Source organism: Cibotium barometz, chromosome 9 (assembly GCF_041138505.1).
Source record: "Cibotium barometz isolate CiBa-2024 chromosome 9, ASM4113850v1, whole genome shotgun sequence".
Taxonomy (NCBI): domain Eukaryota; kingdom Viridiplantae; phylum Streptophyta; class Polypodiopsida; order Cyatheales; family Cibotiaceae; genus Cibotium; species Cibotium barometz.
The window spans coordinates 48537404-48825761 of record NC_141054.1 but is presented as its reverse complement, the minus strand read 5'-3'; the positions used below and the strand labels follow the sequence as shown (position 1 = coordinate 48825761).

At 45.0% G+C, this 288358-nt stretch overlaps 3 protein-coding genes across 8 annotated transcripts; all 3 read left to right on the top strand.

Moving 5' to 3' along the window:
* Positions 1-5475: 5475 nt before the first annotated feature.
* LOC147635655 (uncharacterized) lies at positions 5476-7617 on the top strand. Its single transcript, XM_086802222.1, has one exon. The coding sequence runs from the start codon at positions 5720-5722 to the stop codon at positions 7505-7507; it is 1788 nt and encodes a 595-aa protein (XP_086658348.1). The 5' UTR covers positions 5476-5719; the 3' UTR covers positions 7508-7617.
* Positions 7618-84121: 76504 nt separating this feature from the next.
* On the top strand, positions 84122-281566 carry LOC147635653 (mediator of RNA polymerase II transcription subunit). Of its 6 annotated transcripts, none has more exons than XR_015266693.1 (24): positions 84122-84247; positions 84539-84675; positions 84814-84960; positions 85167-85210; positions 88740-88839; positions 110454-111380; positions 192445-192703; positions 193548-193795; positions 198156-198384; positions 199352-199635; positions 237489-237572; positions 237654-237748; positions 243756-243918; positions 244231-244479; positions 244588-244761; positions 244869-244982; positions 245079-245204; positions 257145-257299; positions 257500-257740; positions 257843-258632; positions 273151-273332; positions 273614-273717; positions 280598-280861; positions 280967-281566. XR_015266693.1 is itself a non-coding variant. In XM_086803035.1 (23 exons), exons 3-23 carry the CDS (start codon positions 84883-84885, stop codon positions 280803-280805), a joined length of 4854 nt encoding a protein of 1617 aa, XP_086659161.1. In that variant the 5' UTR covers positions 84122-84247; positions 84539-84675; positions 84814-84882; the 3' UTR covers positions 280806-281566. The 6 variants fall into 6 exon arrangements, 4 of the variants coding, with proteins under 4 accessions (XP_086659161.1, XP_086659164.1, XP_086659162.1 ...); XR_015266692.1 differs by having other exon boundaries at positions 280955-281566; XM_086803035.1 differs by having other exon boundaries at positions 280598-281566.
* On the top strand, positions 252105-254762 carry LOC147635654 (uncharacterized). The gene is made up of 4 exons (XM_086803039.1): positions 252105-253464; positions 253562-253904; positions 253996-254157; positions 254299-254762. Exons 1-4 carry the CDS (start codon positions 252236-252238, stop codon positions 254713-254715), a joined length of 2151 nt encoding a protein of 716 aa, XP_086659165.1. The 5' UTR covers positions 252105-252235; the 3' UTR covers positions 254716-254762.
* Positions 281567-288358: the final 6792 nt, after the last annotated feature.

The window sequence follows — 288358 nt, the reverse complement described above, 5'->3', positions numbered from 1 at the left end:
GCCATATGATACAAAGTGGGACCAGAGAGAAAAGAAAGAAACTTTTATTAACTTCTTCAAAAGACCACTAGGGTTGATGATGAGACAAACACATGATCCTCTCTCTCTCACACACACATACACACACTCTCTCAAATGTTTACATGACTCTCCTTTACACAACTTGTAGCATGTTTATCATGAACTTCTTAGGGAAGACCACTCTCTCTTGGTCACTCCATGAGATGCTTTAGAACTTACATTCTCTAGACTTGCATCGCATACATATCGAGGCAAACTCATCATCAGCACAGCAGAGTACTACGTGCCTCCCATGCAGCTCTGGGAGGCCCTCCTCAAGAACGCATCACTGCAATCTCTCTATATCAAGCCAACCAAGCTTTGTGCCCCTACCATCATTTGGCATCAGCGGCCAGCATTGCTTCATCAAAACACTTGGGTTTATAATCACATCAATGCTTTTCGAATATGGTCTATAGAAGATTTGCATTGGTCGCGCTTAGAACACCATTTCTTTAACCGAAATACTTCATTTGGCAGGTAGAATCAAAAAAAATGCAAGTTAGTGAGAGACGTGTTGGTCTGAAGTATCTTGCCACACTACTATGAAGGCCCATCATGGTCAAGTACCTTAGTTCTTGATAGCTTACACTCAATGGCATTTTTATGACCTTGACCTCATAGGGACACTATTGGAAAGGAACTCTATGATCTGCTTGAAATCGCGTAAAGGTGTGCTGAAGTCGAAAGGGATTAACCAAATACCACCCATAGCGGTCTGACTCTTCCTTTGTGGCCTCCCTTATTCAAGAATGTGAGGAGTCAAGGAAGACAATGCACCGCGTTCTTGTGTTTTGGCTAAACTATATCCCAGCATGCTACATAGGAGTCGAGGAAGACGATGCGCCATGTTTATGTTTTGGCTAAGGTATCTCCTAGCATGCCACATAGGTGATAGGTGATGTTTTGTTCGTCAATAATATGTAATAGATACATAGATATATAGATAGTATATTGAGAGAGGGCACACAAATACCAAATATTTTAAATTGTACTATATAATGATATAGTACAATATCTAAAAGTCTAAAATAGGGCTATACCTAAAGGGTTTATAACCAAAAATTTTAAAAATAGTAAAAAGTCAAGGGAACAAGTCAAAAACTTGTCAAATTACTTTTTTGAGTCAAGCATTATGTTTTTACCAGAGAGGAATTATGTGTAATTCTTGATAGCCATGTACGCCATTTTTGAAACTTAACTAAATTTATTCCTTACATTCTATATTAACATTTTATATCCCAATTACGTGAACTTTATACATAATTAGTCGACTATGAAGAGATAATTATTTCCATTTGAACTACTTTATCACCACAATAAAACAATCTCTAATCCCTCTAATAACTCTAAGAGAAATGGATCCAATTGGCCCATCAATGGGTGTTGCCTTTTTGTTGTGTTCTTTCTTTACAATAATTTTAACCTTTGTGAATCATGTGAGCACTGCGATTTTTTTTTTAAGTGAATAGGGAAGCGATTTTTTTTAAGTGAATAGGGAAGCGATTTTTTTTAAGTGAATAGGGAAGCGATTTTTTTTTTGCGTGAATAGTTATCCATGTACACATATGCTCGGTCAAATACATTCACTGGCGAACATAGAGACTTTGTTCTTTAAATCTCCAACCCCATACAATGCATATTGCTCTCGCCTCTCTTGTAATTTCTTCTGCCATTTCATTGTGACAAAAAAAACTTAAAATGAGGTTTAAACATATCTTTTATGTAATAACCTAACATGGCTTTGAATGTGTGCAAGCGAACTTGTTTCAAACCCTTGCACATGACAATGCCCCCAACTGGTTTTGATACATCCCATGCAAGATATTTTTTGATAAGGTTTTCTATAGAGATCAAGGAAAGTGCCATTATTTTAATGACCATTTGGAAGTGGATATGATTCAATGTTCCACCCTTATCAAGAGCAAACAAACCACTAAAACATTTAGAACGAAAAAAGTCTTCCAGTGGTTCCCAGAATGCAATTAAGATTAAGATTCATCTACAGAAAGAAGCGTTCTCATCAAATCAGGGTTCTCATCAAAACAAGCATTAATTAGCAACTAAACAAATCGAACCAGCAACAACTAATCAGAGACCACCACGTCAACAACTAATTAGAGACCACCAAAACAGATGTGGACGCTCTGAGCAACATGTAGGAAGAAAGGAGTGACCCGCATCTCACCTCAAAAACAGAGGAGGTGCACAGGAGACGCCCCCATGCAACGCAGGAGTGAGGCCCCCCTAGAATGAAATGACCAGCATGAAGAAAGGAGCAGAGGATGCTCATGCAACGCAGGAGAGAGCACCCCCGCATGAAGAAAGGAGCAGCACCCCCTTAATTGCCACCCATCCCCATGCATGCACACTGCCCAAAAATTTCACACATGCTAAATCATACCTAACAACGTTATAAACCTTACATTAATCAAGCATTAAATAAGATTAGTAGGGTTTAAAACATCAAATTGAACAAGCAAGTAAACAACAACTAAACAAATCGAACTAGCAAGTAAACAATAGTTAAACAACAACTAAACAAACATTAACAACTAATCAGGGTTCTCATCAAATGGAACCAGCAAACAACATATCATCAGACGATTCCACGTGGATGCTTTGAACAACACTCAAGAAGAAAGGAGCGACCTGCATCTCACCTCAGCAGCAGCAGCATAGGATGCCCATGATCGAGTTGCCCCATGCAACGTAGGAGCGAGGCGAACGAAAGGACCAGCAGAGGATGCCCATGACCAAGCCCGCCCCATGTAGCACAGGAGTGAAGTGAACGAAAGGAGCAAAGGACACCCACGACCGAGCCCGCCCCATGCAACATAGGAGTGAAGCGAACGAAAGGACCAGTAGAGGACACCCACGACCGAGCCCCCCTTAATTGCCACCCAGCCCCATGCATGCACACCATGCATGCACACTGTCACAAAAATTTCATACATGCTAAATCCTACCTACTAACACCTTTAGCTTTAGCCTTGGAGGCCCTTTATATTAAAAAGGCATATTCCTTAGAAATTGATCAAAAAAATGTTCTAGGGGGGCCTATTTGAAATAGCACTTCAAATGCATTTGTAAGTGGCCTTATTGTCATTATACCAATCAACATTCATATCTTTGGGTTGATCCCATCAATGCCCATGTCATTGATGGGAGAAATTAGCAGTGCCCAAAAATGAAGGAGGCATTGGTATCAGACATCTGCCCACCCATTGTGTAGCTAGAAGGAGCTTGATGTTGCCTAGGATGCTTTCTCAATCCTCCACTTGGTCCTTGATGATCAGGGAGGTGGTGGAACTAACTGAGGCCTTGGCAAGAGGGGAATGGGGGAACTTAACTTGGATAGATAAAGTGTTTTCAGCTGCTCCTTTGAAAATTACATGCTCTGATGCCTGTAAAATGCATTGCAACAGTTGGAAAGAGAATCTGTGCCTCTTGGTCTCTGGGATGGTGGAGGGAGAGCTTCTGGGAACTCTATGCCGTCACTTGGGTTATGGTGGACTTATAAGTTTGACCCTCCTCTTGCATCATTGGATATTGAGGTGGCTAAGTGCCTTAATAATAAAGGTACTAGACACCTAGCTGATTGTTGGGATAGGAATACTGATGGATGGAAAGAGTTGAATGCATTATCCCTGGAGTTTCACTTAACCAGAAAAGAGAGAGACTTGATAATGCACGTGTTAGAGTTGCTACAGAGAGTGAGCAATGCTCCACAGCCCCGCAGATATTTCAATCTGGATCAAGGATTGGGAATGGTCTAATGGTAAACTGAAGGATGGAAAAACTAAAGACATTTATGCTCTCATGAGGAAGGGAGATGCTAATTTTATGTACTGTAATAAAATATGGAATGTAAAGTGGAGTGTGGCAAGTTGGAAAAAGAGATGGCATGTGCTATGGAATTCTCAGATGCCTAGAAAATTTCAGGTTTTTTTTGTGGAAGGTCTGTATGTGGGCACTTCCTATGGGGTATAAGATGTGCTATGGAATTCTCTGTATGCCTAGAAAATTTCAGGTTTTTTTGTGGAAGGTCTGTATGTGGGCACTTCCTATGGGGTATAAGATGTAGAAAAGAAACATGGCTAGTGGTGTATGCAAGGTCTTCTCTGGAGAGTGGTAAGAATCTATTTTGGGACTGCCCTTCCCTAAGAAGCACGTGGGGCAAAATGACGAGGTGGATACAAAAGGGTTTAAATATATAAAATTTTTGGGAGGATTGGCTCCTTGGGAAATGGACATTTAATGATGAATGTAGTGGACTAGTTTTTAACATTATTAGAGCTTGCATCTTATGGGAAGTTTGGACCCAGCAGAAATGACATTGTTTTTTTGAAGTCTACTTACACAGGACTGCAGGATTCTAAGTTGATGCATAAATGTATTTGCATGTGTTGGTCCTTTTGTAATGTAAATAAAATCTGGTCTGTGGAGTTGGATGTGCTGATTCAGAACCTACAGAGGAATATCTCATAATGATGCCCCCTTTATATTGGCTGAGCTTCTTGCATACTTGGGGTTACTCCCTAATGTGGATTTGCTAGCTGCAGGTTAGATGCTGGATTGAGAAGAAAAGGCCCTCCAAATTTGGGCCCAAAACACAGAGATGGTATCGTAAAGGAAAAGCAAGTGGATCACACATTTGTGGCTTTTATCAAGAACCCGGTTGGACAAGACCTACTGTTAAGGTGTGGTCAAAACATGGAGGTCTGTTGTTGGAGAAACAGTCTCCCTAGGGCTGCACTACTTAGGCTATCATGGAGGCTTGTTTATTGTTGGGACATCAGATTTTTTGGGACCAATCTAGTTTTTTATGTGAGGATGATAGATGTGATTTCCTTTGTAAAATTATGAACGAGATAAAAAAGGAGTAGAGTAGTGTGGATGTGGGGTTTTAGAGGTTGTGAGAAAGTTGGGTATGGATATGTTGTTGGTTTGACTTTCAATAGTTAATAAATATACTTTATTATTCCCCCCCCAAAAAAAAAAGAATCCTTGTGAGTAAAATTTTCTTTTGATGACAAATGAAAAGTTCAACTTAGGTGTTCTTTTTCCTTGTGAAAATTTTCTTTTGACGAATGAAAAGTTCAAAGGTGTTCTTTTGTAGGTATCACCTTATCAATTGACTGAGAGGTACTTTTTGCATGTGCCACACCTAAAGTTTCTACTCTGGAAGTTTTAAAAAAGGTGCTTTTGTGTGTGTCATACCTAACATTTCTTGGGTGCACCTTTTACTTTTGATGAATTTTTGGTGCATTATTAGGAGTTGTGCATTTGCAAGCGTGCACCCATTACAGAAAGAGCTTTCCAAGTCGTTATGTTGACTTCCTTGGTACTGAAATGCTTAAAGGCTCTACATGAAGGTTGGAAATTCAAAGGTACATATTAAGATGGGTTAGTTATTATTCTTGAAAATCTAGGAGGAGCATTATTTACCCAACTTATAATAAGCAAGGCATTGTTCGGTCAGAAGGCTGTGAGCCTGTGTGTGTTAAAGAGTCTGGTAGTGCCTCTGGGTACAGACTAGCCTCTTCCCATGGATTAGAGAGGAAGACAAGCAGATTGGAGACACACAGAGAGAGAGGGGGGCTAGAGCTAGTGAAGCTTTGAGACAACGTTACTGTGCATTTGTGTATCTGCAGAGATGAGCGAATCCCTTGGTGTCTGCTACAAAACCACAAGCTTTTATCTCTTTGGGGTGGCTCTGCGGTCCTTCTTTCTGGTCCTTGCGACACACTTGCTTGCAGGCGAGGTGGACACCACCCTCTCTGGAGCCCCATTTGCACTCAGACTCTCGTGGTTGTGCAGGTACTACAACCCTTTGAACCTCTCTTGGCGCTACTACTCCATGTTTGCCTACAGGTGCATTGCCAAGCGCTGGGATACCAAGCAATTGGCCTTGATCAACCACGAAGAGCACCCCTTCATGCCCCCTTTACCCTACGTCTTTGCTGAGAATATTCATCCCATGCAGCTGCGCAGATTGGAGATGGCCGGCCCTTTTAGCTCTCAAGGTATCCTCACCCTCAGCGCTGCTTATCAGGGAATCCTCGCCGTCAAATATGCCATATCAACGGAAGGGATTCCTTACCTGCCCAACACCACCGTCCCCTTGGCCATCCTGGGTCTCTTCAGAGTCATGGTTTCCAAGTGGGTTGCAAGCAAGATTCAAGTAGACGCATACCCATACCCATCATCCCAATCCAGCCCAAATATACCATCTTCATCCTCACAATCTAGCCACTCTAACACACACCCATCATCGACACCTTCCCCATTTAGCCAATCAAACACAGACCCATCATCATCTTCTGCACAATCCTGCCAATTACCATCATCTTTACAATTCAGCCAACCACACACATACCCATCGTCGTCGTCATCGCCCTCATACGCCTACACATTGTGTCCCTCATCATCGTCATCTTCATGCCCATACACATCTTGTCCATCCTCATCATCATGCGCGCACACATTATCAACTTTACAAATATACATATGCCCATCGACATCATCGACATCTTCATGCCCACCTGCACTGCAGTCATCGTCATCAACATACACATTGCAGTCATCGTCATCAACATGTTCATGCCCCTACACACGATCATCTTCATGCCCACCCACATTGCAATCATCGTCATCAACATACACATTGCAGTCATCGTCATCAACATGTTCATGCCCCTACACACGATCATCTTCATGCCCACCCGCTTTGCAATCCTCATCATCAACATACACATGGCGGTCATCGTTATCAACGTCTTCATGCCCATACACATCATCACTTTCACAATCATATGTATGCCCATCATCGTCATCATCATCATCTTCACAATCGAGCCAACCATACACATACACATCATCATCATCATCATCTTCTTCATGCACAACTCTATCTTTCTCACACCCACGCCCATCATTCAAGTCATCTACATGCCCATACCTACCACCACCACCACAACTGTTGTCATTGTTGTCGTCTTCGTCATCGTCATCATCATCATCAGTATGTTCACAAATGTACCAGGCACATCCGCACCCATCATCGTCATCTTCGTCTTCAGCCTTCAGTGAAACAACTGATTACAAATCCAACAAGTTTGTTGTGGGCGGTTGGATCGGTGTGCTAGCGGGCCTCCTTACCCTTTCCTTCTTACCCTACAAAGTGTATGCTGCATACAAGTTCCCGCGCAAGCTGCTGAAGCTTTCCATGCAGGTTTTCTACCAGTACATAGCTGTCTCAGAGTCCCTCTTCCATGCTTTTTTGCTTTTTCAGGGGCCGCGGGCATTGGCAAACAGAGTCATGTTTTTTGATCATTGGACCTTCAAGGCACAGACCATCGGCTTCTTCTGTCTGCTCACATTCATGTTGGCGGTTGCCATCATTGATTTTGTAGAGCATGGGTGTTACCGAGCTTGTGCATAGTGACTAGTCCTCTGTCCATCGTTGACGGGCGGCAACAACCGCCCCTCGGATGGCCGGTGCCCGGCGCTGCAACACGTGTACACACTTTAACTGGTCAAAGAAAACCTTGGTCAACGCATGAATTTTGAAATATTGGATTTAGTGATTAAAATAATGACGGTTATTTTTGGAAGGAAAACTTGATTTCGTGATTGAAGAAAATGAGCCTTTTTTTTTCATTTTTCACAAAGTTTAAGGTAAGCTCATTAGTGACAACTCTTGTCTTTTATAGATCTCTTCCCATCATGGAGTTAAGTTCTTAGACTTTAGGGGTTATAAAAAAGGCCTTTTTCAACCATAGACTTTAGCTAGACTTTAGTTGTCCATCCATTGTGTCAAGCCTACCTAGGTAATGCTAGTGAATGTTCTTGGTACATCAAAATCATACTAATTCACTTTCCTTCAATGAAGACAAAACACTATAAACCTATAAACCACCTCCAAGTGTGATTATAATGATGATGATTTCTATTGAGGGAAAATAGGTATTAAACTCAAAGTGTATGCTTTTAATTGATGCATGTCTCATTTTCTGCTACAATATTTTTTCTATTCAGAATATCATGGAAGGTTTCAAATTAAAGAGAAGAAAACTGTTGAATTTCAAGAGTCCTCATTGCATTACAACAACACATGCCATAGTGTGCATGGAACCAAAATTAAGCAATTCCACTCTCTACCTACACAAACCTGTTAACTACTCCACTACCATTGCGGAACCACACAACTATATTTTTGTTTTTAGATCGAGCTAGGGTGAGAGACAAGCGGACTCGTTCTGAGACTCCAATAGAGAAACACTTTTGTCTATACTACTTAGAGGACCCCATTATACACAGCTCACACCATAGCCCGACTCTCTTCTCATCCACAGCTTACCTCTGCATCTCCCTCCACAAAGGCATATCTCCTATACTCCTCATGGCTCAAAATGCAGTTGTCACCCATCAAAAGTGAAAAAAACACATCGATTATTGATGTCGCTTTGGCTCAGCTCTTGAACTACATAGTGTCCACCCTTTAGCTGTACGGGGACGCTCGGACATTAGTGTGCCATCCTAGTGAATTGGTATCATGGTTACCTAGTGTTATTGGTATAGCCTGACATGTGTATGTTGTCAAGGTGTAACAAGTAGTGCCATGCTTGACAATTGTATTGTGGTCAAGTGAAACAAGTGGACTATGCTCGGTAACATACACTCGTCAAGCATGGTCTCAAGCTATACCAATAACACTAGGCCGGAGGGATGTTACATAACATCCACCCTTTACCTATATGGGGACGCCTGGATGCTAGTGTGCCATCCTAGTGAATAGGTATCGTGGGTGAATCCACATTAAATATTGGTTACCTAGTGTTATTGGTATAGCTTGAGACCATGCTTGACGGGTGTATTTTGTCGAGGTGTAACAAGTAGTGCCATGCTTGACAACTGTATTGTGGTCAAGTGAAACAAGTGGACTATGCTAGGCAACTGTACACGGTTGAAGCGTAACAAGTGGTTTATGCAATTGATGTGCCATGCTAATTGAAAATGTAACAAGTGGCAATACACGCCATACTAGATGATGTGTAGAATGATACTCTCATTGTAGTGAAACAAGTGGTAAGTGTATGTTGTGTTTCTGCCTATCAACGTTTCATATTGGGATTAATTGTAGAGAAGAGCAATCAATTGAAACAACTAATGTGCTTACGTTTGTGAGATAGGTGATAAGCAGTGTGCGTGTAGCACATGGAGGATCTTGTCTATATCATCTCGGAATATTATTATTATTTCATATATTTTTTTGGCCACGTGCTAAAAGATTGTACATATTATTTTTGCACGCTTGTGTGTGGCGTTGCTATATTGTTAGCATATATTTTAGAAGAGTTTTGATTATTTACACTTAGTGTGTGAACAAGCTCTAGTGTTTGAGCATTTTTTGTAAACGTGGAAAAGCAAGCCCAATTTTATACGCATAACTATTGTTAGCTCCTTGGGACTATTTATTGAGTGCGATTCTCGAAATACTCATGTCGTGGAAGTGGAGCTACGCGCATGAGGGGGGGGAGATTGGACCCAATCTTGTGTTCTTTGATTTTATGCTCGAGTTATGCTATGGTATCTATGGTTTATTTTTGTTATTTATCAATATGTGGATTAATTAATTCTCCATATACCTTGGTCTTGTAATAGCTCCATCACATAGTCGGCAACAATTAGCTTATAGCGCATCTTCACTTGTGTTTTGTTAATGCTATCTGGCAAGATAACCTCCTTCAATTAACAAGGGAGAAGGGCAAGATGATTGGCGACCAGGATCACTCTAGGGAACAGCATGAGGCGGAACGGAGCGCAACCAGGATGCCACTGCCTACGTTGGCAACCTCGATACCTTGGTTGACGCCTAACCCTCTTACTACAACGACTTCTGATTTTGTTATGTGCCTTCTTCTGCATCAATCTAATCTTGTCTTCAAGACTATCAATTTTAGTTGAGACGTCTAGCCATACTGATTGATGCTATTTAAACTTTGATTAAATGCCTATAAATACTCTGATTCTCATTTACAATATATTGCTATTTATTATGACCCCCAAGCTAGACTAGTCATAACCTTGAAAAGCACAATCAAAGAATACTAATTTATCACAAGCTCTCTAGTATGTACGTCTTGGGGACACGAGGTACAGCGAGAACATGGCACAAGTTTCCCCTTAAAAGTATATCATAGAGCAATGTCCAGGACATACAAACTAGAAAACTTGTGATAAATTAGTAGGACGTACAAACTAGAAAACTTGTGATAAATTAGTACTATGTTTGATTATGTTTTTCAAGGGTATGACTAGTCTTCTTTGGGAACCACCCCCACGCGATATAGGACACGTGTATACACACTTTTGATGGTCAAAGAAGACTTGAGGTCAATGCATTTAATATTGGATTTAGTGATTAAAATATTTTTGGAAGGAAAACTTGATTTTGCGATTCAAGAAAATGAGGCCTTTTTTTTCCTTGCTTTCATTTTTCACAAAGTTTAAGGCAATCTCATTGGTGAAAACTCTTATCTTTTATAGATCTCTTCCCATGCAAATAATTTCATGGCTTATCGAACATCCATCAAGTGAAGATCTTACTTATTCGGGTAGACCCATGCAATGCATGGGTGCAAAACAAAAAGATTTATAAAATTCTAATCAAACTCTTAAATGCTTTACTCAAAATTTGACTTCTAAAAATGATAGAAAACACCAATATTAAAGTTTTTCCTGTGTATAATAAATTACACCTATTTCAATTTATATTAGAGTGTAATAATCGTATCATGTTTAGTCATTGTGTTTAGTCTAATATCATCTTGGTTGGGTGATGTGGTCAGTTTGGTCCATCTAGACCAGTTATAAAGGTGACACAACAAATCTTGGGTATTTCTATATATAGACAAGTTTCATAGTCTCATTTGTCATATTAAGATCATCAATTAAGATATATCTTCACTATGTTTTACACCCTTGCTAGTGCATGGCATGGTCCATCTTAGACCTACAGATTGCCCCTTAAAGCTCCTTGCTAGAGGAGTGGGTTGGACGACACCATTAATTTCTAATTCAATTTATAATAATAATTGAGTATTACTCTCCATCTCTCTCGCTCTAAGTTCTTTATCTTGTGGAAGATACTATTATTTATGTGATCACACAAGTTTTATATTCTCACATAGTAATTGAGTAGTCTCTCTTACTCTAAGTTCTTTGTCTTGTGGAAGATACTATTGTTTGTGTGATCACACAAGTTTTATATTCTTACATAGTATCAGAGCACATGCTATAGATAAGACTTGTGTTTGCAATTAGCAAATTTTTAGTATAGCTGCAAGGGCTTTGGCTAGGGCCACCATCGTTCACAACAACAAAGGAAAGTTGTATGGGACCAACTATAGAATTTGGAAGTTCAATCCAAGGACAATTCCAACCTCTTGGAAGTTGTGAGAGACTGTTATTTGGGCTTGATAGGAGGCTAGAGGAAACTTCAAATCCACTCTAGATGTTGTGGATCCAACTAAAAAAATATTTCAATGTCTAACTCTTGTTTTTGTGGTAGAGGAGAAGGGATGCAGGTAATTTTTGTGTGATCATCACTAGAATTATTGATCCTATTATGACTCTAATTCAGCAGGAAAAAAAGCTACAAAAGACTAGCTAATTATGAGGAATTAGTACGTGACTACAAATTGAACAAGGACACAGAACCTTGAGAATCATTATTTGTGCACAAATCGAATAATGTGCAAAATATTGTGGGTTTCCTCAGCACAGGCATCATTAACATGCATCTCCCATCACCAACAAATTCATCATTATCAACATGGGCATCAGATCAAATTTTTTATCGACACAAATGTTTCTTCTTCCACTTGGGACATCAACAAAATCAGCATTAAGAAATTTTCAAGCATGTGCAACCCTTGTTGTAAGCGGCCAAATGAGCACACAATCAAAAATCCTCACTACTCATCTCTTAAACAAAAATTTGTTGTGAAAAAAAAACCTACTTCCTACAAAAAGTGCTTATAACTGGGTGGTTGCAAGATGAGGGTACTCACTTTCGTTCACTCTCTCTAAAATTGGGACATCCATGCATCTCGGGCGGAGTACCTCGATCGTGATAGTGCCGCGAATCAAAAGACGACACGTGCCTCCCGAGCCTAAATCGACATATCTCGATCGAGATGCCAACTAATGCCACGCTAGTAGGTCCCGGTTTCCAGGCGTCATCCATGTCACCAATACATGTCACCGCCACCACAATATCTCGATCGAGATATCTATGCCACTCGGATCCACATCAGGGCCACGCTGTATCCCCGTAGGCATATTTGACTAGCACATCTCCATCGTCCACGTATCTCGAACGAGAAATGTACATCCAATCGTGACCATTCATTGTTCGAGGTAATCGGATACAATCTCCACCGTCCCCATATCTCGATCGAGATACTGAGTTCAAATCTCAGCCGTCCAAATATCTCGATCGAGATACAGAGATTCAATCTGCATCGTCCGAATATCTCGATCGAGATACGTAGATGCAATATCCACTGTCCAATTATCTCGATCGAGATACTGAAACGCAATCTATACCGTCCATTCACGTACGCTGGAAGATGCGATCTCGGCCGTTTAAATATCTCGATCGAGGTATATAATGAATCTTGACCGTCGAGATACCTTGTCGTGGTAATGCCTTTAAATCGTGGTCGTCCATTTACCTCGAACGAGATAGTAATATCAAATCTCAGCCGTCGATCCTTCCCCAACCCTAGAATTAGGTGTGTATCTTGGCCGTATGTTGCACTAACCCTAATATCCAGAGCGTTAATCTTGCAAACCCTAAATTGCATGATGTTACCGAACCTCGATCGAGGTTATAAAACCGAAAAACTTTTTTTTTGCCTCATTTTCACAAGTCGTTTTCACTCTCTTGCTCTCTTGATTTGGATTAGTATTAGTGAGCCCATTAGCTTTGTTTTTAGCTTCATTAGTGCTACTTAGCACTAAGCATTAGACCCTTCACATTGGACCCTTCACATTTGGCTTAGGTTTTAGCATGGAGGGCCACGAGGAGGGCCGCTCATCTATTGCGGACCTCATCGCGGAGATAGACCGCAAGTTAGCGGCTATCCGTAGGAGTGCTAGAGACACTGCGTCTACATTACATATCGTGGCAGACTTGGAGGCGATGCTTGCGTCCCTTCGTAGCCTTCACGATATTGTTTATGTAGATGAGTGGATAGCCCACCATCGCGCTGCTCCTGTGTCACATGGCCTGACATATCGTCAGGTCTGTGATCTTGCTCCTATTAGGGATGGGGCTTTCCTAGATCTTTTCCTCGATAGTCGTGGGATGAGGCCCGGGGCGGGCAAGCCCCTCACTATTTCGCGGTGTTCGCATCCTTGTAATGGCGGCACATATCTATAGTCGATATGTTGCCGCATATGGGAGGATGCCGAACAACCGCCAGATTCCCATATACTTCGCAAAGCAGATATATGCGGAGTTTGTCTTAGGGGAGGAGGTCGATTACACCAGCCATCGTCCGGGTGGTGGTGCTGGCCGAGGCCGTCTCCAGGACCAGGGTAGGCGGCCTCCACCAGCCCTTCGTGTAGCACCTACCACAGATCCTTCATTTGTGCCATTGTCGACAGTAGAGGCTCTTGGCACGCAGGTCTGCATTGACGTACGGAGTACCACGGAGAGCATCCAGCACGTGGTGCGCCTATTCTCACGATCTATACCGACGACAGATGTGGAGGTATTTACATATATATTACGTCTTAAGTTTTTTGGTCATTTATCTTCATGTTTATATGTACTTTTCTATATTTTTACATGAGCAGCATGGTTGATTGTGTCACGCAGGTTCCCACACCTACCACTCATCAGAGGCTCACTCAGGAGTTGGTAGAGGCGAGAGCGGAGATTGACCGCCTCCGAGCTGCATTACAGATGGCAGAGGCAGCTACTGCAGAGGCACAGCATCTGAGAGAGTCCGACATCCAGCAGGTAGGTTTCTCTTGCAAGTAAAAGAGTTATAATTAAGGTCCTAAGTTACAAATTTCTTTAAGTAATACCTAATGAGAGACTAATCAAATATTTTAATGCTTTACTTTTTTGCGTAGGCTCGGACCGAGGTAGAGAGCTCCAGAGCTGAGGCACAGCATCATCAGATTATGGAGCAGATTGCCCAGCACAGGGCAGAGCAGCTGATGCTGCATGTTCGAGAGTATCGTAGATCATCGGACGTGACAGTGCCTTACCTACCGTTATATCCACGGCCTGTCATCACAGAGGTTTTTCGACGACCTCTCCCGCAGGATGCACCACCCTTCCTACGTGATGCGTGCTGCTGTTTATGTATCGAGGACATTGATAGTACAGGAGGATATGCCCTAGGATGTGGACATATTTTCCACTTGTCTTGCATCACCCAGGAGCTCGTCCGGTTCTCAGCATGCCCATCCTGCCGTGCACGCGTCGACCTAGCGACGTACAGGGTATTGGGCATCGATGATCTTCACCCAGGCCTTGTACGAGTAGATGCCAGGACTGGCAGGCCTGTCGATTTTACATCAGCTATGGACTTGGGACTCGACGCCTTCGGCGATAGAGCCCAGGAGCCTGAGGTGCCACCTGAGATAGAGTGGAGCTCACATGAGTTCGACGCTTACCAGAGAGTCCTACATGAGAGCCAGGTGACAGCATATGAGCGCGTGGGTGGTGCTGGCCCTAGTGGCACAGCGGGTGATGGTGCTAGCAGCAGTGCTGCTTCTCATGAGCAGCGTGTCCTTACAGCAGAGGAGCTTACACGAGCAGAGTGGCAGACACGCACCATTGCAGATTATAGATTTTGGGTTTACAGACAGAGGCGTCTTGCATTAGCACGACGTAGAGAGAGAGAGAGGGCCATATCAGCTTTTGGGACTCGTGAGCTCCCGAGTACACCGGCACCAGCTCACGATCCTGCCTTTGAGGCAGACCTCCCCGCAGACATTCGACGACCCCCGCAGCCGGCACAGCCTCCTCGATGTGCACAGCAGCCTCGACGCGCACGTCGACCGGCAGTTAGAGATGACGATTTTGATTGGGTTGCTGTTGATAGTGACTAAACTCAGACTAGCTGGGTTAGCTCACTTACATTGTACTTAGATTTTTGGGCAGTGACTAACCTCAGACTAGCTGGGGTAGCTCATTTTCATTCTGATGTACTTATTTGATGTTTATATCATTATGAGTTTTCTCATTATTGAGTATCATTACATTTTAGTTGATGTTCTTGATTTTATTATATTTTTTAACACTTTGGCTATCATATTGTTTGTTGAAAATCTCCATGCCATCGTACCCAAACATGCTCTGATGGGGACATAACTTTGCAAGCATGGGGAGGGGACCCACCCCCACATGCTTGCAAAGTTTGGTCACAATCAGAGCATGTTTGGATTGGCAATTGGTGCCCAGTGCGGGTTTTTCAAGTCTCTTGGTGCTTAAGAGGCCATGGAAAATCCGGGCCTTCCCCATACCATCGTACCCAAACATGCTCCGATGGGGACCAAACTTTGCAAGCATGTGGGGGTGGGTCCCCCCCACGTGCTTGCAAAGTTTGGTCCCCATCAGAGCATGTTTGGATTGGCAATTGGTGCCCAGTGCGGGTTTTTCAAGTCTCTTGGTGCTTAAGAGGCCATGGAAAATCCGGGCCTTCCCCATACCATCGTACCCAAACATGCTCCGATGGGGACCAAACTTTGCAAGCATGTGGGGGTGGGTCCCCCCCACATGCTTGCAAAGTTTGGTCACAATCAGAGCATGTTTGGATTGGCAATTAGCGCCCAGTGCGGGTTTTTCAAGTCTCTTGGTGCTTAAGAGGCCATGGAAAATCCGGGCCTTCCCCATACCATCGTACCCAAACATGCTCTGATGGGGACCAAACTTTGCAAGCATGGGGAGGGGACCCACCCCCACATGCTTGCAAAGTTTGGTCACAATTAGAGCATGTTTGGATTGGCAATTAGCGCCCAGTGCGGGTTTTTCAAGTCTCTTGGTTCTTAAGAGGCCATGGAAAATCCGGGACTTCCTCATACCATCGTACCCAAACATGCTCCGATGGGGACCAAACTTTGCAAGCATGTGGGGGTGGGTCCCCCCGACATGCTTGCAAAATTTGGTCACAATCAGAGCATGTTTGGATTGGCAATTGGTGCCCAGTGCGGGTTTTTCAAGTCTCTTGGTGCTTAAGAGGCCATGGAAAATCCGGGCCTTCCCCATACCATCGTACCCAAACATGCTCCCGATGGGGACCAAACTTTGCAAGCATGTGGGGGTGGGTCCCCCCCACATGCTTGCAAAGTTTGGTCACAATCAGAGCATGTTTGGATTGGTAATTGGCGCCTAGTGCGGGTTTTTCAAGTCTCTTGGTGCTTAAGAGGCCATGGAAAATCCGGGCCTTCCCCATACCATCGTACCCAAACATGCTCCGATGGGGACCAAACTTTGCAAGCATGTGGGGGTGGCCCCCCCACATGCTTGCAAAGTTTGGTCCCCATCAGAGCATGTTTGGATTGGCAATTAGCGCCCAGTGCGGGTTTTTCAAGTCTCTTGGTGCTTAAGAGGCCATGGAAAATCCGGGCCTTCCCCATACCATCGTACCCAAACATGCTCGGATGGGGACCAAACTTTGCAAGCATGTGGGGGTGGGTCCCCCCCACATGCTTGCAAAGTTTGGTCACAATCAGAGCATGTTTGGATTGGCAATTGGCGCCCAGTGCAGGTTTTTCAAGTCTCTTGGTGCTTAAGAGGCCATGGAAAATCCGGGCCTTCCCCATACCATCGTACCCAAACATGCTCCGATGGGGACCAAACTTTGCAAGCATGTGGGGGTGGGTCCCCCCCACATGCTTGCAAAGTTTGGTCCCCATCGAAGCATGTTTGGATTGGCAATTAGCGCCCAGTGCAGGTTTTTCAAGTCTCTTGGTGCTTAAGAGGCCATGGAAAATCCGGGCCTTCCCCATACCATCATACCCAAACATGCTCCGATGGGGACCAAACTTTGCAAGCATGTGGGGGTGGGTCCCCCCCACATGCCTCCAAAGTTTGGTCACAATCAGAGCATGTTTGGATTGGCAATTGGCGCCCAGTGCGGGTTTTTCAAGTCTCTTGGTTCTTAAGAGGCCATGGAAAATCCGGGCCTTCCCCATACCATCGTACCCAAACATGCTCCGATGGGGACCAAACTTTGCAAGCATGTGGGGGTGGGTCCCCCCCACATGCTTGCAAAGTTTGGTCACAATCAGAGCATGTTTGGGTACGATGGTATGGGGAAGGCCCAGATTTTCCATGGCCTCTTAAGCACTAAGAGACTTGAAAAACCCGCACTGGGCGCCAATTGCCAATCCAAACATGCTCTGATTGTGACCAAACTTTGCAAGCATGTGGGGGGGCCCACCCCCACATGCTTGCAAAGTTTGGTCCCCATCGGAGCATGTTTGGGTACGATGGTATGAGGAAGGCCCGGATTTTCCATGGCCTCTTAAGAACCAAGAGACTTGAAAAACCCGCACTGGGCGCTAATTGCCAATCCAAACATGCTCTGATTGTGACCAAACTTTGCAAGAATGTGGGGGGGACCCACCCCCACATGCTTGCAAAGTTTGGTCCCCATCGGAGCATGTTTGGGTATGATGGTATGGGGAAGGCCCGGATTTTCCATGGCCTCTTAAGCACCAAGAGACTTGAAAAACCCGCACTGGGCGCTAATTGCCAATCCAAACATGCTCCAATGGGGACCAGACTTTGCAAGCATGTGGGGGGGACCCACCCCCACATGGTTGCAAAGTTTGGTCCCCATCGGAGCATGTTTGGGTACGATGGTATGGGGAAGGCCCGGATTTTCCATGGCCTCTTAAGCACCAAGAGACTTGAAAAACCCGCACTGGGCGCCAATTGCCAATCCAAACATGCTCTGATTGTGACCAAACTTTGCAAGCACGTGGGGGGGACCCACCCCCACATGCTTGCAAAGTTTGGTCCCCATCGGAGCATGTTTGGGTACGATGGTATGAGGAAGGCCCGGATTTTCCATGGCCTCTTAAGAACCAAGAGACTTGAAAAACCCGCACTGGGCGCTAATTGCCAATCCAAACATGCTCTAATTGTGACCAAACTTTGCAAGCATGTGGGGGTGGGTCCCCTCCCCATGCCTGCAAAGTTTGGTCCCCATCGGAGCATGTTTGGGTACGATGGTATGGGGAAGGCCCGGATTTTCCATGGGCTCTTAAGCACCAAGAGACTTGAAAAACCCGCACTGGGCGCTAATTGCCAATCCAAACATGCTCCGATGGGGACCAAACTTTGCAAGCATGTGGGGGGGACCCACCCCCACATGCTTGCAAAGTTTGTCCCCATCGGAGCATGTTTGGGTACGATGGTATGGGGAGATTTTCAACAAACAATATGATAGCCAAAGTGTTAAAAAATATAATAAAATCAAGAACATCAACTAAAATGTAATGATACTCAATAATGAGAAAACTCATAATGATATAAACATCAAATAAGTACATCAGAATGAAAATGAGCTACCCCAGCTAGTTTGAGGTTAGTCACTGCCCAAAAATCTAAGTACAATGTAAGTGAGCTAACCCAGCTAGTCTGAGTTTAGTCACTATCAAGATAGAGATCTAGTCAGCAGCACCCTCTCTAGCTCTCAACTGCTCTAGAATGCTCTCATGGTCATCCACTCGAAGCCGAAAACGAGGGTGAGAACTGTGTTTTCGACTCTGTACTCGAACAAGAGTGAGCCTGGTAGCAACCACTAGATGAGAGAACTGAAATGCCTCTAACTCCCACTTCCACTGCTGGAACTCAAGACTCCCCCGATGAAGTCGAATCTGTTGGTAGAACCGGCCTGCCACAATCATGCTATGGGCGTCATAAGAAAACCCATGATTATCCACTGTATCCTGGTCAAGCATGCACTTTGGCCTAGTGCAACTCATCAGATAGTAGTCTACTCCCTCACTATTTCCCTCACTGGCAATAACAGCAAATACATCACCCTCCTATAGCAAATCTGTCAGGTCATCATAACTGACCATGAACGCAGGACCTGTGTGCTCATCAGACACCACTGTGGATGTGAAGGATGCTCGGGGGAGAGGAATGTCTGTATCCATGCATCTGCCCATCCTCTCGAGGCACAATGTGACCAATCGCCATCCATACATGCTCCACAGAAGCATGCAAACCGTCGTGTGTAAATCGTGGGGGCCGCCATGCACGTGCTCCTGATGGAATGTAAGCCCAAGGTGCCAGGTACTGTGTCACAATCATGGGAGGCTCTACGGTCAATCGTGCCACCATCCACATGCCAAAAAAATCTCCTGACAATCCGAGCATCACGTTTGGGGTACGATGATGCTGCACTCCCACACAAATGTTGGGAGCACCACTCGACTACGTGGCCCGCATCTCTGAACCGCTGAGCATCCTGTCGCAGCTGATGACGCCTCAAGGCACGTTTCACACACGCGCCTGCACCATCATGCTCACCCTTCCCGTGACCAGTCTCAAAGAATGACCAAATCACTGGGATACTAGACTGCACATGCCACCTATAAATCCATAAAAGATAGTCTTAGTTATTGTTTTCTTTAAGATGTTCTAGTGAATTTAGTTTAATTGTAAATGTAAGAAAGCCATAAGTACAACCTGTAGAGCCAATAGAATTGACGTGATGACTTGAACTGTGTGCCACAACCATCCGACCAAACCCATCGCTGGACATGTCTGATCCCACAATCTCCTAAAAAATCATCATGGAGACGAAAACAGTGTTGCACAAAATGTGCATCATGTGAACGATCATCACTGATATAGAAATGATACTCTCGAATAATGACACGGGTCTCGGGGGTACTCGCTATCCCATCTACATGAGCCTCTGCATGTCGATAGCTAATGTGGACCAAAATAGCAACCTGGTGAGGTAAGCGATACATACGTTTAGGACACAAAAAATCAATTAAGTAATGTAGCTCAAACATAAAACAAATATTACAAAATATAACCATTACCTGCTCTGAGAAGTAATACTCAGATTGTATCTCCTGAAAAAGTGTGAAAGTGTAGTTCTCTGCAAAATCAATCACAGAGACGACCACACCAATAGGAAACTCTGCTAGGCATGCTCGGAACTGACGATCCTGCCACTTGGCACAATGACTGTGCCGTATGTAGGGGTAGATCTGCTCCCTAAATGTGGCTGTGAAGTGACAACGTGGTGTATGTTTGTCCACGAGCTGCAACTTCCTGGACTGTCCACCACTCTGGAGCTGTGTGTCACATACTCATAACGTTGCCATGCCACTATCTCTTGGTCACTTGCATCAAGATCTACCATCTGTAGATGTGCAAGTGAACCACATGATGTGCAATTGCTCTCCACACAAGGCATCCTATGGAACTGGGCATCCTCCGTGCGTGCACACAAAAGAGAGTGGATGAAATCACGTGGACTACGAGGCAACTCTCTATGCCCACTAAGAGAACGGAACACATCATAAAAAAGTTTGAACTCAACATGGTAGCGACAACAACATGTGTCACGCTGACGTGAGTACCTCACAAACCAAGGCTTACACCCCTCAAATGACCTTTGCCCAATTTTAAGCTTTGGATACGAAGCCACAAACTGAGAATACAACTCAGTTTGGGACATTTTAAGAAAGCAAGCACCGTGCTCAATGAACACTCCTCTTGTCACTCTCTTACGCAAAGCTTTCTTGAAAACTGGCGATGCACGACAATTCTCCTCCCAAAAACTTTCTATCAAGGTTCTAGTGGTTTCATCTAGTAGGCGATCATGCCTAGCTACACGACCACTACTCGCCCACATAGCACCAACCTCATTGGCATCTAAACTTTGTCGCCTAATAGACCCAACTCTAAGTGCGTGTGGTGCTATGGAAAGGATGCGAGATGTGGCACTAACCTTACCCTTCATTCGGGAGCTACTTATGGCTGCCACAATAGCCCGTCGAGCAGCCAAAGCGTCCGCCGAGTTCCTCTTCTTGTTAACTATATAGGAATGACGAACACTTTGTAGCACCGCCATGCCAGCTCTCCTCTCTCTTCGACCTCCAATGTCGGAAAGCGCCCTGCAGTTGGCCATGTTGGGCAGATCAATCAAAGCATCAAGCACACATGCCTGTGATGAAGACGTGAGGTCTTTGAAATAGGATTGGAAGATTGCATGGGCACGACGATGTGCCCCTGACTTTGATAGTTCTTTCCTATCCACACGAAGGGCGCCCAAAGGAGGGGGGGTGGGTTCTTGTAGAAGAGAGGACTCAAGAAGGGCGGGTTCATGTGGATTATCTAAACTAAGGGGTAGTGGGGGGGAAGAGGGCAAAGGGAGAGGAAGTGGAAGAGGAGGAGCAAGGCTTGGATCATCGCCAACGGAAGGTGTTGCTCGTTGACGTGCTCTCCACTCTCTCTCTCTCACGAGCTACCCTTCTCCTCTCCTCCTCTTGAACTTGGTGGATGGGGGGGAGTCTAGTCCTATCACGTTTCTGACTCCTACGACTTTGAGAACCCATTCTCAAGGAAGCTAAGAGAGAAAATATTATAAAGGCTCAATGATGGGATAGTACTACAGATAAGTGTGGGATAGTACTAGAGATGTGTGATTATATAGGAAAAATAGGTTATCCACTTCAAATCTCACTGGATTTCCTATCTAAGATTGATTGGATAACTAAGATAAACATAAAGATAATTAAAGATAAACTATTATCCACTTAAAAATTAATATTATTTATAATATTTATTAACAAGTCTAAATATTTATCATTACCAGATATATAAATATATCTTTAAAGAAATCTTTTATTTTATAATTATATAACTGCTTTTTTTAAATAAAGTATTTTTTCAAATTTTATTCAAAGGTTTATTCTACATAAAAAAATTTCAAGAAATATAAAAATAAAAATTTATTTTTTTAAAAAATTAATAATATGATCTTTAATAATATTTTTTTTGATCTAATCCCAAAATATAATCCTTTAAAATTAGTGATTTTAAATTCTTTTATTTAATAAGTTACATATATTTTATTATTTAAATTTCTATATTCTATTTCTCTAAATTACTAAATTAACTTTTCCAAAAATATGTTTTTGAAAAAAGAGGGGAGGTGGGAAGGAGATGCCACGTGTCACAAGCGTGCATGACACGTGGCATTCTCTTGACATGTGGCACTATTATGGTTGATGTGGCAATTCCATGATGTGGCATGCCATGTCACCATGTGCGAGGTGGCATGCAAAGGTGGCAAGATGATGTGGCATTAATGATGACTAGGATGATGAGGTGGGGAGTCAACTAGGTTGACCATGTTGACATGGAGGGTGGAGGTGGCAAGCTGAGGTGGCAAGCTGCTTATGTGGATCCTCTCGATGCTCACGTGGACATAAAGTGGCATGCATATATAAGGTTTGGGCCTACCCAAGCCTCACACATGGAATGAAACCTAAGCTGTGAAGTTTACCAAGCCTAGATTTCCAAACCTAACTAGGATTGGTTTTAGACTTGAAAAGGGGAGAGTGGACACAATATGGGAATTTTCACTTGGGAGGATTGAAAATGGACCTTCCCATACTCAAATCAAGCCAAATTTTTTTTAATAAATTCATGGCAACAAGAGTATTGATCCCTTGAGTTTTTAGATTGAAAGATTCAATATTTAATTTTCTAGAATTAAATTACTATTGATTTAATGGCCCTCTAACAGTCATAATAAATTTTCCAAAGTAAATCTACAAAAATCAAACCGTTAGATTTGTAATTTTATCTTATACCCACATTATACTAATCTTTCCCAATCTAATCATCACTAGATCCATACAATTTGAGCATTTTAAATGGTAGATGTGGTGGGAGGATAAAATAGTATGTTTTTTAACAATTCTAATATCTTTTAAATAATATAGAAAATAGTAGAACACATCAAAAATTACTCGATAAATCAAGTTAAGCTCTATGTTATTTGTATTTGTGATATGCAAAGTGGGAACATCGTATGAGTAATAATGTAAAAGTTATAGGCAATTTACTCACATTCACTATACCTGTCTAAACCTAGGACAGGGCCTGGATACAAACTTGGTTCCCAAAGAAAAGGGGATTTGCAATTATTGGATATTCGATCAGATTATAGTTTTAGGTGCCCAACTTTGCATATGATGTTTCATTAGAAGACCTTGAAGTGAAACTCCTTGGCTAACTATGAGAGATTGGCTATTCTTCTTGAAAAAATGCCTGTTTTTCAGCTAAAGCCAAGGGCGCCCACGACATGAAACTAGATAACCTCATCTTGCAACCACCCAACTAGCCTCTGGGACCAATGATGTACCCAAGCTAGAAATTCATCCCTCACCTAAGAGCCAAAGTAGCATTAAGGGGGGGAAGTGCCAAAGTAGCACATGGGCCAAAGTTGCTCATAGCACATAGGGGAATGTAGAAAGGAAAAATTCAAACAACATTATATAACCAACATCCAACCACCTTGAGTAGCCCAAAGATTTGGCACCAAGGGGGGGTGTTGAGAAATATGGTGCCATGGAGCACAAGGAAAATATGGAGTGAGTGTGAGAAGCCACATCACCTAGTGAGAATTATCCCACATGCAAGAGAAAGGCCAAGTTGTATTCTCCTCATATAAAAGGAGAAAATTTTAAGCAATGGAATACAAGCACAACACCTCAAGTCTTTTTATGAGTACAAGTTTCCATCTTGTAACCTATCTGAACTTGAGTCTAAACCTTAATTTGCACACACTCATTGATGAGTTTTCTTCATGTCTATCCACCTTAGATTAGGATTGTCATTAGTGTAGATTAGTGTAAGATTATTTAATAATTAGTTAATGATTAGGTCAATGTCTTGTGTAGTTAGGAGAGCTCGATCCATAGTTTCAACAATAACCTCTCTTCTTCAATTCGCAAAACAAGAAGGAGAAGAAGATGATGAAATGCTTCTACTGCTACAAAGTTGGTCATATTCAAGAAAAGTGTACAGAAGAGAAAAGTAAACAAGAAAAATGGCAAGTTGAAGCCCACCAAGAAGAAATCAAGCAAAAATATTGAAGTGGATTTAGAGCTCCTAATAGAAATTGAAGAAAATGTTTGCAAAGATAGATCATTATTTGACCTCCAATGGTTTGTGGATCATCAATAGTGGATTATGTAAAATTTGGAAGGGGCCCTCTAAGAAATGCCACGTCAGCTTTTGCTTAAAAAACATAGTGATGGTTATATTTTAGCAAATCAAATCAAAATTTGTCGGAGACTGTAGATTGGGAATCTACTCTTTGAGATATTTCCAATGATATATAGCATGATGAGAAATTTTACATATTCAAGAAGTACCCAAATTGGTGACATGTGTTCAGATTCGTGTGTGAGCAAAGGAATTAACACTCTTGGAAGAGGTTGTAGGTCTTTCTAGTTTGGCCTGAGACTTTTCCTCTGTAAGTTCTTTTACATCTCTGAGAATTCTCCCCTCCCCTACCACTAGTGTGTTTCATAGTCAAGACGTTTTTAGACATGATTGAGTAAGTATTCCTACATGAACAAGTCTGCATCCTCCATGTAGAATTTTGTCAAGATAGGGTTAGTATGGGTTTTCCTACCCTCTACCATACACAATATATAGGTCATTCCAAATGCATCAACAAAGAGGGCAGTGTGCTCCTGTCTAGACACTATTTTAGTTATAAAAAAATCTTTCAATAGTCTAGTTGCGCTCTTCTTGCCATGCAGAGAAGGTAGCGTTGACGTGTGCACCACATATCCATACTTGACTATTCATGGGTTGTGAAAGCGGACGTCGGCTTTTCATTAATTAAAAGACTTGGGTTCAAATCATAGCAAAACAAGCTAGGTTCTGCAACAAATTTAAGTTTATTTTTTATCCCTATTTTTATGCCAAAGATTTAGTGAGCCAAGTCGCTCATTTAATCTAGGTACGAAAGATCATTCACATTGGATGTTTTTGGTGTTCATGATACCAAAGAAGTAAGCACTAAGTCACTATCTACAAATAGAGATCTTAATTGGACCTCCAAAGCTAAATTAGAGCTAAATAAAATCCCCAATTTTGTAAGGGGAAGAATCAAGAGGTGGTCAGTTAAGAGGTAGATAGTTCCATCAAAGGCCATGTTACTAAGGGACCCCGTTTATATGCTTAGAGTTCTTAGGATTCCTTTTCAAATTAGAGTTCTTAGGATTCCTTTTCAAATTAGAGCTAAATAAAATCCCCAATTTTGTAAGGGGAAGAATCAAGAGGTGGTCAGTTAAGAGGTAGATAGTTCCATCGAAGGCCATGTTACTAAGGGACCCCGTTTATACACTTAGAGTTCTTCGGATTCCTTTTCAAATTAGAGTTCCTTTCACAGTGACAAATTTGATTGTACAAAGGAATTTTGATCAATTTGACAAATTTGATTGATTTTTGATTGGATTTTTGTCAAAAATGAGATAAGGGAAAATAGGTGATTAGAAAAATCCTCTCTATCCAAACCTGAATGTCATGTAATGAGGTCGTTACAGTGCCAAGTCGTGAGGTCATTGAATAACTAAGTTGTCAAGTCATTGGAACTGTGAGGTCACTAGGTCGCTTTGGTCAAGTTGACTAGGTCATCAAAGTCATCCAATTGCCGAGTTGTTGGGTTGTTAGGTTGCTAACTGGTCAAGTTGTTAGGTTGGTAAATCGTTAGGCTGCTTAATCAATTTATCAATGGCTCACTAGGTCGTTAGGTCGTTTTCAGAGCAGATGATCGAATCGCTTTAATTGGCCCTTGCCTCCATTTTTGAGCTCACCTAACTGTGCCTGCAAATGATTAATGCAAATATTATTGCACAAAATTCCAAGGGAATATTTGGAAGTTGTCACTTCACCAAATGCTTATGCACATGAATGCACCTAATGTTGGTGGCTGATCAGCCTATCTGGCCACCGCCAAAGTTCCTCCCTTTAGTAAGAAACTTATCATGAGTTAGGTTTTTATGTGTTGTAACTTTTTCTTGGAAACAAGTAGTACCCAATGGATGTAAGAAGCAAAAGGAGAACTCCCTGGACATGAGACGATGCCAGAGTAGTGTATGCTTGAGAGTCTGAGCTAATGTTGAAAGAATGTCTTTTGGGTTGATCATCTCTCTTGCTGCTACTTTGTATTACATAATTCTATCTACTCTGTGTTACTCACATGTTTTTCTTTGTGTTAACTACCATCAGGAAGCATGAAGAAACTGGGAACTAACGCATGCATATTCATAGTTAACTCCCCTAGGCACATGGGAAGACTAGTATCTCAACGCTCGGCATTGGCTTATCGCATTGGGCACAATAGAATTAGTTGTTGCTCTTTAGGAGCCGACTAGGTGGTCTAGAACCACCAAAGTGTCAGGTCTTGACCGAGCAATGACACTTTTGGTGGTCCTGCTAGGGAATTGGCACGTCGAAGGGGAGTGGGAAGATAATGGGTTAGTCTTGTGTAGGAAGCTTGAAGTGTGCCTATGTGCATGACATGCATGTTCTCTTGTAACACTCCTAGAGTAGAGGAGCTAGTTGGGTAGATCACGAGAGGAAGTGTGCACATCACGGGGCTAGGTATTTTCATGAGTGAGTCATAGAGTGCAAAGGACGGTGCATGGAGAATGAGGGAAGTTCGAGAAGAGCAATGTGGTACTACCCGGAGGCTTCAAGAAATGAAGGGCAGTTGCATCGCATAGAAAGATTTTCAAAAAGGGATCTACACCAACAAGAGCAATAACGATAGAATCAAGAAATGAAGGGCAGTTGCATCGCGTAGAAAGATTTTCAAAAAGGGATCTACACCAACAAGAGCAATAACGATAGAATCAAGAACCTCTAAGAGAGATCAAGAGAGAGAGGAAGAACACGAGGAGCTCCAAAACAAGAGGTAAGGAGATTAAGAAGAAGAGGAACAAGTAGCCTTGGGAAGGATGTCTCTGAAATACCCAAAGTTCAAGGGAAAAAGTGAGGAGGATCCAAATGCTTATATCTTCGCCTTTGAGACCACCTTCTTGGATACTAGAGTCCCATTACCGCAAAAGATAGAGTACTTTGCTAGGAGATCAAGAAGAAGAGGAACAAGTAGCCTTGGGAAGGATGTCTTTGAAATACCCAAAGTTCAAGGGAAAAAGTGAGGAGGATCTAAATGCTCATATATTTGCCTTTGAGAACACCTTCTTGGCCACCAAAGTCCCATTGCCACAAAAGATAGAGTACTTTGCAAAAACTCTAGGTGGTAAGGCCACCAGCTGGTACACACAGTATGGTTTGGAGAACTTCCAGACGTTTGAGGAACCGAAGAAAGCTTTCTTGAAAAGATTCCATAGAGATAAGACCACCACTAAGGTACTAGAAAAGCAGCAAAGTCTAACTCAGAAGAAGAGGCCAACGGAAGATTATGCAACAGAATTCAGAGCATTATTAATGCGTATGGACCAGCCCAACAAACCTGTAGCATCCACATTGAGTTAGTGGTTTGTGAGAGGATTGAGGAAGAAGCTCTAGATGGTAGTAGCCTCTTATGATTTGGAAACTCTCACATTTGAGCAAGTGGTAGTAGGAGCAACCAGAGCTGAAGGAATCTTGAGACAGACAAGCAAAGACCCCAAGAAGAAAAAGAAAGGAGATGACAAAAGGAAAAAAAAAGGAAGAAGAAACTTTTGAGTCGGATTCCCGTGTGAAGACACCTTGAAATCAGACTCCTATCAAGATTCGGATGCTAAAGAGAGGAAGCCCCGAAAGAAGAAAGGTAGGAAGTAGGCAGTGGATGTTAAGGAAGAACTGAAGGCTATCCTAGCCAAGCTTGCCAGTAGACACACATGATCTGGATTGAGACCGCACATCTGGTGCAGTAAGTGTAATAACTAGGGTTACACAAAAGAAGAATGTCAATTGAAAACCACCCAGCAACCATGTGCTATTTACAATAAGAGCAACCACACCATTGATACATGCTTTTACAACACTCGGAATAGGAACCCGAGAGTAGTAGAAAGATAACAACATCTATTGGATGCTATAGCACGAAATGAGATATATTCATTTCTGGATGGATTTAGTGGTTACAACCAAGTGTGCATGGCTCCACAAGAAAAAGAGAAAACGCTTTTGCCTCTAATGTGATGACCTTCAGACTGAAGAATGCTCCAGCCACATTCAAGAGCATGGTGCAAGAAATATTTTATGAATATTTGACCACCTTCATGAGGGATTTTGTAGATGACTTCAGTGTGTTTGGGAAAAAAGAAGATCACATAAAACACCTAGTGATGTGTCTGGAAATGTGTAGGAAGGCTAGAGTGAGTCTTAACCTAGGTAAGCGTGCCTTTTCAATTACAAGTGGATCCTTATTGTTGGGACACATAGTTTTCGCACAGGGACTAGTAGTGCACCTGGCGAAAGTCGAGATCATTAGTAAAGCTCCAACCACCTAAAAAAAACAAGGAGTTAGCCAGATTCCTTGGATTAATGAAGTGGCACAGCAGGTTCATGAGATTCTTGGCAGCAATACCTCTGTACAGTCTAACTGTAAACTGTAAATGATGTAGAATATGTCTAGTTAGGAGCATGTCAGGAAGCATTCCAAAATCTAAAACGGATGTTGTCTTTGGCACCGATTCTCCATCACCCAAACTTTGAGCTCATGTTCCACGTCTTCATGGATGCCTCCAGTTTTGGCCATAGGAAGTGCTTTAATGTAGGAATCACATGAAGGATGGTTCCAACTAGTGTATTATGCAAGCAGAAAACTGTCAAAACTTGAGAGAAATTATTCCACCACAGAAAAGGAATCGATGGGAATAACTTACTCAATCAAGAAATTCAAGCACTATTTGTTGGAAAATGTTTTTGAATTTCATATGGAGCATAAGGCACTCTTGTATCTAGTAAACAAGCCAACAAACTTAGCAGGGAAGCTGGCTAGATGGATGCTATTGTTTGCAGAATCTTGAAATCAAGATAGTGAATGAGAACAGGACAGATTGGGACACAAAACTACATTCTGCATTGTGGGCCGCTTTAGGAAAGCTTACAAGAATGCGACAGGACTTATACCATTTAGCATGATGTATGGGCTGGAAGCAATGGTGCCTATAGAAATCCTCACACAAAGACTCAGAATAGCCATGGTAGAAAGATTATCTTCGAAAGAATCGGAAGTTTGTAGAATTGGGCAACTCCTTAAATTAGATGAAAAAAGATTGTATATTCCATGGACAACTGAGATTGTGCGGAAAAGAAGGAAGCTCCAAGTGGATAGAAATATCAAATTCAAAATCTTTAAGGAAGCAGATGTAGTCCTATTATTCTCCTCAATAATGGGACCTCACCCAAGAAAGCTAAAAATGAGATGGACAAGTCCATACTAGAAAGCTTGGATGGAGAAAGATTAAAGAAGTTGGTGAATGGATATAGGCATAAGACTTATCATGGAAGGATGCCATAACAAAAAAGGACACAAGTAGGACAAGCATGTCAAGAACTGGAAAGCATCCAGGGAACAGAGTCCGAATCCAGTGAAGATCAGGAATTGGGATCAAGGCAGGATTCGGGAAAGAGAACAAAGGGAGAAGCACAAGATTTAAAATTAAAAACTATCGATGTAAATGTAATTTCAGCATGTATAGAAAGTGAAGAGCCAGCTGTGGAGGTGGCAAGAAATCGAAGGTGGTGCCCCATAAAAAGAGTGCATGGATGGAAAGAGAAAGGTGTCACATCAATTTTTCCCCACCAAAACCCATTTATCAATAACCTCGTGGCCTGTGCACTAGGCACTGATAAACAATATTTGAAAAGAATTTTGGAAACCATGAAAACATTAGGCAATTATGGTCGTACCAAGGGGAGGCATGCACCACAACAATGGCCGGGAGGCACTGCAGTTTTCACGCAAACACCCACCTTGCTTGGTTTGCATTTCTCTATTGTGTAACAACTGTGTTCCCTGCTCACTCTTCACTAAGCTTCGTTGCGCTGCCTGCCCCCTCTTTACTAAACTTCGCTGTGATCCGTGCCTTCTCTCACCCCCTCCTCTAGCTATTTGTTGCCTACTGGCAGGATGGTTGAGTTTGAGTACTTATCATTCACCCTGTACAAATAAGAAGCAAACAAGCACACAAAATGGCTGGAGAAGATGGGCTTGAAAGAGTTTTCAAAGCTACCCTCGGAGGAGCTACAACACAATTTCAAGGGAGGAGAACAGCTAGAGAAGCTTTAGTGCTCCAATGTCATCACACTACACTCAAGAGAGAAGAAGGAGTTAACTCCCATGTACATGGCAAAGGTGTTGTGCTTGCCGGATAGAAGGGGAAGTTGAAATCAAGCCAGCAGACGATGATGATCTCATAGCAAAGTTTGGCCCACTGGGAGGAAAGGCAAAGGAGTACAATAACTGGAAACACTAATGAGGATAGGTAGAAGCAGATGAGGTTTGTGGTGGAAATGATAAATCTCACTCACAAACCCTACTGTATGTCCAAGAAAACATTTGGGATGGTGAAAGCTATAGAAGTAGGCACATGGGTGGCATGGGCAGAGGTGCTCTACCACAACCTCAAAGAGAAGATTGGAAAGCTCATTGTGTCAAACACAAAAACCAAAATCGGGCCATACCTCGACACCCTCTTCAAAGGCAAAGTTCAACCAAGAGCAGAGAGGGAAAAGGAGGAAGGAATGTAAAGGACAATGCCCCTGGAAAACCTAAGATATCAAAACCTTCCGAAAAGACCCAAGAACCAGCTAGGTCAGGGAAAAAGGAGATTGTTTGAGTTTGAGGAGAAGAAGGTCAACACAAATAAGGGGAAGATCCTTAAGGGAGGCTCCAGTGGAGGAGTGGAGGTGCCAAGAAACCAACAAATGGAGGAATATCTGACTACACTGGGCCAATCCATGTTGCTGTCCCAGAGAGGCTAGAGCCACACAACAGCAGGAAGCATCCTCCACCACCACAATAAAACTAGAGGTGCAACTCCCACATCCGGAATCCTTGATGCCCAAATCAGCTCCGATTGTATTGTGCCCATCCAGTTTTTTGGAGACAATAGAAATGGATTGGGTACATGGAGCTTTAAACTACCTGCAAAGACGCATGAGACTAATGGGTTGAAGGAAATGACCAAACTACAAACGATCATCAGGGAGAAGGATGTAGCATGTGCTCAAGTCACAAAGGCACTACAGGACTCGAAGGACCAGCAAGAGGCACTATTGGAAGAGCTACGTAGGAGGAGAGCAAAAGTTGGCCAAGTAGACGACTTGCAAAGGTAACTAACGGAGCTCCAACAAGCTGACAAAGGGCTAGGGCAAGAGGTGGAAGAATTAGAAAGAAACATGACCAGGTGGGACCTAAAAGCCCAAAAGATACAAGAGGAGCTAAACAGGGCCATAGAGAGGCAAAGGACCATGGAAGCACAGGGCCCTAATCAAGGAGGAGAACCTAAGATTGATAGAAGATATCCAAGAAAGAGCGGACATGGATAAAGTGGACCTAGTAAAGGTGGAGGCATGTTCATAGTGCTGGATGGTGAAGAATATCTAACGGTATACAAGTTGGAGGCTGAGAGTATGGAGTAATGGGAAAAACATGCTGTGGAGGACCTGAAGGAGGTGTGGGGGCATACTTGGAGAAGTTGAAATCAATAATGGAAGCACCCACACTTGCCTGTAAACAGATAATCCCTCATCAAACAGGAGTCCGGATGGATGGTCAAGACATCTGGATCCAGCTACATCGTTGTGGGACCATAATCTCGATAGGCTTCGGACACCCCATCCTCCAGTGGAGCTAAAAAGGAAGCAAGAGGCAATAGATGTGGTGATAGTAGCTTTGAAGAATTGCAAAAAAAAAAATGAGAAGCTACGTCATGAATTGGAAATATGGAAAAAGAAGTTTACTATCCTCAAAGAAGAAGGAAAGAAACCAGCACAATAGAAGTAGAAGGAAAAGGTAAAGAGATAGTGCTCTAGATCAACTCATCATTGGATTAAATCCTTGAAAATAAGCTAAAATAACATGCATGGGTGTGGCCACAAAGAAATTCGAAGAGAAAATGAATGATGAAGCATCACTACAGGAGAAGCTGAAGGTGAAGGAAGTAGAGGTAGCCACGTCCACAAGGGTGACAAGGGGAAAGGTAGGAAAAATGAGCATTAATGAGCTTAACATGGCATTGACAACTGCCAGTCTGAAATAAAAAAGAGAGTAGAACATTCAGATGACATGAGAAAAGCCCATGCCGAGGAACTACGGTCCAAGGACAAAATGATTTAGAATTTTCAAGGCTGGGAAACCGCGGGAAAAAAGGGCCAAAGAAGAATTGGGGCAAAGAAGAGTGGAAACTTAAGATGCAAGAAGAGTTAGGGCAAAAAAGCCTAAGTGCTTGGATGATGGAAACAGCACTGGAATGTATGCAGCAATTTTGGTGTACTCTGCATAGCAAGCAAGACTGAGGCCTTCCAATTGAGACAACATAGCTAAGTTCATGACTAAGTTGGAAGCACCTATATAGGTTGGACCAGGCCGCAAGGACACAAGCCCTATTAGTATATGTTCAATGCCTGCCTCTCAGCATGTATCTTACATTGATGTATGGTGCACATTTGTATGAACCCCATTATAAAGAGAAGCCATTTTTGCACATTTATTTAGTGGGAACCCTAGCTTAGATATGTTGGAAGGGGTTTTAGTTGACCGTTGATGATGGTTAGGAGATGATGAGGGGGGTACAAGCATTAGCCCGAACAAAGTATAGGGAATATTCCTTATAATATTTTCTCAGATACTAATTTCATCATTAATGGGCAGTGGTTGGTTGGGATGTGTTATGAATACGGGTGGTGTGCCGCGCCAATGCAACGTAGCTGCCCACGTCTTGGACGCATCCACCGCACTACCTGCAACACTATAAAATGAACATAGTTGGCACAAGCTAAGGTATCCAATGCTTGTGAGCATATATTCCCTATACTCTCAGTACGCCCTCCATCCAGACTATCTATATCACCATCTAAGCTCTACACTAGAGCGCACGAGTGGATAGCACCATCATATTGTACCTATCTCTTGTTTGGTATAATTAGAATTTTAAAATTCTCTCCATTCTCTCTATTGCATTGTCTAGTGTACTTTCTCTTGCTGGTATCTTTTTCCGTTGTGTAAGGTTCCTCCCTTCCAAGATAAGAGAAACACTTAAGATAGTCCGCTAAGTCTTATCTTGGGAAAAATTTCCTATTCATTGACACCTTGACCCTGCAGAGATTCAAGGATACGATTTATAGGTATGACCTAGCTCTATCCCGTAGGGGGAGCGTGATTTTCTAAACATCAAATCACCCATAGGGTAATCGATCATAAATTGGGCAACTACTAGACTTGATTTCTAGGGACAACGCTTTTTTCCTCATCTTATGCAAGGCACAGCCCGCTGGCCTAGTCTTCTAGAATAGAGTTGCCCAGGAACCTAACTATCTAGCGTAGGCTTTCACTTAATCTGTTGGAAAGCTACCGACTAATCGGGTCCACCCGTCCGTAGGATGGTGCCGTCAGGGCATTCCATCCTCCCACTTTCCACCCTACTCACGCATCAATTTATTTTCTAATTAATCCTACCACACTGTTTGACATAAATAAACATATTCCTTAATTAAGGCCCTTTTTCACAAGGTTCGTTAAAACAGCCTTCTTACACAATACAATCATACCAAAGACAAGATGTAATTATATAAAAAGTTTATACATGAACCAATTCCATACAAGCCAAATTGGCTCTCTTATTCTTATTCTGCCGATGATCTAGAATTCGGCCTTCCAGCCTCTACATGCTGGGCAAAACCCTACGGGACCATACACCTCATTGGCGAAGCCGGCTTGTCACCCTCTCAGGCTCCATCGCTCGATCCTCCCGCCCCTCAGAGGGATGTCTGCACACTAGGGTGGGCTTATTTACCGCACTAGCCTGGGCCCTCAGAACTAGGCAGCCTCATAATCTCTCGCCTCAATCGGCGATCCTTATTCTCCCAAAGGTATGAGGGATACCTTGGGCCATTCCCGGGCTTTGCTAACGACGCCGCCCGGCTACACAAGCACGGAACGGAGTTAGCGTTGAAGCCAAAAAAAATCTTGAATTCTAAAGATAACATCTTCAATGCAATTTACTAAATATTCATAATTCATGAAGATAACAATTTCAACACAATTTATCGAATACAACATCACATAATTCATAACTTCATATAATTTTTATGTCGTCATTTTAAGAGGAAAAGACACTATTCGTTAACACTAATTTAAGAAAAATCTCTTCTTTTTAAAAATTAACCAAGCTAACCTGGCCACCGTTTCCTTGAGGGCCTTGAAAAGGGAGGACTGGAGCCGCGTTGGGCGCATCTTCCCCCATCTCGTTGTTACGTGCTCCTCTTGAGGCAATATTTTGTCGTCTCCGAGATGAGGCCATCTTAGGCGTCGCCTTGTAGAGCTCGCTGCTGCGATCGAAACGCTTCAGTCGGATCTGAATTTCGAGCTCGTTTGCTCACCGTATGAGCAAAAGAATATGGCGCACGAACCCTTGCTTGAGTCAAAAAACCCTTACTAAAGTCTACGCAAATGGGGGGGGGATTGTGAGATGTCCTTAAGGGCAAAGGCAAAAAACGTGGAGAGGGCTGGGAGGGGTTGCTGCAAGCCTCTCTGTAAGTCTATTCACACGGGGGGGAAAAGAGTTAAGGACACTGGCTTCTAGCAAGAGGGGGGGATGGAGGAAAATTGGCTTATCTGAAAAGAGCCAAATGAGGGGGTGTGAGAGGGGTGGGCTGCAAGGGCGGCTGTACTTGCAGCAAGTACACTACACAGGGACGGACGGCGGTACAGATGGCGGCACAGCAGGGTATACGCCACACAGAATTGCGTGCCGTCTGAGGAGCACCCCGGGGGGGTTTATATAGCTGAGGGGTGAGGGTACGGGCGCTGCGCAAAGCAAGGACGAAAGGACGGTGTACCTTCAAAGGCTATGGATCAGTGGCCTGCATGGGTCTAGGGGAAAGGTACGGTGTCGGTTGTCCGGGGAGAAGGAGTGGTACGCATGTACCTTATCTGGTCTGAGGCAGCATGGGTGTCCACGTAAGGGTACGCGTGGACCATACAGTGGGCGATCGTCCTTTGGTTCTTGGGCGGTCATTGTACGGGCACCCTAATAAGTGTGTACGGACCAAATTTTGGGGCGGGACACCCAAATTTGGGGCACCCGCCTCGATTTGCGTGCCGGACCGCCCCGGGGGGCGAAAATTTTTTTTGTCCGGGAGGTTCTCCTGGTTGCAGGGGTTCAGACCGTTCGTCAATCGGACGTGCGGTCGTGCATTTATTAAGGTTTAAAGGTCGCCGTTTTTTAACTAAAATGATTGAAATTAGCGTATAGGCTTGATCCGGTGTCCGTTTTGGATGCTGTAAAATCCTATATTGGGGTAAAATGGTGCGCAGATTCCAAATTTGGGCTCAGAATTTGAAGATTCCAAGTAGAAATAACTTAAACAATAAAATCATTGATATTTATACCATTAAAACTCATAATTACATGGACATTTCTTTATTAGTGAAGATGGGTACGTTACATCCTTCCCCCCTTAAAGAAATCGAGATGTCCTCATCTCATCATGAATTGGGGATAATCCTTTAAGAGTGTAGCTTCATCTTCCCAAGTTGCATCCTCTTCAGGGTAATCTTTCCACTGAACTAGATGTTCTACAAGAGTTCTATTTCGGAGTTGCCTTTCCCTAGAATCTATGATGCTACTGGGCTGTAATTCAAGGACTCCTTGAGTAGGGATTACAACTTGTTCATCATCAAGAATATGATTGAGACTGGGGACATATGGTTTTAACAAACTTACATGAAATACATTATGGACTTTGATATGGGCTGGGAGTTGGAGTTTATAAGCACTTTTACCTAGACACTTGATAACTGTATAGGGACCACAATATCTAGGGCTGACTTCTTATATTTCCCAAGTGATAGAGAACTTCGTTTGGGTCGCACTCGTAGAAGAACTCTGTCTCCTTCCTTGAAGATCCTTTCAGACCTCTTGTTGTCAGCATAATGCTTTTGTCGATCTTGGGCAGCTTTAATATCCTTTTGGATCGCCTTGGTTTGTTCCTCCATTTCTTCGAGCATTTTCCTGGATGCCTCAACTCTTATGGTTGGATCAGAGAAATTTAGAGGAGACAGGCATTCTGCCGTTTCCAAGGTCTGTTCTTCACTTATAACACAGGCAGTTCTAGCAACTGTTCCTCCGCGGCCTCTGCCACGGCCACTGCCTCTTACACCTTGGTGGGTAGGGGTTCCACGGCCTTGATTTCCTCTGTTGCCTTGGGGAAATGATGTTGCCATCTTGGGACAGTTGGCTCTAAAGTGTCCCGGCTCATTGCACTCAAAACACAGAGGGCCTTCTCTGGAAGAAGCGGCATACGAGCGGGGGGCAAAAGAGTTGCCTTGTCGCCCTCTGTTGTAGTAGGGGAAATTCTGTTGAGGTTTCTTGTAGGGTTGATCTCTAAGGTTTGCCTCAGGGTAAGATCTCTTTTGATTCTTCGGTTTGTTAGCCTTCATTTCTTTCACAAGGGGCTTTGCTCGTATGAGAGCATCCTGTAATGTGCTTGGCCTCATTGCTTCAAGGCGGGGATCTAGGGGTTCATTTAGCCCTTGGCAGAAACGAGCCACTTGTTGGGAAGTGGTCATAGCTGGGGCATACTTCCGAAGGGTAATAAATTTGGAATAGTAGTCCTCAAGAGTTAGGCTGCACTGTCTAAGACTAAAAAACTCATTCATCTTTATGGATTCATGGGATGGAGGAAGATATCTTTCCTTCACTGCCTGCTTGATGTCTTCCCACGTTTGAGAATGCTCAGTGACTTCCTTGTCACGGCACCACTGTTTCCACCAGAGTTTAGCATCTCCAATGAGGCGAAACCGTGCGAGCATAGACTGATTTGCTACTCCAGTACCGGCAGCAGAGAAATAATCGTCCATCGCCTCAATCCAGACTTCAACATCCTTCTCAACCTTTGAACCTTCTCCTTTAAAGGAGGGAGGTTGCATTTGCTTGAGCAGGAGCTTCTTCTCTTGGGTATCGGTGTAAAGCGCATTGGGAAGTGGAGGGTGGTCATCCTGGCCATCATCGTAAAAACAATTTTAAGATTACAAGATTCATATTTGCACAACGCTTAATTTTTGGAGAGTAAAACATTGAAATTATTTTATTTCCAAATATTTACAAGGACAAGTTTTATTACAAAGATCTGAGACTAATATAATTAGTCTTATTTGACATCAAGGGGAATTCCTAGGCTTGACTATGACATAAGGGTAGAGCGGTCCACATGGGTGAAATATGGGGGTTCCGCTGTAGTTTCTAAGACTCTAAAAACTGATGGTAAGGGTGGTAAACTCTGGATTGGGGTAGATCCCAACACCGCTACTCTATCAGCAGGTAAGACCTGCATCACTTTGTCATACACCCAACGATCCTGAGGTATGCGAACCCCATCTATAGTCACCGAGGTGTCGGCCCTGGGGGTACCGACGAACCAAAATAAGCGGATCATCTTCAGCTTCTCAATCCAACGAATCCGCTTAAGGTCGGTGGTGAGGTTCCCAATCTGATCTGCTCAGATGAAGAAGTATCTCGGCCCACGACTCCAGAAATCTCTACCCCATCCTCTTTGAATACGAGAGAAATGAGGGAGGGATATCTTCTCTAATATTTGCACCATGGTGTCGCGGAACTCGAAATTCGAGGAGTGACTAGCAGTCTCGAAGATGCATTGGAAAACTAGAAACTTGGAGTAGGCATCTTCCTCTTCCTACAATCATTCAAACATCAATTCAACTTATTTGTTTTAGTAGGATGTCTTTACTAATTAGCATTATGTTAGGTAAAACATTTATTACAAAACAGTCCTTAAACTGCAATTCCTAGGAGCCAAACTTGCTCTGATACCAATTGTAAGGTTCCTCCCTTCCAAGATGAGAGAAACACTTAAGATAGTCCGCTAAGTCTTATCTTGGGAAAAATTTCCTATTCATCGACACCTTGACCCTGCAGAGATTCAAGGATACGATTTATAGGTATGACCTAGCTCTATCCCGCAGGGGGAGCGTGATTTTCTAAACATCAGATCACCCATAGGGTAATCGATCATAAATTGGGCAACTACTAGACTTGATTTCTAGGGACAACGCTTTTTTCCTCATCTTATGCAAGGCACAGCCGCTGGCCTAGTCTTCTAGAATAGAGTTGCCCAGGAACCTAACTATCTAGCGTAGGCTTTCACTTAATCTGTTGGAAAGCTACCGACTAATCGGGTCCACCCGTCCATAGGATGGTGCCGTCAGGGCATTCCATCCTCCCACTTTCCACCCTACTCACGCATCAATTTATTTTCTAATTAATCCTACCACACTGTTTGACATAAATAAACATATTCCTTAATTAAGGCCCTTTTTCACAAGGTTCGTTAAAACAGCCTTCTTACACAATACAATCATACCAAAGACAAGATGTAATTATATAAAAAGTTTATACATGAACCAATTCCATACAAGCCAAACTGGCTCTCTTATTCTTATTCTGCCGATGATCTAGAATTCGGCCTTCCAGCCTCTACATGCTAGGCAAAACCCTACGGGACCATACACCTCATCGTCGGCCGCCGCTGGCGAGGACTCAAGCCGGCCTGTCGCCCTCTCAGGCTCCATCGCTCGATCCTCCCGCCCCTCAGAGGGATGTCTGCACACTAGGGTGGGCTTGTTTATCGCACTAGCCTGGGCACTCAGAACTAGGCAGCCTCATAATCTCTCGCCTCAATCGGCGATCCTTATTCTCCCAAAGGTATGAGGGATACCTTGGGCCATTCTCGGGCTTTGCTAACGACGACGCCACCTGGCTACACAAGCACGGAACGGAGTTAGCGTTGAAGCCAAAAAAAAAATCTTGAATTCTAAAGATAACATCTTCAATGCAATTTACTAAATATTCATAATTCATGAAGATAACAATTTCAACACAATTTATCGAATACAACATCACATAATTCATAACTTCATATAATTTTTATGTCGTCATTTTAAGAGGAAAAGACACTATTCATTAACACTAATTTAAGAAAAATCTCTTCTTTTTAAAAATTAACCAAGCTAACCTGGCCACCGTTTCCTTGAGGGCCTTGAAAAGGGAGGACTGGAGCCGCGTTGGGCGCATCTTCCCCCATCTCGTTGTTACGTGCTCCTCTTGAGGCAATATTTTGTCGTCTCCGAGATGAGGCCATCTTAGGCGTCGCCTTGTAGAGCTCGCTGCTGCGATCGAAACGCTTCAGTCGGATCTGAATTCCGAGCTCGTTTGCTCACCGTATGAGCAAAAGAATATGACGCACGAACCCTTGCTTGAGTCAAAAAACCCTTACTAAAGTCTACGCAAATGGGGGGGGGGGAATTGTGAGATGTCCTTAAGGGCAAAGGCAAAAAACGTGGAGAGGGCTGGGAGGGGTTGCTGCAAGCCTCTCTGTAAGTCTATTCACACGGGGGGGGGGGGGGGGGGGGAAGAGTTAAGGACACTGGCTTCTAGCAAGAGGGGGGGATGGAGGAAAATTGGCTTATCTGAAAAGAGCCAAATGAGGGGGTGTGAGAGGGGTGGGCTGCAAGGGCGGCTGTACTTGCAGCAAGTACACTACACAGGGACGGACGGCGGTACGGATGGCGGCACAGCAGGGTATACGCCACACAGAATTGCGTGCCGTCTGAGGAGCACCCCGGGGGGGTTTATATAGCTGAGGGGTGAGGGTACGGGCGCTGCGCAAAGCAAGGACGAAAGGACGGTGTACCTTCAAAGGCTATGGATCAGTGGCCTGCATGGGTCTAGGGGAAAGGTACGGTGTCGGTTGTCCGGGGAGAAGGAGTGGTACGCATGTACCTTATCTGGTCTGAGGCAGCATGGGTGTCCACGTAAGGGTACGCGTGGACCATACAGTGGGCGATCGTCCTTTGGTTCTTGGGCGGTCATTGTACGGGCACCCTAATAAGTGTGTACGGACCAAATTTTGGGGCGGGACACCCAAATTTGGGGCGCCCGCCTCGATTTGCGTGCCGGACAACCCCGGGGGGCGAAAAATTTTTTTGTCCGGGAGGTTCTCCTGGTTGCAGGGGTTCAGACCGTTCGTCAATCGGACGTGCGGTCGTGCATTTATTAAGGTTTAAAGGTCGCCGTTTTTTAACTAAAATGATTGAAATTAGCGTATAGGCTTGATCCGGTGTCCGTTTTGGATGCTGTAAAATCCTATATTAGGGTAAAATCGCGCGCAGATTCCAAATTTGGGCTCAGAATTTGAAGATTCCAAGTAGAAATGACTCAAATAATAAAATCATTGATATTTATACCATAAAAACTCATAATTACATGGACATTTCTTTATTAGTGAAGATGGGTACGTTACACGTTGTGCCATATTCTTACATAGTATCAGAGCTATAGGTGATCTTGGCAGCAAAAGTACACAAAGTCTAGTCTTTCTTTGCATAGAAGTAGCTTGGAGTGACGTCTACTTCAAGATCAGCTGCTATCTGCTACTATTCTAGTGTTGCGCATCCGTCCACTTGCCTTCACTGAAAGGCCAAGTTAGATGGGACAAACTACACTCTTTGGAAGTTCAAAAGCAATGCCATCGTTGATTCATATGAGCTACTGTTGGAGACTGTTCTAGGAATGGACTAAGAACTGGTGAAAACCATTGACCCTAGCAATAACACAAGAATGATTCCAGCAGATGCTGCTCTTCTTTGGGAATGGAAGCGGCGCAATGTAGATGCACTTTGCACCATTGTTACCAGTGTAAGTGATTTTGTTCTTAATCTAATTCAACACACAACCAAGGCATCCATGGCTTGGACCATACTGAGAAATCAGTATGAGACCCAGAATTCGACCAGGATTCAAAACCTAGAGAATCAACTTACTATTGAAAAGTTTGCTGAAGGAGAGGCTTCAGAATTGTTTATCTCTCAGATCAAAAACTTGCAAGACCAAATGACTACTATGGGAATTATGAAGACCAACGAAGAGTTGGCTACTGTGGGAATCATGAAGACTAGCGAAGAGTTGGCTACTGTGGGAATCATGAAGACCAGTGAAGAGTTGGCTGCTATGCTATTTGAGGAGGAGATGCGGTCCAAGAGCCGTGATGGTGGTGACACAGCATTTACAGCCAATGCAAAAGGCAAAGGTGGGGCTAGTTTTGAAGACAAGAAGAAGAAGCCTAAGAAGAAGAAGTTTTCTAGTACGTGCTACTATTGTGACAAGAAGGGTCATGCCATTAAAAGACTGCAGAAAGAAGTAGGCTGATGAGAAGAATGGCACCATGAAGACTTCATGGAAGGGAAAGGAGTCAGCTAACAATGCCGAAGCTGAGTTGGAACTCTCGGTCACTATAAAGAGGTATGTTCATCCACTCAGGCTCCAGTTGTTAACTATTCATGGATTCTGGATAGCTGGGCATCTTAACATATGACCAGCAAAAAGGACTGGCATAGTTCTTGCCAGCCTTTATAGGAATCCATCAATGTTATTGTCAATAATAATGCTAAATGTCCAGCCAAAGGGTCTAGAACCATCTCATTTGTGGTAGCTACAATAGGTGAAGAAAAGAAGATGTCTGATGTGCTCTACGTGCCTCAAATAAAGAGAAACCTTCTTTCAGTTGTTGCTGAAATAACATATCGTGGCCTTGAAGTACGCTTCAAGAAAACACTAACAAAGATTTTAGATGCTGAGGGAAAGACAGTTGGAAAATCTATGAGGAATAACAATTTGTACGAGCTGAGTGCTCTTATAGCTCTATTGCAGACAAGGGCATAAGCAAACTTTTGCATGAGAAATTTGGTCACATCGGATTTGCTGTGTTGAAGGAGATGTAGAAAATGGGGATGGTGGAAAATTTACCTGCATTTATAGAATTGCAGGAACCATGTGAAGCTTGTATGATGAGAAAGCAACAATGGAAAGTTAGAAATGCAAGCAAGAATGGGCTATGGTGGATCAAACACAAGAATCAACATAATTAGTAATTAGAGGATGATTAAGATGAGATTAGTGAATAATTAATCTAATATGATAATGTAGGCATGGATACTGAAAAACCAGCAATTTCTCATTAGGCCAATGCCTCAATTTATAGGTTTTACATCCACAAGATGCCAAGCATCTAATCCCACTGATTTCTCCTTGATTTTGTGCCACCTCCCCTACTGGGGGCACCTTTTCCTAGAATCTTTCCATACCTCTATATTCACTCATGCTACCCCCTTGATTCTCTCATATCAATAGATTCTTCTCACCTTTTCACTGCTCAACCCACTCAATTATTGACTCCCTTTTATGATCTCTAGCTATGGGCTTGTTCCCGCATACACCCATTCACTTGCATATTTCAACACCTCCCCTCAAGTGAATAATTCTAGCACACCCGGACCCTATACCAAGTTTCCCTCTTACTTGGTAGCCCACGACCACTGCCTCAAGTCTCTAACTCATAGTCCTTGACACTCTCTCTCTATGTGTCCTAGGCTACTACAAGTGCTCGTGACCTTGACTAAAATGTTCACACATACATCTACCACATGGCCTACATCATCAGTGGCTCAGAGTTGGTTTTACTCTATTGGGGTAAGTTACATTGGGTTGTGGGGTTTCTCTCTCTTTCTTTCTCAGAAAAGATATCTTGACTCCTCTACCTTAGGAGTCTCCATGAAGTTTGCCCCGATGCCGATCCTTCTTCATTTGGCTTGCTGTAGCAGTCTCTAGCCATATGCCCTAGCTTCCCACAGTTGTGACAAGTGAAGGTCCTTCCTCCTCCCCTGCCTCTTCCTCTTCCTCATCCTCGTCCTCGTCCTCGTGCGAGGCCTCCTTGGGTGTAGAATGCTTTCTCCTCTCCAATTCTTGGTTCCAATCCTTTCTTCTCTTTGACCTTGTTCTCTTTCTCTAGTAGAGCTCCTTTTATCTCATGCAGCTTCAAATCTGGTACGTTCTTTAAGGTTGCCACAATGTTCTCATACTCTCCCTTGTCCACACTCTTTAGAAGCACTGCTATTGCCTCGTCATCTTCTACTTTTTTTTCCCAATGGCTGCCACTTGTTGCTTAATGCTTTTGTATTTGTTCAAGTGTGTGGTTAAAAAGTTCCCTTTCTTTCATGTCAAGTTTGTAGAATTGGCATTAGCAGATTTATCTTTGAATTTTTTGCTTGAGTGCCAAATAATTTGTTAAGTTCATCCCATGAATCTTTAGCTTGTTGTATCCTTGCAATGTGGTGAATGATTTCATCATTTAAGCTGAGTGCAATGATCCCTAATGCTTTCTCATTTCTGTTCTTCCACTCATTCTCCCCACTCTCCACTAGTCATTCATCTCTTCCCTCAATTAGCCCCCACAGATTCTTCCTCTCATGAGAGCAAATACATGGTCTTTGTTTGCCATGTATGAAATTGTTTCCCATTAAATTTAGTTATTTCTTGTGCAGTGCTCATGATGATGTGAAGGGGGTCTTACCTCTTGATCCAATTTAAGACTCGAGGGCAGTGTATTTTACAGCTCCATTTTGGTGTTAAATGATGATTACAATAGATTTACAAGCATGAATACATTTTGGTGTTAAATGATGATTACAATAGATTTACAGCTCCATTTTGGTGTTAAATGATGATTACAATAGATTTACAAGCATGAATACACCAAAAATTGCATAAAGCCAAGGGTAATTGGTTTGTACTGGATGGTTGGAATATCAACCAACTTCAAATTGTAATCTAAAGCGATAGAGATCTGTATCAAATACCCATGGTAAGTTTGAACCATCAATTGCACCAAAATGTAATGATTAGTGCTAATTAATCACTAATTAGTAAAATAATCTCCTGTTTTGTGTGCAAAAAATAGAGTGTACAGGGAGGTCAGATGTGGTGCCTTAGAGCTCAAATCCTTTCAAGGGCATCAATAGCAGGTAGTCTAGTACACGATCAAGCCAAGAAACAAAAGATTTGACCAACTATATTGAATGCTTAATCTTCTCTGTTTTACCAAAGTCACTTGTTGCAGATTTTTGATGCAAAGCTTGATGTAGCTTCTCCTTGAAGAATTTCAAGATTTTGAGGCCACCATCATGTTCAAAGCATCCAAAAACCTCTTGGGCTAGCTCCATTGCTCCCAATTCTAAGACATGAAAGCAAATTTACAGTTTTACTTAGAAAAATAAGCGCTGGCGATTTCGCGAATTTCTGCTTCACCCGGCGGCGGCCGTTTGATGTGCTGGCTTAATGGACTGAAGCATGGGGAAGATAGCTATGTGCGACTGAAAGCTTTTTGCCTAGTGTTGAGGCTGGAGGGAGATCAAGACCCTCCACTAGTTGGGGATGCAGAGTATAGTTGAAAAGGGGTTTAAAATTGGATTAACTTTTAATCATGATTAGCAAGATAATTATGCTTAAAAATTAGATGAATCCTAGGCTACGGCTCTGATAACAAGTTAGAAATGCAAGCAAGAGTGGACTATGGTGGATCAAACACAAGAATCAACATAATTAGTAAAAGGATGATTAAGATGAGATTAATGAGAATAATTAATCTAATAGGATAATGTAGGCATGGATGCTCAAAAACTAGCAATTTCTCATTAGGCCAATGCCTCAATTTATAGGTTTTACATCCACAAGAAAATTAGGGTATGTGTCGATCTTAAAAAGGTCAATGTAGCTACTCAAAAAGACCATTATCCATCATTGCCCTATACGGAACATGTTTAGGAGAGAGTGGCTCGTGAAGAAGCTTACACCTTCTTGGACGGATTTTCAGGCTACAATCAGGTGTCTATAGCACCAAAAGACCAGCATAAGACAGCTTTCAATACAATCTGGGGGACGTTTGCATACAAATTCATGCCTTTCGGTAAGACTAATGCCCCAACAACATTCCAACGATTGATGTGCACAGCCTTCAAAGACTACTTGCAGAAGTGGTTCGAGGTATTCATTGATGATCTATGTGCACACTCTCGATGGGCAGACCATCTGGCTTGCTTAAGGAAGGTGTTTGAGCGATGTCGATTATATCGTATATCCCTAAACCCTTTAAAGTGCCAATTTTGGGTCAAACACGGTGTAATATTGGGACACATTGTCTCTAAGAACGGTATATCCACGTATGACAGCAAGGTCAAGTTGATCTTGGAACTGCCACCGCCCACTAATTACAAAGGTGTGCAAAGATTTATGGGCCACATTGGGTATTACTGCCGCTTCATAATCTTCTGTGCTGAAATCGCCAAGCCATTGTACAAGCTACTCATTGTCTTTGAATGAAGCATATGATCGATCGAAGCAGGCATTGGCTAGTGCGCCAATTCTAAGACCACCCAATTGGGACCTCATATTTCATGTGCATATCGATGCATCGAACTTTGCTATTGGACGCATACTAGCACAGCCCGGTGAGTTTAAATTGGACTATCCAGTCTACTTCGCTAGTCATCAATTGAATGATGCAGAAGTGAATTACACTACCGCCATAGAGCGAGAAGGGTTGGCCATGGTTTATGCAGTCAAGAAGTATCAACATTACCTATTGGTCAACAAATTTGTGTTCTTCATGGACCATCAGGCCTTATTATATTTGGTGAACAAGCCTTGCACCATGGGAAGAATCACACGTTGGTTGCTATTACTATTGGAATTTGAGTTTACAGTTATGGTAAGAAAGGGAACACAACATGTGTTGGCCGATCATATGTGAAGAATTCCAAATGAGGAACTAGCAACTGGTGTTAATGAGGAACTAGCAACTAGTGTTAATGAGGAACTAGCAACAACTGGTGTTAATGGATGACCTCCCTGATGCTTGTTTGTTCAAACTGGACATGGTGCTGCCCGAATGAAGTGAGGAGATATCTGATTATCTAGCTTATGGTTTTCCGTAAAGAAACACCCTTGAACAAAGATAAAATGTGACGGCTTATCAAGCTTGCTGCACCTTATCAATTAATTGCGAGAGAATTATATAAGATAGGTAAGGACAATGTCCTAAGAAGATACGTGAGAGAAGATGAGTTCGTCACACGATATTAGATGAATCTCATTCAGGGATAGCCAAAAGGACATTTTTCTGGAGAGATTACGGCTCACGAGGTACTTCAAGCAGGACTATGGTGGCCTATGTTGTTTGGGGAGGCCATATAGTTTGTTAAAAGGTGCGAGGAATGTTAGCGATCTGCTATCTCGCACAAAGGGATAGGATGCCGCTTACCCCTATTATTGTAAGTCCAGCGGTGCATCCATCACAAGCTTGATATGTAATTGAGGCCATGGACTATTTCACCAAATGGGCAGAAGCCAGAGCCTTGAAGCGAGCTGATGCATGAACAATAGCAAAATTCTTGTATGAGCAAATTATCTCGAGATTTGGCTGCCTATTAGAATTAGTTAGTGATTACGGTTCACATTTCATTGATGAGGTGATTGATCATTTACTTGCTAGATTCTTAGTAGTCCACCAGAAGTCATCACCTTATTATCCATAGGCTAATGGTCAAGCAGAGAGTACAAATAAGATTTTGTGTACTATCTTGACGAAAACTTTGGACTGGGAGCATAAGCTAACAGCAGCCTTATGGGTATAGCGAACATCATATAAGGTAACGAGATGGGATACACTCCCTTCCATCTAGCTTATGGTGTTGAGGCAGTAATGTCTATGGAATACCTAGTTCCAAGCTTAAGGATTGCGTGCAACAACGTCTGACACAGAGAATGCATTAGCTGAAAGGCTAATCGATTTAGAGAAGCTTGATGAGACTAGACTAATTGCATCACATGGACTCGTGGTCGAACGAAGAAAACATTGGTTCGACAAAAACTTAAAACAAAAAAACTGGAAACGGGGAGCCTTGTCCTCATGTATGGTGTAGGGAGCACCAGAAAAAAGAAACTCAAGTACAAAGGCCTAGGACCCTTCCTCCACACCAGTGTTTGTGCACTTTTAGCATTGGTTTTAGTAGGGAGTTGGTTCTGAATGCCTTTACTACCCTATCCTTTGTATTTGAAGGTGTTGGGTGGGGTTTGGACACCCATACTGTCGTATTGCCTTGGTAGTAACCTTGTGCCATTAGCAAGTCCTTTCAGACCCATTGCCTAAGAATGCTTTGTGGAGTGTTGTTTTGTCTGAGATCAAACCTCAGGGGTTGATTAGAATTGAGACAATTAAGGGCATACATTTGGAGGGTTACGTTAATGGGAGAAAAATTAAAAAATATTTTGGACCACTGATCTAAGAGATGCTCTTGCAAGAACATCTCTTAAAACAATGGAAGGAGCTCGCAAAAGAAAAAATCCAGCAAGCTCAAGAAGAGGCTAAGGCAAGGGAGGCCAAAGCCAAACAGATAATCCAGAACAGAATGTTGCACGTAAACATGGCTTCACTAACTCTCCTAGACAAAGAGGAACTAAACATTGAGCCAGCATGACTCAGGGTGAGAATTTCTACGGCTAAATGTCATGCAATGACCATTGCATGATAGATACATGATCAAGTCATAACCTGATCTCATATGAAACATAGGTAGCCTTAGATAAACCACACACCTTGAAATCACCAATGCACAAGTACGTAGTGTGGACTTGATAACTAGGAAAGTTGAGGGATTTTTAAGTGTTAATATTTTCATCAGAAATAATTCCTTGGTTGGGAAGGTGTTTCTTTGTCATGCATGCAGGTTCCTAGAAGAGGAAACGATCCTAGGACGGTCTTGGATTTGCACCAGAAACTATAATATACAATGGAAGAAGAGGACATCACTGTTGAATGAGGGCAACAATGTCATATCCATACGCTTATGGAGCATGATAAACACAGGGAAGCAAGTCATGATATTGAGGAGATAGAAACACCAAGCATGGTGACATCAACTCATGAAGCAAAAAAGGTAGCAATTCCGCAATCCCTATGCAAAAATCAGCCCAAGTTATAGGGTACACAACATTGGGTGCCTAAGAGTCAACTTAGAAACCAGCTCCACGAGGAGGAGGAGAGGGTCATTAAGGAAACAACAAGAAGGGTTCAAAAGGGAGACAAGGGACAGAAATGGTCTTCACAGGAAAGGTGGCGGTACTCCAAACAAAACAACACTCCACAAAGCATTCTTAGGCAATGGGTCCGAAAGGACTTGCTAATGGCACAAGGTTACTACCAAGGTAATACGACAATATGGGTGTCCAAACCCCACCCAATGGCCACCATTGCAAACACCTCCAAATACAAAGGACAGGGTAGTAAAGGCATTCAGAACCAACTCCCTACTAAAATCAATGCTAAAAGTGCACAAACACTGGTGTGGAGGAAGAAACCAACCCAACAAGATGGGTTAAATATGGCCAAACCAACACCTATAACCACCACGATCAAGGAGCTGGACAAGAACCATGAAAGGAAAAAAAAATAAGGTTCAACAAATGGACACTGATACAAGCCCCAATCCACAGGACTTAGTAGAAACACTGTTCAGTTGGGTGGAGGGAAGAATCAAGCACTCCCACACGGAGTTAAAATGCCTGCAAACAACACCTACCCAGAAGTGCCAAAGTACCACCTTAGTTCCCATTATGGTAATAAAAAGATAAACGTATCCATTAGTCACAAAATGGATACAAGATAAAAATGGGTATCATTCACTCCTTTAAATGCATGTTTGAATGTCTGAACATGAAGAGAAATATAGGGTATCAATCTTGCACACACATGATCCAAAAAAGTTCACGCTGTGAACCGATCTTAAAAGGTTCACGCCGTGAATTGATCCAAAATAGTTCACGTCATGAACTGGTGCAAAACAGTTCATGCCATGAATTGGTCCAAAGTACTTCACGCCGTGAAACGGTTACTTTTTTTGGACCAATCGTAGGATGACACATGGTATTCTTCATTAAGGCAGCCACCCAGTCTGACAACTGTGCCATAAATTTCAAATTCTTTCCTTTTTTTGTCATTTTGCATCGCCTGTCTCATCATCGTGTGTACAAACGCAATCGCTCCTTTCTTGCATTGCCTCCCTCTTCACTTCTTTAAGTTCAGTTTGGCACCTACGTATTAAGGTGGGAGCTTGTTGGGCCTTTCTTTGTTTTTTCTTTTCTTTCATCTTTTTAAACATTGATCGCGTAATCAATTAAATGCTTGAACAAAGTTCTTGCATTTTGAACAGAGGTCTTAGATTGTCAATCAAAGTCATCATCACATTAATTACCTTGTGATCATCCTTACACAAAACTCTGCTATGCAGTCTGATCCAATCATGCATTAATCAAATTTATAAAAAAACAAAACATAAATACTTCACACAAAAATGGCCAAAAACTTACAGTCTCACGGAAATGGCCAAAAACCTAAAACCTCACGGAAAACTCTCACGGATTTCCATCTCACGGATTTCTATCTCATGGAAATCCACCTCACAAAACTAAACCTCACAAAGCTAAACCTCACGAAACTAACTCCCCCGAAACTAAATCTCACGGGTTTCCATCTTGTGGATTTCCGTCTCACAGAAATCCACCTCACAAAACTAACTCTCACGAAACTAAATCTCATGGAAATCTATCTCCCGGATTTCCATCTCATGGAAATCCACCTCACGAAACTAACTCTTATAGAAATCCAACTCATGGATTTCCATCTCACGGAAATCCAACTCACGAAACTAAATCTCGTGGATTTCCATCTCACGGATTTAACTCTCATGAAAATCCAACTCACGGGCTTATCTCGGTTCACGGGATTACCCCTCATGACCTGTACTTTCACAGCTTTAACACCTGCACTTTCACGATACTTAATTTGACCTTGTCAATATCACAACTAACATACCTCGTATATTGAGAATGCAATTGGCACTTCTCACACAACAACCAGGCACTGACTTCTACAGAAATGCAAGAAGGGCAAGCTGTCCTCATGGTGGAGACTAAGGCAATACTGAAAGAGATCAAGAGAGGAAGAAAAAAGAAGACCAAAAGAAAGATGAGAGGTGTTATACCAGATGTGGTGGCTGAAGAAACACAAAGAATTGAAGAAGCTGAGCTCGCACAAGAAATCAAGTCATACCAGGAAGTACTAGAGTAGCAAGAAGCCATGGTCAGCGAGGCCACACAAGAAGAAGCACAGCAAATGATGACTCCTCAAAGCCCAATGCAGCTAATCTTCAAAAACCTGTCTCCACTAAAGAATTCTACTATGTCAGACACACCTGCGGGGATGCAGCTAGAGACTGAAGCAGAGGCATGATGATGTACTATCATTGCCTAAGGTGTCTTCCTCCCTACATGCATGTCACATTTGAGGACATGGTCGACACCGGGTTCTAGGGATCACACTCAGCATTCAGAAGAACCTTTAAAAAGCTTAAATTATACCGTAACTTCTATCGTCTCACGAGTTTGGTGACCAGGTATTTCGACCTCGGTAATAGGTTTTGAGGATAGAACCTACATCAGGTGGCATGTTAATCCCATTTTGGATTAACAAGTATGCTCCTCCAATTGAGGACATTAATAAGTGTCATGCAAAGGCACTATAAAAGTTGTACATTATGAGATATTGGCCACCCAAGGCCTTAGTTAAGTAAGTTTTGGGTGCCAAGTTTGAATAAGGGCCAATTGTATACAAGGTATTTTCTCATAATGAATAGACACAATCCCCCTTTGTGCTATTGAGAGCTCTTAGAGAGCATTCTAGCACTTGTGTCTCTTCTATGCTTGTATGTTGCATGCTTGTGTTGAAGAGTGAGAGAGAGTGATTAGCTTATGTTATGGTGCGAGTGACTCTATGGTGACAATGTGGAGGTGGAGCTTGGAGGATTGGAGCTTCTCAAGTGAGCTTGGATGCCTTAAGTTCAAAGCATTGGTAAGTGCCCTACGACACTTGTTTCTATTGCTCTTCCCTTAGGTGAATGCATTGAGTTCCCGACATCGGCACCAAAAATGTTATGGGCTACCACACCTCCAAGAGGGAACTCAATGCATTCACCTAAGGGAAGAGAAATAGAACACAATTGTCATAGGGCACTTATACCAATGCTTCAAACTTGAGTCCCTTGAGGCCTCCAAGCTCACTGAGTCGTTCACACCATAACATAAGGCAATCACTCTCTTTCACTCTTCAACACAAGCATGCAACATACAAGCATAGAAGAGGCACAAGTGCTAGAATGCTCTCTCTCAATCTCTCTCAAGACACAAAGAAGATCTCTCAATAGCACAAAGAAGAGCTCTCAAGTGCTAGAATGCTCTCTCTCAATCTCTCTTAATCTCTCTCAAGACACAAAGAAGACTCTCAATAGCACAAAGGGGGATTGTGTCTATTCATTATATGAGAAAATGCCTTATATACAATTGGCCCTTAATCACACTTGGGTGCTCAAAACTTACTTAACTGAGACCTTGCGTGGCCAATATCTCATAATGTATAACTTATAGTGTCTTTGCATGACACTTATTAATGTCCTCAATTGGAGGAGCATACTTGTTAATCCAAAATGGGATTAACATACTGCATGACCAACTTCTTCAACTTTTGGGTTGCCTCGATCTTGCGAGTGCTATCATTAGAATTGCTTTCTTCATTTTTCCTTTCCCTTCATTGCATCCTTCTTTGGCACTTTTTTCCCTAAGTCATCATCATCATCCTCTTCATCTTCATCATCCCCTTCATCTTTCATAAGACCTTTACCCTTGCCTTGGACACGTGATTTTTCACGTAGACTTCTAGGCTTCACAAAAGAATTCACGATTCGGAAAGATATACGAAACAATATTTAAAATAAACTGAAATATCTAATTGTATAGTTCATACCATGGTTGATTGAATCACTTTACAAGCCCGAGTATACATCTCCTTCTTGCTCTTGGGAAATTTGCCACTTGGAAAGTCAAGGAACAATGGGAATCTCTTCTATATCCCTATATCCCAAAGGTCTCAAAGTTGTTATTGTGTATACATAGTGCTCTCATGTTTTGGATTGCGCCAATATTTTAAGATTGTAGGCATATCTGCAATCTACAAGGATGGCTACACCCTATGCTCCAATCTTATGTCATATGACTTTTCTTCGAAGAAGCCAATCCCTGAATAAACTTGCATTTGTTGTGTTGCCATTGAAATTGTAATTCAAATAAAATAGAGTGCTTTGTATATATCAAGAAGAGAGGAAAAATAATTATTACTTACTTTTAGGGATTTGTGAATCCTTTAGCCTTTGCAAATTGCCATCAATCAAAATATCTGTGCTTTGTGGTCATTTGGCAACGAGCTAGCTACCAAGTTGTATATCATATTCTTTGTCAAAAAATCTGGTTTCTCATCCCAATTAACTTGCACTAGTCGTCTGCAACACAACACCAAAATTAAACCGCAATATCAAAATAACAAAATGTTGTTGCCTGTGAAATAGATAGAGGAAAGAGTGTAGGATTTCTTACTCCAAAGAAACCTTTCCCTTGTGTAGGGTTTGCAATCACTGTAAGTCTCCTTTTAGCATGCCTCCACTTTCTTTCATCCTTATAAAATGTTGTTCTCCATTTCTCTTCAAACTCATGTGCAAGGAAACTATCTACTAGGGGGTCAATATCTCAGGTGGCTACTGTGAGAGGTACTCATCCTATTATTCACGAATTACAACATTAGAGGATAATATGCAAATGTTAATCATATATTGCAAGTGTAGGTTTACCTTGAATACTATTTGGGAAAGTTCTGAATGCTCACAGTTATACCAGGATGGGTGGCCCTTTTTTTAATGTGTTGAGACATGCTTGCCCATCCATGCCTTGTTCATCTCTTTAGTGTGCTTCATAATTGTTTCTTTGTTTGCTAGCCCAAGCACCCTAATGAGACACAGTTTGTCCACAAGGGAAGAAGAAACATAGCCCACTTCATTCATCCTATGGCAAAAAAAAATAAGGTTATGTGATGAAAGATTGAAACATAGTAAGTCGAATATTCGTAATTTAAACAGCCTTAAGACATATATTCTCTTACCTATTTAAGCAAGCTATCACTGTGAGAACCTCCCCACCGCTATCCTCATTAAATTCAATAAGGATAGCATCAACACAAGGATTTCCTAATGCGACATTCTTGAATGCTATACAGTTAGATAGTGCAAATCTAATTAGTTCCAAAACTATTTTATAAAACAAAACACCACATTCAAAAAATTAGGCAATTTAGGTAGAATTACATTTATTAATCTCCTCCATCCATGCCACAACTCAATGATTGCCATCCCACATATACAACATCTTGTTGCTCATGAATTCCCACTCCATGCCTTTGATCATATTCTCAAACTCCTCATTTTTCAATCGTTAGATGTCATCCCATGCAATAACATCATCTTGAGTCACTTCTCTAACAAGATTATGGGATGAGGAGATAGAGCAAATGAACCTGCATTTATCGGCAACATAGCCATTTGTATGAAATTCCCTTGCTAGCTTCTTGTACCTAAACTATACTCTTCATATAGAGGGGTTAGGCACAAGTCTGCACAAGGGAATAGGTGGCAAAGGAGTGGATTTTGCCACCTGCAATAATGCACATGCACACACACACACATGTTATGCTTGGTAATCCAAAAGATACCTTATGTAAGATTTGATAAAAAGTGGTTAACAATTACCTTCACTCTGTTAAGACTGTCTTGCAGGAGTTCTAATCATAAGTGAGTTGCATGAATCACCATGAAACCCTCTTCATTCTCGTCTTCTTTTTTGATTCCCTCACCCACCTCTTCTACTTCCTTAGTTTCTTTTTAATGGATTTTGAAGAAGCACCTTTCTTCAAAGACTTAGTGTTAACCCATTCCTAGGGTTAACAAGAGCTACCACCATTATCTTACATCAAGGAGTCATGATAGATACACCAAAGGGCCATACATTCAAGATATGAAGCAATGGTGTCCAAAGCTACAAGTTGGACGGGCACCCGTAATGGTGTGACGAAGTATTTAAGGCGATTCCCACGTCAAGAGCATGTGGTAGCATGTAGGGTGAAGTCCCAAGTGATGTATTTCATGGATATATTATGAGATTAGTCATTGTAATAGCATTAGGCCTCTTATGAGCCTAAAGTTCCTAGTCGTCCATAGTTTAAGTGAGTGTGAACACTTATGGCCATGTATATAAGTGAATTTCTCTCATAATACGACATACTCTCCCATTTTGTAATTGAGTCTTACTCTTGCTAATCCTCTTGCTGATCTCTCTCCCTAATGCATGCTAGTGAGTGAAGTGAGGTGAGAAGAGGGACAAGTATCCGTAGTGTAACGCGGCAGTATGACAACGCTCGCAGGAGGCACGGTGGAATTGCTTCTCAAGGAGGAGCTTGGAGACCTCAAGGGTTATGAGTTCGGCCATTGGAAAGATCCTCACCGTGGGTTCACCAAGTAATATTTTGTTGGATGTGTTTCAAGGGGGGTTAGGGTGAGCCATAACCCTTAGCAACTCGATTTGGATTCCTTCAAGGAGTCATCCAATCATCATCATCTTCCTCTTGCACTTTCTTCCTCTTCTTTATACTTGTCACTTCTTGGCTTGCTTGTCTAGCAGGTGTGCTCTTTACGCATTTTGCACACTTTAGATGTGGGATTTTCTTTGATGTGTTTGCAACAATCTAAATACATTGACAAGATAGATTGCTCTAAAAAAACCACTAAAAAGAGCATAATTAGAAAGGTGGAGAGAGATAAAATAAGACTTATGAAATCTTTGGATGGCAACACAATGATGTATCCTTTGGTTTGATTTAACTTGTCGATATCACCATCTTCAAGGGGAAAAGGAAGAGGAACTTCTCCTACTTCGACATCTTCTATCGATACGCCAACATGACCAAGCGGTAAACCAATTCCATGGACAGTATCCACGATGGGGTCTACATGCATTTAAAACAGTCCCAGTAGCTACCTTGGTATCTCGTTGAACATCAAGGACACTTGTGTCCCTCTTTGGAATTGGGGAGACACCATGAGGAGGAACAAGTAGCACGAGAGGAAGCAGATTGAACAAGGAAGAAAGAGTCCTAAAAGATATAAGAAAGCAAAAGATAAAAATAGAGCAAAAAAGTAATAGATATAAATAGAGGGATAGATATAAATAGAGAGAGAAAAGATTAAATTTAAAAAAAAGTAGAGTTTTAAAATAAGGGTTTTGAAAGAAGAGAAAGAAGGAACAAAGAAGAAGAGAGGAGAGGGAAGAAACAATGAAGAAAAGAGAAAGGAGAGGAGAGGAAAAGGAAGAGAGAGAGAGAGAGAGAGAGAGAGAAAGAGAGTCTGTGAGAGAGAGGGAGGGAGAGGGATATCCTTTTAGGGTTTAGGGAGGGAGAGATTCTCTAAGAGAGAGGGAGAGGGGAACGTCTTTCTATGGGTTTAGATAGGGGAAGAGGGAAGCGTTTTTCTTTTAGGGGGGGCGTTTTGCTTTTTTTGGGGGGGGGGAAGCAAGCGTTTTGGGGGGGGGGGAAGCAAGCGTTTTGCTGCCGTGTTCGCATGTAGGGAGGGGGGAGGGGAGTCGCGTTCACATGTAGGGAGGGGGGAGAGTGGTTGCCGTATTCGCAGGGAGGAGGGAGTGGCTACCACGTTTTTTTGTGTGTATGGAGGAGGAGGAGTGGCTGCCATGTTTAGGGGGGGGCAAGGTCAAGCATTTAATGGGGGGGGTGGGGAAGGCGCATGCGGCCCCACTAAGGGCGAGGTTGCCCTGAGTGGGGGGTGGGACATCCCCCACCAACTAAAGGCGATGGTCGCCATTTGGTTCATGGGGGGGATCGCCAACTAAGGGCGACCGTCGCCCTTAGCTGGTTGGGGGGGAGGGGGGTCTCCAACTAAGGGCCACAACCCCCACCAACTAAGGGCGATGGTCGCCCTTAGCTGGTGGGGGGGTTTGCCAACTAAGGCCCCCCTGCCCCAGCAACTAAGGGCAACAACTAAGGGCGATCATCGCCATTAGTTGGTGGGGGGCGGTGTGCCACCCCTTACGGTGTGCGCTAGACTCAATGTAGAGGAACCATGTTATATGTTTGATAAAGATATAACAACAGTATACCTTGTTATTCCAATAATAGGAGAGTCAAGCAACACTACAACAAGCACCCCAAAAGAAGTCATTATTGATCTTACAATAGAAGATTCTCCCATACGTACACCACTTCAGAAGAGTGTGGTCAAATACTTATTGTCTGAGGAATATCATGCTGGTGTTCTTCGTAGAATGTTATTAGCAAGCACACATATTGAGAAAGTAGAGAGATTCCTCAAATCTACAATGGTAATATGGCTTTTGAGTTGTCGAATGTACATGATTCTTCAGCCTCTCCATTGCAAAGGAATGGAGCAAGCACATGATGGCCATTGTTGGGTGAAACCTGCGCAGTCATGTGAAACCTGCGCAGTCATGTGAAGTTTCCTGGAGTAGTATGAAAGAGTTCTTGTGGAGGCTTATTTGAGTGCACTTATGCCTTGTGTGGAAGCAAAACTATGAATGGCACACCGAATACAACATCATGGATTCGTAAGCTTATTGTCTTGGCTTAATTTCAATAAACTTTGATTTATAAGAGTATTTATTAGAACTTTGTAATTTTTCACATAATAGGTAAGCTCACACAGAAACTTCCCTCTCTGGGCTTAGCAACGGATGGATATGGATCACTAGCTTGTTTCTACTACAAGAACAGGGCCTGTATGTAGAAGAATGTGTGGTACTACGATGTACTATTGTATGCCTGTTGACCCACATATATCGAGATTGATGATACATCAAGGGGAACATTTGCGATGCAAAGGGGCACATCAAGGCAGGCATTGCAAAAGATAAGAGAACTTGTGCAACATGCAGTTTCAGAGGTGGCTATAAGTGGTCCAAGGAAGGTACAAATGGATATCACTATAAACAACTTGTATTGGATGCAGTTGTCAGGAAGCATACAAAGAATGAATTGAATATTAGCAACATGAAGTTGTCACTATTATTGGAACACGTGCATCCCCTAATTCAATTTCAAAGGTAATGTTAATTCCATATTGATTTTAATTGTTTGGTAATTCTTGTGAGCTTAAAGTTTACATAGTTTGTTAAGTTATCCAATTATCTTATAGATTCAGGAGGATGGTGCATATTTCTAGGATCAACAGTTCAATGAAAGGATCAGAGTCAAGTATCCTAGAATTGAAGATACAATGCACTTTTGAGTTCTTCCATGGTAGTCGTTTTCTTGGGCAAGCTTGTTAGAGCGGTGTTACGTGTTTAAAATGTCAACCACAGGGCCTGTCTTGGGTTTAGATCTGGTGAACCGTATGTGCCAAATAGGAGACGGGAATTTGAGGAAGTTTTGGGTTTGTTTTGATCATGTCAGGCGTGTGCAAGGATGGACAACAATGGCTACACATGTATATGATCTAAGGTACAATTTGGTCTTGTAAAGTTCTTAAAAATTTGATCTTGTACTTTTCTAATTGTTATATGATGGCATGCAGCTTGCAAGAGCTCACAACAACGATTACAACTTGCGAAATGAAAGAGGAAACATCAGTGGCACAAGTGCTTTTTTGGGAAATGATTAACAATGTTGAAGTCCAAAAATGATTTCCCAAGCCATGTTTTTTTTGGCTTCATGGGGATGAGGCTGGAGCTAAGTGAAGGGCAGTTAGATTACTTTATAATAATGGACTAGAGAATATATTGGAAGTCATGAGCATTCATGTCTTTTTCATTGGGAACAAAGCTTGAACATCAATATAGTACAATATATAGTTAGGAATTTTCAGGAAGAGCACAAGTGACAATGTCATCAATGGCATTGTGTATTGAGTGAGGAAGAGGCACTTTTCAAATACACACATTAGATCATGGTGGACGAATGGTAAAGTCATTGATGCAAACTTACCAGCCATGGATTGTTGGCTTAATTGGTGGCATACTAGATATCCCCATTGGAGGAAACATCTATGGGTAAGTATTACTTTCTTGGTTTTTGAAAAGAATAGCTTGTATTTGGAATCTGATTTGTCAACTTAGCTATCTGGTTATAGAATGTGGTTGAAGCTCGCAATTAACTTAATCTCATGTTGTAGGATGTCAACGACACCAGTGTGTCACACATGCCGACCACCAATCTAGCAAAAATGAAACATGCAAGATGGTTAGTGGAAGAGGGTCTCAAGGGAACCATCTCTTTATATGTTGCAGCTGTTTCAGAACTCGCTAATTCCCTTTTGCAATCCACAAAGAAGCATGCATTCATGCAATGTAAATATCATGGAGCAAGCCCTATAATAACAAAGTTGATGGAGAAGGCTAGAATGTCAAAAGCTCTAAGTTCATTAAGCACTAGCAAATTGGTGGGGAAAGCAGTGAGTGGCACACTAATGCACCTGCAACCAAACTTTTTTGGTGATAACATTACCACCACTAGTCGGTGTCGAAAACCCACAGTTATAAATCTTGAGAAAGATAACTCATCACATCGTCCAGAGTATGTCACAGAAAACTAGCCATGCAAGAAACAAGGTAGGAGATTAAACTTTCCACCCACTATTCCTTTAGCTACTACAAAAGGTGGTCAACACAATACTCGGGGGGGTCACTATATGTAAAATATCCCTATCGCGTGCGTTCAAGGCCTATATTTTAAATCCCTTATTTGTGAATTTTTTATTCTATATAATATTCCCTTTTCTTTATGAATCTGTAAATTTTTTTGAAAAAATTTTAAATCATACCCTTATGTAAATATATTTCTGTAAGTTTCATAAATTAAAATTATGCTTCTGTTGAACGCACGTGATATTCACATTTTTTTGTGAGTGACCCCCCCGAGACACAATACAAAGGGAGAGACAACTGAAGCAGAGGTGCATGAAATTATGGAGAATTACATACACGATTCAATTATGTGGGCTATACATTGAACATCTCTACACAGTAAGGTAACTTGCCAAGGATGGTTAGGTGGCCAAGATGGCAAGTGCAAAAAGAGCATCAAGAATTGCGGGCAAGGTGTTCCAGCTCCTTCTTTATATGGTATGGGAGGCAAAGGCATTAGTTCATGTGGTTTTGTAAAAACAACAACGTGGATCATACTTGGAGACTATGTAACACCATCTGTCAATCACCTGCTAGACCCCCAGTTGTTTAAGCACCTTTATTTTGTATATTTGTGTATCTTTGGGTTAGATGAAAACCATAATATGTTTATATATCAACCCACTCTAAAAAAGGAGGACCTAATGAGAATATTCAGTAGGAGAACAATGTGAAAGGGACCTAGTACTATTGATGACATTGTACAGTAGTTCATGTTGCAATAATAAAATGTCCTTTGTCTTAATTCTCAAGCAAGGACTATTTACTTTTTATTTTTTTAATGTTTTAGTAGGATAATCAATATGGTTATATGTCAATGGCTTGAATACGTTCATTCCATTCATCTATTTTTCTAAATAAAGGGCATAGCCATTCATCTACTTTTCTAAATTTAGGGAAAAGTCATTTAGTGGATAGCCATGCAAAGTACCTTTTTGCTTTTTGGTTTGTGTATCTATAGTTTTGACCCCTACCTCTTACTCTAATCCTCACTTCCAAATCTTGTTGCCTCCCTCTCCCTCTCATTGTATTTCTCTCCCTCAGTATAATTCTATTTCTTACAACCCTCACCATCCTCACCTAACCTTCATTGATCTCTAATGGCTTCTTTCAATAGCCCCAGCTATACTCTAAAGGAAACCCTAGATAGGGTTTGTAAAGATTTATGCAAGAAAACGAGCGGAGATGTGACAGAACATCTCATAATCACGACAGCGCCTCGCAATCTCTGAACGAAGATGCTAGCGAATGAGCCTATTGATTTTGGAGATTTGTATGTGTGGAACATGAAGATTGGAAGCGCTATCAGAAGGATACATACTTCATCCAAGGCATTTGCTCTTGAGTTCATGGGATGGAAACCTTATGTTGTAGATGCCTAGCTATCATGCATGACTACTATATATGATCTACTCTATATTTTTGTTTAGAGGCATTAATTGTGAAGTAGGATCTAGTCCACCTATTTTACTTTTGTATTCGCATCTGGATGTTGAGAATGGGCACGATTGCTTTCCATCATATCCAAGAGCCTATAGTCTACATTAATATTGGATGATGACGGTTTATTGCATCTATTTGATTATGGAGGCTACCTTGTTTTGATTTATGAAGAACATAATTATTCCTTTGATCCTAAATGGTCCTTTGAAGGCGTTTGCAATCAATATTTATACTCCATTTGATGTTTAAGGATCGTTGGCACTTACAACATGCATGGGAGATCTTCAAATGCAAATTGATTGGGGGTGACATCAACAATGGATGTATATGGTTAATCTTTGTACACATATAGCACCATGCATGGGTTCATGTGAGAACGGATCTAAGAGTGTAAGATGTGCTCTCTATTCATTGGTTGCAGAATGCATGAAAAAGGTAGCCCATCAGATTTTATACTTGCATGAGGCGGTTATCAAACGAGTTGAGAAGATTCCAAATACACAATTGATCGCATCGTGTGCTTGACCTTGGTTTCACCAAGCCCTTGTCCTTGGATAACTGATCAAACATGCAAGCCTTTTCCTCATCTTTACCTTGGTAAACTTCTATCCTTTCAAATTTGTAAAAAGCGACATAAGGCATCATGAGTGGCAGCTCTCCAGGTACTTTTTGCTGCAAAATCTTCCTTCTTCTTGCCCATATGTTCACTATCATGTTCAAAAAGCAAGCCTTCCCCCTTAACACTGTCTTCTAGGGTGGATGGAAAAGAGCTTGAACTTGCCTCTGGAAACGAGGAAGAGAAATGATCAACTTTGGAGGAAGCTAGAGCTGAGAACTGGACTAAATAGGAGTATGCAAGATCTCGTTGGGAATGTGCCTTTTTTTCTTGATTCAAAGCTATCTATGCAAACCAAAAACATACTCACCTTCGAACCAAGCTGACATGCTATACTGTAGCTTGTGTAAAGTTGAGGTAACGATGCTATAATGTCCTTGAATGCTCATCAGTTCAAGTATTTGCCCATTGAAAACATTTGGAATCTGAAGCCACGTGTCCAAGACCCTGCCCAAGATTGGTTTCTATTCACCTAAGCAAGGCAACATTGATAGGTTCTACCCAATCTACCCCCGCAATGTCCTACTCAACAACTAGCTGAAAGTGGCATTTCTATTGGACAGCACACTCTCAGCTTGGAGGGGTCTCGTCCAATGCCTGCAAGTGGGAGATGGTGAAAACATCTTGCTCTCCACATCGGCCTACACCACCTTCTACTTCAGCCACCTCCTCTCGTCCATCATTAAGACTCACCACTCCAAGGTGCACGACCCCCTATCTAAAGATAGGAAGCCCACCAGCATGCCTACCATTTTTGAATTGTCGACGCGAAAGTCAAGGCCCAACAAATGGAACATGGCCCTTAAACCCCTCCCCGCCGTCGTCTTGAAGCACGGGATGTGAGTTGGTATGCTTTGACAGTCCAATACTTACCATGCTAGCTATGTAGCTACACTTGCTTTCTGCTACTTGCTTCCAAGCTGGTGAATAAAACCTCTCACCTATAGGAAGCTCAAGAACGGCACTATATCTACCATTGCTTGACGTTTTTATAAGGTAGTTCTCAGCCGAGTTAGCATCTCAACACACTCACAGCAAATAGAGAGAGAGAGAGAGAGAGAGAGACAGAGAGAGATGACCTCGGGATATGCAGCACCTTGCGCCTAAAAGATATGCAAGACCTTCACCTCGACTTGCACACCATAAAAACCACATTAACTAACCCGAGAGAGAGAGAGAGAGAGAGAGAGAGAGAGAGGGAGGGAGGGAGGGAGGGAGAGAGGGCTCACCTGTAAAGGGGGGACTATAGCAATGCCTTTCCCTAGACACACAATACTCTCTCTTTCTCTCCCCTTTTGAAAGTAGGCACACACACAGCCTGCATGTAGCCGCCTGACCTTCATAACAGACACACTGACGTAAGAGAGAGAGAGAGAGAGAGAGAGAGAGAGAGAGAGAGTTTTCTAGAAGGTGTTTACAGTTAAGCTTAACTTGCCATGGTGGTGATCTAAAGCAGCTAACTCTTTTGCAAGTATGTATATGTTGGGAACGAACCATTTCTCAAGAGCTACAATGGCAGCTTCCTCAATGCAACATATCTTTCGCTTCTAAATGTCCAAAAAGCCCTAAATGCAGCAAGCTTGGGTAATCGGATCAAAGCCATTATGCCCATGAATACGGATGTAATCCAGGCTAGGGAAGTCCCTTCTGACCCTATTTTCAGGCCTGATATATCAGATCTTATGACTCAAATTGTGGTGTTGCTAAGTCAAAATGTTGCCCCCCCTTCACCATCAATATCTACCCCTTCATAAGCTACTTCCCAGTTGATTATGCATTCTTTGATGGAGCAAAGAGTCTTGTCATAGATGGACCTTACACCTATCAGAATGTGTTTGATGCTAGCTCTACGATTTGTTGGTTTGTCGCTCTCTAGCTGCTTCTACAGACCCGTATGGGAGCATGAACATAATTGTGGGAGTAATGTGGGCACTCCTCATTGCCACCCCAATTCAGCTATCCAATTCTACTTGTTTAGTCTGATTAACGACGCGAGGACCTTAAGTCCATTGCATTGGGCAATTTTGAGCGGCATTGGGCACTCCTCGTCGCCACCCCAATTCAGCTATCCAATTCTACTTGTTTAGTCTGATTAACGAGGACCTTAAGTCCATTGCATTGGGCAATTTTGAGCGGCATTGGGATAGCTTTGAATATGATGGTAAGGCCAAGTATGCTCTTTTGGTAAATAGGTGCAAATGGGCAAAATCTTGTTTAAGTATCGAGAGCGTAGTACATGACTCGACAGTGGTGCATATACATGGTGAGAGAGTCCAAAGCACGCTGGCTGGCTTTCATCTTGTCTTCCATTTTTTAAACGCAAGAGGTCAGTAGCATAGAGCAACTCCAAGGCACAGAAAGGCTTAGGGGAACTGCTGCTCTGCCAGTGCCCGCCTCGACGCTTCCATTCCCCTTAAACACCCATGTACATGACCACCAAGGCGTACAACAGCAAGATATGATCCTAGTGCCCGTAGAGTAAGCACACTGCATGCGTGGAGTGGAAGCAAGAAAACCATAAGAGTAAGCGTGGTCTCCTCGCAGCAGTGGAGGCCCTTATCTCGCCACCATCACCCTTGCAACCTATCGACCGTCCGAGCCCGTAGCCACTGTACGCCCTCCTCAGCCTCCCAGGACCAGCAACAACAGCCTCCCTCGTCAAGCTCCGCCGCCCGCCATCCAAGTAGTAGCTTGCAACACAGAGCATGGCGCATGAAATGAAGCATAGAAGCTTTCACGCGGCGCGCATCAGCACCAAACACCTATATGCATAGAAAAAAACAGTGCGTATCATCATTTGTAGCACACCCACCTTCAATCCCTCGAGATCAGCTCTACAATGTCTATTTGAATTTTAAAAAGAAAGAGAAATGTAGTGAATTTGAAACGAGAGAGAGGACGTCTCATTAAAAATGTTGGTAGTGAATTTGAAAAGAGAGAGAGGACTCTTAGAGGCTAGTCTAGAAAAGTGGCATGAAGAAGGAGACGGCTAAAAAGTTTGCCACTTGTCACAAAGAAAAGCAAGCCTTGTTATCTTATATACTAGTTGGGAACCCTTGCTTCGCATGTCTTTTGAGGCTTCCAAAATCAAATTCCCAAACCTCCTCCTCCCCTTCCCAAACTTCCAAATTCTTGCCACGTGGCAGCTTTGTGAAACTCTTAAGATAATATAGAGATAGATATAGATATATAGAAGATAATATATAGAGATAAGTAAATCATGAGAGAGAACATAACTTGAACTTGAGCGTCGAATAAAACATTGTAAGCATAGTCATGAAATGAAAATTCTAACTTTGATAGCGATGAAGAAATTATATGTGTAGCCCCCGCAAAGTGCAAGCTACTTTAAAACATCAAAAATTACACAAAGAGACAAAGATAAGCACAAAAGGAATTACATTTAAAACTCTTGATGGCAAAAAGGATACACCCATTGTAATTGCATGGCTAAGTCAAATATATGAATAATTTTTGGGGCCTTTTTTTATTAAGTGTGCTAGTAATAATAATCTAACTGAGGGAGCTCCTATCTGGTGAAATATTATAAAGCAAAAGAATAAAAAGCCAAAAACATGGGAAAATTTCTAAAAATTACTAAAAGAGATTTTTATGTCATCAATAATGGTACCCAAGTGGCTCAATACTTTGTAATGATAGTTATCTTTATTTTCAAAAGTATTTGTGTGTTACTAGACCTTTTTGCCATCTTGTTTTAGAGGAATGTCATCAACTACCATTTGTGGGACATAGGGAGGACAAATCTCTACCTTAGAATTGATTTCTAAAAAGTTCTTTTGGCCTTTTCTTAAGATGTTGCTAAATATGTTTCTAGATGTGAGACTTGTTGAAAATAAAAAGTTCAAAGGCAAAATCATTGGGATTGCTCATGCCTTTATCTTTACCTAATGCACCTTGGGAGTAAAATTGAATGGATTTTATGACTAGTTTTCCATCTGCATCTACACATAATGATATAATATGGACCATTGTAGATAAATTCAGTATATAAACAAGGTATTTTGTGCCTTGTAATAAAGCGGCCCAAATATTCATTAAATAAATATTTGTGCAACATGGATTATTTATGAATATGATGCACAAAGATTACTCTAAGTTTGTGCATCAATATGAACTAGACCTTCCTATAAAGATTTCACATAAAATGATCCACATTTTAGACAAGTTAGGGGTATTCATCACCCCTACATCCCACCTTAAAGAGGAAATTTGCCTTAGTGTTATTGGTGTATTTGGACAACCAAGCATCATTCATGAGGTGGATGATCTCATGGCAATATTGCCTCAGGGAGGGGTGGGAGTGATTGCCATGTAGATGAGCATCATGATTTGCACATGCTATTCACGATGTCGTTTATTTTAATTAAATGAATGATGTTTTCTTTGATGATGATCATTAATGGAGGACCTATTTGAGATGAGATCGATCTATGATGCCTTATTGAAGGATACATACTTCATTCGAGGTATTTTCTCTTGAGGTCATGGGGATGGCAACTTTATATTATGGTCATGCCTAGCAATGAGGCATGAATATATGATTGGGACTATATGATCTACTATATATTTTTTCTTAGAGGTACTAATTTTAATGTAGCATCTAGTCCACCTATATACTTTTGTATTTGCATCTAGTCCACCTATATACTTTTGTATTTGCATCTAGATGTTGAGAATGGGCATGATTGCTTTCCATCATATCCAAGAGCCTATAGTCTACATTAGCATTGTGGATGATGATGGTTTGTTGCATCTATTTGATTATGGAGGCTACCTTGTTTTGATTTATGAAGGACATGCTCAAATCTATTCACAAAGGAGGGGACCCTAATTAGCTTGCTATCGTACAATTATGGTCAGCTCAGCTTTAGCAAGGATGTTTGCTACTATTATTAAGGATGTTCGCTCAGTTTTAGCAAGGATGTTTGCTACTATTATTAAGCATAAATCGAGTTCATGGGCCGAATTTCATACAAAAACTTGGGAACTCGGACAAGCTAGATTTTGGCCTAAGCATGGTACTATAGACCATCTTGTTACACTAGGGGTCCTTATGGAGCAAAGTAGACTAAGGGGCCACATGATGTATTATTGCTTATAAGGTCAAGCAGAGATTAAAAAACCCTGGATATGTGAGGTCTAAAAAAAAGCATATTATGCACATGTTTCCAAAAGTACAAAAGATGTTCTAGTGTCGGCACCGTGGGGTGAAATAATGAGTCTAGCCACACTACCCTCCCTTTCTAGGGTGGAGACTTTTGTATGACCTTAGCGGTCTCATAGGATACTATTTGGATGATAAAACATCATCATCATCATCTCTCTCTCTCTCTCTCTCTCTCTCTCTCTCTCTCTCTCTCTCTCTCTCTCTCTCTCTCTCTCTCTCTCTCTCTCCACACACACACACACACACACACACACACACACACACACAAAACACACATTTGCACATAAACACACACGTAAGTAGTAGGTAAAACCAACCAAAAAAGATGTATATTTTTCTAGTTGTGAAATTTTAATGGTAAATTACAAATGTTAATAACTTTTTTCAATGCACATACAAAACTCAGTGTTTCAGTACAAAAAGTAATGCTGTGTGTCCCATGTGTATTAGTAAGGGAAGATAGAAAACATATGCCAGATGTTTAAATTTTGACCCCATGCAAACAAGCTGACCTTGGTTTTACTCTTGCACTCTTCAACTAGTAACATCTTCAAAGTATTTTTAGCTGAATATCAACTTTTAGAGGAGAATTTTACACTTTAGACCACTTAATGAGAGTCCTTTCTCACTAAAGATCAAGAACCATTGAGTGTGTCCTTGATCTGATCCATGTAGATCAATATACAAAAAGAGAGAGGTTTATCAATATACAAAAAGAGACCCAGAGAGCCACATTCCCTATGCTAGATCTTTGAGGAGCATTATGTATGCAGATGCAGAGCATATACACCCATCAGAGAGAGATATCCCATTTTATTCAGAGAGCCACATTCCCTACGCTAGATCTTTGAGGCAGCAGGCCAGCGCATACTGGGGAGATTCATTCAAGACATACAGCGTCACAGAGAGACATCATTACAGGCTCAGAAAGCTCTAGAGGGGGGACGATAGACACAGATTACTACATTTTTCAGAGATCCATCCCACTCCCAGCCCCTACATAGCAGGGAATTACTCTCCAGAGAGCAGAGACACTCAGAGCCCATAGGAGACAGAGGATACCTGGCTTTCGGACACCACGCCTATACCAGAGAGAGATGGATCAGAGCTCAGTTTCACAGAAATGTTGCGGAGCGACTAGCTCGCTTTTTCAGAGCAGACCCAGGCATGTTCTTCAGGGAGGTGTGGACAGCCCCTTCATTGATGTATACCATTTTATACCCCCAGTATGGTACAGGATGGAGCTAGCTAGAAGGTTGCATATCATGATTGTATTCTCCATGCATATAGCTTTGCATTCTCCTAGTAGTAGAGCTCTATCCCCTCCCCCCCACTCATTGTACTTATTGCACACCCAGATTCAGCTTTTTTTTTTTAGTTCAGTACTTTTTCATTTTGTTGGGATGACAGAGGATACCCCACACAGGTACACTGATTTGTCTCATAGGCTGAGTTCGGTCTTAAAAATCTCCTCTCTCTCTCTCTCTCTCTCTCTCTCTCTCTCTCTCTCTCTCTCTCTCTCTCTCTCTCTCTCTCTCTCTCTCTGTGACCAAGATGGTTCCTCACATGAACTAGAAGATCTCATCATCAGTAAAGTGGACGAGAATGCCAAAGAAGAATTGTAAGAACAAAAGAAGCTCACTAATAGATCCCTTTACCAATAGGAATAGAAGTTTAACACCCTTTGCAAGGATATTCAGAGCAAGGATCAAAAGATCAAAGAGCTTAATGAGAAAATGAAGACCATGGAATTGGACTTTCAAGAATGTAAAGTGTAGCCTACACATAGAAAAGTGTAAAGTGTAGCCTACACATAGAATTCAAGAACAAGGATGATTTTTTAGAGTTTATGCAAGAAACACATAGAGTAAAGATGATTGTATTATACATAGAGATAGCCAAACTCCGAAAAGAGATCAAAACTTGCAAGTATTTAGCATGCAAAGAAGGGGAATTAACCTAAATTATGGAAGTGAAACAAGAGATTGTGAAGGACATGGAGGCTCAAATTAAAGCAAACGAGGACATTGTTAGAGGATGGAATTAAAGCAAACGAGGACATTGTTAGAGGATGGGCTGATATAGTCAAGCAAGAAAGAGAGAAAGAATGGATAGAAGAAGGCAAGGTAGGAGACTAAATGTACGAGCTACAAGCATGGTTGAAGGTGCATCTCTAGAAGGAAATAGCAAAATCTTGTATCAAAAACTCAGAATAAAAGAAGAAGATCCCATTCCACATATTAAAGTTAGGGATGTAGGGCAAGGATCTTATAAAATCACACCCACTGCTCTTCCAATTTCTTGATGAGACTAGTAGGTTGCTTTACCTAAAAAAGCAACCTGCACTTAAGCATCTAGAAGGAGAGAAGATATACTTCGACGACAACCTTACCCCTCTAAACAAGTATCCCATTGAAAGGCATGTATGCCAGATGTGAATGCAGAACAAGAGGCAGGGAAGGAGGCCTTCTATAGAGGTGGTAGAGCCATCATCCATTGACAAACCATTTGCATAGGGACGTAGGGCTTATGTGACCTTACATCTAAGGATGGCAGTTTGGAGCTGCAAAATGGGACACTTTGGTTAGATCTGGGAGGTTTTAGTGAGACTTCCACAGGCTAAGAAATTATCTTCTATACGGAGATACATCATGCTCTAGAGAGAGGGCTACCAAATGTTTTAGGATTCAAATAACATTCATCATATAGAGGAGATACTTGCACATCAGAGGATCTTGAGGAGTGGCCATGCTATATAGACCACATCAAGTAGAGTCCAAAGATCTTGAGGAATGGCCATGCTATACAGACCACATCTACGACAAATACTCACCATAGTCAAGAAGGATGAGGCTATGTGGGATAGACTTGAAGCTCATTATGACCAAGTTATCCACATTGTAGTATGTTATTTCCTCCTTCCACTTAGTATGTGGACCGCATGGCTAGTCACCATATTTCCCCTTATATAGCAACCTCATGGAATTCTCTAGCCAAGGTGAATTCCTCCTCCTCCTTGGAGACTTCAATGCTAGGACCAAGAGTTAGGAGGTTGTCCTCTTGGATCCTTATGATGCCATCACACTTAGAGATATGAATACTGATGGTACAAGTATATAGACATTTTCTTGTGGATCAAAGAGGTGTCACTACCTTTGGGAACACTATGTGGATATGGGTACATCACATGGTCTCATCGTATATAATGGCATGGCAAGATGGTCAATATCTAAGGCCTTGACTTGCTTCCCACATGGTGGTGGATCTAGCACGGTGGATTACTTGATTCCCCCCCTCCTTGATTAGTCACATCCCTAATTTTATCATCCCTTCCCCTCCCCTTAAATTTGATCATGCATATCTAGATTTTATGCTCACATGCACCCCACCATCCATCCCTTCACCCTTTCCTATCTTTTACTTCACACAAGTCACCTTTGATCATGAGCTTGATGACGTTTATTTTGACCATATCTATCCTCAGCTTTGCAGCATATAGACCCCTAATCCCCCCTAAACATCCTTACTACCCAGCTCACTAATTCTCTCCACATCTTAGCCACCTCCTTTTTTCCCTCCTTCCAAAGGTCTATCACCAAGGATCCTTGTGGGATTATGCCTTAGCACAATTGGTATGATGAGATAAATAGTGACCACTTACGAGATAAGGTACAACATGGTAAAACCACTTCATGTTTAGTGAAAAGGATTTTTTGATGCTTGACTTGTCACAAAAAGTGGGTTCATTACATTTGCATATGGAGGACACATTCTACCACATGTTCTTAGGCAAAGACTCTAAGGAAGCTTGGAAGAAGCTCCTAGGTCGTTGTGATCCCACACTCATAATATCCTGCCACACATGGTTCTCCCACACCCATTCACTATATTCCATCCCTAATCAGCCCACCACCCCCCTATCCACTAGATCCTTGCCCCACCACATTTACATTCTTCTTTAGTGGGATGGTGCTCCATGCCATTGAGCAACTGTGGTATGGGTGAGCCCTAGACCATGAGGGAATTCTCACAGAGCATATCTCTCATGCAAGAGAGACATTGGCCCCTTTTTTGGCATATATATTTAACCAGGCCTTATGTGAGGGCTTTCCACCCACATCACCCCCATCCTAAAATCTGGAGACCCTATGGAGGCCAATAATTATTGCACCATCATGATTGGCCATACACTAGCCAAAATATATGGATCTGTCTTGCAGATGCAACTCAACTTATTAGTAGAAACTAATGGATGGTGGGCCCAAGGATAGGCTGGTTTTAGGAGATCCTACTCTACACATGACCACATTTTCGCCCTCAGAGCCATCATTGAGAAAGGCAAGGCCCACAAGGAGAAAATATAATATTGCTTTATGGATTTCCACAAAGCATTTGATATAGTACGTTGAACCTACCTACTTCAAAGATTAGACAATATGGGGGTACCATCTGAGATGACATGGGGTATTATAGCTCTATATGAGTCCATCATTATCAATACAAGCTCTAGATGGAGTGAAGCAAGGTTTTTTCTCTCTCCTCAAATTGTTTATCTCTATATCAAGATCTCAAACTTCATTGATAGATATGGTGGATCTAGAGCAAGATTGGTTGGTGAATTGATTCCCTTGTTACTCTACACAGATGATATCATATTGATTTCAGACTTAGTTGAGAAGATACAAAGACGCCTTGATGCCTTGCAAGAGTTTTGTGCATAGGTTGACCTCATAGTCAATCATGGTAGAACTAAGGTCATGATCTCCCACACCCTTGCTTTGAGACTAGAGCTTCACATACAAAGGGGATATAGTTGAGATTGTGAAATCATATATCTAACTTGGTGTGGTTTTCACAAGACCTAGATACACTATGATAGCAACACTAAAGGGTTGCCGCACTAGCCCTACTCAAGTGCCACTACTTCCAGGTGCACTTTATGGATCCAAGGATAAAGTCTTGGCTCTTTGATACTTTGGTCACTCCTGCCTTGATTTATGGTGCACCCTTTTGGTGACCAAACTTATCTAAGGAGATGTGGCATGAGACCCTAGGTCATAATGTGTTCTCTTACATGATCCATAGCAAATCATCAACACCACATGCCATCATTTGTACTTCTCAAATCAGACATGCCCTAGAGATGTTCTTCATTCAGTTGCATAGGGCATAGATGTTGGAATTAGGGTTAGGGTTACAACAATGCACACACACACAAGATAGAGAAGCTTGAGAGCACACAAACTCACTAGATTAGAATGAACAAATGTGTGCCAGATACAAAAGATTAGTACACACCCCAAAATGAGTGGATAAGAGGGTGTACATATACATGGGGAAAAAACCTCCTAGTGAGAGTGAAAAAGTGCCCCGACTGTCCTAAGTGTGTTCACACACATGAATACCATATAATGCTACAAATCTCCCCTAGAGTGATGATGTGAACATGTACAGGGTATGGCTGATCAATCCTGAAAAGGCAGTAAGCCCAAAGCTTTAAGAAAAGCTTTGAACTTTTCATGAGGAAGAGCCTTTCCTGAATAAATCTGCCATGTTGTCATGTGTAGGCACATAGACCAAGCTGATCTCTCTTGCAAAGAGTCTTTCCCTGACATAGTGGTAATGCACCTCAATGTGCTTAGTGCAAGCATGAAACACTGGGTGCCTCGCAAACTGCTAATGCGCTCTGGTTGCCAGTGAAAATGGTAGTGCTGAGACGACTGTCCAACACCCAAATCAGCCCCCACCATAAGACGTCTAAGCCACACACACTCAACTATACCTATAAAAGCTACCGTGTACTCAACTTCATAGTTGGAAGTGGCCTCTATAGACTACTTCTTTGCTGACCCATGATATACATGAATCACCAAGGCGAAAGCAAAACCCACTATAGTGGACACTCGTGTGTCATAACATCCAGCCCAATCTGCTCACTAAAAGCATGTAGCTGTGACTCACTCCCTTTTAGATAAAATAATCCAAAATACTAAGTACCCTATAAATAGCAGAAAACCCGCTTAACAGCCTACCAATGCTTCGTACTTGGGCTATGCATAAATCTCCTCAACTATGAGACCGCATACTATATATCTGGCCTTGTGTTGCATATATAAAGAAGGGATCCAGTAGCCTGCTGATATAAACTAGCATTAAAAGAGTCTCATGTATCTTGAAGACTAAGTCGAGTACTTGTCTCCATAGGTGTAGCCACAAGTTTACAGTCTTTAAGATTAAACCTCTTAAATAGCTTCTATATATATTTAAACTGCAACATAACAATGCCATCATTGTGCTGCATAAACTGAATCCCCAAATAGTAATGCAACGGCCCCAAATCTGACATCTCAAACAATGACTGCAAATTAGCCTTAAAGGTTGAAATCTGATCTATATCGGGTCCCGTGATGAGCAACATGTCATCAACGTATAGAACGATGTCATCAACGTATAGAACAATGTCATCAACATGTCATCAACGTATAGAACGATGATAAAAAATATGTCCTTACTCCTCTTCACATAGAGGGTACTCTCTGTTGGACTGTTGCAAAAATCATTTGTAACCAAGTATGTATGAATCTTCTCATACCATGCTCTAGGAGCTTGCTTAAGGCCATAAAGAGCCTTTTTCAACCTGCATACTTTAGACTCTTCTCCTTTCACAACAAAACCATGAGATTGTAATACATACACCTCCTCATGTAAATCACCATTCAAGAATGCAGTCTTAATGTCCAACTGATGTACATTCCACCCATGATGTGCTGCCAAAGCAATGAGACACCTAATGGTAGTCATATGAGATGTAGGTGCAAAGGTCTCATCCTCATAATCAATGCCCTTTAGTGTTGGGCATACCCCTTTGCAACAAGTCTCGCCTTGTAGCGATCAATGCTACCATCTACTTTGCATTTTAACTTGTAAACCCACTTAGTACCAATGGCCTTCTTGCCCATGAGGTAGATCTGTCAAATACCAGGTGTCATTCTTGAGTATAGAGTTATACTAATCTTGCATAGCATGCATCCCAATGATCATTATCATGTGCTTCCTCAAAAGAAACAGGTTCCTCCTCATTACATAAAGTAGAAATGAGAACATGATCCACATGAGAATAATCTGCATGATGAGAACCTACACGAGTTCTGCTAGGTAAAGGAGATGCCAACTTGCTATCCCTCAATGTTTGTACAAGCCATTTTGGCAGACACCTAGATTCTTCCATGGCTGTTCTCTCCTCATCAACTACATCCTCAATAATTGCCTCATCAAAAGGCTAATTTTGCACCTGCAAAGGCTGAATTTCAGCACTTGGTTGAGCATTCAATTACTTTACATATGGTTGCCCTCCATTAAACAAAGGTAGGAGCGAATCAAACATGTCCTGTGAGCATACATTCTGTTGTTTTTTGCATGAAAGCATGGGCTGAACTAAGTTTTTGACAAAAACAACATCTCTACTTACCAAAATCCGCTTTGAGGCCGGATGGTAGAGTCTATATGCTTTGCTTTCTGAACTGTACCCCACAAATATGCATTTAACTGCCTTATCATCAAGCTTACTGTGTTATTGCTCAGGCACAAGAGCATAAGCAAGACAACCAAAAACATGAAAATAAACCACAGAAGGCTTCCTACCATGCCAAGCTTCATAAAGAGTTTTAGACTCCAAGGCCTTGGCAGGGCATATTTGTTTAACACATAGTTTGCGCACATAGTTGCCTCTAACCAAAAACCAAGGCAAATCTTGGGCTTTCACCATACATCATGCCATCTCCCTCTCAGCCACACTATTTTGCTGAGGTGTGTATGGCAGTATACATTGATGCCTTATGCCTTTTCTAGCCATATATGCATGAAATTCCTTGGATATATACTCCCCCCCTCGATCTGAATGAAGGGTGCCAACTTTACATTCACATGCATTTTCAGCCATGGATACAAAGTGCCTAAAGCACATAAAAACCTATGACTTCTGCTTTAATGGATACACCCAGATATATCTGGAGTAATCATCAATAAAAGTGACAAAGTAGAGATATCCCCCAATAGATGGTGTCCTCATAGGACCACATACATCACTATGTATAAGCTGTAATTTCTTAATAGCTCTCATAGATCCATCCTTTGGAAATGATGCCCGATGCATTTTACCAAGAATACACCCCTCACATACATGTCTAGTAGGGGTCTCAAGAGTTGGCAACTCAGACACCATATCATGCCTTTGAAGGCATAACAAACTGCCATAATTTAGATGGCGAAATCGTGCATGCCATAATTCTGCATCACTCATAGCACGAGTCGTAAAAAAGAATGAGAAAGCATTATGCTGCAACTTCTCAAATACATCCATCTTGTATAGGCCATGAAACAAGGTACCTGAGGCAATGATAGAATAACCATCATTTCTATTCTGAACTGTACATCTGTCATCCATAAATTTCACTATCAAGCTTCACAACAGCAGCAAGTTCTTCTTAATGCCTGGCACATATAAAACTTTAGAAAGAGTAAATGCACCCCCATTTGCAGCAGCAATGAGCACAACTCTACTAACTCCTTTGACAGGATATGAGGAACCATTTACACATGTGACAGTTCCTGCACTTGGGATAGATTCTAGAGAGATGAGAACAAATTTTTTTGTGAAGTAATGTGCTTACTAGCACCACTGTCAAAGTACTAAGCATCCGATTCTACCACTTACATGCATACATCATGAACAGAAGGGTCATAACTACAATGTACATTCCATGCCCAATTATCTTGAGCAATTATCTTGAGCAAAACTTGTAATTTCCTTCTTCTCTGCACTTGTTGGTGTAGATGCATCAGCCACATCCATGCCTGATTCTTTCTTTTTCTCCTTCTCTAACCTTTTCTTGCACTCATGTATGTAGTGCTCTGGTTTCATGTGCAATAGTGACACTTGCCCTTCTTTTTAGGCTTATCACCTTCTTTCTTTGCATCCTTACCTGAGGATTATGATTTGGGTTTATAGCCACCATGCAAAGAAGCTTTACCTTTGCCTTTTTGATTGGCAATAAAAGCTTGGTCATATTAGATTTGTTTTGCCTAGACTGCTCTTCTTTTGCAAAAGTACAGAAACCAGCTCATCAAATGTAAGGGCATTTGGATTTCCCTTCATCATGAGTCTTAGGGTAGAGGCAAAACTCTGATAAGAATACGACAATGCATTGAGAACTGTGGATACCAATGTACTATCAAGATATATCTCATCCACACTAGCAAGCTGCTCCTTAAAATCTTTGATTCTGGTCAAGAAGCTATCCATTGAGTCTCCCTCATTCATGACCATGTTGTGCTCCCAAATTTCCACTCTTTGTATAATTTCCACCATGTTGTGCTCTACCCCCTCTCAAATCATTTTGTTTATAGTAACAATCACATGCCATATGACCAAACTTTCCACAGTAATGGCATTCCACATTTTTCATAGATGCTTGTTGGCCTTGCCAACGTCCTCTTCCACGAGGATTACCTCTTCCACAAGGATTACCTCTACCTCTTTGAGGTGTATATCCACTACCACCTCTAGCACCATATAAAGGCTAGAGGTGTATATCCACTACCACCTCTAGCACCATATAAAGGCTAAAAATTTTGTTGTGGTGACCTATCCTGCCATCCACGACCATTACCACGACCTCGTGATACAAAACTCCCCCTGCCTCTAAATCCCCTTTGTGAATAGAAATCTTGATTCCTGCCCCATGATCATCATGGCTAGTAGATGCATCATGAAAAGATTCACTGAGTTTGATTTCCTCAACAAGAAAGAGTGAAACCAACTCATCAAAATTTGGTAAACCTGTACTCCGAACCAAAGATAGATGTATCAAAAGACTTGTACTCCTTGCCAAAACCATGCAAGGCAATGTCTACCAAATCATCATCAGGCATGGGGGCATTGATAGTTGCCAATGCATCTGCATACGTCTTAATATCTTGTACATAATCATGGATACTCCTTCCTTTCTGCTTCACATTGTGAATCTGTTGTCTCAACTGAGCCTTACGAGATATATATAGACAGATACATATAGACGAGTAATGCAAAACTTTGTATTCTCTCTATGACCATTGTTTATGAGCTACAACTTGTTGTTGTGTAGGTTGTCGGGGTAGATCCGGCTTTGGCTCTACACCTGTAATAACAAGATTCCAAAATCCTTTTCCTTTCAGAAAGCTTTTGATCATGTACTTCCATGCCTGGAAATTCTTTCTATCCAACATCTCACCCACAATCTATACTAGGTTGTCAGACATATTTGCTCAATGCAAATGCACCTTTTGCACACGTCCAATCTTGTAAATGAGCCTTCCTCAGCTCAACCACACTCTAATAAGTGTCCAATTTACTCCAAATTACTCAACCAACTTCACTGTTGATATAGAAAATCACATGAGTGCATTCACACTGAGTGCATTCAAAATGAACTAGCATACGGAGTCCAAAATACCCTGTTTTGGCGCACTTTCCAAGGCTTCCAAATGCTTCAAATTTCAATATAGTGGTTCAGTCGGTGGGTTCGGCATCAAGTTGATGCATGAGTTCACCCTACACGCTCTTGGCCTTCAGCTTATTCGGCCTACCAACTTCTATGTATAGATGGCCGATCAACGTGAGGTCACTCCCTCGGGCCTGGTAGAGGGAGTACCAATGAAGATGTATGGTGCTCAATTTGTTCTTGACTTTGTGGGCATAGCATTCTAGAGGTTTCAAGAGCATACTCCCTATTAATTGGCTACACGTGGCTGCACCATGTGGGCATGTCGAATAGATTGTGGATCCCTATTAATTGGCTGCACGTGGCTGCACCATGTGGGCATGTCGAATAGATTGTGGATGCCTAAGGCTAATGGGCCATGTGAGCTGAAGCTGGAAGGAGGAACGAATCAAGGAGTGCGTGGTGGCACAATCACTCCCATAGTGCTCACACCAACTAGTTGTTGTGATGAAGAGGAAGGTATCACGCTTTACACTAAAGATGTTGAATTGCTCAACTGACTCCAAGTAGCTAGCAACCTAGCTTGCCACATGGTGGAAATCACTCCACTACCCCCTAGGTGTCACTCCATCAACCAAACATACCACATAATCACCCCCTGGTTCCTCTTGAGAGGAGCTCCCTTCCACTGGCAACATGACCAGCATGGTGACCAGCATGATCGACCAATGCCCAACACATGACCCTACCATGCTCCACCATGCTACCCATGAAGGTGAGCTTCCTGACCCTCTACCCTCTCAAGATTCTTTGAAGGAATTCAACCTTGGCACAGCAAAGGAGCTATGCTCGATCTTTCTAGCCTCCTAGTTATGGGACCACCCCCGCCTTGCTTGTAGAGGCCTTTGCCTCCTTCCACTCCTACAAAGTTGTCTTTGCACAACATTCCCCTACAAGATGGTCTACGAGAAAGTGTATCTGCCACTACATTATGCTGTCTTAGAGTATACAAAATCTAAAAATTTAACATAGATAGGAATTTCTCCCATCATAGATAGGAATTTCTCCCATCCTATATGCATGTCTTTCCTGCAAGTGTTTTTGAGTCTTGAAATATTTCAAGCTTTGATGGTCAATCTTCTCAATGAATTCATTGCCCAACAAATAGTGCTTCCAGATTTTTAATGCATGAACCACAACCAACAATTATTTCTCATAAATGTCATACCTCTTCTCTGTGCCATTCAGGCATCTACTTTTCAATGCAACAACAACATGTCCTTTTTTATTGAGTATTGCACCAAGTCAATCTCCGAAAGCATCTACCACTACCATAAATGGTCTTAGTAAATCTGGAACAATGAGGATAGGTCCAAAGATGAGTGTTATTTTTAGCTTTTTAAAGGTTACTTTCTTAGTTCCCATTCATTTGAAGGTACTGCTCTTCTTTGTAAGATCATGCAATGGAGAAGCTATGTGTGCAAAATGCCAAATCAATGAAAGTAAAAGCACGCACATCATGAAGATCTAGTCAACCTTTGATTACTTGAATTTTCTTTGGATCCATCTAAATTTTGTTTTTTGAAATAATATGCTCAAGATCATTTACTTTATGCATAAAGAACTCGTTTTTTTTAACCATTGATCAGAAGATTGTGCTCTTGAAGGAGTTGCAAGACAGTCTCTAAATGTTTGCAATGCTATGTCTCGTTCTTACTAAACACATGGATGTAATCAAACAAAGTGCCAACATACTATCAATGATGATCCTAAAAGATGTGCTCCATCATTTGATTGAAAGTAGTTGGTGCATTGGTAAACCTAAAAGGAACCACCAAGTACTCATAATGGCCAAAAGAAGTTCGAAAAGAAATTTTATGAACATCTTGTGGCACAACCCTGATTTGTTAATAGATGCTTTTCAAATAAATTATACTAAAGACTTTTGATCCTCCCAGCCAACCCAAGATATCATTAATTCTAGGAATCAAGAATTGATTTATCACTGTGATTTTGCTAAGTGCATAATAATCTATGCACATTCTGAAGGACGGAGAGTCAATGGAGGATGTCTCGCGTAGCAAGGTCGGGTCGAGGTCTTAACCAACCTTGGTTCGATTTAAATGGTGAGCTTCTGGTACGGTGGATGAGGGACCAAGGAAGCGGCCTATGAGTGAAGCGCTAGGGGACTTGCGAAGGAGCCTAGAGGATGCTGACCATACGGTGCTCGGGCTCTGGGTCGGGCAAAGATACCCACGCGTGCGTCGAGGAAGAAAATGGAAGAAGGAGTTAGAGTTGTTTTCTAAACTCGGGCATGGATCTGGTTGATTGGCCTTGCTCGTCCTCAACGGATGAGTCCCAGCATTGGAGAGCTACCTGGGTAAATTAAACCTTAGCTTAGTAAATCTTCCACCTACTCTCTCATTTTCTCTTGTTGAGGATGGCTCACATGGTAAGGTGCAATGTTTGGAGGACAAGATCTAGGAAGGATATCTATGGTGTGGTCTTCTGGCCTTTTTGGTGGAAGCTCTGAAAACATTCCTTGTACTTTTCCAAAATTTTGATATGCTCATGTGGAGATGCATCAAAAGTAATCTTTTTTCATTTACATAAACCAAGCAACATTGAACGCAATTTCTAATGGCTCAAGAAATTTGCATGTGACTTACCATTGGTATAGTGTCTTCATTTACTCTAGCTTGAATCTGATGCTTTTTGCCTTTGTGGTTGAATTTTACCATCTTTTTCTAAGAGTAGAGTGTGGAATCCATTCTATGATTCTAGAGCATGCCGAGAATGACATCTAAGTTGTGCAAAGGGTAGCTTGATCGTTGTATCCTTGTATCTAAAATTTAATCTTGGCAATATAGGGTGCCACAATCTTCATGGAATCTCCATCATCAAAATGAACAGCTTGGCAAAGCTCCATTGGTATCTCCATATCTTCATGCTTTAGCCCAAGCTCTTTTGCCAATTCCCATGAGGTAAAAATTTTGTTTGCCACCGGGGTGACCAAAAAGAGAGTTATCTTTCCTTGAATTTGACCCCATACTTTCAATAATTGCCACATTTCTAGTGTGTGACCCATGTTTCCTACCACATCTCGTATAGTGTTGATAATGGCATGTGGTGTAGCACTATCTTTACTTGATGTTTGTTTTTTGTTTGAACAACGCTTCACAACATGACTTGGTTGTCGACACTTGAAAATTTACCTTCTTTTATCAATTTTTGCACCTTTTCTTTAGAGAGATTCTTGATGTGTGGATACATGGTAGAGCACATTTGAGGAGGGCATTTGCTGCCAAATATGGCCCCATCGTCTTCTTGGACGATGGTGGTGGATTTTCTTGATCTATTTTTCTCCCTTAGTAGCCCCTTCCTTGTGGTCAACATTCTTCTTTTGAACATTCTTTTCAAATGAATTATTGCTTCCATTCTCCATCTCCCATGTCTTAGCATGATCTATTAGCTCTTTAAGAATAGAACATCTATAATGATTAATAGCAGTAAAAAGCTTAAAATTCAAGCCTCTTTGAACTTTTCTTTTCAAATGAATTATTGCTTCCATTCTCCATCTCCCATGTCTTAGCATGATCTATTAGCTCTTTAAGAATAGAACATCTATAATGATTAATAGCAGCAAAAAGCTTAAAATTCAAGCCTCTTTGAACTTTTCTTTTCTTTTTTTGAGTTGCTCACTTTCTTAAAGTGTTAAACTTTGAGAATCAGCTCCCATAATCTCTTGAGTTGTGTTATCAAGACATTCTCCTTTTCTTTGCTTGAATCGATCCACTCCATCTTCACTCTCTTGAAATGGATTGGAAGAAACTGTGCCTTGATCACCCAAACAAAATACTTCCAAGACTTTGGCACAACACGCTCATACTCCATTCCCATTCACCAAGTGTGGGCAAGATTAGTGAGACGAAAAGCAACAAACTTAATCTTTTCTTTCTCCTTATACCTATCACGACCATACAAAATCTTAAATTGACAAATGAACTTGAGAAGGAGATCAAAATTACAAGATTATTATACGTACATAACTTGATCATTTTCTTAAGCTGAGACAAAGACTTTGCCTTCTTTTAATATCTTTAATGAGTGCCTCTTTGGTGAGAGCCAAAAGATAAAGATGAAGAGGATGGTGATGAAGAAGGAGATGCATTTCATTGATGTTTAATGGCATGTTTGTGTGATTCAACCATGAGTAGGGCATGATGAAGAGGGTGTTCAAAAAGAGGAAGAAGGGGAAGATCTTCTATGGCACCTTTTCTTTCCTTGCCTTGATGATGATCGGCCTCTATTGGCTTGCTCCTTCTTCACATCTTTTATCTTGTTCAAGTGCTTGTGGATGAGTTGATTATCCTCTCAAAGGCTTTTTAATTTTTTCATTACATAGTTTTTCTCTTCTTTTCATGATTTTCATGATTAGCCAAAGCCTCCATCTTTGCTATTATGCTTATGAATCAAACTACAATGCAAACACCACACAAATTCTACTTGTAAGTAGTATTAGTGTGCAAGGGTTAGGATCAAGTTAAAGTGCGCTTGACAAATAGATTTAATCGTGTTAAATTATTTATCATATTGATATGTGCAAACTAAATTCTTTGCCATAAAATAGGTAATATCACTAATTGAGCATAAACATTAATTACGGCTAAAAACTTATCATAGCATATATGCTTGAAAGAAATTAACCAAAGTAGAGATAGAAAAATGGGAAAAAGATACACACATTGAGGGTTGAAGATGGAGCAACCCCTCCCCCTCCCCTTAAGGGAATCTTATTATAACTCAATCCAAATATTTATGAATGATTTTAGTTACAGGCAATTAGTTACAGGCAAGCTTGAGAGTGAGAAAAGAGTTCCCACTCTTACAAGTTATGCAAGCAATATACAATGAGTCATACAAATAAAAATGCAAGTGCAAATCTAAAATGAAGTATGCACCATTACAATAATTATGTAGCTTGATTCACCTTGTACAAAGAGGAGGAGGGTTCTCAAGGCTAAATCTAAAAATGACAAGTTTTGATGCCATGTGTAAGAAGAGGAAACAAGTGAGGGACACTTGTTGAAAGAGTGGACAAGTGGAAAGACATGTGTTGTAAGCTCTTTTGATAAGTGTTGAGACACTTGTATCTTTTGACAAGAGGAAGAACACTTGCAAGATATTTTGTTAGGTGTTGAGACACTTGTTCCCCTCCTTCTGGATCTTCCATTCTAGAGGTATGTACTACACAAACAGAAACAACCAAATTTAGAAACACTTGTTAGCCTCTTAAGCTTACTATATTAAGCCAAGTGCTCCTAAAATTTAGGTACAACGAAAATCTCAATGGATAGGGATTGGATGGTACAAATAACCCATTCCTTATATGGAGGGAAATTTCTAGGATTAGAATTTTTAATACTAATTAAAGCTCCAAATATTTATCTCCTAGATTTTAGGGACTCCCAATACGATAGTGCTCAAGTTGATCACCACCATAGGTGCCCATTTCGGGACACAAAGATGGAAGTGTGAACTATCATAATCCAGTATGTGGGCCCACCCATAACTTGTGACCACTCACTAGTAGCCTAGCTCAAGTGCACATTCTATCCAATTTTTTTCTAGTTATCTAGTTTAAAGGAGAATGCAAAAAAATTATTAAATTCAATCATGAAAGTAATTAAAAGGATACATGAGAGTTCATGTTTCTAAGGGTTGTAACATTTGTGCTCCTGAAGAAGTTTGTAATGGTGACCTAGCACAATGTGAACGGTACATGGAATCAAGAATCTTGGAGGAGAACCTCTCTATTGTAGCATTATATGGTAGTGATGTGTGTGAACACACTTAGGACCGTCGGGGCACTTTTTCCCTCACTAGGAGGTTTTTCCCCCGTGCGTATGTACACCCTCTTATCTACTCATTTTGGGGTGTGTACTTATCTTTTGTATCTGGCACACATTTGTTCATTCTAATCTAGTGAGTTTGTATGCTCTCAAGCTTCTCTATCTTGTGTGTGTGTGCATTGTTGCAACCCTAAACCTAATTCCAATAATTGGTATCAAAGCTAGCTTCCTTGACACTTGATCTAGTATTCTGCCTCCCTCTTCACGACCCTGTTTTTTTGACTTCGATTGAGATACCCTCTTAGGAGAAGAAGGTATATACTGTAGTGTGCTGTATACAAAGTTTTCAAGGTCCGTCGATTCGGGCGCGTTTTGGGCGGCACCGCAAGGTTTTTGCAGGACGTTCTGGAGAGGCATCATTTCTGATTGGTTCTGCTCAATTTTGGGTGTTTGGGCTGTGCAGCGGCAAAGATTTGGTGTGCAGCAGCATCTAGAGTGTCTTCAACAACATCGACCATCATACTTTTGCCAGTAACGCTCTATTCTCTACTCTGTGTTATTTTTCATACACTTTGCAGGTGATTCAGTCAGCTTTCATCAGCCATCCAGGGTTGCATTCAGTGAATACTAAGTACTTGTGTGTTGAAAGATTTTGCATTTGGTAGAAAGTCATGGCTGGCAATAGTGATGTATTCAACATGTTGTCTATTGTGAGGACAAACTTGATGGGACTAACTACCCATCGTGGTCCTATATGATGAGGCATGTACTGGTTGCTAAAGGCCTTTGGAATGTGGTCAGTGGTAGTGAAACTCGTTCTATTTCACAACTACCAGTGTAACCAGGTGCTGTAGGTACATCTAAAGTAAAATCTGATACAGATGTGGCTCCTCCACATGCACCACCAGTACCTCCCACTGTTGCTTAAACGAGATGGGATGGAAGAGATGCACATGCACATGCATTGCTTGCACTTTCTGTGAAGCGAAGCATTATTCCTCATATTTGGTCATGTAAGACTTCAAAACATGCATTGCACTTGTTGCATTATACCAAGTGCGCAATGAAGCACGTGTTGCATATCTGTGCAAACAGTTAGAGTCTGATGCATGGATGGTATGACAAGCATGAAGAGATCATCGTTAGTAGATATGAGCCAATTTAGGCTCAACCTTCACAGAAAGAAGCAAAAGGGAAGAAGATATCTCCATGGAAAGGAGGTCTTTGCACCGTGACTAGTGACACTAGTGGTACTCGATGACATATGACTCTTTTATGGTTAAACATTATGGTCATATGACAAAGAGAGAGTTGGAAGAACCAAAAAGGTTTCAGAATGCACTTCAAGCCATGAGTGGAAAGAGGCTTTCGACGAAAAGATTGATGCTCTTCAAGAGAATCAAATAGGTTTATAAGATCAATTACAACTCAGATGGAAGTGTAAATAGGTTCAAGGCAGACTTGTTGCCAAATGGTCCTCTTAAGAAAAGAGGCGCACGATGCCGCACACTATATATATATATATACATATATGTGTGTGTGTGTGTGTACATATGTAAATATACATATGTACACACACACATATATAATGTTAGTAAATTTTTTTGGGAGGCCCAACTATTCTTTATTCTTTTCAGCTCCCATTAAAATTAAAATGAGAATATAAATAAATGTTATTGGTCCCAAAAATAAATAAATTAAAATGAGGGTTTTCAAGTTTTGCAGATCACGCATAATTATGAGCTACGAACAGAACATTTTCATTTGAAGTCTGAGGCAAAATCTGGTACTTTTCATTTACCATCCCAGTTCAGCGCGACACATGCATGAGCTCTCATCTGGATTTTTGTTGGTTTTAAGCTCTAATTACGAGAACCTAACTTCGATTCATGGATTTTATGTTCTAAGCTCTAATCATGTTTTCTACGTGCGTTTAAGCTCTAATCATGTTTCCCAAAGAAAGCTCTAATCATGGACTATACGTGGGGTTTACGCTCTAATCATTGATTTTCCAGAGAAATTTAAGCTCTTGTAATCTGTGGTATGTGAGTTTAAGCTCTACTCGTTGATATTACAGAAAACTCTAAGCTCTAATGATATCCTAAGAAAATCACAAACCCATTCATGGATTGGTTTTGAGAAAATCCCGAGCTTCATTCATTATACTCCGAGCTGCAATCATGGGTTTTACAGAAGATCTTATTCTCTATTCAGGTTTTTACAGAAAACCCTAATATCTAGTCATGGGTTTAACAGAGAACCCTAATCTGTAATCATGTACAATGATTAATAATTTCTTTACTGAAAGTCCCAGAAAGTAAGCCAATATGCTTAATTTTTGTTCATTTGCAGATTACGTTTGTCCATAATTTGTTCCATTCTTTTATGAGATCGATTCTCAAAGAGGCTACACATTGAACCATGGAGGTCACTGCTAGAGGGGCTCCATTGCAAGCTTTGAAAATAGCTGTTCAAGATCTCTTCAACCTGTATCTAGGGGTATGCAAAAATATATATATATATATATATATATATATTTGAAGGTTCTTGTTTTAGTGACAAAAAAATGAGAGAATACGAAGAGTTTTTGCAATTGTTTTTTTTTTCTCTCTTTTATATAAGAAAGATATTCTATTTCATGGAAAAACTCCATAGATAATTACTCTTTATGGCTATAAAGTTTGTGTTTTTCTTTTTCATCACAGGATCCGAAGAGCAATAAGAACGAGGACACTACGAAAGATTTTGGGTAAGTGCTTAAAAAAACAATACACATGTATATTTAGGCCTTTAGTATTCCCTATTTACTCAAAATGCATATGTTTTTCCTATATATATATGTATATGTATATGTATATATATGTATATGTACATATACATATACACATATATATACATATACATATATGTATATGTACATGTACATATACATATATGTACATGTGTACATATATGTACATGTACATGTACATGTACATATATGTATATATGTATGTATATATATATGTATGTATATATATATATATATATATATATATATATATATATATATATATATATATATATATATATATATATATTTATTGGCCACGTCGCAAGAACCTTCATGAATTACGATCTTTTCTAGGGTTGTGTAGCTTTTTTCGCAATAGTTTTTATTTTCTTGGGATCAACATGTATGCCTTTAGCAGAAACTATATGTCCCAAATACTCAATCTCACTCTGGAAGAAACTACTCTTTTTCGGGATTAATGTAAAGTTCATTTTTTTTGAGCAAATTAAATACAATTTCCAAGTGTTTTTCGTGCTCTTCTTCAGATTTACTAAAAACTAAAATATCATCGAAAAAGACAACCATAAAGTTTTGATGTTCAAGAAAGATTCTATTCATCATACAACTAAAAGTCGTAGGAGCATTAGTAAGACCGAATGGCATCACTAAAAATTCAAAGTGACCAGTCTGAGTTTTAAAATCAGTTTTATAGATATCTTGCTCAACCATTCTTACTTGATGATATCCAGATTTTAAGTCAATTTTGCTAAAGACACTGGCTTCCCTTAATTTATCAAGTAGATCATCAACTCTAGGAATTGGAAATCTATTCTTGATAGTGTTCTTGTCGAGAGCCCTATAGTGTGTGTGTGTGTATATATATATATATATATATATATATATATATATATATATATATATATATATATATATATATATTCAAATTATTTTGCAATATACACACATGTGCATGTGTGTAATTGTTAGATATTAATGGTAATTAATGTGGGAATAAACACAATTGTTAACTAGCACTGTGATGTGTGTTTAAGTTATTTAAATAAAGCGGTTCTAGTGTATGTGAACAACTGCTAATGTGTGGATTCTCTTGTACATGGGAACAACTCCTTAGAAGGATTATGTAATCAATGATGTATGTAGGTGACACTTGGTATCTTGATATGACATGTGGCATGTGTGGTGGAAGCATATGCGCGCCCTTGTAAAGGTTGCCTTTCCTATAAACAAGATCAAATCTAATAATCAAAGATGCTTTCCCACGACTTGTACTTTGTCTCTTAATCCCCAAACGTGCTGATAACCTTGTGGTCTATATCATTGTCTCTTTCTCTCGCCGCGTACGTCATATACTCCCTCTGTACTTCTATAATTATCAATTATGTACATGTGTGATGTTCACCATCTTGTGTGCCTTTAAAGTCGTAGTGGACAATGACGGTCTTCTTGCCTCGGGTCTGAGCGCCACCTTCCCTTCGCAGTTCGCTACCTCACCTCCATCCCTTGTGCCACTGCCGCCCGGTCAGTGGGCGGAGCTTGTGAATCGTGATAGCTCAGCGGGCTGGTGGTGGTGCTCAGTCAGCTGGGCGGACTAGGGAGGAGAGAAGCCCGGCTGAGCCGCGCCTTTCCTTAGCCAACCCGGTTGTTCCTGCCTAGTTTTACATAGTCTTTGCATCATTGGAAAGCTTAGTAGACCTTTTGATCATCGGTTGGCCACATGCTCATGTATATACCTTCACCTATACATGGCCCACATGCATATCAAATTTGGTACAGTTCTAAATTGGGGATGAATGTCAAATGCTTGTTTACTGATTTTGGACACCTAATGTGATGCATGAGGCAAATATGGAATTTTCTTGATTTGAACAGCTCGCCAAACAGATCAATGGAGCCGTAGTGGCTCGTTTGTTGGCCTCTCTGACCTCTCTTGTCAAGTTGGGCCGTCTAGCTCGGGCATTTCCAGCTTCCGCACTTTGGACCATTTCTGGCGGCTACCTTCATCGCTTTGCAGTGGTTGCTTCTCTAGGCTACACCATCTACGTGCACTTTGGGCTGCAGAGTTCCCTATCTCTGCACATTCTCGGGCTTGGGCATCTGCATACAGTGTTGCCAACGGCCTTTGTGTGCTAGCATAAAGAGACATTTGAGACATTCAAAGTCAGCTATCAGCATCTAGTTAACTAAAGGTAAATGATCCGGGACTTACATCATTTTTCGCAAAAATCAGAGCTTCTATTCTGCGGGACTCCTGTTCAAAAGGGGGAAATTTGAAGTGGAAGCATCCATAGGCACTCTAGTATCTGTGCACACTCTAGGCACACCCGTTCCTGTGTACATTTCTCGGAGCCTTGTTCTGCTCACTCATGTATACACCTTGCTTTCTAGTATACTTTGGCGATCGCATCTTGCATCCAGTCTAATCTCTGTGCCTTGTGTGCACACTCCCGTATCTCTTGCCTTCTCTTGCTTTCCCAAGAGCTCACGTCCGAGAGAGCTTCATACATTGCATCCTATCCAGCTTTGGGAAATCCCGTACTGTGAGGATGTTGCAGAGAGCACTTGCCACATTGATCTTTCTGGATTTGGTGGGTTTATGACCATTAAAGATCTACTTGATGGGTCTCGCTCTGGAGCTTCATGATGAAGCGTCTACTCATAGCTAGGGGGCTATGGGAGATTGTCACGGGGCAAGAGCCTTGTCTTGCAACACCATCTTCCACCACCCCCTCGGCAATAGCAAGAAGGGGACTCAAACAGTAGCCCAAGTGGTGCCGGTATTCAAGCACCACAGCTTGGACCCATTGAAGATCAAAGACTATGGGACACCCGTGATGCTTAAGCGATGTCCATGATCAGGGGATCCCATAGTGGATCACCTTACCAGGGTTGCAGATCTTAAAGAAAAGCCGCCAAACATAAATGAGGTAATTGATGAAAAGAAGTAGGTCTCCACAATTCTTCATTCCTTACCTGAGTCCTAACAAAGTTTTCACACTTATTTGTATATCTCTATGAATCCAATTTCCTTTTGAGGAGTTGGTTGGATTGCTTCTTCATGAGGAGTAGTCTAGGAAGAATAGATCTACAGGAGACACAAATAGAGCAAATCAGGTTTATATATACGTGTGACACACACACACACACACACACACACACACACACACACACACACACGTGTGTAAATGTGTGTGCGTGTGTGTACACGTGTTGTGTAAATGTGAATATAAATATATATACATAAGTATAAATACCATTATAACTATACCCACTCATACATATGCACACATCATAAATATATTAAGCATGTATACATGCACCCATGCATGTGAATGTGTATGCATTAATATCAACAATTTGGAAGCAACAGCTAAATTTTGTTACATTGGCCTTTGTTTGTTTCCGAAATAAAAATCTGGAGTCATAGCTTATGGTGCGAAAACATACAAAATTCTGATTTGAATTTGAATTTCTTTGATGTGAACAGAACCTCAGTTGTCCAGAAACGAGTGGCTGCCAACAAGTCAAGACCTCCAAAAGATGATCAGTTCGCAATTGATTTCATGCAGTTGCAAAATCAGTTTCCTGTAAGATATACACAAAGTCTTTAGTGACATTTGAATTGCTGACTTGTGATGTGAATTTATAATGTTAGGCAAGAAAGTGCATGGCAAATCTTGTAGCTTCTCCTTCTATTCACATTCGAAAAAGAAAGTACTATTAACGTCTACGGAAGGCCAAAATGGTCTATGAGACCAAATACATAAATGAACCATTTATGCCAAATTTCTGGTCCAAGAAAAGAAACATTATACCAAGCTAAAGAAGAAATCTTAGAGTTCATCTACTATGCCACTAGGGGACGCAACCTTTACAGCAATGCCAAATTTGAGGTCGTCGGATGTTGGTGAGACTGTGAACGGCAGGTGCCATGGCCCATTGGACAAGTAGCTAGCTTTGGGTTGCGAAAACTTTGTATGAGAGCTTTTCCATTGCGGAAAACACCCATTTGCCTTCTTGTCGGGCTGTTCGAGCTTTGCAACTTCGATGCCATTTTGCCTTAGGTATGCTGGGGTAAGCTCATCTGCAATCCAGACTTTTGTGCCCGTCAGGTTTTTCCCCTGCTTCAGGATGTCCACTTTGTTAGATCTAGTATTGTCGGTGATGATTATGTGGTTGCCAACTGTTTCAATTTCTGTGACCGTCGGCCCCTTCCAATGGATTGTTGGGACTGACGAAACCAATCCACCCCACATATCGAGCCCGCGTTGCTTCCATCCTTCTGGTAACCCACCCACTTGGATATTGAGGGCCAATGACTACCTTCGTTTGTTTTCCTTGATCTTGGTGTTGATCACCTCCTTGATATTGCCAACGGACCCTTGCAATCCTTCCTTCACCTCTTCTTTCTTCTCTTCTTTTACCTTAGCAATAATCTTCTCTGCATGATTAATCTCAAGCATATGGTTTGACTTGTTCTCTAAAACCTTGATGCAGTCTTCAAATGTTCAAACTTGCCCCTTTAATGTTTTGATGTGTTCCATGAGGTACTCCATCCACTCATTGGATCGTGTGAAGGGAGGTTTCTTTGGTGTTGCTAGGACACCCGCAATGAAGTTTTTTTGGCATCTATTACTTTCCCATAAAAATCCTTGCTAAGGAAAAATATTTTGTAACCTTTATTGTTTGCCCTATTTCTGTGGTGGTGGTTGATTCGGCGCTGGAGCTAGAGACGAGCCTGTGTTTCTGCTGCAAATTGTAGCTGGGCCCAATCAAGCTATTGTGTGAATGCTTAATGGACTTGCCTTGCTTCTTGGCGGTGACTATAGTTGTTGCTGTGTGTAACGTCTCTACTTGAAGCTCTAATTGAAGTCTCTACAAACTTCACGCAAGGGATTTTGTCAGATTTTGGAACTTTTTTGGTGGATTTGGAAGCATCCTGGGCACTCCCAGTGCAAATCTGGTGCTGAAAAGCGCACATTCAAGAGCAGCATAGGTGCTCATCTTCTGGAGCTGGAGCTCATTGAATGAAGTGCACATTCTGATTTTGGTGCATTTTTGGCCAGCTACAAAATTCAGTTCTCATCTCAGTGCTATCAATAACACATTTCAGGTGTTTTCGTATTTTCTTATTTGCTTAAAAGGTGCTAGGAGTTAGGAGTCCATAGTATAGGGGGGCTCCCTTGTACAGCACTTCGTATTTTGCAATAGGAAATTCAGTGTGTGGGGCAGATGGCACAAAGGGGTGAAGAGGTGCTGGGTTTTCTTTCTAGTGAGGATAGGTTATTTTCTTTGTGGAACTTTATGGACCAAAAGCATGTTGGTAGCCAGGGGATTATGGGAGGTTGTCATAGGTGATGAACCTCGTTCTCCTTCCGTAGAACCATCAACAAATCCCAGAATGGTTGGTCTGGGGTCGCAGCAGCTGGTCCAAAAGTTCATGCACCTACTGTGGAACGGCATAGGTGGGCCTCTAGAGATGCCCAAACAATGTCTCTTATAGCCCTTTCAATTAAAAGATCTATCATTCCTCACATCCGGTCCTGTGAGACTTCCAAGCTTGCATGGGAAGTCCTAGAATCAATGTTTCAATCCTGCAATGAAGCCAGAGTTGGTGTACTTGAAGTGGGAGCTGGATAATCTGCACATGGATGAAGGAGAGTCTATGGCAGATCATTTGACAAAGGTGAAGGATCTCAAAGAACAACCACTCAACATAGATGAGGTGTTCCAGATAGGCAGCTTGTCACCACTATTGAACTCTTTACCTCCCTTTTATCTCAGTTTTCATGACACTTTACCACATAGTCCTGAACATACGTGTCACGACCTTGTGTTTTTCTCTAGACAATATGCAGGTGTGCATGGGGGCATGGTGGACAATGTTAATGGCATCAGTTTGGGGCAATAACTTCATGGACAGATTGGTACAACTCTTGGGGTCGAAAAGGGAATTAATGTTGATAATCCCATGTGTGGACAACCCCAAGTGTGAAGGGGACAAAGAGAATTAAAGTTTAAAGGTTTTATAACCTTTGGTGCAAAGAGAATTAAAGTTTAAAAGGTTTTATAACCTTTGGTGGCCCCTAGGCTAATTATGGAGGCTACACCACTTGCAATAACTTCATGGACAGATTGGTACAACTCTTGGGGTCGAAAAGGGAATTAATGTTGATAATCCCATGTGTGGACAACCCCAAGTGTGAAGGGGACAAAGAGAATTAAAGTTTAAAGGTTTTATAACCTTTGGTGCAAAGAGAATTAAAGTTTAAAAGGTTTTATAACCTTTGGTGCAAAGAGAATTAAAGTTTAAAAGGTTTTATAACCTTTGGTGGCCCCTAGGCTAATTATGGAGGCTACACCACTTTTGGAGACACGCTACTCTTTCTCTCTCACTGTCACTTTTGTACTCCCCTACCGAGCCTTGAACAAGTTGACAATCAAGAATAATTTCCCAATGCCAAGGACAGAGTACATCCTTGAAAGGCTCAATGGTGGATGATATCCCAAAGATTGCCTTTCGAACAAAAGGAGGGCATTATAAGTTCGTGGTCATGCCTTTTGGTTTCACCAATGCACCGGCGACATTCAGCAAGATGATGTCACGAGTCTTCGCCGTACTCATCGGTATGTCTTCATTTTTTTGGATGACATTCTTATTTTTTCTGCCACTGCAAAGCAGCACGTGAAAGATGTGCAGAAGGTCTTGCAGCTTTTGCGAGACAACGAACTCTACATATTTGGGGTTCAAGAAGTCCAGTTCCTGCGCTATGTGATCGGTTCTAATGGCATTCGCCTTGATCCTGAAAAGATAAAGACAATCCTTGATTGGGACGTTCCAAAGACAGCCCAAGAGATACATTCCTTCGTGGGCTTGTGCCAAGCATATAGCTCGCATATGGATCGGTTTTCTAACCTTGCAGCACCATTGAAAGATTTGCTCAAGGGCGTGCTGACTAGAAGACAGAAAGTTTCAGTTATAGGTAAGGCTTTAGAGGCTTTCTTTGCTTTGCAAAAGGGAGCTTTTGAAGTTCCAGTTCTTAAACTCGCATCAAGGGATGACCACTTTGAGGTAATCACTGATGCCAGTAATCTCGCCATAGAAGCAATTTTGCAACAAGAAGGCAGACCAGTGGTGTATTACAGCAGAAAGTTGAATGATGCAGAAAAAAATTATTCTGTATATGACAAAGAGATGCTAGGGGTTATTACTGTTAAAATATTGCATCTCTCCTTATGCTGTCGTGGAGTCCTGTCGGCCTGTTTTCTACAACCGACTGCTTCATGCACAAGTATATAAGGGTTGCTCTCTTTTATTCATTCAATCATCTTTCATTGCCCTATTTGCTGGCTTTTGTACTCTGTAACCTCAAGTTGATAAAGCTCTAGTTCTTGCTTGCAATCTTTCTCTCTCTCATGTTTATTTGCTTCCGCTTGTGCACATTCTTTCATGGTATCATACGCGTAGGCTCCGGATGTTGCACAAAAATCTGCTCTTTGTCTCTCTCCTTCTTCAACTATGCCTTGCGTTTTTTGCTTCCCTAGATTCTCCAGGCTGTAGATGTCAGAATATGCAACGGAAATGATAACCAAACTTGGGTAGACAAGAGCAAGTAGAATGCAGAAAATAGACAGCACAAGAAACACAGAGAGATAGGTGTGTAAACTCTTCTCCATACACAAGATCCCGCAAATGACTGAATGATACAATGGTGGGGGGCATGGGGCCTATTTATATGCCCCATGCATGCAGTCGGCCTGCTGTAAAAGCTCTCCACGACTGCATACAGCAGTCGGCCAGCAGTAAATGGCCTCCATGACTGTAGGAGCAAGTCGGCCAGCCACCAGCACCTCCACGACTGCTGAATATGCAGTCGGCCAGCCACACGACTGCTGAATGGACAGTCGGCCAGCCACTAGGTGCTCCTGCCAACCATCTGGCATCCATCCACACCATGGAAAAAATGGGAAAAATAGGGAAAAAATACGGGGAGTGAGGAAAAATGATAAAACACCTTATACAAGGCAGGCACACCCACAACAGAGGCCCTGGTGTATAAATATAGACAGGAGATGACTTCTAACACCCCCTCTCAGCTCCTGGGTGTGAAATCAACCCAAGGGAGCTGGAGTGCCGCGTGAGCGTAGCCTGAGGTAGAGACTTCGTGAAGAGGTCCGCCGCATTGTCCTCCGTATAACAATAAAGTAGCAAGATGTGACCAGCCAAGATCTTCTCACGTACAAAGTGATACTGTATCTCTATGTGCTTGGTCCGGGCATGGAAGACCGGGTTCTGAGCAATAGCTATACAACTCTGGTTATCGCACTGGATGACTGTGGGCTCCTTCTGTGGAAACCCAATCTCGCCTAGCAGCCTCCGCAGCCACACAACCTCACAAGCAGCACCACAAGCAGCCCGTTACTCTGCCTCTGTCGAAGAAAGGGCAATAGTTGGCTGCCTCTTGCTGCTCCAAGAAATTGCTCCTGAGCCGAGGGTAAAACTGTATCCTGAAGTAGATCTCCTTGTGTCTGGATCTCCTCCCCAATCTGAGTCACTCCAACCTTGGAGCCTGACTCCATCCCCTCCTGTGTAAAAGAGTCCTAGATCCTTCGTACTCTGCAGATACCGCAAGATCCGCAATCCTGCGTCCCAATGAGACTTCAATGGCGTCTGCATGAAAGAGCTCAACAGTCCCACGGAGAAGCTCAAGTCCAATCTGGTGTTCAGCAACTAGATCAATGAACCAACCAACTTCTGGTACTGCGAGGCATCAACTGGCTCACAAGGATCAGTAACGGTTAACTTTGTGTTCGGATCCATCGGCGAAGTAATAGGCTTGCAGTTCTCCATTCCAAAGGCCTCAAGCAACTCATGAACATACCGTTGCTGAGAGACGGAAAACCCCCTCTGGGTCTGCGAGATCTCCAATCCCAAAAAGAAGTGGAGTAAGCCTAAGTCGGTCATTTCAAACTCCTTTGACAAGGCAACCTTCGTCACTCTAATGTGCTCCACATGACCGCCGGTGAGAATGAGATCATCCACATAAAGGATGATAAGCGTGACCATGCCGCGTTCCCGAAAGAGATACAGGTTTGGATTTGCAACCGATCTCTGAAATCCAGTCCGAATAAAGAAGGAATCAATCTTCTGATTCCAAGCCTTGGGAGCCTGCTTAAGACCATACAAGGCCTTATGTAACCTGTAAACCATCCCTTCAGATCCTGGAACAATAAAGCCTGGAGACTGCTCAACATACACTTCCTCCTGCAGGTCACCATTAAGGAACGCAGATTTTACATCCATTTGATACACGGGCCACCTCTGAGAAGAAGCAAGGGCAAGAACGGTCCGAATCGTGGACATCCGTGCTGTCGGTGCAAAGGTATCCTTGTAGTCGATGCCTGGCTGCCGCTGAGCATAACCTTTAGCCACAAGTCTGGCTTTGTGTTTGTCCACCGACCCATCAGACGCATATTTGGTCTTAAAGACCCATTTGACACCAGTGTGACTGACCGCTTCGACGGCCTCGGTACCAACTCCCAAGTGTCGTTCTTCTCGATGGCATCAAGTTCCACCTGCATGGCTTTCCTCCAAGTATCCTGAGAAAGGGCTTCCTTTACGGAAGTGGGCTCTTTGTCCCGCATAATACGAGACATCAAAGCATAGTTCACCTGAAGAAGCTCCTCTATGTTGCTTTTATCTCGGACTCTATGTGATCTTCGAGGGCTGTCCTCTGTGGTCCACTCGGAGGGTAACTCCATGACACCGACTCCCAAAGGGTGTCTAACAACCACCTAGGTACTCGAACAGATCGTGGAGCCTCCCGTGGTCGCGGGGGCTCTACTCCAGCTGCGGGCTCAACCTCCTGTTGTGATTGAGGTTGATAACCTAGAATGATGGTCTGGGAATCATCATTAGACTCCTCTGGATCTCCAAGAAGTGGCGGCTCCTCGACCGTGGATACTGGAACATGCTTGTCAAAGACCACATCCCGGCTGACAACAATCTCGTTCCTTTCTGGATCATACAACGTGTATCCCTTGGAAAGAGAATTATACCTCACAAATACAAGCTTGCGGGACTCGGAGTTAAGCTTCCCCCTTTGCTTCTTCGGAATATGTACATATGCGTCACTCCCAAAGACACGGAAGTGCGAGACATCAGGTTTCCTGCCAAAGTATGCCTCAAATGGAGTCATATGGGGTACTGAAGTCGTCGGAGATCGGTTGAGGGTATGGACAGCCGTTGCCACAGCCTCTCCCCAAAGTGGACGAGGAAGATCATGATGCTCCAGCATGGTCCTCGCCATCTCCACCACAGTCCTGTTCTTGCGTTCGACAACTCCATTCTCCGAAGGCGATCCTGTATTGGCCAGTTCCCTTTTGATGCCATGATCTGCACAAAATCTGAGAAATACAGTCGAGGAGAATTCACCTCCTTTATCAGCCCTGAGAGTCTTGACCTGAAATCCAGACTCTTTCTCCACCATCACGTGCCAATCCTTGAACCGAGCAAAAGCTTGGTCCTTCTGAGAAAGAAAGTAGACCCACGTGAATCTGGTACAATCATCAACAAGTAGCATAAAGTAGAGAGATCCTCCCAAAGATGGTGTTTGCTGAGGTCCACACAAGTCAGTGTGAATCAACTCCAATGGTTTCGAAGCCCGCCTGGAAGCCTGCTTCGGAAAGGATTCCCTGTGCTGCTTACCACGTATGCAAGAACTGCAACGCCCTTGCCTACTACCAACATCTGGCAAGCCAACCACCATCTGGTCTCGGAAAGCTCGCCTCAATGCATCCACATTGAAGTGGCCAAAACAAAAGTGCCACAAATCTCCGACCTGAGAACCTGTCAACGAGGAGAGTGCAGAGAGCTTGTAGATACCATTCTCCACACCGCCTTCCCAAACAACCTGGCCAGTCTCACGGTCCCATAGAGCAACTGAATGCTCCTCAAATTCCACCCGAAAGCTAGTCTTGCATACTTCATGCGCTGACAGAAGATGAAAACCCAGAGCAGGGACATAAAGAACACGGGAAGCATGCTTGCCCCCCTTGCCGTCGGGAATAATCTCCATTCGGCCCTCACTATGTATCGGAATAGTGGAGTTGTCGCCAATAAAGATGCAACCTGACTATCGTTTCAGATCCAAAAAGAAGTCACGGGATGGAGTCGTGTGCCTGGAAGCATGCTTGGAAGCACCACTGTCAAGAATCCATTCCCGGGTATCCTTCGCGGTGAAGCCAACTGCCTCCTCACTCGAAGATGATGAAACATCAGAGTCCACCATCTCTAAGTGCACAAATGCCGGAGTCTTTGCAACTGAGGCTGAGGAATCAGCACTCTTCCGTGTCCGCTTAGGACACTTCCTCCAATAGTGGCCTTTCTCGCCACAATCATTGCAGAATCTTTCGGCCTTCAGCTTCTCTCGTTCTGAGTCAGGCTTTTTCTCAGAAGACTTCTCCGGTGAAGCCTTCCCTTTGCCCTTGTTGTTATTCCGGCCTTTCGACCGTTGGCCAGTTAAGGCCTCCGAACCGCTGCTGTGAGGAGGGTTCGTGAAACGTTCCTCCTGGTCCAAGACCATTGGCACAAGCTCCTCCCAGGTAATGGTGCTGAGCCTGCCACTCGTAATCAACGAGGAATAGAAAGCAGAATACTGAGCAGGCAAGTGGGACAGCAAAGTGATGACCATGTCTTCAGATGATATCTCTTTCCCAGCTTGTAGGACTTCCTGCTGAAGGGCCTGCAGCTTGTTAATGTGTTCGCGCATCGTCAAGGACTTTGCAGGGTTCATAACCCGCATCTGCACTTCCAAGGAGATCCGTTTCATGGGTGATACCCTGTTATAAAGAGAAGCCAAGTGCTCCCATATGCCTCTCGCCAGCGTCATGTGCTTTACATGATTGATCACTTGTGGTGTGTAGTTGAGGAAAATAAATGACCGGACCCTGGCGTTGACACGATCCCACATGTGTGCCTGCGCCTCTCGGTCCTTCCTCATCGACAGTAACTCCCCTTCCTCTGCTTCTGGCTGTGGAACCCCGATGATGATGAAATCAGCAAGGTCATATGACTCCAGCACAGACTCCATCATGACCTTCCAGATGCCGTAATTGGACCCGTCCAACTGACGGTCCACTGGGAACGTGGGGAGAGTCGGAATCTTCACGTGCTTCTCAGCCATCTCTAGTAAATCTGCCATCGCAGGGAGTAAACTGAAAGGGTGGGTGGGTGGGAAAAAAAAAATCTGTAAAACCTGCAAGTGGCTGTCCAGCACCTTAGCCCGCCTTTCTCTTGCACCTTCTCTTCCCAAACAGTCCAAAACAGTCCACCAATCAGCAACCTAACGATCCCCCTCTTGCTTAGAAAACTCCCAAGATCTATCACGAGCCTAGGGCTCTGATACCATGTTAGAATATGCAACGGAAATGATAACCAAACTTGGGTAGACAAGAGCAAGTAGAATGCAGAAAATAGACAGCACAAGAAACACAGAGAGATAGGTGTGTAAACTCTTCTCCATACACAAGATCCCGCAAATGACTGAATGATACAATGGTGGGGGGCATGGGGCCTATTTATATGCCCCATGCATGCAGTCGGCCTGCTGTAAAAGCTCTCCACGACTGCATACAGCAGTCGGCCAGCAGTAAATGGCCTCCACGACTGTAGGAGCAAGTCAGCCAACCACCAGCACCTCCATGATTGCTGAATATGCAGTCGGCCAGCCACACGACTGCTGAATGGACAGTCGGCCAGCCACTAGGTGCTCCTGCCAACCATCTGGCATCCATCCACACCATGGAAAAAATGGGAAAAATAGGGGAAAAATACGGGGAGTGAGGAAAAATGATAAAACACCTTATACAGGGCGGGCACACCCACAACAGAGGCCTTGGTGTATAAATATAGACAGGAGATGACTTCTAACAGTAGATACTTCAACAATGGCTGCGTTTTTTGATCTACAAGCCCTCCTACTGCTGTCGGCCAGCCCCGAAGCTGCGTTTTCTTCTACAGAGGCAAGTGGAGGAGTTCTCACTGCAAATTCAGTAAGGGCATCAATTTTGTGGCAGGTTCTTGAAGGATATTTTTTTGCTTGACAAGCGGCACATCAGCTCTTCTCCCTTGAAGATCCCCTCCCCCTTCCGGTAGGAGGTTCCCGGTGGTGTGTTTTTGGGTTTCTTTTGCTGCTGTCCAGCCTGCATCTTCAAAGGGGGCTACTAGTCCCTAGTTGGATCCTGTGGAAAGGTGCTTGAGAGAGCACGTGGATTGCTTCAAGACTCAAAAGCTCACTCTGCACTTATACGAGCCATCTCACCAGAGGTCTCCCCCGCCGTGCAAACATTGGATTGTGCTGTTTCTGTTTGGAGAAAGCTGACAGATCTATATGCACGGGACTCTACAATGTGGTCTGTCAACCTATTGGGTCAGCTCTTTTCTCTGGAGTTTACAGCAGGGACTTCCATGCAGTTGTTTGTGATGAAGGTTAAGGTAATTCATGACCAATTAGTCGCAATGGGTACTGTCCTGACTTCTTCTTAGTTAGTTGCTCTCCTCCTCATCTGGCTTCTTGCAGATTATGACATGGTTTCCCGAGCTTTGCGGGTTCAAATCACAACACGTTTCCTCGAGTTTGATGATTTGTGTACTCTCCTCTTGGAAGAGGAATCCATTCTAGTTTCACAGGGGAAGTTGAAAGTTTCATCGTCTATTGGATTGATCAGGCACTCGCGACGGTGCAAAAGAAAGTTCGGAGTTGGTGTTACAAGTGTGGGAAGAAAGGCCACCTGTCAAAGGATTGTCAGTCAAAAGACAAAGGCAAAGCCAAGGACAAGGTCAAGTCTTCAAAGAAGGGCAAAGACAAGTCACATGACACTGACACAGACTCGTCTAGTGACAACCCCAGCTCTCCCAAGGCCTTACAGGCTAGAGAGAACATGACTGGTGTCCTACTTTGATCCTAAGGGCATCCCCCCGCTTGCTGTCTTCCAGAAACGGCTTGTGGGCGGGAGAGGGGGCTTTCAAAAGCTCTCTTATAGTAAATGTGGAGCATGGGACCCGTGTGTCGGAGTTCCAAGTATAAAGATAGGCAAGTTCACTTGATGGTCCGGATGAGTTCCAGGATCAACCAAGTTTCCTTCATGGTTCAGATGAGTTCCAGAACTATTGGTTAGCAGAGACTATGGACAGGATGTGTTCCATGTAGCTTATTGGATGTGATGTGTTCACAGTTCTACTTTGAGTTTGGAGCCAAGCAGATTTTCTTTTGCTCTATAGTGGCATTATGTTTTCTGAAGACAATAAGCTGACATGTGCTTTTTCTGAGGTGTACTCAGTACTGGCCATGCTGAGGTGTCCATGGTTGCACCTTCGTCATCAGTTTTCTTCTGACCTTTTTGCACACTTCAAGATGCAGAGCGCTCTTGGACTCATCTAACTGCATGCCAACAAGTTTCCGCATCAAATGCACCTGATTAACTGGGGTCGTATTCTCATACGTTGCCTTCAATTTCTCCCACAACTCAAACGCATTGACAAGACCCTTGAGGTCTACCAAGATCTCGTCAGAGACGGCCATTTTAATGTAGGTAATGGCTTTCTTGTTCAATGTAAGCCATGCTGCATCTGACATATCTTCTGGCTTCTCTGCTTCAAGTGCCCTGTCACAATCTTTAAGGAAGAGGATTCCTTGAATCCTATCCTTCCAAAGATCAAAACCTGTTCCCTCAAACCGCTTGATCTCAAAGAGATTCTTGACGTCAGAGGAAGTCGATGCCATAGTTGCACAAACGAGAGGGCTTAAGTGCTGAATTTTTTTTTGGGCAAACTGCACCAAAACCGAACTGTAGCCTCACCGCAATGTGCACAGCAACTCCAAAGGGTCACAGGAGCAAATCGAGCCAAAATATGCAAGTTTAGGCAAGAATAATCAATTCTGAATTTTCTGCGCAGAAAATTCAGCAAGCTGATTTTTGCCCAAAAACAACAAAAATTGTTGTTTTCTACCTCACAAAGCGTACATAATGCAAAAGCACAGCCTTTGGGAGCATATGTAGGCAAAAGCCCCAATTTTTAGCATAAATGTGCAGCAAATTGACTCGAAATAGGCATTTCGCATCCAAAACTTGCTTAATGCTCGCAAATTACATCAATTAATACATTCCCCAATCGAAATACATCACATGTACATTTGCATAAACCTGCGCAAATCTGTAATTTGCTGTAAAAACCCTGTTTTTGACCTGTTTTTCAGCAAATTTGGCCGATGTAGGGTAGTAGGGACCATGTACAAGTGTTCCCACAACTTAATACATCAAGATAAAACCTGCACTTCGCTGTAATAACCTGTTTTTGACCTGTTTTTGACCTAAAAACAGCCTGTTTTGGGCTGTTTTGTCAATGCCGGCACCCGTAGGGACCCGGGAAACAAGGGGCTTCGCGATGGAAAGCAATTTTGTCGCGATAGAAACCCTTTTTACTTGCTGTCCAGCCACCTGCTCAGAAATTTGGGAAACCCTAGAGGCTCTGATACCAGTTGAAAGGGAGCAAGGAAGGTGGCAGGTGATGCACAGGTGCAAGAGCTACAGGCTTGAGGCTTGAAGTGAAGGCAATAGGCAAGGAGAAGCAGAAACGATGAGCCACAGAGAGGGAGAGAGAGAGTGAACTCGTTGAAAATGGGGAATGCCCACGTTTTCTCTTCTTGGGCCTTCCTTTATTAATAAGTGACCTTTTTAAAGTATTTGGCCATGTTCAATGTGAACATGGCCAAGGCTTTTAAACTTTAATAAAAGCCTTGTACAAAGTATATACAAATATACATGGGTCATTTAGGGCTTTAACCCCAACAGAAGATGACGTGCATCGTCCAACTCTCTGGCAATCTAAGTTGGATGGCAACGTCGCTTATCTTCTTTATGACAGGAAAAGAACCAAAACTTTTGAATGACAACTTTACATCGAAAACCGACTGATTGTAAATCTCGGTTTGGCCATCGGTTTGGGAATGGAATGCGCTGGACAATTGCAATTTGGTACCAAAGTTGTCGAACAGAGCTCGCTAGAAGTGCCCTGATCTGAAGTAATGGTCCGTGGCAAACCATTCGAGCCGACGCCCATTGTGGGTAGAGCAATTCCTCTCCGGAAACCCGCCAGGTTTGCAAAGTTTTTAGTGGGTGAGCCTAACAGCAAGTCCCATAGTACCTGGGCTCCTTAGGGAGTTCTTGGTCGCTGTCATGCCCAATTTTTGGGTCTTCCGAGGACATGCCTTAAGGAAGTAGCGAAACCGTCCTCATGACCGAGACGATGAAGCTAATGACAAAAGCGTTTCTCTGCTCAAGTCTCAGAGATGAGCATGCTCGTCTCTGACCCCGCCTCGAAAAACAAAAACAAAAAAGCAAACCACAAACTGGATACCAATGTACTGTGGCCGTCTGTTTGCATGGTATAAGCATACAAAATTTACTCAACCTATCAACTATCATCATACACTGAGTATTCCGAGATCCACTAGATACGGGAACTTGGAAGGTGTCCAACAAAATCCATCAAAATGTCATGAAACGGACCCTCAGGAACAGGCAATGGCTGAAACAACCCTGCCTGGTTGGTATGAGGTACTTTCACTTTTTCACACATGGAACACTTAGAAACATAGGTGTACACATCCCTACGCATCTTCGCCAATAAAACGATCTTTCTAACTTCTCCAAGGTACTACTATTGATCCCACATGACCACCAACAAGTGAATCATGGACATCAAGGAGAAGCGACGGTCTTTTCTCCCTGAGAACACATAGTCGACCCTTGTAAAAGAGCCAACCGTCCTAAATGGTGTAATGACCCGGTTCTGAATAAAGGGTCATACTGTAAGGAGTTCCAAATTTTGGACAATCTATATATTGTGTCTTCATACTATCTAAATCTTTTCCGTGTATCTCCAACATAGTGGACTCCTATACTCTCTGAATACTACCTTTGCGACTCAGAGCGTCCGCTACGAGGTTGTTCTTACTCAATCATTCCTCTAAATTGTTGGAACAACTGAATCCACCATTGTTGTCTATCGCTCCACTCGGCACTTAGCATGGCTTGCAACCACTTCAAGGCCTGGTGGCCCGTCTTCACAGTAAATTCCCTTCCATAAAGAAAAGGTTTCCATTGTTTCAAGGCTGTAATTGAAAGAATGTGCACAAACGGAAGCAAATAAACATGAGAGAGAGAAAGATTGCAAGCAAGAACTAGAGCTTTATTAGCTTGAGATTACAGAGTACAAGAGCCAGCTAATAGGGCAATGAAAGATACTTTATCAGTTACAGGACTCAGGTTTGCCCCCTTTTGAAGATAAGCTCAAGGCTATCTTCTTGCTGATGACTCTACTTGATTCTTGGGAGACTTTGGTGGTCTCATTGTCAAACAGGTACTTTATCTCAGTTACAGGACTCAGGTTTGCCCCCTTTTGAAGATAAGCTCAAGGCTATCTTCTTGCTGATGACTCTACCTGATTCTTGGGAGACTTTGGTGGTCTCATTGTCAAACAATCCCAATTTGACCTTTGATGGTGTTAGGGGTTCTATATTGAACGAAGAAATCAGGAGGAAAGCAAGTGGAGAGGGTGGCAGTTCAGCCAACATGGTTAGAGGCAGGACAGAAAAGAAGACTGATTATGCACAAAGGAGTAAGAGTAAGAGTAGAGAAAGGGGAAATGCCAGCAAAGGCAAGAGTGATGTGACATGCTATCAATGTGGCAGGAAAGGTCACAAGAAACCTGACTGCAGGTACTATAAGGCAGAGTTGGAAAGGAAGAAGAGTGGTGGAGACAAAAAGAAAGAGAAGAAGGAGATCAAGACAGATGCACAGGACAGCCCAAAGAACAAGGAGAAGGCCAATGTGGCCTCTAGTGTTGTTATTGAGGAGCTGTCAGATGTAGAAGACATCTTATGTGCCACTTTGTCAGCCGATGATGCTCATGAGCTTGATGACTCTCTCAATGTTCATACACAGGATATGCAGATCACCAAGAGTGATCTAATTGATGCTTTATTGACTGTTAATGATGCATTATCCCAGACTTGGATAGTCGATTCCGGTGCTTCTTTTCATGTGACTCCTATCAAGGAGTGTTTTTCTACTTTTGTTGCAGGCAGCCATGGCCATGTATACCTGGGAAACAATCATGCATGTTCCATTGAGGGTATTGGCACTGTGCATCTTTCCACAGATGGCACAAATGAGCTTGTCTTACATGATGTTAGATATGTGCCAGGAATCAAGAAGAGTCTGCTTTCTGTTGGACAGATGGATATGCATGGTTACAGCATTTTGTTTGAGAGAGGATCATGGAAAATGACTAAAGGCTCAAGGCTGATTGTGAAAGGTACAAAGAAAGGGACACTTTACTGCTTGCATGGAAAGGCCTTGTCGGGCAAATTTATTGCTTTGGCTGAAATTAACTCACATATGGAGTTGTGGCATAAGAGGCTTGGCCATATGAGCCACAAAGGCCTTACTAAGCTTTGTAAGAAGGAGCTCCTGCAGCAGGAAGGCTTCACCGAGCAGCAGATCAAGGCGGTTCTTGCGACGGACCCGTGGAGTGACTGTGAGCACAGTAAGAAGTGGGAGCTTGCTATGCAGGAAGAGATCAAAGCTTTGCATTCGAATGATACTTGGGACTTGGTGGAATTGCCCAAGGGAAGGAAAGCCATTCCTAACAAATGGGTGTATAAAATCAAGACAGTTGATGCAAAACCCAAGTATAAAGCAAGGCTGGTTGCAAAGGGATATGCCCAAACGAAGGGCATAGACTTTCAGGAAGTGTTCTCTCCTGTAGTGAAGATGACCACTTTGCGTGTATTGTTTGCCATAGCAGCTGCCCTTGATTTGGAATTAGACCAAATGGATGTGCATACAGCTTTCTTGCATGGCGATGTGGATGAGGAACTTTACATGAAGCAGCCCGAGGGCTTTGTTATTCCTGGAAAGGAACATTTGGTATGTAGGCTTAAAAGAAGCTTGTATGGGCTGAAACAAGCCTCTAGACAATGGTACAAAAAGTTTGATGCTTTCATGCTCAAACATGGGTACAAAAGGAGCCATGCAGATCACTGTTTGTACACAAAATTTGATGAGGATGGCAGCCCTATCATTCTTGTGCTCTATGTAGATGATATGTTGATTGCTGGGAAGAAAAGAAGCACTGTTGATGCTCTTAAACAGCAGCTGAAATCTGCATTTTCCATGAAAGACCTTGGGGCAGCTGAACATGTTCTTGGAGTAAGGATTAGAAGGCAAAGGGACCAGCGCATATTGTATTTGTCTCAAGAAAAATACATTGAAAAGGTGCTGGACAGGTTTAACATGGCTAATGCAAAGCCTCTTGGTGTGCCATTACAGCCATATGTTAAGTTCTCCAAGGATGATTGCCCCAAATCTGATCAGGCAACCAATGATATGCAAGGTGTTCCTTATGCATCGTCTTGTGGTTCACTTATGTATGCTATGGTTGCTACTAGGCCTGACATAGCCCATGCAGTGGGAGTTGTGAGCCGATTTATGGCTAATCCAGGCAAATTGCATTGGGATGCAGTAAAGTCCATTATGAGGTATTTAAAAGGGACTAAAAACAAATGCCTTTGTTATGGTAAGGGTCCTTTGGAATTGAAGGGATTTTGTGACTCTGACATGGCTGGTGATGTGGATACACGCAAATCCACAAGTGGTTATGTATATACTCTTGCAGGAGGTGCTGTCTCATGGTGCTCTAGACTACAAAAGATAGTTGCACTGTCTACTACAGAGGCTGAATATATTTCAGCCACTGAGGCTTCCAAAGAAGCCATATGGTTGGCACGTTTATGCAGTGAGTTTGGTTTGCCTGACAAGGCACCTATGCTTGGTTGTGATAGCCAGAGTGCCATATGTCTGGCAAAGAATGCCATGTTCCATGCGCGCACAAAGCATATTGACGTGCGGTATCACTTCATTAGGGAAGTGCTTGAGGATGGCCTTATCACAGTTGTAAAGGTTCATACGTCACAAAATCCTGCAGATGCTCTCACTAAGTGCTTACCCAAAGCACAACATCAGCTATGCATACAGATGGTGGGAGTGACTTAGCTTAAAGGCGCCATTTATGCCTTTAAGTGGGAGGTTGTTGGGGTTAAAGCCCTAAATGACCCATGTATATTTGTATATACTTTGTACAAGGCTTTTATTAAAGTTTAAAAGCCTTGGCCATGTTCACATTGAACATGGCCAAATACTTTAAAAAGGTCACTTATTAATAAAGGAAGGCCCAAGAAGAGAAAACGTGGGCATTCCCCATTTTCAACGAGTTCACTCTCTCTCTCCCTCTCTGTGGCTCATCGTTTCTGCTTCTCCTTGCCTATTGCCTTCACTTCAAGCCTCAAGCCTGTAGCTCTTGCACCTGTGCATCACCTGCCACCTTCCTTGCTCCCTTTCATCTTCCACGTCTCTTGGTTAAAGCCTTATATTGGACCTTCATTGCAGAATGTTCTAGGAGAGGAGCAGCCATAAATGGTTGATGAAGCAGAGGTGATAGAGCCGGAGCAGATCCTCCTACATCGTTGGAAGCATGGTTCTGGACGACGTCTTCACCAATTTTATGCCAAGTTCAAATATCAAGGGACCCATGAAGCCACTTGGCTAGATGAAGAATTCTTCCTCGACTATCCACAGTTAATGGTGGACTACCTCGAAGCTATGAACCTACCGCCGAGCTAAGCAGGAGGGAATGTCACGTGCACCCATGCATTGTGGTACACGGTGATAAACTTGCTCATCAACTGGGCAAGAATCATGTACAAAAGTAGTACCTTTTAGGATTTCTTTGTCGTATGCCGTGACCCCTTTGTGAGCCCGGTTCGGGATATGTCAGGCACAAGCTACGTAGGTCAGTCTCCCAACCTTAGTGTCAGGGCAGTCCTCTTAACCCACTGTGGAGAATTTAGCAAGTGTTCATCATATAGGGCTTGTAGATGTCAGTAGATGCATGTAGGGCATATAAGTACATTGCATATAGAAAGGGGCGAGCCCCAAGGCAGCCACAAGAGGTGGCTAGCCTTGCAAAAGGGTAGCAAAAACCTTGCCATGCCTACAAGACCATGTCGGCCAGGTCCTTTGACTTGGGTCTCCAGTCGGCCAGATCTGGCAGCCACCCGACCAGCTATAGGCAGCTATCTTATGCTAGTTGTGATCAATTGCTGCAACCGACTGACATTTAATGTCAGTTGTGGACACTTTCTGCCAGCCGAAAGGCTTTAAGGGGTAGCCGACTGGGCACCCTAAAGCATATAAAAAGGCAAGGCATATTCAGTGCATAAATCATCAGATATAAACCAGAGATTATCATTAGAAGTCAAGCATGTGTGCCTAGGCTTGTGCTTGTGCATACTCACAGCCATACTTGTGCTCTTAGCCCAAGGCAACGAAGCTTAGTCTCTTCAAGAGTTCTCAGCACACCTTCCCTCCGTCTTGGGCCGGTGTATTTCTCTTGAAGATAGTTGCCTAAAGCTTATGCATAGTTCTGCCCAGTGTTTGGTCACTTTGTCCTTGCGTTTGGCGGTCAGTTAGTCAATTTGTCCGCTTAGTCTTGTGGACACAGTTCAGCTTGTATACAGTTCTCCAGAAGAAGAAATAAAACAAATACTCCTGCTTGCAGAGGCGGGGGGGTGGGGGGGGTGCTTTCAGTGGGTAATTTGGGACCCCATCTGGTGTCGTCTCTACTACATCCATTTTCAGATTCATGTATGCTGTTTTAAAGGATTGCTAAATACTCACTAAACTCAGGTTTAAAGAAAGGCTTTGTTGTTTCACATGGTCTTAGCTCGGCACGTGCTACACCATGCCTAGCCAAATCCCTATGCTTCCAAGGCCTTCACAGGATTCCGCCTTGCTTTTCAGCCGGTGAACACACCCACTAGGTGTATCCATGCTTAGCTGACTACTCCCGGAGAATCTCTAGCCACACCTGCTACCCTTAGATCACAAGAAACACTCCCACAAGCTCATGCACCAGTGCTGTCCTGCCTGTAGCTCGATCAGTCCAAGTCAGCATGTTTCCTGTTCCAGAAATCCAAGTGTGAGTTATAGATGGCATGCTAGAGACCCTGGAGCAGTATGGCAAGGTCAAAACAGCCACCTAGAACCTGTTTCCAGCCCAAAACACCTGGAAACCAGAATTTACAGATCTGTAAGGAAGTTGACCAGCCCTGTATCTAGCCCAGATGAAGTCGACCTAGTCCTAGCAGGCTACTGTAGCAGTCGACCAGCCCTGGTGTTGCTGTGGAACAAGTCAACCAGCTAAGATGCACCTACATGATCAAGCGACCAGCTCTGTAGTGTCCCGCAAGCCAACTTCCAGATTAGAATTAGGGTTTCCCAATTTATTAAATTCGTTTGTGGGCTTATCCTACCAAATCAGGTCGTCCAGGTGGCCAGAATTCAGATAGGCGCCCTCTGACTCCAATTTGTTTTTGCAAAAAGGAGACTTCTATTAAGTATGAACAAACCTTACAAAATCACAGCAGGAAGCCGGAACAAAACAAAACCTCATCCCAAAATGTAGGTTGATGTCAATCAATGTGGGGCGCAAAGGTGCCAAGAGAGTCTTGTGGGGGTCATTGAGAAAAATTTCCCTTGATCCCACTCCCTCGTGAAAACAATGTGCTTTGCATTCGCAGATATGGAAGGTCCCTGTTTATGAGCCCAAGTGGCCATAAGAGTGTGAATAATATCTCCCCATATAGTACAAATGCACTAGGTGTCGTATATTTGAGTGCCCTCAATAGCCTCTGTGCATCTGGCCTTCCAAATCTGCCAAGCTGTGATATTGGCAATGAGCTCCCAAGTAGTATCAATCCTTTGCAGAGGTGGTCTATTCTGGGTATGAGGAATATCTTGTAGCATGTAGCATTGGGCCACACCTCTGCATATCATTATGGCAGTGTTTGATCCGTGCCCTCAAAAAATATTTCTTGACCATATTGAGTTGAGCCAAGCAATAAAGCCCCAAGTAACATAAATGGTCTCTCCCCTCAATCTGCACATAAGTCGAGCTATAGAGCCCCAAATCCTCTGAGCAGCTCTACACCCCCAAATACAATGTTGCATTGTCTCAGAAGCTACTTGGCATCTAGGGCAGGTGGGGTCTACTCCAAAAATAGCCCTCCACTGATTAGAGGGAAGGCCACCATGTAAGAATAACCAACAGAAGTGAGAGATCTGGCTCGCCCTATATGAATGCCAAAGTCTGTGCCAAAATCTCTTTTGAATCAATGAGGTGAGGTTATAGCTTTTCGAGTGCAGAATGAGAGGAGTCCTCTGAATCTACCCAAGTAGAAGGAGCCTAGCATTACGGACAATGTAGCTGAAAAAAGGCTTGCTCTTCATAAAATTGATTGCATCAATCCACTCCCACTCACCAGGACCCCAATGAAGATATCTGATAGGACATCCACCATACATGCATAAGCACCAAGACCCGTGGGTCACAATATCAGGCGGAGTGTCAACATGCCACTGCTTTCTTGAGGAGCTAACTACTCTCACTGGATGAAGGGCAGTGCCAAGAATAATGTCCAACATGTCACATTGCAACAATCTCCATCCTGGATGGATATAATAGAAATCACGATGTTCCTCCTCATCCTGATCTACCAAGGCTCACACTTGTAATGGCACTCCTGTCCTGGAGAAAACTCCCAGCTACCTAGGATGATGTTGATTGAAGACTCCCTCTGAGGTGCTGGGTAGATACAAGTCTCCGATCCATAGGGCCTTCGTCTCCAATTGTCCCACATGTGTTTTAAAAATCTGGTCCCAATGTTGTGAACATGTTATAAGTTGTCCAGCATCTTTTAATGAAGTGTGGACGTGTCAACCATAAACATCAGTAATAAATTACCATGAGCTGTAAATTAAGTTTTGTGGGCACTTACCATTTGCAATTCCATATGACACTGCTTTAGGCCCAAACAGGTAGTACACACATGTCTGCATGGTGCCTAGACGTCCGTGGCCCCATGGACAATCACAAGGAGAAACACCAGGCATTGTTGAGGTAGAAAAACAATGCCACAAAGAAAAAGAAAGGTCAAAGCAATACAGAAGGTATGCGTAATGCACTTTTTGAACTTGGGAAATTGCTCATTTGCTCTCCATCTGCTCCTTTCTACACCATGGATATTGCATGTCATATCTCAATACACCATGTGTACATGGCCATAATCCATACATGCACCATGGATATTGCCTATCCTTTTGAGTTTACGTGTACAAGACCCGATATATCCACCATGGATATCGTCTAGACCGCGTGTACCCGACCCTATTCCATATGGGCACCACCCATAAGTCCAAAATATACTGCCACGCCCTTGGACTCCACATGAGCACCACCCATATGATCCATACGCATTCCCAAGCCATCCTGATATGTCCTTGGTCGTCATATGGGCACCATCCATATGATTCATACACATACCTAGGAGGTCAGACATGCACCACATGTCCTGAGAAGCCAAGGGTTTGTGATAGAGACATTGGGCTGAGAGAGTAAACAAACATAAGGGAAAAAAAGAACCTGCTTGTTAAATTCATATGGCCTGTGTGGTTGAACGACACGTCGAATGAAGACTGGGGCCAGTCCGTTTGGTGCAGAATTCTTAGACGAGGGTTCTACCTTCATGAAGGACTGCCCACTAAAAATATGTGCATGTGTGAGACCACTAACATTGACAAATATATGTGCTATCTCCTACACCCACTATTGGGCACTGATGATGTTAGTGGGGATGTCGTAGTATCTAGTCCATACTATGCATAATGGAGTTGATAGTTATATAGTCTTGTGGGTTGACTACCATGAGTATATAACATGCACATTCCTAAAAGGTGAATTTGGGCATATCCTGGATTCATCTTGGTATATATATATATGTATTGACAAATATATGTGCTATCTCCTACTTCAGTTAAATACCATCTTTCGTAGCCTCAGTTTTTACTCTATCTTAGTGTTAAATTGGGTTCTTAGTCATGTAATTTTGCCCCATGGTACTTGTAAGATTTGGGAATAGAAAGTCATAAATGTGAGTCTTTGATTACAAAAATGTGTACACCATTTATATGCTTGATATTAAATAATCCTCTTTGAGACAGTTCATTCATTTTTTTGCAGGACCAAGAACAATTAAGGATAGTGGCTGAATCCACTCTGGCCACATTGCTTGCAAATTGCAGTGGCCACATGATCCAGGTGGAATTCCTCTTGTCGGCATTGCAAACTTTATCGAGATGCAACTTAGTAAACTGGGATTCATTTCTATCTTTTCTATTAAGAGCTGCATCTGCAACAGAGTCATCTACCCAGGCCAGACATTTGGTGCAATCTGGGCTAGGTTCTTTGGCTGTGAATGGTGTGTCAGTTGCGGCTTCACAAACGTCCACTGTGGGGCTGCTGCAAGTTTCTACACCAGCGCCGCCTGCTTCTCCAGCTTCTGCAATCATAGGATCTCCTCCTTATTCAGTCACCGACCCGTCCATTAATCAATCACCCGCGAAGGCATCTGATCTATCTTTGAATGGTTTGTCTGGCAAAGGTACAGCTGTCTCACGAGGCTATAAGGTTGCAGCATGGCTTCGACAAGTCGTTTGCAGAGTGATTTTGATAGCAAGCGAGGCAGCCGATTTGCGACCGGTCATGTGTTTGGAAGTTTTAAGTCAAATGGTGCAGTGGGTACACACATGGGATGCAATGGACTCGAGCATGGGTGAAGAAGGGAAGCTTCCAAAATCTAAACAGGGGCAACATGATTCAACAGAGTGGCTCTACAGCTGCTTGGAGGTTATCAAGGTTTTGGTGGATGAAACTAAGGGCCGTTTACCGTTTTATGCCTTGCTGCATGATCGTGCACAATTGCAAATGGAGCACTGGCCAGATGATGAGGTGCTTTTTGCTTTCTTCCTGGAAGTTCATCGCAGGCGGGATAAAATCTTATTCTACATGCAGATGTTGGATCAGCATTTACACTGCCCCACATTTGCCACACAACGCATGGTTGCTCTAACATATCAAGGTGTCATTGGTGAGCCTTTGCATGGCGAGGTGAGTTCAATTTGCAGCTCACTTTTCGCAAGTCAAAAAGCTGGGGAATTGTTTGCATGTGAATTTTGTCTTTTTTTTTGGTGTGTTTGACACTTATGTTGCATGCACACGTGTGCGTTGTGTGTGTCCATATATGTACACACATACATACATATATAGATATGTATGTACACACACACACACACAAACACACGCGCGCGTGCATGTGCACACATTTTTTATATATAGTGAAACCACTTCTTCATTAATAAAAGTAATGTACATTCATAGTTTTCCCAGAGGGGGACATCTATGAGTCAGATCAGAAACAGGCGAGTCCATGGCTTTGTTTGTGCCACAAAATCAGGTAGAAGCATCACCTTCCTCGCGAGGACATGATAATGGATATTGAAAATATTAAGTCCACCATGCATCTTAGGCGAGCAAACCAATTCCTACTTCATCAGACGAAGGGCTCTCCTGTCCGCTTTTATTTTCCACAGGCATTCGAGGGCTTTAGACATGAAAAGGTCAATCTATCTTCTGTGAGACCAAGGCAGCAAAGGGAGATAGAATTGCACATACGCCATGATTATAGACTCACTATTCACATATGTACATGCAATGGCCATGTAGACAGCTTCCCGTATTCAATTCTGTGATGTAGCTTCTGCATCACCCACTCAATCTCTTCTTTGAGGGAGATCTCCCATCCAATGGAATATCCAAGATGTCTGACTATCTGATTAGGTGGCAATGCCAATCATCATTTTTCAGTGGTAACAACTTTGATTTTGCGAAGTTGACATTCAGCCCAACATTCAATCCATAAAGTGACACAACTTGCACGAGAACCCTCACATCAAGCTTTGTGTTCCAAGGAAAAAGGAAAGAATCATCGGCATAGGCTTGAGCCACAAACTGGTTTCCATCCCCCATGGAAATTCCATGTAGCAGGCCATCCTGTGCTAACTTATTCCATGTAGCAGGCCATCCTGTGCTAACTTATCCATGTATAGGATCATGGGATGTGTAGCAATGGCATATAGCAGGGCATTGAGAGGATAGCCCTGTTTGACAGAGTTGCCTAACTTCCAGGGAGCTGAAAGTTCTTCTTCCAAAATGCATTTCGCTGTATCTTCTTGATATATCCAAAAAATAACATGTTTCATTTTGCACCCAAATCTCATTCTATCCATTACTTGTGCTATGAAATCCCACTGAATAATATCAAAGGCTTTAGCTATGTCCACTTGCATAATGAGGACATCCTGGTGCATGTATTTGGCATATTCAATGCTTGTATAAGCATGGGCTATATTGTCCATAATTTTCCTTCTTGGGACAAAACCATACTGATTGGGATGAAGGCCAACATGAGTATATCTTTGATTCTATTCACAAGCATCTTAGTCACAAGCTTGTACACCATAGGCATCAGAGAGATGGGACGCCAATTTGCTAAACCTTCACAAAGCGATGTTTGGGCAACAATTTAAGTAAGCCTTCTTTCTAGGAATATGGAAACTGTCCAACAGACCAACAATAATTGACCATTAAGAAGATGGGCTGTTTTAGAACATCCCAAAATGCGTGAAAGAATTTCACTGTAAGCCCATCCCATCCTCGGGAATTCCATTTACCTAGATTTTTGAGAGCATCATCCAGTTCTTCCTCGGTAAAAGATGCATCCATACTAGCTACCTCATGCGGTGTGACTATAGGATGAACATACTGCAAGAGTTCATGATGTGCATGGAATACTTCCTCAAAAGGGGGGTGAGGGGCAGCAAACATGTCTGCAAAATAGTGATGACCAACATCAGCAAGTTGTGCTTTGTTACATGTCCAAGCTCCATCATATAGTTTCACTCTTGCAATAGAGTGCTTTTGTTTGGACGTATGCAATTTTTTTAAAAAGGATTTGGAAGAACAACCTTTGTCAAGAAGCGGCTTTTGTCGAGCTCGAGTTTGTGACTTATTCAACTTGCGAGTATCCAAACAATGTTTGGTCTATGCCATATTATGGTGCTCTGAAAAGATGCAGGGGAGAAGAGAGCTTGAGCTCTTGCAAGCACACACACTCACAAAACCCTAAAAGAGAGCACACAAGGTGAGAGGCTGAAAATCTTCTTCTTCTTCACACAACATTCAACACACCATATACAAAGATAAGAGTACACACTATATGAAAAGGTACTCAACCAAATACATACTAGGGTTCTCTATAGTGTGAACTCAACTAAAATGAGCTGGCGCTATAACTATGCCAGTCTCTAGAATGGTTATCACACAGCTTGTTATCCCACTGGCCGCATATCACCCATGATCTCACCAACCATGCCAGTGGTGTAAGTGTGGGGCCTATCCTCCAGGCGGGTCATCAGTGTCCACCGCCTCACTAGACGAGCTCGATATCTCAACACTCCCCCTCAAGCTCAACTCCATCTCATGTACACGAAGTGAAGCCCTGAATTTGCGGAGCTTCTCTGTGCCTGATGCTTTGGTGAAGATGTCAGTGACCTGATCCTGTGTGCTGACATAAACAAGGTCAACATCTCTTGCTAAAACCTTCTCTCTGACAAAATGGTAGTGGACCTCTATATGCTTCGTGCGAGCATGAAAAACTGGGTTCCTGGCCAACCGTATACTGCTAATGAATAATGTTGTCACAGAAAATGACAACTTGTCTATCCACTGGTAGACCCAAATCTGCAAGTAGCTTTCTCAACCAAGCTACCTCACATGCTGCCATAGTAGCACCTCTGTACTAGATAGAGCAACCGTAGGCTGCTTCTTGCTGCTCCAAGTCACAGTAGCACTCCCCAAAGAAAACATGAAGCCACTAGTAGATCTTCTATCTGAGATACTACCAGCCCAATCAGCATTTGTGTACCCATGTACACATATCTCTGTTCCAGTTTCATAAAATAGTACACATTTGTGTACCCATGTACACATATCTCTGTCCCAGTTTCATAAAATAGTACACAATGCAAAGTAGACCTCACATACCTCAGTATACGTCTCAATGCATCCAAATGCAGCTTGCGAGGAACCTGCATAAACTGACTCATCAACCCAACAGCATAGCTCAAATCTGGCTTGGTGATCGTCATGTAGATCAAGCTTCCTACTATGCGCCTATACATAGTAGGATCCTCCAAAATCTCTCCTGAATCTGCACTCAACTTGCCATTATGATCCAATGGCACTGAGATAGGCTTACAGCCTGTCATACCATACTTGGACAACATGTCCAAGCCATACTGTCTCTGTAGTAATCCAATACCATGTGGTGACCTAATTACCTGAATGCCCAAGAAATATCTGAGCTCCCCCAGATCCTTCATCTCAAACTTCTGTCTAAGCAAGATCTTTACATCAAAGATCTCTGCATCATGGTTCTCCGTAATGATCAGGTCATCTACATAGATGACAACAAGCACAACCCCTCTATCACTGTGTCTCACATACAGCGAGAAATCTGCATTGGCTACATGAAAGCCAATAGTGACAAGATATTTAGAAATCTTGTCAGACCATGCTCTTGGTGCTTGTTTTAAGCCATACAAGGCTTTCTTCAACCTGCAAACATGCTCGGGTTGACTCACATCCTCATAATCAAGTGGCTGCAACATATACACCTCTTCTTGCAAATCCCCATGCAAAAATGCATTCTTTACATCCATCTGATGTAAAGACCATTGCTTTGACGCAGCCACTGCTATCATAACTCTCACTGTTGCCATCTTGGCAACTGGGCTGAAAGTTTCCTCATAATCAATGCTATATGTCTGCGCATATTCTTTGGCTACCAATCTAGCCTTGTACTTGCTTATGCTTCCATCACTGTTATGTTTTACTTTGTACACCCACTTGCATCCAATGGCTTTCTTGCCTTCAGGCAATTGCACTAAATCCCAAGTCTCATTTCCATATAGTGCATCCATTTCCTTATCCATAGCTTTCTCCCAACACACATTTCCAACAGCCTCATCAATGCATGTGGGCTCTACAACCTGCACAACTTTTGCCATGTATGCATAGTGATGTGCCACATAACCATCATAGGTAAACCTCTGCACAGGATTCTTCACTCTCCCAGATCTTCGCAGCTTTGCATTCATGGCTTCCATACCCTTCGTTACATCACGTGTTCTCATAGCTGGTATTCCAAGATCCTTATCAAGGCTCATCTCTGAGCCACTAGACTCTCCATCAACATGAGAATGCCGTGCAGAAATATCAGGCATACTAAGGGGCTCAACCACTTTCTCTTTGCCTTTATGTGATGTACTAATCACATTTGCAGGATTGGTATTATGATGCAGCCTGCCACGCTATGGTCTATCAACTGAACCACTAGATGAGGACTCTCCTGGTCCACTCAAAGACTGTGATTGCTGACTTATATTCTGTGCAACCACATTTCCACTCACATTAGCCTCAACAGCTTCTTTTTCAGCAGCATACCAGCTGCTCATCTCATCAAAAACAACATCCTTGCTTACCCTCAACTCACGTGCAGCAGGGTTATAACACCTGTATTCCTTTTGCTCAAGGGAATACCCAATAAACACACATTTTTCAGCTTTTGGATCCAGCTTAGTTCTCAGCTCATCTGGCACATGCACATATGCATGCATCCAAAGACTTTCAGATGAGACAAACCAGGTTTTTTGCCAGTAAACCTCTCCTCTGGAGTTACATCATGTATGGCTGCAGTTGAAGTCTTGTTCATGATGTAAACTGCTATAGAAATAGCCTCAGCCCAATAGCTATGCAGCATATTCTTCTCCCCCATCAATGCTCGCGCAATCTCAGTAATGTGCCTGTTTTTCCGCTCATTCAGCAACTCCATTTTGTCGCGGAGTGTATTTGCATGTAAGCTGTCTCTGAATACCATTCTTCTGCAAAAATTCAGAGAACTCATTGGAGAAGTACTCTCCTCCTCCATCTGACCTTAGGCACTTAGACATGTTTCTCTGTTTGCTTTTCAACCAAAACTCTGAAATTTTGAAAATGAGTGAATACCTCACCCTTCTTCTTCATGAAGTATACCCACACTTTCCTTGTGTGGTCATCAATAAATGTCACATAATACCTGCAGCCTCCCATAGACATGGTCTTCGTAGGACCCCATACATCTGAATGCACAACATCTAGTGCATTTCTGCTCGCAATTCTGTCACGTGGAAATACATGCTTTGTTTGCTTTCCAAATTGGCATGCTTCACATATTTTCTGCATATCTTCAACTTTAAACTTTAGCAGCCTTGTCACAATTCCTTTAGTCTGCATAGACTTCATTCTCTGCACATTCACATGTCCAATTCTTTTATGCCAAATGTCTGTGTCTGCAACAATTCCTGAATTATTTGTAAACGTCGCAGCACTCACTTCTTCAGGCATGTTTACATTTAATGTAAACATTCTGCCCACTCTGTTGCCTTTTGCAACCAACCTGTACTTGTCTTTAAAGTCTTCAACATAACAACCATCAAGGTTGAAGTGAACCTGCAAACCCTGCTCAATCATCTGGCCAACTGAAACCAAATTCTTTGTTATGTTCGGAATATGAAGTACATCTGCAAGGTACTTCACTTTGCCATTCTGCATAGACAATGGCACATCTCCAACATGGGCAATTGGATGAGCAGTGTCATCCCCTGTTTCCAGAGAACCTGGTCTTTTAAGGTTTTTCATCTCCTTGAACTACTCCCCATGACTTGTCATGTGGTTTGAAGCACTTGAATCAATGTACCATACATCATCTTTATGTGCTGCTTCAACATTTTCAGACATGGCATTAACGACATGCTGCATAACAAACAACCTTTCATTATCCTCATTGTTTCTGCTCAAGGATGCATAGTTGTTTTGTTGCAATTTCCCATTTTGCATGTCAGCTTGCTTCTTATAACAATCTGCCTGCACATGTCCAGGCTTACCGCGGTAAAAGCATCCACCTGTATCATTATACTGCCTTTGCCAATTTCCATGACCTCTTTGACTCCCCCTGCCTCTGAATTGACCTCTTCCACCTGCGTGTTGTTGTTGTTGTGAATTCTGGGACTATTGTTGTTGCTGCTGTTGGCCATAATTATGATTACCTGTTCGGTCACCTCCTTGGCCGCGTCCACGGCCTCCTCTACCTTGGCCTCTTCCTGAACTTATGTAGAAGGCCTGTTGCTCTGAACTGTTTTTGTTTTGTGAAGACTGTTGGTCTTCACCCAAGCTCTTCTCTTCTATAATCAACAAAGACACCAAATCTGTGAAATTGGGAATGTTTCCCCGAGTCTGAATAGACGTCTTGAACGCCTTGTATTGTGGTCCGAGACCACGTAGACAGACTTCCACCTTATCATTATCATCTACTGAAACGCCAATAGATGCAAGTGATTCCATAATACCCTTGATCTTCAATGCATAGTCATTCACACACATACTCTTTTTCTTCACAGCATGAAGTTCATTCTTCAATTGTATCTTTTGTGCCTTGGTATTCGTTTCATAGAGTTTTACCAAGGTGTCCCACGCCTCCTTGGGGGACTTGGCATCTTGTATGTGCTCAATCATGGTGTCCTATATACTGATAGAGAGCCAATACATAACTTTTCTGGCTCCTTGGTTCCAATCCTTGAAGTCTTTCACATCTGCAGCAGTCGGATTGATCTCCGGTATCTCCGGTGCCTCTTCATGTTCACCTTCTATGTAGTCCCAGTAACCCTTTCCCATTAGGAAATTTGTCAACCTGAACCTCCAAGTATGGAAGTTGTTCTTATCAAGCTTCTCAGCAACAATCTAGTTTATGCTATCATTTGATATCTTGCCAGACACACAAATTTACCAGAAACAGCACTTTGGTTTGTCCTGCACAAACTGCTGTATTTTCTGCAGCGGTACTGTAATATGCGGAAGCTTCGGAGAAGGATCGGTACTTCAAAACTCAGAAAACAGCACTCTTTTCGCGACGGAATTAACGCACAAAACTGAAAGACGATGTGCAGAAAATAGAGAGAGAAGGGGGAGATGGAGAAGGACACAGTATTGGGTCCCAATTACCCTCTGTAGGGCCCCCACCACGGATGGTGTATTTGCTTTATTAGAATGATGTAAATCTGAAACAAATACAAAGTACTTGACCTTTTCTTGGCTGGAAAACCTGCCCTTGACCTTCAGTCCTTCACCCCTTAGCTTTAGCAAACCCTTGGCTGTCCTGGCCCTTGAATGCTTGGAGCTCTTGGTGAATTGTGAGATGAATTCAATGAATTCTTGGCTGTCCTTTTATATCCCCTTCAGCATCCAGTCGGCTGCCTTTAGGAAGTCCCACGACTGAATTAAATCTAATAAAGTGTTTGCACACTCTAATAAATGCTGAATTCACACTAGGCCATATTGTCCAGCTTGCGCATGCCTCTAGGACAGCAGCCTGGCTGCTGGGCACTCAGCGCATGGACCAGGAGAAGTCCCCCTGACTGCTGGACAGTCTGTGTGGGCTGTCCCACACTTGGTTGACAGCCATTGTAGGCCTTGTTGCCCAGCTGGCTGGCTGTCCCAAGGCCCTAAGGCTGGCCGACAGCTCCTCCAGCCCATGCCTTGGCTGGTGGGCACAGCCTTGGGCCTCCTGGCCCCTTTGGGGGTGGTTGGACACCTCCCCCATGCCCATACTACCAATGCAAGTACAAGGACCTCACTTGGGGTAGCCCTATGGGCTGGCCCCTTCTCTACATGCAAACCTACATGCCTACAGAAGCCTGGCATCCAGTTGCAAACCAGATACTCAGCACATCTGACATCATTCCAGAGGGAGACTCACAGCGCGGACTGGCACTGCTTCTTGTGCAGGACATTGCACACCTGACCTTGGACTCATGTGCAGGACAATGCACACCTGACCTCGGACGACTGAGATGGATCCCTGGCTGACTCGTCCCGGACTGGGCTCACATGGGACCAGTTCACCATCCCAGGTCCTGCACCTTCTGTAAAGAATGTCTACGTGGCATCCAAGTGCGGGATGCACGTGATAGTGCGGATGTCACGTGCATCCCGCACTTGGATGCCACGTAGACATTCTTTACAGAAGGTGCAGGACCTGGGATGGTGAACTGGTCCCATGTGAGCCCAGTCCGGGACGAGTCAGCCAGGGATCCATCTCAGTCGTCCGAGGTCAGGTGTGCATTGTCCTGCACATGAGTCCAAGGTCAGGTGTGCAATGTCCTGCACAAGAAGCAGTGCCAGTCCGCGCTGTGAGTCTCCCTCTGGAATGATGTCAGATGTGCTGAGTATCTGGTTTGCAACTGGATGCCAGGCTTCTGTAGGCATGTAGGTTTGCATGTAGAGAAGGGGCCAGCCCATAGGGCTACCCCAAGTGAGGTCCTTGTACTTGCATTGGTAGTATGGGCATGGGGGAGGTGTCCAACCACCCCCAAAGGGGCCAGGAGGCCCAAGGCTGTGCCCACCAGCCAAGGCATGGGCTGGAGGAGCTGTCGGCCAGCCTTAGGGCCTTGGGACAGCCAGCCGGCTGGGCAACAAGGCCTACAATGGCTGTCAACCAAGTGTGGGACAGCCCACACAGACTGTCCAGCAGTCAGGGGGACTTCTCCTGGTCCATGCGCTGAGTGCCCAGCAGCCAGGCTGCTGTCCTAGAGGCATGCGCAGGCTGGACAGTATGGCCTAGTGTGAATTCAGCATTTATTAGAGTGTGCAAACACTTTATTAGATTTAATTCAGTCGTGGGACTTCCTAAAGGCAGCCGACTGGATGCTGAAGGGGATATAAAAGGACAGCCAAGAATTCATTGAATTCATCTCACAATTCACCAAGAGCTCCAAGCATTCAAGGGCCAGGACAGCCAAGGGTTTGCTAAAGCTAAGGGGTGAAGGACTGAAGGTCAAGGGCAGGTTTTCCAGCCAAGAAAAGGTCAAGTACTTTGTATTTGTTTCAGATTTACATCATTCTAATAAAGCAAATACACCATCCGTGGTGGGGGCCCTACAGAGGGTAATTGGGACCCAATACTGTGTCCTTCTCCATCTCCCCCTTCTCTCTCTATTTTCTGCACATCGTCTTTCAGTTTTGTGCGTTAATTCCGTCGCGAAAAGAGTGCTGTTTTCTGAGTTTTGAAGTACCGATCCTTCTCCGAAGCTTCCGCATATTACAGTGGTATCAGAGCCTACTTCAAGGACGAAGATTCAGCAAAGAAAACCAGAAAATTTTTCGCTCGTGTGGTTGGTTTTTAGACGCCGGTGGACTACCCCTTTCGGAGTGACTCCTGTCCCTCGAAGGACGGTTGGTTTTTAGCCTCCGGAAGCCTCCGGAAGTCTCCCACACAGATAGTGGATGGTCAGATTGCGTTCCGGAAAGGAACTGCTTATTCCCGCTATGGCGAGCTTTGGCGACGAGAGAGAACCAGAACCATGGGACCAGAGTGCACCAGGCAGCCCAGCTAGGGCACCCGGCTTGAGTGTACAAGACATGTTCCAGCAGATGATGCGAGCAATCGCAGACCAGACAACCAAGTTGGACGAGCAGAAGGCGCGGATTTTGGCTCTGGAGGAGCGTTCTCGCTCTCCAGCGTCGCGTTTTCCATCTCCTCCTCCCTCTCCTTCCGTACCCCAGATACCAGATCCTCGTCATAGGGACCCTCTCGAGGGGTCACAGCCGCAGTCAAGCTCCTTGCTTGAGATGCAGATACGGGCATTGGAGATTCGACAACGAGAAGACGAAGCCATGCGACGAGTGGAACACGAGCGTTACCTCCGAGCTTTGGACGCCAGATTGACACCGGCGGCACCCTCGAATCATTTTCCCGAGAAAATGAACTTCAGTAAGTATAATGGTAAACTCGATCCCACTACTCTGTATTCATGGTTACATCAATTTGAAGCTTACTTTGCCGCAGTTAGGAAATCAGATATTGACAAAGTGATCTTAGCCAGTTGGTATTTGGAAGGTGAGGCCATTCCTTGGTGGACTCAGTGGGCTCATGCCCACACCAGATCAGGTATGGCAGCTTATGGGTGGGACGAGTTCGTCCGTGACCTTAAGCAGCGGTTTTTACCGCCCCACTACCTTGAGCGACTCGAAGACGAGTTCAGGGGTGCGCGTTGTCGTGCCATGGCACGTCTATGATGTGAAACCGTGCATGTGAGTTCATCAAATACACATCCAGGTGCATGAGGTTATGTGCCATGACGAGTCATTATATGATGCCATGTACATATGTTCATATTGTATATGAGGTTCAATAAGACAAGCTGAGGCTGAGTCAGATTTAGGAGTTTTTTGTATATGAGTATGGAGGATGATGTTTTTGCTGTTACTCAGAGTTCATGGGCAAGTTAGAAGCATCCAGAAATATATGATGGCATGAGGGTATACCAATGCTCAAAGGAATGCATTTATAAAGGCATGAAGAAATACTTGAATGGGCAATTGGAGATTCTAGAGTTCATTGAATGTTGGGGAAATGTTCGGATAGAAAACTGCACTTGGATTTCATGGATCATCATGTAGAAGCATATGTATTTTACGTATATCTAATGCGGAGAGTGGAGATAGGGAACATGGAGCTAGTAAGTATGTTTTCATAGAGGTGCTAATGCCTTGGTAGTCTTGTGGTTAAGGTTTGCTACCTTAATGCTAAGGTTATGTTTTATAACCTTAGTGCTAAGGTTAATAAAATGTTGGGAGATTTCTAGAAAAGGCGCAGCCTTTCCTTATGGCATGGACAGCTGGCAGAACGTGGGGGGGGGGGCCGCCGAAATCGCCGTGGGAAAGAGAAAACGCGCCGGAGCTTCACGGCGAAAACCAGTGTGTGGAGATTTTTATGCAGCGTTGAAGTTCAGCGTCCAAATCTACCAGAAAATTTAACTCTTTGAATATATTATCTGATTATGCCTTGTAGGTGCTAGAATTATAGAGTAATTCTAGAGCTACTTAATGATGTATTTATTGGGAAAATCATTTTCAAACCAGTCTGCAGCGATGCTTCTCCACTTCATTATCCCTCGCATAATCGGCGAGCTGAATATATTTGGGAAAACAAATTAGAAGATCCACGTGTGCGAATCGTAAGTGGAGTTTTCTTTTTGTTATTTATTCTCTTAACTTGCTCTATGTGAATGGAGAAAATCGAATGTTTGATAAATCAAAAAGAAAATGGAAATGAATAGCGAGACCATGGGGAAAAGGCTAAAGAATTTGGAGCTCGATGATTGGTGAAAAATGCATTGAAGCTGAGGGAAATTTGCCTTACTTTCTTCTCATATGGATTTGAAAATTATGAGTATGACAAAGCTATGCCAAATGCAAAATTTTGCTTGTGAGATGTTAGGATATTAAGGCAGGTTTTCAGGTGATAAAGGATATCTCGAAATAATGGTTTTGAGGGCACTGGATAGAACACATGCATACTGGAAAAATTAGAAAGCTTTATTATGCCCACATGAAAATGATTCAAAGGATTTCATGCAATTCTGTGCAATTATCTGGATGAAATCAAGGATGTATTGAGGGAAGAGGACACATGTATTTATCAATGGAAATAATGATGTTCAATACTCCTTGGGAAGTCTTGTACGTGAAATACCTTGTTGGAATTGACATTCACTCTCACAGCTAGAAGTTTCGTACTTTCCTGGCTGTACCGCACACTTCACGACAGTTTTTGGTGAACCCGACGTGAAACTGCTGGGGTGAGAGTGTGGTGAAACATACAGCGAAGCTATGGCTGAGAATTCTGAGGGCCAGGGGGTTCATTTTGACCCCGGAGTTATGCAGATGTTCCAAATGTTTTCCATGTACATGCAACAGCAACAAGCTGCTGAGAGGGGACAGATTTCCATGACCAAAGCCTTACAATCAATTGTGAAAAAGGTAGATCAATTTGATGGGAAGGACATTACAAAGTATCTGCGCAATTATATAAAGGAGATGGAGCTAAATAGGGTGACCGAGGAGGATATGGTTCGAAGTTTCGAGTTGGTATGCGTTCCTGAAATAAGAGAGCGCATAAAAGGATTGCAGACAGCACAAGGTGGCAGAAATTGGGAAGAATTCAAACTTGCTTTAAAAGATGAATACTTCATGGAGGATTCTGAGCGAGTGACCAAACGAACTTTTTTGGAATGGGTCACAAAACCTAAAATGGGAATTTCTGCCACAGAATTGCTAAGGGAGTTTGAGAAGCGTTATGCCCAGTTGTCAAGAATAGAGCGTGCAACTTTAGACAGAGAAAAGACAGAGCTCTTCTTGCAGGCAGCTGGGAAAGATCTCCAGGAGACATTGGAAATCCTCCTTGAGGATAAAAATACAGAGCAAGGATTAAAGAGTGATTGGAATGATGTTGAGGATGCAGTCACTATGTTAGCAAAGCGGCAGCGGAGGAGGGATAAAATGGTGATGGGATCTGCAACCCCCATAGCTGCTGTTACCCCTGAGAGTTTATCCAAGCCAGCTGCCACAATTCCTAAGATAGATGGGCCGATGGATGAGCTTATCAAGGGTATGCGTGATTTAAAATTAAAGATGTCCAGGATCGAAGAAAAAGGTCTACCATTGGGGCAGGCTTCTATGCAAAGGCCTCAAATCAAAGAAGGGTTTACATATAGATGCATATGGTGTGATGACCCAGAGCATGCAAAGAAGGATTGTACCAGCTATAAAGAAGCTCTTAAGAATCAACTTGTGTTCTTCAAAGATGGGAAAATCCATCTTACAGAGACTGGTCTTCCGCTGAGTACAAACTTTGGGAAAGGAGGGATGAGAAAGCTGGTAGAGGATATGGTTGCTAGTCATGCCATTTCTATGATCGAAGCAGCAACCTATGGATTAAAGGTTGGTCAACAAAAGCAGGGATTTGAGAATGATGAGGATTATGAGAATGAGAATTTTTGGCCGTCAACAATGGAATTAATTGCATCAAGGAAAGTGTCAAAGCAAGCTTTGCATGAGGCAGGTGATTGTATACGCCTTGAGACTGGCTGGGAGGAGCCTGTGGATTCTTTATCCATTCATGCCTATATTGCCAAATGCCAAAATAATGAGGCACAGGTAGAGGAGAAACGTAAAAGGGAAAATGAGGAAGGAGGGCCATCAAAAAGAGTTACACGTGGAAGTGAAAAGAAGGATCCTGGGCCATCACATATGCCTCCACAGCAAAGCAGACCTCCACATGATGTTTCAATGGAAGAAGTGCCAGTTAAAATGAAGGAGAAGGGTAAAGGAAAAAGTCCACTCTACAAGCTTCAATCTGATATTGAAGTTGCAACAGATCTCAAAAAGGTGCTTGAAGAGAGAATTCTAAACAGCAGGGTGGAATTCACACTAGGGGAAGTCTTGGGGATTGCAAAGAAAGAATTTCATGATGAGATAATTGATATTATACGAAGAAAAAGGCAGTCCATAATTGAATCTATTCCATCACAAGGGGAAGCAAGCACTTCTAAGACTCATGGTGTACAGGTACAGAAAAAGGAAGAGAGAGAAAATGTGGTGGAATGTAATCACTCTGCTGATGGGGCACGACAAGTGCGTTTTGTGGAAGAGGATGACGAAAAAGAAGTTCTTACAAAAAGTCATTACTCCAGAAGCCATTGGGCAAGAGCCACCACTGAAACCCTTGTCAAGATAGGTGATTTGGAAGAGCCATATGTCGCTCTAATTGATCATGGGTCTGAAATAAATCTTATGGCTAAAAATCTCTACAACAAATGTAAGTGGCCAATGGATGTGGATCATGGGTGGATGATTAAAGCAGCTAATAATTCATCTGGAGAGCTTTATGCAGCATGTCCAAATGTAAGGGTAACTATAGGGGATGTGAAGGATGATCAGAATTTCTTTGTTCAGGAGATGTCATCGTATCCCCTCATTCTTGGGCAACCCTACATTACAGCTGTAAGGATGGAAACAAAGGTTTTGGATGATGGTTCAGCTTATGCAAGAATAAGGAGTAAAGATGGCAAAAAGGCTGTTCAGTTTTTGACAGTTTGCATTAATCATGAAAGGAATCGTGAATTTCTTAGGGCACAGTCACTCCCAAAGATAAACAGAGAGTTTATGAATTACAGGGAGATGAGGGATTTTGGCCAGGTGCCATTGTAAAGCGGGATTCCAATGGTACAAGGGGAAATGAGTTCTCGCAGGACTCAATCAATGTAAATAGTTTTTCAGCAAATTTTCAGGGATTCTCCAGCTATGGGTCACTGGTTTTTGTAAAAAGCAAGGATTTAAAGCGTGGCATGCAAAAACATATACAAAATGAACAAAAAAGTTTTGAGCAGTGTGGTCTTTTGGAGAAGAATGAGTTTATTTCAGGGGTGCTTGATGAGGTGTCATTTATAGATACTATGGATGTACTTTTTGATATGAGAAGAGCATGCTTACAGGGTGGAAATGAAGTGATAAAGGTGTCATCTGTGGAGATGTATGATATAATCCAGGAATTTGAGGGGGTGGAATGTAAAAACATGAATTGTGAGATGGATGCTCATGTGGATACAAAATACAAAACGGTTGCAAAGAAGGTGAAACCAGTTGCCTTGCCCTTGCCACCAGGAAGCAAGGAGAAGATAGATGAAGCTTCTATGCAGCCAAATCTTAGAGATCCGAAGAAAATTGGGCATAAATTTACTCAAGAAACTCTGAAAGAGCTGAAGATTGGTGAGAGGGATTTTCTGTTGCCAGTTGAAAGGGAATGCTTTGAGGAGATGCTTGTAAAACATGGGAAAGCTTTTGCCTTTCAGCCGCATGAGATTGGTTGTGTTGATCCAAGTGTAACAGCACCAATGGTGATCTTTACTGTTCCACATGTGCCCTGGAACCTGCGGCCAATTCCAGTACCAAAGGCTCTCTTGCCAAAGTTGATGGAATTACTAAAGGAAAAGATCAAGATGGGAATCTTGGAGCCTTCATGTGCCCCATATTCCAACAGATGGTTTACTGTACCAAAGAAAAATGGGACATTGCGCTTTATTCAAGACATGCAACCTGTAAACAAAGTCACAATCAGGAATGTGGGAGCAGGTCCAATTGTGGATGAGTTTGCAGAAGCATTTGCAGGGAAAGCTATATACTCTATGGGTGATCTGTATTCGGGATATGATCAGTTCCAGCTGGATATACAAAGCAGGGACTTGACCACAATGAGAACTCCTTTGGGATTAGTAAGGATGTGTACCTTACCACAGGGAGCCACTAACTCAGTGGCACATATGATGAATGGAATGAATAAAGTCTTACGGGACTTCATACCACAAAAAACTATGCCATTTTTGGATGATGTGCCAATAAAGGGCTGTGAGGAGAAAGACAAAGATGGGAATTTGGATTCAAAAGGGTGCCGCAAGTTTGTGGCAGATCATATAAAGGATTGTGACATGATTCTATCCAGGCTTGAAGAAGTGAATCTTACTTTATCCGGGCAGAAATCAGTGTTTGGGGTTGGTGAAGTGCTAATAGTGGGACATCTTTGTAGTACTAGTGGACGCCGTCCTTGTCCAGCCAAGATAGATGCAATACAAAGAATGAAGGAAATATGCATTAATGTTACAGAGCTGAGGAGATTTCTTGGAGCATGCGTCTTCTATGTTATTTGGATCCCACATTATGCACATGTAGCAGATCCTCTTTATCAGCTTTTGAGGAAAAATCAAAAATTTTTGTGGAGTGTAGTACATATTAAAGCTATGCGGAAGCTGAAATATTTGCTCCAATCATCACCCATTTTGAGAAAGGCAGATTATGAGTGTGGCAGGCCTGTGATTGTTACAGTTGATACTAGTCCTACTGGGATTGGATGGGCAGTAGGGCAAGATGATGAGGATGATCATAGGTATGTAATTAGATTTGGAGCAAAGGTATTAAGCTTTCGGTAGCGAAAGTATCCACAGATCAAGAGAGAATTATGGGGGATAGTCACTGCTCTAAAATGTGAAAAAGAATATCTTATTGGGGCATCTGTACTTGTGGAGACTGATTGCTTGCCACTTCTTGGGATGATAGCAAGTTGTACCACTCCAGATATTGCTATGCTTAGGTGGATTGCTTATATCAAGTCACTAAATCCTGAGTTTGAGCATATTGCGGGAAAAGATAATCCAGTTGCAGATATGTTATCAAGAGCCAGGTATGAAGATGAGGAAGAGATGGTTAGTGACATTGATGATGTGGGTACAAAGTTCTATACTACAGCATATGCAAAGGGGGATCATATTTGCCTATCAAATGCACTTGAGTCTTTTATTGAGGAAATATATGAAGGGGATTGGTTGCTTATTGGTCAATATTTGAGCACTCTGACAAAGCAAGAGGATTGGTCTGACTCAGAATTTAAGAGGATCCGCAGAAAAGCATATGGTTACTTTCTAAAGGATGGGTATCTCTGGAAACATCCTAAACAGAGGAATGCTATGCCACAGAGAGTCGTATGTGATAAAGAGACTCAAGGGAAGCTTGTGAAAGAGTTCCATGAGAGTCTCTGGGCTGGGCATAGAAGTGTGTGGGCCACTTATACCAAAATAAAGGAAAAATATTGGTGGAGAGGAATGTACAAGGATATTTCCCAATATGTGGAAACATGCATGGTATGCCAAATGTACTCAAATGTGAGGCATCGTGATGGCTTGCAACCAACCTACCCACCTGCCATGCACTACAAATGGGTAGTGGATCTAGTTACAATGCCTTTGGGAATTTGGCAGATGCGGTATATAGCACTTGCAAGAGAAGATTTGACAAATCAGGTAGAAGGGCGTGCCCTTAGAACAAAGAGTACGGAAACAGTATGCAAATTTCTCTTGGAAGATGTGATCTGCCGATATGGTTGTGTTGGGAAAATAACAGCTGATAGGGGAGAGCTAGATGTTGAAGAAGCAAGGGAATTCTTCTCTAGAATTGGTATCAAACTGTCTCTAACATGTGCTTACAATCCTGAGGGCAATGGGAAAAGTGAACGAGGACATCCTCCAATCATTAAAGCTTTGGCTAAGGCATGCAGAGAAAGGATGAGAGTGTGGCCAAAGCTGCTACCATATGCCTTGTGGGCTGACCGTACAACTCATAGCTCAGTGACAGGATACATGCCTGCTGAATTAATGTATGGTCAGAAGCCAGTGATGCCAGTTGAAGAAGTAATTCTAACTTGGAATGTATTGCCCTGGATGGAAGGATTAAGCAGAGATGACCTCCTTGCATTGAGAATAAGACAGTTGGAGAGGAGGCCTGAAGATGTAGAGCTTGCTAAAGCTCGCCTGAAAGATGCAAGGCTGAAAAATAAAGAAAGATTTGATAGTAGACACAGACTCCGGCCAAAACCTATTGAAGAAGGTGATTGGGTTCTAATGTATGATAGTAGCCTTGACAACCAATTCACTGTTCAAAGAAAATTTGCAAAAAGATGGTTTGGCCCTTACATTGTCAGGCATGTGCATGGAAATGCCACATATACTCTGTGTGAGCTTGATGGAACAGAAGTAAAGAATCTTGTGGCTGGCAAAAGAATCAAGATATTTAAAAGAAGGCATGATGGTGATCCTTTTGATTCACAAGAGATTCAGGATGAGAAGCTTGACAGTGAAGGTATGGATATGCTTGAAGAGGAAGAGGATGATCTTCCTGGAGCTGCAGAAGATGAAGACGACATCCAGCTATATGTAGATCTTGATGATGATTTGGCACATACCAGAGGATGTGCAGGTTTAGAGGGGGTGGATGTCGTGCCATGGCACGTCTATGATGTGAAACCGTGCATGTGAGTTCATCAAATACACATCCAGGTGCATGAGGTTATGTGCCATGACGAGTCATTATATGATGCCATGTACATATGTTCATATTGTATATGAGGTTCAATAAGACAAGCTGAGGCTGAGTCAGATTTAGGAGTTTTTTGTATATGAGTATGGAGGATGATGTTTTTGCTGTTACTCAGAGTTCATGGGCAAGTTAGAAGCATCCAGAAATATATGATGGCATGAGGGTATACCAATGCTCAAAGGAATGCATTTATAAAGGCATGAAGAAATACTTGAATGGGCAATTGGAGATTCTAGAGTTCATTGAATGTTGGGGAAATGTTCGGATAGAAAACTGCACTTGGATTTCATGGATCATCATGTAGAAGCATATGTATTTTACGTATATCTAATGCGGAGAGTGGAGATAGGGAACATGGAGCTAGTAAGTATGTTTTCATAGAGGTGCTAATGCCTTGGTAGTCTTGTGGTTAAGGTTTGCTACCTTAATGCTAAGGTTATGTTTTATAACCTTAGTGCTAAGGTTAATAAAATGTTGGGAGATTTCTAGAAAAGGCGCAGCCTTTCCTTATGGCATGGACAGCTGGCAGAACGTGGGGGGGGGGGCCGCCGAAATCGCCGTGGGAAAGAGAAAACGCGCCGGAGCTTCACGGCGAAAACCAGTGTGTGGAGATTTTTATGCAGCGTTGAAGTTCAGCGTCCAAATCTACCAGAAAATTTAACTCTTTGAATATATTATCTGATTATGCCTTGTAGGTGCTAGAATTATAGAGTAATTCTAGAGCTACTTAATGATGTATTTATTGGGAAAATCATTTTCAAACCAGTCTGCAGCGATGCTTCTCCACTTCATTATCCCTCGCATAATCGGCGAGCTGAATATATTTGGGAAAACAAATTAGAAGATCCACGTGTGCGAATCGTAAGTGGAGTTTTCTTTTTGTTATTTATTCTCTTAACTTGCTCTATGTGAATGGAGAAAATCGAATGTTTGATAAATCAAAAAGAAAATGGAAATGAATAGCGAGACCATGGGGAAAAGGCTAAAGAATTTGGAGCTCGATGATTGGTGAAAAATGCATTGAAGCTGAGGGAAATTTGCCTTACTTTCTTCTCATATGGATTTGAAAATTATGAGTATGACAAAGCTATGCCAAATGCAAAATTTTGCTTGTGAGATGTTAGGATATTAAGGCAGGTTTTCAGGTGATAAAGGATATCTCGAAATAATGGTTTTGAGGGCACTGGATAGAACACATGCATACTGGAAAAATTAGAAAGCTTTATTATGCCCACATGAAAATGATTCAAAGGATTTCATGCAATTCTGTGCAATTATCTGGATGAAATCAAGGATGTATTGAGGGAAGAGGACACATGTATTTATCAATGGAAATAATGATGTTCAATACTCCTTGGGAAGTCTTGTACGTGAAATACCTTGTTGGAATTGACATTCACTCTCACAGCTAGAAGTTTCGTACTTTCCTGGCTGTACCGCACACTTCACGACAGCGTCAGAATGCGCAACCAGTCCTTCAGTTTGCCAATAGAATTTCGACCTTGTGTCTACAATTAGGCTTATCTGATGCGGACAAGAAAGGGCAGTTTTTGTATGGCTTGGACACGCACATCCAATGGGAGGTGCGTATGTTTAGACCAGCCACCTTTGAGGACGCACTCTCGCTTGCGCAGAGTGCAGAAATGAAACACAATGGTGGCAAGCCCAAGACTTCCCAGCCGGCTTTTCCCAAGGCTAACACCTCGGGGGGCAAAAGCCAGAACCAGACGGGGTCTTCCCCAGGACAGAGCCCGGGAGCCTCTGGCTCCAAGAACTCGAACAATGCGTCTAAGCTTACTCCAGACCAGAAAGCGGAGGCAGGCAAGACAGGTGGCAAGTTGAGTGCTGAGGAGCTTGCTCAGTACAGGAAGGAGGGTAGATGTTACTTTTGTCACACAAAAGGACATACTTCTCGGGATTGTCCGAAGAAGCCTCCAAAGCCCGCCGCCGCCTCCACAGCTTCCGTGGTGAGCACAGCTCCCACACAGACCCCAGTGGCTACCCCTAGTTCTTCAACCCCCGGTGCTTCAGTTGGAGCAATTATTAGCCGGGAGCTCGAAGATAAGCAGAAGGGCGCCCATGACCAGGAGTATGAGCGCAACGAATTGCTCAAGTCCTTTGGCTACATAGGTGGCCAGAGAGTCGTTGTCTTGTTTGACAGCGGCAGTACGGAGGATGTGATCACGGAAGAGGCCGCTAGGCGTGCCCGTTTCGAGCTGACTCCGGTGGACAAACAAGTTGAGGGATTTAGCACAGGTATGACAACGAGCGTCAAGTATGAAGCTCTAGGTGCTAAGTTAGTCATTCAGGGCATAGAGTTTGTGCGTGACTTTATGGTTGCCCCTCTTGTAGGAGCAGACATAATTTTGGGTATCCAGTGGTTTCACAAGTTCCTTCCTGATGTTAAGTGGGACAAGCACACGTTCCAGATTGATCGGAATGTGTCAAACACCCCTGTGACCATTAAGTGTGAGCCAGGTATTCCAAACTTTCCGCTCATAAGCCACTTGCAGGCTAAGCGAGCAGTCAGGAAAGGCGCACAATGTGCGATGATTTACGTCCAGACAGCCCAGACGGTGGCCAGTGCTTCCGAGAAGTACTTGGTTCTCCATGAAAAGTTCCAGAAGATTTTTCTTCGGGACAGTCTCCCTCCCCAGCTTCCCCCGTCCAGACCGGAGGATCACAAGATTGACCTCCTCCCAGGCTCGGAACCCCCGAGCAAGTTTCCGTATCGCCTTTCTAAGGCAATGGAATCGGAGTTGGACCGCCAACTCCAAGAATTGTTGCAAGCTGGCTTCATCCGCCCCAGCGTGTCGCCATTTGCAGCACCGATCTTATTTGTCAAGAAGAAAGATGGGTCTTCTCGGTTGTGTGTCGATTATCGTGCACTCAACAAGCTGACTATCAAGAGCAGATTCCCGATGCCTCGAATTGACTATATTCTCGAGAGGCTGAATGGAGCTAAGGTGTTCTCTAAATTGGATTTAAAGAGTGGGTACCACCAGGTTCGGATTGTTGAGGGGGACATCCCCAAGACAGCTTTCCGTACAGAACGGGCCCACTATGAATTTGTGGTCATGCCATTTGGTTTGACGAACGCCCCAGCTACATTTAACCGCATGATGATGCGTATTTTCCGGGAGTTGATTGGAGTGTGTGTGTTCATATTTCTGGACGACATACTCATATTTTCAGCTACAGTTGAGCAGCATGACATTGATGTGGAGAAAGTCCTTAGGTTGCTGGAAAGCAACGAGCTCTATGTCAATGAAAAGAAGTCAGAATTTTATCTGTTCCAGGTACATTACTTGGGATATATAATCAGTGCCGAAGGCATTCGACTTGATCCGGCTAAAGTGGCCGAGATTGTTAACTGGAAAGTACCTCAGACTGCTTATGACATTAGATCATTTGTGGGTATATGCCAGGCATATTCCACCCACATTGACAGGTTTTCTGATCTCTCGGCAGACCTCACCGATCTGCTAAAGGGAGTGAAAACAAGGAGGCAAAAGATTCGAATGACTCCACGAGCGTTGGAGGCATTCCAGAACCTCAAGGTGGCTTTGTCTGAAGCCCCTTGTTTAGCCCTTGCCTCGTGGGACGAACCATTTCAGGTGATCACCGATGCGAGTAACATCGCAATTGGAGGTGTGTTGCAACAGAATGGTCATCCAGTAGCTTACATGTCTCGTAAGTTACTGCCCGCCGAAAAGAATTACTCAGTCTACGATCGTGAACTCCTAGCAGTCATTCAGGCCTTGAAACATTGGAAACATTTCTTGTATGGCCGTGACTTCGAGGTTCGCACTGATCATCAGGCATTGCGCTGGATTCAGACGATGCCCAGTGCACAGTGGAGTGATCGACAGCACCGCTGGAGTCAGATATTCCAGCAGTTTGGTGGCATGATTGAGTACCTTCCAGGAAAGGCCAATCCAGTGGCCGATGCTTTGAGCAGGAAGGGACAAGTATCTGCGATTCAGACCACTAGACTGGACCTTGTTGGTACAGGACTAGAAGACATGAAGCACACGTACGCGGATTCCGAGGAATTCGGTACACAGTGGGAACAGGCATTGGATGCCACAGGACCATGCCATTTTCTGATACGCGATGGTTGGCTTTACTACAAAGGCCGACTGTGTGTCGTGAAATCATTCCGGGCAGCTCTTCTCCATGATGCCCATGACGCCATTACAGGTGGTCATAGGGGCATGAATTCAACTCTGGAGAAGTTAGAACGGCAATACTATTGGCCAAAGATGAGGCGTGATGTGTTTACTTATGTACAACGCTGTGACATTTGTCAAAAGGTGAAAGCTCCTCGTGGAAAGAAGATAGGGTTGTTACAGCCTTTGCCAATTCCTGAGGGTCCTTTCCAAGACATTTCGATGGACTTTGTCACAAATCTGCCTCCCAGTCCGAGTAAGCGTAATACACAGTGTTTGACTATTGTTGACAGGTTCAGCAAATTTGTGATGCTTATTCCTTGCAGGGCCAATGTGACCGCCGAGGATGTTGCCCAGCTATTCATTCGGCATTGGTACCCGATTGGTGGGATTCCTAGGACCATAGTGTCAGACCGAGATGCCAAGTTTACCAGTCATTTTTGGAGGGCATTGTTCGATAATTTTGGTACTAAGTTGAATTTTTCCAGTGCATTCCACCCACAGACAGATGGCCAGACAGAGATATACAACCAGTTGGCCTTTGATGTGCTGAAGTGTTATGTCCACGATCAGCAAGGTAAGTGGGAATCGTTTTTGCCTTTAGTTCAAGCTGTTTTGAATGACTCTTTTTCTTCAGCTATTGGCAGGACTCCATATGAGGCAACGTTTGGAAGGCCTTTCCAATCGTTGTTAACCAGGACGTCGTCTTCAGTACCTGAGGCGAACAGAGTGACGGAGTCTTACCAGGAGATCCTAGAGTCCGTTAAAGACAGATTGGCTAAAGCGCAAGAGGCCTACACGTGACAGTTAGTACCCATAGGAAAATACCTCCAATTGCGATGTTACTCGCATCGGTGATCACCTGAAATGGTTCGTCCCACGAGGCAAGGGCTAAACAAGGGGCTTCAGACAAAGCCACCTTGAGGTTCTGGAATGCCTCCAACGCTCGTGGAGTCATTCGAATCTTTTGCCTCCTTGTTTTCACTCCCTTTAGCAGATCGGTGAGGTCTGCCGAGAGATCAGAAAACCTGTCAATGTGGGTGGAATATGCCTGGCATATACCCACAAATGATCTAATGTCATAAGCAGTCTGAGGTACTTCCCAGTTAACAATCTCGGCCACTTTAGCCGGATCAAGTCGAATGCCTTCGGCACTGATTATATATCCCAAGTAATGTACCTGGAACAGATAAAATTCTGACTTCTTTTCATTGACATAGAGCTCGTTGCTTTCCAGCAACCTAAGGACTTTCTCCACATCAATGTCATGCTGCTCAACTGTAGCTGAAAATATGAGTATGTCGTCCAGAAATATGAACACACACACTCCAATCAACTCCCGGAAAATACGCATCATCATGCGGTTAAATGTAGCTGGGGCGTTCGTCAAACCAAATGGCATGACCACAAATTCATAGTGGGCCCGTTCTGTACGGAAAGCTGTCTTGGGGATGTCCCCCTCAACAATCCGAACCTGGTGGTACCCACTCTTTAAATCCAATTTAGAGAACACCTTAGCTCCATTCAGCCTCTCGAGAATATAGTCAATTCGAGGCATCGGGAATCTGCTCTTGATAGTCAGCTTGTTGAGTGCACGATAATCGACACACAACCGAGAAGACCCATCTTTCTTCTTGACAAATAAGATCGGTGCTGCAAATGGCGACACGCTGGGGCGGATGAAGCCAGCTTGCAACAATTCTTGGAGTTGGCGGTCCAACTCCGATTCCATTGCCTTAGAAAGGCGATACGGAAACTTGCTCGGGGGTTCCGAGCCTGGGAGGAGGTCAATCTTGTGATCCTCCGGTCTGGACGGGGGAAGCTGGGGAGGGAGACTGTCCCGAAGAAAAATCTTCTGGAACTTTTCATGGAGAACCGAGTACTTCTCGGAAGCACTGGCCACCGTCTGGGCTGTCTGGACGTAAATCATCGCACATTGTGCGCCTTTCCTGACTGCTCGCTTAGCCTGCAAGTGGCTTATGAGCGGAAAGTTTGGAATACCTGGCTCACACTTAATGGTCACAGGGGTGTTTGACACATTCCGATCAATCTGGAACGTGTGCTTGTCCCACTTGACATCAGGAAGGAACTTGTGAAACCACTGGATACCCAAAATTATGTCTGCTCCTACAAGAGGGGCAACCATAAAGTCACGCACAAACTCTATGCCCTGAATGACTAACTTAGCACCTAGAGCTTCATACTTGACGCTCGTTGTCATACCTGTGCTAAATCCCTCAACTTGTTTGTCCACCGGAGTCAGCTCGAAACGGGCACGCCTAGCAGCCTCTTCCGTGATCACATCCTCCGTACTGCCGCTGTCAAACAAGACAACGACTCTCTGGCCACCTATGTAGCCAAAGGACTTGAGCAATTCGTTGCGCTCATACTCCTGGTCATGGGCGCCCTTCTGCTTATCTTCGAGCTCCCGGCTAATAATTGCTCCAACTGAAGCACCGGGGGTTGAAGAACTAGGGGTAGCCACTGGGGTCTGTGTGGGAGCTGTGCTCACCACGGAAGCTGTGGAGGCGGCGGCGGGCTTTGGAGGCTTCTTCGGACAATCCCGAGAAGTATGTCCTTTTGTGTGACAAAAGTAACATCTACCCTCCTTCCTGTACTGAGCAAGCTCCTCAGCACTCAACTTGCCACCTGTCTTGCCTGCCTCCGCTTTCTGGTCTGGAGTAAGCTTAGACGCATTGTTCGAGTTCTTGGAGCCAGAGGCTCCCGGGCTCTGTCCTGGGGAAGACCCCGTCTGGTTCTGGCTTTTGCCCCCCGAGGTGTTAGCCTTGGGAGAAGCCGGCTGGGAAGTCTTGGGCTTGCCACCATTGTGTTTCATTTCTGCACTCTGCGCAAGCGAGAGTGCGTCCTCAAAGGTGGCTGGTCTAAACATACGCACCTCCCATTGGATGTGCGTGTCCAAGCCATACAAAAACTGCCCTTTCTTGTCCGCATCAGATAAGCCTAATTGTAGACACAAGGTCGAAATTCTATTGGCAAACTGAAGGACTGGTTGCGCATTCTGACGCGCACCCCTGAACTCGTCTTCGAGTCGCTCAAGGTAGTGGGGCGGTAAAAACCGCTGCTAAGGTCACGGACGAACTCGTCCCACCCATAAGCTGCCATACCTGATCTGGTGTGGGCATGAGCCCACTGAGTCCACCAAGGAATGGCCTCACCTTCCAAATACCAACTGGCTAAGATCACTTTGTCAATATCTGATTTCCTAACTGCGGCAAAGTAAGCTTCAAATTGATGTAACCATGAATACAGAGTAGTGGGATCGAGTTTACCATTATACTTACTGAAGTTCATTTTCTCGGGAAAATGATTCGAGGGTGCCGCCGGTGTCAATCTGGCGTCCAAAGCTCGGAGGTAACGCTCGTGTTCCACTCGTCGCATGGCTTCGTCTTCTCGTTGTCGAATCTCCAATGCCCGTATCTGCATCTCAAGCAAGGAGCTTGACTGCGGCTGTGACCCCTCGAGAGGGTCCCTGTGACGAGGATCTGGTATCTGGGGTACGGAAGGAGAGGGAGGAGGAGATGGAAAACGCGACGCTGGAGAGCGAGAACACTCCTCCAGAGCCAAAATCCGCGCCTTCTGCTCGTCCAACTTGGTTGTCTGGTCTGCGATTGCTCGCATCATCTGCTGGAACATGTCTTGTACACTCAAGCCGGGTGCCCTAGCTGGGCTGCCTGGTGCACTCTGGTCCCATGGTTCTGGTTCTCTCTCGTCGCCAAAGCTCGCCATAGCGGGAATAAGCAGTTCCTTTCCGGAACGCAATCTGACCATCCACTATCTGTGTGGGAGACTTCCGGAGGCTTCCGGAGGCTAAAAACCAACCGTCCTTCGAGGGACAGGAGTCACTCCGAAAGGGGTAGTCCACCGGCGTCTAAAAACCAACCACACGAGCGAAAAATTTTCTGGTTTTCTTTGCTGAATCTTCGTCCTTGAAGTAGGCTCTGATACCACTGTAATATGCGGAAGCTTCGGAGAAGGATCGGTACTTCAAAACTCAGAAAACAGCACTCTTTTCGCGACGGAATTAACGCACAAAACTGAAAGACGATGTGCAGAAAATAGAGAGAGAAGGGGGAGATGGAGAAGGACACAGTATTGGGTCCCAATTACCCTCTGTAGGGCCCCCACCACGGATGGTGTATTTGCTTTATTAGAATGATGTAAATCTGAAACAAATACAAAGTACTTGACCTTTTCTTGGCTGGAAAACCTGCCCTTGACCTTCAGTCCTTCACCCCTTAGCTTTAGCAAACCCTTGGCTGTCCTGGCCCTTGAATGCTTGGAGCTCTTGGTGAATTGTGAGATGAATTCAATGAATTCTTGGCTGTCCTTTTATATCCCCTTCAGCATCCAGTCGGCTGCCTTTAGGAAGTCCCACGACTGAATTAAATCTAATAAAGTGTTTGCACACTCTAATAAATGCTGAATTCACACTAGGCCATACTGTCCAGCCTGCGCATGCCTCTAGGACAGCAGCCTGGCTGCTGGGCACTCAGCGCATGGACCAGGAGAAGTCCCCCTGACTGCTGGACAGTCTGTGTGGGCTGTCCCACACTTGGTTGACAGCCATTGTAGGCCTTGTTGCCCAGCCGGCTGGCTGTCCCAAGGCCCTAAGGCTGGCCGACAGCTCCTCCAGCCCATGCCTTGGCTGGTGGGCACAGCCTTGGGCCTCCTGGCCCCTTTGGGGGTGGTTGGACACCTCCCCCATGCCCATACTACCAATGCAAGTACAAGGACCTCACTTGGGGTAGCCCTATGGGCTGGCCCCTTCTCTACATGCAAACCTACATGCCTACAGAAGCCTGGCATCCAGTTGCAAACCAGATACTCAGCACATCTGACATCATTCCAGAGGGAGACTCACAGCGCGGACTGGCACTGCTTCTTGTGCAGGACATTGCACACCTGACCTTGGACTCATGTGCAGGACAATGCACACCTGACCTCGGACGACTGAGATGGATCCCTGGCTGACTCGTCCCGGACTGGGCTCACATGGGACCAGTTCACCATCCCAGGTCCTGCACCTTCTGTAAAGAATGTCTACGTGGCATCCAAGTGCGGGATGCACGTGACAGGTACTACACTCAATGTCACAACTAGTGCCCTCAATGTGCATACATACACCCAATGGCAACTGTTGACCTCCTTGCAGCACACACAATGTCTGCACAACCAATCTGTCTTCCCGCAGTTCTTAAAACAGAGTTCTGCATAGAATTGATGACTTACCCGCAGTGCTTGAAATCACCTGCTTTCTGAAAAACGGAGGTCCTAACGCGCCCGAAACGTGTTTTCGGTACGAAAAATGTAATTGATAGGACAGTATTGTTGCCTTATAGCTTTACTCCCGCGAGGAAAGCTCCTCAATCAGAGATCGTTTGCCGGTGCCTCCCATAGAGCTCCCGACAAGGGTGTAGTCGCCAACACAAATAGGAAAGAGTAGATGAAGCTCTTACCCTCGTACCGCTTCCTGTGCTTCTGTTGCTTGCAGCTCAGCCCTTAGCATAAACCAGGCCCTGATACCATGAAAAGATGCAGGGGAGAAGAGAGCTTGAGCTCTTGCCAGCACACACTCACAAAACCCTAAAAGAGAGCACACAAGGTGAGAGGCTGAAAATCTTCTTCTTCTTCACACAACATTCAACACACCATATACAAAGATAAGAGTACACACTATATGAAAAGGTACTCAACCAAATACATACTAGGGTTCTCCATAGTGTGAACCCAACTAAAATGAGCTGGCGCTATAAATATGCCAGTCTCTAGAATGGCTGTCACATAGCCTGTCATCCCACTGGCCGCATATCACCCATGATCTCACCAACCATGCCAGTGGTGTAAGTGTGGGGCCTATCCCCCAGGCGGGTTATCAGTATCCACCGCCTCACTAGATGAGCTCGATATCTCAACACTCATCAGTTGTCAAAGGTCGCAATTGGCTAATTTTAGTGTATTCTTGCAAGGCTGATTTTGCATGAGCCACATACATCCTAGTTTCCCTCATATACCATCTACCATAATCCTGAATGACAGTCTGCATGCGCATCACAAAACCATACCAAGCAACATCCAAGAAGTGGTTCCAGATCAGCGGGTTGGCAGAGTCTCTCCTCGTCTAAGGCCGGGGGGAGCTGTTGAAGGGTTGGCTTGAGGTGGTCCCAAGCTCTCATCAAAATGGCTGCAAATCTGTCCTCTCGCAGGCGGTGCTTAAGCCACAGGATTGGGCCTCGGTGAAGATCCATCATACACTGGGAGTCTAGGGGCCGCTAAGTGAGTGGGTCTGGGCCGGGATCAGATCCATTAGAAACGCATTCCATGGATTCCCACTAGGTAGCAAGCCTCTGACGATGAACTTGCCTAGTAGGGCTTTGCTTTGCACCACAGGGTCTATGATGCCCAATCCTCTGATGTCCACGGCTAAATCACTCTCCAGGCTCGACAAGGTGCTGCTCCGCTAAGACGTCAAACTCTACCTGATACACGGGATAACTGGCCGGTATGCCCCTAGGGATCCATTGAAAGGACTCAACTGGGCGCCAAGCCACATGACTTGGGCCAGTTGATCTAAGCTCCGGAGGCTAAGCAGCAGGTCTGGGCAAATCTCTGAAGGTTCACTTTCACAAAAACCATCAACGAATGGAGACCTGTGCTGCTGAAGTGACGACGTGCTGAAGTTACGTGAACCTGCGCTGCTGCCCCCGCCTGCCCTCTTTTGCTTCCCCCTGCTTCTTTGCTGCTCCCGCCTGCCTCAGCTGCCTTTGCCTGCCCAACTGCTGCCTTTGCAACCCCCCTTCGCCTGCCCAACTTCTGCCTTTCGCTAGCCTTTCAGTCCCCGCTAGCCCCTCTGCTGCCCCCCGCCTGCCTTTGCCTGCCCCTTTTGCTGCCCCCGCCAGCCCCCCTTTTGCTGCCCTGCCTGCCCTTCAGCTGCCCCCGTCAGCCCCCCGCCTGCCTTCACCTGCCCCCTTTTGCTGCCCCCGCCAGCCCCCCTTTTGCTGCCCCGCCTCCCCCTTTGCTGCCCGCCCCCTGCCTTCTTCAGTCCCCGCCTGCCCCTTTGCTGCCCCGGACTGCCCCTTTGCCCTTGCTTCCCCAGCTGCTTCCCGCTTTTGCCCCCCTTCCTCTGCTCCCGTTTTCCCAGCAGAGCTATTTTATCTGGATTCAAGTCGGCTGCCCACTTTTCTTGATTGGTCTTATGGCTTTTTCTGCCGCAGCCAATCTCTCATCACCCCCACTGGCTGGGAGAATCATCAATTTTTCACAAGACGAGCTCACCTCTCTTTAGCACGACATTGACCTTGAGGTCCAGACTACCCTTGTTGTGAGAGTTTATGGTTCCCACCCCTCTCGTTCACAGGCCCGTGAATGGCTTCTAGTAGCTCTCTCTTCGGAGCTGATTGTGCACTTTCAGGATACTCGTTTACTTGGTCGAGGCTTCTTCCAGGTGGACTCTCATTCTTCAGAAGCTACTTCTTAGGCTTTGGCTAGCAGCCCCTTTCCTCTTGGTCCTAGGAAGATTTTCTTCTTTCAGTACCAGGTGGGGTTTGATCTAGTGGTGGAGGATCAGCGCCTTACCCCGGTCTCACTACGGTTCCCTGCTCTTCCTCGGTCCTATTGGAAGCTTTTAGCTTCCATAGGGGCATCCTTTGGCCAGGTTCTAGAGGTACCAATCCTCCCGGAGCTCTCCCGCTTCAGCTTCCGCGGCCGTTACCGCCACTCTTGATTGTGTACCCTGGGTCCTTGTGCTTGTTCTTGATCCATCGATTACTGATGATCATGTTATGCTTTAGAGACCTGATGGATCTCATTTCCGCCAGAGGATGGAGATTGCAGGCAGACCTGACCAGTGTAGGATTTGTCGTTGAGACAGGGTCACATTGCTAGAGATTGTCCCAGATCGAGGGGCCATGCTAGGAGGCGGCGTGGTCCTGCCCATCAGAGGTCTTCTGCAGATGCCGAGACTCCAGCTGCTTCTTTGCCACAGCAGACCACACAGCGTTGGGTTGTGGTTAGGGATGGTAGGCACCCTTGGACCCCTGTACCTGCCCCTTCACCCACACCCCCTGTGGAGCACCCTAACCCCTATGCAGCTCTTGCCTCACAAGATGTTGATCCTTTTTTGGAGGATGAGGCCTTGCAGGCACATGATCTGGATCCCTCATAGGAGGATGGTGCATTACAGTTACAGGATGATTGCACCCTTAAGGATGATGTTGCACATTCGCATTGTCATGGTACCTCTCCAGTTCTGAGGACTAGCCCTGGCTTTTCCTCGGAGTGGGAGAGAGAGGTAAGGTTTACATCGTCAGATTTCCCCCCCCTTACCTATGCGAGACGTACTTCCGCCTCTAAAGGGGGTCCTTCGACGACCACGAGATCTGGTCGTTCCTACTCCGAGTCTTTATGAGGATTGTCTCTTGGAACATTCAGGGTCTTGGGGGTTTTTTTCTGTGTCGATGGAAACAAATTGTAAAAACCCAGCTTCATTGTGCAGTCACAGGTGGACCTATGGATATATTGCTCTTGCAAGAGCATAAGCTGGATGCTAGTCAATGTGGGAGATCAGGCCAGCTTCTCTCGGGACACACCTTTTGGTCACCGGCTGTTGGTACCAAGGGTGGTGTTTGTATATCTGTTTCAGCTTTGATCTTGCCTTGCATCATTGGACATGGTGTCATTTTGCCTGCGAGAGCGCAGTGGATCCTTCTTATGCAGGGTACTACACGCATTGGTATTCTCAACCTCTATGCTCCTAACCATAGAGGTGAGAGGATTGCCTTTTGGAAATCTCTCACTACATTGATGCCTCTTGCCGACCATTGGATTATTGGTGGGAATTTTAACATGGTTGAGATGCCAACGGATAAAAGAGGTGGACATGAGGGCTTGGTGCATCCTCTTGAAAGAGCGTCTTGGGAGAGGTTTATACTCTCCATTCATGGTAGAGATTGTTGGCATGAAATGCCTATAAACTATGTGTAGCAGAAATGCTTATGGAACACCAGGTTATCTATGCCTGCGAGTGATTGTTTTATCTTGTTACTTGAGCCCACCTCTCATCCAAGGTGTGTGGTCAAAGTACCAACACGGAGTGCAAGTGGTAAAGTGGACATGACGCCTGGTTGGCACGAGACTTATGTCTATGCCAAGGGTCATGCGGACCGATGTCTTGTTGGAAGGAGACTTATTTTGTCTCGCCCATTTACTTGGAACATGGATTATGATATCTGGACTTATGGGACTGTTTTGTCTCGCCCATTTACTTGGGACATGGATTATGATATCTGGACTTATGGGACTGATTTGTCTCGCCCATTTACTTGGGACATGATTATGATATCTGGACTTATGGGACTGTTTTTGTCTCGCCCATTTATCTTGGGACATGATTTTGATATTGGTATTATGGAGACTTATTTAGTCTCGCCCATTTCTTTGGGACATGGATTCTTCAGTTATATTGGATTTTTGAGACTGTCTCGTCTCACCCAATCGATGGGACATGATTATATCTTGAATATATGGCTTGAAGCTTAAAGTTGCGGACAACTTTTAAGAAGTTGGGGAGGATGTCACCAGCCTGGACATTTCCCAGTCTGAAAGGGGTGTGGTGGACTCAGGGATGTTTAAGTGTTTTAATATGCATTGATGGTATCAACAAGTGTGTCAAAGGCCCTAGTCCCGTGGGCACTCGCCGCGAGTTACATGATGTCACCAGCCTGGACATTTCCCAGTCTGAAAGGGGTCTGGTGGACTCCAGGATGTTTAAGTGTTTTAATATGCATTGATGGTATCAACAAGTGTGTCAAAGGCCCTAGTCCCCTGGGCACTCGCCGCGAGTTACATGCGCATACACAGTTCTTGCTTGGAAGACCTTTAAGAGTCTTCTGGAGGATCGGAGAGTTACATGCACTCAGCATCTTAGGGGCTCTCGCATTCGTATTGATCAAATTGATGGAGCTATTCCGCATGAGTGGCTTTCTGAGACCTTTCATGGAGACTATCATCCGAGTTGGCTGGGAGTTTTTTCGAGGATAGGCATACCTCTGCAGGTCATTGCTCTGCCAGACCAGGAGGATACAGATTTCCTCATTTATTCTATCATGCCTGGTGGGAGATTGAGGAGATGTAGTATGGAGGAGATTATACCAAATACTAGGCTTAGTCCAGTGAGGATTGTTGGTCGCTCGGGGAAGCACTGGTTCATTGACTCTTCTCCTCAGATAGTGACTCATGGCTCTTGGTGTTTGTGTGGCTATATGGTGGCAGTCCTATCAGATATCTTCAGTGGGATCCAGGAGAGTGGGAGTGGATTGATGCCTTCGATCCTTTGAAGAGCCTTTCTTTTTTCAGTTTCACTGTTCGGAATGCCAGGCTTCTCCTTACGCGATAGATGCATAGGATCCCTACTCTCCAGCCTCATTGGGAGAGCTATAATATTTCTCCAATGATAGAGCGCAGATACTGGCATAGACTTTGGCACTCATACAGAAGGAACCAGATCTCTCATTTCTTTTGTTTATTCTTACATGGTGGTCTCCCCACCAATCAGTGGAGATTAGTTTTCAGTGTAGCACCTTCCTGTCCTAGATGTGCAGCAGATTCTGAGTCCGTACAACATTGTCTATGGGGATGCAGCATTGCATAGCAGATTTGGGGTCCTGTAGCCCAACTTATGGGCAAATTGAGTGGCCGAGGCATGCATGTGACTTGGGAGGCAGTTGCTTGGCTCTCCCAGTTCGGTCCGCAACTTTTTTATGAGGGCAGTGGTACAGATTCTGTTTTTTTCATTCGTAGAAGTATTGCCCAGCATGGTTTATTGCAGGATGTTCCTCACTCTGATTATACACCCCCTAGACAGAGGATTGACACCAGTTGGGAGATTATTGCCAATATCACAGCATGGCAGATCTGGAGAGCTAGATGCACGGAGGCTATTGAGGGTGTCCAGATTTTTGGGTCTCAGTGCATTAGAACTATATGGGGTGATATCATCCACACTCTTATGGCTACTTGGGCTCGCATTCAGGGGCCCTCTCGTTCTGCGCAGGCGAAGCGTGTGATATTTATGCGGGAATGGGACCATGGCATCTTCTTCTCCTGTAGTACCACAAGTCTTACATGGCATCATGATGCTCCTCAGTGGTTGAAATCACCTTACATATTGGGGTGATTCTATTCTCTTCCGGCTTATAGCTGTGATTGTTGTATGTTTTTCTCATACTTAATAGAAGTCTCTTTTTGGAAAAAAAATAAAATAAAAAAATCTCTGAAGGTTCTCTTTCTCTCCCAAGAGGTAGGCGAGCAACTCCTTGTGGGGTGCTGAAGTCCTGTCTCTTGTGCGGAGAAAGAAAGTTATATTAAACATCTTCAAAAGTGAAGAGACATTTTAGGGCAAGTACACAAGATACGAGGTCTGAAACCGGCCTTTGGTAGAAACCAAAGTGCGGTAGACTAGTTGTCACCCAAACACAATTGTAGTCCAGCAAATAAGATACACAAAAGGGAGGTAGAGTGCTCCTACACAAAAAGAACAACGACACCTATTGTCCCCAAAGCTTGGCGCCCCTTTCGGTATTTCTTTCTTCACATTCAATGGAAGAGTTTAACTGAATACATCATGGTGACATGGCCACTCATGGCTTATACATATGCATGCCCAAACTGCCAGTTATCTGGACCTCTTATCATAGAGGTTTCACACAGCCCCGTGCCCCAAAACACCACACTGTTATTCACTTCTAATTAGCCAAGATAGTACATCCACGAGTCCTTGAATACGCATCTACGTGGCCCATGCACATAGCCAAAAACACAGCCATACATCAGTTCCTAGACTCTTCGAAAAACATCCTAAATATGCTCCTGTTTCTGCCCCCTTAGGCTGCAAGTCCCTCCTCTCACAAGGGACCAAGAGTAGCACTCCTGAACAGCCCATGAGCTGGAGAAAGAAGAGCTTTAACTTGTGTGCGTCTGACACCGCCCACAAGCCTGTAAAAGAAAAGAGAGAGAGAAAAGAATAGTCAGCTACCTCTGCACAGTAGCAGTCCACTGCCTTCCTCTTACTCCTGCTGTCCACTGTCTTCCATGAGATAGAGAGAGAGAAGCGTGGAAAGGGCCTGCAGTCCAGCCCGCCTATTGGCAATAGCATGCCTAGCGCTGCGCGCCTTCTGTCCTGCCAGTCCGCCTCCTGCAATCCAGCCGGTCTCCTGCAGCCGTACCTGCTCACATATGCTGCAGTCCGACTGAGTGCCCAAGGAGATAACGTGGCATGGGATTTTCATCATTAAAGTGATGAGTTTTTCATACACTATTAACAAATATTATTATTTGGCCATGGCCCAAAAAGTCAATAAAAGACAGGCGCCCACCTTTTATGAGGGAAGGCCACTTTTAGCTAAGGGAAAAGCAAGCACATGCTTGAAATAGAGGTGGTCAACTCTATGAAAAGGGGGAGAAGGGATGCGCATCCAAGGAGAAGAGGACAGCCATGCGACTCTCTGGATTTGCTGGCTGTACAGGACCTTCAGCTGCAGCAGACGACACTCTCTCTCTCTCATGCGCATATTTCTGGAAGAGTCGGGCAGTCTTCTCCGTCACCGAGAGATAGCAGTTATCCGAATGAGACACCAGATGGAGACACAGGAGAGGCTAGCTCGCTTTCATTCAGACTCAGGGTACATGTTCACGCCAGTCACAGCCTCAGCATCGGCGATGTATGATATCTTATATCCCTCTTATGGCACTGGATGGAGTTAGACATAGATCTGCATAGCATGCTTGTACTACCCCTTCAGCATATAGAGATGCATCTTGCCTTTCACATCCCCACCCCCCCTTATATTGTTTGTATATGGGCTCCACCGATCCATGATGATTCACAGTTGTATCCAGACACATGCACACTTTTTCTTTTCTTTCTTTTCTTCCGATGACCGGAAGAACACAGTTGTATTATTTTTTGTCTCATAGGCCGACTTTGGCCTCTCGTAGACGTTAATATATCTTTCTTTCTTTCTTTCTCTCTCTCTCTCCCGGCAGTCATACAGGGGCCCACAGCCAGGCAGTCTCTTTATCTACAGGCAGGCAGCCTCTTTTTTGGGCAGCCTTTTTCTTCCTGTTGCATTGGCCATACAACATACTGCCGTGCCCTTTTTTCTCTTGCACAGGCCTTACACAGGGTACAACAGCTTGTTCTCTTTTTCCTGCACAGGCTGTACAGAGGAGCAGCAGTCGTCTAGCACTCCAACCCATCCATACGCTGGTTGTACAGAAAGTACAGCATACCCTTTCTTTGGTGCAGGCTGTACAGGTACTGAGAACAGCCCGTGTGCAGCAGCCGTACAACGGTACAGTTCAGGATCACATGTGTGGAACCGAGGGGCTGGTTTGGGACCTGTTCTTAGGAGCTTCTCTTTGTTGACTGTTTGTCAGCCTTTTTGGGAGCTGAGTTGTTTCTCTAAAGTATCGGTGGAAAGATTTGGTGTTGTGCACACCCGTACCTTGTCTTGATTGTAACCCGTTTACTGGGATAAAGCAGTTCCTAAGGGGGGGCGGCCATTCCGGCTCAGTGTTGTGTTCCTTTTAGCATTGTTTATGGTTATTTTCCATTGTGTTTTCATATCTTTGCTATCATATGAAGTGTTTGTTCATTGATCCGGGTTCCCGTCCGGTTTCAAACACTCCTCCATACACGTGGATTCGTGTTGGGATTGTGGAGTGAGTGCTTCATTGTTTCCACACCAAGCTCGTTGATCAGAGTTGGGATTGTGTGGGAGAACATGGGGACCGTTGGGATTGGGAGATAGGATTGCCAGAACTATGGAGAACCTCCTTTTTTGTCACCATGGTTTGTGCTCTAGAATGGTACCAATTTGTGTCATAGTACATGTTTCTATGCAAGGCACTAGTTTCTTGTGCATGGCACTTGTTTGAGTGTCTTAGCACCTGGTTGGCGATTTTAATGGACATATGATTATCTCATTGGTATCAAAATCATATCCCAAATAAATGGGCAAGATAAAGCAATCCCATAGTTCAAATATCATAATTATGTCCTAAGTAAATGGGCGAGACAAATCAGTCCGATGGGGGAAGCTGCGGGTGGCGGCCGTATGTAGTAGAGATGACATCTGAGTGGTGAGTGTGTCTAGAGGTGACAGAGGATCCATTTGGAGTAGCCCGTCATATACATGATGCTCATATATGTCTGCCAAGTCATGGGTGAAGTAGAAAGTGGTACGCGATCTTTGTGTGGGCTGTGTGGGTGTTGGTGTGGAGCTCGCCAGTGACAGCAAGAGGTACGTGTGATCCGCACCGATAGGACAGGGGGGGACGGTGAAAGATGTCACTGCCTGTGTGGTCTCCATGGACCCCATGATGTAGTCCACTGTGCTACCTTCCCCTGATCGTGGAAAGCATGTCAGTGCTCCTGAATCCTGCCACTGTCTCATCCCATTATAAATAACGAGATGGTGTCAGGCTCCCAACTCAAGTAAGTGATGACCATATCTGGTGTTATCCGGCCCCATGTCCTCTGACACCCTGCAAGCTCCCGTGTCCTCCACCTCTACTGTGTGCATCACCTCGGGGTGCTCGAAATCATAAATGTCGCACTGTCGGCTCTGTGTCCGTGCATTGAAGTCCCCCATAAGGAGGACTTCCCCCAGGTTGGAGTAGTGTATGATCTCATTTGAAAGGGCTACATATGGTGACTCTCCCAATGGCCCTGTGTCCTCCTCCTCTCTACTCTCCTCCTCTGCTGTCATGGCATATCTCGATCCTCTAGGAGAGAAGTAGCATAGAGCAATGTATGACACCATGTCTGCCGAGAGCTGTAGTCTGATCCACATGTATCTAGCCTCGTGGTCACGTGCTACCACCCGTAGGCGCTCATGTAGCTCTCGCCTGAAGAGTACCGCTATACCTCCAGATCCTTTCAATGTGGTCTGCCGTGCGGTCCCCCTGTGTGTAGACTCCCATTGATAACCCTCTACTTTGGGTAGCCCCCTCTCCGGGCTCTGGTGTGTCTCTGTAAGTAGTATGATGTCCTGTCCCTCCATGACCTCCTTCATCCTCCCAGGATGTGTCCAAAGTGCTCGGTTGCAGTTCCAAACTGTTGTGTATCTATCAATTTGGATCCTCCATAGCCGATGTCCCATAGGCCGCCTGGCACTAATCGGTGGCCTTGCCATCGATGATGACACGACCATCGCGATAGAATGCTCTCTTGCCCTCTTTCCGGGCCTGTAGGACTCTCGGCTTGCATGTTTTCCTGTGTTCTATCTGCATCCTCGTAAGGTTGTCATCTAAATAGATGGGATCTCCCTGTAATCCTCGTAGAATCACCCTCTTCCTCATGAAGGTGACCCTCTCCGTCTCTCTGCAAACTGTAGGATGAGGGCTTGCTTGCGTGTTGAGTCTTTCCTGGCTCTCCATGCTTTGGTGGAGGGGAGAGGGTCCTCTTCCTTGTAGCCGAGCTTCGTGCATAGAAGCTGTCCATCTTTCTCGGGAGTGGAGTCGGTTGTCTCGGCTATACCTGTGATTCGAATGTTGAGGCAGCGGGCCTGCCTCATCTGCTCCTCTTCAATGGTCCATCCTGATTGCTTGGCTTCGAGTTTCCCCTCCATGTCTTTTGTGATCTCCTTGGAGATCTCTTCTTTGATGGCCGTGAGAGAGTTGCCATTGATCTCCCCTTCTTCCTTCTCGGTGTTCTTGACGGCTACCAGTTCCACTTTCAATGCATTCACCTCCTCCTTGAGTGCCGTGTTCGCTTGTTCAAGTTTCGTGACCCGTACTTCGAGGGCCATGATGTGCCGGTGTAACTTGTTCTCCACCTCATTGAGGTTGAATCGGATGTCTTCTTGTTCTCCTTGATTAGTGCCTTCATTGCCATCTCGAGGGCCTCGAGCTTCTCTTGGAGACTCGGAGCCATTCCTTGAGATTACTTTGCAGTGCTTCCCACAAGCAGAGAGGAGTGAGAGAGGGAGCGCAGTAGAGAGAGAGAGAAAGAAAGAAAGAAAGAGAGAGAGAAAGAAAGAAAGAAAGAAATACATATATATATATATATATATATATATATATATATATATAGAGAGAGAGAGAGAGAGAGAGAGAGAGAGAGAGAGAGAGAGATGAAATGATATATTAACGTCTTCAGAAGGCCAAAATGACCTATGAGACCAAAAAGGTTACAACAATTGGTGGATATGATACAATGTCTGTGTAAGAAAAACTAAAAACAACTAAACAACTATGAGGAAAAGTACGGTACTAGGAGCTCCTAATGGATAACATCTGGGAGGAAAACTCCAGCAACAAAGGTAAGCATCATACACATCACTATCCAAAGATGTCTCTCATCGGTTGATGGCGGATATCCTCAATGTCCTCCATGGTGCGTACTCTGACTGGACGTCTCCCATGCCGTGCTAGTATGGTCCTGATCCTCTGTTGTAGTCTCCGCCGATGTCGAGATGGGCCTCTCATCTTGGGGCACCTGGACCGCCCCAGCTCTATAGCCCGATCAATCAGTGTACCTGTGGTGCGGCTATACTCTAGGGCTATCTGCAATGCCTGCTGGCCTGACTGCTCCATCTCTAGTCGAAAGAAGTCTGTAATCTGCCTCTGTAGGTGTCTCTCCCTCTCTCATCCCCTCCCTCTCAAGAGACCCTCTCTATGTCTACGAAGCTCCAGCAAGTATAATCCGAGGCATCTCTGATCCTGGTATCTCATGACTCTAGAAAGTGGTCCGAAACCCTCTCTAAACAGGCAGTGAAAACGGAGAGAGAGAGAGAGAGAGAGAGAAAGAAAGAAAGAAAGAAAGATTTTATTAACGTCTTCCAAAAGACCGAACTCGGCCTATGAGACAAATCGGAGTACATGTATGGGGTATCCTCTGTCATCCCAACAAAATGAAAAAGTACTGAATAAAAAAGCTGAATCTGGGTGTGTAGGGGATGGAGCTCTATTACTAGGAGAATGCAAAGCTATATGCATGGAGTATACAATCATGATATGCAACCTAGCTAGCTCCATCCTGTACCATACTGGGGGTATAAAATGGTATACATCAGTGAAGGGGGTGTCCACAGCTCTCTGAGAGGCCAAAGTCGGCCTATGAGACAAAAAATAATACAACTGTGTTCTTCCGGTCATCGGAAGAAAAGAAAGAAAAGAAAAAGTGTGCATGTGTCTGGATACAACTGTGAATCATCATGGATCGGTGGAGACCATATACAAACAATATAAGGGGGGGTGGGGATGTGAAAGGCAAGATGCATCTCTATATGCTGAAGGGGTAGTACAAGCATGCTATGCAGATCTATGTCTAACTCCATCCAGTGCCATAAGAGGCATATAAGATATCATACATCGCCGATGCTGAGGCTGTGAATGGTGTGAACATGTACCCTGAGTCTGAATGAAAGCGAGCTAGCCTCTCCTGTGTCTCCATCTGGTGTCTCATTTGGATAGCTGCTCTCTCTCGGTGACAGAGTCGGGGTGCTGTATGTCTAGTTTGTCTAGGTCTCCTCCTGGCTCTCAATTCCTCTGCTCTCTGTGCGGTCACCCCACGTGGTACATCAGCTAGCACTGGCATAGCTCTCTGGAAGAAATTTGTGAGCTGGGACTGTCTCCCACCCCTAGTGGAGCGGTGTCTGGAGGAGTCTCTCTCGAGAACTATGAAGCTCTAGTAGTAGTCTGCCAAGCTGTCTTCGCTGGTCCGAGGCCTCCATCAACTGATGTAGTGAAGAGTGCTCCTCAAACAATCCTGCATATCTATCTCTGACCCCCTGGTGGGCTCTACATCTACATACAAAGTGATCCTCAGTCTCCACCTCCTCGTGGCACAATCTGCACATCCGCTTAGCTCTGGGAACCCGTGCCGCTCTCCCAGCCCCTATCTCTAGCTAATGTGACGAGACTCGTAGCTGTCCAATAGCAACACGAGAGCTGTGGGGCATGTATACATCCATGTACCGCGGTCGATGTATAAACCCGTCCCCTGAGATGCTCATAAAGTGGTCTCTGTAATACAGCATCTTCGGTGGTAGTGGGCTCTCTGGTGCTGTCCATGTCTCCTGTATGTAGTGCTGCCATATGTCGTGTCTCATCACTCTGTTCCTCTCATTGAGAGAGAGGTAACCCCGTGGAGCAGACTGATCATACTGAAAAGGTGGCAACCGCTTAATGTCTATCCCATGATGTGAGAACCACTGTAGCATCTGTGCATACCAAGATCCAGTGTGTCCTGCCTCGGCCAGCCGTCTGGATGCCTCAAAAGCTCGGCGGGATAATCTCTCCGTGGGCATCTCCCTCATCATGTATATAAAGGAGATCGTCTGGAACAATGCCTCCACTGCCATAGGTGGTGCAGCAAACTCAGCTCGAACAATGTCGTGCGGGACGGATGGTTTGCTGCGTATCATCCTCGAGAGCATCAAGATCTGTGGTCTCTCCAGCTTTACCCATGTGGAGGCTACAAGCCCTGGTGCCCAAACCGCTGCTACATACATCAAGGCTGGTGGCACTAATGTATCAAAGAGCCACCCCTTCGTGCGGGGTTCCTGAAAATGTGCCTGATGACACCGACCCTCAAGGCCAGCAAGAGCTGCATACCGTCGGGTCACTCTGTCTCGGACTGCCTGAGCCATGGAGAAGCGTCCAGCTGAGCTAGTAAATGTGATGCCAAGGTAAACATAAGAGCTCACCACCTCGACCCGCCCTCATGCTAATGTGAGAGTAGTGTGGCTCCTGACTGCGGGTGAGGTGTGGAAGATCATAACCTTGGTTTTCCCAAGGTTCACTGTGAGCCCCTGCTGTGCGCAGAAGTCATCAAGAGCCGCAAGGTGTCTTTGAAGCCCAACCTTCGTGTCGGGTACCAAGACGATGTCATCAGCATAAAGCATAACATGGACAGTAATACCTGATAGCTCAACCCCAGAGCCTCCTCCCTGTGTGATGTAATCGACCACCTCATCAATATAGAGCCCAAAGAGCGTGGGGGAGAGCGGGCACCCCTGCTTCACACCAATGGTGCTAGCAACTGTGTCGGACAAGCCTCCTAGGCATCGGACTCTCCCAAAGACCTGCTCATATAGCCTATATATGCCCCACATCATGTCTGAAGGTATGCCTAGTGTCTGTAGACGCCGAAAGAGGCGCTCTCTTGGCTCAGTATCAAATGCCTTGCGAAAATCCACAAAGCAAATAAAGCCGTTGCCTCCGTGCCTTGGCCTGATCAATCAGGCACCTCAATGTAAAAATGTGGTCGATGGTCGAGAAGGCTCAACGGAAGCCTGCCTGGCCTTCTGCTCTCAATCCCCCAACCTCTGCATGAGTGCTCAGCTCTGCCTCCAAAACTGCCCCGTATAGTTTGCCCAATATATGGCCAATCATGATGGTCCTGTAGTTCCCGGGGTCTAGTACATCTCCCGCTTTATGGATCGGCACAATAGTGTGCATCATCCACTTAGCTGGAAACTCCTCTGACAGAGCTCTGATGAAGAGATGAGCAAGAAATGGTGCCGATGTATCAATAGCATAGATGAGATGCTCTCCCTGTAATCCTGTATGATCTGTCGCCTGTCCATGTTGGAGTCGGCATATGGCCCTCCTAACCATAGGTGGGGTGAAGAAGGTGGAGACTGTGGAGCATGGCTCTGTGGGCTGTGGTATAGGGGGCTGTGCAGGCACATCATAAAGTCTCTCTGCATATGTCTGCTAGGTCTGAGGATCGGCAATAGGTGTGGGAGGACGAGGCTCTCTGAGTCTCCTCCAAGCAACAGCAGCATCTTTTCTCATGAGCATCTGATATGTGTCCCAGTACTAAGCCTCCTCATAAGCTCGCCGCTTACGGCGGGTGATAGTATGCATCCTCCTGCCTGCCTACCTCTGGGTGATCTCCCCGCGAGCCCTTTGCACTCGGAGACTGTGGTAAAGGTTTCTGCACTCATCATCATACTATCGGTTCTGGGGCATGCTCCCAGATGTAGGTGGCTGTCCTGTCTGTATGTTGTATGGGAAACTCCTCGCGGCTGCGGAGTGCAGTACATGTGAGCTGGGAGGTGAGCATGGCCATGGGTGCCGATGGATCTAAGGCAAATAGCTGATCATTAACATGATAGTCGTACACCTCGGCTAGGTCCTGAGTGAAGTGAAAAATAGTGCGTGGTGGTTGTATGATGGGTGGGTGGGTCTCCAGTAAGCTCCTGAAAGTGAGGGATAGGTATGTATGATCCGCCCCGATGGGGCATGGTGGTACGGTGAAGTGAGACACCATATCTGCTGCGTCCGGGGATCCCATCACATAATCCACGGTACTACTGCCGCCTCCCACTGGAAAGCAAGTCAACCCACCTCAATCTGGCCACTGAGCCATCCCGTTATAAATAACGAGATGGTGTCGGGCCCCAAGCTCCAGCAAATGTTGCCCATATCCAGTGTTGTCAGCTCCTCCATCAGCGGAGATCCGAGTGGTCCCTGTATCCTCTGTAGCTAGCGGCTCTAGTCTTAAGGGATCCTCAAAGTCATAGATCTCGCACTGTCTCGTTTGAGTCCGTGCATTGAAGTCCCTCATCAAGAAGACTTCTCCCAGTGTCCAATAGTGTAAGATCTCCTCAGATAAGACAGAGTATGGAGACTCACTAGCCTCTCCTCCACCCGGCTCCTCGGTGGTGGCAAACTGCGACCCCTTCGGAGGAAAGTAGCAAAGGGCGATATAAATCCATTTGGTCTCCGAGAGGCGTAAGCTAATCCACATGTATCTCGCCTCCGAGTCTCGTGCTACGACTCGAACATGCTCATGTAACCCATGTCTGAAAAGCACTGCAATACCTCCTGAACCTCGGGAGGTGGCCTGTCTCATCCCCTGTCGGTGAGCTGACTCCCACCGATAACCCTTAACCCGTGGTAACGGGCTCTCATTTGTCTCTGTCATCAAGATGATATCCTGGCCCTCCATCACCTCCTCAAGTCTCCCTGGATGTGTCCATAGGACTCCATTACAGTTCCAGATTGCTATGTGTATCTCTTTGTCTTCATGTTGTTTCCTCCATGTCTCATAGGCCAAATGGCGCTATTCGACCCTCTTCCCATCAATGTAGATGTGACCATCCCTATAATGTGCCTTCTTCCCTTCTTTGCGTGCTGCCTTGATCTTCGGCATGCATAATCTTCTATGCTCCAGTTGCATCCATGTGAGGTCATCATCGAAGTAGATGGGGTCCCCTGGCAAGCTCCTCAAGATAGCCCATCTTCTCATAAAGCTCATCCTACTCTCCTCGTCCGGGAACTGTAGCACTAAGGCCTTGCCTTTGGTGGAGTCCTTTGGGGCTGTCCTCCATACTCTAGTGAATGGGAGCGGCTCATCCTCCTTTAGTCCTAGCTTGGTACATAGGTTCCGCCTGTCAATGTCGGGCGTGGAGGTAGTGCTCTCTGGTATCCCTGTGACTCGGATGTTGAGGCGTCGGATCCGTCGCATCTTCTCTTCATCAAGAGTAGACTGCATCATGTGTACATCTTCTTGTACCTCCTTCTTGATGTTCTTCTTCATCACTTGTACATCTTCTTGCACCTCCTTTTTGATGTTCTTCTTCATCACTTCTACCCATCCTTCGCGGGCCGCCTCCATTTTTCCCTCGATTGTGTGGGTGAGGGTTTTGGTGATCTCTTCTTTGATTGCCTCTTTGTCCACCTCAAGAGTCTCTCCTTGCTCGCGTGGATGATCGCGTAAGGATGCCACTTCGCCCTTCAAAAGGTCGATTTCCTCCTGCATGGCGAGCTTTTCATTCTCCCACTCCTCTTGCATGGTAAGCTTCTTCCTTCCATATTTCCGCTTCGGCCTCTAGCTTCCCCATGCGCATGAATAAGTCCTTCTTGATGGCGGTGATGGTGCTGTCCAATGTCTTCTTCTGGTCCTTGATAAGATCCCTAAGGATATGATCAAGCTGGCTGATTTTGTCATCTACAGACCCTCCCATTGTAGAGGGAGGGAATGTTTGAAAGGAGCAGGTAAATATGTGGGAGAGAAAGAGAAGAAGTGAATGAAATGGATGAAATAGGGTGTGGGGGTTCAAGTCCCCATTATGTTGCTGCCTTGGGGGCCTGAGCATGGCTGGGTGGGGAGAGACAGAGAGGCCTGACGAGAGAGACAGGCTACACACAGAGGGGGCGAATGCAGGCGAACAGTGACAGAGAGGCCTGACGAGAGAGATGGGCTACACACAGAGGGGGCGAATGCAGGCGAACAGTGACAGAGAGGCCTGACAAGAGGGAGGGGCTAGAGAGAGAGAGAGAGAGAGAGAGAGAGAGAGAGAGAGAGAGAGAGAGAGAGAGAGAGAGAGAGAGAGAGAGAGAGAGAGAGAATGAAATGATATATTAACGTCTTCAAAAGGCCAAAATGACCTATGAGACCAAAAAGGTTACAACAATTGGTGGATCTGATACAATGTCTGTGTAAGAAAAGCTAAAAACAACTAACTGAAACTGAAATAACTGTGAGGAAAAGTACGGTACTAGGAGCTCCTAATGGATAACATCTGTGTACTAGAGAGAGAGAGAGAGAGAGAGAGAGAGAGAGAGAGAGAGAGAGAGAGATATTAACGTCTACGAGAGGCCAAAGTCGGCCTATGAGACAAAAAATAATACAACTGTGTTCTTCCGGTCATCGGAAGAAAAGAAAGAAAAGAAAAAGTGTGCATGTGTCTGGATACAACTGTGAATCATCATGGATCGGTGGAGCCCATATACAAACAATATAAGGGGTGGTGACCTGACTGCTCAATCTCTGGTCGAAAGAAGTCTGTAATCTGCCTCTGTAGGTGTCTCTCCCTCTCTGATCCCCTCCCTCTCAGGAGACCCCGTGGAGCAGACTGATCATACTGAAAAGGTGGCAACCGCTCAATGTCTATCCCATGATGTGAGAACCACTGTAGCATCTGTGCATACCAAGATCCAGTGTGTCCAGCCTCGGCCAGCTGTCTGGATGCCTCAAAAGCTCGGCGGGATAATCTCTCCGTGGGCCCTCATCCTGTATATAAAGGAGATCGTCTGGAACAATGCCTCCACTGCCATAGGTGGTGCAGCAAACTCAGCTCGAACAATGTCGTGCGGGACGGATGGTTTGCTGTGTATCATCCTCGAGAGCATCAAGATCTGTGGTCTCTCCTGCTGTACCCATGTGGAGGCTGCAAGCCCTGGTGCCCAAACTGCTGCTGCATACATCAAGGCTGGTGGCACTAATGTATCAAAGAGCCACCCCTTCGTGCGGGGTTCCTGAAAATGTGCCTGATGACACTGACGCTCAAGGCCAGCAAGAGCTGCATACCCCCGGGTCACTCTGTCTCGGACTGCCTGAGCCATGGAGAAGCGTCCAGCTGAGCTAGTAAATGTGATGCCAAGGTAAACATAAGAGCTCACCACCTCGACCCGCCCTCCTGCTAATGTGAGAGTAGTGTGGCTCCTGACTGCGGGTGAGGTGTGGAAGATCATAACCTTGGTTTTCCCAAGGTTCACTGTGAGCCCCTGCTGCGCGCAGAAGTCATCAAGAGCCACAAGGTGTCTTTAAAGCCCAACCTGCGTGTCGGATACCAAGACGATGTCATCAGCATAAAGCATAACATGGACAGTAATACCTGATAGCTCAACCCTAGAGCCTCCTCCCTGTGTGATGTAATCGACCACCTCATCAATATAGAGCCTAAAGAGCGTGGGGGAGAGCGGGCACCCCTGCTTCACACCAATGGTGCTAGCAACTGTGTCGGACAAGCCTCCTAGGCATCGGACTCTCCCAAAGACCTGCTCATATAGCCTGTATATGCCCCACATCATGTCTGAAGGTATGCCTAGTGTCTGTAGTCGCCGAAAGAGGCGCTCTCTGGGCACAGTATCAAATGCCTTGCGGAAATCCACAAAGCAACAATAGAGCCGTTGCCTCCGTGCCTTGGCGTGATCAATCAGGCACCTCAATGTAAAAATGTGGTCGTTGGTCGAGAAGGCTTGACGGAAGCCTGCCTGGCCTGCTGCTCTCAATCCCCCAACCTCTGCATGAGTGCTCAGCTCTGCCTCCAAAACTGCCCCGTATAGTTTGCCCAATATATGGCCAATCATGATGGTCCTTTAGTTCCCAGGGTCTAGTACATCTCCTGCTTTATGGATCGGCACATTAGTGTGCATCGTCCACTCAGCCGGAAACCCCTCTGACAGAGCTCTGTTGAAGAGATGAGCAAGAAATTGTGCCAATGTATCAATAGCATAGATGAGATGCTCTCCCTGTAATCCTGTATGATCTGTCGCCCGTTCATGGTGGAGTCGGCATATGGCCCTCCTAACCATAGGTGGGGTGAAGAAGGTGGAGACTGTGGAGCATGGCTCTGTGGGCTGTGGTATAGGGGGCTGGCAGGCACATCATAAAGTCTCTCTGCATATGTCTGCCAGGTTCGAGAATCGGCAATAGGTGTGGGAGGACGGGGCTCTCTGAGTCTCCTCCAAGGAGCAGCAGCATCTCTACTTATGAGCATGTGATATGTGTCCCAATACTGAGCCTCCTCATAAGCTCGCCGCTTACGGCGAGTGAGAGTATGCATCCTCATGCTTGCCTGCTTCTGGGTGATCTCCATGCGAGCCCTCTGCACTCGGAGACTGCGGTAAAGGTTTCTGCACTCATAATCATACCATCGGTTCTGGGGCATGCTCCCAGATGTAGGTGGCCGTCCTCTTTGTACGTGGTATGGGAAACTCCTCGCGGCTGCAGAGTGCAGTACATGTGAGAGCTGGGAGGTGAGCATGGTCATGGGTGCCGATGGATCTAAGGCAAATAGCTGATCATGATTATGATAGTCGTACACCTCGGCTAGGTCGTGAGTGAAGTGAAAAATAGTGCGTGGTGGCTGTATGATGGGTGGGTGGGTCTCCAGTAAGCTCCTGAAAGTGAGGGATAGGTATGTATGATCCGCCCCGATGGGGCATGGTGGTACGGTGAAGTGAGACACCATATCTGCTGCGTCCGGGGATCCCATCACATAATCCCCTGTACTACTGCTGCCTCCCACTGGAAAGCAAGTCAACCTACTTGAATCTGGCCACTGAGTCATCCCGTTATAAATAACGAGATGGTGTCGGGCCCCAAGCTCCAGCAAATGTTGCCCATATCCAGTGCTGTCAGCTCCTCCATCAGCGGAGATCCGAGTGGTCCCTGTATCCTCTGTGGCTAGCGGCTCTAGTCTCAAGGGATCCTCAAAGTCATAGATCTCGCACTGTCTGCTCTGAGTCCGTGCATGGAAGTCCCCCATCAAGAAGACTTCTCCTAGTGTCGAATAGTGTAAGATCTCCTTAGATAAGACAGAGTATGGAGACTCACTAGCCTCTCCTCCACCCGGCTCCTCGGTGGTGGCAAACCGCGACCCCTTCGGAGGAAAGTAGCAAAGGGCGATATAAATCCATCTGGTCTCCGAGAGGTGTAAGCTAATTCACATGTATCTCGCCTCCGAGTCTCGTGCTACGACTCGAACATGCTCATGTAACCCATGTCTGAAAAGCACTGCAATACCTCCTGAACCTCGGGAGGTGGCCTGTCTCATCCCCTGTCGGTGAGCTGACACCCAATGATAACCCTCAACCCGTGGTAAGCCCCTCTCCGGGCTCTCATGTGTCTCTGTCATCAAGATGATATCCCGGCCCTCCATCACCTCCTCAAGTCTCCCTGGATGTGTCCATAGGACTCCATTACAGTTCCAGATTGCTATGTGTATCTCTTTGTCTTCATGTTGTTTCCTCCGTGTCTCATAGGCATAGTCACATGGGAACGCCGTTCCATTGGTGTGGAACGGGGGAACCTGGAGTAATGGAACATGGGAACGGCGGAACGTGGAGGAACGCTTTTTTAATTTTTTTTTCCATGATTCGCGAAGCGGCACCCCTTACGTTTTTTTTTTCCACGTCACAAATCCGCCGGCAGCGTAATAGCGCATCCTTCTTTCTTTTTTTTTGAATAGAAGGGTTACGGGTGCCCAAAACGTTTTGGGCACCCTTAATATTAAAAAAAAAAAAACGGATACCTGCAAGTAGCGCCGCCGCCGACCCCTAAAAAAAACATGGGAAAAAAAAAAAGATTATGCAACGTTTTTTTTAAACGTTGAAAGAAGACCTGCCAGGCTGCCCTGCAACGTTCAAAAAAAAACGTCAATATCAACGTTTTAAAAAAAACGTACCTCTCTGAGAACTTATAAAAACCTACAGAGTGCACACTGCAGCTGCAAGTACAGTGTGCATAGCCAAGTACAATCTCTCTCTCTCATTATTCATAGCCAAGTACATTGTACAATCTGTCTCTCTCTCTCTCTCATAAGGGAACCAAGACAGCTTTCTCTCTCTCATAGCCAAGTACAATCTTCATTGCTGAATTTGGACCAACCTACACTCCCCCTTCTTCAGAGAGCCTTCGAACCACGCTTTTGGCAAAGGAAAAGGAAGCTGTTGAGCAAGCCATGCAAAACGTCAAGGAAGGGTGGCAACGCAACGGTGTCTCCATCATTAGTGATGGATGGAGTGATAGCCAATCTCGCTCCATCCATGGCATCATCGCATACTCTCGAGGGAACACATTTTTTGTGTCTTCCCATGATGCCTCTCCAACGGGCAAGTATGCCGACGTCATCGTGGAGGAATGGGCAGAGGCAATTGAGCAAGTGGGTCCTCAAGATGTGATCCAGGTCATTGGTGATGGGGAGGCCTCAAATCGAGCTGCAAGCGACCTTCTTTTGGCAAGGTATCCACACATCACATTCACTCCATGCATTGCACATGGCTTGAATAATCTTCTGAAAGACATTGATGGTCTTTCATGGGTAGCACCATGCATAGCAAAGGGAAAAGACATAGTTTCATTCATCACTCGGCACACATTTAGCCTCTCCGAGTTTAGGAAAAGATCCCCAAACTTGGATCTTAAAAAATATTCGGAAACTCGTTTTGCATATAATTTTATTATGCTAGAGAGGCTAGTTGCACTCCATAACATTCTCAAGCAGCTTGTAGTGAGTGATGAGCGGAGCACGTGGCCCACTGCCCGTAGCACACAAGGAACAACTTGTTACACCCACATCATGGATGCTCCTTTGTGGGTGAAGATTGAGCATGTTGTCAACATTACGAAGCCCATTATCTACATGCTGCGTATGGTGGATGGGAAAAAACCTTGCATTGGCAAAGTTTATGAGGGCATGGACAAGATGGTGGAGCGTATCCTTTCTTTGGAGCCCGACACAACAAAGAAGGCAGAACTTCAAAGTTTGTGTCAAGCAAGGCGGGACCGATATCACTCACCAATGCATGCAGCTGCATTTGTGATTGATCCAGAGTTTCAAGGCAAAGGCCAGGAATCGGATGAAGAAGTCACAAATGACTGGGACAAAATCCTTGCCAGATTGGTGCCTGATGCTACGATGAGAAGCAAGATTAGAATTGATTTGGGAAAGTACAGAGCAAAGACAGGTAATTTTGGTTCAGCAGATGCCCAGCAAGATAGGACACTTATGGGAGGTGCTCTTTGGTGGGAGAACTACGGATCGGGTACTCCAGAGCTACAACGGCTTGCAATGCGCATTCTCAGTCAGAATGCAAGTTCTTCTCCAATTGAGCAACTATGGAGTGTTTTTAGCCATGTTGCCTCGAAGAAGAGAAATCGGCTACTCACTACCAGAACAAATGACCTTGTGTATGTGTCAGCCAACTTGCGACTATTAGCCCAGGTTGCTAGTGGTGACTTTGACCATGAGAGCTTCATAGATATGGAGCCACAGTCTGAGTCGGATGATGACGACCCTCCACCTCCACCTCCACCTCCACCTCCACCTCCACCTGCATCGATGCATGATGCATCTATGGATGATCTAGCTGACATCTTTGCACCTATTTGATATCACCTAGGACTTTAGGTTTCTTTGTTCTTAGCTATCTAGCTTTCACTATGTGGCTGTACATTGTACAAGCTATTGTACTTCTGGTTTTCTAAATATGAACAAGGTCATTGAGTTTGCTATCAAATTCTTGTCTTTTTTTGTCTACTTTCAATTGTATATTTGTCTCTTTTTACCTGCTTTTAATTGTATATTTGTCTACTCATGTGTATTGAAATATGATAACGTGTCGTTCCGGATCCCGTTCCGGATTGCAAGGGGTCCCGTTCCCGTTCCGGATTGGCCCCTCGTTCCCATATCCGTTCCCGTTCCTTGGTGACTATGCTCATAGGCCAGATGGCGCTATTCGACCCTCTTCCCATCAATGTAGATGTGACCATCGCTATAATGTGCCTTCTTCCCTTCTTTGCGTGCCGCCTTGATCTTCGGCATACATAATCTTCTGTGCTCCAGTTGCATCCATGTGAGGTCATCATCGAAGTAGATGGGGTCCCCTGGCAAGCTCCTCAAGATAGCCCGTCTTCTCATAAAGCGCATCCTACTCTCCTCGTCCGGGAACTGTAGCTCTAAGGCCTTGCCTTTGGTGGAGTCCTTTGGGGTTGTCCTCCATACTCTAGTGAATGGGAGCGGCTCATCCTCCTTTACTCCTAGCTTGGTACATAGGTTCCGCCCATCAATCTCGGGCGTGGAGGTAGTGCTCTCTGGTATCCCTGTGACTCGGATGTTGAGGCGCCGGATCCGTCGCATCTTCTCTTCATCAAGAGTAGACTGCATCATGTTTACATCTTCTTGTACCTCCTTCTTGATGTTCTTCTTCATCACTTGTACATCTTCTTGCACCTCCTTTTTGATGTTCTTCTTCATCACTTCTACCCATCTTTCGCGGGCCGCCTCCATTTTCCCCTTGATTGTGTGGGTGAGGGTTTTGGTGATCTCTTCTTTGATTGCCTCTTTGTCCACCTCAAGAGTCTCTCCTTCCTCCCGTGGATGATCGCGTAAGGATGCCACTTCGCCCTTCAAAAGGTTGATTTCCTCCTGCATGGCGAGCTTTTCATTCTCCCACTCCTCTTGCATGGTAAGCTTCTCTTCCTTCCATATTTTCGCTTCGGCCTCCAGCTTCCCCATGCGCGTCAATAAGTCCTTCTTGATGGCGGTGATGGTGCTGTCCAATGTCTTCTTCTGGTCCTTGATAAGATCCCTAAGGATATGATCAAGCTGGCTGATTTTGTCATCTACAGACCCTCCCATTGTAGAGGGAGGGAATGTTTGAAAGGAGCAGGTAAATATGTGGGAGAGAAAGCGAAGAAATGGATGAAATTTCAAGTCCCCATTATGTTGCTGCCTTGGGGGGCTGAGCAAGGGTGGGTGGGGAAAAGAGCGCGCACAGGGGCAAAGGGGGGCGAATGCAGGCGAACAGTGACAGAGAGGCCTGACGAAAGAGAGGGGCTACACACAGAGGGGGGCGAATGCAGGCGAACAGGTGTGATGGATAGAGAGACGGCTACACAAGCAATGGAGGGTAGGCCAGCACAGCGCGAGCTGGGCAGCGAAGGGGGTAGTGGGAGGGGTGGGCACAGAGCGAAGCGCGAGGGGGGGGACGAAGGTGGAGGGGTGGGTGCAGCGGGAGAGAGAGAGAGGGGGTCGCAGGCAGGCAGCAGGAGGGGTGGGCGCAGAGAGAGAGAGAGAGAGAGAGAGAGAGAGAGAGAGAGAGAGAGAGAGAGAGAGGGGGGGGGGGGGGGGGAGGCGCAGGCAGGCAGCGGGAGGGGGGGGCGCAGCGGGAGAGGGTGGGACGCAGGCAGGCAGCGAGAGGCGCAGAGCGAAGCGGGAGGGGGGGGGACGCAGGCAGGCAGCAGGAGGGGGGGCGCAGCCAGAGAGAGAGAGAGAGAGAGAGAGAGAGAGAGAGAGAGAGAGAGAGAGAGAGAGAGAGAGATGAAATGAAATGTTATATTAACGTCTTCAAAAGGCCATAATGACCTATGAGACCAAAAAGTTACATCATGGTGGATCTGATACAATGTCTGGATAAAAAACCAAAAAATGAAAAAATAAAGATGATACTGCTGGCACCTAGAAAATGAAACTGGAACTGGAAGGTAAACAGAAACCCTTATAGGGTGTGAATATAGTGAAGGGGGGGGGGGGGGGGGGGGGTACGCTATGGAGGTGAGTGGAGTACAGTGAGGGGATACAATATCATGCGGGACGGGGGGGTACACTATGGAGGTGCCTCCATCTCATAATATGTGCCGCATCGGACGTTGGCGGATCTCCTCAATATCCTTTGTGGTCAGGACCCTGACTGGGTGTCCCGCATGTCTCGCAAGAATAATCCGAATCCGCCGCTACAACCTTTGTCTATGCTGGGATGCCCTCCTCCGCAGTCGTGGGCGTCTGGACCACCCAAGCTCAATGGCATGATCAATCAGTGTACCGCTGGTGTGGGCGGTATCCATGTCGTGATGTTGTTGTGGTCCATCTGGCACAGTGATGGCTGGACTAAAGAAGTCTGTAATGTGCCTCTGAGTCTGGCTCTTTGTGCGCCTAAGCAGGCTATCTCTATATCTCCGCAGCTCAAGCAAGAACAATCCCAAACACCTCTGGTCTTGGTACCCCATGACTCTGGAAAGTGGTCCAAAACCCTCTCTGAATAAACAGTGGAAACGACCCCGTATCTCATAGTATGCAGTACAATGGCATATATAATGCAGCTCTGTCTCTGGCTCCCCATGGCATATTCGGCATATCTTGGCCTCAGCTGGTATACCTCTATATCGGCCAATCTCAATCTCAAGCTGGTGTGAGGATGTGCGAATCTGACCAATAGCACATCGTACTGCATGAGACAAGTGTACATCCATGTAACTAGGTCTGATCACAAAACCATCTGCTGTGAGCTGAAGAAAATGCTCTCTGTAGAAAGCCATCTTCGTGCCTAGCTCCTTAGTCGGCTGTATCCATGTCCTCCTAATGTCCAGCTGAACTAAATCCTGACGGATGAGTCTGGTAATCTCTGTCCGTGTGAGAGTGAGAGAGGGTGCCTCCAAAGAATATTGGAAGGGAGGCAATCTGTCCATGCTAAAACCATGTGCCTGGAACCAAGATGTCATCTGTCCATACCAACAAGCCGTGTCTCCCTGTAAAGCTAACTGTCGGGAGGACTCAAGGGCAAGGCGTGCATACCTATCTCGGGGGAGATCCCACAAGCCATGTATGTAGGAGACTGATCTCGTAAGAGCCTCAATCACCAGAGGGGCAGCCGCCAGCTCTGCTCGAATAATCTCATGAGGTACCACGGCCTTGGCTCTAAAAATCCTAGCAATCATATGAACGTCTCTAAGAGGCCATAGTGGCCTATGAGACCAAAACTGAGAGTACATCTGAAGTTGGTGTCTCATCAAAGAGAACAACTAAATGAGACTAAAAAGTACAATAAACTGATTGTCCTACAGTTATAAGAACAGGACTCCGAGATGATACTAAGTAGAAAATACTGGAAAATACTGAAAATGTATATCAGGTAGATCTATGTATGTTGATCAATTGAAGTGTTGCCCTCTCCTTAGATCAAGTATCTCCGCCATGGGGCTGTCTAGAATGGAGAGGTCGTAGAAGCGAGGTAGGCGCCTCCGATGCCGAGCAATAATGGCTCTGATTTGGCGATGGTGAGGATGCCGTGGTCGGGATCTTGGTGGGCGTGGCTGACGAGCACGACGTAAGATGACTGCTCTATCAGTGGTGACTCCCTGGGAGCGTGGTCGGTGCCCTGATGGCCCAATGGAGGAGGTATCAGAAGGTGTGTGGGCTAGGTTGCTCGTGCTGGTGCCGAAGAAATCTGTCAGGGTCCTCTGTCTAGGTACATCATGGCTCGGCCTCCTGTGGGTCTCTCTGTGTCTCTTGAGCTCAAGAAGAAACAATCCCAGGCATCTTTGATCCTCAAACTCGATGACCCTACGTAACGGCCCAAAACCCTCTCAGAAGAGGCAGTGATATCTCCCTCGGATCTCATAATAGACTGTACATCGGCAAATGTAGTGTTCCTCTGTCTCTACCTCCTGGTAGCATAGCTGACAAATGCGGTCATCCAAGATCTGATGCACATATCGCCCTGTCTCAATCTGCAGCTGGTGTGATGAGGTCCGGATTTGTCCAATGGCACAACGTATCCCATGTGATAGGTGTACATCCATATACGTCGGGCGGGTGATAAAATCATCCGGTGAGAGGTGTAGAAAATGGCTCTTGTAATGAGCCATTTTCGTGCCGAAGGGCTCAAGGGGGCTAGTCCATGTCCTCTCTGTGTCCACTCTGATGATATCCATCCTGATCACGCGGTTTTGCTTTGAGTGGGTGAGATCCAAAAATGGACAATCCAGATTGTATTGAAAGGGTGGTAGTGCCTCTATCCACAAACCATGTAGGTCAAACCATGATCTCATCTGAGCGTACCAGCAATGAGTATCTCCATCCTCTGCCAACTGTATGGATGAGGTCAATGCCAATCGGGAGTACCTCTGCTGAGGGAGCTCCCATAGCCGTTGTAAAAAGGTAACTACCTGGAATAGGGCCTTGGTTACTACTGGTGGGGCACCTAGCTGACCCCGAACAATCTCATGTGGTACTGATGATTTGCTCCGAATCATGTGGGCAATCATCATAATCAGTGGTCTCTCCATTTGCCTCCATCCCTCATCTGTCCCTCTCTGAGATCTGTGATGTATACTGGGTCCCCAAATTGGAGCTCCGTACAGGAGGGTCGGTGTGACAAGCGTATCAAATAGCCACAATTTGGTGCGTGCCTCCTGAAACTGTATGTGTGCACACTGCCTCTCAAGTGCCCCCAAGGCTACATGCCCTCGAGCTAATCTAGCTGCTGTTGCCTCTTTTAGGGAGAAACACGGTCCTGTGAAAGTAACTCCCAAGTAGACATATGACTTGACGTACTCTACCAGCTCCCCTTGGAAAGTGAACCGAGGCTCTGATCTCGTCACCCATGCTTGTGTGGTGTTAAACACCATAACCTTGGTTTTCCCAAGGTTCATTGTCAGATCTCTATCCGCACAGAAAGCGTGTAATGCACCCAGGTGTCTCTGTAATCCCTTTTGAGAGTCTGAGATTAGAACAATATCATTAGCATATAACAAGATGGGTATCAACACCCTTGCCAGGCATGGCCTTCGGCCTCCCAATCTGTCTACATAATCAGAGACCGCATCAATGTACAATCCAAAGAGGGTGGGCGATAGCAGGCATCCCTGCTTCACCCCTATCGTGCTGGTCACCCTATCAGATAGTCCGCTTGGAGCTCGGACTCTGCCTGTCACACAGACTCATACAAAGTATATATCCCCCACTGCTTATCCTCAGGTACCTCAATGTCATGCAATCTGTGCATAAGCCTGGCACGTGGTACGGTATCGAAGGCTTTGCGGAAGTCACAAGCAACAGCATATCCTTTTCTTTTGTGCCGTGCCCTCTTCAATAAGTGCCCGAAGTGTCAGTATGTTATTCAAGGTAGTAAATCCTCTCCTGAAGCTAGCTTGTCATGTGCTCGATGACCATCGGCTCAGCTCCGACTCCAATATAGAGCCATATAATTTGGCCAAGTAATGACCAATCATGATCGTCCTATAGTTGCCTGGTACCATGGGGTCCCCACTCTTAAAGAGTGGTACAATGACATGCTCTGTCCAGCTTGTCGGGAAACCCTCACAAATGGCACGATTAAGCACATGTACGATGAGCGGAGCCAAAGTGTCTCGTGCATATGAGAAGTGTTCTCCAACTAGCCCATCATGATCCTGTGCCTTTCCATTATGTAACCTGGTCTATCGCATCTAGTACCATCCGCATAGTAAAAAAGGTGCTGCTAGCTGGTCTAGCTCCCAATGGAGGGGGGTGGGGGGCTGTGCTGGTGCATCATATAGCTCTCTAGCATAAGTATGCCATGCCTCAGGTGCAGTAATCGGAGTACTAGGCTATCTCTCTTGAAACATCTTCCATGCCTCTTGCTCTCCTTCCCCAGGAAGAGTTGGTAGATCTCCTCGTCTAGCTTAGCCAGATAGGCTCGTTTTTGGCCGCGCAAGCACAGCGCGAGCAGGCCAGCACAGTGTGAGCACAGCAGGGGTGCGCAGTGCAAGCAGGGCAGCACGAGCGCATGGATACGAACAGAGAGAGACCACCAGCACATGGGGCGAGCAGGGAGAGGGGCTTGCGCGACGTCACGCCATGGACCACCAGCGCGCAGAGAAAGAAGGAAAGAAAGAAAGATTTTATTAACGTCTTCCAAAAGACCGAACTTGGCCTATGAGACAAATCAGTGTACCTGTGTGGGGTATCCTCTGTCATCCCAACAAAATGAAAAAGTACTGAACTAAAAAGCTGAGATTGGGTGTGCAATAAGTACAATGAGTGGGGAAGGTGATGGAGCTCTACTACTAGGAGAATGCAAAGCTATATGCATGGAGTATACAATCATGATATGCAACCTAGCTAGCTCCATCCTGTACCATACTGGGGTATAGAATGGTATACATCAATGAAGGGGGTGTCCACAGCTCCTTGAAGAACATGCCTGGGTCTGCTTTGAAGCGAGCTAGTCGCTCTGCACCCTCTCTGTGAAACTGAGCTCTGATCTCTGTCATCTCTCTCTGGTATAGGCGTAGCATCCGAAAGCCAGGTCCTCTGTCTCTTGCGGGCTCTAAGTGTCTCTTCTCTCTGGAGAGTAATTCCCTACTGTGTAGGGGCTGGGAGTGGGGTGGATCTCAGAAAAAATGTAGTAATCTGTGTCTGTCGTCCCCCCCTCTAGAGCTGTCTGAGCCTGTAATGATGTCTCTGTGTGATGCTGTATGTCTAGAATGAATCTCCCGAGTATGCGCTGGTCTGCTGCCTCAAAGATATGGCGTAGGGAATGTGGCTCTCTGAATAAAATGGGATATCTCTCTCTAATGGTTGTATATGCTCTGGATCTGCATACATAATGCTCCTCACTCTCCACCTCCTCTCTGCACAATCTGCATACCCTGTCCTCTCGAGGGATCCGTGCTGCTGTGCCAGTCTCCATCTCCAATCGATGTGATGAGACTCATGAAGTGATCTCTGTAGTATAGCATCTTCGGTGGAAGAGGCTGTGTAGGTGATATCCATGTCTCTCGTGTATAGAGCTGCCATAGGTCCTGTCTCAATACTTTGTTCCTCTCACTATGAGAGAGATGGATATGTGGTGCATCCCTGTCATACTGGAATGGTGGTAGATGATCCATGTCTAGGCCATGGTGTGAGAACCAATGTGTGACCTGTGCATACCATGATCCTCTGTCCCCTGCCTCAGCCAGCTGTCTAGATGCCTCAAAAGCTCTGTATGACAATCTGTCCTGTGGCATCTCTCTGAATTTGTCTAGCAGGCATATAGTCTCGAATATGGCCTCTACCATCATAGGAGGCGCAACAAACTCTGCGCGGATAATGTCATGAGGTACTGACGGTTTGCTGCGTAAGATGCGTGCCATCATGAGGGCCTGTGGTCTCTCTATCTGTGTCCACCAATGGGTAGTAAGTCCTGGCGCCCATACCGTTGCTCCATACATCAGTGCCGGTGTGACTAATACGTCAAATAGCCACCCCTTCGTCCGGGGCTCCTGAAAATGCGCCAGGTGGCACTGTCTCTCTAGCATAGCCAATGCTGCATATCCCCGTGTCAATCTGGATCTGGTTGCTGAACCCATGGTGAAGCACGTGGCTGTTGCAGAGAAGATAACCCCTAGGTACACGTATGATGTCACCACCTCCACTTGGCGTCCTGCGAGAGTGAATGTCAGCTGACTCCTGCCCTGTCTCGATGTATGAAAGACCATAACCTTGGTTTTCCTAAGGTTCACAGTAAGACCCCTCTGTGTGCAGAAATCATCAAGTGCATGTAGATGTTGCTGTAGACCTCCTCGAGACTCAGACACTAATACAATATCATCAAAATAAAGCATAATATGTATTGAGGTACCTGCTAGATCAACTCCATCTCCGCCTCCCTGTGTAATGAAGTCAGCCACCTCATCAATGTATAACCCAAATAGCGTGGGGGAAAGTGGGCATCCTTGCTTCACACCAATGGTGCTAGCAATAGTCTCGGACATACCTCCTGGGCATCTGACTTGCCCAAAAACCTGCTCATATAATGCATAGATGCCCCATGTCATATCTGCTGGTATGCCAAGAGACTGTAGGCGCTGAAAGAGCCTCTCTCGTGGTACTGTGTCAAATGCCTTGCGGAAATCCACAAAGCAGCAATAGAGCTTTCTCTTCTTCACTCTGGCCTGATCAATCATATAGCTCAAAGTGAATACATGGTCAATGGTAGAGAAAGCTCTCCTGAACTTGCCTACCCTGATGAGCGTAAACCTGCTCGCTCAGCATATAAGCTAAGCTCTTGATCCAACACTACACCATAGAGTTTGGCCAACACATGGCCAACCATAATCGTCCTGTAGTTGCTCGGATCGAGCATATCCCCTGTTTTGTGAATCGGCACAATGGTGTGCATTGTCCATTCCGCAGGCAAGTCCTCTGCTAGTGCCTTGTCAAACAGGTGTGCAAGAAAAGAAGCCAAAGAATCTACTGCATATATGAGATGCTCACCCTGTAGGCCCGTATGGTCGGCGGCCCGTCCATGCTGTAGGCGGCGGATAGCTTCCTTTACCATCGAGTGGGTAAAGAAGCTAGCTGTGGTAGGTCGAGGCTCCTGTGGGTGGCTGAGGTATAGGTGGCTGCTGTGGGGCGTGGTATAGGCCCTCTGCATATGTGTGCCATGTCTGTGGGTCTGCAATGGGTGTCGGTGTCCGGGTCTCTCTGAAGTGCCGTCATGAGATAGGGCTATCTCTACTCATGAAGAAATGGAAGATCTCTAGCTCCTGCATCTCTGCGAAGGCCCGCCTTTTGTGGCGAGTAAGTCTCCTCATCTCTCTCCTCGACTCCTGCTCTGTGATGGCTCCCAAGGCTCTCTGTATGCGGAGCCATGAGTATAGGGCTCTGCACTCGTCATCATACCATTTGTTCTGGGGCATAGTCCCAGATCTCGCAAGCTCTCCTGAGTGGACACGATGTGGGAAGCTCTGTAATGCAGCCGTGTGTAGGAGTGATGCCAGCTGGGCTGTAATGGTATCCATAGGTGCCAGGGGATCCATGAGTAGGAGCCCATCCTCTACTTTGCCAGTGTATATGTCTGCCATGTCATGTGTGAAGTAGATGGTAGTGTGTGGCGTTGGTATGTGGGGGGTTGGTGATACTGGTGATCCGGGTAGTGAAAATGCCAAGTATGTATGATCTGCCCCAATAGGACGAGGTGGGATGGAGAATGAGGTGACAAGCCGGGATGCCTCCAAAGACCCCATAATGTAGTCCACCACTGTGTCTCCGGTCCGTGTATGACCCCCATGGGAAGCATGTCAGCCCTCCTGATCCCGGCCACTGTAGCATCCTGTTATAAATAACGAGATGATGCCTGGCTCCCAACTCTAGTAAGTGGTCCCCATAATGTCCTCTGTCTGGTCCAGTGTCCTCTGATGCCCGACTAGCCCCTATCTCCTCTGGATCCACAGGGTGGAGGATCTCCATGTCATCATAGTCATACACCTCACACGGTCTGCTCTGTGTGTGGGCATTGTAGGCATATGCTCACTTATAGTAGTGCTATGTGTGAACAGGGCTTAACCAAGGGCACTTTTTCCCATGTGGTTTTTCCCCTTGGACATCAAGTGTGAAAGGACACATAATATATTTTGTAGTTCTATATTATATGGATGTGGCACACATGCAAGGGTTGACTTGCATTTTGTGGATACCACACTTTTGGCTCTCTCTCTCTCTCTCATTTCTGTGTGTGAGCTTCTCTACCCTGCACCTAACCCTAATGTGCAGGTTTGTGTGTGTGAGTGTGTGAGTCCAACACCCAACATTTGGTATCAGAGCTGGGAGCTGGCCTTGGGAAACTGCTGCTGGAACAATTTCTGTGAAATTCCGTCCACAGGCTGCCAAGTTCCATCGCCTGCGTTTTTCCGTCGACGGACGTCCGTCCGCCGGTTCCGTCCAGTTCCTCCCCCGTCCAGCCGCCAGAGACGGGCGGCACTAGTGGGGAGCCCACCACCACCGCCCAGCTCGCGGGCGGCGCCGCCATCTACAGCCACGGTTCTTCCACCTCCACCCGGCGCCCGCTTTTGCCGCTGCCCAGGCCCGCCTGCGCTCCGTCACACAGTCGCCGGCCGACGTGTCGGTCCTGCGGTTCCGGCGTCTCGACCCACTTTCCAACCCGTCGTCAGCATCGTTCCGTTCCGGCGCTACTCCAACGGTGTGTTCCGTGCACACGGCGTTGCCCCTCCGTCCTGTTCACGTCCGTCCCTGCTCGACCTTCCGTTCCGGCTCGCTCCCGCCAGCGACTACAGCGGTTCCCGCTTCGGACCTGCTCGCCCGACACCAGCATGGGAGCCTGCGTCTGAAGCGCCTTGTCGCCTAAGCGCTGTTCGCACTAGCCTTAACGGCTGGGCCCCGTCAACATCAACGCCGTGCTGCTTCCACCGTTCTGCCCGCACGACACCTGCACAACACCTGCAAACCAGCTCCAACATTTGCATTTGACTGCTTGCAAGCGACTCCAGCTCTCCAGCACCCGACTCCAGCGCTCAGCAGTCCTCCGCTTCTGGCTCGCCCGACACCAACGCCCATCAGCTCCGTAAGCTTCAGCTCAGCTCCCCGTTGGCTGCCCAAAGCCATCCGCCGTCCAGCTGCCTCCGTGTGCTCCCAGCCTACACTCTGCAAGCCTGAAGGTATTTCTCTGTCAAAATTTTTTATCAAACCCAAATACAAAATCTGCAGCCATTGCAGTGCACAGGTCATATGCCGATTTTGCAGACAATGAAATTGCAGATGAAATTTGGGGGTTTTTGAAATTGAGGTCAAAATCAGCAAATTGAACCTCTCTTATTTGCAAAAATTTGGGGGTTTTTCAAAATTGAGGTCAAAATTGGCAAATTGAAGCTCTTACATTTGCAGAAATTTGGGGCTTTTGTGAAAATTGGCCAATTAGATGCACATTGAAGCGATTGGAGTGCATAAAAATTGGGGATTTTCTGATTGGAGCATGTAATTGGGCATTACAGTTGCGATTTGTCGCGTATGTATACACATTGAGTGTAATTGGACAATTTGGTGCAGGTTTACACTTGCTTTGGTTTGCAGGCATACATTTGCACAGGACATTTGGTTGCCTGGCAGTGCACATTGGTGCTTGGTTTGCTTGCAGTTTTACTTTGTTGACATGGCACAGAATGCTACGGATGTATTTGGTGTGCTCACCCAGGAGGACAAGCTGGATGGATCTAACTACTCCCTCTGGAGTTTTATGATCCGTAATTTGCTGGTAGCCAAAGGGCTTTGGGGCATCGTGTGCGGTGATGACACACGCCCACATACCATTCAGCCAGCCACGCCTCAAAGGGGAGGTGCTCAAAGAGCTCCTGATGTAGATCCTGCTCCCACACAAGAGCAGAAAAGATGGGACTCTAGAGATGCACAGGCCATGTCATTGATAGCCCTTTCAGTGAAAAGGACTATTATTCCGCACATTCGTTCATGCAAGACATCGAAGCTTGCATGGGACACATTGGAAGCAATGTATCAGGTACGCAACGAGGCAAGAGTTGCCTACTTGAAGAGGCAATTGGATCTTCTTTCTATGGATGAGGGTGACTCCATGGCAGATCATCTCACCAAAGTGAAAGATTTGCAGGAACAATTGCTCAACATTGATGAGGTTATCCCAGACAGACAGATGGTCACCAACACTCTTCATTCTTTACCGCCTTCCTACTTGGGCTTTCACACCTCTCTCAACCTCTCGATGAGAGGAGGTGGTGATCCCGTCACTTTTGAAGAGCTCGTGGGTTTACTCTTGCAGGAAGAGCAAACAAGAGCAAACATATCGAGCAACCGTGGTGGAGAAAAGGCATTTACAGCCAAGGATAAGGGTAAAGCAAAGAGCTTTAAGCATGGGGGACAACAGTCTAGCAAGGCTGGTCATGGACAGCCCTCTTCTAGTGGTGAAAAGTCTGACAAAGGGGATGCAAACAAGCCCAAAAAGAAGGGCAAATGTCACTACTGCCATAAGCCTGGACACTACATCAGTGAATGTAGGAAAAGGATTGCAAAAGAGAAAAAGAAAGAAGCAGGCAATGCAGTAGCAGACTCTTCGGATGACAAAGCACAGCAGTCAGCTAATGTAATCCAGGAAGAGTACACTTTTTTGGTCACATGCACTAGTGACACACCAGGTGCTTCAGACACTGATATGTCTTGCATTGCATCTGACAGACAGAATGCATCATGGTATTTTGATAGTGGTGCTTCGAGCCACATCACTTCATGCAAAGATGTATTTCAGCACTTGGTTTATGCTTCAAATGGCCGCACTGTATCATGTGCAGATCATACCACATATCCAGTAAAGGGAATTGGTAATGTCATACTTATTGCAGCCAATGGTGCCAATATATGTATGAAAAATGTATTGTATGTTCCAGGCATAAAGAAAAATCTGCTCTCCGTCTCAGCCATAAACGACCAAGGTTTAAAGGTTGAATTTGAAGATGGGAAGTGTTTGGTAAAAGACCCATCAAAGGGTTATGACATAGTCACTTCTGGAACACGATACAAAGGCTTGTATAAGCTGGACAGCTATGACAAGCGCACTTATGATGCAAATACAGTGGCTGCCCACACTCCTGCTATGCATGATGCAGAGCTATGGCATGCTCGTTTTGGGCATGTAAATTTTCAGAGTTTGATGCTTTTGCAGAAGCATCATATGGTTGATAATATGCCGCCTCTTGAGTCTCCGCCAAGACATGTATGTGAGGGGTGTATTTTGGGAAAGATGCATCGAAAACCATTCCCCAAAGATGGAGCTGTTAGAGCTAAAAGTAAATTACGGCTCATACATAGTGATGTATGTGGTCCAATGCGGACACCATCCATAGGGGGGCATCTTTACTTTGTCACATTCATTGATGACTACTCCAGGTTTGCTTGGGCTTACCCTTTGAAAGCGAAAGAAGATGTGTTTAAATGCTTTCGACACTTTGTAGCAATGGCTGAAAATATGTGTGCATGTAAAGTCCAAACACTCCGCTCAGATAGAGGTGGAGAATACATGTCAAATGCATTCAAGGATTATATGCTTCAAAAGGGCATCAAACACCAATGTACTGTGCCTTATACACCGCAGCAGAATGGTGTAGCTGAGAGGAAAAATAGATCTCTCATGGAAATGGCAAGATGCATGGTGAAAGCACAAAAGTTGCCTCACAAATTCTGGATGGAAGCTATAATGTGTGCAACTCATGTGTTGAACAGGTGTCCAACAAAAGCTTTGAAAACCATAACACCATTTGAGGCTTGGTATAGCCGAAAGCCAACAGTGGATTATATGCATACATTTGGGTGTTTGGCATATGCACATGTGCCAGAACAACTCCGAACAAAGCTTGATGACAAAGCAATTAAATGCATTTTTGTGGGCTACAGCAATGAAAGCAAAGGATACCGTCTTTATAATCCAACTACACGAAGGATTTTTGTGAGTAGAGATGTGGTATTTGCTGAAAATTCAGAACAGCCCATGGTCAGCTTGTATAAAAGCAATGATACAGGCATACAGGACATGTTTGATGGACTTTTACCCATTGCAATTAGGGGGGATTCAGATCAGCCAGCCCCTACACAAGAAAATCCACATGTAGAACATGTGGACCAGCCAGCCATTCAGCCCCCTTCTGTGGAAGAAGTGGAAGATCTTGTCAGGGAAGAGCAAACAGCCATAGACACAGCCAAGTCAGTGCCAAGATGGTTGCTGAAAACTTTGCAAGAAAGCAAACTTGCAGCTCCACTCACAGGTAGAACAAGGGCTAGTTCCAGCCATGCCTTGAATGTACATCGTGAGGAGTTTGCATTCGCAATGGGTGGTCTCTTTGATTCAGAAGAGCCTTCTTCTTATGAAGAAGCACATGAGAATGAGCATTGGTTGCAAGCTATGCAAGCTGAAATTTCTTCTATCATGAAGAATAATACATGGGATCTTGTGGAATTGCCTAAAGGCAAGCATGTAATTGGCACAAAGTGGGTGTATAAAGTCAAAAGAAAGTCTGATGGTACTATTGACAGGTACAAAGCAAGACTTGTGGCTAAAGGCTACTCCCAGAAAAAGGGAATAGATTATGAAGAAACTTTTGCTCCTACTTCGAGAATGACCACAATAAGATCTGTGATTGCATTGGCTGCTCATAAAGGATGGAAAGTGCATCAATTGGATATCAAAACTGCATTCTTAAATGGGGATTTACAGGAGGAAGTATATGTAAATCAGCCCATTGGTTTTGTAGTTCCTGGTGAGGAACATAAAGTATGCAGGTTGCACAAAGCATTGTATGGGTTAAAACAAGCTCCAAGAGCTTGGTATAATAAGATACATGCTCATCTAACCAGCCAAGGTTTTGAGAATAGTTCAGCTGAAAGCACATTGTATGTGAAGAAAACCGATGCCGATATTCTCATAGTCATCTTGTATGTAGATGACATGCTCATTACAGGTACAAGCAAAGCACAAATTTCAGATTTCAAAGCTGATTTGAAAGCTGAATTTGATATGTCAGATTTGGGGCCTTTACACTACTATCTCGGCATATAGTTTATGCATACAGATGATGGCATTGTTATGCAGCAAACTAAGTACATAAAAAGTTTGCTAAAAAGGTTTCACATGGATGAATGTAAGCCCATTTCTACTCCGGTAGAACCAGGTGTACGGCTTACCATGCATGATATTGGAGAGCCTTTTGAGGCTGGCCTTTATAGCCAGGCAGTGGGATGCCTCATTTACTTGTGTAACACGAGGCCAGACATATCTTTTGGGGTGTCTTTGTTGAGCAAATTCATGCACAGCCCAGGCACAAAGCATTGGCAAGCAGTCAAACGCATTTTTCGTTATCTTAAGGGTACCCTGGATCTTGGTTTGTTCTATCCCAGGGGGGGCAGCTTGCAGCTTTATGCATACAGTGATTCAGATTGGGCTGGTGATTACGATACCAGGCAATCCACCAGTGGGAATTGTTTTTTTCTTGGCAGCTCATGCATATCTTGGTTGAGTAAAAAGCAACCCACTGTTGCTACATCTACTTGTGAGGCTGAGTACAGGGCAGTCTTTACAGCTACAGTAGATTGTGTATGGTTGAGGAGACTATTGGCTGATCTTCGTGAGTGTCAGCAGACACCCACCACCATTCTCACTGATAGCCAGAGTGCTATGGCCGTGGCACGAAATCCAGTATTTCATGCACGTACCAAGCACATAGAGATTCATTATCACTATGTCAGAGAGAGGCTACATGCAGGGGAGATCAGTTTATCTTATTGCCCTACACAGGATAATGTTGCAGATCTATTCACAAAGGCTTTACCTCGAGAAAAGTTTGAAGCTTTCCGCAAAGCTTTGGGCTTACTCTCATACAGAGAGTGATCTGCTACCCTTGTACAGCTTCACACTTCCACTACAGGGGGGATTTGTAGGCATATGCTCACTTATAGTAGTGCTATGTGTGAACAGGGCTTAACCAAGGGCACTTTTTCCCATGTGGTTTTTCCCCTTGGACATCAAGTGTGAAAGGACACATATAATATTTTGTAGTTCTATATTATATGGATGTGGCACACATGCAAGGGTTGACTTGCATTTTGTGGATACCACACTTTTGGCTCTCTCTCTCTCTCTCTCTCTCATTTCTGTGTGTGAGCTTCTCTACCCTGCACCTAACCCTAATGTGCAGGTTTGTGTGTGTGAGTGTGTGAGTCCAACACCCAACAGGCATTAAAGTCACCTGTAAGAAATACTTCCCCTAGTGTAGAATAATGCATAATCTCCTCTGACAGACAAGTGTATGGCGAGGCTCCTGTCTGCTCCTCGTGTGGCATGTCCTTTGTAATGACATAGGAGGATCCTGATGGAGGAAAGTAACATAGGGCTATGTATATAACCCTGTCCTGTGAGAGCTGTAAGCTGATCCACATGTATCTGGCCTCTGATCGTGTGCTACCACTCTCAGTCTCCCCTGTAGCTCCCGTCTGAATAGAACTGCTACTCCCTCCGACCCTCTCGAGGTACCCTGGCGTGTGGTCCTCCTGTATGCTGTATGCTGACTCCCACTGGAATCCCTCTACTCGAGCTAGCCCTCTCTCTGGGCTCTGATGTGTCTCTGTCAGAAGTATGATGTCCCTCCCCACCATAACATGCTCCAGTCGTCCAGGCTGCACCCATAGTGAACCATTACAGTTCCATACTGCCATGTGTATCTCTGTCAGTGGCCTGGTTTGTGTCCCATAGGCCCCAAACCGCTAATCCATGGGCCGGCCATCAATGATGACCCGACCATCTCGATAGAAGGCCTTCTTGCCTTCTCTCCTCGCGTGAAAGACTTGTGGCATGCAAGCTCTCCTATGCTCTAGCTGCATCCTCGTGAGATCATGATCCAAGAAAATAGGAGCTCCTTCTAAGCCTCGTAGTATGACCCTCTTCCTCATGAAGGTGACCCTCTCCGTCTCTCCTGCAAACTGTAGGATGAGGGCTCGCTTGCGTGTTGAGTCTTTCCCGGCTCTCCATGCTTTGGTGAAGGGGAGAGGGTCCTCTTCCCTGTAGCCTAGCTTCATGCATAGAAGCTGTCCATCTTTCTCGGGAGTGGAGTTGGGTGTCTCGGCTATACCTGTGACTCGAATTTTGAGGCGGCGGGCATGCCTTATCTTCTCCTCCTCAATGGTGGTGTGAATGATCTGATGTTCTTCCCTTTGAGTCTCCTCCCTCACTTCTTTGCGGATGTTCTTCTTCACCACCTCAACCCATCCTGACTGCTTGGCTTCGAGTTTTCCCTCCATGTCCTTTGTGATCTCCTTGGAGATGTCTTCTTTGATGGTCGTGAGAGTGTTCTCATTGATCTCCCCTTCTTCCTTCTCGGTGTTCTTGGCGGCTACCAGTTCCACTTTCAATGCACTCACCTCCTCCTTGAGTGCTGTGTTCTCTTGTTCAAGGTCCGTGACCCGTGCTTCGAGGGCCATGATGTGCCAGTGTAGTTTGTTCTCCACCTCACTGAGGTTGGAATCGGATGTCTTCTTATTCTCCTTGATTAGTGCCTTCATTGCCATCTCGAGGGCCTCGAGTTTCTCTTGGAGACGCGGGGCCATTCCTCGAGATTGAGGAGAGAGAGAGAGTTATGTTGCTGCCTTGGTGGCCTGAGCAAGATATTTTATTAACATCTTCCAAAAGACCGAACTCGGCACTTGAGACAAATCAGTGTACATGTGTGGGGTATCCTCTGTCATCCCAACAAAATGAAAAAGTACTGAACTAAAAAGCTGAATCTGGGTGTGCAATAAGTACAATGAGTGGGGGAGGGGATGGAGCTCTACTACTAGGAGAATGCAAAGCTATATGCATGGATGTCTTGCGCACTGTCCACCATGCTCACACCTCCGCTACACAAATTCACAGGGTCATGACATACCCCCCTCTTGAAAAATGGCAAGCGTCCTCGATTGCATTCTGGTGATACAGCAAGACATCCAAAGTGGAACCACACTGATAACGAAGGCTGCCCAATACCGTAAGATATCAACCACGTGATCCAACTAAAAGTGAAAAGTACAATATGGCAAGATCAGCGTCCCAATCTCTTTGAGCCATGTATATGTAGCAAGATTCATTGCAAACCAATGGTGTAGTAATAGTCCAAGTTGTATACCACTGTGAACCATACATAACCATAACATCCAATGTGACTAGTACACATATATCATAGAAGTCCCATAAGCAGATGCACTGTCAGCTGTCAGTACCTTCAGGTGAGACAAAAGCTGCACCAAGCGACCTCTAGATGGTATTTGAGCCTGTCTTTATCAAGGGAGCGGAGGTGCTACCCCCCTCTTGAGCATCAGGCAATGCTCCAGACCTATGCTCTGCTGAACCTGAAAGAGCCGTAGCAAGAGTTGGCTCCAACTCAAAGGCATCAAGATAAAGCTGCAATACCTGAGGTGAATCTGCTAAGTCACCCTCCTCCATCCACTTCGCATCCATCGGTGAATAGTTCTTGAACTTCACAAGATAGTGACGGGAAACTTTACCTCGTACCTTTCTTTCCTTATCTGCCAATATCTGCTCGGGAATAAGAACCTCATCAAGTTCCTCAACTTCCGATTGAGCCTCATCTGATACATTCTCAGGCACATCCCCATGGAAAGGTCTAAATAGACTCACATGAAATGCATTGTGAATCCTCCAGTGATATGGTACCTTCAAATGATTGGGCACCTCACCAATCTTTTCCAATACCTGAAAAGGTTCATAGTAGCGCATGCTGAACTTAGGGAATAAGCGCTCTTTACCCTTCATCTTTTTTAGCTTTCTCAAATCGGAAAAGAACCCAGTCACCCAATGCAAACTCTAATGCACGCCTGTGACAGTCTGCTGTCTTCTTTTGCTTTTGTTGAGTTTTTTGGAGTGCCAACTTAACTCTCCTATAAGCTTCATCCATGTTCTCTACATAATGGTCAGCCTAAAAGATCTTATCCTTTGTGTGCAAAATGGGTGGTGCCTTCTTCCCTCCTTCCACAATCTCAAAAGGCGCCTTGCCCGTCGAGGTATGGATGGTGTTGTTATAAGAGAACTCCACCAAAGGAAGATAACTTTTCCCATTCTTGCTTGTGCTCTGACACGTAGCACTTAAGAAGATCTAACATTGTGAAATTAGCCTCTTGCGATTGCCCATCTGTTTGTGGATGAAACGATGATAAAAACATGAGAGTTGTACCCATGTTGTCAAAATACCCTCTCCAAAACAAACTCGTCATCCGTATATCACGGTCAATAAAGATGAAGTTGAGTGTTCTCCCGCTCGGCTCGCTGAAGCTGCACCCCGCCTCCTGCCTGCGTGACCTGCACACCAGCTCCCCCCCCGCCTTTGTGCTCTTGCCCCCCCCCCCCCCGCCTGCTTTTGTTCCTTCGCCACCTTCCCTCGGTGCTCTGCCCGCCACCCTTCGCCTGCTTTCTGCTGCGCCCCCCCTCCCTCGTTGCTGCGCTCCCTCCTTGCCCCCTCGCCCCCTCCCTCCTCGCCTCTTCGCCTTCTCGCCCCATCCCCTTCTTCGCCCATTTCGCCTTTGCATCGCCCCCTTCCGCCAACATTCTCCTCCCCGCCCCTCAGTCGTGCAGCTGCCCCCCCCCCCCCCCCCCCCCCCCCAGCTTTTCCTTCGCCGTTTTTACCCCCCCCTCTCCTTTTCGTGCTGACCTCCGCCCCCCTGGGGGTTTTGTTTCTTTTTTCCTCCGGTCTTCCGTCTTCCTGTGTGCAACCCGTTTCTTGCAGGTTTTCCGCTTTCGCCTCGCCTACGCCTGAGCTTCAGACGCTGATGGAGACTCCTCCCGCCTCGCCTCAGAGGGACTCATCAGCAGCCCCCTCGCCCGCCCCCGAGGACACCCCCATCAGGCTTTCTCTTGCGCCGGAAGAGGAAGCGAGCCTCACCGCAGAGGTGGAACGCCTTCAGGCCCATTCCACCATCTGCCGTATAGTCGGCACTCGCCCCAGCAGAGGGGAGATCCGGGATCTTCTCCAGGCCTGCCTGCTTGCAGATGTGGGCAAGATCCTGGACGTACAGCTTCTGGGCCGGGAACATTATCAGATCGAGTTTGAGACCGCCCAGAGTGTGGCCAAGGTCCTTGCCATGAGTCCCCTTGACATCAGGGGTGCTCGGGCTTTCTTCAGACCTTGGCAGGATGGCTTTGATCCAGCAGCAGTTGAGCAAGGAGAGCGCCTTTTTCATGTTACAGTTTGCTTCCCTGGACTCCGCCGGGAGTATCTTCCGCTTCTCTCTCGGCTAGGAGCATTGGTGGGCTCGGTACTCGAGACTGGCCCCACAGCAGCTTCAGTGGTGGCCAGAGCAGCTGGGCTACCCTCCGTCAGAGTTTTGGTGTCTGACATCTCCTCCCTTCCTAAGGTCATTCAGCTACCTAGGATAGGGGGGGGATGGATTGATTAGAGAGTGGAGTTCTCGGGGCTCCCGAACCAGTGCTTCATATGCAGGCAGGTCGGCCATCTGGCCAAGGCCTGCCCTCGCAGGAGACCTCGACCCTCACCACAGCAGCAGGCCCCTGATGGCCCGCCCACAGATGCGGCACGGCAGGCTGCCTCCGGGACACCTGCTCAGGCCACAGAGACCTCGGAGTGGCAGCCTGGACAGGGGCGCCGCTGAGGGAGACAGTCACAGCAGCACGCACAGAGACCGCTGCAGCAGCAGCAACAGGCTCAGCCTCACTGGGTTCCCGTGAGGAACAGCTTTGCTCCTCTCCAGGAGGAGTCCCCTGCAGTGACTGAGGACCAGGAGATGCCAGCACCCCCTCCTTCACCCCCCCCACCCCCACCCTCATCCCCTCCCATTGCCTCGCTTCCACCTTCGCCTCCGCCCGCCCCCGCTCCGGTCTCGGCAGCGGCTCCCTCTCCGCCCCCCTCGCCCCCCCCCTCCTCCCCCCCCACCCGCCTCGCCTTCCCGGGAGACCCTGGCAGTCCCCTGGCGTTCGCCCGCAGTCCGGAGGGCGCTGAGCACCGATCTTGCTCGAGCACCACAGAGGAGACCTGCCATGCCGATCCGAGCTTCACGGATATCATCTATCCGCAGTCGGCTGAGTCGACTCGGTGTTAGACAGCGATTGGAGGCTTTCGGTTACGCTTTCACTCGGCTTTTTGGAGCAGAGGGCCCCCATGAGCCAGCACCCATCCGCGTTCATGTAGTGATACCTCCGGCCCGCGGGGAGGAGGCACTTGATTCAGCAGTGGCCTTCTCGTTCCCTCTCTGTGGCCCTTGCGACCGGGAGTGGACTCTAGAGCTCGCTATTAGCACTTTGAAGACTCAGGCAGTTGAGTTTTCACATCATGTGAGCGACCTGGAGGTGACAGATGTGATAGGCCGGCTCTGGGAGTTGGCTCATTTTTTCTTGGATCCCGGGAGTGTGGATGCCTCAGGGATTCGTCACTTGGTCGTGCGTATAGTGGCAGACTTAGCACGCGACCCTGGATATGTATGTATACACGAGGTTGCTCTGTCAGAGCGAGAGGCAGTCGCCATGGGCCACAGCCACTGGCGCCTGATCCGGGATTCTTGCAGTACACCGGGTGGGCAGATTCGCAGCCGCTCGGATGGGGACTACTCTCCATCCAAGCCGCTTGCGAAGGCCCGCCGCACGGCTGAGACAGCATCTACCTCAGTAGGTCATCCATGAGGATCATCTCATGGAATGTACAGGGCCTGGGTGGAGCACATTTTATACACTATCGAGGTTGCTTGAGGCAGGAGCTTCAGAGATGCCTGGTTGGTGGCAGCATTGATATTTTGATGATGCAGGAGCACCACTTGGGTGAGAGCAGGATCCGGAGATATGGTTCGGTGATGCCTGGTAGATGGGATACCTTTTGGTCTGCAGGGTTTGGTCCTTTGGGTGGACAGGGAGGAGTTTGCATGGTCATTGCAGATGTATGGCGGCAGGCCATTGTGGATTGAGGGATCATTGTGCCTGGTAGAGCACAATATGTCATTCTGAGGGTGCATGATGAGCTATTGGGCGTGCTCAACGTCTATGCGCCTAATCATGCTAGTGCCAGAGCAGAGTTCTGGACCCAGGTTACGGATGCATTGCCAGAGGCCGCACATTGGTTTGTCGGGGGAGACTTCAATATGCTTGAGGACCCGGCCGATAGGGTGGGAGGCAGTCATGTTACAGTGCACGGCACGGAGCTTGCAGCTTGGGATCTGTTTTGCATGACACTGAGGATCACTGATGCATGGCAGCGTGGGGCTTTCTCCCGTTCACAAGACAGTCTTAGTTTCTCTCGGTCGGATCGTCGACAGGGAGGGACTAATTTATCACGGATTGATCGCTTTTATGTGGGCGACTGGTTAGGGGAGCGAGGGGGCTCTGTCGGCATTCTCGCTGGCACCTCATTTTCAGATCATGCGCCAGTTATCCTGACATGGGAGGATAGGACACGGGAGCCCAGCTTGCAGTCGAGGATCCCAGAGAGGGTACTTACAGATCCCAGTCTCGCTGAGGACATTGAGAGGATCTGGCATGATAGTCAGTGCTCTGACCAGGATGCAGCAGGCCAGTGTGCCCAGGGACTCATCGAGCTTAGCTCTTTTTTGCACGCTGCAGCCTTGACACGGCTGGGAGAGATTCGCGAGAGGGAGCATCGGCTGAGACGTAGCCTTGCCTCGTTACAGCGCCTCCAGGAGCAGCAGCCGGCATGTGAGTGGTTGGCGTCCCAGCTGAGCCAGGCACGCCAGGAGGTTAGAGAGGCAGAGGAGCAGAGACATGAGTTTTACTATCGTCGTCAGGCCTCTCAGTGGACGCAGCTTGGTGATAGAGTGACTGGTGAGTTTTTTGAGATCACTGGACCCCGCCATCCTCGGGCAGGAGTCCGTCAGCTTGGTAGACCGGATGGTTCGGTGGCTATTGAGCCCGGGGAGATCAGAGCCATAGCCACTGCATTTTATAGAGACCTGCTTTCAACGGAGCCAGCCCCACTGAGGACAGAGATGCTTGCAGACAGACTGTGTGGGCCCATGTGCAGAGGAGGGTCACAGATCGTATGCGTTCGGTTCTTGGTGCGCCTCTTTCAGAGATTGAGCTTGCCGAGGCCTTGAGGGTCCTGCCGCGACATAGTTGCCCAGGGGAGGACGGACTGATGCCGGCCTTTTTTATGCGCTATTGGGACCTTTTGGGGCCAGGCCTCCGCAGGGGCTTTCAACATGTTTTGGACACTGGGGTGATGCCGCAGAGCTTTTCAGAGGGCTTGATCTATCTTATCCCCAAGGGGGAGGGAGTATCAGATGATATTCGGCATTGGAGGCCTATTACGATCCTCAATACTGTCTACAAGGTCTTAGCAAAGGCCTTGAGTTTGAGGATCCAGCCCTTCCTGGGGGAGTTGATTCATGCTACTCAGACAGGATTTGTCAAGGAGCGTAGTATCCTTGACAACATCTTTACTTTCTGAGAGGCGACGGCCAGGGCTAGATTTCTTGGCGAGGACTTGGTCGTGATGCTTCTCGATTTTGAGAAGGCATACGATAGAGTTGATTGGGGTTTCTTAGAGGGCACTATGCTTCGCCTGGGCTTTGAGCCAGGATGGATCAGAGGGGTGGCGGCTCTATATTCCACAGCTCGCAGCCAGGTGTTGATTGCAGGAGGACGGGGACCGAGTTTTGAGCTGACCAGATCAGTCCGTCAGGGGTGTCCCCTCGCTCCCTTTCTTTTTCTCTTCTTTGCGGAGGCTATGAGCATGTATTTGACGGCAGAGGAGGTTGGTTTGAGAGGACTTCAGCTGCCAGTCCGGGGGGAGGACTTGCTTGATGCTGAGTTTGCAGACGACACGGGCTTATTTTTGCATGGCCATGAGGCCAATCTTCTTCGGGCAGAGCAGTCGCTCCAGGTTTTTAGTGCAGCTTCGGGAGCATTGATCAATTGGCGCAAGACAGTGGCCTTTTGGATCAGTAGTGCTCCCACTCCGGCATGGAGCCCGGACCGCGGTTTTAGATGGATTCCTCCAGGCACAGCAGTGTGGTATTTGGGATGCCAGATTGGCCTAGATTTGTCACCTGAGCAGCAGATTGCCCCGCTTCTTATGAGCATTCGGAAGAAGCTTTTGTATTGGAGTACAGCTCGACTATCATTGGCTGGGAGGGTGGTGGTGGCAAATCAGGTGCTGTTAGCGACCATGTGGTACATTACGTCTTGCTGGATCTTCTCGAGCTCTTGCATCAGCCAGGTACAGAGGCTGATCAGGAACTTTCTGTGGTCTGGGCGGGATAGTCAGCCAGCTCGGGCAAAGGTTGCATGGGCAGTTATTACACTTCCGCTGGCTTAGGGAGGTTTGGGCATTATAGATCCAGTTGATCAGAGCAGAGCCTTATTGGGGAAGCTTATTGTTCGGGGGTTGCTTCCAGGCGGTGAGCCTTGGAAAGAGCTCCTCTTGCAGCGGCTGCAGGCTCGGGCGCCCCCAGCAGGGGGCACTTGGGCACCAGAGATTCGCTGGATCTTCATAGAGATGAGGAGGACAGGCCTCAGTAGAGGATGGGAGGACAGATTTGCTTTGAGTATCCTGAGAGCTTGGGAGCTGCTGAGACCGGGGCTCTCTCAGCGACCTCCTTCATGTGTTGAGGAGCGGGCCAGACAGCCGCTCATCTGGAGCCCAGCGGTTCGCACAGAGCAGGGTCATATGCTGGGTTCTCAGCCTCGTTTAGCCTGGGGGCCTTTAGCGGCAGGCCCAGCTCGTAGTTTTGGAGACTGGCAGGCCTTCTGTAGTCTCCCAGAGGAGATCCAGGTGGAGAGGCTGAGTCACTTCAGAGGGGGGTTGATTATGAGAGATGATATTCAGGAGGCACTCACAGAGGAGTGGTTCACGCCTCTCGAGCCAGTGACCCCACGGTGGATGGGAGCCTTTACATAGTTGGAGATCCTGATTGCTGTCAGAGCTTGCACTGAGGATGGCAGTTGCCTCTACTTTGAGATTCAGGATGAGGGCAGACTCCAGCGAGTGGAGGAGGAGTCTTTGGTTGCAGAGTGCACCTTTCAGAGGATTCGGGTGGTGGCCGCCGCTTCTCGGAAGTGGCATATAGACCCCGATCCTGCTGATGTGCTCCCGGATTGGCGCATATGGGCATATGCAGCGCGCCCATTGGCCCGGCTACAGTGGGACCCCGGGGAGTATGAGTGGCACGATCCTTATGCATCCCTTGAGGCCACAGAGATTACCTTTTCCAGTATACTGTTCGGCTGGGGCGGCATATTTTGACGGCGAGGAGGACGGTCTCTCCAGCGGCAGCGGGGCATTGGCGGCTACAGGGACTCTCACAGGAGTTCCTGGAGGATTTTTGGGCTCGGCTCTGGGCTAGTCGACAGGCCCGCAGGATCTCGACTTTTCAGTGGCTGGTCGCCCACAGGGGCTCAGCAGTTGGCACTTGGCTTGTTTACAGCGGTCTTCCGGCGGCCTGCGTCCGATGCGGCCACCCTATGGAGACACAGAGACACTGCCTTTGGGATTGCCCTCAGGCGCAGCAGATTTGGCTGCGGATGCTGCGTATTCTGGCTCCCCTCTCTCCAGAGGGTATGTTTACGTGGGGTGCCGCTGCTTGGTCGACTTCGTCAGGGCCTGCTATGGGCTATGAGATGGAGCAGGGCAGTCAGGCCATCAGATTTATTAGGGGCCAGCCTCGCCTGGTTCCGGCACCGATTTCTCGTCCGCCAGCTGGACACAGGAGCGGGATTTACGATGGGAGCTTCTCAGTAGCCTCACCATCTGGTTCACCTGGAGGGCCCGGTGCTTTACGGCCTTTGAGGGGAGATTGGAGCCACCAGCAGAGACTGTACGTGGGATTTGGCAGGAGTTGATCCACACCCTGCGAGGACAGTACGACCGCATCCGGGGAGACTCGGCGGATGAGGCGATCTTGCGGCGCCAGGCCTTTCACACCACTTGGCGTTGTGGCCCCTTCTACACCTTACACACGGGATCCCCCCGTTGGCACTACAAGCCACCTGTTTGGCTCTCCCCCCCCCCCCCCCCCCTATTGTATGATTTAGCCTCTCGGTCCTTTATACTGATGCTTGTATTTTGCAGCACCTAGGGAGAGTCTCCCGGGCTGCCATGCTGTATTCACTGCTCTGTTTCTTTTACTAGTAGGAGAGATCTTTTGTAGCCCTACGGGCATTTTTTCTATAACTAATGAAAGGATCTTTTCTCGGGGAAAAAAAAAAAGAATAAAAAAATATCACGGTCAATAATGATAGACGAAGGCATGCCATGATACTTGAAGATGTTCGCCATGAACAACTTCACCATGTGATCAACTTTGATCTTCTTATGCATGGGAATGAAATGAGCTTGCTTACTGAACCTGCATATGATAGTCCAAATGCCATCATTCTCCGTTTGTGTCCTCGGAAGATCAAATATAAAATCCATGGCAATGCTCTCCCATGGTCTATCTGGAATAGGTAAAGGCTGAAGTAACCCTAGTGTCTTCTGACGGTCAAACTTCGCCTTCTGACATATGATGCATTGCTTAACAAAAGCATCAACATCTCTTCTCAAGGTCGGCCAATAAAAGAAAGCCTCAACTCCCTTTACCACTGTGGCCTCAATGCCCCTATGACCTGCAGACGGTGGAGCATGACTTTCAATCATAACCTTGAGTCGTAGCTGCCTGGTAACACAGTCTACCATGCATCAACAAGAAACCATCCCTAAGAGTATAATGATCATGCCGCTGACCCTTAGACATCTGATCATAGACCCTACCAAAATCCTCATCCTGGGCATATTGCTCTTTCATCTCATCAAGCTCATGATGATAAGCAAGTGAAACTGCTGAGACCTGTGGCTTGCGTGACAAAGCATCTGCCACAACATTCTTTTTGCCTTCCACATGTACAATCTGAAAGTGGAACATAGACAAAAAGTTGGCCCATCTCATATGCTTCTCAGAAATTTTAGTTTGCGTGAGGAAATAACACAAGGTCTGATGATCTGTCTGCATAGTGAAATCAGCCCCAAGCAAATAGTGTTTCCATGTAGAAAGAGCATGAATTACAGCCAATATCTCTTTCTCATACACCTGTAAATGCTTCTCGGCATTCTGTAATATACGACTCTCATAGGCTATCACATGTCCTTCCTACATGAGAACTGTCCCAATGCTGTTCCCACATGCATCACACTGGACAACAAAAGCCTTTCGGAGATTCGGTAGTACCAATACGGGTTCCGAAGTAAGCTTTTTTTTAAGGCTTTTTAAAGGCTGCAATTTTCAGATCAGTCCATCAAAACGGAGTTCCCTTCTTTGTTAAAGCATGAAGGGGTGAAACAATCGCGGCAAAATATCGTATGTACCGCTTGTAATAGGAACACAATCCCAAAAAGCTGCGTACATCATGCACGGTCTTCAAATCTGGCCAATTGAGAATTGCTTCCACTTTTGAAGGATCCATACGGACTCCATCTTTAGACACGATATGCCCCAAGAAGTGTATTTCTTCCAAAAAGAACTCTCTTCTTGCCATTTATGACCAACCTATGCTTCCGGAGTTCTTCAAACACTGTGGCCAAGTGCTCCCTATGCTCCTTCTGTGAGCATGAATGCACAATCATGTCATCAAAGAATGTGCCCACAAACGCTCTGTGAGGCCGGAAAATCCTATCCATCATCCTATTAAAGGTGGCGGGAGCATTTGTCAAGCCAAAGGGCATGACTAAGAACTCATATAGCCCAAAGGTGGTCCGAAATGCTATCTTATGCACATCCTCGGGTCTAATGCGTATCATGATACCCGTTTTTCAAGTCTATCCGACTAAAGACTGTGGATCCCTGTAAGCAGTCCAATATTTCATTGATCCTCGGAATAGGGAATTGATTCTTGATGGTGTTCTTGTTTAGCGCCCTGTAATCTATACACATGCGCCAAGAACCATCTTTCTTTTGCACTAAGAGCACAGGTGAGCAAAAGGGTGATGAGCTAGGTTGAATCAACCCCTTTTTCAACAACTCCTGTACTTGGCTCATAATTTCCTCTTGTTGGGCTGCACTAACACGGTACGGCGGTCTATGACAAAGTGGCTCGTCAACAGTACAAGAATCATGTACAGAATTAGTACCTTTTAGGATATTGTGACCCCTTTGTGAGCCCCAGGCCAGGACATGATAGGCACGAGCTATGTAGGTCAGTCTCCCATCCATAGGGGTTAGTGTCAGGTCAGTACTCTTAACCCATTGTGGAGAATTCAGCAAGTGTTCATCATATAGGTGCATGTAGATGTCAACCATAACAAGAATATGCGTCATAGAAGCATTCAGTTGCATGCATGTAGTGGGGCCAGCCCCTAACCATGGGCTAGCCTTGCAAGGGGTAGCCAACACCCCTAGCCAGCCTATAAGACTAGGCGGTAGCCTTTTAGGGACTAACAATGTAGTTGGCCAGAGCTAGATTGCTATCAGCCAGTTTATGCAGCAGCCGACCAGCCTAAACAGCCCAACCAGCATTAAATGACATTTAATCATTAGTCGTGGGCTCTAATCTCAGGCCGATATGCTGTATTGGCAGCCGATGAGTCCCCTGTCGCCATATAAAAAGGCAATTCATGTTTAGTCCCATAATTCATCAGATAAAATCAGAGATTATCAAGCAAAGTGAGTCAAGAATGTGTGCATAGGCTCCAACCTTTGCCACTCTTGTGCTTTCTGCCCAAGGCAAAGAAGCTTAGTCTCTTCAGGTTTATTCAACACACCAACCCTCAGTCTCGGGCCGCTGTATCCTCTCGAAGATAGCTTCACAGTCGCCTATAGCTTATGCAGAGTTCTGCCTAGCATTTGGTCGTGTCACGTGCACGTCCATGCCATGGCTTAATCTTCAGCATGAACAACATAATCCCTGACTAATCCAATAGTTAGGCATGTAGGTGTTATCATTAGCATCATCTTCATCAGTAGCATCAGAAGCATCATCAGTAGCATCAGCCATAGCAATACATCATCATCATCATCATAAGCAGTATTATCATTAGGATCCATACCATTGGAGGGCATGAGAACCCATTCGGCAGCTACCAAACCTCAGTCGGCAGCCTGTAGGGGCCCTAGGCAACAGGTGGCCATGTGCCAAAGAGAAGGCCAAATGATTGGGCAATTAACGAAGGCAACACAGCATGAATTCAGAATTTTAAGGTTTATTTTGTCCATGAAGCTGGTTGACCGGCACCTCCAGATCATATATAAGCATGAGGTCATCATTCATTGAAATATTCAGCAGTTTATTCATTCATTCAGTAGAAGTAAATAGTAGCATGTAGAAAGGGGCCAGAAGGTCACCCCTATGGGGTTGACCAAGGGCCCAACCATGTAGAAACAGTCATGTCACCTTTTTGTACCATATAAAAATACAAGAAAACCTTGACACCAATCTCTCTCTTCTTCTCTCTCCTTTGTCTTAATCATGTTTAAATAAGTATCTTGTTCTTGATCAAGCTTAGGGATGTGGATCAGTATAGCAAAGGCTACCGCGCATGCAACAGGTCGCTTTGTCCTTATGTTTGGCAGTTAGTCAGTTAGTTTGTGCGCTCAGCCTTGTGGACACAGTTCAGCTTGTATATAGTTCTCTAGAAGAAGAAATAAAGCAAATACTCCTGCTTGCAGGGGGGCCCTTCAGCGGGTGATTCGGAACCCCATCTGGTGTCATCTCTACTACATCTCTTTCAGATTCATGTATGCTATTTTAAAGGATTGCTAAAGACTCACTAAACTCAGGTTTAAAGAAGGCTTTGTTGTTTCACACGGTCCTAGCTCGGCGCATGCTACATTGGTATCAGAACTTGGGACGTGATTGAACCAGGCAACCTAGGGTGAGAGCATCATGTGGATGGTAAAGCTGAGATCGGGAAAAACCACTCATCCATCCACCATGGCATCAAGCTCTGAAGACAATACTAAAGAAGAAGAACCATTCGAAGAAATACTTCTGCAAAAAGAAGACAAAGACAACCATAAGTTAAAGGAGCAGATGAGGCAACTCTAGATTCAACTCGAAAGAGTCCAAATGGAAAAAAACTAGCAAAATTACGGGCAACCTTGGCCTAGCAGGAGACACCTAAAGAAAAAAGTTTCTCAATGGAACAATAGTGTCGATGGATGACTGAAAAAGAAGAGCGAGACCGTGAAGCAAGACTGGCCGAGCAACCGGTAGAGAGCCAAATGCAAGGTCAATGAGGAGCGATTGCGGACAGAGCTCGAATCGACGAGCGACAGGCCTGAGAAGACTTGAGGGACCAGTTCCAATAGGCACTTCGGACTCTGGTAACTTCTTTCCACCCTTCTCAATCCTCCACAACCCTAGCCATAGCCTTTACTACAGTTATCCGTGCCTCACCGAACTTCACCAAGTATGACGGAAAGTGCGACCATTCGGTTGTGACTCAATTTATTCACCAGTTTGTTGCACACTTTCCACTTTCCAAGATCACAGATACCCAAGATAAAGTCCATCCGGCGGCTCCACAGCTCGCAGGTGATGCAGTCACTTGGTGGCAACATTGGTCCCGTTTGCACACAGATTCTTACACTGGCTTACCGGACTATGATTGGGACACCTTTGTGTCTGATTTGAAGACTAGGTTTCTACCTCTGCAGTACATTACAAATCTTGAAGATGAGTTCTACAAACTCACCTAGAACGGTTCCCCTGTGCTCACTTACTCCAACAAAGTGATCACATTAGCTTAACAGTTGGGGAAGTCCAAGGAGGAGAAGGATTAGATTCAAACATTCGGTTCCCCGTTCGAAAGTTTTGCAAACACAAACAAAAAGCATTGGCAGTGTGATTCTCTAATGACTAAGAGCCTAAGAAATTGTTTCCACTCTTTTAAAGGTGATAATATTGAAACAAGAGTAAATTATGTGTCTGTGTGGATTATTGAGTTCTTAATAAGTAGACTATCAACAATTAATACTCTTTTTCTAGAATTGGGTTGCTTCTTCTCAGTATTTCTCCAAGACTGATCCCAGGTCTTGCCCTCAAGGTAATATAAAGTCATCCTTTTCATAGGCAAAAATGATCATATGGATCCCAAAACACAAAATGCTGAATGGCCTTTGATTGTGCAAAGCATTTGGGGCAAGGGGCCCAAGTGGAAGGACTTGGCTGTTTTTATTGAGACCACCTCGAGGAGTGGTCTGAAAAGGCCTTTTATTATCAATCCAACCCACTAATGTGGATCCTATGGCAAATCAAGACCACCTCAAAGAGTGGTCTTAACAGCCCTTTTATTATCAATCTAATCCCACTTATGTGGATCCTGCAGCAAATCAAGGGTTGGATCTAGGTGAGTGGGATTCCATTGCTTTTCAAAAATCATGTAATATGGGTTTGGCGTATGAAAATTAAATGCAATGTCCATCTTGCATTACATTCTGAGTTTAGCCTCTGGTGTTATTTATTAATTACCTTAAGTTGAGCATTTAAAGAATTGATCATTTTGTTGTGTAATTTAGGATGTTGCTGCAGCTGTTCCAAGGGGTACTGTTGACTGGGAAAGGGCGCTACGCTGCCTTAGACATGGTTTACGTGTTATCCCCTCTTCAGACTGGTGGAGAAGAGTCTTAACATCTGCTCCCCGATTCCCACCGCAGTCAAGTACGTCACGGCAAGGGTATTTCATCTCAAGCATGCCAAACTTTGTATTTACGGCAGAGATGACGTGTGAGGCGGTGGTTGATCGGATTATAGAGCTCATGCAACCCACAACAACAGGCATGGGCTGTTAATGATCACATCTGTGTAATGTTGGATTAATGTTATTTTTTGATCTTTAGACTTTGAAAATATAAAAGAACTGTAAGGTTTTTGATGTTTAAAAGAAAAGGCTAACTTTTAGGAAAGTGGTGTGATGTGTGAACTATTGGATGCGTTCCATACCACACTCCTTAACCACCAAGGGGTTTTTCAGATCACTATCTGTCTCTAGGACTAGACTAGATTAATACCCCCTCACAGTTGGCTCAGTCAAGTATGTGCTGATTTATACTATGTTAGACACACATGGTACAGCCGGGGGCACCGTAGTAGTAGACCATCATTGTAGCCATGCAACTTACCTTGGGAATCCCGTCGGGGTTGAAGTGTCCAGTCTTGTTCACATGAGTCGCCACAGTCTTGATCTTGTCTTCAATGGGTGATGATGTCGTGGGAAAGAAAATCCCCCAGTGGGTGAACCCAGATTGCATCTTGGGATGTCCTCTGGTCAGTGTCCCCAAATATGCATGAAGGCTCTCTGTCTGTTGTGGTGTGTGCTAGAATGTGCTTGAATCCTATATGGATGTAAGGGTATGAGTAACCTCTGACCAAATGGTAGATATGATCGAGTGTGGAAGGCCTAGGTACCCTTGATGGCCTTAATACAGCACTGTTGAGCTCTTACCATGTCTGCCTTGGTTGGCTTTGTTGATGTGGCCTTCTGTGGCCTCTTCGACCTCATACTTGGTCCCATGAATCTTGGGAGTGGACCATAAACTTGGTACATGTTGGTGGTGTTTTTCAATTGTTATGAATGGACTAAAATGCTGAGTTTGATTGTATTGGTGATGGGTGAATGCAGGTATCACATCTGCTCAAAATCCAGATGGAGAAGGGGATCGCTGGCAAGAGTGGCTTTCATTTGCAGATCTCTTCTTCTTTCTTGTGCGGCATGGTTATCTGGACATTCTTGAATTTATTGACATGCTGGCCACATATTTTTCCAATGGGGAGCATCAAACAGTTCGGAGCAATCACGTAACATGGTTACTTGCTCAAGTGTTTCGGCTGGAAACTGTAACTTCAGCAATGAGTAACGATCCAAAGAAGGTAGTGTGTGTAATTTACATACTTGTATATTATATGTAGTTATGTGACCATAAATTTTTCACCAAAAAGCATCATAATTTTCTAAACAGCTGCATTTTGAAAACAATTGCAAGAGTAAAGGTGGTTCCTGGTGTATCTCATCATCCTGCTTGGGATTACATAGAATGTCTAATTTAAGGCCATTGTTCTGAAACTTCAGCCTCTTTTGCAGATGTCGATGCATGATAGCCAAACTAGTTTTATGCAAGGAAGGAGCATCTCTGATGATGTCTTGCTATCTCTGGAGGCAGTGGAATGGGCCAAGTAGAGTAATCTTCCTGTTGGCATTCTGTTTCTAAAATGTTAAGAAAGCATATGACTAAGTGGATTGGGAGTGCTTGGAGGGCACACTAACAGTTTGGATTCTTTGAGGAGTGGATTAGAGGCTTTCATCCCTTCACTGCACAGATCCCAGCCGGATGTTTATGTAGGGGCCTAAAGGGGAAATCTTTTTGACGACTAGATCAGTATATGCAAGGGATGCTCCCTTGGACCTTCTGTCTTCACACGGGATGGTTGCCTTTGGAGGCTAGATGGTTTAGAGATGGCTTCGATTAGATTTAGCAACACTGCCGAATAGCACAATGGATCGTTATCCCATAATGGTCTACACATGTAGTAAGTAGACTTTACTTTAGGACACCATGTCTTGACATTGCGGGGGCCAAGGTAAACTTGGAGTACATCTTTTTGACCCGAGTACACACCGTTTATGGTGGCGCCGACTTTGGCCATGGCCCAATTATCCTCTCTGGAAGTTCAAGCTCAGAGCTATCTTGTCCTTCTATGAGCATTGGGACACCGTCATTGGTGTTGATATTGACCCCCTGCCAAGGAGGAATGTAGAAGGCAACCTTTTACCATATGTTGCCGACCTTGTCGAAGCTTGGTGTTACGTCCCGACAGGTCTAGGATTAGGGCTAGGAGCATGTACTAACCCAAGATTAGGGTTAAGGGCTTAGCTGGGACGTGGGGAGCTAGAGTGTTCACATGTGGGCTAAGAGCGTTAACTAGAAGAGGCCTAGATTGGCTAAGAGCTTATAATTAATAGCCTAGGGCTAATAATGGCTAAAAGCTTATAAATAAAGCGAGAAAGCTAATAAATAGAGCAAGGTCTAATAATAGATGGGCTATTGCTAGGATTATCTGACCTAGAACTGAAGCCCTAACGAGTTTTCATCGACTCGATGTTGTACGCATCACATGACCGTGATGGTTTGTTGCTTGCAACTCACCACCCACCTTGCACCTCCATGGCCACGAGATCCTGCACGCTTCCTTGGTAGCCTCGGGCCACGGCATGACTGAGTTCCTTGCAAGTAAACAACACATACAAGAGAGAGGGATAGCTTGAGTTCCTTGCAAAAGGCTTCGCCTGTTTCTTGTCTAGGACACAAGCTTATGCAAAAAGTAAAGCACATACTTGAATTTCATTTTAAAAACTACATAGGATGCCATTTGGTATGACAGTTGAGTTGTGGTATGGGTTTGTGCTAGGGTTGTTAGGGTAGAGCTTGTTGCACTTTGTGACTAGATGTCCTTTGGGATTCTTCTCTTGGATGAGAGCTGGATTGCCAGTAAGCAATTGGATCTTTGTAGCACGATCTACAAGAGGAGTCTTACATTGGCATACGTAAGAGGCAGTAGACTTGAGTAAATGCTATGGATGGATGTCCGGATTTGAAGATTCACTTACAAAGATTTGTCTCCTCATGCATTCATGAGGACGTGAATTGAACAGAAGGGGGAAGTATGTAACGTCCCGACAGGCCTGGGATTAGGGCTAGGTGTTGAGTACCTAGTCTAGGGTTAGGGTTTGCAGGATCACAGAAGGCAACTATGGTGGATGGAAGTGCTCCATGGCTGTGGAGGTGCACAGGCAGGAAGAGAGAGAGAGAGAAATGAAATGAAATTTGTATTAATGTCTTCGAAAGGCCAAAATGACCTATGAGACCATTAAGTTTCTCTCTTTAACTCTCTCTCTAGAGAGATGATTGCACGATTCAATGTATATTGGATTCATCATTTGAAGTACACCAAGTACATGCTTTTATAGGTTGCAAACCTCATCTTTTGACTCACACAAGTCACACTCACATACGGGGGCATGACACATGGCACACTCTTATCTCATCCAGATAAGAGGGTGTTCACACACATACAGGCACACTTACACATACATGGGGTGTTCGCACCTAAATAGGTGTTCACACTTATATGACCACATGTAGATGGATACACACATACTGATAGGTATACAAGGTGGACATACAGGATACAAGAGACATTGAAATACCCAACAGACCCCCATTCGGAGCGAAGGTGATATCTTATGAAGCGTCCTTCAAACTTATGGTGATTTGGGCTCATATTGGCACCACATGATGCAAAAGATCACAGTTGCCATACCTGACGTGATACAACAGATCACAATCAAGCCTGCAAATGGAGCTTGACCACACATAAGATTCCTCAGCCCTTCTAGACTACAACCCGCACGCCCCCCCCCCCCCCCCCCACTCAAAACAGGGTAATGGAGGAAATTACGAAGCCTTTTATAACACAAGGCGATACACACACATTAACACAAAAAACATTTATTACAAATCTTTTTCGGGGGACAACCCGGGTAGAGGAGCCTCGACTCTCACACATAAAAACATAAATATTTTGGAAGTTTAATAACTTGCAAAGCTGGAATGTTGATGAAGACTCCTCTTGCGATGCTGGTGCCAAGCAATGGATGCGTGGCCAGTCATTTTAGGCCCATGGACTAGGGCAAAGAACCCCGGAAGACTCTCAATGTGTTGTGTGAGGCTTTAAATAGTCAAATTTGACTAAAAATCAGAAAAGCCGCAAAATTTATTAACTGCACAGGCTTCAATTTTCTGATTTTACTCAAAAATTGGAAAAGCCCCAATTTGCTTTTGGTGTGGATTTCGTAGGTACTGGTTTTAGCACTCGGACTAGATGCTCTGAAGCTACTCCACAAGCCTTAAATGAATCTTTGCCTCACACTTCTCAAATGCGTGAGCCAACTTGAATCTGCAGGTAGGAAAAGTTGTGTGTAGGGTTTAGCAAGTTGAAGGAGTGATGGAATGAGCAGTAATGGGATCCGCTGTTGATCAGAGAGCTTGAACTCGAGAGGTGAAAACAGAAACACGCCTAGGCGAGAATACTGCCTGTAAGTGGTCAGGAAGGACCAAATGAGAAAGTGGCCGAGAAAGGTGTGGACGAGGTGGGCGGAAATGCACGGAGAGAGTAGAGTGTGCGCACATTGGTAACAGGAGGCTTGGAGGAGAGGGCTGTCGAGTAGGAAGTGTGAGCTGTGGGTAGAGGTCAGCGAGGAGAGGGTGTCGTGGCTAGGAAGGGCCGAGCACAGGATGCATAGGCGCGTGAAGGTTGAGGTTGTAGTGAAGAGTAGTGGCATTGCAGGAGGCTGCAAGCATAGCTAATGGAGCCAGGCCTATGCATTAGAGTGGCCACCATACCACCTATGTAGCAAGGGGGAAAGACCTTTGCAAACACTATTTCTACATGTTTTGTGTTGTTTTAACAATTGGCATGCTCACACTTCATTAACAATTGGGAGGGCACCCCATGGTCTTTAAAAAGGGCATTAGACATTTTATGGGTAAGAGAATTCGTGGGCTTTAATCTTGGGCACCCTCTTGTTGGGTGGTTGGGCACCATTTGAGTGGCCATCATGCCACCCCCTTAGCATGGGGGGGCCTTTGCCAAGCGAAGACACCTTCTTACCTTATGTGTCATGTGCACAGTGTGTATCTACCGTGTGCTACACGCACGCAAGACTCATCTTATATCAATTTTGGATTGCACCCATTTGACATTGAGTTGCTTAGAGGATATTTTTTTATCGGGGAATCATCTCAAGGTGGTATTGTGTGCCTCTCTTATCTCCTTCTTTTTCTTATAGATTTGATAGAGCATGTCTTAGATGAGAGGTCCATAGAAGCATTTCAACTTGCTACTTGTGACTCGGTAGGGACCTTGGCCCCAATACTTGAGGCTCCGTTTGGTATTCTTGACATTGTACATGAGTACCATGTCTCCTACCTTCTTGCATTTATCTTTCAGTTGGTTGTCAAACCACTGCTTGCGCCATAGTTTTTCAACCGCTGTCAATCGGTAAGCAGATCACCCTATGTGCTGATCTCTAACTCACGGAAATTTCCCAAAATCAGATTTGATACACATTGCATGTCTTCTTGATAAACTATAGCTGTAATTGTAGAGACAAAAGCTCTAAATATGGTTTCTGTGCTATCGTAGTCATTAACTTGCATCTTGCTTATTTCAGGTTGAAACAACTCAAAAGATATTGTCTTTTCACAAAGAGGACCATCCAACAGATCAAAACAGCAGTATTTCTCCACAAAGCATGCTACTAGATTTTGTAAGTAGCAGCCAAATTTTGCGTCTTTGGTCAATCAACCGTGTTATGATGGAACAGCTGGCTGGAAAGCATGTTCCAGAACACCTTCAAAAAGGGAAGCAGATTGATGAATGGTGGAAGCAGGTTGGAAAAGGTCAGGAAACCACAATCTTTGAATCAAATGTCAGGTGATATCAAGTGTCTATGTTTTCATTTTCATGTCATGTAAAATAAATAACAATGCGTTTCTATGTGGAGTTTGTGTGGTGACACTTTTATTTGACCCATGGAGATCCTTAGTGCACGTGACACGAAGCCCCAAGTATCCTGGCATCAAGATAGCCCATCTTCTGTGGCATAAGGAAGTGATCTTGGTAGGCTTATCGTGTTCTTTTGCTGTATCCATGTCCCATATAGTTATGGATACTTGCTAGATCCACAACTATATGCTTTTCCTGGCTGTGTAGAGCATGTGGCTGCCTTTTGGTACTGAAATGGCTGTGATGTGTCTATGGAGACGCCACGTGTTGTCGTCCACATCCATGCTTTGTGATACTAACATTTATCTACTCTGTGCATGGATGAAGACAAAGTCAACCATGGGAGCCACTGCCTGCCCTTCACTGTTCTGCCATGTGTACCCTCTATATGTAAGTGTAACTAGTTGAAATGAAGCATGTGTCTGGAGCGGGTGGGCAGTAACTTTACTAGATGATGTGGTGTGGAATAGAGGGTTCCCTGCAGATAAGGCATAAGCATTGTGAAATGATCTCTATGGAGCACCAATATATTACTGTGAGGTCAACCACCCAACAAGGTTGTAGTTGATTGAAAACTGAGCACATGCCAGTAAGGGTGAGGCGTGGATCCATGGACTGGTGGGAACTAGGGCAAGGAAAGGCAGGGAAGGCAGTGGCCGGGATGCAGAAGGGGTGGAGGCCAAATGAGGTGCATTGATGTATTGCCAAGTTTTCAGCTACTTCTCGATGTGATTGTCATTTTGATGTTTGGCTGTTATCTTAGGTTCTCTTTGGTAAATGGGAACTTGAGATAGTAAATCTGGTTTGTATACCAATTTTAACACATTACAGTGCTTGACAAATATGGTGTTTGCCATGCAGGTGAACGAGTCCTTGACTATTCCAACTTGGATGATAAATCCATGGGAATGATATGGGTTTTGTCACTCACAATTAGTCAACCTGTTTGTGAGGCTATGATGAATTGGATGAAATCTAATGGCATTGGAGAGATAATACTTCCAGGAAGTTTGAGCCAATCAAGTGATCGGTTGTTGGTTGTTCAAGAGACACAACCTTTGCCGATGACCTTGTTATCGGGCCTGTCTTTGCACTTGTGCACTCGACTTATAAGCCAAATTGAAGACCAAATATTTGGCAGTCAGGTATGAGTTCATCTTTCTGCTTGGATTCTAAATTATTGTATTGAAAGTAAAGGTTTATAGTGTGCACTCTATGGTGTGAGACCCTTGAACATGGACAGTTGTGAGAAGAGCAAGTTGTAGCAAACCTGAATGCCCAAAACAAGGCTAATAAAATGAATCGAGAGAGTAAAAAGTACACAAATGGAGAAACTAGGATTGTATTGCCATAATCACCAAAAGAGACGACAAAAGAGGAGACAAGCCCGTTTTATACAAGCGGAGGGCCTTTAAGTACCTTTACAACCATGTGCATATGGGATAAATTCACCCACACTTTACCGATGGGATTTCAACCTTGAAATGGGTGGTATGATGAAGAATGCAAAGCCACAAGGCTCCTCCTCCTACACGAGAGAGAACATGGATTGATCTCTGCACATGAGACACAACTTAAGCTGGCAGGTTGGCGGTGGTGGTGGTCGAATATGAAAGGGGTAACTGGGTTTGGAATGCATGGCAGAAGGTCGGGTTTGAAAAGTTTGAGTGCAAGCGAGTGTGAAGGAGCCCATCATGTGGATAGCAACTTTAGGAAGAAGGTTTATTATTGAAGAGGCGCTGAGGATGTGGGCGACCGTTCTGGAGGCGTGGAGAGCATAAAGAGTGGCGGGTGTGACGGAAGGGTGAAGTGCGTGGAGCAGAGCCGAACCACGAGTGTGAAGATTCACCAAGCCACAAATCTGAGGGTGTGAAGATTCCCCAAGACGGATCCAGAGGAGCGCGTGTAAATGGTGATGTGGCAAGCAGAGGCAACCGCCCAAGCTGCAAACTGCAGTGCCAGCGTCTGCCCAAAATTTGACAGTAGGCATCCACTGCAGCATATGCACCAGCTGCCAACTGCAACCTCATACAGGCAGGGCTTGCACGGGAGACATACAAGCAATGGCATGATGGCCTCTCGGCCATACTCAGTAAGCCCATGCTCGAGAGAGGTGTATCCTCTACTGGAGGATGATGTGCCCCACATGCTTCATATTCTCATGTACTCCATGATGAGAGTCTCTGGTACTAGTGCTTATACCCCATGTACTTTCCCATGATGATCATTGTATCAGCCTCTACTTTCAGACAGCTATGTTATTTGTACTTGTTTTCCTTGGTGAGACATACCATGGATAGCATTGTATCACCTTGGTCTCATAGACCCATTGGGTCTTTAGGAGACATTTAATATAACTTTCTTTCTTTTTGCCCCTCCTTTTTCTGCATAGCTGATAGTGGCTCATGAATGTGCTGCAGGAAATGTGCCTTTGTAAGTCGTTGCAAGCCCAGCAGGGCATGCAATGACAAACTCAACCATGTGTTCAAGAGATAAAGATATGGAGAGAGAGGGGAGAGATAGAAGGGAATAGGGATCTTGCACAGAACACCACATTAAGCAGGGAACATGCCCCGCCTCCTTTCATGAATTTATTCAAGAACAATCCACGGGCACGTTGGCCAGGATCAATACAATCAATGAATACAAAACAAACAGATATGCCGATGTAGGATATCCAAGTCAATGTCGATGTCTAGGCACAAGATCTCTGATGCCGATCACACCACGGGGACGACCCACAAGTATCTCTCACCGGGCTAGTACCAGATTCAATATCCAAATCCAAATCCAAATCCAAATCCAGGCCAGAAGGTTCGCTTCTAGGACTCGTAGGCGATGGAGCTGGAGAGGAGAGGTGGTGGAGGCTGTGTTTAGGTTCAAACATAGAAAAAACAAGAGGGGGGGAAGGAGGCTTGATGAGAAGAATGGAAGGAGGAAGATGAAACTCTCCTAGTCCCACCGGGTGCTCTAGAAATTGCTACATCCGTAGCAAACTTGAATGCACACGACAAGACTAATAAAATGAATCAAGAGAGTAAAAAGTACATGAATGGAGGAACTATGATTGTATTGCCATAACATAGTCACCAAAAACGTTTCGGGGTTTTTGGGGTTTCGGGTCAAAACGTTTCGACCTTCGGCTAAGAAACGCCAAGGTTTCGGATTTTTTTCTATATAATTTTGCATTGCTAAAGTTCCAAAAAATAGGAACTTTTAACTTTGAGAAACATTTTTTTTTTTGAGAAACCAAAAAAATCAGGAGTTTCTGAAACGTTTCTAGCGTTTCGGGGTTTGTCACTCTAGAAATGCGTTTTCATGTGCCATAATCACCAAAAGAGATTATAGAAGAGGATAGACAACCCCTTTTTTTACAAGTTGATGGCCTTTAAGTACCTTTACACCCATGTGCATATAGGATAAATACACACACACACACACATCTTCCTTTCAACTCATTTACTGCCAAGACCAGAACACTTGTGATAGCAGGCAATAGACCTTTCTACACAAATCATCACTGGAAAAAATTGGTGACTCAAAGACTGAGGTTATTTGCATGTGTAGAGGACAATAGAGTAAAATTTGTAAGGTTAATTGGGCTAACCACGGGTTAGGTTAACCAAGGACTCCGGGATAGGCATCTAAACGGGGAGGATAGAAGCGTTTCTAGAGGCATGGGCTATTTTTGGCTCCTAGCTTATAGGAGGCCTATGTAAGTAACTTTTGGGTTTAGTTTGAGTGAGAGCTCCTCAAGCGTGGATTGGAGGCTCCTTTGAGACTACTCCATGCGTACATTGGAAGGGTGAGTCCTGGTGGTATGGGATGCTATGGTTTTTCACGTGGAGCCATGTCTCTAATGCTTCTAACACACTTGGGGGCATAGTCACAAAAAAACCCGTTTCATTGTTTCGAAACCTACGGAACTTTTCAAAGCGAAATGTTTCTAAAAAACCTCGAAATGTCTTGGTCAAGGAAGTTTCAGAATTAAATTTTTTGGTTTTTTTTGTCTTTTTGTTTTTTGTTTTTTCTTCTCAAGCAAATCCTTTTGTTGTAGCAACTTGAGTGCCCATGGGCCCTCTCCTTCTCTTCCCCTTCCCCTTCCTGTCCTTCCTTTCCCTCTTCTTCTCCTTCCTCCCTACTTCCACTTCCTCTCCTTCTTTTTCTTAGTCTTCTCTTCCTCCTCTTCTTTTTTTCTTTTCACCTCTTCTTCTTCCATTTTCTTGATCCCAATTCTTATCTTCCTTGTCTTCTTAATCCCATAATTACAATCCCACATTCTACAATTCCTAGCCGGAACAAAAATAACAATACTTGGAATGTGTGGGATAACACCAAATTCTAGTGGTTTTTGAAAGATATATATATATATATATACATATACATACATCTATCTATCTACCTACCTATATGTGTGTGTGTGTGTGGAGAGAGGTCTACTGCCGCTGCCTTTGCAGTGCCGACCGCTTGCTGCCCCTCGTTGCCTTTGCAGCGCCGGCCACTTGCCTCCTACCGCCAGTTTGCTGCCTTTGCATCGCCGGTTGCCTGCCGCTTGCCGCCTTCCCTTGCTGTTCGCCTGTCCAGCTTCTCGTTTCTTTTTACTATTCAAGCTCTTTGCTGTGCTGTGCTGTGCCGTGCCGTCCTTTCTTCCGGGGGCAACTGTGTGTGTGTGTGTGAGTGTGTGCGCGCACGCGCCTGCTTCTTCCACTATATTTAATCGTTTGCCTTCTCCTTTACTTCTTTTTTTCCTCTTTGCTTCACCCCTCTCCTCTTTTTCTTTGTTTCTGCCTCCATCTTCTCTGTGTTTGTGTCTTCTCCTCTTTTGTTTTCCTTGTATCTTTTGCTTGTGTTTTTCCCCTGTCTTTCTTCATGGCCAAATCTGTAGCTACTTACCATAGAAGGGAATTGTCTGTTGATCCCAAACATAGACAATTGCATTCTGATTCCCAGCCTTTCCATTGTGATAATCCTGAACTGCAACAGTTTTGTGACACTCTTGAGGAAGGTTTTGCAGATATTGGACAAGCATGGGATGCGCCTATGCTGGATTTTAGTTTGAAAATTCCCAATCATGTTCTCTTTGGCCTTGTAACAAGAACAAGACTATCTCAGAAAACAGTAATTCTTTTTTTTCCCTGGTAAAATGCGTGATGTGGTAGATGTTGGTCATTGGATAAAAGCCATGCTTGGTGGATGTTTTGTGGAAGGGGTTTACTCTGCAGCCAGAGGTTTTTATGAGGTGATTCTCATTGAATCCAAGTATAAACAAATGCTGTTAGAAAAGTCGCCTTTGTTCTTTGGACAATAAATGATGCATGTTTATCCTTGGTCGCCCACCAAGGACTATTTGAAGTTTATTAAACACAAGTGCCCTGTCGGGTGGATATGGTGGATCTCCCAGTTTATATGCGCTTTGCATTACTTTTTTTGGTTGAATCGCTAGGTAAGGTTATATGCCCTTCCATATCTTCTGGCAGTGTGAACAGATTCTGTATCCTTTGGGATACACACAAACAATTGCTTCACTTGTAAAAGGTTTGGACATATGCAATCAGAATATCAGTTGCTTTTATAGCCACTTGTTGTGGCCATGCCCTCTCCTCAAGCTGCTTCTATGCCATCGGTACAAACTCAAAAGGGAAAGAATGTAAATCATTTAGAGCATGCAGGTCTGGATAAAGGAAAAACAAAAGTTGCCTTGACAGATTCTCATGCGATGAATGTGAAAGACAAAGACAAACCTGATTTTGATGCATGGCAGACTCCCAAAAAAACAATAACTCCTAGATAGAGGCCTGTGGTTTCTTGTAATTGGACAGAGGGAGCTTCTGCATGTGCTTTGACAACCTTGGTGCTTGACACTTGAGGCAATATTATAGGAGTAGGAAGGATGTGTGCAGCCGGAGTCGGGGGTGATTCTTTGTTCGCACATGATGCAGAAAATCGATGCACAAAAATATGGTTGATTTTCAAACTGCAGAACGTTCTTTGCATGGTGACTTGACCAGTCAGGCTGCCGTTCAAGTTGAGGTGTAGCCTCTACATGACTTGCATTGTAAATATGTCTATACCAATCGGGTGCTTTACTTACAATGTACAAGGCCTTTGCGATGTAAATAAATGGAGGTTGTTTTGGTCATATGTAAATACTATGCATCTCCATGTGGTTTGTCTATACCAATCAAGTGCTTTACTTACACTGTACAAGGCCTCCTTGATGTAAATAAATGGAGGTTGTTTTGGTCATATGTAAATACTATGCATCTCCATGTGGTTTGTTTACAAGAACATAATTAGCATAGTTTTGCTGGAAGACAAGGAGTCTTCTCTGGATATCAAATCTTCTATGTAGGAACTCATGCTTTTTCTCGTGTCCTCATAATGATTAGACATGATTTACAGCCCGTGTTAGCCTACAATGATCCGAATGGCCGTTGGCTTGTGGTACAATGTATGATTGCAAGAGAACTGTATGAATTTGCTAGTGTTTATGCATCACAAACTTTGGCATATAGAGCTGAGATGTGGCATTCCTTACGCCTCTACCCATGGATTTCAAATGCTTTCATTACAAGGGATTTTAATAACTTGCCTGACGTTCATGTTAACCCTCTCACCCCTCTCATATAATGTCCTCTCAAAGGCAAGATCGGACGCAGACAAGGACTTCTTTGGATGCATGTGATTTGTGGACACAGCTCATGCCACATTCAAAGGGTTATACTTTTCATCATAATGCTGCTTTGCATTACTAGGCCCACGTTTGGATAGATAGTACCTTCTAAATGTTGCTCAATATGATGCATACACATGTAAGATATGGAGCGATCATACATTGCGCCTCTCTGATCATTGCCAGTATGGCTTGGTTTATACTTTGGCATGGTTGACAATGAGTGTCCCTTACCTCATAAAAGGTTACTTACGATTAATAACAATTATTTGTTACATGCTCTTTTCATTGATTTGGTATGTACAACTACGCATCCTCTTCTCATGCACATGCAAGAGGATATAGATTTTGCTTGGATCAGCTTTGTACAATGAATGCAAGCTATGATACAGGACTATGGTAGCTGGTGTATGGGAGAGAATAGAAGACAAATTGAACAAGCAAAAATTGTAATACAAGAATACCTTGAAATCAGCCATTCTAGAGAGTTGAATAATGATGAACAGTGGCTGTTAATACAAGCTGAAAATTGTCTTCGCCATAATGATGAACGTAAGATTAATAAATGGCAAACTAGGGTGAGGCAAAAGCCATTACTTGATAAAGGCTACTCGTCAAAATCTTTTTTTAATGGGCAGCATGCTTCTAGACAAAAACAATGCATTGCAAGAGTCAAAAGAACAGATGGTACCTGGACTTGCACAAAAACACAGCTTGCAGATGCTTGCCATGATTACTTTTCAACAGGTTATGCTTGTCATTACACTCCAAGAGGCTCACAATATGGATGAGCCTTTCATAGATGTAGAATTGAATGATGCTTTAAAAGGCCTCGGCAAATGGAAGTCCCTAGGTTGAGATGGATTGATTGTGAAGTACTTTCAGATGTTTTGGAATACTTTGAGATCGCCAATTTTGCTTATGGTGAATCACTGTTGGAATGTTGGACAGTCGCCATGCTCATGGAAAGAAGGCTTGTTGAGAAAACTGCCCAAAAAACAGCTATGTGAAGCCATATTGGATTGGCGTCCTATCTCTTTAGTGCTAGTCATATATAAATTGGTCACCAAGATGCTTGTTAAAAAAATAAAAAATGTCCTACATGGAGGTTTGCATCCAGCGCAGCATGGATTTGTCCCTCCAAGACAAATCATTGACAATATAGCAAATGTATATATTGGCATTGAATATGCTAAGTATACGGAACACGATGTTCTCATCATACAAGTGGACATGCCACATAGCTAAGGCCTTTGATATGGTACATTGGGACTTTATAGCCTAGGTTATGGACAGAATGGGCTTTGTACCTAAAATGAAAAATGTCATCTTTTGGCTTTATCAAGAGGGATCAACTAAATGCATTTTGGGTCGAGAATTTTCAGCCTTATGGTATCTTGGGAAATCTGTTTAGCACTTAGTGCGCTATTGTATGCCATTGGGACTCACCCAATGCTCCTTTACATGGACAAATTGACACGAGATGGGCAGCTACATGGTCTATCCATGGCGGATGGTACACAATTTGTGGTGTAGGCATCTGCTGATGACTCTTGTTTTTTTTTCCCAAGAATATAGAGGCTGATGTGAGGACTCTCATGAAAGCATTGTCTTTCGATGGTTTGGTTGCAGGATCACATGTAAATTTTCAAAAATCAAAGTTGCTCCCTTTGGAAGATTATGATTGGCATTAGCTTTTGTGGCCGAGTCAGATCCTCCTACCCAAAGAGATAGTCCATCCCACCCAAAGAGAGAGTCAGGCATCTTGGTTATCCCATTGGTTGGGAGTTGTCCTTGAAAGATGAAACTTAATGGGTGATGACCAAATTGCACTCTAAAATTAAATATTGAAAATTATCTACATGGCCTCTACATGTGCGATTGCATATAGTATAATCAATAATTATCCCATATGTCAAGTTCTATCTTCCTCTCCTACCTTGGTCAAGCAAACAAATTTGACAATTTCATGTTTAAAGCAATGTAATGTCTATGGAAAACCAAAGCGGATAGAAAAGGGTTACGTTTGTTAAGGCAAGAACTTATTTATATGTTCGCCTACAATGCATGGTGGGCTCAATGTCCTTAATATTCATTATTATATACTAGCAAGGAAAGCTACTCTACTACCTGTATTTATAGAGCAAGTTAAGCCATGGGCATGCATGCTGGGAGCTTTGTGCACTTACATGCAACCACACGCATATGGACATTGGATCATCAATTATAATGATATAATCTTCGGGCATTTCCATGGTTGTATTCCAAGCTCTCCATATTCGACTGCTCTCATTTGAGAATGGCAAGCTATATTGTGTTATTTACAATGGTCTTGTAGGCCTCCGAATCAAGGAAACTCATTGTTGTTGTAGAGTATTCATTGGAGCAGGGTATTTGATCCACCGCTTGCATTGTCTCAACCAAGAAAGGTGTACAATCTGTCTACATTGGGAATTCATCACATATGTTATGTGGATGAAAGTTAGACAATGCAACTTAGGGATGCATCATAGGCCAATCTGGAGAGTCATTTCAGAAATGATGTAGCCCTTTCAGCCAATCCTAATGCTTGAGGAAACACAGAGACTTCAAGATTGGTGTTTTGATAGGCTGCTTCCAGGATATACTCCTATACCTTTTGCCAATTTGTGAGCGGCCAAGGCTTATAGGTTACTTTTACCACCTCCATGGATTGAGGATCGTGCAAATCGGCTCTGGCATATGTCAAAATCTCTTGCTTGGTGGAAAGCTAGAATTTGGAAGTGAGGATTGTCCCTCAAGCAACGATTGTTTCTATGGAGATGTCTGGTTGGGGTATTCCCAGTGGGATCTCTTTTGGCTCGAAGGCATATTACCATTGCTTCTTGTAGGTGGTGTTCCCATCCTACAGAGAGAGTGCCTCACCTTATTTGGTATTGTTCGCACTCTTGGGAGTTTCTTGATGATTCGTCCGGACATCTTTAGGCTCGTTTTCTGGGGAGGTGTTTCGGTCGAATGTTCTGGCTTTTTGGTTGCCTTTCTCCTTCCCTACTACTAGACTATACAGACTTCCTTGAATGGACTATATTTTGGGCATTGTGGACTATCTACGTAATAGAATGCACAACGGAAGAAGGGAAAGTGGAAACACAGGAGAGAGAGTGAGAGAGAGATGGAGTGCTCTCAATATCATCAACCAAGAATACATGTCCCGAGCAAGAGGGGAGAAGACCTCGTATGTGAGGTACTGCAACAAACAATGCTAAGCAATGAAAAAGAGTGAGGGAGGGACCGGCTATATATATGCCCAGATGTAGGCAGCTAACCAGCTCACGACTAGGGAAAAAGTACCCAAGACTCCATAAAATGGGAAATAAATATGGGTAAATGGTGTGAGGGGTGACCAGCCCCTCTGGCTAAAATAGGACACCAAACAGGAAGCCAACAACGAGGAGATGATGTCTAACACCCCCTCTTAGCACCGGATGTTGAGTGAACTCCAAGGAGCCATAGACGCCGTCCTCGATCAAAGATGAAAGACTGTAAAAACAGGTACCAAGAAAGCTCCACAAGCAATGTCCTCAGCAACTCAGCTACAAAAGCAACAGAACAAGCTGCTAGGTACACTGCTCCTTTGGAAGAAAACAACCATGTAGGGTGCGACGTGTTGCTCCAAATAATGGTTCCAAACCCAAGTGTAAGAACACTCCCCGATGTCGAATGTCGTTTATCCAGCCTAGAGAAGGTATGAAAAACCTCAAAACCAACCAAGATCAGATCCTGTAGATAATCAATCCTGGGAGAAGCATACTGCTCCTCACTGGAACCCTCAAAAGAAATAGAGTCAATCTGCTCCAACTCTGTACCAAGAGTAGCCAAATGCTGTACACAAGCATCCTCTGAAAAGGTCGGCATTGCAAGATATAAAGTCTCTGTAGATAAGATGGGGTCCATCTGCCCAAACTCCGTACCATGAGTTGCCTAATGCTGTACATAAGCACATTCCATTGAGGTGGGCGTCGCCAGATGAAAGGACTCCACATTCCCCTCTGAAAAAAGATGTTGTCGGATTGGTCCAAGCCCAACCCGATTCTGATCCAAATCCCCAAAAAATTTGGAAGTACCACTGTGCCCCAGGCACGGTTAGCAACCACAAATACAAAGCATGCCACTGGGTCCAAAAGTCCATCCTCCAAAACAACAAACCTGCACACCGCATCAAACCCAATCAAGAATTGGCAGGGGGAGGGGCATCCTCAGAAGCATCACAAAGAGAGGTAGAGGTAGACTCCTCACAATGTAGAAGGGAAGCAGGAACATCGTCAAAAGCATCACTAGGAGCAGAATACTGCTCCATAAGTAGAATCAGATCCCAAGAATCAGCAAACAAACAAGTGATCCATGTGAAAGGATCACACCTCAAAGGCAAAACACCCTCCTTTCTCTGCAAGCACTACAAAGAACATAGGCTCGGACAAAATAAACTCTGCTCAGGATCTCTGAAAAGATCACTACTCTCCTCCAAAATTTGTAAACTCCTGTCACAGAAGAAGTATCCACAGATACAAAACAGCTTCCGAAACTGATCCTTTGAAAAGATCACTACTCTCCTCCAAAATCTGTAAACTGCTGTCACAGAAGAAGTCTCCACAGATACAAAACAGCTCCCAAAACCGATCCTCAAGTGGAGATGGGCCCCCTCTGAGTGTAGAAAACTCCTTTGGGAAGCAAAAACGCAGCCAAAACACTGCTGGCCAGCGAAAAACAGCACTCCACCGCCAACACAAGGCAAGGAACATGAAGAAACCGAGAAACCTGTAAGCCAGGAACAAAACACAGGTATAGATGCTCCAAAATCAGCAAAACGCTGACTGAAATCAAAAATTCAATATCCTCCTGAAGTACCAAACTGCTTCCAAAGCCACAATCCAAACAAAACGCCCCCTCTGCAAGTGATCTGTGTCCACTGGAGAAGAAAACGTAGCACCAACAGAGGGCTGCAAACCTAAAAATTCAGGCCAACTAGTGTCCACACCTCCTATGAGGGAAAACGCTGAAGAGAAGGTACCTTCGGGTCCAACGGGAGGGGCCTAGATGAAGGTAGAGCTACAAGCAGAAACAATTCAGAAAAATGTAGCAACCATGGCTGCAAATCTGAAAATGCAGAGGTATTCGGGGCAGTAGATAGGGTTGAATCTGGAAAAACAAAAGAGATATGGTACCACCAAGTCCTCAGATCAGCAAACAGAAACAACAAACGTATAGGAGAAAAAAACGCAGAAAAGATGCTGCTGCTGTCTTGCACAGAACAGGCGGCTCACACTACAAGGGGGAAGATGCTAAAAAAAGCTGCAATCTGCTGATGACAACCACCTGCAGAAAAATGTAGCACTCTAGGTGCTGCAGCCCTGAAAACAGAGTAGAAAACAGGTCTGAAAGGGATTCTCAGAGGTCAAACCGATGAAGGAAGACCATGGGGCTGCAATGGAGTAGCGCCTAGAAGAGGCAGGCAACCAGTAGCAACCTGAGAGGAAAAAAAGGAAGATCTGTCCACCTGCTGAAAAACGCAGATCTGACCACATGAGGAGGGATCATCCAACACTGTAGATCACCGGCGCTCTGATACCATGATAGAATGCACAGTGGAAGAAGGGAAAGTGGAAACACAGGAGAGAGAGTGAGAGAAAGAGAGATGGAGAGGAAACATAGGTATAGACCTGCTCTCAATATCATCAACCAAGAATACATGTCCCGAGCAAGAGGGGAGAAGACCTCGTATGTGAGGGACTGCAGCAAACAATGCTAAGCAATGAAAAAGAGTGGGGGAGGGACCTGGCTATATATATGCCCAGATGTAGGCAGCCGACCTGGTCACGACTAGGGAAAAAGTGCCCAAGACTCCATAAAATGGGAAATAAATATGGGTAAATGGTGTGAGAGGTGACCAGCCCCTCTAGCTAACATGGTCAGCCCTAAAGGCTAAAATGGGACACCAAACAGGCAGCTAGCAACAAGCAGATGATGTCTAACACTACCATGCTCGGAATCGGTTGCTCTTCTCTGGAGGTTATGTCCGGATGTTTGTTTATTTCCGTCTCCAATCCCTCTGAGATTCTCATTAGAAGTGTTTTTCCAGTGTTTTTGAACTGAGTAGTAGCAACCCGGATTTGGGACAACTATGAATGTATATTTCATTTTTCCTTAATGAGAGAGTGGTTTCACTAAAAAAAGTGAGTGTGTGTAATTTTTTGAAACTTGCGGTTTTTTAGCGATAGACAAAACCTTTATAAAAAAAGCTTTCGAAACCTATGAAACTTTGAAACGTTTCTTGTGACTATGCTTGGGGGTGAGCTTGATTGGGTCTATGGTTGGGCAGTGAGTTAGATGTGAGTGTCTATGTGTTCCTTCGTTTTGCTTCGCCGCAGGTGTTTGCTAGACGTGGGTCTTACATTGGTACAGAGCCAAACATGCTGGTATGAAGCACGAGGAAACTCCAGAAAATGGGGAGGAGAACTCCATCGCCAGGATCTTCTGAATTCAGGCCAAGGGGTTGTTTCTTGGTCTTGGAAGGTTTGAGGTGGTATGGGATGCCGAGGATGGAGAATGGGGAAAAGTTGGGTGTGAAAGGGGAAGATGGCATGGTTGAGTATGCATGAGGCAGTCGGTGGAATTTACATGCATTATGGTACTATTGATGCGTACTTCTTGTGTTTTGGGTGGTGCTTCTCAGATCCATAGATACACATGAGTGTAGGAATCCTACAAGAATGAGGATGCAAGCGTGTGAGATGTGGACATGCTGTCCTTTAAGGTTATATGGAGAAGGTTGGGATTGGCCTTTGAGTGGATTGAATACTATGCATGTCCTCCCTAGAAGGGATGCATGATGGGTACTTACGCATGCGAAGGTGATCCAGAAGGACCTTTCTGTATAACGAAGGGAGCCGGATCCCTTTAGGTCAGCTGATCCACTTTGGAGCTCATGGTGGGCATGGGCGACCTTCTGATGGAGGTGAGTTGGTCTTGCAAAAGCGGGGCTAGGGGGTGGGTGGGGGGGGAGAAAGAAAGAAAGAAAGTTATATTAATGTCTACAAAAGGCCAAAATGACCTATGAGAGCAAAAGGATTATATCATGTCCATGGAATACATCATCATGGGTAGAGAGAGAAAGAAAGTTATATTCATAGTCGTCACGGTACAAAAACACGATAACGTACGGGAATTTTTTGTACGATATGAAATTTTTGGATACCGTACCATAAAATATGGTTTTTTTTAAAACACTTACAAACTATGGAGCTTCAAGCTTGAATGTGAGGGAAGAATGGGGGGAGGAGTCGTATACAGTGCTTGAGGAACCAGAACATGGAGATGTGTCTCTCCTAGTTGGATCTACCAATTGTCTCCAAAAAAGAGCCTCCATGGGTAAAAGGTCTCCCAGTGTAGCGTTTATGACTAAGGGACCGTCCTTGCACAAATACGAGCAGTGCATCTAGGGTGATAGGTTTAGGGACTCCTTTCTAGATCAAAATGACCCTGTCCAAATCTTCTCCCTCGTACATAACTTGAAGATCTGACTGTCTAGCCTACCTATACCAGGGATCTCCAAGTGATGTAGCATCTGAGGTTGGCTAGGGTATACAGGTTGAAAATTTGAGGTGTTAGAAGGTTGGGCTGACTTGGGAGGAATCGTTCTCTCATCCTACCAATCAAGTGTACACTACCAGTCTACCTTGCTAGATTTTTTAGGTCTCTTAGCAACCCCATATGGAATACTGAGTGGACACGAAAGTTGCGAAGTATTGTGGGCATTTGGGATCTTCGTTGAGCAGGATATCTATTTTTTTTGAGCATTTGGACGGTACCGTACCGTACGAACTGTACGGTGCAAATTGGTTCATATCGGTACGAGAAACAACCATGGTTATATTAAACATCTTCAAAAGACCCAGTGGGTCTATGAGACCAAAAGTGGTACAGTAGTGTCCATGTAATCTCATCATGCAAAAAAGAAAACAAAGACTAGAGCTATGAGCTGCTGGGACTGTCAAATTCGAGCCATATGATACAAAGTGGAACCATTGTCATCATACAACCTATGGAGCTAACCCCCTGTTAGAGAGAGAAAGAAAGAAAGTTGTATTAACGTCTACAAAAAGCCAAAATGACCTATGAGACCAAAAGGCTGCATCATGTGCATGAAATACATCATCATGGGTACTAAAAATTAAAAAAATCAAAGAAAGTAACAAGAGCTGAATGTCAAATCTGATTCCAAAACAAAAAGTGTCTAGCTCTCATATCACCCTAAAATATCCCGCATACGACACTTCAACATGGCACCCAATGTAGTAAAAAGCTGGGCTGGTAGGAGAAAGTCGTGTGGTGGTGGGAAATGATGGCTCTGATCCTCCTGTAGTGTGGGCTAGGACCGTGGGGTTGAGGGCACCGGGCTCTGCCTAGCTCAATGGCTCCATCTAGTGTCACTACTCTCGGACGAGCTCCTACATCAGCTTGAAGGTCGGGTGTAGTGGGTGAATCTGCCTTCGTCGCTCTGGTTTGGAAGGAGTCGGTGAGAGCTCTCTGTACAGGTCCTCTGACGGGTATTGCTGGTCTGGGGCCGCAAAAGAGACTCCTTGTTTTTGCGAAGCTCCAGGAGGAAAACCTCCAAGCATCTCTGGTCTGGAAAATCCATGATCCTGTGCATCTGCATACAGGGCACCTCTGTCTCAACCTCTATGTGACAAAGTTGACATATTCTGTCCTTTGGTGCAGCTACCTCTGACCCATATCTGGCTGTCTCCACTCTCAACTTATGGGATGAGGTGCGGATCTGGCCAATTGCACATGGCACCCCAAATGACATGTGTGTGTCCATGTAGCGCAGGCGTGTGATGAAACCATCCTCTGTGAGGCGAAGAAAATGGTCCCTGTAAAAGGCCATCTTCGTCCCAACGGGCTGGACAAGTGGGCGTCATGTCCTCTGAGTATCCAGTCTCACAATGTGCTTCCTGATGACCTTGTTCAGCACTTTGCAGAGAATACATCCAGCATATGATGAAAACAAGAAAAACAATTGCTTGAGGCCTCGATCTAAGCCTTCCAAAAGTTCTTCAGGCACAACCATACTCTAGTACGTGATCACACCCTCTAGCAGTAGAGCTGCCCCAAATAACCAGCCATGAAAACCCTAGCTCTAAACCACCGGAATGTTCCACCCTTAGAGCCACAGGCCTCACGTAGGTTTAAACATTGTTTGCCTTCGATTTCGTCGCGAGAAACCTTGCTGAATTGGACTGAACAGCTCTGTTTTCAGCCCAAAAACACGCTGGACAGGTCACGCCAAGTGTAGAGATGGGTGCCCTGTTGTTTGCCTTGAACCCGGGCCTTTGGAGCATCAGAATTCAGCCCTGAAGTCTGCTGTACAGCAGTCGCCTGCATCAGAAGAGAGAGAGGTCACCTACATCAGAGGAGAGAGAGAAGAGTCGCTTCTGTTTGTGGCAGCTGTGGGAGCAAGCGATCAGCCTTTTAGAAGCCCTCGAAGAAGTCGACCAGCCATGAAGAATCAAGATGCTGTCCAGCATGCAAGTTGACACTCCTCAAAACCCTAGAGTGCTCCACCACCAGAAACAGCTGAAAGTAGGCGCCTAGCTGCTTTTTGGCTTCTCCCCTCCCAGATTAGCAACTCATGGAGCTAATAATGCATGAAGAGCTGCCCACCCTCGAGTAATGGCCAAGTTTCATTAAAAAAATGTCCAACTAATGTGAACACTCTATAAAACTGCCCGCCCAAACTGAAGTGTATGTGAACACTTTATAATTTGTCCACCCAAATTTAAGTGTATGTGAACACCTGCACTCATAAACCTTAGTATAATAAAATATAAGCTGTAAATTGAGTTTGGGGTCACTTACCACCTTAAGACCACTGCCTCAGTCTTGAACATGTGTGCACACACACGTCCGTAGGTTTCCAGGCATCCCTGAAGCCCATGGATAGTCACATGCAGAAATACTAGGCATTGTCTAGGTAACTAAGACAAGTCATTCATGCATGTCAAATCACATACAAATGCTTTATGCACAATATTCTGGATTCCATCTCCCAACTTATTCAACTTGTAGAGAACCTATCTCGAGCACCACCCATACAGGTACAACGAATGCTCACCAGGGTATCCACCCTTCCATGAGACCTCATCACCATGCCAGGAACTCTCACCAAGGTATTTACCCTTCCATGAAGCCCTTCCACATGTATTGAGCCATGCCAAGAACCCACACCAGGATATTAGCCCTTCCATGGAGCCCTTCGACATGTACTAAACCATGCCAGGAACTCACACCAGGATCTCAATCCTTCCATGGAGTCCTTCCACATGTACTACTAAACCATGCCTGGAACACACACCAGGGTCTATACCTGTCCTTCCATGGTGTTCCTCCACATGTGTATATGACAGTATTAGAGCTGCCTTCAACGAGATAATGATTACGGGGGCCATGGTGTAGAGGTTGTTAGAGGGATTGATCCATTTGATCAACTGGCACAAGTCGCGTGCGGATTTTGGATTGGCTGATCGTTGGTAGCTTGGCCTCCCCGACTTGTTGTCTGGTTGAGAATTTCTAGTGGGCCTCGATGGGCACTTGAGTTCGTTAGCTTGGATGCCAGGTGGACATCGATATCTTTCTTGAGCAGTAGGTAGCCCCTTTTCTTCTAAGCATTCGGAAGAAGGTGCTATAATGGAGTTCATCCAGGCTTTCTTTAGCTTGGTGGTGAACTAGGTTGTTCTTGCCACCATGTTGTACATCACCTCCTGCTGTTGGGCCTTCTCTGAGGCTTGTATTGGTCAGGTTCAACAGTTGATCCGCAACTTTCTGTCAGCTGGCAGTGAACGGGAGGCTTGCCTGGCCCAAGGTTCAGACGTGACACAAAGGGGGACTGGACATCATTGACCCCTTTATCCAAATCCGTGCCCTTTTGGGCAAGTTGATTGTTCAAGACCTTCATCCAGGCGGCAAGCCTTGGAAGGACTTCCTCTTGGCTAGGATCTCCGTCCGTGCCCCGATTCTGGGAGGTCCTTGGCCACATAACACGAGATGGATTTTCATGGAGATGCGGGCTCGTGGCTTTAGCCCAGCGTTTGAGGACAGATTTGCAGCCAGTCTCTTGCATGTTGGGATCATCTCAGGCTGGCCCTTCAGCAGTCGGATCCAGTAGTCCATGAGGAGTGTCTTTGACAGCCTCTGACTTGGAACCCCTTTCTCTGTCTCCCTAGTGGTCACTTGCTTGGGGCTCGCCCGCACGCATCGTTGGGAGCTTTGAGCACGGGTCCCACTACGTCACTCGGAGGTTGGCTTACATTAAGACAACTAGCCCCAGAGGCCAGGGAGAGGGGCCATACTGAGATCCGGGGCAGGGAGAGACTCAGCCTCGACATCGACCCTTCCATCCCTCTGGAGTGTCCGGGCCCGCGCGGTGTTAAATCCCCATAGGATCTCCTCGTAGAACGCTCTTGGTACATGACTTGAAACCTGCAAACAAACGAAAAAAACGTGAAGGGGGTGCAGGCCTGACTCACCTCCCAACCTCGACAGCCATGTGCAATCCCACAAGTCTTGGCTGTCCCCACCGGGTCACGAGCTGAGCTAACTAGATGGACGTACCGACCAATCTCTATCTCGTGACGTCCCATACCGCCACGAAGCTACCCTCGCGGGCCTCGAGACTGCTGCCGGCCTCGGCTGCATGAAGCAGGTGCAGGTCTGCACTAGATCCAGGCTCCTGACCATAGAGCTCTCACAAAGTCACGCGAGACTCTATATGACTAATGACTAACCTTGGCCACCCTTTTATAGGCTCTTGGCCGGTCATCGGGCGTCCACACTTGGGCGTCCGCCCGTCCATACTTTGGTGCTTGCTCGTTAGTCTATCCCTAACTCAGCTTGCCTATCAGCCTGCCTAGCTCCAAGCTTCCCCAAACCTCGAAGCTAGTCTTGTGTGCGTGTAGCACACGGTAGATACACACTGTGCACATGACATACTCCCCTTCCTCTAAGAGCTCCCTCTTGAGCTCACTAAAAAGCCAGGGTAATCTCTCTGAAGAGTAGTCAATGTCTCCCATGTAGCGTCCTCCTCAACACGATCCTTCCACTTGATCTTGTATTCTGTGATAAGCGTATTACGCAATCTTCTTTCACCAAATCCAAGAATCTTTTCAAGTTCGTGCGGAACAAATGTCATGTCCTCGACATCTATAATTTCTTGAGGAGTAACTAACTGATATGTTCCACCCAGTACTTCCTTAAGTCTACTGACATGAAATACAGGATGAACTTTCACATGAGAAGGCAAATCCAATTCATATGCAACTGAACCAATCCGTCGTGTAACACGAAATGGTCCACAGTATCTAGGGGATAATTTCGGAGATCTACCTGTCCGTAAAGTCTCGGAATCTTTCGGAACTCGCAAATACACCATCGTTCCTTTAGAGAACTCTCTAGGTGAACGATGTCTATTAGAATAAAACCTGTCTCGGTCTTGAGCACTTCTAATAGATTCCTTCGCAACTTGTAACATTTCCTGCAAAAAATTACGTGTTGCATTATGCTGAAGTCCTGAGAATCCTACTGTAACAGGTGATCTAGGTTGAAAACCATACATAAGCATGAAAGGACTAAACCCTGTACTCGTATGCTTAGTACTGTTATATGCAAATTCTAACATAGGAAGATAATCCTCCCATGAACTCTGTCTTTTGGATACATATGCTCGAAGCATATCCTCCAAAATCTGATTCACTCTTTCAGTCTGGCCATCAGATTGAGGATGATCTGAGGAACTCAAATTCAAAGTTGTTTCCAACTTCTCAAAAACAAGTTTCCAAAAATCACTCGTAAACTTAGAGTCTCTATCACTGACTATGTCCTGCGCTAACCCGTACAGTCTAAACAATTGCTTGATAAACTGCCTTGCTAATTGCGTAGCTGTAATGGTATTCCGGGTTGGTAAAAATCTAGCCATTTTTGTCAAGCGATCTACCACAACCCAAATAGAATCGTGGCCTTGATGTGTTCTTGGCAATCCGGTAATAAAATCCATGGAAATACTTTCCTATTTATTACCTGGGATTTGCAAAGAATGCAACAACCAGCCTGTCTAAAGCGTTCAGCTTTATTTGCTTGAAAAACTTAACACTTGAGAACATAATCTTCTACATACCCTTTCATCTTTGGCCAATAACAAGTGTGTTTCACTAACAATAGTGTCCTGTGTATCCCAGGGTGTCCAGCAGAAGGAGCGCCGTGACACTCCTTAAGAATCTTGGACCTAATATCTGGGATCTGTGGTACACAAATTTTGTCATTACGGAATAGTAAACCATTCCGAATCATCCACTGACCTCTTGCAGCCTGAATGGTAGGTTACTCAGTCCTCGAGGCTTGGTCAATCAATGAGCTCCCGTCCTGGATCTTCTGCCAAAATGGACCAAAATAACTATCAGTCCTGCAAAGCCCTCGCAATGATTGAAATAAGTATGTAGAAATCTCGGTGAACGACAAAGTATTCACCTCTCTAATCATCGAGCTTTCCTTCCTCTCAAATCGTCCGCATCACACACATACTTGATGGACTGATGATCAGTTATTACCACAAACTTGGAGCCAAATAAATAATGTCTCCAAACCTTGAGTGCGTGAATCACAGCATAAAGCTCCTTCTCAAGGATTGGCCGACGAGTTTGAGTGTCGTCTAGCTTTTTACTCTCGAAAGCAACACGTCTACCATCTGGAAATAGAGCAGCCCTGATGGCATAGTCACTGGCATCAGTTTCAAGAACATAAGGCTGACTAGGATCAGGTAATGCTAAGATAGGTACTTCCTTGACTTTATCTTTCAAAAGTTTGAAGGCCATATCGAGATCGCTATTCCAAGTGATAGGCTGATTTGAGTTACGTCCACGACCTTTCAACAAGTCGGTCATCGGTAGTGTGAGCCGAGAGTTCTCCCGCACAGATTTACGAAGAAAACCAACAAAACAGAAAAAAGAACGAAGTTGTTTCACTGTTCGCAGTATAGGCCAGGCCAGAACCTTTTGAACTCGGTCATAGTCAATGCTCAATCCATCTCTAGTGATCTTGTGTCCCAAGTAAATGATGTCTGTCATGAAAAACTCACATTTACTTAATTTAGCATATAGTCGATTCTATCTTAAAATAGTTAAGACAATCATGAGGTGTCTAACGTGATCCTTAAGAGTACGACTATATATCAAAATATCATCCAGGAACACAACCACAAATTTTTCCAAATGTTAACGAAAAAGATTGTTCATCATTTGCTGAAAAGTGGTTGAAGCATTGGTTAACTTAAAAGGTAATACGAGAAACTCGTAATGGCGATACCTAGTCCGAAAGGCGGTTCTTTCGACATGCCTTTCATGAATACGTATCTGGTGATAGCCAGTACGTAAATCTATCTTCGTGAAATATTTCGCTCCTGCTAAGCGGTCAATCAGGTCATCTGATCTAGGGAGAGGATAACGGTTCTTAATTGTTAGCTTGTTCAATCTCTTGTAATCTATACACATTCTCCTGGTGTTGTCCTTCTTTCTCCTAAGCAACACAGGTGCACCCCAAGGTGATTTACTTAGACGGATCTGGCCATCCTCAAATAATCTTCGAGTTGTTTAGCCAACTCATCTTCCTCAGCTTGGCTCATCCTGTAAGGTGGAATACTAACAGGGTGAGCACTAGGGATCAAGTCAATACGATGATCGACTGCCCTTTCAGGTGGTAAGCCCGATGGCAGTTCCTTAGGAAATACATCTTGAAACGAATCAAGTATCTTTTGTAATTCTTTGCTTTCTAATACACTTAATTCATTGACATCCATAGAAGGTATGAGAAATGAAGAAAGTGGAATCAATACACAATGGAAAGCAATATACAAGGAAGAATCCATTATATTACCAAAATCAACTGTATTTTCAAGAGGTCCCTGAGAGGGATGTATACATTTACCTAAAATACTATACTGGGTGTTCCTATGTTCAAAAGAAAAAATATGACTAGACCAATCTATCTGGACTTGAAGAGTCTTAAACCACTCAATCCCTCATAACAAGTCTACATGTTCTAGGTGCATTATATAGCATTCCAGAGTATCTTTGTTGTCCTGAATCCAGATTGGTAGCATCTCCACCTTTCGATCCCATACTTACTGACCCGCAGGTAGGTGTACCTCATAGATATGATTGTTGGGTGTTGTGTCAAGACCCAATTTCTGCACAAGTTTGTAATTAACAAAGTTGTGTGAGCTGCTAGGGTCTAGAAGAATGTGGATTCTATGGCCATTCACTTCTCCATAAACTCGGAGATCACGCAAGCCAAAAACTTTAGAGTTGAACAGACAATCAGAACATGTGTTAGGGCAAGAAAATACAGTAACTGACGTACCTATCAAAGACAATTGGTTAGCTGCCTTTGGCTTGGGTCCTGCGTTGGTCTTTGCACCCTTTTGCTTCGGGCACTTGTTACGCATGTGTCCTTTTTCTTGGCAAATGAAGCAACGTCCCTCCTTCTTGAGCTTCAAAGCCTTAAGGAGACGTTTCTTCTTTGTTGGTATCGAAGTTGAATTCCTCGAAGGTTGGTCCGAAGACTTTCCTTGAGTCGTGCTAGCCATTGGTACGGAGAACTTCCTTTTGTGCTTGTTGCCCTACTCAGTAACGGGTTTAGACTTGGAAGAGACCATTGTATCATCATAGATACGAGCGGAATGAATGGCTTTGTCCAAAGTTTTGCATTTGTTGTTTTTAACCTGTAAACGGTATGAGTCGGGTAAACCGGCTACGAAGAAACGCAAAAGAGTTGTGGAATCCATCTTCGTAGCTTTCATCTGCAAGTCCCTAAATTTCTGCAGATAGACCTCATAAGTGAGGTTCTGCGAGGTCATGGTCAAAGTAGTAAACCGGGCAACAACATCATAATCATCCTCCTTCTTGAGGAATTCTTTCTTGAAGAGGTCTTTAAACTGAGCATCATCTTCCTCTTTACTAGGCATATCTTCTAGCTGTGTTACATCCTCATATTGTGCATCATCTGCAGCCTGTTCTCCTACAAGAATATCCTCAGATTCATTTCTCTCAAGAGAGGTCTCTTGCTCTTCCTCTTCATCATAAAAATATTCATCTTCTGTGTCTGACATGTTGCTGAATTTTTCAACAATGACTTTCCTCGAGTCAACCACGAGCTCACCCCCTTAAGAAAGTTGATGATGGGTCCCAGCAACGGAACCTTGAAACCGGCCTCTGGTAGAAACCAAAGTGCGGTAGACTAGCAGTCACCCTTTCAATTGTAGTCCAAATAAATAACAAAATTAACAGGAGCTAGAATGCTCCAAAACTGAAAGGAAATCGACACCTGTTGGCCCCAAAGCTTGGCGCCCCTTTCGGTATTTCTTTATTCAAATTCAATGAAATGTATAACTGAGTACAGACTATCTATACTCTTCTCTCTACAGCCGCCTGACTGATGCACCAACTATGCTCTGATAAAGTGCCGCCTGTCACTGTTCAGGACTGAACAGGTCTGTAGCTGCCTGTACCTGTCCGTAGAGGTCAGCAATACCCTTCTGTACCTGTCCGTACAGTTCTGTACATGCAGCTTCCATCGTGTGTACCTGTCCATACAGTTCTGTACGTGCAGCTTCCACTGCCTTTACCTGCTGGACAGGACCGTCCTTGTCAGCCTGCACCTGAATTCGCTCGACTCTGCAGCACCCGTACGACCTTGCTGTTGTACAGCAGCCCTCACCTGTACCAGCAGTACTGAACTGTACCTGCTGTCTGTACTCTGCCAGCGTCGCCTGAACCAGCCGCCGCCGATAGGCCTGCAACCGCCTGCTCTGTACTGCCTGCAGCCACGTGGTTTGTACGGCCTGCATACAGTACGGCCTGCTCTCTTCACATAGCAAATCCAGCAGTCCACTACTATGCAGCCAATCTACAGACTTGCTCTTCTCCTCCACGCAGGTAACTTGCACGATCTCCCAAAAAGCAAGAGAGAGAGAGATGAGAGAGGCGTGTAACTCCCAAAGTGGAGTTGCCCCTCTTCCAATAATATCCTAGGCCCCTTTTTTTAATGTTCATTAAAGTTCCTAAGGGCCACTTATGCCTAGGGGCCACCCAAAGTTAAAACATTAAAAATATTAATGTTCTTGGTCCCCCTTCACATTTGAAGATGTCCACCATATTTCTATTTGTCCAGGAACCCAAATGTGAATCATTAAATATTTATTTTGCTCACCAACCACCATGCCCACACTTGTGCTGTTCCACTTTCACAGGGTCATGACAGCTGAGCTAACTAGATGGACGTACCGACCAATCTCTACCTCGTGACGTCCCATACCGCCACGAAGCTACCCTCGCGGGCCTCGAGACTGCCGGCCTTGGTTGCATGAAGCAGGTGCACATCTGCACTAGATCTAGGCCCCTGACCATAGAGCTGTCACAAAGTCACGCGAGACTTTATGACTAATGACTAACCTTGGCCACCCTTTTATAGGCTCTTGGCCGGTCATCGGGCGTCCACACTTGCGGCGCCCGCCCGTCCATACTTGGGTGCCTGCCCGTTAGTCTATCCCTAACTCAGCTCGCCAATCAGCCTGCCTAGCTCCAAGCTTCCCCAAACCTCGAAGCTAGTCTTGTGTGCGTGTAGCACATGGTAGATACACATTGTGCACGACATGCGGATCCTCCTCCCCCGTAGTGGTTGGGAGTGTTCACCAGGCATGATATACCCTTCGCAGTTCATGACGTGGATGCGAGCTGCGCCTTACTCACCTTCTCTATTGGACCTCATGGCAGTTTGGAGAGAGAAGAGCCCCCCAGGGAGGATTTCGGGGGATGGACCTTGCAGAGGGTGAGGGTGATTGGTTTCCATGCACATGAGTGGCACATTGACCCTCCACTTATCAAGGTGGCCAGAGAGAGACTCTTGTTTGTGGATTTGGGAGGGCCGACCTCTCACGCGCTTCTAGTGGGACTCAGGGGAGTGGACATGGCACGATCGAGAGGACAAGGAGGAGACTCATGGTACCTCCTTTTTTGTATACACTGCATGGCTAGGCCATAGGATTCAGATGCTAGAGGTTGAGGACACTTCGGTAGCAGCTAGACATTGGCTATCCCAAGGCCTCTTGCCATCATTTCTCTTTGATTTCTGGAAGAGATTGTGGGATAGTTTTCGGCTGCGGAAGATCACTCTCTTCAGGCACATATGAGTTTGGGGTTGGCACATGGTTGGCCATTGGAGGTAGGCTAGCCTTATGTCCGAGGTGTGGCCATCCGTAGGTGTCCCAGCATTATGGTCTTTGGGATTGCCTGAAGGCTCATTAGGTTTGGCAGCCGATCCTCCGCATCTTTACTATAGACAAGGCCCCTTTTCGCACTATTACGTGGGGCATTGTTACTTGGGCCACTGAGGCCAAGGCGGAGGGTGGGGGACTAGCCCTTCAAGTCTCTCACCTCTCTATTTCTGCAGTGCGAGTCCCATGCTCCAGCCCCATCTATTGGTCACTCGACTCTAGGTTCTTGCTAGAGATGGGAGATTTGTAGCAATATTACCACATGGCACATGTGGAGAGAGCTCAATGCACCCTCACTCTGCTAGTGCAGTCCATCGGGAGTATGTGTCTTGATATCATTCATACCCTCTGTGGCCAGTGGGGGAAGCTTCAAGGTGGTTTAGACCACATGTGATGTAGCAGGGTTGGTTGCCGGGCACACTAGGTGGTGGCTCTTCTATGGACAGTATGTCCGGACTCCCCAATGCTCACATCGCAGTACATAGCACACGTACTCGTAGACAGTATGGAGCGGAACACAACACAACTGACAAGATTGCAAGGGGAATAAGAAGCTGGACAACACTTGCACTACTCCAAAACACTGTTACATGTTCTTCATCTGTACCGTGCACACTCAACAGAGGTCACAATGAAGAGGATGACACACAGCTGAAGGTGACGATGAGTGACTCAGCACCAGGCTAAGGCTACAATGTAGTAGGAAGGATGTAGCATGAAGTCATAGGATGAAGAATGAAAGATTCTTCAGGATGAGTCGAGTGACCATATAAGCATTCCTGCAAGACGTGGTGGAGTCGGTGGAGTAGGTGGCATATCCTATCTTTGGTAGATGCCCTCGAAGTGAGAATCTCCTATCTCTAGAAGATGCCTCTTAGAGTGTGAGAGTGGTGCCTTCGATGTTGGTACGTGCACCGCTCTTGTATTTGTTGGTGGTGAGCTGTAAGCCCAGCGAGGCGTGCAGTGATAGATTCAACCAGGTGTTCAAGAGGTCAAGATAGAGAGAGAGAGGGGAGAGAAAGAAGGGTATAGGGATCTTGCACAATACACCACGCTGAGTGGGGAGTAGGCCCCGCTCCCTCTAAGGAATTTATTCAGGAACAATCCACGGGCTTTTCCAAGCCAGGACCAATACTATCAATGAATACAATATTAAACAAAAATGTCAATGGGTCGAAGTCAGTGTCGAGGCACAAGATCTCTGATGGCGAGCACACCACAAGGATGATCCACAAGAGTCTCTTACTGGGCGAGTACCAAAATCCAATATCCAAATCTAGATTAAAAGATCTCCAAACGCATAAGCAAGTCACACGGTAGGTATGTGTAATCAACAAAGTATATGAAGTCCCGTCGTAGGCTAGATGCCAAATACTCGAGAAGGAATTAGCCCTCACAAAGAATTTCTCAAAAGAATTAGCCCTCACAAAGAATTAGCCCTCACAAAGAATTTCTCAAAAGCTGGATAACGGTGCTGATGTGAGAGTAACACCGAGAGGCGGTTTAAGTGGAAAAGGGGACAAGTTCTGGCTGGCACAAGAGCTGGCTGCAAGTGGTGGAAGTGCTGGCAAAATTGGCGCTGGCTGGCAGATACAGGCGGCACAGATGGCACAAAGAAGGCGGCAACAGGAGGGACAGGGCAGTGCAGTGCCAGCTGAGCTGGCGGAGACAGGTGTAGCAAGGCAGCAACGTTGAATGTAGACAGCGGACTGGGGGCAAAGTGCTGTACGGGGGCAACAAGATAAGGATGGTGATGACAAAGAAGATGATGAGCTTCAATATTCTTTCCCCTGTCTATGGATTCAAGAGGGATCCATACTTCTTTTATACTTGTGGGAGGCCTTGCTTTTTGCCAAAAGCGGGCCAAGCTTTGCTTTTCGTTTTTTCACTTTGCTTTTGTCTTTATTGCGACTTTTAATAATAAAATATTACTCAACTTTAGTCAAAATTCTTTAGTTATGCTTTTCTAGCTTTAGGGCCTTGCTTTTTGGCCCTAGAGTTGCTTTTTGGAAAAGCGGCTTTTAGCTTTTTGATTCGGCTCAATCTCCTCTTGCCAATGGTGCCCTTGGCTCGTGGTCAACTCAGTTTGACTTTTTACTTTTTCTTGCTTTTTGAGACCAAAATTGGTGCTTTTTTTTTTTTTCATGAGCCAACTTCAAGATCCCTGTTCCCATGCTTTCATCAGTGTGTCCATGTGTACGGGCATGAGTTTCATCATGTGAAAAAGAGCTAGGAGGGCCAAATAGTTACATGCACCTTTGCTTCTGGATGGTCCACCGAATGCTCTCGTATGGTACGTCTAGGTTGACCCACTGTGGCAGTGTGACGGTGTGATGCTGTTAAGGTGTGGTGGTGTGACGCTGTTATGGTGGTGGTCCTAGTGGGGGTACCGTTGGTGACTATAGATTGCCCAGCACTAGAGTGCTTACCATCCTTAGTGAGGAAGGTAGGAATTATTTTGCAGCTGAAAAGATACATTATGCGTTGTGTACATTATAAAAGATGCAATATGCACTGTGTACATTATGAAAGATGGTGCAAAATTAAAGTACTGACATGAGAAAAAGATGGTATATACAATGAGAGCATAAAACTGAAATTGTTCCTCATGATAGTGGAAGGTTCTAAGTGCCGCCCGATGTAGTACTAGGTGCTCCAGTAGATGAAGAAGTCGGAGGACCAGAGAGAAGGAACTAGAGAGGGTGAAGGTACTCTCGGTGGGCATCCAGGTCGATTGCTTGGGCCTGTAAAGAGATGAGCTCTCGAGTCTGCTGCTCCACCAGATCATGTAATGCCACCATCTTCGTGGTGCTGTGGGAAGATAAGGAACGGAGGTGGGTGAGCTCTGACTCTGCTTCTTGTAGGCACTGCTCCAATGTGGACACCTGAGTCTGAAGACCTCGGATAGTGTCCTCAACCTGGCGAGTGCAATCCCTCTGGCGACTGCGATCACTAGAGAGCTCAAAGAGGTAGTCGGTGAGCGGAGTAGATGCGGATATCAGCCAAGAGGTTGTCCAGACCCCAAACTATGCGACGAGCTCGACGGGGATGAGGCAAACATAACTCCTATGGAGGGTCAAGAAACCATAGGCAAGGAAGATCACCCACTGAGATGTCTTTAGCACTGTAAGAAAATGGGGAGTTTGGAAGCTCGATGCACTCGATGTCCTCTCGATCAACACGGAAAGTCACCTCGTGTGGAGAACACAGAGTAGGTGTAGGCAAGGATGGCCCTCCAGAGGCGATGGTAGGGGTGACTGCAGGGATGGCGGTCACAATGGTGGCTGGCGAGGTGGAAGGGAAAATACCACTGCTGTCAAGGAAGGTGGTGAGGTGGAGAGACGAAATGCTGCTGATGTCAAGGAAGATGGTGAGTTGGAAGCTGGGGGAGCAATGCGTCTACATAAGGAGGCGGGAAGATCCCTTTGCACCCGAGGTCGGATGCGGGATGTTGATGAAGTGCTGGCGAGGTTGGCGAGATGGTGGAGGAGTAAACTGCTGTAGAAGATAGGTGAGGAAGCATGTAGAGGGCCAAGTAAAGGAGGCGATTTCAGGCTTATTAAGTTGGGTCCAAAATCGGCAGCAACAGAGGCGGAGGGATACATATAGGAGATGATGGAAGGGAAATGGGTGGCCTGTGCACAAACAGTGGAATGTCTCCATGTAGTGTGGGTGGGACGAAGGGCAGTGGAGTAGTGGGGATTTCTCGGAGTAAGAGATAATAATGGAAGAAGACAGAGAGATGTATTGTACGGGGCTAGAGAGTCAAGGGGGGAGGGGCCAGCATAGCATTTGTAACGCAGAGAGCTCGGCTGGGGGAGGAATATCAATAATGCGGGTATCAGAATCTCGATGGAGGAGCGAACTTGCGGGAGGGCCAATGAGGTGGGCAAGGTAGGCGGATGCGAGGCGCTCTGCCCGTTGGGCATCATGAAAGCTGGTGAGAAAGGCAGTGCATAGGGAGGCATCAAGGTCAGGCAAAGCCGGAATAGAGGCCAGACCCTGCAGTCCCAAGGTGGTGAGTTCAGTAGGAGTAATTAAGGTGTTAAGCTGCGAAAGCTGGAAGGGGCATGGGTCAATGAAATTAATGGTGAAGGAGGTGGAGGCAGGCATATGGAAATGATGGATTGAAACAAGGGAAGGAGATGTACTGCAGGCGGAGTAGCGGTGAAGAGGGGGACGAGGGGGTGGGACGGGATTGGGAGTGACAGCTTCATCCTCAGATGGAACATACTGAGGATCACTATGAGAAGATGATGTTGAAGTGGAGGAATCTGAAGAATCTAAAGAATCTAAAGAAGTAGTTGGAAAGGTTACCTGTGGAGCCATAGTTGTTGCAGCGGCCAAGGCAGGAGGGACGATGGCATGGTAGAGCTAGCACCTGATGGTATTGTCACACGGGTACATTGGCAGGAGGATGCTCCTAAGAGGGTGGTGCCACGTGTGAAGAGAAAGAGCGCCCCACCGGTCGTAAGAAGCGAGCGATGGAGTGCTTGTATGGCACAGGAGTTGTTGGTAACCTGTCCAACATGAGAGAATGACGTGGAAGTGAATGCTGAGGTAGAAAATTAAAAAGAGAAAGATTCAAAATAGGAAGGTAGGTAGAGAGTTTTTTTTTGGCGCTGGGTGCAGTCAACGGCGAAAAGCTAGTTGGGGGGGGGGGGGGGGGGGGGATCGGCAAGGGAAAGCTGAGTCACAGGGGGAGTCGGCGAGAGAAGGTGAGTAGACGAGCGGAGATAGAGTGGGAGGGAGCTGAGTCGTTGAGAGGGGGTGGGGGAGTCGGTGAAGAGGAGAGAGATAGGGGGCGAGTGTGAAGGTGTGCGGGGGAGGGGGGGGGGGGGTGTAAGTCGAGTCGTGAGGGGGGGTGGGTGAGCATTAGGTTGAGTTCATGAGATAGGCGTGGTGTGGCTGAGTCGTGAGAGAGGGGTGGGGGGCGGTCGAGACGTGAGAAGTGGGTTGGATGGGTAGAGTGAGGGCGGGCGAGTCGTTAAAGGTTGAGCCGTTGAGAAAGGGTGTGGGGGGCAGCCGAGTCATGAGAGGGGGGTGTGGGGCAGCTGAGTCGTTAAAGGGGTTGGGCAAGTTGGTGAGATAAGGGTTGGGCGAATCCATTAGAGAGGGGGTGGCCCGTGGGCTAGTGGGTGAGGGGGGAGATGGGGAGGCAGGTGAGTTGCGAGAGGGGGGGTGGGCTAGCTGTTGAAAGGGAAGATGGAGGGAGACAGACAGTCGTGAGAGGGGGGGTGGGCTAGTTGGTGAAAGTGGAAGATGGGGGGCAGGCTGTCACTATTTGGCCACCCAATTGGTCCACTCATCATGTATGTACATTGGACTGGTGTCCATGGCAGTTGTATATGCCGGGGATTGATGCCACTCATGTGATATTGTGGACTTGGCTTTCCGTTGGGACTTGTGCCTCTGTGTACATGCCCGGAAATGCCTGGTGGATTGGTGTTCCATTGGGTCTAGTACTTTGTGTACTTGCCTGGAGCGTCTCATGAACGGAGATTGTCCATACCAATGTGCATTACATAGCATCTTTATGTGCTTGCTTGCAATTGAAATTGCATGCTATTTTCATGCTTGCTTGACCAATGTGTAGTTCTGGGTAAGGGGACGCCCGCCTGTGAACCGTGTGTGAAAGTGTCTGCTGACATGGTTATGTGGCATGTGACAAGTGGTAAGTATTGGTCATAAACCTAGCCTTAGGAGTTAGCACTAATTTAAAAGTGTGTGTACACACTTCATTAGGTTTTTGGTGACCAAAACTCACTTATAAATTATGACCAGCCCGGTGTTCACACACATTGATGTCTCGAGGTGGACAAAACCCGATGTCCACCGCCCACACCTTATCCCCTTTGTACAAAGGGAGTAACCAGCCATGTGTCCTCTGTAGCTTGCTCCACAAAGCACTTGCCTGCCACCTAGAGTGGACAACTCATCACCTCACTACTACTCTCTCTAGAGGTAGGCGCCTCCTTCATGAGGGCATTTGGGCTGTATTTTCTGCACTTTCGCCTTCCCAACTCCATATGCAAGCTTGATAAGGTGTTTCTGAGGCTTCCAAGAGTGTTTCCGGCTGCTAATCACTCTCCTACACACTCCCAATGACTGAAATTCAGCAAAACAGCTCTCTTTCTTGCTGTAATTTCTGGTCTTTTTGCTGAAAACCTAATTTCAGCCCTCCTTTCTCAAGTTGAACTATAGGGGAAGCTTTCCCAAGGTTCCCTTCATCCTTTTGACGAATTTTGTCGCGACAAATCGAAGATTTGAACACTCCAAGCACTTCCATCGCGAAGACTTCCACTGTCATCGACTCTACTTGCAATTGGTAAGCTTTTATGCTTAAATATGGAAGCAAGTAGCAGGAGGGAGGAACCGGATTAAAGATCACATACCCTGTGTAGTGTTCTCTTGTCCTACGTGCTCTCTTGCAGATTGTTGCTACCATGTATTGGCGGAACAATAGAGAGCAGATGGCAGGGAACATGGGCACTTGAGAGCGTAGTGTGAGTTGCAAGTCTACACCGACAACCACTTTTTTGCAATACTGTATTCATATGCATTGGTATGGAAATCTGGTCAGATATGCCCATGACACTGTACTTGATTCTGCCAAGATCAATATACTTTATTTGAGGGAGGAGCTGGCCGTTCCGGCTCATTGTGTGTCTCTTGGTAATTGAGCAAATTACTTCTTGTATTGGAACATGTGTCCATCAAATCTTAGTGTATTTAAGTGTATTGATTAGCATTGTGTTCAAACAAGTTACATTGGTATCAGAGCATACGGTTCTCCTTCACTTCTATCGTGAGAGACAATCACCGTGAACACTAGCTATCTTTACACTTGGAACACTATGGACAGCCATACAATTAATGTTGGAGATGCTAACACAAGAGGTGGGGTGGTGACAACGAAATGCATGCCTTCAATGCTTTACAGGATGAGCAAACTCATGTGGTGCACAATAGGGAACATGAATATGTGGGATAGCCATCCCGTTGCACAAAGAGAAGATGCAGGAAGAAGAGTCCATAGTCTTGAGGGCTGAACTTACTCGTGTGCAGGCTCTTCTCCATGCACAACAAGAAGAATTGAATCTCTACCGCCGCGAGGATCCATTGGTACATGACCGTTTGAAAGCCAAGAAAGGTGAATCTTATCTGGATCATGCAATGGCAATGATTGCTCAGGAGTTGCACATGCAACCGAGGGATGCATCACGTGCATACTTGGCTCATACCAAGGATGCCTATGCAAAAAAGGCAACCATCCCACATGTCTTGGAATCCGGACAGGTGCCCGAACAAGAACTTATGTCTAAGAGGATGAATCTCCATGCTATGGGAAAGGAATAATCGGCGACTTCATGCCATGCACGAGTACCTTATGTAGCCCGTGAAGGACACAATGTTTATGGCAGTGGTCAAAATGTATGTCAAATCCCATTGCAGGCTGAGAATGTCCATGCACAACGCATGCAACAGAGAGTGCAATTTTTTGTTGGTGCAGGTATTCCGTGTATCTCACATGCCACTCATGCCTTCGAGTGTCCTCGTGAGGGAGAAGCTATGGCTAAAAATGCACCAATGCATGTTGAGGGGCCAGCCATGCTACCTGCTTACAAGGCACATGTATCTATGTCTTATGCAACACCATTTGCTTCTAAAATGATGCCAGTCACAAGGGCTGTCCCAATGGACAAATATGCAGAAAAACATGTTGAGATGCAGGCACATGCATCAAAGTCTCGTGACTTCAAAGTCGGAGACAAATTTGTGAAGTTTAAGAACTATCTTCCCATCGATGCTAAATGGGTAGATGAAGAGTTCTTCAGAGATTGCTTGCATGTGCTTCAGACATATTTGGATGCTTTTCAGTTGCGGACAATTGTTTAGAAGCCGCCGGGGGGGGGGGAGGGATGTCACCATTTGGCCACCCAATTGGTCCACCCGTTCTTTCTCATCATGTATGTACATTGGACTAGTGTCCATGGCAGTTGTATATGTCGGGGATTGATGCCACTCATGTGATACTGTGGACTTGGCTTTCCATTGGGACTTGTCTCTCTGTACATGCCCGGAAATGCCTGGTGGATTGGTGTTCCATTGGGTTTGGTACTTCGTGTACTTGGCTGGAGCACGTCTATTTTGGTCTAGTCTCATGAATGGGGATTGTCCATACCAATGCTACATTGCATAGCATCTTTATGTGCTTACTTGCAAGTGAAATTGCAGGCTGTTGTTATGCTTGCTCGACCAATGTGTAGTTCTGGGTAAGGAGATGCCTGCCCGTGAACTGTGCATGTGAAACTGTCTGTTGACATGGTTATGTGGCATGTGATAGGTGGTAAGTATTGGTCATAAACCTAGCCTTAGGAGTTAACACTAATTTGTAAGTGAGTGTGTATACACTTCATTAAGTTTTGGGTGTCCAAAACTCACTTATAAATTATGACCAGCCCGGTGTTCACACACTGATGTCCCGAGGTGGACAAAACCCAATGTCCACGGCCCAGACCTTATCTCCTTTGTACAAAGGGGAGTAACCAGCCATGTGTCCTCTGTAGCTTGCTCCAGAAAGCACTTGCCTACCACCTAGAGTGGACAACTATCCACCTCACCCCTCTCTCTAGAGGAACGTGCCTCCTTCATGAGGTCATTTGGGTTGTATTTTCTTCACTTTCTCCTTCCCAACTCCATATCCAAGCTTACTAAGGTATTTTCCAAGCTTGCAAGAGTGTTTCCGGGTGGTAATCACTCTCCTATACACTCCCAATGACTGAAATGTAGCAAAACAACTCTCTTTCTTGCTGTAATATCTGGTCTTTTTACTAAAAACCCTAATTTCAGCCCTCCTTTCTCAAGTTGAACCATAGGGGAAGCTTTCCTAGGGTTCCCTTCATTGTCTTGAATTCTTTTGTCGCGAAGAATTGCGACAAATCAACACTCCAAGCACTTCCATCGCGAAGACTTCCGTTGTCATCGACTCTACTTGCAATTGGTAAGCTTTTATGCTTAAATATGGAAGCAAGTAGTAGGAGACAGGAACCGAATTACAAGATCACATACCCTGTAGTGTTCTCTTGTCCTACGTACTCTGTTGCAGATTGTTGCTACCATGTGTTGGTGGAACAATAGAGAGCAGATGGTAGGGAACATGGGCACTTGAGAGGGTAGTGTGAGTTTCAAGTCTACACCAACAACCACTTGTTTGCAATACTGTATTCATATGCATTGGTATGGAAATCTGGTCAGAAATGCCCGTGACACTATGTACTTGATTCTCCCAAGATCAATAAACTTTATTTGAGGGGCCGGCCGTTCCGGCTCATTGTGTGTCTCTTGTCAATTCAGCAAATTACTTCTTGTATTAAGCATGTGTCCATTAAATCTTAGTGTATTTAAGTGTATTGATTGGCATTGTGTTCAACCAAGTTACACAGGCGAGTTGTTGAGAGAGAGAGAGAGGGGGACGAGGGGTTGAGTGGAGAGAAAACAGAAGCAAGGCGTGAAAGCGAGGGGGGTTGTGAAGGCGATGCGAGTGGGACAAGTGGGGGATTGAGAGAATGGGCGGAAGGATTCCGAGGCGATGGGAAGGGGTGACTCAGATATAGGAGAGGGGTGAGTTTTTTTTTTGTTTTGTTCTTTTTCTTTTTGTTTTTGTTCTTTTTTTTTTCCCCCTTCTCCCAAAAGAATAAAAAGGTGGGATTGACAACGGTTAAGGGGAGGCGGCAAGGGAGCTTGGTATACTAGTGCCAATTTGCCAACGCTCGGGTTTTGTCCAGGATGGTCAGACAGAGCACCAAGGCATTGTGGGCAGTGTCATCCTGGCGGGTGGTCCCTGCCCAGTACGACCCATGGTTAAATTCGAAGGGCAAGATGGCCTCTAGGTTGTAGACTAATTGAAAGGGACTATGGCGTGTCGTGCCTTTGAAGGCGATTTTGTAAGCCCGCAAGGTGCCGAGGAGAGCCTTGGGCCAGTGAACGGGTGTTGATGGCACATCTTCTGGAGTAAGTGACAGAGCACTTTGGTGGTGCTTTCCGCCTACCCATTGGCCTGGGGGTAATACGCAAATGACTTGAGGTGGAAGATCTTATACCTGTTGCGTAAGGTGGTAATGACTTCATTGAGGAAGTGGGAGCCTCTGTTACTGGTGACTTGTAAGGGGCAGCCAAAGCGGACAAGGATGTGCTTATATAAGAACCGAGCTACCGTGTTAGCCATGCAATCCTTGGTGGCGAACGAGGACGTATTTGCGCCGGCTCTAGTGTGCCATCGGGTCTATGGGCCCCACGAAATCAAGACTCCACTTCTCTAATGGGGACCAAGCGAGGAGGTTGGTGACATTGACGGGTGGGTTTGGGCCCGCACAATTGGCAAGTATCACAAGATTTGGCAAACTGAATGGAATCTTTGAACATTGTTCACCACCACAAGCCATGCTCAAACAAGAGGGCGCCCGAGATGTGGCCGGGATAGTGGTCACCACCAGGGCCAGAGTGGGCTTCTTCGACCAAGTGAGGCACTTCATGAGGGTTGACGCCCCTTAATAAAACACCATCATGACTAGCCTTCGAGAGTTGGCCAACTATGATTTAGAAGGCTCCGCTCTTGAGAAAAACCGGCACTTGTTCTTTGGACAAGCATCAAGTAGAAATTGGCATGTGGAAAGCACGGCAAGAACATCCCCATACCATTCCCGGGTGGCATCAACTTTAAACTATCAGGAAGGTCATCGTCAATACTTGTTGCAGGCTCCTGAGTGTCGATGTGGGAAAGGTTGTCCGCCATGACTAATGTTTGCCCAATCGAAGAAGGATCACAAAATCGAATTCTTCAACCACCACCACATGATTCGCCACCTGGGGTTTGTTGAGAAGATACTAGAGAGCATGGTGGTCCGAGATGATGAAGTGGGAGCCCAAGAGAGAGTGTCGGAACTTTTGGTAAGCATAGACTATAGCCAAGCCTTCCCGCTCAGTGGGCCCACAGTAGTGAGGCTTGCATCTATATGGACATGGAAGATGATCGTCTAGTCAGTGAGATGAGGACGGAAGCTTTGGCGGTGAGGCACTTTTTTAAATTTCTGACTGGCCTTAGGCCCAAGTTCCTCCCATAGTTACTGAATTTTCCCTGCCCGTAGGCGCTTAATTATCCGCCCATAGGCGATGCCACCGAGAAAGCACCAAGGGGGGTTTTGAATCCAATACCTCTTGGTCCTAGGCAAACACCTTCACTACTTGAGCTATCACCTAGTTGGCTCGGTGAGGCGCTTTTTGAGGTAGGAGAAGGCGGTAGAGGCTAGGTCAGATCACGGGAAGATTGTAGATGGATTGACTAGGTGAGTCAGTATCACTTGCACTTATCTCAAGTGTCTTTATGCATCCAAGCTAATTCATCTTGGTGTCTAATTGTACTTGAGTGCATGTTAATTAGCACACACTCCTTATGAGTTTTCTTCATTTCTATCCACGTTAGATTAGTGATGTGATTAGTGTAGGATTAATTAACGCTTAGGACAATGTCTTGTCATTAGGAGAGCTAGATTCGTGTTTCTTAACATGGTATCATAGCTATGGTGAGGCTCTCCATTAGCTTAGCTGTAGGTCATTATCATTTGATCCATTAGGAAGGAGTCCTCTTAACTATCAGCTTGCCCAACAGGGCGCAACTTTGAATAGCAAGGTCAATGATGCCTAGGCTCCGTTTGTGTCGTGGCTGAATGATCACTCTCCATGCCACCTTGGCCCTGGCAAGCCTCCTGTCACTACCAGTCCATAAGAAATTCCAGATCAACCGTTGTACCTGACCAATACATGCTCGGGAGAAGCCCAACAAGAAGTAATGTACCACATGGTGGCAAGAAGGACCTGGTTCGCCACCACCACTCTACTAGCTAGGGAGAGTCTCGTGGAACTCAAGTACAAAAGCTTCTTCCGAATGGTCAAAAGAAGGGGAGCGAGCTGTTGATCTGGAGAGATATCAATGCCCACTTGACATCCAAGATAGCGAACTGGAGAGCCCCTTGGAATCCACTGGAAAGCCTCAATTGGACATCAAGCATTAGGCGGGTGCCGAGCCTACCCACAAGCCACACAACTTGTGCCAGTTGATCTGTGCTCCCGATGCGCGACAAAAGATCGCCTTAACGAATCTTTGGAGATTCCCCACATCTCCCGAAAGGTAAGCTCCTGTTTTATCTTCAAACTTTGAGTCCAACAGCTCCTCCTTTTTTATTTGCAAACTCTGAGTCCAACAGCTCCTCCTGAGAGACGCAATGCCTGGAGCCTAGTCTTATGGGCTGAGAGAAAACTGCTCATGGCCTAGGCAACGAATAAGAAGAGATAAGGTGCTAGAGGGCAGCCCTGCCGGACCATGCGGGTGAGGGGAAATCTGTCTCCATGAGCTCTGTGAATGAGAACTTGGCTGTGAGAAGCTGAGTAAAGTCCTGAAACCATGGATCCACTCCACGAGGAACCCCATCCGACTCAAAGTGCACTCCAGAAAGCTCCAATCCACCCTATCATAAGCTTTCTCAAAGTCTAGGAGTAGCACTATGAGGTCCTGTTGCCGCATCCTGCCTGAAGCTATCGCCTCCTAGAAGGTGAAGATGTTGTCCAGAATGCTCCGATCCTGAACAACCACCATAGAGAGAGAGAGAATAGAGTGAAGTGACTATCATCAAAATGGCAAGAGAGTATAAATCTCTGCAGTTCCTTAGGAGTATCTACACCATAGCCCCAACAAGCAACAGAGTCTCTTCGACATCAATGTCATCCTCTCACAACCGAGAGAGAGTACATAAAAATCGGCAGCTTCAGTTAACAACAACATAATCAAGGAGATACTCAGCACAAAAGGGCATCGCTGGTTGTAACAAGCAGCACACTAAAGCATGAGTGACCATATAAGCATTCCTTGCATGACGTGGTGGAGTAGGTGGCATCTCCTATCTTTGGAAGTTGCCCGTTGCAGTGTCACTGCGGTGCCGTCAATACCAGTGCGTGCGTTGGTGGTGCGCCTCCACTTCTGGATGGTCAACCGAATGCCCCGGGATGGTACCTCTAGGTTGGCCCACTGCGGCGGTGTGACGGTGTTACGTTGTGGTGGTGTGACGCTATTACGGTGGTCTGTTCAATGTGGGCACCCTTGGTTACTACATCGGAAGCGTCCGGAGACCTTGAGGATCTGGTGTCATGGTCCCTTGGTGAGCCCACTTGGCACTATAGACCACTTGTGTGGTTTTTTCCTCCTCCCCCCATTTTATGAGATAGCCTTCTCCTAGAGCAGCCAGACGGAGGAGGAGAGCATCCTCCCCCCTTTATATATTTCTTGACTCTTGCTCCCCATGTGGAGCCGGGTTTGTGCTTTGCCATTATGGCTGTTTTTCTTGGTAACTAATAGAAAGATCTTTTTCCCAGAAAAAAAAGAAGAAGGAATGACAACAGCCAATGAGGTGATAGCCCAAGTGGTGAAGCTGTTTGCCTAGGACCAGGAGGTCCTGGGTTCAAACCCCCACAAGGTGCTTCCTTGGCGACATCGCCTACGATGGGCGGATAAAAAGGCGCCTATGGGCGGGGAAAGACGGTAAGTACAGGAGGATCTTGGGCCTAAGGTGAGCCGAAAAAAGAAAAAGAAAACAAATGACGGCAGAAAGGGAAGGCGAAGAAGATAAAGAAGAGAAGGATACCAATAAGAAGGGGGGGAGAAAAAGAAAAATAGGGGAAAAAGAAAAGTGCATGTTGCAGAGTGCAAGAAGGTAACAGGCTTTAGGTTACGTGCACATATGAGAGCAATAGTGGGCTACGGAGTGCAGGGCCTAGGCGCCTAACTTATTTTTCTTATGGTGAATATAAAAAATATTTGATTGAAAGAGAATTCTAGCTTGTTGGTTTAACCTCTGCTTCTATTTAGATAAGCTTTAACGTTTTGTCAAGATTGCTCATCCCCCGATTTGGAATATTTGCAGGTGTTGCCAAGTATTGCAATGATGGAAACTTATGCCCGTCTTTTATTGATTGCCCCGCATACACTTTTCCGGTGTCACGTAACTGTGAGTAATGCATGATATTCTCAGATCTTTTTGAAATGCTCTTCTAGGTCTGATTGATCATGGCATTTTGTTTCACATCAGGGCATGATGAACAAGTACCAGCAATCAATTGGAAAATCTGGGACCTCCATCTCAATTCTAGAGTTGCTGAACTATCGCCTCTTACCGCTTTACAGGTAATGTCTTTATTTCAGTTTGTGAATGCAATATCAATATTAAAGGGTGTTGCTTGAGAGTGAGGGGAAGGGGCTGCCCTAAATACTCACGAACACAGTAGTGTTGGAAATTTGGTGATTGCGGGGGAGCATAATTCGTTGGTTGTATGGTTCATTGGTTCTAAGGTTGTTTGCAAGTGTGAAAATAGATGTGAAAGAGGTAAAGAACTCTCTAGAATGGGCAAAAGGTTGTGGTTGTCAAATGGTGATGTGGGCACATTTGGGGTCACCTTGTTGGTGTGATTTGGACCACTTATTTTTGTGGTTAGATAGAGATCTTTGAAGCTTGTGATTTGGACCACTTATTTTTTGTGGTTAGATAGAGATCTTTGAAGCTATAATACATTGTGATTGAAAGCTTGTTTTATGTGTGGGGTTGATCAATGGATTTTGGTGATTTGTGAGTTTGTCTTGCCTAATTTCTTTCTAATTAAGGTCTTAGTTATTTTAATTGCCAACTGTGAAGTTAATTATTTGGTTTGATCCTCCCTAGCTCTTGATTTCCAATATGATATTAGAGCTTAGGCTATGTCCAGTTAGGCTAGGGTAGGACTAGTTTTCTCCTCCCTAGTTTTCTCCTTCTTACGCCTTTGTCTTGCATATGCGCTTAGGTGTTTTTCTCTAGTAGAGGGGAGAAAGAAAGAAAGGTATATTAAGCATCTTCAAAAGACCCAAAGGGTCTTTGAGACCAAACAAAGTGTTAGAATAGTTCCATGAGATAAATCCATCATGAAAAAGAAAAACATAGACAACTAGCTAGTTTAAGAGGATACAACATGTGGTGTATACAAGACAACACTAACAAGAAGTAGGATCTTTCATGGCACAAAAAAGATCCTTCATCAGTTAAAAGAAAATCTGCCCCGAAGTGTAATACAACTGTGTCCAAGATAGTGAAAAATTTGAAGAAATGAAGAGGGGGGGGGGGGGTTGGGCTCCTTCCATGGCTGCCACTCTCGGAGGGAGGCTACATCATGGGGGTAGGTTGGCGGGCCAAACTGCAAATGAGCTCCTGACACTGGCATGTGTCAGGTCTCTGGGGTCCACTGTCACACGAGGACTGTGGCCACTAACACCACTTAAAGCTGGCGGTGCAAGAGGAGGAGGGCTACGGTGCCCACCATCATCCTCATAGAATAGTGCTGGCGCCTGCCAAGCAAGTGCTCCCAATTAACGATGCAGGGAGTGTCGAGGTCGGAGGTAAAAAGGCAAAGAAGGTGCTGCCAGACTGGCTAGGCCTTTGGGCAGGCAGTGTCGCAGGGACTCATCAGACTTGTTGCATCTGCACCATTTGAGGCATGGGAAAACTGTTCTTGACTGTTAGTTTTTCAAGGACACGATAATCGACATGCAACCAAGCCAATCCATTCTTGACAAATAAAATGGGAGCTGCAAACAGGGATACATTAGGTCGGATAAAACCCTAACCATAGAAACACTTCTAGCTGGTGGTCGGGGGTATGTAGCTATTATGAGACGTGCTATATTTGGCTCCTAGTTTATAGGAGGCCTATATAAGTGACTTTATGAGTCAGTGTGGGAGAGAGCTCCTCACACCTAGACTAGAGGCCTTGAGACTACTCCGTGCTTACATTCGATGGGACACCAGGGGACTTTGCATGTGGAGCCATGTCTCCAATGCTACTATCCCCCTCTACACAGGGGTGAACATGAATGGCTCTGGCCTGGCCCTTTTCTCACCGATAGAGGTGGTGATCCCACTTGGCATTATAGACCGCTTGTGTGGTTATTCCCCTCTTCCACACCCCCCCCCCCCACTACAACACTTTTATGAGATAGCCTTCTCATAGAGCGGAGGAGAAGTGCATCTTTCTCCACCTCTTGACTATTTGCTCCTGCCCCATACAGGAGATGAGTTTGTACCTTCGTGGTTGTATTTAGCCCTTTGTGGCTGTTTTTATTAATTAATAGAAGGATCTTTTTCCCGGAACAAAAAAAGATGCAGGGCAGAGAATTGTAGCGTGCCAAAATCAGCCGTACAGCATTGACTACTGAAACACATGGAAAGGCGCTGTCTGTGACACATGGATGCACAATTCTGGCCCACGTGTCAAATTATAGAGTGGACAGCAAGGCCCCGCAATGTCAGGATTAGGTGTCCAAGAGTAAAATCTACCTACTCCATGTGTGGACCATTATCGGTTAACAGTCTACTACAACATGTAGCTTTTTTGGCAGTGTGCCAAATCTAATCCGAGCCGTCTCTAAACCATTTGGACTCCCAAGCTACCATCCCATGTGAATGTGGCTTTACAAACATGAGCTAGCCGGTGCTTGCCCACACAATACAATATGAGGGTGGAGCATTGATATCCAACACCCCCCGTCAATGTTTACCTGAATTTGAACTACCTCTGTGTTCCAGTGCCGAGTCAGTGAAGATGTTGATCCACGTGGTTCTTGCTAAGAGCCTTCATGAAGATGTCTGCACAATTTTTTGTCGTTGGGCAGTTGATCGTCTTGACCTCTCTGAACATGATGAGCTTGCGCACAAAGTGATACTTAATCTGAATGTGTTTTGTGTGAGCATGAAACACACAATTCTGAGCAATGGCCATCCAACTGTGGTTGTCACATTGCACAATTGTAGGCAGCTTCTACACCACACCCATATCTTGTGGAATCTTCCTCAGCCAAAATGCCTCACAATGGCTTTCAATTCACGGAGGGATTGTAATGAACGAGTGAAGACAGGCCTTTAGAGTGAGCCCCTTGTGCCCGCTTGCTCTAGAGTCCATTCAGCAATGTTTATGGGTTTGCAGACAAGCTAGGATGGTTTGGTCTGCCATTTCTTTCTTGCTTGGCGGATTGCCCTGGTTCATTGGTTATATCATGCAGGGCTCACTCAATTTGGAGTGCATACTTTCTATTCGATCTCTGACTCATCTTTGGCTGTCATGATTTGTTGGCTTTTTTTTGAGTTTTTCCATATGGCTATCATGATTTGTTGGCTTTTTTTTTTAAAAGTTTTTCCACATCGATTCAGTTTTAGTTTCTATTTTAAGGCCATGTTATGTTCCTGTTTTGACACCTGTGGGAGACAGTGGCCAGGATTGCAGCTTGGCACATATGGAGAGCCAGATGCACACAAGACATGGATGGAACTCAGATCCTACTTTTTCAGAACCTTTCTTGTGACCGATATTGTGCATACACTTGTGGCCATTTGGTTGGGAATACAGCGCTGCTCCAGACCTACAGTTTCCAAGAGTTTTAGCTTCCTCATTGAATGGAAAGACTGTCCATTCTGTTGTGTGTTTTAATTTGGTTTATCTTCGTGTTTTTTTTTTTTTTGGGGTGGGGAGGGGGGAGAAATGAAATGAAATGATATATTAACGTCTCTAAGAGGCCATAATGGCCAATGAGACCAAAACTGAGAGTACATCTGAAGTCGGTGTCTCATCAAAGAGAACAACTAAATGAGGCTAAAAAGTACAATAAACTGATTGTCTTACACTTATAAAAACAGAATTGTAAGACTCCGAGATGATACTGAGTAGAAAATACTGGAAAATGTATATCAGGTAGATCCATGTATGCTGATCGGTTGAAGTGTTGCCCTCTCCTTAGATCAAGTATCTCCGCCATGGGGCTGTCTAGAATGGAGAGGTCGTAGAAGTGAGGTAGGCGCCTCCGATGCCGAGCAATAATGGCTCTGATCTGGCGATGGTGAGGATGCCGTGGTCAAGATCCTGGTGGGCGTGGCCGACAAGCACAACATAAGATGACTGCTCTATCAGTGGTGACTCTCTGAGAGCGTGGTCGGTGCCCTGATGGCCTAATGGAGAAGGTATCAGGAGGTGTGTGGGCTGGGTTGCTGGTGCTGGTGCCGAAGAAATCTGTGAGGGTCCTCTGTCTAGGTACATCATGGCTCGGTCTCCTGTTTGCCAAGAGGGTCCCTCTGTGTCTCCTGAGCTCAAGTAGAAACAATCATCTCTGATCCTCAAACTCCATGACCCTATGCGTAACGGCCCAAAACCCTCTCAGAAGAGGCAGTGATATCTCCCTCGGATCTCATAATAGACTATACATTAGCAAATGTAGTGCTCCTCTGTCTCTGCCTCTTGGTAGCATAGCTGACAAACGCGGTCATCCAAGATCTGATGCACATATCACCTTGTCTCAATCCGCAGCTGGTGTGATGAGGTCCGGATTTGTCCAATGGCACAACGTATCCCATGTGATAGGTGTACATCCATGTACGCCAGGCGGGTGATAAAATCATTTGGTGAGAGGTGTAGAAAATGGCTCTTGTAATGAGCCATTTTCGTGCCTAGGGGCTCAAGGGGGCTAGTCGTGTCCTCTCTGTGTCCACTCTAATGATATCCTGCCTGATCACGCGGTTTTGCTCTGAGCGGGTGAGATCCAAAAATGGACAATCCAGACTGTACTGAAAGGGTGGTAGTGCCTCTATCCGCAAACCATGTAGGTCAAACCATGATCTCATCTGAGCGTACCAGCGATGAGTATCTCCATCCTTTGCCAACTGTATGGATGAGGTCAATGCCAATCGGGAGTACCTCTGTTGAGGAAGCTCCCATAGCCGCTGTAAAAAGGTAACTGCCTAGAATAGGACCTCGGTCATTACTGGTGCGGCACCCAGCTCAGCCCGAACAATCTCATGTGGTACTGATGATTTGCTCCGAATCATGTGGGCAATCATCATAATCAGTGGTCTCTCCATTTGCCTCCATCCCTCATCCGTCCCTCTCTAAGATCTGTGATGTATGTTGGGCCCCCAAATTGGAGCTCCGTACAGGAGGGTCGGTGTGACAAGCGTATCAATAGCCACAATTTGGTGCGTGCCTCTTGAAACTGTATGTGTGCACATTGCCTCTCAGGTGCCCCCAAAGTAGCCCTCGAGCTAATCTAGCTGCTGCTGCCTCCTTCAGGGAGAAACGCGGTCCTGTGAAGTAACTCCCAAGTAGACATATGACTTGACGTACTCAACCGGCTCCCCTCAGAAAGTGAACTGAGGCTGTGATCTCGTCACCCATGCCTGTGTGGTGTTAAACACCATAACCTTGGTTTTCCCAAAGTTCACTGTCAAATCTCTATCTGCACAGAAAGCGTGTAATGCATCAAGGTGTCTCTGTAATCCCTCCTAAGAGTTTGAGATTAGAACAATATCATCAGCATATAACAAGATGGGTATCAACACCGCTGCCAGGCATGCCCTTGGGCCTCCCAATCTGTCTACATAATCAGAGACCACATCAATGTACAGTCCAAAGAGGGTGGGCGATAGCGGGCATCCCTGCTTTACCCCTATCATGCTAGTCACCATATCAGATAGTCTGCCTGGAGCTCCTGTTAAGTATAAACAAACTATATAAAGCCATAGCCAAAGGCCAGTCAAACATCATCCTAGAATGCAAGGTGTGTGGAATGAGTCTAGGATCTGATGGTAACAAGAGAGTCCTGAAGAGGAGAAAAATCCATGGACGCATTCCCTCATGAAGGCAGTGCGCCTAGCTTGTGCAGGAAGGTCCCTAGAAACATGCGCATGTGGCCATAAGAGTATGTATAATAGCTGCCCAAGTTTATCTTGGTCTTTTCAGCCACCCACCTGGTTTGTTTATGCTATGCATGATGTATTGATTCCTTGAGCCTCATGAAGGCAGCACACCCAGCTTGTGCAGATCTGGGAGGTCCTTGGATACGTGACCATGTGGCCATAAGAGTGTCTACAATATCTTCCCAAGCTTATCGTGGTGTTTTCAGCCACCTGTGTGTTTTATTTATGGTACGCATGTTGTATTGATTCTTTGAGCCTTGGCTCTTGTATTATTCTATCATACTCTATGAAGTCCTTTTCTTTAAAAAAAAGAATGTCCTGTTATAGTGCACTTTGTATTATTAAAGGCGCTGTACCGCACGTATCTTGCTATTTTGGATTGATGTTCTCAACTTCTACGTTGACAGGAGCATGATTTGACCATTGCAGGTATCATGGAAAGGTGAAACAGCTGCTATACGACATTGCAAAAATCATTATCGCTGTGAAAGTGAAGCGGGGGGAACATCGCCTTTTCCGTTTAGCAGAGAATTTATGCCTCAACCTGATCTTATCTCTACCTGAAGTCATACTTGTAAAGAAAGAATTAAAGGTAAAAACTTTAATCCGATTTTTCATTCTGTGTCTTGTCCTCCTTTCGGTTTTCCGTGGCTGAGTTCATCCACTTTTGGTCTCGTAGACCCTTGGTGTCTTTCATAGACGTTAGTATCCGTCTCTCTTTTTTTCTCCACACGCGTGCGCATGCGCACACATGTATGTGTATAGACACACGTGCTTTCAATATCTTGTGTTATGAGTTTCATACTCTGTAGTTTGACATAGCTGATGTTCACATTCTTCCCGACTGGCCTTGGGAGCTGATGTTCACATTCTTGATTGAGTGTCTGATGGAGGCTTCTTTCAGGGAGCTACAACAGAGTTTTCTGAAACATTGAATAGGGCTATGATCATCAACCTAGCTTTTACCATCAAGACTCGCGGCATTGCAGAGTTTGAACAGCAAGTGCTTCTGGCACCAGCTATTGACCAAATACTTGCCAACAGTCCACACAGCTGGTCAGAAAAAACCTTGCGCCATTTCCCTCCTTCACTGCGGGAAATCCTTGTGGCAAGGCCAGACAAAAGATCACAGACAATCCAGGGGTGGCAGCAGGTGTTTCATTCTATAGTGCAAGTTTTTTAAAACCATACATGCTTTTACTGCACTGATGGTGTACCGTAAATGCTTTTTCTGCACTGATGATATGTGGTTTCAATCCAGGCTGAAGCTACCATGATACATCAATGCCGCCAGTTGCTGTCGTCCACGTCCGACCCATCACATTTACTGAGCTTTTTCAATCACATGGTATCTCATCAACACAGGCAATATCTGTGTGCAGCTGCTTGGATATTGTTGGATAAACAGAGTGACAATATCAATACGGGAAACTTGGTAACCACTTGACATGCCTACATTCAGTATGTCTATGCTCATGTGGTAGTGCTTCTTGGTTCTATTGTCATGAGCACCTAGCTTGAGTGGGCCTTGTCCCCTTGCAGGGTCGTGTTCTAAAGGAGCTTTCAGCAGAGGAGGTCACAGCAAACATATACGTGATGGTTGATGTCCTGCTTTTGAATGCACAATTGTATATACAACATGGCCATTCTGCACAGGTTATTAACACAGTGGTATCAGCATCTTTCTTATTAGTCTTACAGTATTACAAAGGGCTGTTTGGCAAGTAAATACTGACATGCAAATGTCTACAGGATGTTCTGTACAGGGTAAGTACTGCTCTTGCAGGGTTGGTGTGGAATCAGGAGCTATTGCCGTTTGACATATTACTCTTAGCTCTTGCTGACCGTGATGATGATCCACTTGCTTTACGAATTGTGGTAGGTATCTGCATTTTTCCCATTCTGCCAGAGAGAATGTCTGATATACATTGTTTCACAAGATCAAGTATTTCCAGTTTGCATTTTAGAGAGGGGAGTTGGGGGATCATTGGGGCACCATGGGCGGTGCCTGTGGGCAGCAGGCAGTTTGGTGGGCGGGTGAACCTGGCCATGTGCAACTGTGTTCAAATATCTGGCCGGGTCTAAAACCAGGGAGATGCTAACCTGGATCAGTGTTCAGCAGCTACAAGTTACAACACACAATTGTTTTCTCAATACCGAACGTTTCCTAGGTGACCCAAATTTTTTAATGTTATCCAATTGTTATAGATGGAGGGGACAAATTATTAATGTCTATTAAAGACCCAATAAGTCTATGAGACCGAAAATGTGGTACATATGATCCATGTTTTATGACCTTATTTTTGGTCTCGTAAAACTAAGGTCATAGCCTTGCATGTACACTGAATCAATAAATCAAGGAGGCGTGATTATGTGCCACCTTCTCGAGCCGCAGGGTACATGCTGTCAATGTCCACCTCCTGCGGTGGTGCTGCTCTATTGTGCTGGAGTATACCCCTGATCTGAAGTTGCGTTTGAAGAGGTCCCAATTCTAAAGCAATGTGTTATTCCAAACATGGACAATTACATCGCAAAGAAGCAAGAACAACAATCTAAAAAGCGAGCTGCTGATGAGCTATCTTCCGATGAATCAAATGTGAACCTTATCGCATGGGGCAAGATGGTAAGCTTGCATGTTGTTCAAGAAGTTCCTTGAGAATCAAGGTTAACTCTAATTTGTAATGATTATGTATGCAGGATAAGGGAATGAGATGAAGAATGTAGGGGATTCGAGAACTTCGAAGGATGGAAGAAATAGAAAGAACTTTGCATGCCGGCATACTCAAGCGTAGCCTCTCAGTTTGCTTCCTCACCAATTAGGCAATCCATTTTTGCATACCGTATGTTGTTGTTCTGTGTATTATATTTTGCTGCAGTATGTGCATATGATAGAACTGAATACAATTTTGGGTTTTTCCTGGGTCCAATGACTTGGGTTTTGGTTCTGTCCATGGTAGAGAAAGAACCAAAACCTAAGTCATAGGACCCAGGAAAAACCCAAAATTGTATTCAGTTTTATCATATGCACATACTGCAGCAAAATATAGTATGCAGAACAGCAACCATACGGTATGCAAAAATGGATTGCCTAATCCAAGAAAAACCCAAGACTGTATTCAGTTCTATCATACGGACATACTGCAACAAAATATAGTACGCAGAACAGCAACCATACGGTATGCAAAAATGGATTGCCTAATTGGTGAGGAAGCAAGCACCCACATACCAAACTGAGAGGCAACCCTTGAGCATGCAAAGTTCCTTCTATTTCTTTCATCCTTGGAAGTTCTCGAACCCCCGGCATTCTTCATCTCATTCCCTTATCCTGCATACATAATCATTACAAATTAGAGTTAAACTTGATTCTCAAGGAACTTCTTGAATGCATGAACAACATGCAAGCTTACCATCTTAGGAGCCCCATGCGATAAGGTGCGCATTTGATTCATCGGAAGATAGCTCATCAGCAGCTCGCTTTTTATATTGTTGTTCTTGCTTCTTTGCAATGCAATTGTCCATGTTTGGAATAACACATTGCTTCAGAATTGGAACCTCCTCAAACTCGGGATTTTCACTTCCACCATCTTAGAGAAAAGGTCTTTGACATGCAAAAGCCTAGCAGCCTCGTTTAGATATCCCTCCCTCCATGCTGCACAGTGACCACCCTTGTGGTCTCTTTGGATGTGCCTCTTGTAAAAAGCACACCATTCCTTGATGCATGCGGAGGTCCCTGCAGCATCCACCAGAGCACTAGTAGCATTTGCGAGACTCTGTACATAATCCTTCGTGATGCGGCTGTAGGCTTGGAGGAGTGGCCTAGCAAGAGCCTTTCCTGATTCACGGGTATAGGCTTGGTTGTCCTTCGTGTATGAAGAAAAGTGCTTAACAAAGTGATACAATGCAGCCCCAAAGGTGCCAATGTCGATTTTAAGGCACATCTTGTGGTCATCTCGTGTAGATTTGACAGTGAAGGGATCGGGTTGACAGTGAAGATTCCCGTAAGGGATAACTTTCTTGGGGAGACACGAAATAGATTAGTTTAAGATGAAAGTTGAAGAAAAGACAGTAGGGTCAGCTGATTAGTTTTTGTTGAGGCCCACGAAAATAGATTAGTTTAGAGTTTTTCTTGAGGCCCACGAAATAGATTAGTTCAATAAGATTAGAAAGCTTATTCTAGGCTTTTCCTTACAATCCAAAAGTTTGAAAAGACAAATATTCCAGAGATAAAATGGCGAAATTTGAAGGTTCCCAATCCCTAAATTTCTATAAAAAAGTATTTTCCTCAAGTTTGAAAACCTTTCCATCAAATATTTCAAAGGTAAAATTACCAAATTTGAAGGTCCCCAAATTTTAAAGAAAAGATATTTTCCCAAAAGCTTGAAAACCTTCCCATCAAATATTCCAAAGGTAAAATGACCAAATTTGAGGGTTCCCAAATTTCTTGCCTCTTAATTCTACTATGAGAGGTAAATTTCAATATTTGACAGTGGGATTACACTAAACCTGTGTTCTTTTCGAGCACTTTGTAAAAGCCACTTCCCATAGGTGTTTATATTTAGGGAATTGTGGTGAGTACAAGATAAATAATATCGGGCCTGAAATTTAGTTGGCATTTTTCCATACAAACCAGGCGACCTGCAGTCATACGTTAAATTAAGAAGGTCAACCTGGTGCCACCATCTCCAAGCTGCCTCTTGCATGCAGCGTGTGGGTTCTTTCCCGTGAAAGAAAGCCAAAGATAATCTGGAGGGTGAACCCTCCACATATATATGACCATACATTTCATTTTTCCAAATCTACCGTATGGGAAAGTCATAATATCAAGTTGAGGCCTATGGGTATGGGCTCTAATAAATCGTGTGTGTGGGTTAGCAAATTCATTTCATGATTTGAACATATATTTTAATGTGCAATATATCATATGAAGATATCAATACACCATTTTCCAAAAAAAATTACATTGTTGTTTTATAAGTTCTACAATAGCTTTTATATATTTCACATGAAACTATCAATACACTGTTCTCCAACAAAAACTACATTATTGTTTCAAAAAAACATAAGCTTTACAAAAAAATTTATGTATGTCACATGAAGATGTCAATACACCATTCCCTGACAAAAGTATTTGTTGTTAAAAAGCACAACATAGCTATTGTTGAAAAACGATATTATAGAATTATTATTATTATTATTATTATTATTTTTGTATCACTAGACTCGAGCAGGGTTGGGTCAGGTACGCGTACACTTGGATGTGAGGCGTTCTAGACGTACGTACGTTTTTGTACGTACGGAACGTTAAGGGCGTGTGCTATTTTTTTTTTCCACGTGTTGCAGGTCGGCGTCGTCTCTTTAATGCTGAGCGTCGGTGGTCATTTTTTTGGGGCGGGGCTGGGCTGGGCTCATTAGCCTTTATTATTTATAAGGCATGGCCCAAATAAAGGGCCAAACTTAAAGTCGAAAAAAACAAAAAAAAAACGGGTTCGGCGGGCTGCAGAAAACGGGCCCAATTAAAAAACGGAAAACAAACGGGAGAGAGAAAAAAAAAACGGGAAGAAAAATGAAAAAAAAAACAACGCGCACATGCAGCCAGCAGCGCGCAGACTACTGGCGCACACACACACACTCAGCAAGGCTGCAAGCAATCTCTCTCTCTCTCTCTCTCTCTCTCTCTCTCTCTCTCACACACACACACACACACACACACACAAACATGTCACACACACACACACACGACTGAAGGTTGAATAATCTCTCTCTCTCTCTCTCTCTCTCTCTCAGGAGCTAGAGATCTTTCATTTCTTCATGAGTAGAGATAGCCCTGTCTCATGGCGGCACTTTAGAGAGCCCCGGACCCCGACACCTATTGCAGACCCACAGACATGGCACACATATGCAGAGGGACTATACCATGCCCCACAGCAGCCACCTATACCTCAGCCACAGGAGCCTCGACCTACCACAGCTAGCTTCTTTACCCACTCGATGGTACAGGAAGCTATCCGCCGCCTACAGCATGGACGGGCCGCCGACCATATGGGCCTGCAGGGTGAGCATCTCATATATGCAGTAGATTCTTTAGCTCCTTTTCTTGCACACCTGTTTAACAGGGCACTAGCAGAGGGTTTGCCTGCAGAGTGGACGATGCATACCATTGTGCCGATTCACAAAACAGGGGATATGCTCGATCCGAGCAACTACAGGACGGTTATGGTTGGCCACGTGCTGGCCAAACTGTATGGTGCAGTGCTGGAGCAGGAGCTTAGCTTATATGCTGAGCGAGCAGGTTTACGCTCATCAGGGCAGGCAGGCTTCAGGAGAGCTTTCTCTACCACCGACCATGTATTCACTTTGAGATGTATGATTGATCAGGCCAGAGTGAGGAAGAGAAAGCTCTATTGCTGCTTCGTGGATTTCCGCAAGGCATTTGACACAGTACCACGAGAGAGGCTCTTTCAGCGCCTGCAGTCTCTTGGCATACCAGCAGATATGACATGGGGCATCTATGCATTATATGAGCAGGTTTTTGGGCGAGTCAGATGTCCAGGAGGTATGTCTGAGACTATTGCTAGCACCATTGGTGTGAAGCAGGGATGCCCACTTTCCCCCACGCTATTTGGGTTATACATTGATGAGGTGGCTGACTTCATTACACGGGGAGGCGGAGATGGAGTTGATTTAGCAGGTACCTCAGTACATATTATGCTCTATGCTGATGATATTGTATTAGTGTCTGAGTCTCCAGGTGGTCTACAGCAGCATTTACATGCACTCCATGATTTTTGCACACAGAGGGGTCTTACTGTGAACCTTGGGAAAACCAAGGTTATGGTCTTTCATACATCGAGACAGGGCAGGAGTCAGCTGACATTTACTCTCGCAGGATGCCAGGTGGAGGTGGTGACATCATACGTGTACCTAGGGGTTACCTTCTCTGCAGTAGCCACACGCTTCACCATGGGTTCAGCAGCCAGAGCTAGATTGACACGGGGATATGCAGCATTGGCTATGCTAGAGAGACAATGCCACCAGGCGCATTTTCAGGAGCCCCGGACGAAGGGGTGGCTATTTGACACATTAGTCACACCGGCATTGATGTATGGAGCAGCGGTATGGGCGCCAGGCCTTGCTACCCATTGGTGGACACAGATAGAGAGACCACAGGCCCTCATGATGGCACGCATGATACGCAGCAAATCGTCAGTACCTCATGACATTATCCGAGCAAAGTTTGCTGCGCCTCCTATGATGGTAGAGGCCATATTTCAGACTATATGCCTGCTAGACAGATTCAGAGAGATGCCACAGGACAGATTGTCATACAGAGCTTTTGAGGCATCTAGACAGCTGGCTGAGGCAGGAGACAGAGGATCATGGTATGCACAGGTCACACATTGGTTCTCACAGCATGGCCTAGACATGGATCATCTACCACCATTCCAGTATGATAGGGATGCACCACATATCCGTCTCTCTCATAGTGAGAGGAACAGAGTATTGAGACAGGATCTATGGCAGCTCTATACACGAGAGACATGGATATCGCCTACACAGCCTCTTCCACCGAAGATGCTATACTACAGAGATCACTTCATGAGTATCACTGATGATGGATTTATAGAGAGGCCTAGATACATGGAGGGCTTTTTATCACACGGCTCCCGAGTGGCTATTGGTCAACTCAGAGTTTCATCACACCGATTGGAGATTGAGACTGGCAGAGCAGCACGGATCCCCCGAGAGGAGAGGGTATGCAGATTGTGCAGAGAGGAGGTGGAGAGTGAGGAGCATTATGTATGCAGATGCAGAGCATATACAGCCATCAGAGAGAGATATCCCATTCTATTCAGAGAGCCACGTTCCCTACACCAGATCTTTGAGGCAGCAGACCAGCGCATACTGGGGAGATACATTCTAGACATACAGCGCCACAGAGAGACATTATTACACGCTCAGACAGCTCCAGAGGGGGGGAGAAAGACACAGATTACTGCATTTTTTCAGAGATCCATCCCCCTCCCAGCCCCTACACGGCAGGGAATTACTCTCCAGAGAGCAGAGACACTTAGAGCCCGCAGGAGACAGAGGGCACCTGGCTTTCGGACACCACGCCTATACCAGAGAGAGATGACAGAGATCAGAGCTCAGTTTCACAGAGAGGGTGCGGAGCGACTGGCTCGCTTCAGAGCACACCCAGGCATGTTCTTCAGGGAGCTGTGGACACCCCCTTCACTGATGTATACCATTCTATACCCCCAGTATGGTACAGGATGGAGCTAGCTAGGTTGCATATCATGATTGTATACTCCATGCATATAGCTTTGCATTTTTCTCCTAGTAGTAGAGCTCCATCCCCCGCACACCCAGATTCAGCTTTTTTTTTTGTTCAGTACTTTTTCATTTTGTTGGGATGACAGAGGATACCCCATACAGGTACTCCGATTTGTCTCATAGGCCGAGTTCGGTCTTTTGGAAGACGTTAATAAAATCTTTCTTTCTTTCTTTCTCTCTCTCACACACACACACACACACACACACACACACACACACAAACATGTCACACACACACACATAGTGACAAGCGTGTACACTGTACACACACACATCCAAATTCCAAAATAACACACACACATCTCTCTCTCTCTCTCTCTCTCTCTCTCTCTCTCTGTGCCATGGGCAAGAAACGACATGCCTATTGGAAGCTTCACACACTCCAAGATGATGAGAAGAGCAACCAATGGAGATGCCGGTATTGTGGAGGTGACTTCAAAAGTTGAGTTACTCGCCTCATCTCTCATGTATCGGGTCTCGGTGGCAATGGCATTTCAGCTTGCAAATCTGTGCCACGCGACATAGCAAATAAGGTGATAGCCGAGCAAAATTTGAAGGCTTCACAGGGTGCAGCCATGGCAGCTGAAGACGAGGATTTGTTGGATCCTCTTCCTCCTCGAGCTGCATTTGTTAATCCAACGGCTGCTACAGGATCCTCTAGTGCAATGGGGCAGCCTAGTAGAAAGAGGGCAAGAGTAGAGGAGAGCATTATGGAGGAAGGTGCAGGTTCCGACATGCATTGTGATAGTTCTTCTAAACAGCAGACCACTCTCCCATCTCGCATCTTTAGCACCGCATGGGTAAAGGAGCGGCAAAGGGTTGCCGAGATAGAGATTGCACGCACACTTATACAATGCAATATCTCCTTCAATGTGCTTCGCACGGACCAATGGAAGAAGATGGTTCAAGCAATAGCCGCTGTGGGTTCGTGCGAGGATTGGCACGGGGTCGAATACAAACAAATGAGGACACGCATGCTAGATGAGGAGAAAGCCAGGATAGATGTGGCGCTGCAACCAATACGGGACAGCTGGAGAAAGTTTGGATGCACCATCTTGTCTGATGGATGGGCCGACATCCGAAGGCGCCACATGATAAACATTCTTGTATCATCATGTTTTGGCACCTATTTCTTGCGTGCGGTGGATGCTGGTAAGGCAGGTGAGAGTGTTACAGCTGAATTTATATATCAGCACATTAGGCAAGCCATCATAGAGGTGGGTCCAGAAAATGTTGTACAGGTGGTCACTGACAATGCCTCCAACTGTAGGAGGATGGGAGAGTTGGTAGAAGGTGAGTTCCCAAGCATTGTGTGGACTCCATGTGCTGCACATTGCTTGGATTTATTAATGGAGGATGTGGGGAAGCTTACTTGGGTGCAGCCAGTGTTGGCGGATGCCAATCGCATCACCACCTTTTTCAGAAAAAAACACAAAGCATTGGCGCTCTTTCGCAGCAAGAGCCCCGGGCTTGATATGGTACGGCCTTCCAAGACTCGATTCGCTTATGCATACATGGTCTTGGAGCGTTTGCAGAGGCTCCATGATCCTCTACAAGCCACTGTGGTTGATCCAACGTGGAAAGATCCACGACATTGCAATTCAGAGCCTACAAAGTATGTCCAACGTAAGATCTTGGACGAGAATTTTTGGGAGGAGACAGCAAAGATTGTCAAGTTGCTGAAGCCGCTCTTCTTTCTCTTGCGCATGACAGACATGGAGGGATCTACCATGGGTCTCCTCTACCACATGTTTAGGAGGATGCGGCTAGAGATTAGTCGGTCCACAGTGGTGTCTCAAGACAGGTAAGCCATTGTCAAGTGCACGTCACATGTTTATCGCACCAATCATTTTAAATTGCTCTTATTATAACTTTGGTCTTGACTCTTTTTTCCTCTCTAGAATTAGAGAACTGAATCAGATTATAGAGACGCGTTGGGAGTACATGTCTCGCCCAATTCATGGCATGGCTGCACTCCTTCATCCTCTTTATCGAAAGGATGAGACCATAAGCAATCCAGAGCTTCTTACCATGTGCGACATGTACTTGGAGGCAACCTATCCTCAGGAGCAGCAGTCAGAGGTAAACAACTCCATGGTATCCTACATGCATAGCTTGGGTGCCGCTTTTAGCAGAACCTCATGCAACAAGGAAGACGAGGCAAAGGCCCCGATTAACTGGTGGTTGATTTATGGTTATCAATCATTCCAACTCCAACAAGTGGCATTGCGCGTCCTCTCTCAAGTGAGTGACAATAACTCCCTAAATGGAATTTGGAAAACGATGTGTGATAATAAATAGGTTTTGATTACTTTAAGACTTTTATTACTTGTAGGATTGTTCAGCTGGTGCGTGTGAGCGTAATTGGAGTGCCTACTCTCTTATTCATACAAAGATCCGCAATAAACTCAAGACCAGCCAGTTGGAACGCTTGGTTTATTGCCGAGCCAATCTTCGATTGGTTCAAAATCTTAAGAAACTTGAGCATCCTATGCAGGTGACTGATTGTGTCATAGAGTCTAGACATTAGTATATACAAGTAACAATATTATGATGCATGCAGCTCAGAGCTGCCAGCATTTTTGGCATGCCATGGTCACAGACAATTCGCATTGAACATGTTTATTGTTGTTGACAGGTTGATCCTCTATCTCTGGAGCACGTTGCTACCGCAGAAGAGGCGCAGACCGCATTGAGAAACGAGCAGGAGGAGATAATTCGCATGTTGCACAGAGAGCTGGAGAGTATAGACCGCAGGGTGACTCGGGCTTCTTCCAGGGCGTATGACATTGAGCCCAGTGGTGATGCGCATGTTGTGCAGTCGAGCGGGCGAGGTAGACGAGGCGCTAGGCGCGGGACTCGTCGAGGACGAGGACGACGCACATCTACCACATCACATGCGGAGACATCGACAGTAGCTACAGAGGAGATGCTAGATGATCATGAGGGAGTACCCTATGTAGAGCCTGAGTATGATTCTGATGGGAATGTCCTTACCGATGGAGACGTCCCATCTGATTCAGCTTCATCATCAGGTGTTGATGATGATGAGTAGCCTTTGCAGGACCTAGGTTGACCGGGGCATTTTTTACTCTCTTTAGGAGAGGTTTTTTCCCCCGTGTCCTTTGTATCGGTTTCTTTACTTGTAGCGCTTTGCGCATGCTCAGAGTTTCTGTAATCATGATTTTACCTTATGTTCATTTGTTTCCTTCTTGAATCTCTACTCTTTCAATGTTCAATGTTTAAAGTTTAAACCATTCAAAGTTTATGTTTCATGAATGACATTCAATGATATGTACTAGTGGATCTAATTTATATATATATTATATTGACACACTTTACGTACTTTTGCTCGAAGACCGTACTGTACTACGTACCGTACTCGTACCGTACGTATGGACCTACCTTGGACTCGAGACTCCATAACATGTCGGGAAAAAAAAATCCTAGCTAGTGAAACGAGTTGCAGTGGAAAGTTGTCTTGCACAAATATTTTTTGAAAAATTATGACTATGGCCTAGAAGAGAAACACACCTTTCCTTTAAGTTCTTTCCAAGTAACTCGTGTCTAGCAATATTATCTTGAATTTTTTCATCCTTTTCAGTTGCTCCCATGTTGCCACAAGCTTTTGAATCACTCCCTTGCTAGCCGAGAGGCCTTCATGGACACACGGATAGCTCTCCGAGGGGTGAAGATATACCTAGTGGATGATCTTACCCAAACCCTGGTAGAGCATAGATGGGTGAACATGCCCAATGTGCACGAGGTCTGCAAGGCAGGGAAGTAGGTAGTATACAAGGACAAGCGAGTCGTCATCTTAGAGTGGCGTCCCAAATAGGGACCGGAGTCTGTGGGACCATACACGTGGAGTTGGCTGTTTGGAACTACAATGGGACACTATGGTGGGACATTGGGGGACTTAGGGAAGTTTTTACAGAGAGGGACAATATCTTCTTCACGGAGACCCACCAGAACCCCGAGAGAGGGCTATCACGCATCTTAGGCTATGTGTGGGCATCCATCTACTACTGAGAGGAGACACGCACATGTGCTAGGTTACGCGGGTCTGGCAGAGTGGCACACAGTTCGTAACACAAAAGAGTGTCCAAGCTGTACTCAAAGGGGGGAGGCAATCCATCTGAAGGCCATGTAAATTGAAATCATCCAGTGATGCGAGGGTACCAAAGATGCCCTATCCCTCCTGTGAGATAGCTGTTTGGAAAACTCGACTGCCAACCTTGTGGGTCTCTGTTCAGTGTGTCGACATGGTAGAGAGGGCATCGAGGACCAAGAGAGCGGTCGCAAACTTCTTCAATACTATCTCATGTGGTACCCAAGCCTTACTGCTAATCATGCAAGATAGCATTATCAAGTGCAGCCTCTCTCGCCTCCTCCACTTCAGCGCTGCCAAATATGGCCCTCAAAAAGAAGAGAGGACTCCCTATGCGAAGAGAGGGTCATACACATGAACCTTGTCTCTGTTCAGTGTGTAGATATGGTACAGAGGCCATCGAGGACCAAGTGGGCAGTCCCAAACTTCTTCAATACAATCTCATGCCAACCTTGTGAGTCTCTGTTCAGTGTGTAGACATGGTAGAGAGGGCATCAAGGACCAAAGTAGTGGCCCCAAACTTCTTCAATACAATCTCATGCGGTACCGAGGCCTTACTGCTAATCATGCAACATAGGATTATCAAGCAGTCTCTTTCTCCTCTCCACTTCTCCACTGCCAAATATGGCCCCCAAAAAGAGGAGAGGACTTCTGACTCCCTATGCAAAGAGAGGGTCATACACACGAACAAGAGGCTTCCAAATGGAGATGCAGTTAAGACACACAATCACCACCTCTTAGGTCATGGTCATGGAACAAAGAAGCCTCAGTCTTCACATCGGTGCAAATGGTGGGGGTTTGCTTCTTATAGTGCTAGTCAGGACCGGATATGATGGGGATGGTGGAAAATAGTGATCCTGTCCTGTGTGCCGAGCACCGTACCACCTCTACGGTAAGGATCGTTCAGTCCATGAGCTGACCAATTCTTATTAAACTTAGCAAGTGCAACTAGCCTTACAGTCATAGTATGCTGGAAAATGCAGTAGGGCGTATTTCTGTGTCTCAATCTCTTGGTGTCACACATTTTCCTTTGTGCTCTCAGAACAACTCACCTCGCGGCATGTCTCTATATGCAACCAGTCTGATGTGCCTTGCAACTGGCTTGGAGTTATACTCACTGGTTGTGACAAGTGGATATTGATAGCTAGGTGTTTGGGAGATGTCACCCATGGTGTAACCCCTGCATGACTATAATAATTCAGAGTTCCTCCACTTGCTTCCATTTTAGAAGAAGAAGATGAAGTTCACAAAAAAGTTTAATTAAATCATAAAATCTTGAATACGCTTAAAGGCTGGTCTGCATCTTCTGTATTGTTGAGAGCTGTGTGATTTGGAATACAAGAACTTAGATCCTTTTACTGTCCTACTTGCAGGTTTGTCTACTTTTTGAATCTCCAGAATTTGAACAAAGGGTACAGAATTACTCTATAAGTCATGGGTCTCAACAAGATCGCTGGGTGAATCATGGACCTTTCCAGCGTGCGGACCCACAGCAAGCACTTGGTGGCCATTTGATAGGGAAAGATAGGTACACCTGTTTGTTCTGTGGGCACAGGTCAAGTTTTGCATGCCAAATTTTATATCATCTAGCGCACACCATGTATTGTATAGATCTAGAATAATATCCTTACAACTGCATAAGCATTATACCCTAGCGCACTCCCCTTTTGATGTGGCACCATTTATACTTTGAGCACCCAACTTATTGCTTGTTTGTGGGCTATCCAGATTTCCTGTTTACTTCGATGACATGTGTGTCCGGGCGTTGCCGGTCTTCACACTTATCATGTACAGACTGATAGAAAATGAGGCATTAGAATTTGCAGAACGGCTGTTAGACAGATACTCCATACTATTTACCTATCACCCCACTCGCTTCACCTTTGTTCGTGACACGCTTGCTTACTTCTATGGGCATTTGCCAAACCCGTTTATAATCAGGCTTCTCTCCAACCTTGACCTTACCAAGGTCTCCATTCTGCCCTTAAGTATCAATTGTATATGTTCCAATCAAATAGTCATTGTTTTTTGCTGTAGTTATTGATATTTTGTGTGTGTTCTTCACATGCAGATCCCTTTCTCAGATGCGTTTCTGCAAGATATGTCGTCTTCAAGCTCGGGAAACTTCTCTGACTACTTGTCAAATCTCTTAGTAAACCTTGTAAACCTTGTCATACCTCCATTGACATCGAAACTGTCCATGGACAGATCCGGTGGACTTTCTCGTGTCGGAGGGACCAAAATTCAGCTTGCAGTTGTGCCCTCGGTTTCTACTAGCATTCCTGAAATCCCCAAAGTCTTCTATCAGCACCAAGATCCGGGAACATATCCACAATTAGTACTTGAAACTGCAGTGATTGAGCTTCTCTCATTGCCACATCCACCCAATCAGATTGTTTCTACTCTAGTCCACATTGCAGTCAGGGTGCAGCCTTCTGGGCAGCCACACCCTCAACATGGCCTTTCACAGCCACATCCACCAACAGCATCAACTGGTACCTCTGGACATTCACAGAATATGGCTCCTTCTAATCCTAAAAGCCCATTACTGCCCACATCTCCACCAGCTGCAGGTGTGGATCCTTATGCAAATTCCACGTCCTTAGGAGTTTCCACAAATGCAGCTGCTGCCCAAAATATGGTTGCTTCTTGTCCACTCATGATACAGGCTTGTGGGCTGCTTTTGGCCCAACTTCCAACTCCTTTTCATGTGGCATTGTATTCTGAGACTGCCCGTTTATTTAAGGAGTGCTGGTGGATGACTGATCCCAACAAACTTAATCTGGAGATGGATGCTGCTTATGGATACTCTGTGTGGGATCCAACATGGGCAGTTGAAGATGATACCTCGACAGTAATTGGTGATTATTTCCTTCTCTCTATTATTTTGGTATTCTTGTATTCGAGCTTTTGTGATAACATGGATCTTGTTTTATTTACTAGAGAACACACACCTTCCTGCATGCACCCTGCACGCATGCACACACATATGCACACGCAGTATACAGTGTTCTTGGAGACCTGGATGTTTGGTGGTGAGAGGGTGTGATCTGTGAAGATGAATACTGCACTAGATGTGAGGTTAGGACACTGAGTAGCCAGTGAGATAGGTCCCTTGGCGATAATGACAATCTTTACTAGATGTGAGGTTAAGACATGTAAGAGCTAGTGAGATAGCCCCGTTGGTGATAAACAAGTACATCGCTCACATACACGCTCTTACTTTACTTTTCCTATGTTCTCTAGTTTGCTTGACAAACAAACTGGCTTTTTGTAAAGCACCCTAAAGTACAATTGGATTTTTCCTTGGAAATTGCACGCGAACACCCTATTAGACCCTTCTAAAGTTTATTGAATAAAGCCGTAGTGTTACATATCAATCCCCTCTACCCTGATATTGTAATGATGGGGTACTAGCTAGCTAGTGTATATATGACCCGCATAGCCATGGTTGAGCAGCCTGGACCAACTAGGATGCTTGGCATCCCAGTGTCAGTCCACATAAGCATGTAGGATGGCTGGCAGTGTGCTAACCTTCTTGGGCTCTCTCAAAATAAAGCCTTCCTAAGCTCTCTGTAAACCATCCGGTTTCCTAGGCCACCGTCTTGTGTTATCTCCATAATGGTACCATACATGGGGTTGGTCTACTTTACCTCACGACACCCTGTTCTTGGGTAAATGCTATCTCTAAATCTCCTACCTTGTAAGAGGCCTCACAGGCGTGTCTAACCAAGATCTTGTAACTCCAAGCTGGGGCAGAAGGGGTTTCGCAAAACACTTCACCATTAATGCAACTAAGCATTTAAAAGTGGCCACAACCTTAAATATATGCCACTTAATTCCACAAAACTATGAAAGAGAGATGTGCACATCTGACACCAGATAGAGGCCAGAATGGGCCAACCATCCTTGCCCCCCGCCCCCCGCCCCCCCTGCCCGCCCTTCTCCCTTGGTGTAGGCTGGAACCCCATGAGTTCTAAAGCACAGGAGCCGGTGGTTTGGAACTGTTAAACCCAACTTAAGAAAACTCCTAGAAACCAGGGAGTTCAAAGGGTTAGAACTCGGTGGTGTCAAACAAGATTTGACCATTTTGGGACAGTTTTCCTTCTTTCCAAGGTGTTCCTGTGCTGAATTCTCGAGCACATCTGCTTTCTTCAGTTTTTTCTTCAACACAACTCCTCGTCCTTGGACATTTTTATTGTCCACCTTTCACATTTTTTGTGGGCTTGCACCAACTCTATCACAAGCTGGGGAAATAACCCGAAACAATAGTAGATAGACCAACACTTCAAATACTAGACAGAGCATGAAGAAACATCGGGCGGAAGAACAATTAACAATATGATAACATTGCACTAAGCCGGAATGATCGGCCCCCCGTAGGAACTTCTTTATTTAGAGAGAAGCTTTCACAATAAACCAAGGTGCGGGTGCATACAACACCGGATTTTCCACAAAGCATCAGCACCATAGTTGTCAGGTACGAAAAGTTTTTCAGTTGGCCAGATGATTGAGCAAGGTTTGCAGGTTCGGTTTAACCCTGATGGTTGTTATGTTGAAGACTTTAAAGACAAGTGCAGGTTGGTTGCAAAAGGCAACAGAGTGGGCAGAATGTTTACATTGAATGTAAACATGCCTGAAGTGAGTGCTGCGATGTTTGTAAATGGTTCAGGAATTGTTGCAGACACAGAAATTTGGCATAAAAGAATTGGACATGTGAATGTGCTCTATGCAGACTAAAGGAATTGTGACAGGGCTGCCAAAGTTTAAAGTTGAAGGTATGCAGAAAATATGTGAAGCATGCCAATTTGAAAAGCAAACAAAGCATGTATTTCCACGTGACAGAAATGTGAGCAGAAATGCAGCTCTCCCATCGGAGCTAATTGTGCACTTTCAGGATACTCGTTTACTTGGTTGAGGCTTCTTCCAGGTGGACTTTCATTCTTCAGAAGCTACTTCTCAGGCTTTGGCTAGCAGTCCCTTTCCTCTTGGACCTAGGAAGATTTTCTTCTTTCAGTACCAAGTGGGCTTTGATCTAGTGGTGGAGAATCAGCCCTTTACCCCGGTCTCACTACGGTTCCCTGCTCTTCCTCGGTCCTATTGGAAGCTTTTAGCTTCCATAGGGGCATCCTTTGGCCAGGTTCTAGAGGTACCAATCCTCCCGAGCTCTCCCGTCTTAGCTTCGGCGGCCGTTACCGCCACTCTTGATGGTGTACCCCATGTCCTTGTGCTTGTTCCTGATCCATCAATTACTGATGATCATGCTATGCTTCAGAGACCTGACGGATCTCATTTCCGCCAGAGGATGGAGATTAGCAATGTGACCCTGTCTCGACGACAAATCCGACACTGGTCAAGTCTGCCTGTACCTGCCCCTTCATTCACACTCCCTGTGGAGCACCCTAACTCCTATGCAGCTCTTGCCTCACAAGATGTTGATTCTTTTTTGGAGGATAAGGCCTTGCAGGCACATGATCTGGATCCCTCACAGGAGGATGCTGCATTACAATTACAGGATGATTGCACCCTTGAGGATGATGTTGCACATTCGCATTGTCATGGTACCTCTCCAGTTCTGAGGACTAGCCCTGGCTTTTCCCCGGAGTGGGAGAGAGAGGTAAAGTTTACATTGTCAGATTTTCTCTCCCTTACCTTTGCGAGACGTACTTCCGCCTCTAAAGGGAGTCCTTCGTTGACGACGAGATCTAGTCGTTCCTACTCTGAGTCTTTATGAGGATTGTCTCTTGGAACATTCAGGGTCTTGGGGTTTTTTTTCCACGTCGACGGAAACAAATTGTAAAAACCCAGCTTCATTGTGCAGTCACAGGTGGACCTATGGATATATTGCTCTTGCAAGAGCATAAACTGGATGCTAGTCAGTGTGGAGATCAGGCAAGCTTCTCTCGGGACACACCTTTTGATCACCGGTTGTTGGTACCAAGGGTGGTGTTTGTATCTCTGTTTCAGCTTTGATCTTGCCTTGCATCATTGGACATGGTGTCATTTTGCCTGCGAGAGCGCAGTGGATCCTTCTTATGCAGCGTACTACACGCATTGGTATTCTCAACCTCTATGCTCCTAACCATAGAGGTGAGAGGATTGCCTTTTGGAAATCTCTCACTACATTGATGCCTCTTGCCGACCATTGGATTATTGGTGAGGATTTTAACATGGTTAAGATGCCAACGGATAAAAGAGGTGGACATGAGGGCTTGGTGCATCCTCTTGAAAGAGCGTCTTGGGAGAGGTTTATACTCTCCATTCATGGTAGAGATTGTTGGCATGAGGATGACATTTTGAGGAGTCCATCCACTCTTCTTTATTCATGGTCGAACCGGAGAAGAGATGTAGGATGTATCTATGCACGGTTAGACAGATTTTATGTGGATGATTGGGTGCTTGACAGAGGTGGACATACTTTGATTGCTACAGGCACCTCCAAATCGGATCATTGCCCAGTGGTTTTATGTATTAGAGATCCGAATTGCCATGGATCAGCACCCCATGTACGCATCCTTGATCATTTGTTTTCAGATGCAGAACTATCACGTCGTATGCTTGATATTTGGAGATCTCATGACTTCTTATAGGCCTCTCAAAGCCTGGCCTTTGCTCTCTGTGATATTAGTGACTTTTATCACACATGTGCCTTGTCTAAGAGGCAAGAGGCCTTGGACTTAGAAAGGGCTATTAGACGTAGATTGGCTGCCTTGCAGAAAGAGCACGAGAAACATCCTTATGCTCAATGGGTTGCAGATTCTTTATGTACTGCTAGAGCAGAACTTCATCACTCTCTTGAGCAGCGTGCGGAGTACCGTTTCCATGCCCAAGAATCCTTTTGGACACAGATGGGTGGCATATGCAACAAACATTTCTTTGCTTCTCATGGCCCATCTCATGCCAGAGATAGTGTCAGGCAGTTGCAGGATTCACATGGCACTCTTCACTCAAATCCTGTTATGGTTAGACAGATTGCCACCGATTTCTATTGCCAGCTTCTTAGTGCAAGCCGCATTCTGATCTGAGACATAGGGCACAGAGGAAGGTTTGGAATGCATTGCCACATTTGATCACCGAGGAGATGTGTGCTGCTCTGGATGCCCCTTTTTCTATGTAGGAGTTCAGTCATGCTCTTCATGCCTTACCTCATGGCAAGTGTCTAGGAGAGGATGGCCTCTCCCCTGTTTTTTTCACTACTTTTTGGGATGAGATTGGGGCTGAGATAACATTGGCTTTGTAGGAGATGTAGGACACAGGTTCTATGCCTTCTTCTCTCACTAAGGGGCTTATTTATCTTATTCCTAAGAGCGGGGATAAGACATTGATTGGTCAGTGGAGACCTATCACCTTACATGGGACTACCTATAAGATTCTTGCTAAGGCAGTGAGCATCAGATTGCAGCCAATTCTGCAGGATTTTATTCATGATACGCAGAATGGATTCTTACACGGCAGGAGCATCTTTGATAACATTTTCTCGTTTTGGGAGGCCGTCGAATGGGCTAAAGCGAGCAATCAGCCCTTGGCCATTCTGCTCTTGGATTTTGAGAAGGCCTATGATAGAGTGGATTGGGACTTTCTTGGGGGTACTCTTAGTCATATGGGCTTCTCGCAGAGATGAATCAAGGGAGTTTCATGCATGTATCGTGATGTCCACAATAGAGTTCATGCTTGCAGTGATAGAGGAGAGCGGTTTCAGATTTCTCACTCAGTACCACAGGGCTGCCCATTAGCCCCTTTATTATATATCATAGTTGCAGAGGCCATGAGCATCTTTCTCCGCTCCACTACTGGTATTTCAGGATCGAGGTTGCCTCTACGTAGTCATGAGGAGTTGGTTGACTCTGAGTTAGCTGATGACACAGCCTTGTTTTTGGAGGCTTCACATATATGCTTGTGTTCCTTCCGAGCAGCACTAGAGGAGTTCTGTTTGGCAGTAGGGACACTCATTAATTGGCACAAATCTGTTGGTTTTTGGGTCAGTGATTCACCGAGAGTTGATTGGGGTGCAGAGCTTGGTTTTACTTGGATCAGCAGAGGATGTACTGCTAGATATTTGGGATGCCAAGTTGGGATTGATATTTCTCCTGCACAGCAGTTTGCTCCGGTACTTATGAGTATCCGGAAGAAGCTCCTCCATTGGAGCTCCAGGAGATTAGATTTAGCCTCCAGAGCTTTGGTGGCTAATCAGGTTTTGCTTGCCTCGGCTTGGTTTATTACCTCTTGTTGGTGCTTCTCTCGTGCGTGCATTGGCCAATTGCGGAGATTGATCGGAAATTTTCTTTGGTCGGCAGGCTTGGATGGCACCTCAGACACTCGTGCACCAGGGTAGATTGGTTCATAGTTATTTAGCCCAAAAGAGAGGGGGGCTTGAATATTATCCATCCGGATGTTCAACGCAGGGCGTTGCTTTGCAAACTTGTGGTCAGAGGTTTCCTACCAGGCACTGAGCCTTGGAAGGATTTTTTCTTGTCTCAGATTTCCAGATGTACACCCAGGGTCGGGAGAGACTGGATGCCCAACACACGTTTTTTGTTCACAGAGGCTGATATTAGGGCACCATCTTCCCCTCTTATTGCAGCCATTGTCAGAGCATGGAGAAGCATGAGATATTTTTTGCGACAAAGGCTTCCTAGGTCTTTAGACGAGGCTGACCGACAACCTATTATGTGGAACGAGTTCATTAGGGATGAAGCTGGTCGGCCACTTGGTGCATCTCGTTATATGCAATGGTCGGGATGGGAGAGATGCGCATACACAGTTCTTTCTTGGAAGACCTTTAAGAGTCTTCTGGAGGATCGGAGAGTTGCATCCACTCAGCATCTTAGGGGCTCTCGCATTCGTATTGATCAGATTGATGCAGCTATTCCGCATGAGTGGCTTTCTGGGACCTTTCACGGAGACTATCATCCGAGTTGGCTGGGAGTTTTTTCGAGGATAGGCATACCTCTGCAAGTCATTGCTCTGCCAAGCCAGGAGGATACAGATTTCCTCATGTATTCTATCATGCCTGGGGGGAGATTGAGGAGATCATACCAAACACTAGGCTTAGTCCAGTGAGGATTGTTGGTCGCTTGGGAAGCACTGGTTCATTGACTCTTCTCCTCAGATAGTGACTCATGGCTCTTGGTGTTTCTGGCTATATGGTGGCAGTCCTATCAGATATCTTCAGTGGGATCCAAGAGAGTGGGAGTGGATTGATGCCTTCGATCCTTTGAAAAGCCTTCCTTTTTTCAGTTTCACTGTTCGGAATGCGAGGCCTTTCCTCACTCGACAGATGCATAGGATCCCTACTCTCATGCCTCATTGGGAGAGCTATGATATTTCTCCAGTGATACAGCGCAGATATTGGCATAGACTTTGGCACTCATACAGAAGGAGCCAGATCTCTCATTTCTTTTGTTTATTCTTACATGGTGGTCTCCCCCACAATCAGTGGAGATCAGTTTTCGGTGTAGCACCTTCCTATCCTAGATGTGCGGCAGATTCTGAGTCCGTACAACATTGTCTATGGGGGTGCAGCATTGCACAACAAATTTGGGGTCCTGTAGCCCAACTTATGGGCAAATTGAGTGGCCGAGCCATGCATGTGACTTGGGGGGCAGTTGCTTGACTCTCCCAGTCCGGTCCGCAACTTTTTTATGAGGGCAGTGGTACAGGTTCTGTTTTTTTCATTTGTAGAGGTATTGCCTAGCATGGTTTATTGCAGGATGTTCCTCACTCTGATTATACACCCCCTAGACAGAGGATTGACACCAGTTGGGAGATTATTGCCAGTATTACAGCATGGCAGATCTGGAGAGCTAGATGCACGGAGGCTATTGAGGGTGTCCAGATTTTTGGGTCTCAGTGCATTAGTACTATATGGGGTGATATCATCCACACTCTTATGGCTAGTTGGGCTCGCATTCAGGGGCCCTCTGGTTCTGCGCAGGTGAAGCGTGTGATATTTATGCGGGAATGGGACCATGGCATCTTCTTTTTCCTCTAGTTGGGCTCGCATTCAGGGAAAATCCCCGTTCACACCTTGGTTTCGCCCAGTGTGTGAAACACTGGTCAAGACTGGTGAAGGGACCAAATGGTAACAAACTCACTGCGTTCTCTTCAACAATTCTCCTTCACAACTGTGTTCTTTGACTTTTTTTTTTTTGGAGGGGGGGAGGAGGGGGAGGGGGTGTTGTTTTTGTAGTTTTTGCATTTTTCAGTGTACTTTTATATACACTTAGGTATTTAATGCTACGTTACACTATGTACAACTGAAGCCACTGGCACCGGAGTGACCATCCAACTTTACGAAGAATGTCTTTGTGAGCTCACTGAGCAAGGGCGGAGCACCACTTGCTGAACCATGGCGATAGCTTGAAGGCTCCAGCAGATGTTTTAGCAAGTCGTATTAGGAGAGCCTTGGTCTTACAGCCAGCAAGTTGATGCTATGTCGAGACACTGGACCATTCAAGAAGACAACATTGGTGGTCCATGGGTACCTTTGGAGGCTCCTGCGAATCGCGAGTTTTTAAAACGGGAAGTTTTATACGAGTTTTATACTTTTAAAACGTTTTTTATTTTTGAAGAAGTTTTTTATTCATTAATTTTTTAAAGCTGTAATTATGGCCTGTATCTATAGTTTTTAAGCCTAGGATGTTGGAACCACAGATTTCATGTATAAAAGTTAACCTTGTGCATGAAAACAATGACCAAGCAACGATTTACCAATGACCATTCAACATTAACCATTCATATACATTATAAAGTTTAAAAATCGAGATTCAAAAGAATGATAACTAAGCTGAGCTTCAAATGACAGAGGCGGGAGCACTGAGTAGAAGGGGCAGGTCTGAGGTGGCCTGTGGGAGCAGTAGAGAGGCGGGAGCACTGAGCAGGTTGCTGCTTGCAGTAGATAGGAGGGACCAGGGTGCAGCCTGCACAGTGCAGAGAGTGAACTTTGAAGCAAGTCTGACCCTTGAGGTGGACCGTGGCCTGTGGGAGCAGTAGAGAGGCGGGAGCACTTAGCAGGTTGCTACCTGCAGTAGATAGGAGGGACCAGGGTGCAGCCAGAACAGTGCAGAGACTGAACTTTGAAGCAAGTCTGAGCCTTGAGGTGGACCGTGGCTTGTGGGAGCAGTAGAGAGGCGGGAGCACTGAGCAGGTTGCAACTTGCTGCCTGCAGCAGATAGGAGGGACCAGGGTGCAGCCTGCATAGTGCAGACTCCAGAGACTGAAGCAGGTCTCAGCCTTGGCCCTTGAGGTGGCCTGTGGGAGCAGTAGAGAGGCGGAGGCTGTTGTAGAGGGAGCAGGCGTGGACAGTGGAACAGCAGGCCAAGCAGCGTGCGAATAGCAGGTTGTGTACAGTGGAGGGCGTCGGTAGGTTGTGTACGGTGAAGGACGGCGGCAGCAACTTCGAAGAAGCGAAAAAAAAACGTACGATAGGCGACACACGTTATCCAAGGTTTTTTTTACCAAAAAGAAATCATCTGCAAAAAAACGTGTTCCAAAAAAAAAACGTTTCTAAACGTTCACGTTTTTTATTCCATGAAAAAAACGCGTTTTTAAACAACTATGCCTGCGATGGTTTGGGCATGTACTTCTTGGTTATTTTCTTGGCAGCTCTGAGCTAAGGGTCGTCAGCGTGTAAGGTGCCCATGGGGACCAACCTCAAAAGTGACCAAAGGGAGGGCCCCCACCAAGCTGAGAATTAAGAGGGGGACCCCCATCTTGGAGAATGAAGCCATCCAAACACCATCTGGAGGGTCAGAAGGGGGAGAAGCCAGTTGGAAGGGATGGCTGAGTTAATGTCAAGGCACATGGCTAAGGTGCCATGCAGCCCAAGGGGTGCTTCCGGTGGGCTTGCTCTGGAAGATGGTGGAAGCGCCCCCAGGTTCCCAAAGTCTAGGCGGTACCAAAGCAAAGTTTGCTTCAAGAGAAGTGGGATCGAGCCCCAATCAGATGGGCTGAGGGGAGGCAGAAGAGCCTGGTCCTCTTTGGTGGGCAGGGGAGTCTAGATCAATGCCAAGTGGAGAGCCCACGGAGGAGAGTCCAGAACAGGCTAGCTGCAGGCTGCAGCCTGCAAATCTGCCAGCCAAGGATGTGCTGAGCTCTCTCAAGGGGATTTTGGAGAAGAAGCATCACACATCTGGAGTCCAAGGTCCACCCCAAGATAGAACCCGAGAGGAAATGCAACCCAAGGAGAAAATCCTTCCAAGGCTCTGACCCTTACTGACTGGAAACCACCAAATATCAACTTGCCCAAAAGGGCTCTGCTCTATATAGCAGGGTCAATGAAGCTAAGGCTTCCTTGCTGAGATGTTGGCTGTACAAGTTCTCTCTAGGCCATCTTGCCCTCCACTGCACCTGGCCAATGCAGGAATGATGGAAGGCTCAATACGAAGTAATGTACCACATGGTGGGGAGAGGAGAACTTGGTTGGCCACTATGGCTCGGCAGGCGAGGGAGAGATGGACGGTGTTCCAATAAAGAAGCTTCTTCCGAATGCTTAGGAGGAGGGGCAATCTTCTGCTCTGAAGTAATGTCAAGTTCCACTTGACATCCAAGGTAGTGAACTGGAGTAACCTTGAAAAGTTGTGACCATCATGTGTGCTTCTATGGTTCCACTTTCCTCCCTTCCATGTTATGCGTGTTTGCTAGTAGGGTTTTTTAGTAAGAAGGTATAACTAATTTTTGCTTTGTGTGCCACATTTGCACTTCTAACCGTACTTTGTTGGCAACTGTCTTGCGTTTTCAGGAAACACGGTGGCATTGCTGCATGCATTTGCCAGCAACTTGTCTTTTGAATGGCTGGAGAAGAAACTTCGAAATACAATGGTTTGGAGGCCATCTTGAATAGAAGACTGAGGCAACACCCACACACACACAATATACCAAAGGGTGAGCTGTCGAATACCTCCGGCAGATAAAGAGCAAAGGAGACGTCGAGCAGGGTGCAACCTGCGAGCGGCTTCTCAATCAAGTCTTTGAAGAGTTATTACTGCATGCATTCCTTCCAGCCATTCAAAAGACAAGTTGCTGACAAATGCATGCAGCAATGCCACCGTGTTTCCTGAAAACGCAAGACAGTTGCCAACAAAGTACGGTTAGAAGTGCAAATGTGGCACACAAAGCAAAAAATAGTTATACCTTCTTACTAAAAAACCCTACTAGCAAACACACATAACATGGAAGGGAGGAAAGTGGAACCATAGAAGCACACACGATGGTCACAACTTTTCAAGGTTACTCCAGTTCACTACCTTGGATGTCAAGTGGAACTTGACATTACTTCAGAGCAGAAGATCGCCCCTCCTCCTAAGCATTCGGAAGAAGCTTCTTTATTGGAACACCGTCCATCTCTCCCTCGCCTGCCGAGCCATAGTGGCCAACCAAGTTCTCCTTTCCCCACCATGTGGTACATTACTTCGTATTGAGCCTTCCATCATTCCTACGTTGGCCAGGTGCAGTGGAGGGCAAGATGGCCTGGAGAGAACTTGTACAGCCAACATCTCAGCAAGGAAGCCTTAGCTTCATTGACCCTGCTGTATAGAGCAGAGCCCTTTTGGGCAAGTTGATATTTGGTGGTTTCCAGTCAGTAAGGGACAGAGCCTTGGAAGGATTTTCTCCTTGGGTTGCATTTCCTCTCGGGTTCTATCTTGGGGTGGACCCTTGACTCCAGATGTGCGATGCTTCTTCTCCAAAATCCCCTTGAGAGAGCTCAGCACATCCTTGGCTGGCAGATTTGCAGGCTGCAGCCTGCAGCCAGCGTGTTCTGGGCTCTCCACCGTGGGCTCTCCACCTGGCATTGATCTAGACTCCCCCGCCCACCAAAGAGGACCAGGCTCTTCTGCCTCCCCTCAGCCCATCTGATTGGGGCTCGATCCCACTTCTCTTGAAGCAAACTTTGCTCTGGTACCGCCCAGACTTTGGGAACCTGGGGGCACTTCCACCATCTTCCCGAGCAAGCCCATCGGAAGCACCCCTTGGGCTGCATGGCACCTTAGCCATGTGCCTTGACATTAACTCAGCCATCCCTTCCAACTGGCTTCTCCCCCTTCTGACCCTCCAGATGGTGTTTGGATGGCTTCATTCTCCAAGATGGGGGTCCCCCTCTTAATTCTCAGCTTGGTGGGGGCCCTCCCTTTGGTCACTTTTGAGGTTGGTCCCCATGGGCACCTTACACGCTGACGACCCTTAGCTCAGAGCTGCCAAGAAAATAACCAAGAAGTACATGCCCAAACCATCGCAGGCATAGTTGTTTAAAAACGCGTTTTTTTCATGGAATAAAAAACGTGAACGTTTAGAAACGTTTTTTTTTGGAACGCGTTTTTTTGCAGATGATTTCTTTCTGGTAAAAAAAACCTTGGATAACGTGTGTCGCCTATCGTACGTTTTTTTTCGCTTCTTCGAAGTTGTTGCCGCCGCCCTCCACCGTACACAACCTACCGACGCCCTCCACCGTACACAACCTGCTATTCGCACGCTGCTCCGCCTGCTGTTCCATTGTCCACGCCTGCTCCCTCTGCAACAGCCTCCGCCTCTCTACTGCTCCCACAGGCCACCTCAAGGGCCAAGGCTGAGACCTGCTTCAGTCTCTGGAGTCTGCACTATGCAGGTTGCACCCTGGTCCCTCCTATCTGCTGCAGGCAGCAACCTGCTCAGTGCTCCCGCCTCTCTACTGCTCCCACAGGCCACCTTAGACCTGTCCCTTCTACTCAGTGCTCCCGCCTCTGCCATTTGAAGCTCTGCTTAGTTATCATTCTTTCGAATCTCGATTTTAAACTTTATAATGTATATGAATGGTTAATGTTGAATGGTCATTGGTAAATCGTTCCTTGGTCATTGTTTTCATGCACAAGGTTAACTTTTATACATGAAATCTGTGGTTCCAACATCCTAGGCTTAAAAACTATAGATACAGGCCATAATTACAGCTTTAAAAAATTAATGAATAAAAAACTTCTTCAAAAATAAAAAACGTTTTTAAAAGTATAAAACTCGTATAAAACTTCCCGTTTTAAAAACTCGCGATTCGCAGGAGCCTCCAAAGGTACCCATGGACCACCAATGTTGTCTTCTTGAATGGTCCAGTGTCTCGACACAGCATCAACTTGCTGGCTGTAAGACCAAGGCTCTCCTAATACGACTTGCTAAAACATCTGCTGGAGCCTTCAAGCTATCGCCATGGTTCAGCAAGTGGTGCTCCGCCCTTGCTCAATGAGCTCACAAAGACACTCTTCGTAAAGTTGGATGGTCACTCCGGTGCCAGTGGCTTCAGTTGTACATAGTGTAACGTAGCATTAAATACCTAAGTGTATATAAAAGTACACTGAAAAATGCAAAAACTACAAAAACAACACCCCCTCCCCCTCCCCCCCCCCCTCCCAAAAAAAAAAAAAAAAAGTCAAAGAACACAGTTGTGAAGGAGAATTGTTGAAGAGAACGCAGTGAGTTTGTTACCATTTGGTCCCTTCACCAGTCTTGACCAGTGTTTCACACACTGGGCGAAACCAAGGTGTGAACGGGTATTTTCCACATAAGAATTGGTGGTCCATGGGTACCTTTGGAGGCTCCTGCGAATCGCGAGTTTTTAAAACGGGAAGTTTTATACGAGTTTTATACTTTTAAAAACGTTTTTTATTTTTGGAGAAGTTTTTTATTCATTAATTTTTTAAAGCTGTAATTATGGCCTGAATCTATAGTTTTTAAGCCTAGGATGTTGAAACCACAGATTTCATGTATAAAAGTTAACCTTGTGCATGAAAACAATGACCAAGGAACGATTTACCAATGACCAGTCAACATTAACCATTCATATACATTATAAAGTTTAAAAATTGAGATTCGAAAGAATGATAACTAAGCAGAGCTTCAAATGGCAGAGGCGGGAGCACTGAGTAGAAGGGGCAGGTCTGAGGTGGCCTATGGGAGCAGTAGAGAGGCGGGAGCACTGAGCAGGTTGCTACCTGCAGTAGATAGGAGGGACCAAGGTGCAGCCTGCACAGTGCAGAGAGTGAACTTTGAAGCAAGTCTGACCCTTGAGGTGGACCGTAGCCTGTGGGAGCAGTACAGAGGCGGGAGCACTTAGCAGGTTGCTACCTGCAGTAGATAGGAGGGACCAGGGTGCAGCCAGAACAGTGCAGAGACTGAACTTTGAAGCAAGTCTGAGCCTTGAGGTGGACCGTGGCCTGTGGGAGCAATAGAGAGGCGGGAGCACTGCGATGGTTTGGGCATGTACTTCTTGGTTATTTTCTTGGCAGCTCTGAGCTAAGGGTCGTCAGCGTGTAAGGTGCCCATGGGGACCAACCTCAAAAGTGACCAAAGGGAGGGCCCCCACCAAGCTGAGAATTAAGAGGGGGACCCCCATCTTGGAGAATGAAGCCATCCAAACACCATCTCGAGGGTCAGAAGGGGGAGAAGCCAGTTGGAAGGGATGGCTGAGTTAATGTCAAGGCACATGGCTAAGGTGCCATGCAGCCCAAGGTGTGCTTCGGGTGGGCTTGCTCGGGAAGATGGTGGAAGCGCCCCCAGGTTCCCAAAGTCTGGGCGGTACCAAAGCAAAGTTTGCTTCAAGAGAAGTGGGATCGAGCCCCAATCAGATGGGCTGAGGGGAGGCAGAAGAGCCTGGTCCTCTTTGGTGGGCGGGGGAGTCTAGATCAATGCCAGGTGGAGAGCCCACGGAGGAGAGCCCAGAACAGGCTGGCTGTAGGCTGCAGCCTGCAAATCTGCCAGCCAAGGATGTGCTGAGCTCTCTCAAGGGGATTTTGGAGAAGAAGCATCACACATCTGGAGTCCAGGGTCCACCCCAAGATAGAACCCGAGAGGAAATGCAACCCAAGGAGAAAATCCTTCCAAGGCTCTGTCCCTTACTGACTGGAAACCACCAAATATCAACTTGCCCAAAAGGGCTCTGCTCTATACAGCAGGGTCAATGAAGCTAAGGCTTCCTTGCTGAGATGTTGGCTGTACAAGTTCTCTCCAGGCCATCTTGCCCTCCACTGCACCTGGCCAAGGCAGGAATGATGGAAGGCTCAATACGAAGTAATGTACCACATGGTGGGGAGAGGAGAACTTGGTTGGCCACTATGGCTCGGCAGGCGAGGGAGAGATGGACGGTGTTCCAATAAAGAAGCTTCTTCCGAATGCTTAGGAGGAGGGGCGATCTTCTGCTCTGAAGTAATGTCAAGTTCCACTTGACATCCAAGGTAGTGAACTGGAGTAACCTTGAAAAGTTGTGACCATCATGTGTGCTTCTATGGTTCCACTTTCCTCCCTTCCATGTTATGTGTGTTTGCTAGTAGGGTTTTTTAGTAAGAAGGTATAACTATTTTTTGCTTTGTGTGCCACATTTGCACTTCTAACCGTACTTTGTTGGCAACTGTCTTGCGTTTTCAGGAAACACGGTGGCATTGCTGCATGCATTTGCCAGCAACTTGTCTTTTGAATGGCTGGAAGGAATGCATGCAGTAATAACTCTTCAAAGACCAATCATGTCTGTTGCACAGTTGCGACTTGCGTTCAGGATTATTGGCCCGTTACTACCCCGTCTAGTCATCTCAAAGCCATTATTTGCCAAGGTATGCTAGGGTTTGTTCTTTTTTTTTTTTTCCCATGAAAAGATCCTTTCATTAGTCATAAAAAAGCCCAATGGACTACAAACCCTCTCCTGCTCATAAGAAGGCAGAGCGGAGACCAATCAAGGCAGCTAGGGAGACTCTCCCTAGGTGCGGAATCAAGGTCTCGAAGTAATCCTTTGAAACTAGTTTGGCACATTAGATACCCTCTTAAGATCTGTAACTTTATGTTTTAAAATGTTCTGCAAATATATACTAAATAGAAAACTGTTGTGTTTTTGCAGACGCTGGCTTTATTATTCACAATATTAGCTGATGTGTTTGGGCAGAAATCTCAAACATCCTGTTCCATTAACATACATGAGATTTCAGATCTCATAGATTTTTTGTAAGTCTCTACAGTCTGTCAAGAACTGTTTAGCTTTTAGGAGATTGCTTTAACAAGTGCAAAATGTTTTACCATGTACCATGTGTGTGTGCGCGCGCGCGCGGGCGTGTGCGCGCATGCGCGTGCATCCGTGCGTGTGTGTACTCGTCGCTCGTCCTCAGCAGGGATTTCTGGATCACAATTGGAAAGCCCCGATTGACAGGCCGCTCGCAGGTTGCCATGTGCCCTGCTCGACGTCTCCTTTGCTCTTTATCTGCCGGAAGTCTTCGACAGCTCACCCTTTGGTATATTGTGTGTGTGTGGGTGCTGCCTCAGTCTTCTATTCAAGATGGCCTCCAAACCGTTGTATTTCGAAGTTTCTTCTCCAGAACCCATTGCATATCGCAAAAGAGGAGATAATATCTTGAAATGCCCCAAGTTCTCAGCTCATCAAGCGGATTCTTCTGCATGTGAAAATCCGACGCTTCAAACTTTCACAGATATTTTGCATGAAGGATTTTCAGCCATTAATAATGCTTGGGTGCACCACGTCCGGAATACCGTGTGGTTGTTGATCTTGCTCATAAAGCAATAGTTCTTTTTTTTCCTTGGTCGCATGCCTATCGCGCCGGATGTTGGACAATGGCTGAAAGCATTGTTGGAAGGTTGTTTTGTGCATAACTGTTACATAGTGGAACATGGTTTTTATGGGGTCGTTTTCACAAATCCCAAATACAAGCAAATGTTGCTGGAAAAACCTATGTTGTTTTATGGTCAACAACTTGTTCATGTTTATCCATAGTCACCAACTAATAACTACCAAAATCAGCATTACCTTAGTTGGATCAGTCACTTGGTAAAGTGGTATGTCTGGCCTGCTCATATGGCAATGTCCATAAATTCCCATTTTATGGGACACGGATAGACCTACTCCAGAATGTGTGGCTTTGGATATTCATATGGAAGGGATGCCAACCCAAGAGGATTTTTTCCATCTTAAATGGGGCAAGTTTGCTGGTTCATGTTTTGCATGTGGTAAATTTGGACATATGCAATCTAAGTGTCCCCCTCTGTTTTATATCAAACCCGTAAGGCGACTATGCCTTCACAATCACCTCAACCAACTGTGAATGCACAATAGAACAAGGGGAAAACTATAGTGTAGCAACAGAATGCTTTAGCTGATGAAGGAAAAGCTAAAGTAACAGTTGCTTCCGTGCCTCAAAAAGACAAAGAAAAGCAAGATTTGAGATCTTAGCAGACACCTAAAAAACAGTAAAACCAAGAACTTTCGTAGTTCGAAATTGACCTGAGGGATCTAATGTTGTTGGTTCATCCTCGTTTGGTCCTCGTTTCATACACGATGTCCTGAGAGTGGGTAAAATGTGGAATGTGGTTATGAATGGTCACTCTCTTCAAGAGCAGGCAGATGCAAACTTTGAGCCTTTTGTGGCAAATATAGATGAACATTCTGACAATGATGTTTCTTGGTTTCCAAATAGTGGAGGGCATGCAGGGAATTGGGCACTGATCTCTAACATGCAAATGGATACTTGATACCCTTCTGTCACAACCCTGTTATTGTAAATATGTACATACCTCTAAAATGCTTTACCTATAATATCCAAGGCCTCTATAGGTTAGACAAATGGAGGCTTTTATGGGATTACATAAATAAAAATCAGCCTCATATGGTTTGTCTACAAGAACACAACTAGCATACTTTTGTTGGCAGGGAAGGTTCTTTTGCAGAGCATCACATCTTTTATGCTGGCTCTCATCGTCATGCTGATTCGCCATGAATTTCAGCTATGTGTCGCATATAATGATCCGTTGGGGAGATTGATAGTGCTTCTTTGCCACATGAATGGAGAGACATTTGAAATTGGCGGTGTATATGCATCACAGAATTCTTCAATGAGAACTCAAATGGGGGGAAAATTGATAGCTTACCCTTGGCTTTTAAATGCGTTTTTGTGTGGAGACTTCAACAACTCTCCTAAATACGATAATAATAGTAACCACAAATCGCATATGCTTGTTTTGAAATACATCAGTGGCATGCTACACTTCAATATATGGAAGCATGTGATTTGTGGAAACACTTGATGCCTACTACACAAGGGTATACTTTCCATCACAATGTTGTTACTGACTATTGGGCTCATCTAGACAGATGGTACATGTTGAATGCAAATCAATATGATACTTTTACATGCAAAATGTCCATAGAGTACTCGATGTGTCTTTCAGATCATTACCCATTGTGGATGATGTTGTATTTTGGCATGTCAATAATGGATAATCCATTCCCACAAAAGAGGCTATTGTTGATCAACAATAGCTATCTAAAGTGAAGCATGCAAAACTCATGGCTCAACAACTCACTGAATGTAGTCATCAAAGAAGTCTTGATGATTTGGAGCAAGCGGCATTGATGCAAGCAAGCATTTGTCTTAAGAGAAACGATGAAAGAAAGCTGCAAAAGTGGCAGATCAAGTCGAGACAAAAACCTCTAAAAGACACAAGTTGCTCTGCCACATACCTTGGTTGTCAGGTGGGCGTTGACATCTCCCCTGCACAACAGTTTGCTCTAGTGTTCTTAAGCATTAAAAGGAAACTTCATCACTGAAGTAGGAGGAAACCCGACTTGGCCTCTAGAGCTTTGGTGGTTAACCAAGTTTTGCTAGCCACGACTTGGTTTATTGCTTCATGCTGGACTTTGCATAAGGGATGCATTGGCCAGCTTCGTCACCTTATTCGGAACTTTCTTTGGTCATGGCTTGATGGAAATGCACACACCAGGGCCAGAGTTGCTTGGGAAACCATTATCAGGCCTAAGTAGGAAGAGGGATTGAATATCATTGACCCTGAGGTGCAATGTAAGGCTTTGCTCTATAAGCTTGTTGTTAGGGGCTTTTTTCCAGGCACCGAACCGTGGAAGGACTTTCTCATGCAGCAGATCACGAAGTGTGTCCCTGTTTGCGGAGGTGACTGGACTCTCAGCTCATGCTTTATTTTTTCTGATGCAGTTCACCGCTGTCCTTCGTCCCCCCTGGTTAGGTCCCTCCTACGGGCCTGGGACTGCCTGAGGAGTTTTTTGGTACACATCCCCCTGCGTTCAGTGGAGGAAGCTAACCGGCAGTCCATTCTATGGAATGTATTGATCTTAGATGTGCTTGGGGCAGCTACGTGTATTCTTTGGGCTGGCTGGGAGACCCTATGTCCCAATGTGTTGGCTTGGAAGAGGTTTCAGAGCCTCACCGAGGTGCAGAGATTGGATTTCAGGCAGCATTTGAGAGGTTCTAGCCGGAGGATTGCACAGATTGATGCAGCCATTCCCAACCACTGGATTACTGGATCTTTTTTGGAAGGTCGTCATCATTCTTCGTTTGGGGTTTTCTCTGGGATAGGTGTTCCTCTTCAGGTTATGGCTATCTCCTTGCCTAGGGAGGATGATGTACCGGTCTTTTTTTCTGTACAGGATGGACGGCAACTAGAGAGATGTGATGTGCAGGACCTTATTGAGGGCCCCCAGATTCGTCCAGTCAGAGTTGTTGGCAGGTTAGGGAAGCACGTCTTTGTTTAACTCCCCCCCATTCCCCCCCCCCCCGGATGATCACAGAGAGTGTTAGCCTTTGGTTGTATGGTGGTTGCCCTATCCGACATTTGCATTGGGACCCCGGTGAGTGGGAGTGAAAGGATGCTTGTAATCCTTTGAAAAGCATACCTTTTTTCAGGTATACGGTGCAAAATGCCAGACATCTTATCTTGGGACACATTCAAAGTGTCCCTACTCTTAGACCCCATTGGGAGTCGTACGGCATTTCGATTGACATTCAAAGGGTATTTTGGCGAAGATTGTGGCATTCTCATAGGAAGCCACAGATTTCCTCTTTTATCTGGGTTTCCCTTCATGGTGGTCTGGCCACCAATCGGTGGAGGTCTATTACTGGTGCTTGCCCAGCATGCCCTAGATGTGCAGGAGTTTCGGAGTCAATTTACCATTGTTTATGGGAATGCAGGGAAGCATAGAGGGTTTGGTCTGAGATTGCACATCTCTTTGGTAGGATTAAGAGGGATGCTATCATTTCTTTTGGTTCTATCATTTGGTTGACACAGTCTAGGCCTCAGCTGAGATTCGAGGGGACTGACAAGAGCTTGGCCGTTATGGTTAGGCAAGGAGTTGCTCGGCAGTGTTGTCTTTATGATTTGCCACTTTCACACTTTGTCCCTCCGGCATAGAGGTTAGACAGTTCTTGGGAGATTATTGCTAGCATCTCAGCCTGGAATATCTGGAAGGCTAGATGCACTGAGGCCATTGAGGGTACTCCCGTTCTTGTTTCTCAATGTCTTTGCAAGATTTGGAGTGATATTGTTCACACCATTATGGCTACGTGGGCCAGAATCCAGGGATCTTCAAGGGCTGCGGAGAGGAAGCATGGCTAGTTTATGAGAGAGAGTGGGACATTGGTATCTTTTTCACATCCTCTCATTCTGGACCCTATTGGCAGCACAGGGCTCCTGATTGGTTGAGATCTCCACCTTGCTTGGTGTGAAATCTCCATTTTGTAAAATTTTTATTACTTAATAGAAGTCTCCTTTCTGAAAAAAGAAAACAAAAGGAGACATAGAGCCATTGTGACCTCCTCCCCAATCTCATCCCAGAATCTCATGAAAAACATGAGGAAAGGCCATCATCCCTGGGCATTTTCCATGTGGTAATGTTCAACTTGCCTCTCTCTAAGCTCTTCTACTGAAGAAGGTGCATCGAGTAGAACACATACATCTCCCGAGATCAGGCTAGGCAAAGACTCCCGAGTCCCAAGCTTTCTGCTGTGCTGAGGAGAGCTCAGTGAACATCCTGCAACTGTCTAATACATTCCATATTGTGGGAGGGATCAAGAGCTGAGAAGCTTCTTATCCATGGGTTGCTCAACCATGTTGAAGTTACCTCCAACAATCCAATGATCTGCTTGAGGGAGTGAGTCCTTGATGGCATTAATTCTTTATCCTGTGCAAGTAGGAGCATACACATTCAGCACACAAATTTTCAATCCATCCTGCATAAGCCTAATCCATTGTGCTCTGGCAAGGATAATCACTCCATGACCAATCATATAAGGCATGAGTGTAGCTGTCACTGAAATACATACTTCACCCTTGGTTCCATCTGCAACAGACCAAAAGGTGTGCCCAAATAAAAGCTTGCCAGATCTAGTGCACTGGCCTGCATCAAGCTTACGCTCCTGCATGAGCAAAATATCCATGAGACCATCCGTAACTGCAGGTTGAACCTGGTTCCTGATGACCTGCTTCCGGCGGCGAGGGAAGACACCACCAAGGCCCTGCACATTCCATGAGACAACTCTCATGGTAAAGGGGTAGAAAACTTGGCACCAGATCTAGTATGGCGCCTTTCAAGGGTTGGCCCTTTAAGGGACGGAAAGTTCTCAGGTTTGACGGCAATCGAGGAGCATAAAACATCCTCAACATGGATATCGTCACCAAGATGCTGCTTAGAGAGAGAGAGAGAGAGAGAGAGAGAGACTGAGTGAGGGTTGAGAGGTAGAGAGAGAGAGTTACACAGAGTTAAAGAGAGAGGAGATGCATCAACATCTGCAGCTGTCCCACTATGATGTGATCTCTGATCATCAGGTGGATCAGGGTGCAACTCATCTATAAACCCAAACAAGCTGAGGTTTGGGGGCAGCGGGAGGTGGAGAGGCCGCGGGCTGTCTCCTGGGGGGGGGCAAACAGGGCGACCTCTAGCTCATCTCTTGCAATATGACCCTGCTGCCAACAGACACGGCACTGGTCCGGTCTACCACTAATCTCCATCCGCTGTCTAAAAAGGAGACCATTAGGTCCTGGCAACATCATATGATCGTCTGCAATAGAGGGGTCACTGACGAGTACCATGACCCGCAGTAGCCCATCAATGTTGCCAGTGACTGCTCCAGAAGCCGTGGAGGGCATTTCTGGAAGAGTGGGGACTTCCAGAACCTGCCCAAAGGCTGACCCAATGGAGGCCAGCAGCTTTCAGTATATCCATGGAAGCCCGGGGAATCTGAGGAAGATAGGGAACATGTTGCGGTCTTCTGCTACCGGGTCGAAATTCCATCAGTACTGAATGAAAAAGAGTTTCCTTGGGCCAAGAGAAATTGGACTGCTGGAAAGCACCCAAGAGATAGCATCTTCCAAATCAAAATCGGCTTGGAAAAAACCTCTTCCAAGCAAACGGGTGTCAATGAAGTGCAATGCCAAATCTGAGGGCAGAGCTGCCAGAGTCCAATCCCGGGCTTGAGAACGAGAGAGGTGAGACCCATAGATTCTGCCAATTAGGGTAGTCTTGGTTTCTTTGTCCAGGCCAGCATGAAGGGTGAGGAGCTCTCTTGAGAGAAGGTAATGGTTCCCCTGGCTGGTGGGGGTGGGGAATGATTTGACCATTATGGCAATCTAAAAATGGATGGCCGACTTAAACCCTGATAGACTTGTTCCGTATTGTGGAATGCAGGAGGAAAAGGTGAGGGCACAGGCTAGAAGGGACAGCAGGCGGGCAAGAGGAAGGAGGGAGGCGAACCAGAGAGGAGGCGGGGAGGAGGAGGATGGAGGAAGAAGTGGGCAGGAGGGGAGGTGCAGTAGGAGGAGGGCGGGCAGGATGAAGCGGGTAGGAGGGGTGTGCAGCAGGAGGGCGGGCTGGAGAAGGGAGGCGCACAGAAGCAGCTTACGGGGAGCTCTCACCAGCTCGTGTGAGGCATATTTCCGCTAGCTTCAAATCTGAGTTGCTTTCCTACACCATAATGTCAAACTGACCAAAATGTGGGAAAATCAAGTAGAGGCGTCGTGCCAATGCATACAGAGTTTCTGCTTGTTACTAAGGTTGAATGTTTTCATGCAGGCATCATGCTGTTATGCTGGAAGGACAGACAAGCGGGAAGCCTAGACCCGAGACCTTGGTATTGTGCAGCAAAGCTGTGGATCGCTTGCGTGCTGATCTTCAGCCTCTTTTCCGTCACTTGAGTATGGACACAAATATATCTATCTATGCAGCAACACATCCCAAGCTAGTTCAAAGGCCACCATCTCCTCTTATGGGTATGGTGTGACACCAAGTCCAACCATGCAGAATGATTCCAGTCGGCTTTCTAGAAAAATTATCCAGGTTTCACTCAATCCAATCTGTTAAAATCTTTATTGTGATTGCTTTCCAAGCGAATGTTTCTTAGTCAGATGCTAAGTTTTTTTGCATGAGTAGATCCTTTTGTAGTTGCAAGGTTTGGTACCACCTGGAGGAGACTTGGTCTTCCCACCCGAAGACGCTACATGGTCACAAAAGGGCCAAAATACCAACGTGGGACCTCTGCTCCCCAGTTCACTACACGCTTGTTTGCTTTTCCCCGAGTTTTTTGGAAGGAAAAATAGACATTGGTGCAAGCACATGCCCAAATGGCTATCGCACCTTGTAGCCTGTATCTAGACTCTAGATCATCAAACGAATGCATGTGCATTACACACAAATAGACATGGACAACTGTTAATTCACCAAACAGGCCCAACAATTTTAGAGTGATCATGTAAACATTTAAAGCTTAGCTTAACTACCTACGAGTTGTAAATCATTGACACACTTTCCCCCAAACATGTACAAACTAGGCTATGATCCATTGCCCAGGTTATACAACTCAAAAGCATGCACAAGGTATTTAAATTCTTTTGGAAAATTGACATTGGGCTTTGGGTTACAAAGCCCTTGAGAAGACAAGAAGCTCTACAATAGCTGGCTATATTAAGCACAAGGTTGTGTATAGCCCTTTATATTGGACACAAGACATGGGAAAGACCTTAATAAATGGCTTGTGTTCTCTCATGATTAAAGTTTTTCATGTTGCACTCACTTTGTCCTTTGTTAGATCTGACATGCATTGCCTTCCTTTGTTAGAGTTGCTTTGTTTTCTAAGCTCAAGTTAGTGAGAAGAAGATTATGATAAGGCGATAGCAGCCTTGTAATTAAGCCATAAGAGTGGCTTCAGCCTGAAAAATTGGCTCAAACCAATTTGGGCATTATTTTAGGAAACTAATTGCTAAGATAGTCAGTAACTAACCTCACTACAATGGTCATTAATTCACTCCTAATTAATCAACCAAAATGGCTGATTTTTTACTAATGTAATCCCCATCCAAAATATTTATAATTGGTCAAATTGTGGGGTTTCCATGTGTTTTTTTAGACCATACAATCGTGTTGCAATCACACATCATTTACTCTAAATTCGCCCTCCATTGACCCGTTTTGCCCATGGAAAACCAACGTTTAGGATGTTAAGGTCTTAATTACTTCACTAATTCAAAAAAACCAACAAGATTAGTGAAAACCAGGGCTCGCTTATGGTTGTTTTACCCAAGCAAACTCAAAATTCTATGATAATACGTGTGTGTACTTGCTTAGCATGCATAATCATGTATCTATCAAATTTACAAATTTTTAAAATACTAAAAAATAGCCAAAAAAAGAGGATGTTTAAGGAGAAGCATGTAAAAAAGTATTTTCCTAGGGAAACCCATGGCCTTTCCCAACACCTTACTAATTTTTAAGTACACTACAAATTTAATACCAAAACTTTACGTGTATTTAACTATCATGGTCTTGGGGAGTGGAACAACTTTTTAAATTTCTCCTTGATGTGGCAAATTTTTATTAGCTCTCTTTTTTTTAACATTCCATGTGTTGATATGTCAAAGTTTTATTGGCCTTCTATTTTTTAAAATTCTCAGTGTGTATATGTCATCAACTCATTTGCTCTCATTTGAGTAAAATTCCCACTGCTAATGTGTCGATATACTATGGTGCATTCTTCAAAAACAAAGCTTGCTAATATTATGGTTGGGATTTATTTTCCCAACACCCAAGACCATGATGGTTTCGGAAAAGATGAGCACTAATTAGTGATCATGGAAAACTCAGTTTTATTGACATTTTGTGATTTTTTCCCCCCAATTAGTACCTTGTGTTGATAGTATTTTCCTTGAAGAAATGCTTATGTTATAGTTGCAGAGAAATTAATATTTTATTAAAAGGCCACAAAATTGGTTTTTTTAACGAGACTAATGTTAACACACTCTCCATAGATGTAAAAGGAGTAAATTCATTGTGTAACCACATAATGGTGGGTCAACTAAATCTTGTATATTATAATGGATTTAAGCTTGTTAAATGAAGATAAGGTCTTGGTTACAACATTTGTTTTCTTATTGGATGGTATTTGGTCTTGTTAAGAATAATGTGCGCTTTCTCATGGGATGAAAAAACAAAAGTATCATGAACTATTAAGAGTTCATACCCATTTTATCATAGTTGTTAAAAGGTTGTGAGGCCTATTAAGATAGGAGACTTCAATGGTGAGTGTTAGATTGAGTTTATGAATGTTAACCGCTCTGTAGGTTAACATGGTTTCACTCGTCCAACTTAATGTAAGATGCTTTGTCATCTTACCCACACAAGAGGGCACGTGCTTTGTCATCTTACCCACACAAGCGGGCACTTGTTCTTTGTAAGACGGTGTTGGAACATATGAAGCGGTCTTACACTGTACTTAATGTCAAATAGAAAAAGTTTATGGACTCCATGTACATAGTTACTTAAGACTAGTAAAAGAGGTCAGATCATTTGTAAGTTAGGTCATTTGTATATGTCATTTTTTACAATAAGCAATATATCGTTCCCTTGCAACAATTTACTTGTGAGCTCTCCTTCTTTCCTTTTCTTGCTTGCTTATATGCTATTGGATATGTATGTTAGACGGATGCTTGCTTAAATAAGCTTGCTGTAGATTTCATGTTCCATTAGCTTCTTCTTCATCCACCTTTTGTGAGAGAACCATTGTGAAGAACCATCTCTTTTTGCCTCCATCTAGGCATTGAGTGCTCTACCTTCACCCCTGGCAAAGGAGCATTTCAGTGTGTCAATAAAGTGAGGATGCGGTGGATGAGCTAGTGCACCCACATAAGGAAGTTACAATTTACGTCTCAAAGGCAATGACATGTTTTAGCAAGGTTAAGATAAGCTTTTGACTTGAATATATTTGGTATCCCTATTAGGAACTACCTTAGGGTTTAGCTCCATTTATCCATCCATTTCAAGCTATTGGGATCACCTAATATTTCCCAGTGTTGATTAGGAGGCCACACTCCAAAAAACATAAAGTCTTGGAGTCATTGGATGTGTTTAGTTATGTGTTGGAGTAGAGATCAAGGTAGCAATATACACATCGATGCAACAAGCAAGGAGAGATAGATAGAAGCACGACACTCAAAGTAGATTGATGAGAATGAGTGAAGTACCAGTGAAGTGACATGATAAGATCACTTACACACTCATAAGAGTGTGTACATATGCTTAAAACCTCCTAAAGAGGAAAAAAATGTCCCGGTCCATTGTTAGCCTTCGTCCACACATTACTACCATATAAATGGCTACAAATCTCCCATGTAGTGATAAACATGTAAAGGAATCATCTAGCTGATCAATATCCAAATGGCAATAAGTTCAAAGCTTTACGAAAAGCTTCAAACTTCTCTCGTGAAAGAGCCTTTGTGACTATATGTCACATACTCGACGTGTGTAGAGACATAAGCTAAGCTACTCTCTCTTCTTACAATGAGTCTTTCCTTGACATAATGATAATGCACCTCAATGTGCTTTGCACGAGCATGAAACCCTAGGTTCCTCTATTGGTGTAGCAACAAGCATAAAGTCTTTAAGATCAAACCGTGTAAGAAGCCTTTGTATTTACTTTGAATGTAACATCACAATACCATCATCATGCTATATAAACTAAATGTTCAAATAATAATATAGAGTCAAAATCTGTGATCTCAAATGACATGTAATGCAACCATTTAAGACTGAAATCTTCTCCTCTTAGAACTAATGAGTAATATGTCATCAATGTATAAAAAAGATGACCAAAAAATAATCTTTATACTCCTCTTTACATCAATTAGACTGTTGTAAAAACCATTTGCAACCAGGTATGTGTTTATTTGGAAGTGTGCTTAAGGCCATATAAATCTTTTCTTAACCTGTATACTTTAGACTACTTAAGGTCATATAATTTTTTTCTTAGCAGTCTGCATGCTTTAGGCTCATGTCCCTTCTATACCATGGCTCTGTATCACTCATAACACGTGTGGCAATAACTGAACAAGCACTTGTGCCAATTTGTCCAACTTGTAAAGTCCATTTCTTAGAGTCCTGAATATCATAGTAATGTCTTCATCACTCTAGTCATGAACTGTATACGTGTCATTAACAAATCTATCACTAGGCCTGCTCTAGCAATGGTAGAGACTAATAGTGGATTCTTTTTAATGCCTAGCACAAATAAGACTTCTAAGAGTAATTGTTCCACCATTTTGCAATAGTGAGAACGACCTTACCAACTCCCTTCAATGGATATGAGGAGTTGTTTGCACGTGTATGTGTCTCCTTAAGGACAATACTCAAAGAAGGAAAATAAATCATGCTAAGAAAGAAGCAATGTGCTTGCACCTAAACACACAAACCTACAAGCGTTAGCTCAGAGATGTGAATCTAGAGGTGTGACCCTGAACACATGAGCCTACAAACGTGAGTCTAGAGCCATGAACCTGCATATAAGAACCTTTATACGTGAGCCTGCAAAATGTGTGAGCATAGCTAAAAAAACTTGTCTGAAACCATTTTCAGACCTACACCAGAAACAGAGGCAGCTCGGTCAAAGTGTGGCCAGCTAGAGGGAGGATGTGTGGAGCGAGGACAGGGGCAGAGTTAGGATGAAGATGGTAGCTACGTGGGGGCTGAGGCGGACACACGTGAAGGGGGAGAAGAGGTGAAGGAGGTGCAAGAGGCGGACAAGGGTGGGGGCTAAGACCCATTGGCGGTGCCAGCATGGAGGGGTGGGTTGTGCGCTCTTTTATAATTAAATTAAATAACTAATTTGATGCATGCTTATTTTATTTTATCTTATTTTTCTTTTTTATAATTAAATAAATGGAAAACGAGAAAAATTTAGGGAGGGTGTATAAGCAAAAGGTGGGTCTTTTTGCATCCTCATGTGTAGGGGGTTGCATGTACGTGAATGTACGAACGGGTGCGTGCACGTGCAAGGTGTGTGCACGTGCGCAATGTGCTATTCAAATACATGTGTACACATGCGTGAGGTGCAAGATGTGCAAAGGTGTGTGGTGTGTAGAGTGCATGTGCAAGTGTGTCAGATGTGTGCCTATGTAAATATGTAAGTGCATGTGCACGCACGAGTGTGGTGCGAAGGTGGGTGTAGGTGCACAAAGGTGAGTGCGCATGTAGTGCAAAGGGGTGTGTACGTGCACATGCAAGTGTGTGCACGTACACAAGGTGCAAGATGTGCAAAGGTGTGTGGTGTGTTTCTTTATGAGTGAAAATGTGTGTGCACGTGCGCGGTGGGTGCACATGAACGTGCAAATGTAAATGTGTGGGTTGCATGTGTGTGTGTGTGCGTGCACACGCATGCATGCACATGAATGTGTGGGATGCACGTACAGTGTGTGTGTGTGTGTGTGTTTGTATGCATGTGCATAAAGGCAAGGCCTGTGTGCTTGTGTGAGGTGTGTGCACATGAATGTGCAAATGTGAATGTGTGAGGTGCACGTACACGTGCATGAATACATGGTCTTCTTGGAGAAACTCCAACTCAAGGTGAGCGAGTTCCACGTGAGTTTTTGTTTCGGTTGCATTGCGGAGATTGACTACACGTACATAGATCTGTACGCTTAAAGGTCTATGGCCTCTTTGGGTCTTCTTTTATCGTGCGGCTGCCTCAAGGCGTGCCCTCCATTTTTCATTGGTAGCCTCTTGTTTCTCCTCTTTTTTCTTCTGGATTTGGAAGAGCGTGTTCTAGGTGAGATGTACATAGTAGCGCTTTAGCTTACTACCATTGAAGTATCCTTCCATATCAATCCAGTCTAGAGTCTCTATCTACGCCTTGAGGAGAAATGGTGGCCTCTAAATTTAAGTTTCCATTTGGTGTTCTTGACACTGGATATCTATACCATGTCACCTACCTCCATACACTAGTCCTTGACTTGGTCGTCAAAGCACTACTTGTGCCGTAGTTTTTCAACCATCAATTCATAAGTAGATTGCAATCTTTTCTCACTAAGTTTCTCTAAGGGCAACTAGCCTCTCTGTGAAAGGGTTTCCCTTAAGGTTATGTTTGGCCACAATTCGAAGACTTGGAACCAAGTGTTCAATGGGCATAACTACGTCGAGTGCATGAATGCAAGTTGAAAAGGTGTGTTGTTGGTAGCCACCTTGTATGTTGTGTCTTGTACGTTGTGTGTAGTAGGCCCATAGAGCAAAGTACAACGTGTGCTCCCAATTTCTCCTCGACACTTCTACCATCTTGTTTGTTCTCTCGACATGGCTATTCGCTTGTGGTGGGTAGTAAGGTGTTGGCTTTCTATGTACACCACAAGGAACTCTTTGAGCAAGAATTCCACTATTTCATTTAAAAAATGTGTACCATCATGATCGCTCACTATTTCTAGTGGGCAATCGAAAAATGTTTATCATATCCTCGTAGAGAGGAGGAACTTGGTGGTAGCTTTTACGTCAACTTTCTATGTTGAAATGCACATGGGTTCCCTTAGTGGTAGAGCTAATGGGACCCACAAAGTCTAAAGCCCATTTTTTAAATGGTTGTCAAAATTACACGGATTAGGGACATTCGGTCCTTTTCCTGGACTATGACAAAACTTTGGCATTCATCACATTGTTTATACCAAACTCGGTTGCATCTCCAAAGTCCAGCCTACAGAATCTTGTGGAAATCATGTCCTCGACAAAGTGTCCTCCATCTATGTGTGAATGGTTTTGCTCAAGAATGGCAACAAATTCATCTTCATCATGAACACACTTCCTTATCTTGATGATGCCATATTGACCCTTCTTGTAAAGCATTTCCAGTATTAATTGAAAGGAAGCCGTCTTCCTAATGAAGTGTCTGGCTCTATCTTTTTTATGGGATGGTCAATGGGAAATACATTGGCTAAGAAGTATGGGTGATGTCTTCATTCCATTTCTAATACATGATCAATGTGGAACGATGGACCATCAAGAAGATCATCTTCCACTAAAGAAGGTTCTCCATTCGGAATTCAAGAAAGGTGGTTAGTATGGATATGCGCAGACCCCTTTTGCACAACGATGATGTTGAAATCGAACTTTAAAAGAATAGGCAACCATTTGGTGATGTGCCACGTGGTGCAAGGCTTATTCACCAAATATAATAATGGTTGATGGAGTCGAGAAAGAAAACAAACTTGGTAACCATCAAGTAATGCTCCCATGAATCTATGCACCCCTTGTAATTGACAAGTGGTGGCAACTCTAAGGTCACATGAATCTTATTCTCATCAATGGAGATGCCATTCTTGGAAATGATGTGTCCAAGGGTGCCACTGTGTTTAACCCAAATTGACATTTGAGTGTGTTTAATAAGATACGGTAGAGTCTCCATCTCTTAAAGACTAGTTGAGATGAGCAAGGTGCTCCTTCCACTTAGAGTATACGCATAGGTTGTTAATGAATATCTATAGGATCTTCTGCACAGGAGATCCTTGAAGGGTGTACACATCAAGAATT

Bases quoted from the DNA above. Each gene is read 5' to 3' on its own strand.
- LOC147635655 (XM_086802222.1), top strand. From the start codon at position 5,720: ATGAGCGAATCCCTTGGTGTCTGCTACAAAACCACAAGCTTTTATCTC.
- LOC147635653 (XM_086803035.1), top strand. From the start codon at position 84,883: ATGGAGGTCACTGCTAGAGGGGCTCCATTGCAAGCTTTGAAAATAGCT. The intron at 273,333-273,613 runs GTATGCTAGGGT...GTGTTTTTGCAG, and splicing joins CAAAGCCATTATTTGCCAAG to ACGCTGGCTTTATTATTCAC. The intron at 273,718-280,597 runs GTAAGTCTCTAC...GTTTTCATGCAG, and splicing joins TCAGATCTCATAGATTTTTT to GCATCATGCTGTTATGCTGG.
- LOC147635654 (XM_086803039.1), top strand. From the start codon at position 252,236: ATGGCAGCTGAAGACGAGGATTTGTTGGATCCTCTTCCTCCTCGAGCT. The intron at 253,465-253,561 runs GTAAGCCATTGT...TTTCCTCTCTAG, and splicing joins ACAGTGGTGTCTCAAGACAG to AATTAGAGAACTGAATCAGA. The intron at 254,158-254,298 runs GTGACTGATTGT...TGTTGTTGACAG, and splicing joins AACTTGAGCATCCTATGCAG to GTTGATCCTCTATCTCTGGA.